The 288,358-nt window shown below is 41.6% G+C and overlaps 1 protein-coding gene, 1 long non-coding RNA gene and 2 other non-coding genes across 6 annotated transcripts; 2 read left to right on the top strand and 2 right to left on the bottom strand.

Moving 5' to 3' along the window:
• Positions 1-34,511: 34,511 nt before the first annotated feature.
• On the top strand, positions 34,512-34,586 carry Trnat-ugu (transfer RNA threonine (anticodon UGU)). The gene has a single exon. It is a non-coding gene; the product is annotated as a tRNA-Thr (tRNA).
• A 365-nt stretch (positions 34,587-34,951) lies between these two features.
• Positions 34,952-35,026, top strand: Trnat-ugu (transfer RNA threonine (anticodon UGU)). Its single transcript has one exon. It is a non-coding gene; the product is annotated as a tRNA-Thr (tRNA).
• A 65,366-nt stretch (positions 35,027-100,392) lies between these two features.
• Positions 100,393-259,487, bottom strand: LOC126108764 (THAP domain-containing protein 6-like). Of its 3 annotated transcripts, none has more exons than XM_049914116.1 (11): positions 258,979-259,487; positions 251,397-251,846; positions 171,243-171,326; positions 169,122-169,214; positions 150,719-150,790; positions 146,120-146,176; positions 135,607-135,648; positions 122,881-122,937; positions 119,823-119,863; positions 115,804-115,874; positions 100,393-102,130 (listed from the first exon to the last, which is right to left on the bottom strand). In XM_049914116.1, exons 1-10 carry the CDS (start codon positions 258,997-258,999, stop codon positions 115,871-115,873), a joined length of 921 nt encoding a protein of 306 aa, XP_049770073.1. In that variant the 5' UTR covers positions 259,000-259,487; the 3' UTR covers positions 100,393-102,130; positions 115,804-115,870. The 3 variants fall into 3 exon arrangements, with proteins under 3 accessions (XP_049770073.1, XP_049770074.1, XP_049770075.1); XM_049914117.1 differs by lacking the exons at positions 251,397-251,846; positions 258,979-259,487 and adding exons at positions 229,602-229,800; positions 229,903-230,009 and having other exon boundaries at positions 100,394-102,130; XM_049914118.1 differs by lacking the exon at positions 258,979-259,487 and adding an exon at positions 229,602-229,800 and having other exon boundaries at positions 100,395-102,130; positions 251,397-251,560.
• On the bottom strand, positions 184,186-186,057 carry LOC126108766 (uncharacterized). Its single transcript, XR_007523625.1, has 2 exons — positions 185,781-186,057; positions 184,186-184,747 (listed from the first exon to the last, which is right to left on the bottom strand). It is a non-coding gene; the product is annotated as an uncharacterized LOC126108766 (long non-coding RNA).
• Positions 259,488-288,358: the final 28,871 nt, after the last annotated feature.

Here is a 288,358-nt window from a genome sequence, read left to right as displayed (position 1 = left end):
TGCCAGCATCATATTTAAAGTACCAGGGAAGCAGGTTGCTAGCCTTACTTGCCCTGGGTCCCATTGAGTTTTACCCCGAACGGTTGAGGGACTAACCGGTGGATTTCGTAGTCTTTGTCTGAGCACAAAGGTCCAAAGTAACTGGTATCCCGACTGTCAGGACCACTTACTTGGCCACTCGTACGTTGCCCGTGGTTCATGAACTAGGACATGATGATGATGATGGTGATGACATAAACGTTAAAAAATATGCGGTCGGATTTACCCCACCATTTAGCGGTCGGATTTACCCCAGCATGCTATTTTTCATCTAACACACATAGAAACAATTTACACGACATTTCTAAAAAAAAAATCGATACTTACACTGAACAGGTCACTAAATGCACTACAAAACAACTTACCGTTTGTTTTGCGATCGTTTTATTTAACAAGGTAAATCTAGTGATGCAATTTGCACAAAAAATTAAATTGAAATAATCGAAAACACTTGTTGTCTTTTGAGTGTCCAAATGTCAAACGCGGCAAAGCTGTCAAGGTGACATTTTCTTTATTTCGAATGCTCTGTATGGTAACACTAATGAGAAATCGCTCTGGTTTGCCGTTTCTCACAAATAGAGGGCGGTCGAGTTTACCCACCCGGTCGGGTTTACCCCACCCTTAAGCCCGTCTCACACGGAGCAAGGTTCGGCGCAAGTTTGCGAGATGGAGTGCATGCCTGCCGGCTTGCAGGGAAAGGAGGCGGCTATCTTCCTTGCCGAAGCTCTCCCACGGTGCAAGATCGGCTGCATGTTGTATCGAACGAAGATAGCTGCTTCAGGTACAGATGTTCAGAGCAAACTGGCGTTATTAGCTGTTTTGGTGCTAAACAATGCAGAAATGCATGCTAATGAGAGAAGAAGAAAGAAAGAATAGACGAAAAACTGGATTAAGAGGAGAAACGCTGGAAAAGGTGTGCTCTCCATGCTTCATAAAGAGTTGAGGTTAATTCGCATAACACGTACTTTTGTTTGAAAAGTATCACCATTTCATTACTGTTTAATTTTATAAATATACCGATAATTACTGTTATATACGACTTTATTTTATAGGATAGAAGATCGTACATCCTTTGCAAATTTTATACGAATGGATGTATCGGTATTTGCAACTCTTTCGAGTGCCTCTGCACGCAAGTGTTTATTATAATAGTTTGCGCTTTTCACGACGTATAGACACTGTTGTTCCCTATAAGTACATATCAATGCTTCAATCGCTTGCTTGGACCACTGCGGTGCCATTATTTAATAATTATAAGAACTTCGTACCGCACCTCACAACAGCAGAAAAGCGACTATCAACATAGCCTTCCCGCCCAAGGTTTCCGCGTCTGACGTCACAAACGAAACGCCTCATGATTGGCCAACGCAGGTAGCACGCAGGGAACCTTACAAGAAAAATAGCACCGGACGTATCCTGGAAATCTTACAAGGTTCCCAGCAAGGTAGCCCGCTAACAGACGACGGAGCCCGCAAGGTAGCTGCCGCGCCAGCCAGCAAGGAGACTTGCAGCGAATCTTGCTCCGTGTGAGACGGGCTTTACCCTGTACAGCGTGTATCAAAAAGAATAATCCGATTTCAAAAAATCATAGCTATTAAGTTATTTGAGATATGTAAGTGAACAACGCACTTTTGGGGAGAGCGAACTCTCGAGTTTTACATGGTCCCCGCTAGGTAGCAGCAGTGTGCACCCACTTCAATTCTAGTAAAAATGGTGTCGGGACAACAAAGGTGTTTTGCGTTCTACGTTTTGCGCAGTGCGGTCAGTATTAATAGTGCAGCGTGACTTTCGTACTAGGTATGGTGTGGATCCTCCTACAGCACAGAGCATGAACAATTCCGAGGCCGGCCGGGGTGGCCGAGCGGTTCTAGGCGCTACAGTCTGGAACCGCGCGACCGCAACGGTCGCACGTTCGAATCGTGCCTCGGGCATGGATGTGTGTGATGTCCTTAGGTTGGTTAGGTTTAAGTAGTTCTACGTCCTAGGGGACTGATAACCTCAGATGTTAAGTTCAAAATGCTCAAGTGTGTGTGAAATCTTATGGGACTTAACTACTAAGGTCATCAGTCCCTAAGCTTACACACTACTTAACCTAAATTAACGTAAGGACAAACAGATACACCCATGCCTGAGGGAGGACTCGAACCTCCGCCGGGACCAGCCGTACAGAGATGTTAGACCCATAGTGCTCTGAACCATTTGAACAATTCCGGAAAACAGGTTGTTTGTGCAAAGGCAAATCGCCGGGCAGTCCCCTAGTGTCTGACACAGACGTCGAACGCATCCGCCACAGTTTCACAAGGAGTCCGCAGAAATCCGTTCGCCGTGCAGATCGACAGCTCAGCATGACCCCGATGTTCGTCTGGCGTGTGTTGCGTTGACGTTTACACATGAAACCGTACAAAATTCGGCTACTGCAAGCTCTCCGTGAAAGTGAAAAACAACAAAGTGTGGAATTCTGTAATTTCAATCTTGGCGCCGGCCTGAGTGGCCGAGCGGTTAAAGGCGCTACAGTCTGGAACCGCACGACCGCTACGGTCGCAGGTTCGAATCCTACCTCGGGCATGGATGTGTGTGATGTCCTTAGGTTAGTTAGATTCAAGTAGTTCTAAGTTCTAGGGGACTTATGACCACAGCAGTTGAGTCCCATAGTGCTCAGAGCAATTTGAACCATTTTTTTCATTCTTGGCAAGATGGAGAATGACAGTTTTCGTCCACGCTCAGTGTTCAGTGACGCGGCAAACATTCCATTTAGATGGGAAGGTGAACCGTCATAATGTGAGAATATGGGGTACGGAACAACCACGTGAAGTTCTATAACATGAAAGAGACTCTTCAAAATTTATTTACACATTTTATTGACACATAGTCAACACGGATTCAAAAAATATCGTTCTTGTGAAACACAACTAGCTCTTTATACTCAAGAAGTAATAAGTGCTATCGACAGGGGATGTCAAATTGATTCCATATTTTTTTGATTTCCAGAAGGCTTTCGACACCGTTCCTCACAAGCGCCTTCTAATCAAACTGCGTGCCTACGGAGTATCACCTCAGTTGTGCGACTCGTTTCGTGATTTCCTGTCAGAAAGGTCACGGTTCGTAGTAATAGATGGAAAGTAATCGAGTAAAACAGAAGTAATATCCGGGGTTCCTCAAGGAAGTGTTACAGGCCCACTATTGTTCCTTATCTATATTAACGACATAGGAGACAATCTGAGTAGCCGTCTTAGATTGTTTGCAGATGATGCTGTCATTTACCGTCTTGTAAAGTCATCATATGACCAAAACAACATGCAAAATGATATCTGTAAGGTGCGAAAAGTGGCAACTGATCCTGAATAAGGAAAAGTGTGATGTTATTCACATGAGTACTAAAAGAAATCAGCTAAATTCCGATTACGCAATAAGTCAGACAAATCTGAAGGCTGTAAATTCAAGTAAATACTTAGGGATTACAATTACAAATAACCTAAATTGGAACGATCACATAGAAAATATTGTGGGTAGAGCAAACCAAAGACTGCGATTCATCGGCAGAACACATAGAAGGTGCAACAGGTCTACCAAAGAGACTGCTTACACTACGCTTGTCCGCCCTATTCTGGAGTACTGCTGTGCGGTGTGGGATCCGCATCAGGTGGGACTGACGGATGACATCGAAAAAGTAGAAAGAAGGGCAGGTCGTACTGTATTATGGCGAAATAGGGGAGAAGGTGCCACAGACATGATACGTGAATTGGAGTGGCAATCATTAAAAAAGAGGCGTTTTTCGTTGCGACGGGATCTTCTCACGAAATTTCAATCATCAGTTTTCTCCTCCGATTGCGAAAACATTCTGTTGGCACCCACCTACATAGGGAGAAATGATCATCACGATAAAATACGAGAAATCAGGGCTCGGACGGAAAAATTTAAGTGCTCGTTTTTCCCGCGCGCCGTTCGAGCATAGAACGGTAGAGAGACAGCTTGAAGGTGGTTTATTGAACCCTCTGCCAGGCACTTTATTGTGAATAGGAGATTAATCACGTAGATGCAGATGCGTTTTGCGCAGTTCCATACTAAAAGGTGTATGGTCCATTTTTCTTTATCGAGAACACTGTTACAGGAAGCACGTATCTCAACATACTTCAGAATTTCTTTTGCCACAGTTAGAGACTGATTCGAACGATTTTTTTTACGAACATGATGGGGCACCGCTACCCTGGCATCTAGAAGTGCGGCAATTTTTAAATCAAGGGATTACTGAACGATAGATCGGTCGGATTGGATCAAATAATTCAGCCTTACATTACTGGCTTCCAATGTCACCGGTCTTGTAGTATGTGATTATTTCTTGCGGGCGTTTATAAAAGACTCGGTTTATGTGCCTCCGTTACCAACAACAATGAATGAATTGAGACAAAATATAACAGCAGCTGTGGAAGCTGTCATTCAAGTCACGCATGCTGCAGTGTGGGAACAATTCGAATATCGCATTGACATATGCCGTGCATTTTAGGGAGGCCATATTGAATTCCTATGAAAAGGTAAGAAAAAAAAACTTTTTGAGTTTTCCGTTCATCGAAAAACCAAATTCATTGCATATTTTCATTGGTTTAACAAATAAAGACATGCCAAATCGGATGATTCTTTTAGATCCAACTTGTATTTCTTGCATTCAAGGTTGCCCCAAGCACCAGCAAGGACAACGTACAGGTAACTGCCAGATGTGCATTATCGATTTTGGAATTATTCACCCATTGGTTTTTTTACAGCGTTTTCAAACGTTTCATTTCTACAACAATAATGCTACTCTAAAATAGATTTGCTTTTATTAATGAGCATAAGAGTTTTACAGAGCACTGAAAGACCTGAATCGAAACAAGGTCCCTGGAGTAGACAACATTCCATTAGAACTAATGACAACCTTTGGAGAGCCAATCCTGACAAAACTCAACCATCTGGTGAGCAAGATGTATGAGACAGGCGAAATATCCCCAGACTTCAAGAAGAATATAATAATTCCAGTCCCAAAGAAAGCAGGTGTTGACAGATGTGAAAATTACCGAAGTATCAGTTTAATAAATCACAGCTGCAAAATACTAACGCGAATTCTTTACAGACGAGTGGAGAAACTGGTAGAAACCGACCTCGGGGAAGATCAGTTTGGATTCCGTAGAAATGTTGGAACACGTGAGGCAATACTGACCTTATGACCTATCTTAGAAGAAAGATTAAGGAAAGGCAAACCTACGTTTCTAGCATTTGTAGACTTAGATAAATCTTTTGACACTGTTGACTGGAGTACTCTCTTTCAAATTCTGAAGGTGGCAGGGGTAAAATACAGGGAGTGAAAGGCTATTTCCAATTTGTACACAAACCAGATGGCAGTCAAGGGAGTCAAGGGACATGAAAGGGCAGCAGTGGTTGGAAAGGAAGTGAGACAGGGATGTAGCCTATCCCCGATGTTATTCAATCTGTATATTGAGCAACCAGTAAAGGAAACAAAGGAAAAATTCGGAGTAGGAATTAAAATCCGGAGGTTTGCCGATGACTTTGTAATTCTGTCACAAACAGCAAAGGACCTGGAAGAGCAGCTGAATGGAATGGACAGTGTCTTGAAAGGAGAATATAAGATGAACATCAACAAAAGCAAAACGAGGATAATGGAACGTAGTCGAATTAAGTCGGGTGATGCTGAGGGAATTAGATTAGGAAATGAGACACTTAAAGTAGTAAAGGAGTTTTGCTATTTGGGGAGCAAAATAACTGACGATGGTCGAAGTAAAGAGGATATAAAATGTAGACTGGCAATGGCAAGGAAAGCGTTTCTGAAGAAGAAAAATTTAAGTGTCAGGAAGTTGTTTCTCAAAGTATTTGTATGGAGTGTAGCACTGTATGGAAGTGAAAGATGGACGATAAATAGTTTGGACAAGAAGAGAATAGAAGCTTTCGAAATGTGGTGCTACGGAAGAATGCTGAAGATTAGATGGGTAGATCACATAACTAATGAGGAGGTATTGAATAGAATTGGGGAGAAGAGGAGTTTGTGGCACAGCTTGACAAGAAGAAGGGATCGGTTGGTAGGACATGTTCTGAGGCATCAAGGGATCACAAAGTTTGCATTGGAGGGCAGCGTGGAGGGTAAAAATCGTAGAGGGAAACCAAGAGATGAATACACTAAGCAGATTCAGAAGGATGTAGGCTGCAGTAGGTACTGGGAGATGAAGAAGCTTGCACAGATAGAGTAGCATGGAGAGCTGCATCAAACCAGTCTCAGGACTGAAGACCACAACAACAACAATGAGCATGTGACAGGTTATGTGAAAAGAGAAGAGAGTATTGTCTACTTTAAGACGCTGTATCTCCGAAGAACATTAAATTAGATGAGTGAACCAGCAGCAGTTCTTGCCCTAGACGTTACTGCTAAACAGGAAATAGATTAAAAACTGACATGCGACTGGTGAGGAGGGAAAACTATGCTTTGAAAAGAAGTAACAAGGTCCTGAAAGCTGAGTGTTGGACGTATGTTGTGGAGATAAATCGATGTGCTTCTTTTAGATCTACATGATCACTCAGCATTTCGCAGTTCATCGGAGCACCTTCAAGCTACGAGGGTAAGTCAATTATTATCCGCAAAGTAATTATAAAATTTTATTGTAATCACATAGTAAACTTAAAAGAACATCATTTTTCGACATAGTCTCCTTGCGTTTCAACGCACTTGGTCCATCGCTGTACAAGCTTCCTGATGCCCTCATAAAAGAAGGTTCTCGGTTGAGCTGCGAGCCAGGAATGCACATCTTCTTTCACTGCTTCGTCCGAGCCAAATCGACGGCCCCTTAATGCCTGTTTGAGTGGACCAAACAAGCGATAGTCAGAAGGGGGGAGATCGGGACTATATGGAGGATGATCCAGTATCTCAAATTTGAGTTTCTGGAGCGTTTCAGCAGTGCGGGCAGCAGTATGTGGACGGGCATCGTCGTGCAACGACACACCTTTTGACAGCAACTCTCGGCGTTTGCTTCGAATTGCTGGCTTGCAGTAAGCATCTCACTGTAACGTAACACCGTGTATTGTTGTGCCCCTTTCCCCATAATGTTCCAGTACTGGACCTTGCGCCTCCCAAAACCGTAAGCATCAGTTTTCCTAAGGACTGTTGGGGCTTGAACTTTTTATTGCACTGCGAATTTGGATGTTTCCATTCCGTACTCTACCGTTTACTCTCCGGCTCGTAATGACGGATCCATGTTTCGTCACCAGTAATGATCGTGTCTAAGAAGTTGTCCCCTTCGTTACAATGTCGATCCAAATTTTTTTGCAGATGTCCAAGCGCATTTCTTTATGCTACTGTGTGAGTTGTTTTGGGACCCATCTTGCACAAACTTTATGAAACCCAAGTCTGTTGTGGATGATTTCGTAGGCAGAACCGAGAGTAATTTACAGACGATGTGCCACTTCGTCAATAGTTAATCGTTTGTCTAAGATAACCATTTCCCGTGAACGCTCAATGGTTTCTTCATTTGTGGCGGTAAACGGTCGTCTGGCTCCTTCATCGTGCGTAACACTTGTGCGACCATTTCGGAATTTTTCAATCCATTCGTAGACACTCCGTTGCAGCAAAACACTGTTCCCGTACTGTACCGAAATTCTACGATGAATTTCGGCCCCTGATACACATTCCGACCACAAAAAACGGATGACTGAACGTTGCTCTTCTTTGGTGCAAATAGACAGCGCAGCAGCCATGATTAACAGCACGGCAGCAATAACGAAACTAACCTAGCAGCTTGAAAATTGCAAAGATATAAAAAGTAAGCAAAGCATTCGTCATCAACGTCAAACGACAGTATTACCAAAATAAACAAAAATATAACAAAATTGCGGATAAAGGGAAAAACGAACACTTAAATCTTTACGTGCGAGTTCTGATTTCTCTTATTTTAATACGATGATCATTCCTCGTTATGTAGGTAGGCGCCACGGAGGAAAAAGTTGGTCATAGAAATTTCATGACAAGATCCTGCCGGAAGGAAAAAGGCCTTTGTTTTAATGATTGCTACCCCAATTCACGTATCATATCCGTGGCACTCCCTCCCTATTGCGCGATAATACAAAACGAGTTGCCCTTCTTTGAATTTTTTCGATGTGCATCATTACTAACTTTTCTACAAGAGCGTGTATACAATGTAAGTGGCATATTACTATAAACATAGCTAGGTCTACTTTGGGTCTTCGGGTCGATACCACAATAAACTGGGAGGAAATGGAACTGCCCAGGCTGTTATATTGAATGGACCTATATTTTTCCGTGGCTGCAAATTTTACTCTGGACGTCGCTACTGGAAATTCTGGTAGTGGATGGTTTACCCTATCGATTGTTCGTTGTGAAAACGCCCCGCTTCCTGGACTCGAATCTTTTGCCGACCGAGATGTCATCGCCTACAAGACCTGGCATTGTGGTATCGACCCCGTACAAAAAAAAGACCCAAAGTAGACCTAGCTATGTTTATAGTAATAATTTACATTGTATACACGCTCTTGTAGAAAAGTTAGTAATGATGAAAAAATACATGTATGGATGAAAGGTCTTGGTGTACTTGCTGAAAATGTAACTGTAACTGGAGATATTACTTTGTACTACAATTATTAATAAAGTATGATTCTTGAAATGGTTCAAATGGCTCTGAGCACTATGGGACTTAACTTCTAAGGTCATCAGTTCCCTAGAACTTAGAACTACTTAAACCTAACTAACCTAAGGACATCACACACATCCATGCCCGAGGCAGGATTCGAACCTGCGACCGTAGCGGCCGCGCGGTTCCAGACTGTAGTGCCTTTAACCGCTTGGCCACCGCGGCCGGCTATGATTCTTGACTCCTGTAACCTGTAAGCGTACATCGCGAACCGGGGGCTCAAGGATGCAACAGTTTGAAAAAATCTGAAATCCACAGCGCGCAGCATTACTCCAGAAAAGGACGCACAAGCGTGGTATAGGCAGTCCCTTGGCGTAAACCTATTACATTTTCTAAGAGTTCTGTCAATAAGTCACAGTCTTTGTTCGCTTTCCCCACAAAATTATCTATGACATCGTTCCAGTTTAAGTTATTGATAATTGTAATCCCTAAGCATTTAGTTGAATTACCAGCCTTTAGAGTGGTGTGCTTTATCATGTAACAGAAATTTAAGGGATTACTTTCAGAACTCACGCGGATGACTTCACGCTTTTCATTATTTAGTGTAAGTTGCCAATTTTCTTCTGCAACGAAACAACAAATTAGAGATAATGTAAATAGCATTTTGTCTCGGTGTTTTACAGGCTACGAGGATAATACTAAAAGTAAGGTCTCCTATTTTTATATAAGTACATAGACCTGTTTATTTCTACAATGGTTTACATCAGTTTACAGCTTGAACATTTAGCTATTTTTCGACATAATCACCATTTTTGTCGATGCATTTTTTTAGACGCTGTGGCAGTTTTTGTATGCCCATGTCGTACCAGCTCGCCGCCATCCTGTTCAGAAATTTATGAACCTCTTCTTTCACCTCGTCGACAGAGCTGAATCGCTTTCCGCCCAAATGTTCTTTTAACCTAGGGAACAAATGATAATCAGGAATATATGATGGGTGGGTGATTATGTTCCATTGAAACTGTTGCAGGAGAGCAACGGTTTGCCGAGCGATGTGTGGGCGAGCGTTGTCATGGAGAATGTGTACGCCTTTGCTCATCATTCCTCTTCTCCGGTTCTGGATTGCCCGTTTGAGTTTTTTTCAGAGTCTCTCAGTACCTGTCAGCGTTAATTGTGGTTGGTTGGTTTGGGGAAGGAGACCAGACAGCGAGGTCATCGGTCTCATCGGATTAGGGAAGGACGGGGAAGGAAGTCGGCCGTGCCCTTTCAGAGGAACCATCCCGGCATTTGCCTGGAGTGATTTAGGGAAATCGCCTAAATCAGGATGGCCGGACGCGGGATTGAACCGTCGTCCTCCCGAATGCGAGTCCAGTGTCTAACCACTGCGCCACCCCGCTCGGTTGTTAATTGTGGTCTCAGTGGACATGAAGTCGACTAACAATACCCCTTTCCGATCCCAAAAAACGGCTGTCACGACTTTACCGGCAGACTGTGTTTGTTTGAATTTCCGCGGCTTTGGCGAAGAAGGATGCCGCCCCTGACGTGATTGTTGCTCGGTCTCACGTGTAAAGCGGTATGCCCAGGTTTCGTCACCCGTGACAATTGAGTCCAGAAAGCTGTCCTGTTCGGCTGCAAGGCGGTGAAGAAATGCGCGGGAAGCATCAACTCGCTGCCGCATATGGTCCTCAGTCAGCACGCGTGGCACCCATCTTGCGCACACCTTCCGGTAGTTCAATGTTTCCGTTGAAAATGGAAATGTCGTGTGGCTAGGGCCTCCCGTCGGGTAGACCGTTCGCCTGGTGCAGGTCTTTCGATTTGACGCCACTTCGGCGACCTGCGCGTCGATGGGGATGAAATGATGATGATTAGGACAACACAACACCCAGTCCCTGAGCGGAGAAAATTTCCGACCCAGCCGGGAATCGAACCCGCGCCCTTAGGATTGACAGTCTGTCACGCTGACCACTCAGCTACCGGGGCGGACATGTTTCCGTTAAAAATCTGTGAGCGGTGCTTCGGGAAACCTCAGGAACCGACGCGCAGAGATCATCCAGGGTGATCCGCCGATCTTCACGCATGCTGTGCTCAACCTTCAACACTGCCTCCTCGGAAATTGACTGTCTCCCGCTCCTCTGTTCGTCGTGAATTTCGGTCCGACCAGCTGCAAACCCTCTTCACTACTAACTAGACTTGGCCACTGTTTCTATGTTTCGATACAGTGTATCGATACGTGGAACTGTTTCAGTGTTTCGGAATGGTTGTGGTTCACTGTTTCGAAACACTGGTGTTTCATTCCGCCCCTGTCTCGGATAACCGGACCAGATTCGATCTCGAGCCAGACACAGAAACTGTATCGTTGTTTCAAAATAAGGCTGTTTCAGTCCACCTGGGCCTGGAACGGACTAATTGTATCGAAACAGTGATGTTTCATTCCGCTCTGTGTCGGACGAGATTCGGGCTCGGCACAGGTACTGAAACACATTTAACATACCACTTCATGAAACACTTTCAAGAGTGTCAAAATCTTTTTGACAAGCAATAGCATGAAGCTTAAGATATCCGAAAATAAAGCTTCGTTTCTAGCTGACTGTCATATTCCGAAATGGCGTAACATCTGCTTTATAAACACTAACCAAACAATAAAACAACGCATACTATTCACATTCAAAATAATAAATATGTGAAAATCATTCAGTTAAATTACACTTTTTTATAACATACGCTTCTCTGTTCATGTACAGTAATAATATTAAGGAACGTAAGTAAGCCTACAACATTTTGAATAAAAAAAGGCGTAGAGTGACAGTTATTAGACATATACATAAATTTGATGTAGGTATAATTGCAAGCAATCTGTTTGACATATCACTAATAGTGTAATGGTGAACGGGAAGGGCTGCGAAGCATGGTGAATTTATTAACTGTTCGAAACACCTTGACAGACAAAATTTTTTTCTGTTATATTTTGTTATTTATTCGAATTATTTGGCATTATTTGTGAGTCTATAGTCACTGTGTCTATTATCCACAATGATTCCCTTTGTGTGCATGGCAATTAGCAGGATGGGTATATTAGCCATACTAATGGAATGTGGGAATCCCAGTAGCATATCTGTTGTTTCTGCAGTTTGCTCTCACCCCCAGTTCCGTTCGTGGTGGTTCTTCTGTCTTCAGCTAAGGCTTTCCTCAGCCAATTGAAAAGTATGAAAGTCACACGACACAAAAGCAGCGCATTTGCTGCAGGAAATACGAAACTGCCAAGACGCCTAAGTGATAATTTCATACTTTCTGCGACATGATTAGCGCTCTCGCACCTCATTTGTGTTTATATGGACATACTTGTACAGTAGACATTCAAGATGATAAAATGTGTAGGTTTATTAGATTACATACAGAAACTGTTTCATTGTTTCGAAACAGCGTATCGAAACATTACATTGTACTGTTTCATTTGTTTCGAAACATTTACGTGTTTCAGTTTGTCCATCTCTACTACTAACTAACATTTTTGACATCCATGCACGACTCACCATAACACTTCCGTCAACTGGCGAAGGATTTCAATGGGCGCAGTGCCCTTTGCGTTCAAAAACCGAATAACTGCGCGCAATTCGCGCTTTGCGGTAACATCCAACAGAAGCTCCGTTCTCAACGGCTGCCAAGTAGCGATGCGCAAACTGAAACACGTAACTGTTTCGAAACAAATGAAACAGTACAATGTAATGTTTCGATACGCTATTTCGAAACAGTGAAATAGTTTGTGTTTTGTAATCTAATAAACCTACACATTTTATCATCTTCAATGTCTACTGCATAAGCATGTCCATACAAACACAAATGAGTTGCGAGAGCGCTTATCATGTCGCAGAAAGTATGAAATTATCACTTAGGCGTCTTGGCAGTTTCGTATTTCTGCAGAAAATGCGCTGCTTTCGTGTCGTGTGGCTTTCATACTTTTGAATTGGCTGAGGACAGCCATAGCTGAAGACAGAAGAACCACCACGAACGGAACTGGAGGTGGGAGCAAACTGCAGAAACAACGGATATGCCACTGGGATTCCCACATTCCGTTAGTATGGGTAATATACTCATCCTGCTAATTTCTATGCACACAAAGGAAATCATTGAGGATAATAGGCACAGTGACTATAGACTGACAAATAACGCCAAATAATTCGAATAAATAACAAAATATAACAGAAAAAAATTTTGTCTGTCAAGGTGTTTCGAACAGTTACTATAAATTCACCATGCTTCCCAGCCCTTCCCGTTCACCATTACACTATCAGTGATATGTCAAACAGATTGCTTGCAATTATACCTACATCAGATTTATGTATATGTCTAATAACTGTCACTCTACGCCTTTTTTTATTCAAAATGTTGTAGGCTTACTTACGTTCCTTAATATGATTACTGTACATGAACAGAGAAGCGTATGCTATAAAAAAAGTGTAATTTAACTGAATGATTTTCACATATTTATTATTTTGAATGTGAATAGTATGCGTTGTTTTATTGCTCGGTTAGTGTTTATAAAGCAGGTGTTACGCCATTTCGGAATAAAACAGTCAGCTAGAAACGAAGTTTTATTTTCGGATATCTTAAGCTTCATGCTATTGCTTGTCAAAAAGATTTCGACACTCTTGAAAGTGTTTCATGAAGTGGTATGTTAAATGTGTTTCAGTACCTGTGCCGAGCCCGAATCTCGTCCGACACAGAGCGGAATGAAACATCACTGTTTCGATACAATTAGTCCGCTCCAAGCACAGGTGGACTGAAACAGCCTTATTTTGAAACAACGATACAGTTTCTGTGTCTGGCTCGAGACCGAATCTGGTCCGAGACGGGCGGAATAAAACACCACTGTTTCGAAACAGTGAACCACAGCCGTTCCGAAACACTGAAACAGTTCCACGTAAACATACACTCCTGGAAATGGAAAAAAGAACACATTGACACCGGTGTGTCAGACCCACCATACTTGCTCCGGACACTGCGAGAGGGCTGTACAAGCAATGATCACACGCACGGCACAGCGGACACACCAGGAACCGCGGTGTTGGCCGTCGAATGGCGCTAGCTGCGCAGCATTTGTGCACCGCCGCCGTCAGTGTCAGCCAGTTTGCCGTGGCATACGGAGCTCCATCGCAGTCTTTAACACTGGTAGCATGCCGCGACAGCGTGGACGTGAACCGTATGTGCAGTTGACGGACTTTGAGCGAGGGCGTAAAGTGGGCATGCGGGAGGCCGGGTGGACGTACCGCCGAATTGCTCAACACGTGGGGCGTGAAGTCTCCACAGTACATCGATGTTGTCGCCAGTGGTCGGCGGAAGGTGCACGTGCCCGTCGACCTGGGACCGGACCGCAGCGACGCACGGATGCACGCCAAGACCGTAGGATCCTACGCAGTGCCTTAGGGGACCGCACCGCCACTTCCCAGCAAATTAGGGACACTGTTGCTCCTGGGGTATCGCCGAGGACCATTCGCAACCGTCTCCATGAAGCTGGGCTACGGTCCCGCACACCGTTAGGCCGTCTTCCGCTCACGCCCCAACATCGTGCAGCCCGCCTCCAGTGGTGTCGCGACAGGCGTGAATGGAGGGACGAATGGAGACGTGTCGTCTTCAGCGATGAGAGTCGCTTCTGCCTTGGTGCCAATGATGGTCGTATGCGTGTTTGGCGCCGTGCAGGTGAGCGCCACAATCAGGACTGCAATAGACCGAGGCACACAGGGCCAACACCCGGCATCATGGTGTGGGGAGCGATCTCCTACACTGACTGTACACCACTGGTGATCGTCGAGGGGACACTGAATAGTGCACGGTACATCCAAACCGTCATCGAACCCATCGTTCTACCATTCCTAGACCGGCAAGGGAACTTGCTGTTCCAACAGGACAATGCACGTCCGCATGTATCCCGTGCCACCCAACGTGCTCTAGAAGGTGTAAGTCAACTACCCTGGCCAGCAAGATCTCCGGATCTGTCCCTCATTGAGCATGTTTGGGACTGGTCCAACTGAGGCGCCAGGTGGAAATGGCATGGCAAGCCATTCCACAGGACTACATCCAGCATCTCTACGATCGTCTCCATGGGAGAATAGCAGCCTGCATTGCTGCGAAAGGTGGATATACACTGTACTAGTGCCGACATTGTGCATGCTCTGTTGCCTGTGTCTATGTGCCTGTGGTTCTGTCAGTGTGATCATGTGATGTATCTGACCCCAGGAATGTATCAATAAAGTTTCCCCTTCCTGGGACAATGAATTCACGGTGTTCTTATTTCAATTTCCAGGAGTGTAGAAACAGTGGCCAAGCCAAGACAGCGCCTCAGCGCGGCGTGCGCACGTTAACACACAGCGCGTGACTGACAGTTCCTCGGGTTCAGTTTCAGAGATACTTCTTCCGCATTCGGATTACACGACCGGTAATGACTCAATCTCTGTAAGCTCCAGAGCTGGACTCACTTCTTCAATCGACTGGTTCAACAAAATAAAGGGATATGGAGTGACATTTTGCCGTCTTCATGGGCGACATTTTGCTTAGTGTGACGAACTGATGTCAAAGAAAATTTCTACAATAACTTCAATATCTTCGAAACGCATCATAAAATAGTTTCTCTCATTGCAGGACAAGAACTTTCATTAGAATAAGGCATTTGAACAAGTAAGCTAAAACAGAAAAATAAAGATGCTGTAAAGAAAAATCTTCAATGGGAGGTGTCGTGATTTTCCGGAGCGCAGTAAGATGTTCTGGCTCTTGATATTAAGCCTTTCAAGGTGGCTTTTGTGGTGTCACCGCCAGACACCACACTTGCTAGCTTTTCAATCGGCCGCGGTCCGCTAGTATACGACGGACCCGCGTGTCGCTACTGTCAGTAATTGCAGACCGAGCGCCACCACACGGCAGGTCTAGAGAGACGTACTAGCACTCGCCCCAGTTGTACAGCCGACGTTCACAGAGAATTACGCTCTCATTTGCCGAGACGATAGTTAGCATAGCCTTCAGCTACATTTGCCACGACCTAGCAAGGTGCCGTATTCAATTTATATTGAGATTCTATTAATGTATCATCAAGAGCGATGTTCTACAAATGTGGATTAAAGTTAAGTATTCCAGAAGCTACGTACTTTCTTTATAGCATTCGTTACGTATCCTGTTTCAGACCACGCCAGCCTGCGTGAATTTAAGCGCGTGCCTTTCGGCTTCCTCTCATTGTGTCTAGGCTCTCTTGTCTAGACACAACAGCTTTTATTGTAGCAGGTAAGTGTTTATACAGGGTGGTCCACTGATCGTGACCGGGCCAAATATCTCACGAAATAAGCGTCAAACGAAAAAACTACAATGAAAGAAACTTGTCTAGCTTGAAGGAGGAAACCAGATGGCGCTATGGTTGACCCGCTAGATGCTGCTGCCATAGGTCAAACGGATATCAACTGGGTTTTTTTTTTTTAAATAAGAACCCCCATTTTTTATTACATGTTCGTGTAGTACGTAAAGAAATATGAATGTTTTCGTTGGACCACTTTTTTCGCTTTGTAATAGATGACGCTGTAATAGTCACAAACATATGGCTCACAATTTTAGACGAACAGTTGGTAACAGGTAGGTTTTTTAAATTCAAATACAGAATGTAGGTACGTTTGAACATTTTATTTCGGTTGTTCCAATGTGATACATGTACCTTTGTGAACTTATCATTTCTGAGAACACATGCTGTTACAACGTGATTACCTGTAAATACACATTAATGAAGTCCGTCAACCTCAATGCATTTACCAATACGTGTAACGACATTCCTCTCAACAGCGAGTAGTTCGCCTTCCGTTTATGTTCGCACACTCATTGACAAAGCGCTGACGCATGTTGTCAGGCGTTGTCGGTGGATCACGATAGCAAATATCCTTCAACTTTCCCCACAGAAAGAAATCCAGGGATGTCAGATTCGATGAACTTGCTTCGACGACCAATCCACCTGTCACGAAATATGCTATTCAATACCGTTTCAACCGCACACGAGCTATGTGCCGGACATCCATCATATTGGAAGTACATCGCCATTCTGTCATGCAGTGAAATATCTTGTAGTAACATCGGTAGAACATTACGTAGGAAACCAGCTTACATTGCACCATTTAGATTGCCATCGATAAAATGGGGGCCAATTATCCTTCCTCCCATTATGCCGCACCATACATTAACCCGCCAAGGTCGCTGATGATCCACTTGTCGCAGCCATCGCGGATTTTCCGTTGCCCAATAGTGGTTATTATGCCGGTTTACGTTACCGCTGTTAGTAAATGACGCTTCGTCGCTAAATAGAACACGTGTAAAAAATCTGTCTTCGTCCCGTAATTTCTCTTGTGCCCAGTGGCAGAACTGTACACGACGTTCAAAGTCGTCGCCATGCAATTCCTGGTGCACAGAAATATGGTACGGGTGCAGTCCATGTTGATGCATTCTCAACACCGACGTTTTTGAGATTCCCGGCTCTCGCGCTATTTGTCTGCTACTGATGTGCGGATTAGTCGTGACAGCAGCTAAAACACCTGCTTGGGCATCATCATTTGTTGCAGGTCGTGGTTGACGTTTCACATGTGGCTGAACACTTCCTGTTTCCTTAAATAACGTAACTATCCGGCAGACGGTCCAGACACTTGGATGATGTCGTTCAGGATACCGAGCAGCATACATAGCACACGCCCATTGGGCATTTTGATCACAATAGCCATACATCAACAAGATATCGACATTTTCCGCAGTTGGTAAACGGTCCATTTTAACACGGGTAATGTTACGTGATACCACGTACTTATACGTTGGTGACTATTACAGCGCCATCTATCACAAAGCGAAAAAAGTGGTCCAACTAAAACATTCATATTTGTTTACGTACTACACGAATATGTAATAAAAATGGGGGTTCCTATTAAAAAAAACGCAGTTGATATCCCTTTGATCTATGGCACCGCCTTCTAGCGGGCCAACCATAGCGCCATCTGGTTTCCCACCTCAAGCTAGAAGAGTTTCGTTCTTTGTAGTTTCTTCGTTTGACGCTTATTTCGTGAGATATTTGGCCAGGTCATTATCAATGGACCACCCTATATAACACTAGATTGAAGCGATACTTAATAATGGGAGTCAGCGCTTAAAAACATAAATTCATGAGGCCGGCGTTAAAACTCTCACAGACCGCTGTAGTACAGTACATGTTCTCTCGCCGACGTCATACGCGTTAACCAATAGCAACGTAACCTGCCGAGATACCAACATGACCTCGAAAATGAGATCGACAGGAAGTGCAAAATGGCGGAGCAGGAATGGCTAGAGGACAAATGTAAGGATGTAGAGGCTTGTCTCACTAGGGGTAAGATAGATACTGCCTACAGGAAAATTAAAGAGACCTTTGGAGAAAAGAGAACCGCTTGCATGACTATCAAGCGGTCAGATGGAAACCCAGTTCTAAGCAAAGAAGGGAAAGCAGAAAGGTGGAAGGAGTATATGGAGGGTCTATACAAGGGCGATGTACTTGAGGACAATATTATGGAAATGGAAGAGGATGTAGATGAAGATGAAATGGGAGATATGATACTGCGTGAAGAGTCTGACAGAGCACTGAAAGACCTGAGTCGAAACAAGACCCGGGAGTAGACAACATTCCATTAGAACTACTGGCAGCCTTGGGAGAGCCAGTCCTGATAAAACTCTACCATCTGGTGAGCAAGATGTATGAGACAGGCGAAATACCCTCAGACGTCAAGAATAATATAATAATTTCAATCCCAAAGAAAGCAAGTGTTGACACATGTGCAAATTACCGAACTATCAATTTAATAAGTCACAGCTGCAAAATACTAACGCGAATTCTTTACAGACGAATGGAAAAACTAGTAGAAACCGACCTCGGGGAAGATCAGTTTGGATTCCGTAGGAATATTGGAACACGTGAGGCAATACTGACCCTTCGACTTATCTTAGAAGCTAGATTAAGAAAAGACAAACCTACGTTTCTAGCATTTGTAGACTTAGAGAAAGCTTTTAACAATGTTGACTGGAATACTCTCTTTAAAATTCTAAAGGTGGCAGGGGTAAAAGACAGGGAGCGAAATGCTATTTACAATTTGTACAGAAACCAGATGGCAGTTATAAGAGTCGAGGGACATGAGAGGGAAGCAGTGGTTGGGAAGGGAGTGAGGCAGGGTTGTAGCCTATCCCAGATGTTATTCAATCTGTATATTCAGCAAGCAGTAAAGGAGACGAAAGAAAAATTCGGAGTAGGTATTAAAATCCATGGAGAAGAAATAAAAACTTTGAGGTTCGCCGATGACATTGTAATTCTGTCAGAGGCAGCAAAGGACTTGGAAGAGCAGTTGAACAGAATTGTCAGTGTCTTGAAAGGAGGATATAAGATGAACATCAAGAAAAGCAAAACAAGGATAATGGAATGTAGTCGAATTAAGTCGGGTGATGCTGAGGGAATGAGATTAGGAAATGAGACATTTAAAGTAGTAAAGGAGTTTTGCTATTTGGGGAGCAAAATAACTGATGATGGTCGAAGTACAGAAGATATAAAATGTAGACTGGCAATGGCAAGGAAAGCGTTTCTGAAGAAGAGAAATTTGATAACATCGAGTACTGATTTAAGTGTCAGGAAGTCGTTTCTGAAAGTATTTGTATGGAGCGTAGCCATGTATGGAAGTGAAACATGGACGATAAATAGTTTGGATGAGAAGAGAATAGAAGCTTTCGAAATGTGGTGCTACAGAAGAATGCTGAAGATTAGATGGGTAGATCACATAACTAATGAGGAGGTATTAAATAGGGTTGGTGAGAAGAGAAGTTTGTGGCACAACTTGACAAGAAGAAGGGACCAGTTAGTAGGACATGTTCTGAGGCATCAAGAGATCACCAATTAGTATTGGAGTGCAGTGTGGAGGGTAAAAATCGTAGAGGCAGACCAAGAGATGAATACACTAAGCAGATTCAAAAGAATGTAGGTTGTAGTAGGTACTGGGAGATGAAGATAGCTTGCACAGGATAGAGTAGCATGGAGAGCTGCATCAAACCAGTCTCAGGACTGAAAACCACAAGAACAACGATACTTCGTAGTTGCCTTACCTTCATTCCTCCAATCCAGTGTTGCTAACTCTCCCTTATTATACAGGAACTCCTGTATTCTTCTCAATTTTTAAGCCAACATCCATCTCAATTTTTAAGCCAACACCCGTCTCCCGTGTCTGAGAAAATGACACCGATTAACAGTTAAACCTGCCTCACATTTTTCAAATCCCGTTTCTTGATAATTGTTACGAATTCGTAATGGAAGCAATATCGATACCATGACTACATCGATATGTAATGAGCACAAAAGAATTTTTAACGCAACGTAGTGTCGCGACTCATGTTGCCATTGTTGTTTCTTGATACGATACGGTCGTATTAGTTTTCTTTCCGCTTAACCAGAGTAACGCGACATGGTGATGCAACAAACCTGTTTTAAGATTTAAAATAATTGCATAGGGCTATTTATTTTGTGCGGTCAAAGTCTTCCTTACTTTGTAAAAAGAAAAGCTGGCAAGCCCTACTCTAATCAGAGCGAGAACGCAGAGAAATACAGGGCTATTACAAATGATTGAAGCGATTTCATAAATTCACTGTAGCTCGATTCATTGACATATGGTCACGACACACTACAGATACGTAGAAGAACTTATATAGAGTTTTGTTCGGCTGAAACCGCACTTCCGGTTTCTGCCGCCAGAGCGCTCGAGAGCGCAGTGAGACAAAATGGCGACAGGAGCCGAGAAAGCGTATGTCGTGCTTTAAATGCACTCACATCAGTCATAACGGTGCAACGACACTTCAGGGCGAAGTTCAACAAAGATCCATCAACTGCTAACACCATTTGGCGATGGTATGCGCAGTTTAAAGCTTCTGGATGCCTCTGTAAGGGGAAATCAACGGGTCCGCCTGCAGTGAGCGAAGAAACGGTTGAACGTAGCCCGCGGAAGTCGACGAATAAAGCAAGCAGGGAGCTAAACGTACCACAGCCGACGGTTTGGAAAATCTTACGGAAAAGGCTAAAACAGAAGCCTTACCGTTTACAATTGCTACAAGCCCTGACACCCGATGACAATGTCAAACGCTTTGAATTTTCGGCGCGGTTGCAACAGCTCCTGGACGAGGATGCGTTCAGTGCGAAACTTGTTTTCAGTGATGAAGCAACATTTTTTCTTAATGGTGAAGTGAACAGACACAATGTGCGTATCTGTGCGGTAGAGAATCCTCACGCATTCGTGCAGCAAATTCGCAATTCACCGAAAGTTAACGTGTTTTGTGCAATCTCACTGTTTAAAGTTTACGGCCCCTTTTTCTTCTGCGAAAAAAACGTTACGGGACACGTGTATCTGGACATGCTGGAAAATTGGCTCATGCCACAACTGGAGACCGACAGCGCAGACTTCAACTTTCAACAGGATGGTGCTCCACCGCACTTCCATCATGATGTTCGACATTTCTTAAACAGGAGATTGGAAAACCGATGGATCGGTCGTGGTGGAGATCATGATCAGCAATTCGTGTCATGGCCTCCACGCTCTCCCGACTTAACCCCGTGCGATTTCTTTCTGTGGGGTTATGTGAAAGATTCAGTGTTTAAACCTCCTCTACCAAGAAACGTGCCATAAGTGCGAGCTCGCATCAACGATGCTTTCGAACTCATTGATGGGGACATGCTGCGCCGAGTGTGGGAGGAACTTGATTATCGGCTTGATGTCTGCCGAATCACTAAAGGGGCACATATCGAACATTTGTGAATGCCTAAAAAAACTTTTTGAGTCTTTGTATGTGTGTGCAAAGCATTGTGAAAATATCTCAAATAATAAAGTTATTGTAGAGCTGTGAAATCGCTTCAGTCATTTGTAATAACTCTGTACATTTTACGCTGTATTCTTTTTATAAATACATAACATAACAAAATAACGAGCGAAATTCTCAAATTTGTGTAAGGGACTGTTCATGTACGTAATTCTCACATTTGTGTATGGGATGTTCACGTTCGTATTTGCACACATAAAGGCGGAACCAACAGCAGGACAGTAATACCCACAGCAGCCGACAGAAGGGGGTAGGAGTATTATGATGTCGCTTATCACGATAGAGTTATCGCTCTTGCTATCCCAGCTCAATGAAATGAAAAGACATGAAAACAGTTCCTGCGCTTAAGGAGGTAAATTCAAGGAATATAATATATTTAATTCTTCAAGAACCTGCAGAAGTCGTCTTAATAAAAATAATGTGATGTTTATTATTTATTAGAAGTTTTGCTTTGTGGCAGTGTAAGGGCGAAGCGCAGGTGCCGGCTACAGAGCATTACTGTTCGTATACTGTATTTAATAATTCACAAATAATCGTGAAGAAACTAAACCGTTTTGTGTATTCAAAAGCACTCGGTCTTCAGTATAGTGTATAGGTGGGCCAGATTTTGTCGTTTTTTTCCGAGGGTGTGGTTAGCGAGGATCCTATGAGCATACCCTAAATTGCAGCAGCCGAATATTTCTGACAAGCACGATTACAAAGTTCACCGCTAGGAACTGAACATTTCGTGGGTTACCTGGCTGCAAGCAAATCGACTTTTCCAAAGAAAAGCCAGTTACGTGCGAAACTGCTCAAGAATTCACCTCATACTTATTTCAAGGATAGTTGTGCTTTTTGGCAACGTTTTCATAAAATTTGTAGTCTACGAAAGAACTAAAATAAACATGAAAAACTAACACTGAGGTCTGGCCTTTTTTAGCGTGAGTTACGCTACAAGATATATCTACGTCTACATCTACATGAATACAATGCAAATCACATTTAAGTGCCTGGCAGAGGGTTCATCGAACCACCTTCACAATTCTCTATTATTCCAATCTCGTATAGCGCGCAAAAAGAACGAACACCTGTATCTTTCCGTACGAGCTCTGATTACCCTTATTTTATCGTGGTAATCGTTTCTCCCTATGTAGGTCGGTTTAAAAAAAAAAAATATTTTCGCATTCGAAGGAGAAAGTTGGTGATTGGAATTTCGTGAGAAGATTCCGACGCAACGAAAAACGCCTTTCTTTTAACGATATCCACCCCAAATCCAGTATCATATCAGTGACACTCTCTCCCCTACTTCGCGATAATACAAAACGTGTTGCCCTTCTTTGAACTTCTCCGATGCACTCTGTCAGTCCTATCTGGTAAGGATCCCACAACGCACAGCAGTATTCTAAAAGAGGACGGACAAGTGTAGTTAGGCAGTCTCCTTACAAGGGAACCTCCCCATCGCACCCCCCTCTGATTTAGTTATAAGTTGGCACAGTGGATAGGCCTTGAAAAACTGAACACAGGTCTATCGAGAAAACAAGAAGTTCTGTGGAACTATGAAAAAATAAGCAAAATATACAAACTGAGTAGTCCATGCGCCAGATAGGCAAAAACAGGGAGAGTACCGTGGTCCCGTGGTTAGTGTGAGCAGCCGCGGGACGAAAGATCGATGGTTCAAGCCTTCCCTCGGGTGAAAAGTTTAACTTTTTATTTTCAGTTTATGTAACAAACGCTTATATTTTCATCAATTTTTTGGGAGTGATTATCACACCCACAAGAAAACCTAAATCGGGCAAGGTAGAAGAATCTTTTTACCCATTCGCCAAATGTACAAGTTAGGAGGGTAGACAACATATTCCTGTCATGTGACGCACATGCCGTCACCAGTGTCATATAGAATATATCAGACGTGTTTTCCTGTGGAGGAATCGGTTGACCTATGACCTTGCGATCAAATGTTTTCGGTTCCCATTGGAGAGGCATGTCCTTTCGTCTACTAATCGCACGGTTTTGCGGTGCGGTAGCAAAACACAGGCACTAAACTTATTACAGTGAACAGAGACGTCAATGAACGAATGGACAGATCATAACTTTGCGAAAATAAACTTTTCACCCGAGGGAAGACTTGAACCAAGGACCTCTCGTTCTGCAGCTGCTCACGCTAACCACGGGACCACGGCGCTCCTGAGCTCATGCTATCCTTTATGTTGCATATCTTGCACATGGACTACTCAGTTTGTATATTTTGCTTATTTTTTCATAGTTCCACACAACTTCTTCCTGTTTTCTCGATAGATCTGTGTTCAGTTTTTCAAGACCTATCCACTGTGCCAACTTATAACTAAACCTGAAGGGGGTGCGATGGGGAGGTTCCCTTGTTAGTAGGCCTGTTACATTTTCTAAGTGTCCTGCCAATAAAACGCAGCCTTTGGTCAGCCTTCCCCACAACATTTTCTGTGTGTTCCTCCCAATTTAAGTTGTGCGTAATTGTAATTCCTAGCTATTTAGTTGAATTTACGACCTTTAGATTTGACTGATTTATCGTGTAATCGAAGTTTAACAAATTCCTTTTAGCACTCATGTGGATGACATCACATTTTTCGTCATTTAGGGTCAACTGTCAATTTTCACACCTTTCAGATATCTTTTCTAAATCGTTTTGCAATTTGTTTTGATCTTGTGATGACTTTATTGGTTGATAAACGACAGCGTCATCTGCAAACAATCTACGACGGCTGCTCAGATTGTCTCCCAAATCGTTTATATAGATAAGGAACAGCAAAGGGCCTATAACACTACCTTGGGGAACGCCACAAATCACTTCTGTTTTACTCAATGACTGTCCGTCGAGTACTACGAACTGTGACCTCTCTGACAGGAAATCACAAATCCAGTCACATAACTGAGACGATATTCCACACACACGCAATTTCACTACGAGTCGCTTGTGTGGTACAGTGTCAAAAGCCTTCCGGAAATCCAGAAATACGGAACCGATCTGAAATCCCTTGTCAATAGCACTCAACACATCATGCGATTAAAGAGCCAGTTGTGTCTCACAAGACCGATGTTTTCTAAACCCATGTTGAATGCGTATCAAAAAAAATGGTTCAAGTGGCTCTGAGCACTGTGGGCTTAACATCTCTAGTCATCAGTCCCCTAGAACTTAGAACTACTTAAACCTAACTAACCTAAGGACATCACACACATCCATGCCCGAGGCAGGATTCGAACCTGCGACCGTACAGTCGCGCGGTTCCGGACTGAGCGCCTAGAACCGCTAGACCACCGCGGCCGGCTGAATGCGTGTCAATAGACCGTTTGCTTCGAGGTAATTCATAATTTTCGAACACAATATATGTTCCAAAATCCTGCTGCATATAGACATGAATGATATGGGCCTATAATTAAGTGGATTACTCCTACTACCTTTCTTGAATATTGGTGTAACCTGTGCAACTTTCCAGCCTTTGGGTACGGATCTTTCGTCGAGCGAACGGTTGTATACGATACGTAAAGTAAGGAGCTACTGCATCAGCATACTCTGAAAGGAACCTAATTGATATACAGTCTGGGCTAGAAGACTTGCTTTTATTAAATGATTTAAGTTGCTTCACAACTCCGAGAATATTTACTTCTACGTTACTCATGTTGGCAGCTGTTCTTGATTCGAATTCTGAAATATTTACTTCGTCTTCTTTTGTGAAGGCATTTTGGAAGGCTGTGTTTAGTAATTCTGCTTTGGCAGCACTGTCTTCGATAGTATCTCCATTGCTATCTAGCAGAGAATACATTGAGTGTTTGTTGCCGCTAACATACTTCACATACGACCAGAATCGCTTTGGATTTTCTGCCAGGTTTCGAGACAAAGTTTCGTTGTGGAAAATGTTATAAGCATATCACGCACAAATTCGCCAGCATAATTTTGAATAATAGCATAAATGGCTGCTCTTTTGGGATGGTATTTTTTCTAAGTGTTTGATTCTCGAAGTGTTTAAGTTTTAATGAGAGCCAAACGTTGGGCGATTTAATTCGTCGCACATTCTCACACGCAACATAATTCAACTTGCGCAAAAGGAAGTATTTTCATCTATTCTATTTGCCACTGATAAGCACAAGGGAAATAGTATACAGAAATAAGGCGCTCCACTGGTCAGTAACATAAAGTGTGGTATAAATTCTAGTGTCAGATTCCACTCGCCGGCTTTGAGCAATGACGTCATACCTAAGGCAAAGACGTTACGTATAGAAAATCTATGAAAGCAACGGATTATATTCGTAATCAAACGAATGTAGCATACGATAAGGTTACAATCACATTTACGAAGTTATTTACTAGGTAACGAATTATATCGCAACGAACTGAAGATAACGAAAATAATTAAGAACAAGAATTTAAAAAAGAGTTTCATGTATGGTAAGATGTATTCTCGTAATGTATTCGACTAGAAACGCACAGGGAAGCTTTAAACTGCATTATAGTGAAGCGCATGGTTTAGTCATAATACTATAAAATAGGGTTCATTTTATATTAATTATTAAATCTAAACGGAGAAGACATGAAAGTGGGAGTTTTGGGTGAGGGGAAACTAAAATGTATCAGAAAAACGGGAAAATTAAATGAATGACAACAAATACGAAACAGTAGCATAAATGTGGAGAAACCGACACACTAAATTCTAAAAGAATAGCCAGTACATGACAAACGAATACCTACAAAAAATAAAGAATACTGGAAACGATAACCAGAATTAACCTATGTAGGTAAATTCCAGTTACAGATTCCAACTGTTCCATTATACGCAAATTATTTTTGCAGTATGCACTGAAACGTAATATCATTCCTACATTTGTAACTGCTCTCTAAAACTACTGCAGTGTAAAACAAAACTTGGAATCGTTAACTAATACAGACCTCCTATATAGGTCAATTTTAGTTACCAATTCCAATATTATAACCTTTTTTGCAGTAGTTCAAATTACCGATTTCAAGTTTTCAATGGTTCATAATTTTGGACATTTTTGTAGTAAATTTGTGGGTTATGTTTCCGTAGGATTTCTAGATTTCTTATCGATCTCAGAACTACCTACGAAAAACTAATAACTACAGCTTCCAAATTTTTCTCTTTTTCATAATAATGAAGATAGTAATACCATATGTAGACTTCCTGTAACACTTTAGTGCATAAAATTGTTAAAACGATCTAAATAACGAACTGTGGAATGGATGGAATCGGTAACTAGAATTAACCTATATAGATCAGTTCCAATTACCGATTTCATTATTTGTTGGAACTGGCCCTAACTGTCAACAACATAAACGATGTCTAGGACATAGTAACTCCGCTCATTAACTTCAGTTTCTTGCTATTCAGAATCGCACACTAAAACAACATATTACGCACACTACAACATCAACATTAAAAAGATGATAAATGCAAATCGTTTCAAGTTACCCCGACATTTTGCGGTACTGTTTTTTTTTTTTTAAGTGGTATTCAAGGAAGAAAAAACTTATCATGCAATTTGATCCTGTTACATAATCTGAAATGAACTGTGAATGATCCGCACACTTACACACGTTGGCCATGTTTGTACACAGATGCAACTTTGACAGCAAATATGCAAAGTTGGCGTTTAATCTGGTAATAAATATGCAACCAGTCGCTTTTTTACGATTTATTCAACCATGAACATGTTTTCAAGCCACTGAGGCTGAGGCTCATCATCAGATACACGTGTTACAAGAACATTATGTTGTGGACCTAACGTAGCTAAATGCAGTGCTGATGCTGATGGCGGCAATTTAGTAATCGGTTACGGAACATTTACAAATTCGAAATTTTTTAAGTTTTAGGTACTTACAGCCCAGTGACTTGTGGTACCCATTTCAGATTGCTTCTTACAAAGTATGTTATTAAGTTATGCACACAAATAAACAGTATTTAGCTACACTTGGTTTTAAACTGATTCACAGAATGTAAACTTCTATGCTTTTACAAAGAAAACATGTTCATGGTTGAATAAAACGGAAAAAAGGCGACTAGTTGCATATTTATTGCCAGGTATTGCCAATTTAAATCACAGTCGCAGTTCGTAATCCATAATGGATACACTGAAAATATGCAAAACATCCCGCGATGCAGACATGCACTAGGTCATGTATACAATCGCAGAAGACATTTCGGAGTTGCCTCTGTTCTCGCATCGTTTCTGAAATACGTTAATTCATGACAACAGCCCGTATAATGATTTAACTACTCTGCCATTCTGGCTCTGATTCGAGATGTTGGAAACAGATCTCTAAATGCGTACCGTTGCAGTTTACAGGTTTTCTGTTAAAACTCACTACGAGAAACAATGCAAAACAACACTATAGGTTAAAATTCTTCTGGGTATTATGCTGCGTCATTGCTAAAACGTGCCCTGAGAAAGGCCGTTGCAATTCGGCCGAAACGTCGGTTTTAGTGTATTATTGTTGTTAGTTTTAGCAATGACGCGGCATAATAACGAGAAAAATTTTAATTATTATGACACCGGCCGCGGAAACCTACGTTCTTATAACACTACAGGTTTCTGAACTACTTTTTCTTTAATTCACCATATCATATACTGATAAATAGTCTATGCAATACGAAGACTTTTTTGGTTACATAAAACAATTTAGTTTTCGATTTAGCTTTTCCGTGATTTCTGAACTATCACATATAACCCACGAGCCTATATGATGGCACTATTATCATACGAGTGACACAGTATCCACTTCCTTTCTCCAAATATGATCTGTGTACTACGAATACCTAAGAAGGCATAAGCAAATCACTTTTAGGTGGTTGAAAGGCCGTTGTAGAATCACAGGAAAAGAAAAGGCAGACGAACTAGCAAAGGTAAGCTGCACGCAATGGAACTCCATTACACATAAAGCATCCTTACACGAAATATACAGACATCTAGAGATGGGCAAACTGAAACACGTAACTGTTTCGAAGCAAATGAAACAGTACAAAGTAATGTTTCGATACGCTGTTTCGAGACAGTGAAACAGTTTGTGTTTTGTAATTTAATAACCTTACACATTTTATCATCTTGAATGTCTACTGTATAAGTATATCCATATAAACACGAATGAGGTTCGAGAGCGCTAATAATATCGCAGAAAGTATGAAACTATCACTTAGGCGTCTTGGCAGTTTCGTATTTCATGCAGCAAATGCGCTGCTTTCGTGTCGTGTGACTTACATACTTTTCAGTTGGCTGAGGACATCCATAGCTGAAGACAGAAGAACCACGACGAACGGAACTGCAGGTGGGAGCAAACTGCGTAAACAAGGGATATGCCACTGGGATTCCCACATTCCGTTAGTATGGGTAATGTACCCATCCTGCTAATTTCCATGCACACAAAGGGAATCATTGTCGATAATAGACACAGTGACTATAGACTCACAAATAATGCCAAATAATTCGAATAAATAACAAAATATAACAGAAAAAATTTTGTCTTTCAAGGTGTTTCGAACAGTTACTATAAATTCACAATGCTTCGCAGCCCTTCCCGTTCACCATTACACTATCAGTGATATCTCAAACAGATTGCTTGCAATTATACCTACATCAAATTTGTATATATGTCTAATAAGTGTCACTCTACGCCTTTTTTTATTCACAATGTTGTAGGCTTACTTGCGTTTCTTAATATTATTACTGTACATGAACAGAGAAGCGTATGTTATAAAAAAGTGTAATTTAACTGAATGATTTTCACATATTTATTATTTTGAATGTGAATAGTATGCGTTGTTTTATTGTTTGGTTAGTGTTTATAAAGCAGATGTTACGCCATTTCGGGATAGGATAGTCAGCTAGAAACGAAGCTTTATTTTCGGATATCTTAAGCTTCATGCTATTGGTTGTCAAAAAGATTTTGACACTCTTGAAAGTGTTTCGCGAAGTGGTATGTTGTGTTTCAGTACCTGTGCCGAGCCCGAATCTCGTCCGACACAGAGGGGAATGAAACATCACTGTTTCGATACAATTAGTACGTTCCAAGCACAGGTGGACTGAAACAGCCTTATTTTGAAACAACGATACAGTTTTTGTGTCTGGCTCGAGATCGAATCTGGTCCGGTTATCCGAGACAGGGGCGGAATGAAACACCACTGTTTCGAAACAGTGAACCACAGCCGTTCCGAAACACTGAAACAGTTCCACGTATCGATACACTGTATCGAAACATAGAAACAGTGGCCAAGTCTACAGACATCACACGCCTGGCAAGATGAACGGACTCGGGGTAACAAAGGATGCGTACATGTACGAATACAACCGCAAATTGCCAAAAACCCACGTCTGAGAACTTTAATGGATCCCTTAAGCAGCATCATGGGCCATTCCTACAACACTTATTTCGATGGCATATAAAGAGCTGCCTGTGATTGTGATTTCAGTATCCGAAATAAGTGATGATCAGTTTTATATACACCTGTCATCAAGAATAAAGTACCACACTCAATGCAAGCGCATCTCTTGTTACATGCATTCGACATAAAAACCTACAACAGCACAATCAAATTTATACGAAATGTAAATATCAAGATACAGAAGTCGATACTCAACTACAACGGACATAGAAGGTTAATTTATATCAAGAGAAGTGCCTATCATGGATGCAATATATTTATTATCACACAGAGATGACGAAATGGCGTATAACCGAAGCCAAATAAACAAAAACTTCTATTTTCTCTCTGAAGTTGTCTGCCAATGATAACATTTATCTAATGACAACTAATTGAATTCTTTGACACATTAACAAATATATACATAATTTTTTGTGAGTTTACGAGACGACACCCGAAATATATACTCAACAAATATGGTATCTGAAAAGTTTCTACAATACATCACAAAATTCAGGAACTATTAACAGGAACAACTGTTTGCACATGTCATTGTTGCCGGTGCAGCTCGTGTGACACCAAATCGCCGAAACATTTGAAAGGCCGAATATAGTTTTCCTTGGGATTCGTATTCAATTTTCCTCATCGGGACATGTAAATCTGCTCATATTTGCAATTCAAAAACACTTTCTAGTTGAAATATCCGTCCCATGGACAAAACATTAATGCTACACATTAGCTTCTTTCTGCCGGAAGCGCAACGCTTACCTGAAAACAGCATGTGTGGCTTCCCTCCGAGTAGACTTCAGCTGCAAAACGTCCACAACTCAATAAAAAAATGTAAACACTAATAACATCACGCAGTCGCAATTAAATCGTAGCGCCGTTTCGAGTATCAGCAGAACGATCTAGGCACTTAGATGGAAGATGTTCCTGTTCTCGCCGTAAAATAAACTACGCCATCGCAGGACTCTGAATAGCAGTTGCAAATAACCTCATGCGTTTACAGTAGCTTACATATTAAAAGCCGGCTGAGAAGATGCGTTTACCCCGCGATAGTTAGATGTAGGGTAATCAGACGTACGATATTATAAGTTCAAAACAGAATTACTTAAGTTACATTTCCGTATCCTGCGATATTAATGCAAAGTATAGCAACGAAGTTTCCGAGGAATGTCAGTACGAAATGAAGATGTAATTTACTGTACTGGTAACAGCTGTATCCCCTATATCGTTCGAGCTATTGAAGTAACTACGTATTTTTAATGGAACGATATCTTTTTTTCTAACGACATTCGAAGACTGTCGGTGAAAGGAGTTCATTTGTACATCGTTTCTTATGGACTGCAATGAAATAGCTACATAATTTTTTGTATATATATATATATATATATATATATATATATATATATATATATATATCTTGTTAATAGACATGGTACACGCATCTCGCAAAGCGGATTTTTATGTAATTTTTGCAGTGCCTCTGAAGATTGTTGTTATTAACTGTTGTAACACCGCACATAACTTGTCATTTTTTGAATTTCACTTCTGTATCTATGGCACTAAGCTCAAAGAACAAAGCGGAGATTAGGCGGGAAATACCAATTACTGTGATTTTAGCGTGACGCGACACACGAAGTCAGTTCGAACTTTATAGCTGACAACTACAATGTATTATCATCGAACGAAATTGTACACAAACTAAACACAGGTGCAAAAGGAAGTTCTTTTATTATACGTACTTCGCAATTGGTAAATATGTACGGGAATTGCATATACATCCTAAATTTTTTGCTCCCCTCTCTCTGCCCATCACCTCATCCCCCCTCCCCCTCTGTCAGCACATCGCCCCTCCGCGCATCTCTCTGTGCATGAACTCATCCATCTTCTCCACGTACATTTCCGTCTGATTGTCCATTAGAGTACTGGGTAAAAAGTACATCGATCAAGGACTTTTCGAGATTTGTGGTTAACTACCCTTCCCCTTTATATAATATATGTATACAGGGTAACAATAATTGAACTATGTTAAAAAACGGAATGGAAAAAGAGTACTTACATCACTGACTTTTTTTTATTTTTCAATCTAGTCTCCTTGTGAAATGGTTCAAATGGCTCTGAGCACTATTGGACTTAACTGCTGAGGTCATCAGTGCCCGAGAACGTAAAACTACTTAAACCTAACTAACCTACGGACATCACACACATCCGTGCCCGAGGCAGGATTCGAAACTGTGACCGTAGCGGTCGCGCGGTTCCAGACTGTAGCGCCTAGAACCGCTCGGCCACAACGGCCGGCCTAGTCTCCTTGTAGATTAATACACTTGGTCCAACGGTGTTTCAGTGCCTTGATCCCATCTCCAGGCGTGCAAAATAGTTGTCAACTCTGGCTATCAATTCTTCGCTTGAAGTGAATCTTCGTCCACCAAGAAAAATTTTCAGTTTTGGCAAGAGATGGAAGTCTGACAGAGCACTATCAGGTGAAGAAGGCGGGTGTGGCAACAATTCATATCCCAATTCGTGTAATTTTTCCATGGCGACGACACATGTGCGCGGGAGCGCATTGTCTTTATGGAAGATGATTTTTCTTCCTTGCTAAACCTGGCCTTTTTTGCGTATCTTTTGTTGCAGTTTGTCCAGGAGGTTAGCATAGTATTCTCCAATAATTGTTAACCCAGTGGGGAGATAATCTACAAACAGAATCCTCTTCGCATCCCAGAACACTTTCCCGCCGAAGGAATTGTCTTTGCTTCCTTTGGTGGCGGAGAATCAGCCCGTTTCCACCGCTTTGACTGTTGTCTTCCCTCTGGGGCATAGTAGTGCACCCAAGTTTCATCTGTGGTCACAAACTGGCGCAAAAAATCTTGTTGTTACTCCTATAATGGGCCAAACATTGTTACCATGTGTCCATTCTCGTGCGTTTTTGATCCAGCGTCAAGAGTCGTAGGACCCATCTTGCAGATATTTTTTTTTTCATTTCTAATTCTTCAATTAAAAAGTGATATACCCTGTCAGATGACATCTGGCAAGCGTGAGCAATTTCACAAACTTTCAATTAGCGATTCTTCATGACCATTTTGTACACTTATTCAATGATTTCTGGAGTAGTGGCACATCCTGGCCTACCACTGCGCGGATCATCATCTAAGCGCTCCCGACCAACTTTAAATTCATTTGTCCACTTGGCAACAGTTGAATATGAAGGAGCAGTCTTTTAAGTTTCACGTTCCTTCATCAGGGAAAAAAGAGAGACTGGTTTGCGGAAGATTAGAAAGAGGGCTTTGCAACTTACCTAACATGATAATTCACGTCTGGTCGCCTTATTTCCTATAGTCTCGGATCATGGTCCTCCTATTAAATGGTTCAAATGACATTCATTAAAGAACTTACAGTACCCCACAACGTACAGTTTTTAATTGCTTCACATTTATTTATTTTTATAGCTAAGTGTGCATCACAACACCTCAGCATGATGCGGAGAATTGAAGTGCTTGCCACACGAAAATGTAAGTTAAAACGAATATAGGCGCGCAAACATCGCGACAAACTAAATTACATTGTAGAAAATAGGTTTGAGGGAGAAGTTTGGGTCGGTTACACCAAACAATATTCCCATTTTACAATACTTCATTTATTCACCTCTTTACACAAGCAAGGCTTACACAGAACTGACATAGCCATTTCGCCCAAAGGTAAACTTAGTTTAGTTCGAAGACGATACTCAGATCGATGCTGGTGTCGACCTCATCGGCGCCACATAGCCCCCCCCCCCCTGCAGTACGGAGTACTCTTGAGAGGCCAGGGGTGGGGAGGGGGGGTTGACTATAGCGTCAGCAGGGGTGGTTCGCGGGAGCCGGACCACGGTCAGCTCGACAGCGTCGTCGGGGAGCTGTGTCGGTAGATGTCGTGAACGAAGGTTCGCCCACCAAACCTGGAAGTCGTTGAGGCGCCCCGGGCCCGTACTGGACGTGCTGGTCGCGCAGCGACAGGGAGGCTCGTGGGTTGCGGGTGGAACGGAGCGACGGCGACGATGTCACCGGTGGGCGTGGCGAACACAGGAAGCATGTCAGGTCGACGTCGGGCGAGAGGGGAACACATTTCACCAAGTGGCAGGGAATGCCAGAGGTTGTGTCACGTGCACCGGATGAAGGGAAACACACAACGAAGAGTGTGTCATCGCGTAGTATTATAGAGATGAAATGATAATTAAATGGACATCCTAGCTACAAACAGGCGTTTATGTACTTCATTGGGGACATGTTGAAAATGTGTGCCCCGACCGGGACTCGAACCCGGGATCTGCTGCTTACATGGCAGACTCTCTATCCATCTGAGCCACCGCGGGCACAGAGGATAGTGCGTCTGCAGGGACTTATCCCTTGCACGCTCCCCGTGAGACCCACATTCCCAACATGTCCACACCACTACATTCGCAGTGCGCCTAATAGATGTTTGCCCATCATACTCATTTCTCATGGCAGCGTATTATGGGCAAACATCTATTAGGCGCACTACGAATGTAGTGGTGTGGACATGTTGGGAATGTGGATCTCACGGGGAGCGTGCAAGGGATAAGTCCCTGCAGATGCACTGTGCCCGCAGTGGCTCAGATGGATAGAGCATCTGCCATGTAAGCAGGAGATCCCGGGTTCGAGTCCTGGTTGGGGCACACATTTTCAACATGTCCCCAATGAAGTACATAAACGCCTGTTTGCAGCTAGGGTATCCATTTAATTATCTTTTCATTTCTATCAAAGCTGCATGGTCATCCACAGTAACTGTTCTTTCGGGAACAGATACTACCGTCATATATAGTTAAAATATGTCTTCCCGGCTACTGACCTTCTTGTGCAGATGCACACGCTATGTCCGAACTCGTACGGGATTTGGTAGATTAATCTGCCACGAGTAATGAGTATGTTGGGCAAGCAACTATTAGGCACACTACGAATGTAGTGGTGTGGACATGTTGGGAAAGTGGATCTCACGGGGAGCGTGCAAGAGATAAGTCCCTGCAGATGCACTATCCTCTGTGCCCGCGGTGGCTCAGATGGATAGAGCGTCTGCCATGTAAGCAGGAGATCCCGGGTTCGAGTCCCGGTTGGGGCACACATTTTCAACATGTCCCCAATGAAGTACATAAACGCCTGTTTGCAGCTAGGGTATCCATTTAATTATCATTTCATTTCTATCAAAGCTGCATGGTCATCCACGGTAACTGTTCTTTCGGGAACAGATACTACCGTCATATATAGTTAAAATATGGCTTCCCAGCCATTGACCTTCTTGTGCAAACGCACACGCTATGCCCGAACTCGTACGGGACTTGGTACATTAATCTGCCACGAGAAATGAGTATGATGGGCAAGCATCTATTAGGCACAATACGAATGTAGTGGTGTGGACATGTTGGGAATGTGGATCTCACGGGGAGCGTGCAAGGGATAAGTCCCTGCAGATGCAGTATCCTCTGTGCCCGCGGTGGCTCAGATGGATAGAGCGTCTGCCATGTAAGCAGGAGACCCCGAGTTCGTGTCCCGGTCAGGGCACACATTTTCAACATGTCCCCAATGAAGTACATAAACGTCTGTTTGCAGCTTGGGTGTCCATTTAATTATCATTTCATTTCTAGCAATGCTGCATGGTCATCCACGGTAATTGTTCTTTGGGGAACAGATACTACCGTCATATATATTATAGAGATGTCGTGGATTATGTCCGGGGGGACAGGCACAAACACCTCGAACGAAGGCACGTTCAAGATGTGGGGCAGGGGCGTGAGAAACCGCGACAGGGCGAGGCAGGCAACGGGGGAGAGGTCAAAGTGACCGGAGAAGGGCCCAGCGGCGAGGGCATGATCGTAGGTAAGCTCGACGTGGGGAGCATGTGGTCACTCGACAGAGTGCATGAGACTGGAGTAGAGGGTGAGGTCAGAGAAGAGCTCGACGATTGGAGCTGGAAGTCACTCGACCGAGTGAGTAAGTCCGGCGTGGAGGGAGTGGTCGCAGTGTCGTGAGCCACGACAGTGAGTAGCGTGGTCGTCGCCTGATAGAGGGTAGAAGCGGGCTCGACATGAGCAGGCTTAAGTCTGTTCAGAGAGACTGTAACAGCTGAATCTTTTATCTGGATGTCATAGGTGTTGGCTGAGCGCCGGAGAACTCGGTACAGGCCGGTATATGGAAGTTGGAGGGGAGCACGGACAGTGTCATCTCGGAGCATGATGTACTCGCAATTGTCCAGAGATTTCGGGACGTGAACCTTAGGGCGGGAATGGCTGTCGGGCGAGGGGATGTGGAGGTTGATGAAGTGGCATCTGACACAGTCCATGAAGGAAGGTAAGCCAGACTGAGGGAGAGAAGCGGAAGGGCTCACAAGTTCGCCAGGGAGAACAGTGTTCTGGCCGTATACGAACTCGGCTATTGTGCCTTTGAGGTCTTCCTTATAGATCGCACGAATGCCGAGTAGCACAGGGGGATGGGCCTCCGTTCATAGAGACTCGTCGCATTGAAGAGCCGCCTTGAAAGTGCGATTCATGGTGATCGTCACATCATTCAGAGAGAAACTGCAAAGACAATCGGCATTTCACAAGAACGTGTGGACACATTATTGCTTTGCTTGTCTATCGGAAACCACACACTTCACGTGCCAGCACAGCAGACTTTCAGAGACAATCTTACTACCATACGGCATCCTCTATCCAGTCCAAATTTAGGACCGTCTGACTTCCATGTGTTCCCGATAATGAAAGACGATCTGCGGGTACGTCATTGTGCTTCTGATGAAGATGCTGAGAAAACTGTGAGACTGTGGTTGAGGAAACAGAGTGTCGACTTCTTCCGTGACGGCTTCAGAAAACTTGTTCATCGTTGGGAGAAATGTATCCAACTGACTGGTGATTATGTGGAAAAGTGAATATTGTTAATTAAAGATCACATTCTAAAGATTATTTCTGCATTTTATTTATTAAAATATTCCCATCCAAACCCAATTAACGAAGGTCGAGGCATTACTTTTCATTCAAGCCTCGTACGTGTCCTCTTCGCATGAGGAAGCAACACTGCACTCGCCTCTGCAGTCAGTTACAAACTCCTTCAAATAGCCATGAATAATCTCCTAAAGCTTGACAAGACTATATAATTCAGACCTGCTCTTCTTCAACCAATTTGTCCTCACTGAAACTATCCTCCCATCGTGAAGCACACCAGACGTGGTGTCTGTCATGGTTGCTCGTACTCTGAAACGATCTACTACATCTCACAGAGCATGCTCCTCATCGCGATTTGCAACTTCAGCACTCTCCTGCAGCAGTTCCCAGCTACACTTGGCTCGTAAATCACAGTTTCTTAACGAAAATAGGCGTGGATAAAACGGCTGCACTAACTCAGTGTTGAAGAAGAGCAGAGAAAGTCCTGAAGAAGATTCTAGACTTGACGATGGCTCAAACACCGAACTGCCGGTAGACGAACACTACATAATGCTATACAACGATCTAAAATACAACTAGCAGTAATTGGTAATTAACTCGATTGAATCTCTTACCTGTTTACTTACCTACTTTAGCAGGCATTTCACTTATTAACAGTTGCCTGTTCCCAGATACTACGAACTCCTATTCTGCCAATCTTCTATCAATGGACCTCTCCTTTGCATTGCTTTGGCTACAGTTCCCCTCCACATCACCCTCAGCTTCCCTCGGTTCCTTCTCCCTGGCAGTGGCCACTTAAGTAAACACTGTTACCGTTGCCATTCTTCCATCCATTGGAGGTGTCTGTACCACCTCAGCGCTTGAGAATCCATCCTATCTGTGACTTGTTCCACTGCATCCATCTTCATTCTTACATATCCATTCCTCAGTCGATCCAAGTGGGTCGCTCTCACGCTCTGCCATGACCTGTCCATTTTGACAGCCTCAATTTTCCCCCTTTCTCCCCTGTTCAGCGTCCATCACGTTGAGCCATACATCAAAATGCTTTCGACCACAGTGCATAGCACTACTTCCTTTGTTCGTCTGGATATGCATCGACTCCAAAAGCTTACTATTTAATGACCTAAAGGCCACCCTCACTCGACTTATCCATTGGAATACGTCTACATCACACTGTTCTGTCTTATCGATTAGTCAACCCAGATACTTGAACACTTCCGCTTTTCTTATCTCTCCAAACTCTAAATCCAAATCCTCACTTTGCCCACTTCCAACAACAAGATATTGTTTTATTCATATTCACCATTAGTCCCCATTGTTTATAACTATCCATTAGTTTTCTCATTTGATATATGGCCTTGTCCTTATCCAGAGCCATAAGTACTCGATCATTGGCAAACAGTAACGAATGCAGACTCAGATGCTGTACTGTCACGCCCAAACTTCTGCACACTTCTTACCAGTAACCAAGAACAACTTCTAAATACACCTTAAATAAGGCTGATGACATACAACATGAATGTCTTAATCTTTTACTTGTTTTAAAACTTTCTTACCTTCTAAACATTCTTTTCACCAACTCTATTAATGCATATTAATGCAGTATCCACTCCAAGCTTTCCCAGTGCTGTGCACAGCAACCTCTTTGGCACAGAATCATAGGCCTTTTCTAAATCAACAAACACCAAATGAAGATGTTAAATTATTGCAATCATTTTTTTGACACATATGGAGCGCACAGGAGATGTTATCAACACAGCTTTTCCCAGCAGTAAAACCCAACTGTTCATGTGATAGCATAACCTGTACAATCTTTTCCATTATGTTCTTTACTATACTACTGAACAACCAACTAATCGAAGCCATCACACTTATTTTCCTGTAATTAGTCAGATCTCTCCTGCTTCTTTTCTTATACATGGTGGCAATGTACAATATTTCCATTTGCGGTGTATTTCATCTTCTTGAAACACTTTATTAACAATAGTTACTGGTGCTGCTACTACTTTATGTCCTCCATACATCAATAATCCCACTACTATGTCTCCAGGACCATTTTTTGATTGCTGATAGGGCTTGATAAACTTCATCATCTGCCACCTATTCAACATGATAAATCTGCACTTCCTTCAACTCTTCTCTAAACTCTTCCCTAGCCTCTGTAAAAAGATCTTTAAAATGTGCCTTCCACTCAGGAGTGGCACTCATTCTACCCCCTCTTCTAATTTTAGCAGGAACTCTCACCTGATGTATAAACAAACAAGATTCTGATGCCATGTTGTATCCAACTAAATTTTCTATGCAAGCAGTTTTCTTCTATCACAGCTCCTCTTTAGCTTGCATAGCCATCGTTTTTACTTCCCTCTTAACTGTGCTGTAGTGAGCTCTATCTTCCTGCCTTTTAGAGCTTAACCATTTCTTGTAAGCCATCTCCTTTTCTTGTAAGGCCTGAGCCATCCACTCAGGGCCCCTCCCTCTTCAAAGAGCTCCCTCTGCACCTTGCAATAAACTTGATTTTAAATCCTCATATAGTGATGTTTCGGTTCCGTCCTTATCCAAACTCTTCATCCTACTTTCGGTTTTAAACTGAATATAGTTAAAGTATAAAGCCCAAGGTGAGTTTCCACACGCATAATATCCATATTCCCGATGTTGCATTAACATCACTATGAAGCAATATACTTCATCTCACAGATTTCAAGATCGAGATTCGTTTCATACTTTGATTGACAATGGAAAGGTGATTTTTCCAAAGCTGTTCACCATAATTGAAAAATATGTTTTCCAGGAAGATACAAACATGAGCCTGTCTACCCAGAGACAAGTGTATATATTCAGAAGGAAGTTTCATAATAGCAAAAACTTGTACTGTGTAACTTGTGTTTACTTTTTAACATAGACTGGCAGTCACATTAATGTTTTTGACCACTGGCAAAGCAGCCGCCCGGGATTAGCGGAGCGGTCTAGGCGCTGCAGTCATGGACTGTGCGGCTGGTCCCGGCGGAGATTCGAGTCCTCCCTCAGGCATGGGTGTGTGTGTTTGTCCTTAGGATAATTTAGGTTAAGTAGTGTGTAAGCTTAGGGACTGATGATCTTAGCAGTTAAGTCCCATACGATTTCACACACACACCACTGGCGAAGCACTGAAGTCGTTGGTCTCTGCAACAAGACTTGCTCCATATACACTCCTGGAAATGGAAAAAAGAACACATTGACACCGGTGTGTCAGACCCACCATACTTGCTCCGGACACTGCGAGAGGGCTGTACAAGCAATGATCACACGCACGGCACAGCGGACACACCAGGAACCGCGGTGTTGGCCGTCGAATGGCGCTAGCTGCGCAGCATTTGTGCACCGCCGCCGTCAGTGTCAGCCAGTTTGCCGTGGCATACGGAGCTCCATCGCAGTCTTTAACACTGGTAGCATGCCGCGACAGCGTGGACGTGAACCGTATGTGCAGTTGACGGACTTTGAGCGAGGGCGTATAGTGGGCATGCGGGAGGCCGGGTGGACGTACCGCCGAATTGCTCAAAACACGTGGGGCGTGAGGTCTCCACAGTACATCGATGTTGTCGCCAGTGGTCGGCGGAAGGTGCACGTGCCCGTCGACCTGGGACCGGACCGCAGCGACGCACGGATGCACGCCAAGACCGTAGGATCCCACGCAGTGCCGTAGGGGACCGCACCGCCACTTCCCAGCAAATTAGGGACACTGTTGCTCCTGGGGTATCGGCGAGGACCATTCGCAACCGTCTCCATGAAGCTGGGCTACGGTCCCGCACACCGTTAGGCCGTCTTCCGCTCACGCCCCAATATCGTGCAGCCCGCCTCCAGTGGTGTCGCGACAGGCGTGAATGGAGGGACGAATGGAGACGTGTCGTCTTCAGCGATGAGAGTCGCTTCTGCCTTGGTGCCAATGATGGTCGTATGCGTGTTTGGCGCCGTGCAGGTGAGCGCCACAATCAGGACTGCATACGACCGAGGCACACAGGGCCAACACCCGGCATCACGGTGTGGGGAGCGATCTCCTACACTGGCCGTACACCACTGGTGATCGTCGAGGGGACACTGAATAGTGCACGGTACATCCAAACCGTCATCGAACCCATCGTTCTACCATTCCTAGACCGGCAAGGGAACGTGCTGTTCCAACAGGACAATGCACGTCCGCATGTATCCCGTGCCACCCAACGTGCTCTAGAAGGTGTAAGTCAACTACCCTGGCCAGCAAGATCTCCGGATCTGTCCCCCATTGAGCATGTTTGGGACTGGATGAAGCGTCGTCTCACGTGGTCTGCACGTCCAGCACGAACGCTGGTCCAACTGAGGCGCCAGGTGGAAATGGCATGGCAAGCCGTTCCACAGGACTACATCCAGCATCTCTACGATCGTCTCCATGGGAGAATAGCAGCCTGCATTGCTGCGAAAGGTGGATATACACTGTACTAGTGCCGACATTGTGCATGCTCTGTTGCCTGTGTCTATGTGCCTGTGGTTCTGTCAGTGTGATCATGTGATGTATCTGACCCCAGGAATGTGTCAATAAAGTTTCCCCTTCCTGGGACAATGAATTCACGGTGTTCTTATTTCAATTTCCAGGAGTGTATATTATATATAGTAATAGCATCGACTTTTGCGACAATACTTCTGTTAAATTAATAACAAGACCCAGAATCTTTTACTAAACAAAAGTGGAAGTGGACGCAAATCTGTTACCTTTGTCTTAACAACTCTGAAGCTCACAAAGCTGTCAACTACAGGAATGCTTAATGTCTGTTCTTTTGGACATGTCAGAAAGAACAGACATTACGCATTCATATCATTAATTCGCCTAGATGGGGAATGGATTCGCCTTCTCCACTCCGGATGGACAATTACATTCACATAATTCATTCGCCTGGACGGGGAATGGATTCGCCTTCTTCAGTGCAGATGCACAAGTACATCTGACCTCCTGCAGCAATCGCAGAATAGCGAGCATTGAGGAAATGGACAGGGAATGTGAATAGGTGGCGCTCGGTGGGAATGTGCTGAGATAGTCCACGCTGTTGTTATAAACACAGTGTCCCGGATGGCGCAGTGGTTAACACACCTACCAATGTAAGCTGGAGATCCCAGCTTCGAATCCCGCTCCTGTATGTTTTCACTCGTCGCCATTGATTCTGCTGAATGTCTCGATGCAGCTAACGTCAGTAATACATACCCTTTCCATTACTTCCTCCCCCCTCCATCTTCACTTTACATACGAGTATCAACTATACTACAGTGTCTTCATGGGAGTCAGTCATGCATACGGTATAAATTATCAAAGCACTGTATATACAAATGTCATTATTTTATATATAATATGTTAAATGTACCAAAAAACTCATTTTCATAGATCACTGTGCTGTAGCACTGAAACTGTATACAGAGGGGTCCAAAAAAATGTATCCACTGTTTAAAAGCCCATAACTGGCAAACTAATTGACGGAGTTGTCAAATCTTTGGTAGTGTAATAGTTTGTAGTTGCCGCAATCGCCACAAAAGCGTTGTATTGCGTTGCTTTACTTGTCAGATGACAGTCGCCAGATAGTGTTTTGTTCTTAGTTGCACCTAGTTACTCGAGTAAACATGGCTGGCGCGAGGCTTACATTCGATGAAAGGAAGTCAGTTTTGAAGTGGTATTTTACGTACGAAAACATTAATGAGGTTCAACGGCAGGGGCGAAATTAGTATCGAACAGAGCCACCGACACTTTTAACGATTCGTCGCACTCGAGACAAATTTGAAGCCGAAGGCTGTGTTAAAGATGTACACAAACAACGATCTGGACGACCTGTAACAGTAACAAGTCCATCTAAATCCCGTCGTGTGTAACAACAATTCACTCGCTCACCACAGAAGTCTGCGAGACAGTGTGCCTGTGAAACTGGAGTGAGTCGCTCAAGTGTTCGGCGAATTTTGAAGACAGCAAAGTGGAATTGCTACATCCCACGATTGGTACACGCAATGTACGAGGACGACCAAGATCGTAGAATGGAGTACTGCGAGTGGTTTACTAACATGGTGCGCAACGATGAAGAGTTTGCATAGATGATTGTGTGGACTGATGGGGCACAGTTCAAACTCAATGGTACAGTAAATCGCCACAATTGCATCTACTGCGCCGCCGAAAATCCGAACGTCCGTGTAGACAAAGCCGTGAATTTGCCAGGAGTAAATGTGTGGTGTGGGTTGTCTTACCGGGGCTCGATTGGGCCATTCTTCTTTGATGGCACAGTTACCGGTGAGGTGTACCTTCAGAAGCTTCAGACATCCATTTTACCTGCCATCCGAGACTTGTATGGAGACGGAAGAGTTTACTTTCAACAAGATGGTGCCCCAGCCCACTACCAAAATCGTGTTACGGCGTATCTCGACGAAAATCTACCAGGAAGATGGATAGGCCGTAGAGGTGCTGTGGAGTATCCACCACGTTCCCCAGACCTAACTCCTCTGGACTTTCACCTGCGGGGAACACTAAAGGACGTCGTTTATCGACAAAAGCCACGCACATTGGATGAACTTCGAGAATCCATCGTACATTCGTGTGCAAATATCCAACTGAACACGTTGCAGTCACTAGTTCGTGCTGCAGTTCGGCGGCATCGTTTGTGTGTGGATGTTAATGGTGACCATTTCGAACACCTACAGTGATGAAACTACCTACAGTGATATCTTTGAATTGACTTTAAGCTAAACTTTCACCAAAAATGTGACAACTCCGTCAATTAGTGTGCAAGTCATGGACTTTTAAACAGTGGATATATTTTCTTTGGACACCTCTGTATTTTGATAGCACAAAAGTAGTACAGGTGGAAGGTTCCTGCAGTTTGCTGTCGTTTTATTATAACACATCGTAGCTAACGACGCGTTTTAGAGAAATTCTCAATCTGCTGATGTTTTGAAACAGCTTACATACATACCACGTACTCTATGAGAAAGAAAACTCACCAAATACGATGTACGAGGGCAGTTCAATAAGTAATGCAACACATTTTTTTCTGAAACAGGGGTTGTTTTATTCAGCATTGAAATACACCAGGTTATTCCCCAATCTTTTAGCTACACAACACTATTTTTCAACGTAATCTCCATTCAATGCTACGGCCTTACGCCACCTTGAAATGAGGGCCTGTATGCCTGCACGGTACCATTCCACTGGTCGATGTCGGAGCCAACGTCGTACTGCATCAATAACTTCTTCATCATCCGCGTAGTGCCTCCCACGGATTGCGTCCTTCATTGGGCCAAACATATGGAAATCCGACGGTGCGAGATCGGGGCTGTAGGGTGCATGAGGAAGAACAGTCCACTGAAGTTTTGTGAGCTCCTCTCGGGTGCGAAGACTTGTGTGAGGTCTTGCGTTGTCATGAAGAAGGAGAAGTTCGTTCAGATTTTTGTGCCTACAAACACACTGAAGTCGTTTCTTCAATTTCTGAAGAGTAGCACAATACACTTCAGAGTTGATCGTTTGACCATGGGGAAGGACATCGAACAGAATAACCCCTTCAGCGTCCCAGAAGACTGTAACCGTGACTTTACCGGCTGAGGGTATGGCTTTAAACTTTTTCTTGGTAGGGGAGTGGGTGTGGCGCCACTCCATTGATTGCCGTTTTGTTTCAGGTTCGAAGTGATGAACCCATGTTTCATCGCCTGTAACAATCTTTGACAAGAAATTGTCACCCTCAGCCACATGACGAGCAAGCAATTCCGCACAGATGGTTCTCCTTTGCTCTTTATGGTGTTCGGTTAGACAACGAGGGACCCAGCGAGAACAAACCTTTGAATATCCCAACTGGTGAACAATTGTGACAGCACTACCAACAGAGATGTCAAGTTGAGCACTGAGTTGTTTGATGGTGATCCGCCATTGCAGGAGTCACAGCTGTGCACGGCCGGCCCGCACGCGGGAGATCAGACAGTCTTGCTTGACCTTGCGGCGATGATGACACACGCTTTGCCCAACGACTCACCGTGCTTTTGTCCACTGCCAGATCACCGTAGACATTCTGCAAGCGCCTATGAATATCTGAGATGCCCTGGCTTTCCGCCAAAAGAAACTCGATCACTGCCCGTTGTTTGCAACGCATATCCGTTACAGACGCCATTTTAACAGCTCCGTACAGCGCTGCCACCTGTCGGAAGCCAATGAAACTATACGAGACGAAGCGAGAATGTTTGAAAATATTCCACAAGAAATTTCCGGTTTTTTCAACCAAAATTGGCCGAGAAAAAAAATCTGTTGCATTACTTATTGAACTGCCCTCATATAACGCCACAGCAATGCCTCTGCGACGTGGTTACCGTCGTCGCTGGCGGCGCAGTGTACCTGTGTATCGCAGTTTGAAGGCGATTGATATTGACCTTCAAGGGCAGTTTTCGAAACAGCAGTTGATCGGAGGCCCGAATGTTTTTCGTGGTTTGCACCTGAACTTTACGTGTGATGTACAGGCTGTGTTTGGTGGTTCGACATGGCTGACCTTGGCTGTTCTTTGGGGCAATCACACTGATTATGGTGGCCTTGAAGCTCCTGAGTTCTGCTTGTGATGTCCCATCTCACTGGCCGTGTTCCTCTCCGGCGTTACAACCTGACTGCCAGATTCTCCATTTCACGCTCCGAAGCTCAGTGGAACGTGGAATTCCACGCTGTCACTTCCCCAGCTGCTGTCCCACATGCGTTTTCACATCCCTTGAGAGGACGGCAAGGCAGTCCTTCATACTGCAGGCAATGAAGCCTCGTAATCAGACATTCGGAATTATGTCGCAAATGGTTTGTTTTGGATCTATGTTTACTTTGCGATTCTTGCCTCTGTTATAGTATACTTTCATCTGCGTCAATTTTCAATATTTATTGTGATCCACTCTGCACACAGCGAGTCCCAGGAGGAATAGTCAATGTTCAGGGTCACGGTAGGAATGACCAGTTGAAGCAAGGAAGGTTTAGTAAACGCGGGCTCTAAAATGCAAATCTTACTAGCTATGAGCACCTTTTCAGTACAAGAGATATGTTTCACAACAACAAAGGTGAACAAGTGCTTGAGTCCCATAGTGCTCAGAGCCATTTGAACAAGTGCTCATAGCTAGAATCCGCCGACCCAATGACGCCACGCCATCATAGCACTGAACAGCGCAACCAAATTTAACATGCATACGGCTTCTGGCTCCCAAATTCCTTCACATTTTAACTAATTTTATTACTGCAAAACTCCTTGCTTTAACTAACTTAACCACCATCATCTTTCGACCCTCTACAGCTCTTCAAGAGTTGTTGGATAATTTCGGTGTCATTCTGTGCTTGTCTATTTCCGAGAACGTCTTTCACAATGTAACACAACCACACCTTCTTCTCAAGTTCTGGCACTTTTCTAATCAAACGTTCATCTTTAACAAATTTCCAAGTATGTGGACCATCAAACACAACAATCGTCAGTAGATGAAGCTTTAACAAACTGCTTTACAGGAGCCAGTTTGAAATGAAGAGGTGGAAATAAAGGTTCTTTCTGTGAACAGGTGGCTGACGTAGAATGTTCAGATTACCAGGTTTCTGGTCGGATCTTGGTGGCCAGTTAAACTGCTCTCAATGCTTCTCACAGGCTCTGCTCCTCCACGTACACAAATAACAGGGATATATGGTGCAACCTTGTAGATGGTCGAGAAGGAAGCAGGCCATTTTAAGGCCAACAAAGATGATCCACTAGTGCAGTAATACTGCAACAAATTAATGACTCTATTAATGTCTTCATATTCTTTATGCAAACAAATAGAATTTCAACTGTGGAGGACAAAACACTTCAAGTTCTGTTTTGAGCCATCGATAAACACTCACCATTTGGTTGTGTTACAGGCAGAAATTACCAGCTCTTCCAGAAATATACAAATCCAGCACCACATCAAAAGTATAGCAGAAACACACATCCTCTTCATCACAAGTAGGATACCTTACCTACTTTTTCAATCAAGTTTTGCACTGTCTTCGTGGTAACAGCTCTGAAGCTTTTTTTTTTTTTTGGATAGTCTTAAATCTTGTTTCAAATCATTCTAGTCATCAAATCCTTTACGAACAGTCATCTTCAGTAGCAAAATCTTTATAGTTGGGGTCAGTTCGATTTTCTGACCCCAGTAGCTGAGTGATCAGCACGACAGAATATCAATCCTAAGGGCCCGGGTTTGATTCTTGGCTGGGTTGGAGATTTTCTTTGCTCAGGGACTGGGTGTTGTGTTGTCCTAATCATCATATTTCATCCCCACTGACGCGCAAGATGCCGAAGTGGCGTCAAGTCGAAAGACTTGCACCCAGCAAACGGGCTACCCAACGGGTGGCCCTAGTCACACGACACTTACATTTTATCAAACTCATATCTTGTATTTCCAAAGATGGTAATTCTTTGAAAAAGAATGAGGCACTGACCATATAGCTGATGGTGAACTACGATACTTTATTTCAGATTTGTTTTTCTTGTATCCTGACATTTTCAGTGTAGAAAAGTGCTAATTATTTGAGTGATACCTCGGCTCTCACCAAATAATAGGAGAACTAAATGGAAATTTATCAAGTGTTCGCTTAATTCATATCTGCAGCCTCTCGACACACTTCTTGCACACAGTGAGAGGGGCCCATGATTTATCTTGGTCACTAATTTTTACTTTAAAATAAGCTTGCCTGAAAAATGAACAGGTGTTTGCCCTTTCATCAGAAATGGTAAAACTGTCACGTATATGTCAAAAGGAATCGGCGTTGTTTCAGCACTTATAATGCTAACTACCTGAAGGAAATGTAAGTAAAGGTTCCAGTTCTTATATGAATAAAAACTAAACACTGCTAACCTTGAATAAAACAAGAGCTCTCTGACTCCACACTGCAATGAGGTTCACTATATCTAAGCCTCTCACAATACCTCAAGTGTGACTGATAAGGCAAAGTCATTATGAACGTGTTGCTGGTCTCCTGTGGTGTCACTCACTTCTCACTTCACCAGCGAGGGGTGGTTTATGCCAGCAGATAAGAGAGGAATAGTACTCGCTGTTCTCCAAGCTCAATCCTGTGGAGAGTGGTCACATTAAAATAAGATGCAGAGAAAAAACTTTATGTGGTAGAATAAAATTAAATGAAGCTTCGAAATCAAAATTACTATTTCACTCTAAAAACTGCTGGGATATCGAAATCAGTAGATGGGTTGGGTCGTCTGGGGGTAGAGACCAAACAGCGAGGTCATCGGTCTCATCGGATTAGGGAAGGACAGGGAAGGAAGTCGGCCGTATCCTTTCAAAGGAACCATCCCAGCATTTGCCTGGAGCAATTTAGGGAAATCACGGAAAACCTAAATCATGATGGACGACGTGGGATTGAACCATTGTCCTCCCGAATGTGAGTCCAGTGGAAATCAATAGAAATTGTGTTATGTTCACCAGTCATCATCATCATCTTGGACAGTTTCCAGCCACTGGCTGGGTCTGTCGGGAACACAAGCCTCTCCATCGTGTTCTGTCTTTCCACCATTCCCCCTCTTCCACCTTCGTCCAGTTCTCTCCTCTTCTCGTCACACATTCCTTCACTCCCTTCACCCATCTATCTCTTGGTCTTCCTCTGGGCCTCTTCCCCTCCAGTTGCAGATCAAACATCCTCTTAGGAATTCTTCCCTCATCCATTCTCTTCATGTGTCCATACCACTGCAGTCTTGATTTTTCCATCCTGTCCTGTACTGGTTCCTCCTTTAGTCTTTCCCTCACATACTCATTTCGCAATCTGTCTCGTCTTGTTACACCCAACCTGCTCCTCTGGAACTTCATTTCGCTAGCCTGTATTCTACTTTTGTCGCTTTTGTGCATTACCCATGTCTCACTTCCGTATGCCAATATGGGGACAAAGTAGGTTCGGTTGTTATTAATTATACATTTTGTTTTCTCTGTACCTTGAATATCTGGATACTATTGTTTATCCATGATTAACATGAGTACCGTATTTACTCGAATCTAAGCCGCACTTTTTTTCCGGTTTTTGTAATCCAAAAAACCGCCTGCGGCTTAGAATCGAGTGCAAAGCAAGCGGAAGTTCTGAAAAATGTTGGTAGGTGCCGCCACTACTAACTTCTGCCGTCGAATATATGTAGCGCTACACGGGGATGCTTTGTAAGCACAAAGATAAATACTGGCGCCAAAACCTCTGCGTCAGTAAATGAATTAAAAAAAAAATATGTGGAAGATGAGATTTTTTCTCCGCCCCGAGTTTCGACCACGGCATTTTCATACATTACTCAACGAAGTAAATACAAATTCCGTATTGTTCATCTCCGAATGTGGCAGAATTTCAACGTAATACGAAAATCCGACTGGCAAGGCTGTTTGGAATGTTTGTCAATATGGCCATCTCTACGTTCTGAATTTTTTCCTACATGTGAGAAGAGATGGTTGCTAATAGAAACCTGATGAAATGTGAATCACATGCAGTATTCTCTTCACCATAAGAATAATACGAATATAAACATTTTGCCATGTATTCTTTCGTGTTTGCTGCTATCTCATTTAAATCCTGTCTGCCTAATAAACTACGAAATTAGAGTGAGACAACAGCAAACGCGGAAGAATATACGTATCGTTTCAAGTTTATATTCGTATTATTCTTATGCCTAATAGTGATACAGTCAGAAATGAAGCACGGCAACTGACTAGATTTTTAAATCTAAGATGACTCTAATTTCTGTGCAGAATTTGATGTACTAAAGAAGCGGCCGCAAAGATTTTCAAACGGAGAAAATTTTTCGACTAACTATCATTCAGAACAATGTTCTATCATACGCAGTCTATTATTTGGTTCTTGTTGATCATTATCAAAGAAAGCAGCAGTGTAAGTTAACAACAAATAGCAGTCTCTTGCCGTTGTTTCGGTTATGAGACAATTCCTATCTTTGTTTTAATTGTAAGCGGCAGTAGCGCGCACAAGAGCAAACCATGCCGCGAGCGGCGACAGGCCGTAAACACGCCCTATCAGAATGCGACAAACAAAGCATGACACAGTACAGTAATGCATTTTCAGCTTAGAGTGACGTAAACACCTATAACAAAGAAAACGGCACTTATCAGCTCAAAGCAAAATAAGCAATCGATTCAAACCAGAAGCACGTGAAAAAGGAAGGGTACCCGTATAAATACGGACGGAGCACCTGACGCATAGCAATGGCTACCTGGTAAAGCTTAACTGCTAAGCTTACGACTCGAACCAAACTACTGTAGCTGCATCGTCATTCATTCGACCTAAATTGTGTCTCATATTAGAATGTACCAACTTTGTTTCGATTTGGAGGTGCGGCCTAAAACTTTTTTCTCCCCTTAAATTTCGAGTCTCAGATTTCAGGTGCGGCTTAGATTCGGGAAAATTTTTTTCCTTTATTTCGAGTCTCATTTTTCAAGTGCGGCTTAGATTCGAGTGCGGCTTAGATTCGAGTAAATACGGTATTTTAAAAAATCGCTTTTCTGTATCTATTGCAAGCCAACGGCCTTGACACAATGGTAACACTGGTTCCCATCATATCACTGGAGTTAAGTGCTGTCAGGCTTGGTTAGCACTTAGATGGGTCACCGTCCGTATCTGCCAAGTGCTGATGGTAAGCAGAGTGCACTCAGCCCTTGTGAGGCCAATTGTGGAACTACTTGATTGAGAGGCAGTGGCACTGGTCACGAAAGATAACAATAGCCAGGAGAGCGGTGTGCTATCCACATGCTGCTTATTATCCACATCCAGTTATGCCAGTAGGTACCATTGGACCTTTAAGGCCTGATTGGACAGTATTTTTTGTATCGATGGCAATTTTTTAAGCTTTATGTTTATTCTGTATAAAAGTTGCTAAATGGTCTATCTAATGGCATTATAAAATATGATCTATGGACAAAAATAAACATTTCTTTGCCATGTGTAATCTATTTGAACACTGTTTTGTCATGTTTTATTAATTCTTTGTTTATAAATTTTGTAATCAGCATTCTATAAACTATGTACTGAGTCATTCCATGAACATGTAGTGTCTTTCATCGTCCTACAGAGCCTCATAAATATATACAATTTGTTATTGAGCTCTGGCAATCCAGGAACCGCTTCCATCACTTATGATAGGATGATTTCTGCCACACAAACATGATGAAATGTTGGAAGTCAGCTTCCCACACCAGCCTCTTCATGAAGATATGGACTAATTTTAAAAGCAGTTGTGCAACATGTTTGTTAGGAGAGGCAGATGTGAAGACAGAAAAATCATACAATTCTTTGAAACCAACATAGCATTGCTGCATTTATTTTCCAAAATTTTTATAAATCAATGACAAAAAGGAGATTACAAAAATATCAGAAGTGACATTTACAGTAACTGTTTAACACACTGTTGATGAATTTAATTTTATTTTGCAATGGATTGACAAAAAGGTTTTAAACAAAATTATTCATATACATACTTTGAAATCAGAATTACCAACAGACCTTGAAGTTTTTACATACATTTACCAGCCTTATAAAAGAGCTATAAGCCATCCATATTAGGCACTGGTCACACATTCCATGAAATACAAAACATAATCTTCAAACATTACACAATTTGAGCAAAGCTCATCAAACCAACTAATATGAAGAATTTAAATCTTTGAGGATGACATAAGATACGAAACAAGATACTGAATAAGAAAGTAGGAACTGAATTTGCTATATACACATTAGATAATAACATCAGAAACAGAGTGTTTATACATGTATGACATACGTGCCCCTGTCCCGCCAATCTAACAATTTTCAACCAGCTCCAATACAAACATATCTGTAAGAAAGATGTGTGCTGAAAGTTTTCTGTTGTTGTATGTGTGTTTAACATTCCAGAAGTGGATTTCATAATCTCACCACTCTTTAGTCAAAGCTTCTCATGTAACACTGAAGTCAACCAAATTACTGGATGATGCAAATTAACTCAACTATTTCGATCAAAAGCAAGAAAAATTTCTCACATAACTGACATCACAAGCAAACACATTTTGACTTCTTGGGGTATGTGACACACAGTGTAACATAGCAGACAGGCACATGAAAAATGTAATGACTGCCTAATACAATAGCTTGAATCGACTGCTTGAAACTTTTCATCCAGTTTTGAAGAATATATCAGACCATATATGTACAAAGGTCTCAGTAAATCTGCAATAAACTACCAATATTTATGACACAGAGCATACAATTTCACAATAATTCTATAATATTAAATATTGTTTTACAAAAAGGTCATGCAAGTAATCTATATGAAGAGTTAGAAAGTAATTGGCATGCCCCACAATATACAGATTACAATAATTTATTGCAGCACAAATTAAGTGCACCAGAACTCAAACACCATTTCATCAAATAGATTCCTTATTACAATAAATACGACAAAAAGCATCAGTAGAGTGTTTCCCTTCATAAAAATATAAATGCATAAGTGCATATAATCTGTATGTTTGCATATATACGCAATACTCTTTTGTCTTACAAAACACTGCCCACATTAATCAATACAACCTCTGGGCTTTTTTGTTTATGTGTATGCAGTAAGAAGTACCTATGTATGTGAAAATGACTTAACTATGCAGATTACTGGAACAACTTATGAGTACATTTGCCATTATTTATAATACAAGATTCAACATCATACTGTGAATAATAATTGACAACTATTTGATAGGAAAATAAAATGCAAAGCTGACAACACGATGGAGCAAGCAGAAAAATACAAGAAAACCAATGAATTCATCTGAGGCTGAAGCTGCAAATGTATTGTAGGTCTTAATAAGAAACATGTCTATCATAGACAACTGTTTGTTTGCACCTGAAAATGGGAGCATGCAGTCACAATGAGTGCCAGAAAACACTTTTTTAGCACAATGACAATGATACATTTGTAAATTCCTCTGTCTATTACTTGTATGAGACTTTGGTAAATCAAAACCATACTAGAAATTTTATTTGGCAAACAACAGATGGACAAGGCGGTTTGAAAGTTCCAGTGGGAAAAGGAGGGTTTCTTATAATATGTCACGTTCGTTCCGCTGCTACCGGGTTTGTGCCCGAAAGTAAACTTATTTTCAAATCAAAATCAAAATCCGCATCTGATTACCATACCGACATGAATGGAGAAACCTTTCGAGAATGGTTTCAGAATCAGCTGTTGCCTTATTTGCATTCAGACTCTATCATTGTTATGGACAATGAAAGCTACCGCTCTGTTCTCAACAGGCCTCCCACGACAAGCACAAGGAAAATTGATATTGTTTCTTGTATGCGAAATAATAATGTAACGCACAGTGAAACAGAAACAAGAGCAGAGCTTTTGGAACTGGTGAAGACGCCAAAGACCAGCGTTAAAAACTACGAAACTGACTCCATAGCTAAGCAACATGGACACACAGTGATACGAGTATCTCCTTATAATTGCCATTATAACCCCATTGAACTGGTGTGGGCACAGGTGAAGAAATACGTGGCAGACAAAAATACTACATTTAAAATAGCCGGCACTGAACGACTCACCCATGAAGCAATACAGAAAATCACCGTTGCTGATTGGGGAGCTTGCGTGCGTCGCCCTGACAAACTGCAAGAAGAAGATTACCAGACAGAAGTTGTCAGAGACGAAATAATGGATTCGTTAATCGTCAGTCTAACTCTCACATCTAGCGACTCCCGTTCCGAAGGCAGCGACAATGACAGCTCCGAGTAAAAAGGTGGTTGTTGTGGTCTTCAGTCCTGAGACTGGTTTGATTTAGCTCTCCATGCTACTCTATCCTGTGCAAGCTTCTTTATCTCCCAGTACTTATTGCAACATACGTCCTTCTGAATCTGCTTAGTGTATTTATCTCTTGGTCTCCCTCTATGATTTTTACCCTCGACACTGCCCTCCAAAAGGTACGTGCATGGAATGTAAACTTTACTCTGTAATTATCGTGAACATTTACTTTCTCCTCAAGCTGTTTGTGCCGTAGAAAGTAGTTCAGTGGAATCTGTAATGACAATTTTATTTTACTTCGTTTATTCTTTAAATTAAACGCCTTTTTATGCTGCAATCTGTTTTATTAATCCAGACGCGTTTAGAATTTTATTTTAAGGCATAATCGGTGGATATCATCTGTTGTGGTACACTGTAGCTATTATATGCCGTCAGGTAGATTTGAAAACAGTTTACGCCCTTATTTTTGCATAAATAAATTATTACTTGCGATTATATGCAAAAATAAGGGCATATAGCCACAGTGTCCTATTTCAGATGATATCCACCGATAATGCCTTAAAATAAAATGTGGAACGCGCCTGGATTAATAAAACAGATTGCAGCTAGAAAAGGCGTTTACTTCAAAAAACGATTATTTATATACTTGCTGCAGATAAAGGCCAAACAAAGAAATTTGTTTACTTTACTTATATAACGTAGATTAAAATGCTGTTCGCCCTGAGGGCTGGGGTGGGTATTGTAGATTTGGTTCTTTAGTCTTTTTATTTATAAAGCAAGAAGAACAGAAGGCGTAATCTTTCTGTAAGGTGCAATTTATTATAGAATCCATTCTGCAGTGAGACAATATGCATCACTATTTCGAAATGTGGTGTACAGGTGCTGACAGATTGAGTACGGCAGTCCTTTATTTTCAATAAAAGAAAAGGGATTTTTTTTTTAAATGCGTGAGCTATGGAAGGCAATGGATCTTCACAAAGCTGTGCACGGACCCTGGCTTGGCGACACATCAGATTTTTCCAGTACGTGCCGCTATCCCACAACTTGTCTTCACGTGCTCGACGAACAAACAACCTTTCTGCTGACGGGGTGACGCTTAGGCCGGTATTACACTATCAAATTTCTTTGTCACATATTTGATCAAAGATGTGATCAAATATTCCGTAAAATATATTTGACAAAGATCTTTGACGTAGCGCTAGAACCCCAGCTAGCACTCAAGCTTATTTCAAGGTGGATATTGAGTTTACGTTCAGTTGAAAATTCAAGATTGAAAAATCAACCTGTTACACAGCTTGTTTCAAGGTGGGTATTGAGTTTAGGTTCAGTTGAAAATTCAAGATTGAAAAATCAACCTGTTACACAGTTTACATCAAGCTGTAAAAATTTAGCTTGAATTAAAATAATTTTCCCAAGCTTGAAATAAACTGTAATTTCCCTGGAAGGCTGTACAGCAGATGCGCGCGCAGCATAGCTTCCATAGACGTCCACAGGAAGCGCCACAAGCGTTTATAAGCCGTGACGTAAGGGTGTTGTGTATGACGTCATGACGGCGCGGAGTTTGGTTTGAGTGTGGCTGTCTCCAGTTCTGTTTTATCTTATTTTATTTACTTTTCTGAGCCTTGCTATGTTTACGGCCATTTTACCTTTGTGACGCGCGTTAATGGTTGTGGTTTGTTGACAAGTTTGTTTTATACTAGAAAACAGTTCGGTACGTTAATGTTACAAATGTTAAATATTACGTAACGTAAAGTTACGTTTACGGCCATTTTACCTTTGTGACGCGCGTTAATAGTTGTGGTTCGTTGACAAGTTTGTTGTATACTAGAAAACAGTTCGGTGCGTTAATGTTACAAATGTTAAATATTACGTAACGTAATTAATTAGGTTCAATAAATTCAGATTAATATTTATATAGCTTAAAACAAGCTGTAAATACCAGGCTGTATTCTACGTGTGTAGATACAGCTGGAGCCAAGCTTGATAAGTCAAGCTTGAAATATAGCTTGAACTCTGCCAACTTTGATGTTTATTTCAAGCTAGAATCCAGCTAACAGGCTTGAATATTCCAGCTTTGATCAAGCTTATATACTTGAACTTTACAGCTGGAAACAAGTTTGAAACCGGCTTACTGTGCTATCTGGGACGGGTATTACACTGTCATAGTTTTCGTCAAAGTTCAAGATGGCTGACAACAACAACTTGTTATTAACTGCAGCAGTTGCATGTACCACAATTGCACTGTGTGCACATGCGGAAGAGAAGCGGGGGAAAAAAGGAAACATACCTGGGAGAAGCTGTGGGATTTTAAGACGACACGATAAAAGCATTCAACAAAACTTGTTACGTAAGCTTATAGTGGAGAACGTCAAGTCGTACATCAATTACTTAAGAATGGATGAGCATACATTTCTGTATGCGCTCAATGAAGTGTATCCTCATATCACAAAGCACAATATTCACTTAAAAACTGCTACATCTGCAGAAGACAGGCTCACTGCTAACACTGCGATTCCTTGCTACAGGAGAGGGTTAGGTTAGGTTACATCAGGTCTCCAATCTTCGTAATCTATTTTTGTATTCAGCGTGCCTCACGTTGTAAAGCGCCTCATCAGCTTCATACATCTCTATAATTTTGTAGTTGTCAGCACACACCAATTGTATTTACCGGCAGTGTTTATAAAAACACTACAAATGACAGAATGCAGCGATGCTAGCGCTCCATGTGGTAACATGTCACATTGCAGTGAACAGAAGACAAGCGACTTCTTTGATCAAATCTACAGCGAGGCCCTAGATTTGATCAAATATTCGACGACATATGACAAAGATCCCTACTACACTATCAAATATATTTGACAAAGAAATTTGATAGTGTAATACCGGCCTTACCCAGGCAGAGCTACAGCAGCCAATCAGAAAGGACTAGGAGATCACGTGTGAGCGCCCACCGCGCCGAGCTGCGCGGACGAGGCGTGTGGATCGCCCTCCCTTACTGACAGGCCCCCGACGTGATCAGACGCATTGGCCGGTTGCCTGTGCACTTTTCGAGCCCCGGCTCACTCTGTTTGCGCCTTAGGCCCGCTAAACTCACATAGTGTACCCCCGCTGGTCAATCCAGTAAATGTTTTCTCAATAAGCGGGAGGCAGTTTGCTGACCGGAGTTGAAAAATTAACACTTGTTCTTTTTTAGACCCCGCTTCCACCTCAGTCACATCTCGACATGCACAACTGGTGTCAGTGAAGTGGTATCTGACCCACCATACGGTCTAACAAGTATTGAAATTACGGCTAGATGCCGGGACATTTTCTTTGGCCTGGGGGCCAATCTGGAAGCACCGATATGATACTGCATTATTACATGCAGCTGTCCCTGTTGCCGTCGCGTCGGCCCGTCTTATTTCAGCAATAACGCACGCGACACAGCGACATCGCCGTGCGTTGACCATCACGCCGCCAGCCGAGCCGCAGTCAGCCGGGTGCCACGGGTAGCATTCATCTCACGCTAGGTGAGGAGAACCCTACGTCATAGTGACGTAACGCTACGTCATCGGACGTACATAACCTAAATCGACTACATGAGTGCGTACATCGATCTTTGCGGTTGTACCGATAACGTCAAAGCTAAATGTAAATACATGTGTACAAACGAAGTGACAGGAGTTATCTGTTAAGGCCCGTCCACACGCAACAATCTGTCTGCGTAAATGTCTGCGCACATCACATCTGCGCAGACAGATCGTTGCGTGTAGACAGAAGATTTGCACCAACCTGAGGTGTGTGCAAACCTGGAAGTTGGAGTTGGAGGTTTGAGCGAAACCTCTCAAATCTGTGAGTTCAAACCACATCTGCGCAGACAAGTTGGAGCGTGTGTACAGGAGATCGCCGCAAATCTGGCGCGAAACAGCTGTTTGCTCAGTCTAGTGTTTGTATTTGTGCGCACTGGGCATTAAAATGGCTGATACTCGTCAGTGTTCTCGCGAATTTATCAGTGAATTCATTGAATTATATAGGAACCACACATGTTTGTGGAAGATAAAAAGTAAAGAATATAGTGACAGAGACAAAAAGGCAGCAGCCTACAATTCTCTAATTGTAAAATTGCGGGCAGTTGACGCCTCGGCAAACCGAGAAACAGTAATAAAAAAAAAAAAAAAAATTCGTTGCGAACTGTTTACCGGAAAGAGTTGTCGAAGGTGCAGAAATCTAGAAGATCTGGTGTAGGAGTAGATCAGGTGTACCAGCCAACACTGTGGTATTTTGATCTGCTTGGCTTTCTTAGTGATCAAGAAACGCCAAGACCAAGCAGGAGTACAATTGAAGATGAAATTGGAGTGTTAATGAGCGAGGAAATGGAACACGAGGTAATGTAAAACAATATATTTCACATACATTTATCAAAAGTTTATTCAAAAGAATATATTTGTGTGCAAACATAATAGAAAATTAACTGCTGTTATAAAAAGAAACATGAATATACTTGACTACTTGTCCATGTTTTACAACACAAAGTTTATTACGATACAAATCCATCCTGTCATGGAACAGCTCCAGTAGTACTGAAATAATGTTTATATTTATTTCTAACAGTTTTTGCGCTTTCAAAACTTTGTCCACTTCTTCCACGTTGCAGGGCGTGCATAATTTCTTCGTCACATCTTTCGCAGAAGTTTTGAAAGCGCAATTCTTTTTTTCATTGCAGTTCCCAAAATGTGAAGAAGACTGGCTGAGAATTGCAAGTGATTTTGAAAGCAAATGGCAGTTCCCTCACTGTTTAGGAGCTATTGATGGGAAACACATCAGAATTGTATCTCCTAAAGAAAGTGCGAAAATATCAACGAATGTTCTCTTGAACTGGGCGAAAATATCAACGAATTTTTAAACTATTATTAACAAGAAGTTCGTAAAATTTAGTGTTCTGCAGAACCCCCCCATCGGATACTCTCCCACTTTCTTTAGGAGGTACAAAAATTATTCATAAGCTCTATTAAGATATAAGAAACAAAATCCAAAGCAAAAATCACTAACATACAGTCTTTCTTATTTTTTTCAGTGTGAAGGAGATAATAACATAGAAAATGTAGCCATTGAAGATACTGTCTCGAATCCAGTGACACCAGTAACTGGAGAGTCAACTCCAATGACACCAGTTACTCCGAGATCATCAAACTCTAATAACAGCTTGAGTAACGCTCCTCGTGGGAAGCGGAAACGTTCAATGGAGGATAAAACAGATGAAATATTGTCACTGGTGGGCAAAAAATTGAACACAATGCAGCCACCAGATCCATTCGACACATTCGGCCAGCATGTGGCGAACAAGCTACGTGCACTCACCCCTCAACAGAATATCATTGCACAAAAATTAGTCAATGATGTGCTATTTGAAGGTGACATGGAATCTTTAAACAGAAACTTTAAAGTTGTTGAGGTTGAGACACTTTCAAACATGGAAAGCCAAAACCTGACACAGTTTTTTAAAGGTTTTCAATAATGCAAAATGTTTCCATATGTTGTTTTTAATGTCACATTATAAGTGCAAATGATGCATACTGTGAACAGTTGATAGCCAATAAAGTTCTATTTCAAAACGTGTTTTGTTGCCTCAAATCTTTTGTGCCATGCCTGTTATTATTGTACCACATATTTTCTAGAATACACAATTATGGTAGTGTCTTGTGTAAATTGCGGTGTACAGCTGTTGCCTTATATATGAAGTACCTGGGGAGAGACTAATTTCATTTCTTTTATTGTATCATTGAAACCTGACTGTGTCCCTTATAGGGACATAAACTTTTATAGTTCTTCCTTAGAGTATTTGGGAAATTAATAGAAAGATATGCTATAATGAAGGTCATATAATAATTATTCAGGAAATGATCTGAAGAAATCCTCAGATCTTTCAAGTTCTGGCAACAAATAATTCAATCATCATAGGCAGTGCATTATCAATAATCAATGTGATGTCTTATTTGTACCACCACAGAAGTTCCAGGAGTGAATCCACTGAAGATGGATCATAAGAAACAGTTTAAGATTTCTAAAAATGGTTCAAATGGCTCTGAGCACTATGGGACTAAACATCTGTGGTCATCAGTCCCCTAGAACTTAGAACTACTTAAACCTAACTAACCTAAGGACATCACACACACCCATGCCCGAGGCAGGATTCGAACCTGCGACCGTAGCAGTCGCGCGGTTCCGGACTGAGCGCCTAGAACCGCTAGACCACCGCGGCCGGCTTTAAGATTTCTCTTGTAGATAACACTATTACTTGACTTTTGCTACTATTCTCTTCCCTACAAGATAGAAAACATACAAGTCTTAACTGGGTGAGTTTGCTGCAGATATTAATCCACAACTGGTACACCTACGTCCTATTGACCTGAGAGAAACTCCTTTATTAATCTTTATTTTTGTAATACCACAATCTCCCCCCCCCCCCCCCGGAACTTCCCCAGCAGTCAGTTGGCTACCACCTCAACCTTGTTGCAGGTGTGCCTTTGCTAGTCTGACTTTTGTTAAGTTGATAGGGTCCCAAGGAGCCAGGTATCCCTTAAGTGAAAGGTTTTTTTTCCCAGTATCATATTAAATATTTTGGATTAATGCTAACATACTCATGAAAAATGAATGAGGAAGATATTATGGGTACTCTAAACAACCCAATACTGTTATTAATGACATAAGCTTCTACGACAAAGTCAAAGAAGAGAAAGACAAGATGTTGAGCACTGTTGTGTTTGGAATGTTCCATTGTTTTGTGTCCTAAAAGTGTATGTAGCAAGTGTGAATTAAAAGTACTGGAATGAACTGAATGAGCAAAAAGTAAGATTTTACAGCAATTTATACTGCTGTGTACTGTTTTCATAAATGATGTAGTCATTCAGTTGAAAACATTGCAATAAAATCACCCCATAAGTTATCCCTTCAGAAATTTATACACTGAATTTGCACTCTTCTTTTGGTATTCTGCTTTGAAGATTATTCTATTTTGTGTTTAAATGCGTTCAGTTTAGCTTATTATTTGTAGCTGATGAGTTGGATTTTGGAAAAGTAGGCCATATTTCTCACATTATATATTTTATGTACTTCACTGCCTTTTTTTAAATAACATCTATAAGATATGACGAGAAATGATTAATGTAGTCTTAAAAGGATAGCAATAATCCTTATTAAATGTTTAAATTTCATTCAATTGTTTTCTTTTTTACCAAGGCATTCCCAAAACAAAGTAAGCGCTGAGGATACAGGTGTACCTTATGCATCAAAAATTTTAGGTGGGACCACAATTTGGGTAACTTAAACAAAATTGTAAGATTTCCTTGCTTTGCCCTTTGAAATCGTTTTCATTATGTTTACCTGCAACAGGTATTGTTAGCACACTTCCACTCAGTACTGTCCTATGCCGTAATCTTATGTGACATTGTAGCAATATGAAAAAGCATGCCCTATCTGTTCTGAAGAAAGTGCAGTCAGAAGATTGTGTTAAGCTAATATTGGAAGGTCTTGCAACTGTGTGTTCTGGACAGAAGGATTGTTACACTTGTTTTACTGCCTAACATGTGGTTCATAACAATAGTAACTTAGAGATTAACTATAGTATTCACCACCACAGTACTACAAATAAAACTTTTCAGGCAGATAACGAATCTCTGTCTAGAATTCAGAGTGGAGTTTTGTATCCTGGAACGAAAGTTTGTAACAGGTTACTTCTACACTGTAGCGAACTGAAAATGCCTACTCAGAAACAAAGTAAACTGCAGCTCATTGGCCATGTAGGTATATAATCTCTAATAATATAGGCCTACTGTGTTTCAAACACGTTTACAACTCGAAAAATATTATCTGTAACTTGACAGACTTGATTTACTTGACTTGCCTTCATGAACTCATCCTTCAGGACAGCGTAAATAGCTTCACATGTTTTGGGTATTATTTCACTCAACGCTTGTTTTGATATTGCAGTTGAAAATTCCAAATCCTTGTAGCTCTTTCCTGTTGCTAGGAATCTTAGTGTTACCGCCAGCCGTTCATGAGGAGAAATTGCCCATCTCTTACAAGTATTTTTTCTCATAATATGAGGGGTTACAAGCTTTAAGAGATGATTATATGTGTCGACATCCATCGGCAAATAATTTCGCCAGTCGTTAGGTTCGCCCTGCAACTCTCGCAGCAAATTTACATGAGAAAACTGCTTTCGCTTTAGCAGCCACTGTCTACACCATTTTGACCGCTTTCTCTGTTTCCTGCGGTTGGTCTGAATGTTTTTTGCAACACAAGTTGCGAACACAGACCACAACAGAACTTCTTCCATATCTATATTTCAAAATAACTGAATTAGTTTTTTGACGTTTACGGGGAGCGTAGTCGCTTGCCACTGATATTTCTTTTCTTCACCGACAGATGGCAGGCGAGTAGTAGATTGGGGTTTGTGTCGTGTGAACACACCACATTTGCAGCGATCTTTTGCATGTACAGACATCTGCGCGGATGTCTGCGCAGACAGATCGTTGCGTGTGGACCGGGCTTTACGCTCATCCCAGCTGAATTATTTAGCTGTAATCCCAACAATTTGGGATGGTATTATGTGTTTCAGGAGCATAATGAATGTCAGAACGAAGGAACCATAACGAAAGTAAAAGAAAGCTTTTAGTCAATTTTTTTAAAAAATCCGATGACCCGTGCATTAATCGTGTGGATAGAAACGTGAAATAACTAATTATTAAGCTGCAACCCAAAGAATGTGGGATGTTACTGTGTGTTTCATGAACATGACGAATATCTGAATGAAGGAATCATCACCATAACAAAAGTGCCTTGATATTTTTCTAGCCTGAAATGAATGCTACCCCATTAAAAAAAAAAAAATCCGATGAATCTTGTCTAAATCCTGTGGATAGAAACATGAAATAATTAATTATTAAGCTGCAATCCAAAGAATGTGGGACGTTATTGTGTGTTTCATGAACATAACGAATATCTGAATGAAGGAATCATAACCATAACGAAAGTGTCTAGCCATATTTTAGTCCGATTAATCGTGCATAAATCATGTGGATAAAAACGTGAAATGGGGAGAAATTAAAGTGTTTCGTATTTTTATAAAAGCCAATGAATTGTACATAATTCATATGGGCAGAAACGTTAAACTGAGAAACTGAAGTTGGAAGTAATTCCGAATGTTTCTGGAAATATTAAACCATCTAGTTCCTTTCAATTTTGTCTTCAACTAAGAACAATGAACAGTGCAGATCCAAGACGCACACAACAGTCGGTAGGACAACTCGTGAAACTCATGATGACGCGCGCCTACGTCACGTTGACGTAGGGCTCTCCTCACCTAGCGTGAAATGAATGCTACCCGGATGCCACAGTATCAGATGCTGCCGGGGCAGCACTTCTCACCGCCACTGTAGCGTCGCTGCGCAACCATGCAGTCAACGCCCGGCTGCCGCTTCGTCTGCCTTCGCCGCCGCCAACGCCAACGTCGCCGCCTCCAGCATAATGAAGTAGTGTTAAGTCGCGAGCAATTGCAGTAGCCTGGTCTCGCTATCTTTGTAGCAATTCCTCGAGTTGTTTGTGAACATGCCTGACACCCGTTCAAATAAGCAAGCAGGAGCTGCTGCCGAAATTCCTGGTGCAGACCCTGTCACTATGTTAGAAGAACAGATAAGACAGTTAACTGTGCAAAAGATGGAATTGCAAGAGCAGTGCAATGCGCTTGCGGCGGAAAGTAACAAAAAAGTTACAACTGAACAAGCAGCTGCAAGCGCTAGTCGCACCTCTGCAGTTAGCCCAGTTCCGCCCATGTCCACTCTTGTTGGCAGTTTCCGTGCCGTAAATTTCATCCCGACTTTCGCGGGTAAAACTAACGAAAATGTAAAGACATTTTTGCAGTCTGTCAAAGATGTAGGTAGGACTTGTGGCTGGCCTGATAGTTTCCTTTGAGTGTGCTGAAGCTGAAACTAGCAGGAGACGCTCGAACATATGTTGAGTCAGTCGACGCTCTGCGAGATGCAATCACTTTTGAAGCCTTGGCTAAAGGGTTAGCTGAGCGCTATTCCGATAAGAGAGGTGTCAGTTGTTATCGGAATTTGCTGTCTACCTTACGACAGAAAACACACAAATGTAGGCATTGTTTTGAAAAAATATCAACACGCTCATGCAAATAATAGGTTAAAATTACACTGTGGAAAGTACTGCAACCAGCCACAAGTTTTTTTAGAAGTGATTGTTATTGTAACATTGCTAGTTTCAGCCTGGAACCCATTGGCATGCAATACCACTAATTCCTTGCAGTTTTACATGTGTGTCCTAAAATATAACAAAATTTTGAAATTACATACTTCTTGAAAGGTATTAGATTGTATATAGACTATACACATTGCACTTACTTCATGAAATTCTCTCCTTTACATTTCCTCTCTTAGAACTTTGTTATATTTTGGGACACATACGTAAAATCAATGCTACCATCTGACAATGGGCTCAGACTCAAAACTAGTAATGGTACAATACAAATCACTACTAAAAGAACCTTCTGACTGGTTGCATTATTTACTACAGTGCAATTTACAAAAACAGTTGTGGTGTTCAATAACCACAATTGATAAAATAAAGTAGGAGAAAGCACCATAATTTAATATCAATGAGAAAGCAGTAACTTTTATTAAAGTGGAGACACTCTTGGAAACTTAACTATGTTAGATCTACCATACATGAGCACAAATAGTAGAAACAGTTATGATATTTTGTTCCTTCTATGAACAAATTTAGTTTGTAACTGCTAATTAGGTGTTGTTTTCTCATTCCTTATCAATGTAGAGTCTTCTGCATGATGTGATATACAGAACATGTTGAGTGAATGACAGTTTGTAGCCTAGCTCTTGCAGTTCTTTACTGAGAGTATCGTATTGCTTTCAGATGCTGCCACCACGTACCTCGGAGTTGTTAAAGCGTGTCAGCAGAGGTCAAACAAGAGAACAGTACCCAGCAGCTATTCGGACCTTTGCTTTAACTCTTAATTTCTACAGCAGAATGGCTTACAGTTATGTAAGGAGAAATTTCAATACATCTCTGCCACATCCACGGACACTGAGAAGGTGGTATAGTGCAACTGATGGAAATCCAAGTTTCAGCAAAGAAGCAGCAGTTGCTCTCAGAATAAAGAGTCAAGAGCTCATGAACAAGGGCAAGAAATTGCTGTGTGCTATGTCATTTAATGAAATTGCCATAAGGAAACACATTGAATTTCGCCAAAACAAATTTGTTGGATATGTAGATTATGGGGCAGAGCTTTATGATGATAACCTTCCAGTTGCAAATGAGGCACTAACATTTATGGTAACTGCTGTTAACAGTTCTTGGAAACTGCCAATTGGTTACTTTCTAGTCAATGGACTAACTGCACTAGAAAAATCTAACCTATTGAATGAGGCTCTAAAGTTTACTTTTGATGCTGGTGTTGAGGTGATATCAGTAACTTTTGATGGAACACATGTAAATACTGCAATGATAGAAAATCTAGGTGCTTCTTTTTCTTTATCTAACATAAAATCTTTCTTTAAGCACCCATGTCACATGCTAATGTTAGTGCATAATACCTTAGCTGGTAAGGGCACAATTTTTGATGGCAATAGAAATCCTATTAAATGGGATTATGTACTCAAGTTACACGATTTGCAATGTGTGGAGGCACTTACATCTTGCTACAAAAGTAAGAATGAAGCACGTTGAGCGGTATCGCCATAAAATGAATGTCAGAATTGTTGCACAGACATTGAGTAATAGTTTAGCTAATGCCCTTTAATTTCTTGACAAAGATTTGCAGATAGACGATTTTAAAGACTGTGAACCAACAGTTAGGTTCATAAGGATTATGAACAATGTTTTTGATTCCTTCAACAGTAGAAATCCGTTAGTGAAAGGTTATAAAGCACATCTGTCATTGCAGACTGCTAGCCACATTTTGTCTTTTCTGGATGAAGCTGAAGAATATATAAAGAATTTAAGACTGGATGCAAATGGCCCCTCTGTTTTGTTTACAAACAGAAAAACTGATTTCCTTGGTTTTATTGTGTCAATTCAAAGTCTCAAAAGGTTTTACAATTCTCTAATAAGCAGTCCTAATCCACAACTTAAATTCTTACTGACACACAAGTTGTTACAAGATCACATCAAGACATCAGGGGGTATGGTGGTGATAACAATAATCCTACGACGACTCAGTTCAAAGCTGCTTACAAAAGGTTACTTCTACATCAGCAAGTAAGGGGTTCAGAGTTTGGAACTTGTTTAGACAGTGAAGAGTGTTCTATTCCGAATGTATCTTCAGCACTGGGTAAAGTACAAACAAACCCATTTGTTTCGTGTATGAATTTCCGAGCTGAAATTCCAGATGTTGAAAAAGTGTCTCAGGATCACTGTTACAGTATCCCTTCCATTTGTTTTAAACAACTGTCAAAATATGTGACAAATGTTGTTGTGTACATTGCAGGATTTATAGTACGTAAGTTGAAGAAAACCATATATTGTACTGAATGTGCAAATTCTTTATATGGCTTATTCGAAAGCGAAAATGAACTCCTCATGAGAAAGAATATGGGAGGTTTAGTAACACCTTCCAGGGATGTTGTTCAAATCTGTAAAGTAGCAGAACAAGCCTATCGTTTGCAGCAGGCAAAGCGTATGCTGACAAAAAAAAGGTAATGCTTGTGCTCGTGTCATCTGCTATGGCAGAAATTGACAGCAATGCATTTACATCTATCAATGAGCATATAATGAGCATTGGCCCCACAGAAAACAATCGTACAACGCTTACAAAATCTATTTTATTTGAGTATTTCAAGATCAGAAATCACCATTTGGGGAAGACTGTAACAGAAACCTTTCAGAAAGGATGTGCAAAGGAGCTTGCTTACAAAAACAATATTATTTAAGGGACACTAAATGGTTCGTGCATAGTGTTGGTCTACTTAAAAAAAAAAAAAAAAAAAAAAAAAAAAAAAAAAAAAAAAAAAAAAAAATTGTTCAGTGCTGAGTTTGTTGTAAATACTGTATTGTGTGCCAGTTAAAAGTTAAGTAACAGATAGTTGGAATTTCATATTAGTGTCTTGAATTGTAAGGAGTTAGGGATATTCAGTGTACCACTATATATATAATGTGTGTGTGTGTGTGTGTGTGTGTGTGTGTGTGTGTGTGTGTGAGAGAGAGAGAGAGAGAGAGAGAGAGAGAGAGAGAGATTTATTACCAATAACCCTTCCCACTCCGAAAGCAATGGCAATGTGCATTGCTACTGTTGTAACCACAGGAACAAGCCAAGTCTAATTGCAGTACCTTGAGAATAGCATGTAGGAAGAAGTTAAAAGTTGTAGCGCTGGACGCCAGGCGTGGCCGAAGGGTCAGCCGAGGCGGCACTCAAACTGCTGGGCAGCTGGGTGCTGGATAAGAAAGTAAACAGCCAGCAGATACAAACGAAGGTCTGTGCAGTGCTCATGATAAGCAATCAAGTAAGGAGTATAAATAGATGCATTCCTGGCTAGAGAGAGAGGTCTGGGAGTGGAGAGAGAAAGAAAGAGGGCCCTTGGTGGGGACCGCGCTACATCACGAGGAGCCAATGAAGGGCTCAAGACGCAGTGCGTGACCATATAAGGAGAGGCGCCTCTATCCCCCCACTCAGCCTCTGAAGAACAATAGCAACAACAATGTTTTAACGAGACCAAATAAGGGCAAGTTGCCTTCGACGCTACGTCATGCCAAGCGCTGGCGGGGTCGAAGGGGAAACGCTAACAAAACCCGAGAGCACGCCGCTCTGAGGGTCTCGTCTGGAGAGGTCGAAGAGTTAGAGAGTGATAGCAGCAGCCGACTCGGGCTGGGGAACGGGCTGTAGGCAGGCAGCCGGAGATAGTCGCTGGAGTGCGTCAGGGCGTAGCCGCGGGACTCTAACGTAGGGTGTTAGGAAACGTTGCAGAACTTCTAGTAGGCAGTCGGAACGGTCGAGTCAGTCACCGTCTCTGTGTTAGACTTGGCCTTCCTGTGAATGCAATCACCGCGCAGTTAGGGTGAGCTGTATTCATTTAGAATAAACTGCAATTTGTTAAAGTTATCAAGACTTTAATTCTACCCGCTTCCTAGCCTTGTGTCTTCACACCAGGGATTTCTACATCTTAGCCAGATCAAAAAGTCTCCCTCTCACTAGGTCAACCAGCTAAAATCCCATCCACGAACCGTGTCGCTCAATCCCTCGCAATACCCACGCTTGGGACGCGACATAAATAAAATTTTTGGTGCCAGGTGTGGGGTTATCACAAAGGCGCATAGGCAAATAGGAGGTAGGAGTCATTAGATTTTGCTACAGCGACTGTGGCAATTGGCAGGAAGTTGTGGCGACTCGCAACTTTCAGCATTAGTAGCACCTGTACTTCGGAGTCCAGAAAGGTAGTCCTCACGGGTGCAGGGCAATGCAGGACAGCGGCAGTGCGACGCGGAGCGACGAGGCACAGAGGTGCCTAAGCAGCCAGCGTTCGAGTCCGGGGGTCCGGGCTGAGCAGCAGCAGAAGCGGCAGCAGCCGTAGCAGCGGCAACCGAGGAGAGCGATGGGGTCGGCACAGCCCAGCAGAGTGGTGGCTGGCGCATCGCAGCAGCGCGGGACAGTGCGGGCGCAGAGACAGCGCGGAGCAGCGCGGGCACAAAGAGAGCACGAAGCAGCGCAGGACGACACGAGTCAACAGAGCAGACGGCGCACCACAAGAGAAGCGGTACTTGTAAAACTGTCTTAAGAATATTGTATTTTGTTGTGTAAAGTATTAAGTTAGTTAAGATGCCCCTAACTAATGAAGTTGCGTCATCCTCCACTAGTGGTAAGATGTCAGTGAAGGAGGCCCTACGTATTGTATCAAAAGTGTTCGAAGGGAACAAGAAGGATTTAAGGGAATTTATCGAAAATGTAGATGCAGCTTTTGAATTAGTAAAGCCAGAGGAACACGAAATGTTATTGAAGTTCGTTAAAGCAAAGATAACCGGTGAGGCCAGGTCGAGATTACAGGTGCGTGAACGCACAGGTACGTGGCAAGAGGTGAAACGCGTTTTAGAAGAAAACTATGTTAGTAAGTGTACTATAGACTACTACGCATGTAAAATTTTCCAAGCCAGACAGGGACACGGGGAACCAATAGCAGTGTGGGGAAGCAGAATAGATGAAATGCAGAGAGATTTTCGAGAGGCAGTACACAGAGTTACGGCCAGAGAAAACTTGAAAGGTGCGATAGAACTAGTTGATTCCTTAGGAAGAGCGTGCTTTATACAGGGTTTAAGTAATGACAGAATACAAACAATAGTGAGAAGCAGAGGCGATGAAATTACGTTGGCAGCAGGAGTGGAGTTGGCACTGCAGGAGGAGAGTGCGATATTGTCCACGAGAGAGCAGGGACTAGCCCCGAGGGTAACGTACACTCGAAATAAAGAAGCTGTAAAAAACGCGAGAGAAAGTAAAGAGTTGAAATGTTTCAATTGTGGGCTGAGAGGTCACATAGCCATCAAGTGTAGGAAAAGCAGGCCAGAGCACAGAGTACGAGCCATGACGGGTAAAGAGTTTACAAAGTTTTGCTACGGGTGTGACAAGCCAGGACACACAGACATGGAATGCCGGGTGCGGTTTAGAAAAGTTCACCCGATAGACGTAAGGGAATTCAGAGGAAATCACAGAGAAACCGATGGAGGGTTGCGAGAGTGGAGATGTCCACAGTGTAATTTACCAGGGAACTGCGGAGTTCCGTGCACAAGAGTAAAAGGTGTTGCGTGTTTTAAGTGTAAGCGGCAGGGCCACTACGCGAAAGATTGCCACGAAGGGCCCTGGCACGCCTGGAGAAAAGGCAGGGTGCCAGTATCGAGTAAAACAGGAAAGGTGGTACAGGGAAACTAAGAGGCGGCAAGGCCGCGCAGTCGGGCCTTGTTACAATAGGTAAACCCACAGTGAGGGTAATCGATTGTGCAACAGAAAACGACGTGGTAATGTTTTACTGCGTAGCGTTGAAGAAGTATTTAAAGTTACTAATAGACACAGGAGCACAATTGTGCTTGCTAAAGAGGACGAGTATTCCGGTAAAGAGTATGCTTGGGATCAATGAAACAGAAAAGCTTCGGTTAAAGGGTGTAACGAGTGGAGCCGTTAGCACAATAGGCACGGTACAAATAAACTTAAGTATAGACGGATCTGAAAAGGTGAAAGAGAAATTTCACGTGTACGGTAGAGGTCTAGACATTCCGTACGACGGATTGATAGGAAGAAATTTCTTAACACAGCATAGAGTCAAGGTGGACTATGCAGGTAAAGTAATAAGACTAAAAGAGCGAGATATACCCTTAGTAGTAGAGGAAGAACCAAAGGGACAAGAGATAGAGGCAGATTCAGAAATAGACGGGGAGATAGGGCCCCGGGAAGAAAGAATAATGTTGTTGGAAGTGGACGGAAAGATACCACGGGGAATCGAAAGAGAAATGGTCATACCGAGGCAGGAGATTGCACGAGGGGTGCATGTACCTGAGTCCTTAGTAAAAGTGTGAAATGGGAAATGCATAGTAAGCGCATTGAACGTGTCAGAGGACAGAGTTCGACTAGGAAATGTCAGATTAATAACAGAAGAGTTAGAAAGAATAGCGAAAGTACGCGAAGTAAAATGTAGCACTGAGGCAGTAGGTAAGACGGAAAGTCGTGCTAGTGTGTTGCGAAGGCAACTCCGAATGGATCATTTGAACGTCGAAGAAAAGAGTGCTCTAGCAGAGGTCTGCACGGAGTATGGAGATGTATTTCATCTACCGGGGGACAAACTGTCCTATACTTCTGCAGTGAAACACAGAATACCGATTGCGCCGGAACACGCGGGGAAGGTAGTGAACGCTAGACCGTACAGGATCCCTGAAGCGCAAAAGGAAGTGCTAAAAGAGCAAATAGAACAGATGCTCAATGATGACACAATTGTCGAAAGCAAGATGGTAGGAGATGCATTTCCACTGCCGAATATCTCCGATATCCTGGATCGATTAGGGCAAGCCAAGTACTTCTCGACGCTTGACCTCACAAGCGGGTACCATCAAATATTGACGGATGAGAAGGACAGAGAGAAAACAGCATTCAGCTCAAACTATCAACATTACGAATACAAAAGAATGCCGATGGGACTGAAGGGAGCCCCAGGATGTTTCCAGAGACTGATGAACACAGTATTGGCAGGTTTACAAGGTGTTAAATGTTTTGTCTATTTGGACGACATAGTATGTTATGGGAAAAACCTGCAGGAGCATAAGGAAAAACTCCGGGAAATATTTGACAGGTTGCGAGAGCACAATTTGAAGTTGCAACCAGACAAGTGTGAATTTCTGAGAAAGGAGGTAATCTTCCTAGGTCATTGTATCACGGACAAGGGAATATCACCGGATATGGCAAAGGTGGAGAAGGTGAAGTTCTTCCCACAGCCGAGAACAACAAAAGAACTAAAAGGGTTTCTAGGATTGATAGGGTACTATCGACGTTTCATTGCAAATTTCAGCAAAATTGCGAAACCTCTCCATGAGCTCTTAAAGAAAGGAGTAGAGTACCAATGGGGAGAACGACAGAAGAATGCGATCGAGGAACTGAAAGAGAAATTAGTGAATCCGCCGTTACTTCAGTATCCTGACTTTACGAAACCGTTTATAATCACAACAGATGCGAGTAACGCAGCATTGGGCGCCGTGTTATCGCAAGGGAAAAAGATTGGCGAAGACTTGCCGATTGCATATGCATCCAGAGCACTGAACAAAGCAGAACTGAACTATAGTACAACAGAAAAAAGAGTTGTTGGCTATAGTGTACACGGTAAAGCAGTTTAGACCATACGTGTATGGCTGAAAATTCACAGTGGTGACAGACCATAAGCCACTAACGTGGATATTTAGTGTGAAGGATCCGAGTTCGAGGCTCCTAAAGTGGAGACTGAAGCTCAAAGAGTACGACTACGAGGTAGTATATAAGCCAGGAAGGCTAAACAGTAATGCGGACGTGTTAAGCCGGATAAGGCAGGAAGGAAAGGAAGAGATAAGTTCAAAGCGAAATGTGGAGGCAGAAAGAACCTCAGTAGCACAAGCAAAGGCGGAACAGAGTTCCGTAAACGTGCGGCAAGCGCAAGTGTCAGGTGAGATAAACCAGGAAACAAATAGTAATGAGGAAATTAGCCCCGAAGAAAAGGAAAGTATATTAAAGGAGATGCACGATAATCCTTTGGGAGGGCACCAGGGAATGCATAGGTCATTCGAGAGGATAAAAGCGTACAAGCAGTGGCGCGGAATGAAGCAGGACATTGAAAACTATATTAGGAAGTGTCCATGTCAAAAGAAAAAAAACACACAAATGAAAACAAGGATGCCCTTAGAAATTACAGACACAGCTGAAACAGTATTTGCAAAATGTGCAATGGATATAGTGGGTCCACTAGATGTATCTAGTACAGAGAAAAAGTACATGCTAACATTCCAAGACGATCTGAGTAAATTCACAGTAGCAGTCCCGATTGACAAGCAAGATGCTGAAACTGTAGCAGAAGCATTTGTAGAAAACATAGTACTAAGATATGGGATTCCATCAGTCTTGCTAACAGATCAAGGATCGAATTTTCTGAGTGACGTATTCAAAAGGGCATGTAAAGTGTTGAAGGTAAAACGTATAAACACCACAGCATACCACCCTGAGTCAAATGGTGCTCTAGAAAGGAGTCATAGAACAATTGTAGAATATCTCAGACACTTTGTAACAGGAGATCAAAGTTCATGGGACAAATGGGTGCCGTATGCAATTTTTGTGTTCAACACTACACCACACAGCAGCACAGGTTATACACCATTCGAGTTAATGTACGGAAGGAAGGTTAACATACCAGGAGTACTGCAGCAAGAAACACCGCAGGTAAGTTACGATTATGACTAGTATGTCAATAAGCTAAGAGCAAGAATGCAGGAGGCCCATAGAGTGGCTAGGGATTCTATTATAAGGAGTAAGGTAATCAGTAAAGGACAGTATGATCTGAAACAGAACCCAAAAGAATTTAATGTAGGGGACAAGGTGTTATTACACGACGAATCAGTGAGACGTGGTAGATCTCGGAAACTAGATTCGCAATGGAGAGGTCCATTTGAAGTGTTAAAAGTGGAAGGTCCTAACGTAGTTAAAAGAGTTAAGAGAAATAAGGAAACAAAAGTACATGCCAACAGGCTGAAACAGTTCTTTTAAATTTCAGGTATGGCACTCAAGTGGCAAGTTGTGCAACTCAGCATTGTGATAACAACATACAGCTTCGTTGCATCAGGATACGAAACGAACGATTTCAAAGTGACCTCAATACCAAGTTCATCAGGACTATATTACGATCACGTAGGACAAATAGAAATATACAGCACCAGATGGAGAATAGTCACATATGTTAACTTAGATGTAATAACAGGAAGATTTCAAAAAGCAGAGAGGTGCAGTAAGGCAGCGGTACAGAGGTGCCGTGACACACTGAAACAATTAAACGTAGGATTAATAGAATGTAGAGTACTAGATCAACAAGTTACACATCACGTGGAAAAGATTACAGGTCTGCAGCAACTCGTACAGCAACTCACAAAACACGAAACCAGAAGAAAGAGAGGAGTATTCAACTTCGTCGGACAGGTAAGTAAGATACTGTTCGGAACATTGGACGAAGCAGACGCAGCGTACTATAAGGAAAGAATAGATGCTATGGAAAGGAACTCTGAAGGGTTGCTGAGGTTAACGAAGGAACAGGTGGCAGTGGTAAGGGCCACATCAGCAGGAGTAAACAGAACAGTATATACACTAAAATCAAATGAACACATTCTAAGGACAGGCATGCAGAGACTAGAAAGGTTCATGAAGGAATATGTGAAGGAAAGAGATATGGGTTTCAAACGAGTAGCAACTTTTGCCACTGTAACAGAACAAGTATTACAATTAGCGGCAGTGTTTGGCCAAATCGAAGAAGAGTACGAGCAAATGATAAATGCCATTGTAAATGCTCAAAAGGGAATACTTCAGCCTCACATCATTAATCCAGTGCAAATTGTGAAGTACCTAAGTTTAATACGAGACGAATTAAAGGACGTGAAGTTTCCTGTTCCTCTCACGGAGTCGTCAGGCTACCTCTTGTTAAGAATAATCGATTTAGATGTTTTCATTTCCGGTAGCATACTAGGGTATGTAATTAATATTCCTTTAATAGATAATAATAATTTCAATTTGTACAGAGTTCTCCCATTACCGAAGGAGATTCCAAATATGAAAGGAAGGTACATATACATACAGCCAGAGAAAGAATTTCTACTGATAGATGAATCCGAAAGGCAGTACGCAAAACTTTCTGCGGATGATCTAAAATGTAAAGAACTGAGTAAGAACAGAAGACTGTGCAGACAGTCATTCGCATTGCTATCGACATTCGACCATGAGGAATGCGAAGCCAAATTATTACAACCGGTAAGAGAAATTCCGGAAGATTTTGTGCGAAAAATAGTCGCACTGAATCAGAGCCTTTGGACCCATCTAAACAGTAACGAATGGCTATATGTAGCTCCTAAGGAAGAAGGACTGACAGTATTATGTGGAAAGGAACCCCCGAAAGACTTATTAATGGAAGGGGTTGGAAAGATAAGTTTTTATAGAAAGGTAAAGGGTATGGAACGAGAGTGTTCATACAAACAGATAGAGTAATTCATAGTAACATAACAAAGAAAGATATAATACCTCAAATTAATTTAGAATTTGACTGTTGTGTTATAAACGAAGAAAAGAAAAATATCTCAATGCTAACGTTAGATTTATCACTGGAGCAGGTAGTAACACAATTAGACAACTTGAAAGTCGCTGGGAAAAGATTGGATGATGTCCAGCGAATGGCAGAAAGGCAGGAGGAAGAACTAAAATATTCCAGATATTTTACACATTACTCAATAACTACATACATAGCTATAGCAATAGTCGTTGTTATTGTAATAACATGTTGTTGTAAAAATTGTAAATGCTGTAAGGAATGCTTCAAAAGTTTATGGAAGTACTTTGACGATAATAACTGTTGTGGTAAAGTATGTATAAGAAACACTACAGTAAATCAATACCCAGAGACTAGCTTAAGCAGAAGACAAGCTAATAAAGAAACTGAAGATGTAGTAATATATGAAAGATGTGGGAAAAACCAAGAAGAGTCAGTTCTGTTCAGAAACAGGCGTTAAGTAAAATCAAAAGCTAAAATATATTAAAAGTGTCTTATAAAAAGGTGTAATCAATTTTAGTGTTTTGTCCATGTTTTATGAAACTGTACGCACTTGTAATTACCAATGTTGAATGAAAATAGTATTTTGTATCAATGCTTTTAAAAATGTACCTTGATTGTAATTGTATCAATGATTTGAAAAAAAAAAGTGTATCTTGATAAATGTATGTATAAAATGACTGTGTCTCACAAAGAACTTAATGGAATTAAGTGTATATGAAAGAAAAAGAAAACATATGAAGTGTTGATGTAACAAAAGAAAATGTAAACAAATAAAATGAGAGAATCACAATTGACGCTACTCTGAGGAGTAACGCCAATTTCCCTGGCGGGGGAGGTGTTGTAACCACAGGAACAAGCCAAGTCTAATTGCAGTACCTTGAGAATAGCATGTAGGAAGAAGTTAAAAGTTGTAGTGCTGGACGCCAGGCATGGCAGACGGGTCAGCCGAGGCGGCACTCAAACTGCTGGGCAGCTGGGTGCTGGATAAGAAAGTAAACAGCCAGCAGATACAAACGGTCTGTGCAGTGCTCATGATAAGCAATCAAGTAAGGAGTATAAATAGATGCATTCCTGGCTAGAGAGAGAGGTCTGGGAGTGGAGAGAGAAAGAAAGAGGGCCCTTGGTGGGGACCGCGCTACATCACGAGGAGCCAATGAAGGGCTCAAGACGCAGTGCGTGACCATATAAGGAGAGGCGCCTCTATCCCCCCACTCAGCCTCTGAAGAACAATAGCAACAACAATGTTTTAACGATACCAAATAAGGACAAGTTGCCTTCGACGCTACGTCATGCCAAGCGCTGGCGGGGTCGAAGGGGAAACGCTAACAAAACCCGAGAGCACGCCGCTCTGAGGGTCTCGTCTGGAGAGGTCGAAGAGTTAGAGAGTGATAGCAGCAGCCGACTCGGGCTGGGGAACGGGCTGTAGGCAGGCAGCCGGAGATAGTCGCTGGAGTGCGTCAGGGCGTAGCCGCGGGACTCTAACGTAGGGTGTTAGGAAACGTTGCAGAACTTCTAGTAGGCAGTCGGAACGGTGGAGTCAGTCACCGTCTCTGTGTTAGACTTGGCCTTCCTGTGAATGCAATCACCGCGCAGTTAGGGTGAGCTGTATTCATTTAGAATAAACTGCAATTTGTTAAAGTTATCAAGACTTTAATTCTACCCGCTTCCTAGCCTTGTGTCTTCACACCAGGGATTTCTACATCTTAACCAGATCAAAAAGTCTCCCTCTCACTAGGTCAACCGGCTAAAATCCCATCCACGAACCGTGTCGCTCAATCCCTAGCAATACCCATGCTTGGGACGCGACATTACTACACAAGAAGAAAGGATGATTTTTACTATCCTGGATTAAATCTGACTTTGGTACAAAAAAGGGGTGAATTATGCTGTCATTATTTTAAATAATAAAGAATAATTTGCAAAAACAAGTTAGGGGTTTCCTTTCTCCTCAGGATTTAGTTTTATTTTGTACTTCCTAGTTACAAAACATGTGAATATCAAAAACAAAAAACAGATTCTGAATACCATTAGCAAAAAGGTAATTGCATGGCCTATGTCAGTTTACAGACAATAAGCTGTAATGTATGGGATAAATAATATGCTGCTACAAAAATCTTTGGTCATTTACCAAAAAGCATTAAAAGCCTGACAGATAGCCAACCAGCATTTAAAATCAAAGTAAAAGAATCTACGAACGACAGCTCCTACTCAGTAGATGATTTTTTAGATATAAATAAGTGATTGAAAGAATTGTCATGTAATGATAAGTCTACCTTTCATTAAACTGAAACATCATTGCGAAGTATCGTATTCGTGATCTATGGAACAAGTATTCATGCAAATAGGTACTGATTTTGTAGATAGAATTTATATCTTATTTGACCCATCTACGAAACAAACTGTTTAAACCAAAAAAGAGCTTTCAAATGAAACTGCTTTACGTTTTGTGGGTGAATGACACAATTGAGTTCGTTACATTCGATGTGGCCACGAGTGTTTACGTTACATGTTTCGTTGTTTATGCCGATTTATGAAGTCTAACACTTTCTCCAACCAAGGCACTAAAACACACACACGCAATATTTACATTTTATGCAGTGCATAACGCGTATTGTGAGTACAGAATGCATCTCATAATTGATAACACTGCAATATTCACGGCAAAAGTGTTTCAGCAGTTCACAAAGTTCATTGTGAAGTAATGGCTGTAAAACTAAATTTGTACAGTGGTTACGCAATAATTTATCACTTCTAGCTGTGTTTACACAAGCTACATTTAATGTGGTGAAGTTAGCAGGAAATCCACTGAGAAATACTAGAAGTGAAATCAGGAATCAGAATGCTGCCTCGAACTCCCGCCGACGTTCTGCCAACAGTCACGTGATTCTATGTTGCAGTCACGCCAGATGTATAGCCGCTGCAATGCTTGCCCAGTCTAGTAGTATCTATGGTCGAAGGACTGGCCACTCTCTCCCTACATAGGCTCTCTAGCAAGGAGGTATATAAAAGTACCTCGTAAGGAGTACCACCCTTCGATTCGTGATTTCTGTCACTAATCGAACCGTTAGGTTTGCAGGTGCCAGCCAACCAGTAGCGGCGGTCCCGTCCGCGGCAGCAGCGTGGGACTTTGGCCCCAGTTGTCGTCCGTCCCCGGTTTTTTCCTCTCCTTTTCGTCCTGTACTGTTTTAGTTCATCCCTGTTGTCATGTCAGCCCCCACCACCACTGCCACTACTACCATCACTGCCATTGTGTACACTTCGCCCTCTGCCACCACCACCACCACCACCACCACCACCACCACCACCACTACATGGTGTGCCCAGTCGCCCCCCCCACCCCTCATTCCATCCCTCCTCTTCTCACTCTCCCTGCTCCCTCGCTCTTCGTCGCCCCCTCCCCAGCTTCTTCCTTCCGCACCTCCACCTCTGATCCTTTCCCCCCACTCCCCCAGCCTGTCACTGCAGCTCCCGCTAGGGTGGTGGCCCGACGGGCCACTGCCTGTGCCCAGCTCTCCCCCTCACCTTCGCCTCCACTGTCGTCGCCTTGACCGTCGTCATCTCCGGCGTCGGCTCCTGTGTCCACGCCAGGACCTGCCCCTTCCTGCCACCTCCCTGTAGCTCCCGTCCCTCATGTTACCACTCACCCTTCTGCCGCCGTTAAACGCCCTAGTGGCACCACCACCTCAGCTCCCAAAAAGGCCCCGCCTCATCCTCCTTCCCCCCCCCCCTCCCAAGGATGCCATGGATGTCTCCCCGCCTGGCCCTGCTCCCTCCACCCCCTCCTCCTCCTCCTCCCCCCCTCTTTATACAAATACCTCCTCTCCCGTCCTGATCCTTCCCTCCTCGAGGCCCGGAACCTCTCCCTCCTCCTCCGCCAACACTTCCCTGGAGCTCCCGTCTCCCTCCTCACTCCCCGAAGAGACTCAGTTCTCATCTCCTCCCCCAGCCCCACCCTTCATACTGACATCCTTTCCCGCATCCCCATCACCCGGTTTGGCCCCAACGCCTCCCTCAACCCTGCTCCTTCCCCATCTCCTACCCGCCAACCCCAACCGTGTCGCCCGCCGACCCTCACCGCCGTGATCACTCTGCTTAGTCCGTCAATCCCTGACGATCCCCTGTTCGATTACTCCCTCTTCCCAGATGTCCGCAATCGAACTGAAACCTCTGCCCTCCCCTCGCTCCTGGTTTCCAGTACTTGGACAACATTGCACACACAGAACTCAATGCCCCTATCACTACACAGAATCTCATCGCTACACTCCGCACGAAACGCAACACCGCTCCTGGTCACCATAGTATCACCTATCACCACCTTCGTGAAGCTCCTGCCTCTTTCCAAACCGCCATCGTCCTGGAATCCATCCTCACCCGACGCACCCACCAGCATCTCTGCCAGCACCGCCCCCTTCCCGTTACCCAGTGTGGCTATCGGCTGTCGTCCTCTTCCGATGACCTTCTCCTTCACCTCACTCGTCTCCTCTCCGAACAGCTTAATTCCCATCATTTCGCTATCTTCCTCTCCCTCGAACTTGAACGTGCTTATGACCGCGTGTGGCATTCCGGTCTCCTCTTCAAGCTCCAAAGCTTTGCCCTTCCTATTAACTTTGTCCGTCTGATCGGGTCCTTTCTTTCCCAACGTCCTTCCTACGTCACCATTCATTACATGGATTCCTACATCTTTTTCCCCTCCGCCGGTGTGCCCCAGAGTTCCGTCCTCTCCCCTCTTCTGTACCTCTTGTATACGGCGGACATGCCGCCGCCTTCACCCCCCCCCCCCCCCCCCCCCGTCTACCTTCTCCAGTACACTGATAACACCGCCTTCCTTGCCCTTGCCCCCACCCTGCAGTGCTCCCAACACCTTCTCCAATCCCATCTTGACCGGTTCACCGCATGGTGCAACCAGTGGTCGCTTGACGGTCAATCCTTCCAAAACCCAGGCAATCATTGTTGGCAAAACCACCCCTTCCTTCTGTCTCCTCGATTTCTACATCACCATCTATGGCCGTCCTATCGCCCTCACCCCCACCCTTAAGTACCTCGGTGTCACCCTCGACCGTCGCCTCTCCTGGACCCCCCACCTCTGGACGATCTGAGCCAAGGCACACTCCCAACTCTGTCTCCTCGAGCTCCTTTCCAGCCGTACTTGGGGTCTGGACATATAAATCCCTCATTCGCCCTATCCACTGCTACGCCCACCCTGCCTGGATCTCTGCTCCCCCTACCTTTTACAAATCCCTTCAGATCCTCGCCTATCGCATCCGTCTCCCCACCCCCACGTATATCCTGTTCGATCTTATTCCCTTCCCCCACCTCCTCCTTTTCCTCAAACGGATACGGATCCTCTACACCTACCGTAAACACGATCCTCATCACCCGCTGGTCTCTCCCATCCTGTCCCGCCCCCGTCCGCTGCCGCGCCTGTACTCCCACGTCCCACCTGCTCCCCATCTCTCCACACCCTCTCCCAAGGTGGCTTCCGCCAGCTCCCCCTCCCTGATGATGCCCTCCTCCCCTCCATCTACCCCTCCTACCAACTTTGATCCTCCCTCCCTCCCTCCCTCTTCCTGTGTTTGTTCCTATGGGCACCCTCTCTCCCCCTTCCCTTTTCTCCCCACTCCTGCCCCCTGGCTTCCCCTACCCCCATTCCTCCTACCATCTCCTCTGCCACTGGCATCTTTGCTCACCCCTCTCCCCCCCCCCCCTTTCCCCTCTTGGCAGGTCCCCAGACTCGCACACGCTACGTGGACATTCGCGCGCCAGAGATCATCGCCACCAGTTTCTCGTGTGTGTGCCATCGTGTTTGTGTTCAGTGTTCGCCGTCACGCTCCAACGTTCACATGTGCCGTCGAAATCGTCAGTGTTTGTGCGTCGTGTCGACAGTCTTTAGTGTGGTTTTTCGTTGAGTGTGAACGGCTTCGTGTTTTTTATGTTCTGTGTCTACTGTTTTTTACCCGCCAAATTGTTCAATCTCTTATGTGTTTTCTATATGTTTTTGTTTTCTCATTGTTAATTCTGAGGCTGAAGAGCAGCGTAAGATGCTGCTGCCAGCCTACCTGATGTACAGATGTTGAAATTAAAAAAAAAAGTAAATAAACTACACGAGTGGCTATCTGTGAGATAACTGCGCTCCCAGCAGCAGTAAAAAGCAACACTGGCCGCCATTTTTTGGAACGTCTACATGTCAGTATATTTACATTTGGTGTATAGTACTGATGTTAGAAAATCACTGTTTTCCGGTTGTAATTTGTTTTAAAAGGCTTATTGACCGATTGCGATTCATGTCCAGTGTATGTGCGGTGTACAATTGTGCTAATAGAAGTGATAAAACAACTGGAATATCATATTTCAGGTGAGTATCTAAATGCGTGTTGTACTTAGCGTCTTGTGCATCATTTTCATGTTTAAGCTGTATACAAAATGTAAATAAGCTACTGTACACACGTGTCTCTATTTTTAGATTTCCTCTGAAAAAGAAAGAGCTGTCAAGTCGGTGGGTAGCTAATATGAGGCGAGATAAGTGGCAACCAACTCAATATAGCTACATATACTCGTTTCACTTTGAAGATAGATACATGTATAGTACAGACGAGAAAAGGCGACTTCTGGCAAAGGCAGTACCGACAATATTTACGTTTCCTGACCATCTGCAGAAAACAACTATAGTAGAGAGAGAACGAAGGAAACGGCTTGCCAGTGAAGAATCAGCTTCCTTATCAAATGAACCAGGTAAAATAGTTTTCCTGTTATTTATCTGTTATATGGGTTATGTGTGAATTTTACTATTAATCAATGTACGTTTAAAGAAAAATAAAGCTTAATGATAATACTTCATTTTTTAGGTGAAAGAGTGAATCAGAATGATCACACAGATCATTCTTACCGTTTGCCTAGCCCCAAAAAATTGAAACAGAATTATGAGGCACTACAGAAAAGGACTGAGAAGCTGAGGAAGCACGCAAAACATGCAAAGTGTTTCAAGAAAGAAGAAACGAATTGTGACATATAAAACAGTGGTTGCGGGCCTAAATAAGAGACTTCAAGACTGTGCTTCTGAAGTGATACGATGTGACAAAAATAGTGTTATTCTGAAGCAATGTTTGAAAAAACAAATGTTCAATTCCTGAATATCCTAAAGAAATAAGACAGTTTGCCCTTACACTCAATTTTTACTCCTCCAAAGCTTATAATTATTTGAGTAAGTTCGTTAAATTACCCCATCCTCAAACACTCCGCAGGTGGGCAACTAAAGTAAATGGCAGTCCTGGATCCACAGAAGAAAGCTTTAAAAAATTAGCAGACGAGGTTCAAAGTAGTTCAGGACCTATTTTAGCTGCACTTATGTTCGATGAGGTGGCTATTAACCCTTTAGTGACTAGTGGGAACTATAGTTCCCACTTATTTGTTTTCGCTGTAAGTTCAGTGGTAACCCATGTTCCCACTTCTAACTTGTGCTACCATCTCTGTTAGTGTGTGCTAACTATGTGTAGATTGTCAACAGTTAGGCGAAAGCTGTTGTATTTCTACCTTGTGAGTCAATCAATGCAGAAGCGCAGTTCCCGCATGAAAACTAGCCACTGTTTCGACCGCTACACCGTTTTTTGGATAATGTGCTTTCCTTTTGCATTTGAAGTGACTTGTGTTGTATTTATCTACTTTTATATTTATAAGGGAGACAGTATTCGTGTATATTTGCTGGATTTTACTGAAAACTACATAAATATTACAAGGTAGGTTAGTGGAAGCAGAAGTGAAGTATTCTGCCCATTGGCTGTGGCAGAGTGTAATAAAATAATGGGAGGAGTGGATAGTTGTGATCAGCTGTGTGAACGGTATGCTGTAGGCCATTCATGGAAGTGGTGGCACAAACTGTTTTTCTTTCTTGTGGATTTGGCAGTTGTCAATTCCTACGTTATTTGGAAGCTACAGAAGCAGAACAGCAAACATTTTGATTGTTCTTGGCAAGGCAGCTTATCTCTGACTTCTCAAGTTGTAAGAGAAGAGGAAGGTCTGTTCATTTTCAAACACCAAAAAGAGTTGTGCCTCGAGTACCAGATGAAACTCTCACTTTCAAGATTTAAACTATGATTTTATGAACGGTTTCTTAGCCCAATAAAGTGTTCATAAAAAGTCTACGACTTCCGGAAATAATTTGGTCACTAAAGGGTTAAAAGAGACTTAACATGGGACGGTAATAAGGTCTGGGGTTATGTTGACTTAGGGCAAGGATGTGAGGAAAGTGACGATCGCCAAATAGCAAAAGAGGCACTAGTGTTTATGGTCACTGGGATTAATAGGAGTTGGAAAATTCCTGTTGGCTATTGTTTTCTTAATGGTTTAACAGAAAGTGTGAAACTTAATTTACAGCAGCAGTACCTCCATAAATTGGAGGAAACAGGAGTGCATATAGCTTGTGGTGCTTGTGATGGTGCTGCAGCTAACAGGTCTGTTATGGACAAATTAGGAATTAAGGTAGGTGTAATTGACTCTCAACGCTGGTTTCCTCATCCCTCAAATGATGATATTTTGTTTTCTTGATGCTGCTAACATGTTGAAATTAATGAGGAATACTTTATGTGAAAAAAAGAATTACTAGATGGGGATGGTCAAGTAATTAAGTGGGAATATTTTAATAGGCTACTTGAATTGCAAGAATGATTTTTTGCAGAGACTTACAGTTACTAGGGTTTGTCAATTGTGAGGGCACTGTTAAGTTCATAAAAATGGTGGATAACTTTTGATTTACTTAATTTGTGCAACCTTATGAACAAAGGCACCAAAACACCGTGTTTAAAGATAATAAAACAACAGTCTGTAAAATTATTGAAAAAACCATTCAGTATTTTATAAAATTGAAACTTTGTAATGGTGATCTACTATATTTATCAGGTAGAAAAATGGGTATTTCTGGTATGGTGTTAGATCTCTTAAGCTTAAAACAAGTGGCTGAAATGTATGTGTGAACTGAATTTCCAGTGCTTAAGTTTATTTTGACAAGGAGGATGAGCAAAGATCACTTAGAAAAATTCTTCTCTAGCATTCTCAGAAGTGGGGGCAACAGGAATAATCCCAATGCCTTGCAGTTTAGATCAGCATACAGAAAGTGTTTAATAACACAAATAGAGCCCTTAAAAATTCTAATAGCACTGAAGGAGATTTGGAAACACTTTTAGTACCAATATCAAATCCTGTAGAGAATTCACATGGTGTTGAGGAATTTGACCATGATTACTACATTCCAGAGTACAAAATGTTAACTCTATATTCGGAAAGGGTGGCAGAGTACATTTCTGGAAGTGTTGTCAGGCAAGTTTGTAAAAAGGTTAAATGTGTAGATTGCTTAAAAGTTCTCCTTTCTGCTCAAACCGAAGGAAAAACAGGTTTAATTGCAATAAAAGATATCAACAATAGTTTGTATACTGCTCCTAAGGATGTAATCAAATTGTTGACAGTGGCAGAAAAGGTCTTCAGGAACTGTCAAAACTTAATATGGAAGAACAACTTTCTTTGAAATTGTATGTGGAAGTGTTCAGAATGTTGGGTGACAGGTCAAATTTATTTACTGACTTTGACCATCTAATGGTGTCAACTGAATTTGGAGAAGAGTCACATTACTCTTTTCTAGTCAAGATGCTATTAAAACAGTATTTTACTTGTAGGTTACACCATTTGTGCAAAACCAAATCGGTGGAAGAAAGGGGGAAACACATCAGACAAATGTACACGAAACTGATATTGTTTAAGGGGGCAATTAAAGGTCTTGTGGTGTCAATTGCTCTTTTTTTGGAACTTATGAACTATTTACAACTGTTTTTGACAGAATGTATATGGCATTACACTTAAATTAAGTGTAACATTTTGTAATAAATTTTCAATTAATGTCACAAATGTGTTTCATTTCTGTTATCCTTCATTACCATTTATTTTACAGTAGAGACATCAGTGTGTTAGGCAAGTTTGTAAAATACTTAAATATGTAGATTGTTTAAAAGTTCTCCTTTCTGCTCAAACGCACAGAAAAAAGCATTTCATTGCAAAAAAAGAAACTGGCAAATCTTAATATGGAAGAACTATACCGTGCAATTTTATGTGGAAGTTTTCAGGAAGGTGGGTGACAGGCAGAATTTATTTACTGGTTTTGACTATATAATGGTGTTAATTTGCAGGTGAGTCTTGTTGCTCTTTTGTGACCAAGATGCTGTCAAAACAGTGTTTTAAATGTAGCTTGCACCATTTGTGCAAAACCAGGTGGAGTACATTTCTGGAAGTGTTGTCAGGCAAGATTGTAAAAAGTTAAATATGTAGTTTTTTAAAGTTCTTTCTGCTCAAACTGATGGAAAAACAGGTTTCATTGCAATAAGATACATCAAAAATAGTTTTTATACTGCTCCAAAGGGTGTATTGAAATTGTTAACAGTGGCAGAAAGGGTTTTCAGGGACCTGCCAAACCTTGATCTGGAAGAACAACTTCCTTCTGTAGTTGTGTGTGGAATTGTTCAGAATGTTGGGTGACAAGCCGAATTTATTTACTCGGTTTTGACCATCTAATGGTGCCAGCTGAATTTGGAGAAGAGTCACATTACTCTTTTCTAGTCAGCATTTTGTTAAAATAGTATTTAAATTGTAGGTTACACTATTTGTGCAAAAATCAGGCCAATGGAAGAAGAGGGAAACATATTCGACAAATATATATAAATTTATATTGTTTAAGGGACAATGAAAGGTCCTGCGCTGTCAATTGATCGTTTTTGGACCTACTGAACTATTTAAAATTGTTTTGACCTAATCTGTAAGGCACTGCAGCGAAATGAACTGCAACATTTCGTAATGAACTTTTCAATTAATCAATGTAAGAAATGTGTTTCATTTCTTTTAGCTTTCATCACCATATATTTTACAGTAGACAAATCAGAATGCCAGTGCAGTTTTCTTTTTTACGCCATGCGTAGTAAACAATAGCAACATTCAGTATTAGCAGACGACGAGTAGGCTGCACCTGGACATTACAAGACTTGGCGGCTCAGTTTTTAAAAGACTTGCGTCTCGCGACCCACTGGTCGTGATGCTGATTGGCTGAAAGCTAAATTCATGACGTCTTATACAGTAGCCAATCAGAAGCATAGGTGAGATCTGAGCGAATGCAACATCTTTGCTACACACATTCACGTATTCACATTTGATGTGAATGGCTGGTTGTGTTGCGTGTTATGTTTGTAATAGAGAATGTTCGGCAAAGAAGCATTTGAATGCTCATTTGAGAAATGTACATAAAATTCAGCCAGGTGAAGAAGGTACGATAAAGTGTTCAAAAAGTGGCTGCTGCTTTAAATGTAATTTTTTGGCTGAGTTGCAACTACATGTGGAGTAGGAGCACATGGTTGAGACGGTAAAAGAAATTAGTGAATTTCAAACGAAGGACAGTAAGTTAATAAATTAATATCGTCCACTGGTATTACATACTTGCCTGACCCGTGGCTATTAGCCCTTGTTTTTGTTGGTCAATAGAACATGTGCTTATTTGAAAGCCTGAAAAGACGCATTTTGCATAAACTGTAAACTTACTGTATGTTACATTAAGTACAGGTTAATTTGTTGCAAATTTAAATGATTAAAATCATACCATAACCGTTTGCTGTCAGTACCTCGTGAGGGTTTCTAACAGTGCAGTTTTTTTTTTTAATACTCCTGTTGTGTACTTTGCACTTGTTGAATCTGAATCTAATTGTCTTTCATTGATGCTTTTGTTTTAGACTTTATGAAGTGGAAGTCTGAGGAGGAGAGAAAAACAAAAAGTAGTTTTGTCTCTCGTTATGGCACTAAGCGTTTAAAGGATGGCACTGCAAAAACCACCTTTGTGTGCCACGGAAGTGGCACATTTTCTTCGAAGTCAGGTAGCAAAATCTTGTTTAAGTCCCAGGGCACTTGCAAGATGGGGAACCATTGCGTTGCTGCCATAGAGCTTCACGAAGAAGAAGGTGGAATTTGTAGTGTCACTTACTACATAACACATTTCGGCCACTTTTGCTTTTCTGTATCTCAGTAGTTCTGATAGAGACGCCATCGCTGGTGAGTATTACCTTAATTGTAGAATTTTGCTGGCCTTTCAGTGATCCCCAAGTAAATATGGTGTGAAAGTTTCAGAATCCATTGTCAGGCTTGCTTTTAGTTATAGGGTGCTCCAGCCAGTAGTTGGATCACCACCCAGTAGTTGGTCAGTTTCATTCTAATCTTTAAATTATAACAGTTGGCAAACCTGTTTCTTCTATTGTTACAACAATTGGAGGAAACTGATAGCTCTGAGAAAATCTTTCCTTTTGTGCTGTGCTGAGGAGTGGAGTGTCAGAGCATCTCGACTAATTGTAGGGTAGGTTACAGTGATACAGATATTTATTGACACAAGTACAGGGCTATTATAAAAGATTGAAGCGATTTCATAAATTCACTGTAGCTCCATTCATTGACATATGGTCACGACACACTAGAGATACGTAGAAAAACTCAAATTTTTGTTCGGCCGAAGCCGCACTCATTGATGGGGACATGCTGCGCCGAGTGTGGGAGGAACTTGATTATCGGCTTGGTGTCCGCCGAATCACTAAAGGGGCACATATCGAACATTTGTGAATGCCTAAAAAAACTTTTTGAGTTTTTGTAGGTGTGTGCAAAGCATTGTGAAAATATCTCAAATAATGAAGTTATTGTAGAGCTGTGAAATCACTTCAATCATTTGTAATAACCCTGTGCTAAATACTGAAATATGATGAACTGTATTAAAAGATAACTCATTATGAATGGTTGATTGTATCATTTATCATTTATCAGTCATTTATTAGGGTGGGGGGTGGGGGATATCAACTACTGGAGTGCATGAAAGCATGTTTTCCAGTAGTTGGTCATAATGATCAATTACTTGTACATTTTAGAATGTTCTCACAAGGAGTTGCTTTTAACCATGGACCAAGTAGGCATTCCTTTCTTCTGTCCCATACTGATGGATATGTGAAATTTATATGGCTTCCAGTAGTTGATCGGGGTGATCATCTACTGGTTTACGTATGATCAACCAACAAGTATTGAGGCATACAGATAAAATTTTTATTAGTCATCAATTTAATCCCTCTATTTACAGGAGTGAAATCTGCAGACTGAATTAATAAATGGCTCCAAAAGAAGATAAGTCGAAAAAAGAATTTTTTAAGTATTCTGAGGAAGACTTAAAATGGGCAGTAGAAGCAGTTCAAGCAGGCGGCAGTAGTACGAGGAAAGCTGCAAAACATTTTGGTATTCCATTTAGTATGCTAAATAATAAAATTAAAGGAAAAGTACCTATGCAGCGTAAGATGGGACCGAGTTCAGTTTTGACAGAGGCTGAAGAGAATTTATTGGTTTTCCAATAAGGCGAAGGACGCTGCATGAAACTGTGAGTGACATTGTTTTGGCAGATGGAAGACCTACACCATTCAAAGATGGAAGGCCTGGTGAAAAATGGTTTAAGTCATTCATGAAACGTCACCCTGATGTATCAGAACGGCATGCTGAGAGCATAAATACTGCCAGAGCAGCTGTTACTGAGGAAAATATCAGGCAGTGGTTCAATGAACTTCATCAGTATTTTCAACAGGGTAATAATTTGGACATTTTAGATGAACCAAAAAGAATTTATAATGCAGATGAAATAGGATTTGAACCATGTCCTGAAACTGTGAAAGTTCTAGGTCCAATTCCTTTTGACAATCTGTATGAAGTCAAAAGTGGCAATGAAAAGGAGGCCATTACTGTAATGGCAAATTTCAATGCTGCTGGAGACACTGTACCCCCAATGGTCGTATTTCCACTACAGAAAATTTCGAGGGACATATCTGAGAATTTGAACAGTGAATGGGGCAGTGGGCAGTCAAAAAAAGGCTGGATGACAGGGGCCCTCTACTTTGAATACATTGCCAACATTTTCCTTCCACGGTTGAAGAAACAGAGTGTCAAATTTCCTGTTATTTTATTGGTAGATAGTAACTTTAAATGATGTATGAGATTTGTGCCTAAGTTTTGTGCCGACAATGGGATAATACAATTTGCATAGTATCCAAATGCGACTCGTGTGCTTCAACCAGCTGATGTGGCAATATTTTGTCCCCTGAAATCTGGACAGAGAGATTTTGTATATAATTGGAAACACAAAACTGGTAACAAAGTTGTAACAAAAACTGTATTTGGCCCATTGCTTGAGACTGTTTTCAATGAAAAGGCTACTCCTGAAACAGAGAAAAATGGTTTCAGGAAGTGTAGTCTTTTCACTTATGATCCTGACGCAGTGGACTATGCTAGATGTATGTCCAGCAAATCTAGACATTGTGCACCTGTTATAACGCGTGGTAATGCAATAAAACCATCATCACTTGGTGTTTAACATCTTTTGCATTTTGAATCTTTAATGAAGAGAGGTAGAGCAGAAGAATTCCATGCAGCAGAGAAAAATGGATGGGAAGGTGATCCAGGAGCAGAAGAACTGTTTCAGGTTTGGTGTAAAATTCGTGCTACTTGTAAATCACCTTCAACAAATAAAACTACAGATGCCATCTCTGCATTTATGTAGCACAGAACAATCCATCCCCACATCAGAAAATCCAGGAGGAGATCCTCAAGTGTGTACTAACAGCGAAATATCTTGTGACTCAGAAGATGAATCATCCACATGTCATAATGAAAAGTCAGCAGATCAAGATTCAGTACAAGAAAATGACAGTTCAGATCCTCCTCAGCCCTCTTCACATCCAGTCAACCCTGAAGCAGACACTCCAAAACGCCATTCTGACCAACCATCTCGGAAAAACAGAATCAGTCCACATTTTGCTAATCATATTACTTGGCCTACTGAATCCCCTATAAAAGCTGGAAGGAAAAGAGAGTATATACCATATGCAACAACATCCAAACAGTGGTTAGATTTGAAGAACTAAAAGCCAACACAGAAGCTGCCAAACAAGCTAGAATAGAACAACGTAAAATGGCTAAAAAAAACCACCCACAAAAAAAAAAAAGAGTGACGTTAATAAAAACCTTGCTACCACTGAGAAGAGACATGACATTGGAAGGCCTGCATTCAAAGGAGGAGATTTTGCTTTTATCTTGTTTCCAGGCCAAAAGAATAATAAGTATAAATTTCTGTGCACTGTTCAAAGAGTTACCACAGAAAGGGACTTGAGGAAATAGGTTTGAAAAGCTGCGATGAAGGAAATACACTGTTTAAGACTGATGAAGATGATATAAGCAATGTTCACACTTCACAGATTTTAGCAATACTTCCAGAACCCTCTATTATCTCCTACAGAAGGCAGGCTGCGTTACAAGTTTCAACGTCCTGTTGATATTGGAAAACTGGGATGAAACTGAGCAGACTTGTTGGACTATGGGCGATCATTTTGTGGAACTGTATGATCAACTATTGGTAATTTCTGACCACTGTAACTGAAATTCAGAAAATGTAGGGAATAAGCATTTCAAGGTTAATTGTATGTATGTCATTCTTTACAGGAAATTTTTCTCTGTGATATGTGTTGTTATCAACTTACTCCTTCAAGCAGATGTTCTATAAATAATATAAACGTAAACTCAAATTGTTAATCAAATTATTGCAATTCTCAATGAACCGACGAACGGTTTAGATGTATAAATGACAGCGGGAGTGATTAGTTGTTGACGACGAAAGTGATTTTGACTGTTTGAGGAACAATAGATTCGTGTTCCGAGGTTGCCCTGAAGCAATTTAGCGGCCTGCGTGTAAGTAGGTTACCCGGTGTTTTAAAAGCTAGTCTAGGGCGACAGAGGTGGTAGAAGTAAGCAGTAGCGATAATATCTACTTTCCTCATTAAAGTAAAATAAAGTTTGGCAATGGACCCAGAGGTGATAGTGAGGATTGAGGAGGGTAAGACTGTCAATGACAGCTTCCCGACTCTCCCGTGCGTCCCGGTTGACCTTTCCCGGCTGCACTGAAAAGCGGCACAGGATGCGGTCCTGAAGACATCATCCACAACCCCGACTGTGACAGAAATGACCGAGGAGGAGGAGGAGACAGAAGTGGTATTGGCAGACAAAAAGCCAATGCCAAAAAAGATCGAGACAGCTGCCCAGATTAAGGAGTACCAGAAACGGGCTGCCCACAATGTCAAACCAGAGACATTCGAATCTCTGCCGAACCGTGCCCGTGCCAATAAATGGGCAAAGAAGGAGGTGTCGGCCAAATTAAAGACACAGTCAACTGGAAACACCTTGTCGGTCAAGGTACTTAAAAATGGTGACATTGGCGTCATCGGAAAGTTTCGGTGTCAGCCGTCAACGCCGAAAGGGACAAATGCAGGTTTCTACCGTGAGACTGTGCATTACTTCATCTATAGGACAGATGAAGAAATGAGATACACCAATAACAAGGCCTACTATTATCAGAAAGTACGGCCATTGCCGAAGACCGAGAAGAAGAACCTGAAGGTTCCAACAAAGAAAGTTGTCCAGCCAGTTAAGAAGAACAGGAAGCTGGCAACTACGGATGCTCTGATCAGTTTATATAATAAGGGCAAATGCGATCTGGACCTAGTATTGTCTTTGCTGCAGAAATTCACCGGTTATGTCCAGAAAGAGATTGTAGGAGATAAAATTTGCCTGCGCTTCAAAGGCTACTCGGATTGGGATGTAAAGATCCCAGTGAGAACAAGCAAATGTGTCTACGAACACGCTAGACACGAATTTGGCAGGTTCGAAGTGCTCTTCGGAGAGAGAGCTGTCTACATGACAGAGGAGGTCGATAAGCCAAAATACGGCAGGACACGGAGCGCTAAGAAACCGGCGCAGTACGTTGTCGACCGCGATGGTCTCGTAAGGGCAAAACTTAGCCCAAAGAACTACAGGAAGTATGTACCCTTCTCCACTTTTACTGACCCAGAATTGGTGGAGAAAGATGACGGTGAGATTAAGGCTCGGGATGCGTGCCCGAGAAGGAAGACGAAGAAGGTTAAGGTGGCAAAGCCTAAGAAAACCGAGCTCACATTTGAGCAAAAGATTAGCAAACATTTGACAGCTTTGATTGCAAAAGCTAAGTCTGCAAAACAGCATGGCTATGAAACCACGCTTAATAGACTTAAGGAGAAGATGGGCTTTATGATTAAGCTAGTAAAGACTGGCTTAGACATCAAATGTGATGTGCCGGATTTTAGGTCTTCTATCAAGACACCAAAGATCTCTGTTGCTTCTAAATATACGCCTAAGAAGGAACAAGAAGAACAAAGGACGACCGGTACGCATAGAGGCAGAAAACCAGCCGTAGAGACTAGTGAATTCAAGATCCTTACCGTGCCTAAGACTGTAAAGATTAAGGGTAGGGTCGACACAAATACGTGGGGCACTACAGAATTTCCACGATATTCGCTCGAGGAAAATTACACGGCAAGGGAAATTGAACCGTTAGTGTGTAATAAGATGGGCGTAGCTAAATTAAATGGTTCCAAATATGCTATCGAGTACGGTACACCCCCTTGCGGCGTTAAGTTCGGAGACCCACGCAAACTTAGACCGAAGAGGAATCGACATCGTCGCCTAATAAGCAAACGAACTGAAGACTGCGAAAAGTCTATGTGCTCGTGCACAAAGCCGTGGGAAGCTTACGGTAAGAAATGGAATGAACCTAGGGAGCCTGAAACATTCACCAGTACGTATTATCGAGTGAAGGAAAAACAGCAGATAAAGCGCAGTCATAGAGAGCGAGAATATCCGAAACTTAACTTAGCTCTTAGAGACAGTAACAGGTTCAAAAACCTGGATGTTGGTTTCATAAGGTTCTTAACACATTCCGGTCGTTGCCCGTAGAAACTACGAGCGCGCATTTATTGCCGTAACAGTCAGCGCTCTGAGATTCTCCGAGCGCCGCCTTCTCGATTATTATTTCAGGTTGCGGCGCATTATATCCGTGCAGTGACATCTGGAGTTGAGTGTTTCGGTCTTTTAGTACATCGGACGACCGCTAGATGGTGTTCCTGCATCCTCTAAGCGCTATGTCACTCAAAAAAGGCGCCAAAACAATTCCCGCGCATTCACTCTTGCAGTGTGCTTATGTAGTTGTCTTTATCGCAAACGTTTGTCGTAAAATGGGGGACAGTTTGACTGAAGAGGAAATTCTGAGGCTGCTGGAAGAATCTGGATCTGAAATTGACGATGATGGATTTCAAACTGAAAATAGTTCTTCTGAAATAGATGGTAATTATAATGGTCAGTCATTGTGTTTACGAATCACAATTATAATCTCGGCAGTTTCACTGACTTATGTCATTTATTTTGAAGGTAACAAAGAGTGGTCCGAAAATGAAAATGAGCCATCAGACGTATTTGAAGAGTGTGAAGCTCCCATTCAAAAAGGCAGAGGCAGAATACAACAACAGCAGTCCCAAAACAACGTTGTTGAATGGGTAAATGACGATGTCCTACAACAATTACCGCTCTTTGAAGGCGTAAGTAATGTCTTGGCACCTTTGAGCGCCGAAAGCACTGAATTTGAATGTTGGAGCGTCTTTATTGACGCAAATGTCATCAAAAATATAAAGACAGAAACAAACCGCTACGCTGCAGCAACAATTTCCAAATTGCGGATGCAAAATAAAGTAACTTCCAGGTCGCTTTGGGCCAATTGGTCTGCTGTGAAGCTACATGAGATGTATCAGTTTTTTGCTATAATTATTCACATGTGCCTTGTACACAAACCAAATATTACGGACTATTGGAGCAATGACCTACTGCTAGATTCCTCCTTACCTGCAAAAATCATGAAAAGAGACAGATTTAGGTCAATTTACTTTATGCTTCACGTAAATAACAACGACAATTATGTACGAAGGGGTCAACCAAACCATGATCCTATACACAAAATCCGACCTTTTTTTGATAACTTTGTACTGAAAAGCAAGGACAGTTTTTCTCCTGGCGAGAATCTCACAGTTGATGAAGGTTTATGTCCATTCAGAGGGAGAATTCAATTTCGAGTATATATCAAGAACAAACCGAGCAGGTATGGTATAAAATTTTTCATTCTAAGTGATTCAGCAACAGGATATGTTTTGAACTGTGAAGTGTACACCGGTGCAGGTGAAAAAGACAACAGTGCAGATTCAGTGGTGCTACGTTTGTGCAACAGTTATCTACGTAAGGGTCATACATTGTACATGGACCGCTTTTATACTTCTGTAAAATTATTTGAAAAGTTGTTTGATGAGGGCACATCTGCTGTTGGCACAGTAATGAGAAACAGAAGAGGCCTACCACAGGAATTCAAACAGAATAAACTAAGAAGAGGTGAAATCGTATTCAAGAGAAAAAATTCCGTGCTAGCACTTCACTGGAAAGATACTAGAGATGTGTTTGCCCTTTCTACCAAACATAGAATGACAAGTAGTGTTACTAAGACAAAATCCAAGGCTGGAATGGTAGAAAAACTGAAGCCTGATCTCATACTTGATTATAATAAAAATAAAACTGGTGTTGATCATGGAGATCAGCTGGTGACCTACTATTATTTTCAACGACGAACAATGAAATGGTGGAAAAAGGTATTTTTTCATGTATTTATGATGTGCGTGGTCAATTCTTACATTCTGTACAAGAAACTTCGGCCTGTCTCTCACAAACGAACCAGCTTGTTTACTTTTATGGTGAACCTGGGAAAACAAATACTGGAGAAATCCAGCGAAGTTTTCAACGAAAATGAAAAGCAGGGTTCAGCAGCAAACAGGCTAACAGCAAGGCATTTCCCCACTCACGTCCCATCGACAACAAGCAAGAAATATGCATCAAGATATTGCATTGTTTGCTCTGAGAAGGGCGCACGGAGTACTGGCAAACGAGTGAGAAGGGAGACGAGATGGTGGTGTGAAGAATGTAATGTAGGATTGTGTCTACCTGACTGTTTCAAGCAATATCACACAAAGACAAATTTTACTCAATGAAAAGAGTTGTAAAAATTCAATGAAATAATTTTGTACATTTATTTTATAATAAATTCTGATTTCTTGCAATTTCAAACTTTTTTCCTACCTCTGAATCATCTAATTTTCAAAATATAATAATTCTGTAAATATATGATATCTTACAAAAAACTTTAAACAAATGTTTAGATATAGGATGATAACACACACATCAGTTAAAAGGTTTTGCTTTCCTTCATTACCTTTTGGTCAGGAGCCATGTAAAAAAGGCGCAAAAGTCTACGACTTCTGAGGGATTGCAGTAGTATCTGTGGCCCGACTGCAATGTGTTAAAAAAAAAAAAAAAATGATTATATCATAGCGGAACAAACACTGGTAGCAGTTACTTCTGTAAAATATCTGGGAGTATGCGTGCGGAACGATTTGAAGTGGAAAGATCATATACCAGGTTGAGATTCAATGGGAGAGTCCTTAGAAAATGTAGTCCATCAACAAAGGAGGTGGCTTACAAAACACTCGTTCGACCTATACTTGAGTATTGCTCATCAGTGTGGGATCCGTACCAGGTCAAGTTGACAGAGGAGATAGAGAAGATCCAAAGAAGAGCAGCGCGTTTCGTCACAGGGTTATCTGGTAAGCGGGATAGCGTTACGGAGATGTTTAGCAAACTCGAGTGGCAGACTCTGCAAGAGAGGCGCTCTGCATCGCGGTGTAGCTTGCTCGCCAGGTTTCGAGAGGGTGCGTTTCTGGATGAGGTATCGAATATATTGCTTCCTCCTACTTATACCTCCCGAGGAGATCACGAATGTAAAATTAGAGAGATTCGAGCGCGCACGGAGGCTTTCAGACAGTCGTTCCTCCCGCGAACCATACACGACTGGAACAGGAAAGGGAGGTAATGACAGTGGCACGTTAAGTGCCCTCTGCCACACACCGTTGGGTGGCTTGCGGAGTATAAATGTAGATGTAGATGTAGATAGAAACACCCGAAAGAAGTGAAGAAGAAACGGCGGACAGTGACGATGACATCGAACAAGGTGCACCGGTGAAACACGCACACAATGAAGGAGACTGAAAATGGCAAGAAGATGACAGCTCATATGTCTCTTTGAAAACACCATTTGTTGGTAAATGTGGGCCTGTGATACAGGTAAATTCTGCAGCCGAAGCGTTCAAGCTTTATTTAGGTGAAACCATCGTAGAAACAATCGTGTGTGAAACTAACCGTTATGCTGCATATTGTACACAAAAACAGACTGTTGTACAACCTCGTTCTAGGCTACGTAACTGGGTAGATACGGACAAAGATGAGCTTCCTGTGTTTTTCGCACTGCGGATGTTGGTAGGAATTATTCAGAAGCCATCCATAAAGTCATATTTCAGCAAGCATCCGCTTTTGAACACGCCGATTTTTTACCAGAGTATGCAACAAGACAAGTTGGAGCTACTTTGCAGATTCCTTCATTTTCTAAACAATGAAGAACTGAATACATTTGAAGGCAATAAGAGATTGTTCAAGTGCACCTGAATGATATATTTAGAAATACATACAACATAGGAGAAAACATTTCTGTTGATGAATCTCTTACTTTATGGAAAGGAGGTCTGGCAATAAAAAACCCATCTAGCTCTAAAATCAGCAAAGTTTGGTATAAAGTCCAATGAGATCTGTGAATCCTCCACAGGTTATTTATAGCAATTTATTATTTATGCAGGAAGTTCCACAGAAATAGGAACGGAATTTCTTTCTGTAGATACCCTGAAAACCAGTCAGATTGTAGTGAAGCTTGTTGAGCCAAATTCATATTATTGAGGAAAAAAAACCTTGTTTCACAATGTGCCAAGCATCCTGCACACGTTGGTCTATCGATTACTCGTATGATTTTGAACGCATCCCTGTTGGTTTTTTGAACATTTTTGATCAAATTCTAAGTTGATTTCTGAATGAATGCATGCACAGTGCACGTGATGTCTCTGCCAGGGAAATCCCCCCTCTCATCTAGAAATAAACTTTCCTGCACACAAAAAGGGACAGGTCTATACGAGCTGAGCGAATAAAGCCGAAAGGGCGAATGACAATCGCTGTTTACGTGGTTGACTGGGTTCGCAAATGATCAGCATTGTTATTATTACTAGTGAATTGCATAGATTCAGACTACCAGAGTGGAAATAAATGACTAACAGGTAAAACAGGCAACAAAGATTACGTATTGTCTTCTCCGTGTATCCAAGAAAATGAAATTTTGACAGAAATAATTTGGCCAGACCGCTACACTACAATCCCCAGCTAGCAGCCGTTACAGTTCTATTCTGGGAGTAGCGTGGAAAACGCGCTGTACATACACGTAATAACGCCTAAGCGGGGAATAAATGCAGGATAACTAAACCGGCAATTGTGGCAGGGTTAGTGAAGTTAACCACAGAATAAATGTTGACACTGGCAGGAATAGTTACAGAATTTAGTGATGACAAGATTGTTTGTTAGAACGAGGAGAGAGAAGTAACAGGGACTCTCACAAATTACAGAAGAGTATGACGATTCCAAATTTATATAAAAATTTCATAGTACTACTTTTCGATCTCATTCAGAAGCTAGAGAGTATGAATGAAATGTCAAACTATTTCCTAACATAAAACTTTTTGCTTGTAGTAGGCATAATAGGCATTTGATATTGGTACTTCATGAATTATATTCTGTAATGTTATAAAAATGACCATTTATGCCAAAACAGTCATGTTTTATTTGGTGTGTGTAACAATCGCTGCAATATTGGGCAGGCCTATTTCGTTTTATCTAGCAGACAGTGACAAAATACACAATCAGATCGACAAACCACACCAGTCTTGGGTACTGTTTGCATTAACAGCTTTTCTAGTATTAGACAACGACATTCCGTTTTTTCATATAGCAAAATGTTGCCGAACTTCGATGAGGTAATAGATTTTTTCCCAGAAAGGAAAGTACGCCATATAAAGCTGTAGCAAGATTAGAGAAGGGAAAAAAGTTAGGACTTACGAACTGAAGAAATTTGTACTGTCTTGCTTGCCTCTTGTCTTTACTTGTTTTTTTATTTAATTTTATGCCACACAAAACAGCAAGGTCTTAGGGCTAATAGGCAGTAAAGACTGCAAATTTTCTGAAGAAAATTTATATCTGAATCTGGACATACGAATGTGCACTTTAAGCCGAATTATGCATTTTAGTATGGTTCACAAAATTCCCATGATCTTTGAGTATCCTCTAATGTCTTGTTTCTTTTATGACATAATGTAAGATCTTTTAATGTTTTACTCGTACGAACGTACGGGCTTCCTCTGTCATCATAGCTGCGCAAGCGTGGTGACGCCTGTCATCTGGTGCAACTGCTGAAACGAATCTATTTCTAACAGGTCGCGGGAAAACATTCTGAATGGTTGTTTGAAAAGCGTTATTTTCAAATAAAGTAAATTTTCTTCTATACAAGACGAACTCAGTGCGTGACTTCTTAAATCACAGAGCATTTGAGTCTCATTCAAAAATCAAATCTTGGAGGACAACCATTTAGAATATTTTCGAGCCCAGTAGATCAGACATTTATGTCCTCGTTAAATTTTACTGGCACATTTGTATGATGTATCTTAAAGTGTAACACGTGAAAAAAAAAGATCAACATTATGTATGAAAGCTTAGCTTCTCTTGCAGCTTATTAATCTTAGAGACCAATATTAAAGCTTTTCTTTTCTTGTAGCAACACTATTTATAGTAATTTAAACCATTAACTTTTCCTATTTGTGTGTTCACACTACTTACCAGTGATGTTGCTATTGGCTGACTAACATAACGTATCCTACACTCTGAATATCCGCTGTCATCGGTTGGCGAGATCTCTTGACATGAGCTACGACTGGCTTACAAAAGCGCATCGCAATCTCGATTTCAATCCTTCGGAAAGTAACTATTCTAATTTATACTTTCGTAATTCGAATTTATGCTTTCGTAATACGGAAATATGTGTTGTAGATGTTGCTCCACATCAGACATCTTCCCAAAATGTGTTTTTTCCGCTGAGTTTTGTTTTCTAAGGTGCCGGGAAATTCTATGCCGGTGCATAAAACCACAACCACTCAAAGGATTGATAAGTTTTACAGTTCCAAGGAAAAGTATACTGTTACTTTACACTGAAAAAGTGTATTTCCATCTGGGAGAAAGTGTATTTTTAACCAGGAAATCCGGATTTTTTTTCCTCGACCACGTATACACCCTGTCATAACACAATTACTGGAAATTCACGGGAAGAATGTAAGTTCACCTCAATGTGGGCAACCTTCAAAAACGCCTGTGCCCGAACGGCTCACAGCGAGGCATTTTATTGAGAAGATCCCACCCACAGAGAAGAAGAGTAAGCCTGCAAAGAGATGTGCAGTCTGCTGCAAGAAGACGGGGAAACACAAGGAAACATCGTTCTGGTGCAAAGACTGTGGTGTAGGACTTTGTTTCCAAGATTGTTTCAAAATATACCACACTCAAAATTCATTTTAAGTGACAATGTATGTTTTAATCGTAATGAATATGTATTGACACCAATTCCTGAAATTTTCATAACATTTGAACAAGTAATTCCCATCCTAGAACAATTTCACTGAAACGCTGCATTCTAGGGCCAGCCAGCCATATAAACTACTGCCAGTAGGCTAGGCACGTGCCCGGAAACTACTGGCTTGAAGGGTTAACACAGTACAATATTATCATTATGAAATAGATAGAGGATACATTGAGTTGCAGACAGGCACATTGAAAAGATTGTGATACGTCTTAGCTTCCACCCTAAAGGTTTTTATCTGAAGTAGAAAAAACACACACACACACACACACACACACACACGTGGCCACTGTCTCTGACTGCAGTGGCCGGAATGTATATGTATGAAGGCTCTTTCGATGAAAGCTAAGATGTATAGCAGTAAAATATTGTTTCTTTTTTCCATTCGGGACCTTCCATTGTTATAATATTACCATTCTTATAAGTATTGTTCTGTATACTATATATCCAGTAGAACGAATCTATACTGTTTACCACAGTTACTCAGTATACGTACAGGTTACTGTATTGCAAAGGGAATTTTTCTCAACACCTTGTCAGTCACATATACATTGACCAACATGTCAAATGCAACACCCAATAAATGACTGTAATCATTGTGTGATTACCTATTTCATCAAAGTGAAGCACTTCAGCTAATTTTTTGAGATGGGTTATGTAACTGGCATTGCTGTGTGAGCAAACATCGACGTGTCGATTGTTTATAGCACTACCCTCAATTGTCGTTTCCCGCGCAACCTGGGAAACACATCACTGAATGGGAGTGAATATTTTCCCCCCTCTTATAGCACTTATTGTTGTATCCTGAATTGTTCCCCTTTCAATCACACGTGTTTGTAGGATCTTACTGCGAGTGTCGTAATCAGATTTCTAGAGTCGACACGCCGTTAAGCCCCGAACGAGCTGCAAAAGCTGTTGTTTTGGTGGAAGATAGCCGCATTATGTTGCTGGAATGTTGAGGACTGCACCGTCCACAATTTCCAGAACAGTAAAAAGGTGGAGGAAAAATGGAGGCTTTGCAGGGAGGCCAGGAACAGGCCCAAGAAGAGCAACATCAGAGAGATGACCGCTTCTTACAATACTGAAAGCTGGCTTTCATTTGTGACGTTCATTTCGCAGATTATTCTGCACGTTTGAATTAAATAAACCCATATAATGGTTAATTAGTCTTATTAGGTGGATTAGAAAGAGAGATACGTGACGATTAAACACGTGTCTGATATAATACGGGCTTTGGTAATAATAATATTTAGTTGCACGCTATAGGTGTAAGCAAAGTAAATTTGCCAGTGGAGGTGAGGAGTGGACGGGCGCAGCTGGGGAGGCGAAGGCCGGCGAGTGCCAGAAGAGCACTGTGCAGGGGCCGGGGGTCCCGGGGGATGCGGCCACTGACCGGCGAGCATCAAAAGGAACGCTGCCGGGTGCCAGGTGAGAGAGAGAGAGGGGAAATGTCGAGCAGACAGAGAGCGTCCGACATACGCACTGGCGCCGCCCAGTCGCGCACTCTTTTAGCAGCAAATGGGCTGAGTTCCGATTGGGCAGTTCGTAGCAAAGTGTGGGAAACGCTGAGGGTCGACGCCCGCTGTTTGGACAGAGAAATTTTTGGATAGGTGGAGAAATTGTATCACTCTGCGAGGGAGATGTGGGAGGCCTTTGCAGCGTCAGGATTGGCCGATTAGAGTTTGACGGCAAGATTGTCGCAAGAGCACCGTGCAGAGAGCGAGACGAGGAGAGCGTCTCGTGCCGTGGAAGCGGACAGTTGCAAAGTTTGGTAGCTCTGAGACGGGGACTTAGATTCTGAATACTGTGCTGTGTATGATCTGCAGCACATCAGCATCCATTTAAAAAGTTGTATCTTTTTACTGTAACTCTTTGGATAATAATACAATAAACTATGTTCATAGCTCCGCTGACAGTGTATCATTTCTTATGGTGACCTACCGCAATAAATATTTCCGTCGCCTATTACTTCATAACTTACAGAGACAAACACATTTATTGAAACACCCTGTATATAATAAAGTTGTTGGTTTCAAAAATTCAAAGATGATGAGGATTACGTTTAAAAGCAAACACTCATCATTTTCATTTTAGCTCTAACCTTGGTAAAATTTTGTCTTTCAACAAGTTAAGTAAAGACATTGGCAAATACCTTCTATGGTACTAGAGGGAGCTACAAAGGTAAAAACTTTAGGGCGAACACAAAGACTGGATTGAGCCCAGCAAATTTGACCAAGCACACAATCTGCTCCATTTCCTTCCAAAACTAAATTCTGAATTGCCAAAAACTGCATTTGATTAGTAAAAAATAAATACTTAATAATATAACACATTTAAGAAACACAATAACAGAGCTAAAGTTAGTCCTTATAGTCTTCAGAAGCTTACACTCTTCTCATACAGCAATACAGTTACCATAAATATCCCGTCTCTTCACATAAGTAAAGTCATTCAACCAGGTGCAAGCAACAGTTTGGTAATATTTGCCACAGTTGCACAGAGCAACACCAAGTGGTCAGAGAACGGTATGCAATTCACAATGCCACTTGTGTAGTAGAATTTAATTCTTTGTACATTAGTGTCATTAACCTCAGCTTTTATTCTGTCACATTAAACTCAAAAAACGGAAGCTCCACAGCAGAAATTGGTCTCTAACAAATCTTACGACGCAAGTGGTACTGTGTATTACATACCACAACAAAAATCTTGTCACACACAGTGTGTGGATTCTTTTCTAGCACATACAAAAGAGCTCTCTGAATTTAGTACAGAGTGTCACACAATTAAAGACAATCCAAATGCCATCTCACACATCTCGCACGAGCAGGCGCTGTCCCACACTCTACGCCAACAACCCGACTCCGACACTGCAGCCTTCTGTAGCCAACTGCATATTGATTTCTCACAATACAAATGGCATTCTGCACGTAACCTCAGATGCATGTAACACTGTACGTGCCCCATTACGATCGAAGCAGTGTAGGATCCAGGACAACTGAAATTGTACTTCCTACATGTTACAAACATGCTTTCCATCTCCAGAGTGTAATGTCCGAGTTTCATATTTTTGTGACTCACGACATTCTGGTGCAGACACTCGGCAACAGTACGTGTCGTCGTCTGGACTGTCACTGCTACCTGTCTTCACGTCACGGTGAGCCGTCTTCTTCGTATAGCTGCAGAACCGTTTGTTGCCTGTGGGAATGAAGATAAACAAAGTGAAGTGAGAGGAGGAAAGTATTAAACAACGCAAAATTTCTACAAAAAAATTGGTAATTTCCCAAAACTGGAACAAAGATTTAATATTTCTGCTTCATGAGAAGTGGGACATACACTGTAAATCTTGCAGAAGCCTACTCGAGCATCTCAGAATTCTTACATTCCTGTAGTACATAATACCTGTATTACTTAATGGTTCTTGTTGCTGCTGATAAAAAAGTTTCAATTTGACTGTGAATTATGCAATGACAACACAAGACACAAAATAACTTTAAACAATAATGGGAAGTTCTGGATGGAGCAATACATAAAATAAGGGAAAAGCAACCACTCAACTATAGCAGACTGACGGCTGGAACACAGAATGTTTGCAGTTTTGCTAGAAAAAGAGCTAGTATTGTAGGGAAGCAGCCTACTCACGTCGTAATAAATTCGCATCAGTCTTTCCATTGTGTGCCAGCCTAGTCCGCTGTAACTAGCTCTGACGTCATAAATGTTGCGCAATACTTTAAAAATCAAGTAAATAAATTAAAATGTTTCTAGCATGTCAGGAGCAATACCAAGTTAATATGTGTTGAATATCAGTTCGATAACTTTAACCATTTTCGAAATTTGGACGTTTTTCTGTAAAAATCATTGGCACAACAGAAAAGAGCTAGAGACTTAAAAATTTATATTTAGATTCCTTTTTCATAATAATTTAATAGAAACAGTCTTCTACATCTCACGAATTAAGATTTTAGTTGAAATTCAATATTTTCTGGTTTTTGACTTAAAATTTAAGGAAGCAAGATAGATTAAGTAGGCTAATACATAAGGCTAGGATATTTATATTTAAGTAGAATGGAGATCCGCTATAACCATAAAGATGTGAGAAGTTTCATCTGAATAACTATAAAACTATAGTGATAGTGTATCTCTGAAGGGCAAGTTCAGAGCTCGTCTACTGCGTGTAGTGTAATTAAATTAATTCTCTTGCCCAAAATATTGTACTTAGCCACGTCAGACTTTTATTATAATTACTTACCTGTGTGCTGAATGCACATTTAAATTGAGAGCTTCATCGGTCATCAGCAAAGGAAGCGATGATTTATTCAATGACAAAGTGGTGCGTTACTAGCCCAGCGGCTAGTTGGGAGAGCTGATTTGATCAGGCGTTCCCTTAGCCATCCGCACCGCGGCTTTATATATAAGAACGCTGCACGAGGAAAAAAGGCCCCAGTTCTCTCCAGACGCTGAATAGCACACCATCTGTGTCGGGAGTCGCGTCGCGTCGGTATCATTGCTATAAACAACCTCGGATGCCGTAATAAGTTACTCGGGATACGCGTAACCATGAAATCGTTTTCGAGTGAAGTGTAAATTCTGGGATGACTTTAATGATATATCTTCAGTTTGCGTATGTCGTATTTTCACGTGCCGCCGCGGGACAGACATTCTACCATTATTTAGCGTGGCGTTTGATGAACATTATCATCAAATTATGGCGAGCATTCATTTAAACCTTTAATTTGGACAGTTATAGTTGCATCAGCGCATTAGACTCTGAACTGCTCTGTTAGTCAGATTGTGTGGATTCTTGTTTTTCATCTGTGACCTTCAGAATATAACGAAGTTTTTGTTCACGATCGTTTTTGATTATGAATCCCAGACAATCTCCTAATTCCTCAGAACTATAAGCTGTAGCTATAAGTGTATTTCTCAGATGAAGTGGGCACCAGGAGGCTTCACGTTTTGCTAATCACTTTCTGGTTGCCAATATTGTAGTTAGAGAGCCAGTGTTGAGAACGGCGAAAGACAGCATAAATAACATTCTAAATAATAGGAAATGTTTCTACATTCAAACATTTATACAACAGTAAAATTCACCACCAGCCGCCCCACATATGGTGCATCGGCCGGGAAATGCAACGTTTCTACATAACATTCTACGTTTAAACAACAGTTAATTCCCACCCGCCGCCCCACAGTATGAAAGCTGTTTTCTGTTATACGAGGGCAATCCCGAAAGAAAGGTCTTCTGTTTATTTCTACAATGGCTTACATCAGTTTACAGATTGAACATTCAGCTATTATTTGACATAATCACCATTTCTGTCGATGCATTTTTTAGACGCTGTGGCAGTTTTTGTATGCCCATGTCAACCAGCTCGTGGCCATGCTGTTCAGAAAGTTACGAACCTCTTCTTTCATCTCGTCATAGGAGCTGAATCATTTTCCGGTCAAATGTTCTTTTAACCTAAGGAACAGGTGATGGTCACTGCGCGCCAAGTCAGGCCTGTAGGGTGGGTGGGTGATTATGTTCCACTGAAACTGTTGCAGGAGAGCAACGGTTTGCCGAGCGATGTGTGGGCGAGCGTTGTTTTGCAGAATGTGTACACCCTTGCCCAACATTCCTCTTCTCCGGTTTTGAATTGCCCGTTTGAGGTTTTTCAGAGTCTCTCAGTGCCTCTCAGCATTAATTGTGGTCCCAGTGGGCATAAAGTCGACCAGCAATACCCCTCCTCAGAAACTGACGGTCTCCCGCTCCTTTGTTGGTCACGAATTGCGGTCCGACCAGCAGCAAAACACACTACACCACTTACGAACATTTTGGACATCTGTGCACGACTCACCACACACTTCCGTCAATTGCCGATGGATTTCAATCGGTGCAGTGCCCTTTGCATTCAAAACCCAATAACTGCACGCAATTCGCACTTGGCGGTAACATCCAACGAGAGCTCCATTCTCAACGGCTGCCAAGCCAAGACTGAGCGACTCAGCGCAGCGTGTGCACGTTTACACACAGCACGTGAGGCACTCTTCATAACAGTGTGACCAACTGCCACACAGAGTTCTGTACTTATAAAAAAGTAGGAGACCTTACTTTTGGGATTACCCTCATATGTTTCTGTGTTCCAGCCATTAGTCCTATATAGAAAACTACAAGATGGTTAGAATAAAGCTTTCACTGCTTGAGAGGACTCCCACTGAAAAACATGTGATTGTAGGACGATGAAACTATGTGGATACACTTGTAATGATATGTGGATGAAACAAAGATGATGTGACTTACCAAATGAAATTGCTGGCAGGTCGACAGACACACAAACGAACACAAACATACACACAAAATCCAAGCTTTCGCAACAAACTGTTGCCTCATCAGGAAAGAGGGAAGGAGAGGGAAAGACGAAAGGATGTGGGTTTTAAGGGAGAGGGTAAGGAGTCATTCCAGTCCCGGGAGCGGAAAGACTTACCTTAGGGGGAAAAAAGGACGGGTATACACTCGCACACACACACACACACACATATCCATCCACACATATACAGGCACAAGCAGACATATTTAAAGACAAAGAGTTTGGGCAGAGATCTCAGAGATATTACACACACACCCATGAGAGGGTAATATTTGTTAACTGCATTCCATGTATATGTTCCAAGTTACAAACGTTGCTCAATGTAATGATCATCAGCATCCACAGCAGCCTAGAACTGCACTACCGTATTTACTCGAATCTAAGCCGCACTTTTTTCCAGTTTTTGTAATCCAAAAAACCACCTGTGCAAAGTAAGCGGAAGTTCTGTAAAATGCTGGTAGGTGCCGCCACAACTAACTTCTGCCGTCAAATACACTCCTGGAAATTGAAATAAGAACACCGTGAATTCATTGTCCCAGGAAGGGGAAACTTTATTGACACATTCCTGGGGTCAGATACATCACATGATCACACTGACAGAACCACAGGCACATAGACAGAGGCAACAGAGCATGCACAATGTCGGCACTAGTACAGTGTATATCCACCTTTCGCAGCAATGCAGGCTGCTATTCTCCCATGGAGACGATCGTAGAGATGCTGGATGTAGTCCTGTGGAACGGCTTGCCATGCCATTTCCACCTGGCGCCTCAGTTGGACCAGCGTTCGTGCTGGACGTGCAGACCGCGTGAGACGACGCTTCATCCAGTCCCAAACATGCTCAATGGGGGACAGATCCGGAGCTCTTGCTGGCCAGGGTAGATGACTTACACCTTCTAGAGCACGTTGGGTGGCACAGGATACATGCGGACGTGCATTGTCCTGTTGGAACAGCAAGTTCCCTTGCCGGTCTAGGAATGGTAGAACGATGGGTTCGATGACGGTTTGGATGTACCGTGCACTATTCAGTGTCCCCTCCACGATCACCAGTGGTGTACGGCCAGTGTAGGAGATCGCTCCCCACACCATGATGCCGGGTATTGGCCCTGTGTGCCACGGTCGTATGCAGTCCTGATTGTGGCGCTCACCTGCACGGCGCCAAACACGCATACGACCATCATTGGCACCAAGGCAGAAGCGACTCTCATCGCTGAAGACGACACGTCTCCATTCGTCCCTCCATTCACGCCTGTCGCGACACCACTGGAGGCGGGCTGCACGATGTTGGGGCGTGAGCGGAAGACGGCCTAACGGTGTGCGGGACCGTAGCCCAGCTTCATGGAGACGGTTGCGAATGGTCCTCGCCGATACCCCAGGAGCAACAGTGTCCCTAATTTGCTGGGAAGTGGCGGTGCGGTCCCCTACGGCACTGCGTAGGATCCTACGGTCTGGGCGTGCATCCGTGCGTCGCTGCGGTCCGGTCCCAGGTCGACGGGCACGTGCACCTTCCGCCGACCACTGGCGACAACATCAATGTACTGTGGAGACCTCACGCCCCACGTGTTGAGCAATTCGGCGGTTCGTCCACCCGGCCTCCCGCGTGCCCACTATACGCCCTCGCTCAAAGTCCGTCAACTGCACATACGGTTCACGTCCACGCTGTCGCGGCATGCTACCAGTGTTAAAGACTGCGATGGAGCTCCGTATGCCACGGCAAACTGGCTGACACTGACGGCGGCGGTGCACAAATGCTGCGCAGCTAGCGCCATTCGACGGCCAACACCGCGATTCCTGGTGTGTCCGCTGTGCCGTGCGTGTGATCATTGCTTGTACAGCCCTCTCGCAGTGTCCGGAGCAAGTATGGTGGATCTGACACACCGGTGTCAATGTGTTCTTTTTTCCATTTCCAGGAGTGTATATGTAGCGCTACAGACGCATTCTTTACAGGCATAAAGATAAATACTGGTGCCAAAACCCCTGCGTCAGTAAATAAATTAAAAGGGGTAGAATACGAGCTTTTTTCTCCGCCACAAATTTCGACCACTGCCTTTTTGTACACTATCCAACGAAGTAAACAGAAATTCCATAGTATTCGTCTTTGAATGTAGCAGCCTTTCAAATATTCATAGCTACAAAAATAAATTTCTTTAGACAAAAATACCAACAATGCACAAGGCTTTATGATTGTTGCACAAGTTGATACGCTGGGGCTCATTAAGATTTCCCGTAGCGGCACCTATTATTTCGTGGAATTTTGTGAAGTGCTTGTTGGTGTTAGTGAACCGTAAGGAAGCACTTTCATTATAGTTCCAAATTCAAGTGGGGAGTTATCTCTTTTGCGGAACAAAGTTGTAATCGTGCTGCAGGTCTGCAATACTGGATTGACGAGAACAACATCAGGCGATGACGACTGCAGAGAGAAAAATTATTTGAATGTTCAAGTAGCTAGAAAGCATTTAGTGGGTCAAAGTGCGGCCCATACCATGCACTAGAAGTGATTTTGAATGAATTTGTTAAGGAACAGTGTCAGAAATTCCTGCCTGTGAACACCGAAATTTTAAAAATTAAATCACATGAAATTGCTCGAGAGCCAAAAACAGAAAATTTTAAGGCTAGTCGCAGCTGGAGGGATCTGTTTATGAAGCGCTGGGGTTTTTCACTTCGGAGGCGAACTTCAGTTGCACAGAAGCTGCCGAAAAATTATGAAGAAAACTTTTGGAATTTCACCACTTCTATTATTTGGTTCTAGTTGATCATTATCAAAGAAAGCAGCAGTGTAAGTTTACAACAAATAGCAGAAAAGCAATACCTTCTTGGTCAGACAGTAAATGCTGACCAAACTCCCGTATCTTTCGACATGCCGTCAAATTATACAGTTGACACCAATGGAAAGAAAGACATAAGTGTTCTTACATCAGGGGGTGAAAAAACAGCGGATGTCCTCAGGCCTGCTTGCACAGCAGATGGACCTATATTACCCCCATTCGCAGTTTTTAAGCGAAAGACTTTACTGAAATCAGAAGTGTTTCCAAAAAGTGTAATTGTACGAGCAAACAGAACTGGTTGGTTTTCGGAGGACATGGTGCTAGAATGGATTAGGCCTGTGTGGAATCGCTGTCCTGGCGCAATGCTTGGTTTACGCAGTCTGTTGGTTATTAGATGTGTACGCAGGTCATACAACAACTGCAGTAAAATAAAAATTAGAAGAAAGCAAAACGGACTTGGCAGTAATACCAGGCGGGATGATGTCAATTCTGCAACCACTCGACGTCTTCTTGAATGAACCACAAGCTTAAATGCATGTACACAGACTGGCTTTCGAAAAGCGACAGACAACTGACACCAACGGGACGTGTGAATGGCGCAAGATTGTCGCAAGTGTGCCAGTGGATTTATGATGCACGGAAGTGTGTTCCAAATCAGACTGTGCAACAAGCATATAAAAAAATGTTCGGTATCCAATGCACTAGATGGTACATAGAACTATGCTCTGTATGAAGAAATGAGCGACAAAGAATCGAGTGATAGTGATTTAGAATTGTGACTGATATTTTAAACATTTTGTATAAGATGTATTAAAAACCTAATACAATTTTATTTTAAATTTCAGCATTTAATTTCTAAGTTACTTTCATTCGTATTTTATAAGTGTGGCTACTCTTCATTGCACAGGATAGAAAAGTATGGAGAGCTGCATCAAACCAGTCTATGGACTGAAGGCAACACCAACACTGCATTTGAAGTCATCACTAAAAAAATCTACTACTAAAATCCGACTGGCAAGACTGTTGGGGACGTATGTCAATATGGCCAACTCTACATTCTGAATATTTTCCTACCTGTGACAAGAGATGGTTGCTAATAGGAACCTTTACAAATCGTGAATTACATGCAGTAGTCCACCATAAGAATAATATGAATCTAAACATTACGCCCTGTATTCTTTTGTGTTTGCTTCTATCTCATTTAAATCCTGTCTGGCTAATAAACTATGAAAATAGAGTGAGACAACAGCAAACACTGAAGAATATAGGTATTGTGTCATATTTATATTCATATTATTCTTATGCTGAATACTGATATAATCTGAAATGAAGCATGGCAACTGACTAGATTTTTAAATCTAAGATGAGTAATTTGTGTGCAGAATGTAATGCACTAAAGAGGTGCCTGCAAGATTTTTGGTAAACTCTCATTCAGAACGTCTTCTATCATACACAGTCTATTATTTGGTTCTTGTTGATCATTATCAAAGAAAGCAGCAGTGTAAGTAACAACAAATAGCAGTCTCTTGCCATTGTTTCGCTAATGAGACAATTCCTCTCTTTTTTATTGTAAGCAGTGGTAGTGCACAGAAAAGCAAGCCATGCCGCGAGCGGCGACAGGCCGTAAACACTCACTATCAGAATGTGACAAACAATGCATGACACAGTACAGTAATGCATTTTCAGCTTAGAGTGACATAAACACCTATAACAAAGAGAATGGCACTTATCAGATCAAAGCAAAATAAGCAATCAATTCAAACCAGACGAAGCACCTGAGAAAGGAAGGGTACCCGTATAAACACGGATGGAGTGCCTGACGCATAGCAATGGCTAACTGGTAAAGCTTAACTGCCAAGCTTACGACTCGAACCAAACTACTGTAGCTGTATCTTCATCTATTCGACCTAAATTGTGTCTCGCATTACAATGGATCAACTTTGTTTCAATTTGGAGGTGCGGTCTAAAACTTCTCTGTCCCCCTGAATTTCGAGTCTCAAATTCTTGGTGTGGCTTAGATTCTGGAATTTTTTTTTCCCCTTGATTTCGAGTCTCATTTTTCACGTGCAGCTTAGATTCAAGTAGATACAGTAGATGCACTATTTCACAACTGTTCGCAGCACTTTTCTAACTGTGGAACGTTCAGTAATTGTGACATAGCGAGAAGAGTGCACACTGCATCCAGTATTCTCAGCCGTGGCAACAGTAACATTGTGGTGCACTCAGCCATCGGCCTCTATAAGGAGCAATTTCCAAATATCCAGTTAATTCTAATTTCTGAATTGTGTTCAACCCTGGTGCGCAAAGAGGACCACTCTGTACTTCTTTAATACATCGATACTTACAAAAAGCAGCAGTACTACTGTCGTTGTTTTCACAAACAGCTTCATGAGCAAAGCCCTGCTCACCTTGTCCAGACCCAGGTTGATTGACTGCAACTGTAATGCACCCTGATGCTCACCATGCGTCGCTGTACCAGTACTAGTGTTTAACGACAAGTTGTGGCAAAACATAAAATTGGAAACAAGTTCAAAAGAAAATTTTGAAAAAATGTACACCGTCGGTCGGTCAGGTGATACGCGGGAAGCCAAACGGCGAGGTCATCAGTCCCGTCAGATTAGGAAGGCTGGGGAATGAAGTCGGCTGTGCTCTTTCAAAGGAACCATCCCGGCATTTGCCCAAAGTAATTTAGAGAAATCACAGAAAACCTAACTCGGGACAGTCGGATGCGAGTTTGAACAGCCGTCATCCTAAATGCGAATCCAGTGTGCTAATAATTGCACCGCCTCCTCAGTCGTATGTCATTAGCCACGCTTTCCACACAGTGCCTGAATATCGGGACACTCAGATTGAAAAGCTCTGTTAGCTACACAGCAAGTAGCAGTGTCCGTTACAAAGCTACACTCCAGTAAAGTACTGTGAATAGCATTCAGCATCAACTAGTGTAGAAAAATAGTTTTCTGGAAAAATAAGCTACTAGCAGCACAAATTTTAACTAATGGTAAAACCAAGGAGGCGCCAGATCTTTTGAAGTAGCAGCTGTCCTCTAAATTTTCTCATTACAATTAAACAGCATAAGCATGAACAGCACTCGGCAGTTATTGTTCACACAGTATACAAATTAATTCTTGTAGGGGTCTACAGATTGCGCGCAGCTGTACAGTAAGTAACACGCGCTTGCCAGCCAACCCGTCTGGAATGCTGACAATTTGCTTGTCAGTACATGTGAATCCAGCCGCAGTGCGAGGCAAAGTACGCAACTGGCCGCTGCCCGCAGCGCACAGTATTAACTAGCGCGGCCTCGGGTGTGAGTATGTCTCTTTTCTTAGCTCACCAGGGAGCCTTTCGATACGACCGTAATTAGCCGGTGTTAGGATGTCAGACACAGTGATGACGGGTACACGTAGCGCGCATGTTTTATAATCCGCCTTTGTTAATAAAACTGTTTAAACTCACTTCTCGGTGTTCGCGTATTGCCATACCTCGAGAACCTGCCGCTTACAAATCGTGACAAAATATTCGTGTAATCATCATCCAGGGCAACAACACAAGCACCTCCCTTACATTCTCTACAATTTCTGTGTCTCGTGTTAACGTAGACTTTTAATTGTTCTCCATCCCCGAAGGCTCTCCTCCTCAATGAGGTCTACGGAGAATGATAAACGAAAACATTAAGCTGCACACCTGTCACATTCCTTGACATAAAGTCACAATATTCACTAAAAGTTTTACCAGCCAAATGGAAAAACACAGATTTTTATATACTTTATTTCAAACTTTATTTCTTAAAACTGAAAAATGCTACTATATTCTCATCGAATGCTCTCAAGTACATATGGTAAGGACAATATTAGTGAAAGAACGTGCCTCGAGTTGTTTCAATGCTTCAAGAACGGTGATTTTAATGTCGTAGACCGGCATAGTGGTGGAGGAGAGAATGTTTTCGAAGATGCAGAATTGGAAACATTGCCGAGTGAAGACTCGCAGCAAACTCGAGGAGAACTGGCACGATTAGTGGGAGTGACACGGCAAGCCATTTTAAAACTTCTCAAGGCTATGGGCATGACTCAGAAAGAAGGAACTTGGGTCCCATGTGAGCTGAAACCGAGAGACATTGAACGGTGTGTGTGTGTGTGTGTGTGTGTGTGTGTGTGTGAACAGTTGCTTCAGAGGCAAAAACGGAAGAGATTTCTGCATCGTATCGTAACCAGGAATGAAAAATGGGTTCATTACGATAACCCTAAACGCAAAATATCACGGGGATATCCTGGTCACACTTCCACATCGACGGCCAAACCGAATATTCACGGCTCCAAGAGGTGTTAAAACCAAGTCAAACAATCACAGGTGCTTGTTTTTGAATGCAATTAATGCGTTCAACCAGAGAGTTAAAAGACAAATGGCCTAAGTGATTCTGCAGCACAACAACGCTCGACCCCACATTGCGAAAGAGGCCAAAACGTACTTGGAAACGTTAAAATGAGAAGTCCTACCCCACCCGCTGTATTCTCCAGACATTGCTCCCTCCGACTATCACCTAGTTAGATCAATGGCACATGGCCTGGCTAACCAACACTTCCGATCTTAAGACGAAGTCACAAATTAGATCGATTCGTTGATCGCTTCAAAAGATGAACAATTTTTTCGACGCGGGATTCGTACACTGCCCGGAAGATGGGAGAAAGTAGTGGCCAGCGATGGAAAAATACTTTGAATGATACATGTGTAACCAATTTGTTTCATCAAAGCCTCAAATGTGGGGAGAAACGGCGGAAGCAAAGTTGTACACCTTGTAATAATTTTGATCTTAAACCATCCACCATTTTGTCAACATTATTTTATTAACTGTTTGCAACATGCCCTCAAGCATTACATGTGAGACAGTGCCAGTAATTACGAAAAGGACAGACAGCTACTACAATAAAGATGACATGTAAAATTGCAGACGGGCACAACAAAGAGACTGTTGCACATCAAGCTTTTGGCCAAAGCTTTCATCAGAAGAAAAAAAACACACAAGCAAGCACATCTCACACACACAAGGGACTGCTATTTCTCGCTCATCAGGCCAGCCTGAAACAAATGCACCGAATGGGAGCAACAATCTGTACTAGAATGGGAAAGGAGGAAGAAGAAACATTGCTGCTCGGTGGAATGTGGACGGCCTACTAGGGGTGGCGGGCAAAGCTACCAGGGGTGGCGGGCAAAGCTACCAGGGGTGGCGGGCAAAGCTACCAGGGGTGGCGGGCAAAGCTACCAGGGGTGGCGGGCAAAGCTACCAGGGGTGGCGGGCAAAGCTACCAGGGGTGGCGGGCAAAGCTACCAGGGGTGGCGGGCAAAGCTACCAGGGGTGGCGGGCAAAGCTACCAGGGGTGGAGGGCAAAGCTACTCCTGTAGTGTTAGGAGGGGGGAGGAAACGGAGTGGAAAGGAGAGGAGCAAAGAATGGGATGATCCAGTGGGTGTACCAGTAGAGAGCAGGGCAGATTGAGGGTGAGGGGATGCGAGTTGAGAGGAGGTGATAACACCTATCTGCGTAGTCAACCCAAGTTGTAAAGCAGCAATTGAAATTTAGCAAGTTATATTCAGATGTACATTGTGCAACTGTATAGCCAATTGTGAGTAGCTACCTATCCTTTGCATAAGAGTTGAGGTTACAAGCTGGACTTCACATTATTTGATAAGAGACAGTGTATTTTACAATACACACTCCCACATACACTATGTGGTCAAAAGTATCCGGACACCTGGCTGAATATGACTTACAAGTTCGTGGCGCCCTCCATCAGTAATGCTGGAATTCAATACAGTGTTGGCCTACCCTTAGCCTTGATGACAGCTTCCACTATTACAGGCATACGTTCAATCAGGTGCTGGAAGGTTTCTTGGGGAATGGCAGCCCATTCTTCACGGAGGGCTACACTGAAGAGAGGCATTGATGTCGGTCGGTGAGGACAGGCGCGAAGTCGGTGTTCCGAAACATCCCAAAGGCGTTCTACAGGATTCCTGTCAGGACTCTGTGCAGGCCAGTCCATTACAGGGATGTTATTGTCATGTAACCACACTGCCCCTCCTAGTCACTAGGAGTCAAGATTTGGATGAATATGGAGGCCAATCCGTGCCTGCATCAATGAATTTGGGACAACCCATCACATTGACAGTATTCCCAAAATACTGGTCAGAAAAGTAACATGTGTTTCCTGTAATGTCATCAGGGCCCATTTTGCACAAACCACTCGGCGCCTGGTCGATCCTACATCACTTGCGGTGAGGTGACAAACTGTTTCAAAATTGTAGCATAACATTCACTTTACCTTAATTCTCGCACGAAAAAGGGGCTGATAATGTATCTGCTGCATACCACAGGCCAAACATTAAATGTAGAGGTTTTGTTTCACACAAATGGGGATTTTCGAAATGTCAAAATCGTCAGTTTTGCTTATTCACAAGTTCATTCAAATATGAGTGTACTTCGTCTGTGAACCAGATGCAGCTAACATCAAACCCTTCCTTATCAGTCATTATGAGACTCTGATTTGTCACACAGTGGGTGTGAGAAGACCTACTACTTTGGATTTCAAATATAAATGCGTAGAGTGTTTCCCTGAACTGTATGTACACTGGAATGTCTCAATCTGGTCTCTGCTGCAGTTCTTCGTATGAATTTCCCTTGATGTTGCCGAGGAAGTCCAGAAACTGAGGCAACATTTTCTGGAGTAGCTACAGCCGGCCCGGGGGCACGCTGCCTGGGTATTCGAATTTACCGAAGGCTCGCAAGTGGTTTTGATGTCTGATCCTTTTGTAGAATTAAACTGTTATCGAATACAGCACCTTGTCCCAATACTGTGTTCTAATGTGTGATTTTACAGCACCACGAACATACACCATTCCAGAGAACACACCATTCACCAAAAAAGCTCTGCGACTGGTTTTATTCCCAGTACATAAGCCTCAAACGTGTTTCGACACAGCTCTGTCACCTTTGCCGAAACAAATAGGACGGCCAGCTAGCAGCAGACCTGGAGGCGTGTGTCAAACCGACCTTAGTGCTGCTGCTCAGTGATAATCTAAGGTCTAAACACTTTTTGGATTTGCCTGCACTATTTTGTGCCAATATTTAATATTCCCTGTACAGTTTACTAGTCCAGATTTGCAGTGTAGTGACCCACGTTTGGTATGTGTGCCAATCAAAAATTTATATATATATGACATGATAAGAAAGGTCAGAAATTTTTCCTTTTACTATAAGAACAGGGAGAAAAAAATTTAAACAAAGGGAATATTACGGATGGGAAGTATCAGTTCAGAAAGAGGAACAACGAACTGGTCAGAGGGCCGTGCCAAACCAGTCTTCGACTGAAGATGATGACAACTGGTCACTCGTGTGGTTCTTCGACATCTCCCGGCATAATTATCGGGTGGACAATAGCGAGTACAATATTTCAGCTGGCGACCAGTTCGTCGACATGAGGCGTGCCGACAAACTGCCTGCCGAGGAGCCGGTGAGAGACTCGACGAGCTGCACCAGCAGAGGAGCCGTTCGCCTCGTGCCTTCGCCATTTCCTGGGTATTTAGTTCATCGGTGCATCTGATGGTGGAAATTTGGTCACCTCACTGAAATGCTGTGCCTGATCTATGGCCGAGCAGCAGTGAACTAGCTCGTCAACTGCTCACAGCTTTTGATATCGTGTAGTACTAGTTGGATGAAAATTTACTGGGCCGAGTTTGACCCATTAAAACACTAAACATTTATACACATACCTGCCTCTTCTAACTCGTTCAGTTCATCCGTCTTGTGGTAGACAGGCTATCAATCCCTACTGCCAGTTCACCTGCAAAAATAAACAAAAGGGATTATATGATGCTTATCCTTAGTTGAGGGGAAACATTTCACGTGGGAAAAATATATCTAAAAACAAAGATTCTGTAACTTACCAAACAAAAGCGTTGGTACGTTGATAGAGACAATAACAAACACAAACACAAACACAAACACAAACACAAACACACACTAATTTCAAGCTTTCGCAAACCACGGTTGCCTCATCAGGAAAGAGGGAAGGAGAGGGAAAGATGAAAGGATGTGGGTTTTAAGGGAGAGGGTAAGGAGTCATTCCAATCCCGGGAGTGGACAGACTTACCTTAGGGGGAAAAAGGGACAGGTATACACTCACGCGCACACACACTTATCCATCCGCACATACACAGACACAAGCAGACATTTTCAAGACACACACACACACACACATGCACACAGTTGATATATATATATCAACTGTGTGCATGTGTGTGTGTGTGTGTGTGTGTGTGTGTGTGTGTGTGTGTGTAAGAGAGAATGAAAGAAAGAAAAAGAGAGAGAGAGAGAGAGAGAGAGAGAGAGAGAGAGAGAGAGAGAGAGAGAACTGGACAGAGTAATCAAGCTTAACAGCTTATGACACAGTTTTATTTCTTGAACAATAATGCTCTTAGTTACAAGTGTTTTGTGTCTCGCATTTGTCACTGGCGACACAAAAACAATACGCAATGGAGTAAAAAAACTATGTTGGCCAGAAGCACTAAAGATATGCACTGAAGATGCTTAAACATTATAATGGGTGAGCCAGAACTCCGCCTACAAACTTTCAGAGGTCGTTCAGGGATATCTCCCGAGTATTTTGGTATAAGGGACAGAGGACTCCAATGGCCAATTACGGAGTAGTAATGTAACTGCGAGCTATTCGGATTGTACAGCAGACACCACCGTTCCTGTGAAAATACCTTTGCAGCAGTGAAGATGCCTGTAATATGGAATAATCAGAATGTACGGCACACGACGGAATGCTGCAACAGCCCTCAGACTAAACGCCGTACTGCAGCTCAGTGCGGCTGCCGTCGTCGAGGGAACAGCTCGACAAGGCGTCCTCGTGCTGTTCTTCCACCGCATTTAGTGAACCCGCTTAAGAGGCGCATGTGGGCCAACTCTTCACTAGTGAACCCACCCGTAGTATTGCCACGTAACACTGTTAATGCACAACTGGGACTGTCAGAAAACAAAACCTTCGACACAACCGAGCAAACAGGAGGGCGACGAGGTACGGAGGGCGTTACACGTGTCGACAGCAGGCACCGTGGGCAACCACGAATAATGTCGACATTTACACAGTTGTGTACTGTTTTCAGTGCAATACAGATGCAACACTAATTGGGACAAAAACCAGCAATGAGATGCCAGCAATCATGTGTCCCTTGCATCGGTACACTCATTCACGAGGCACCTGAACAACCTTACATTTACGAACACACAGACATTCAAATATAACCAGAACAATAAGCTACACCAAACAACAATTATGAGCAAAACCTCAATTTTAGTGTCTCATTCATTCTGAAATAATTCAAAAATAACTATTAAATTGACCTCTCAGCTCACTGCCTTCATAAGAGTCTCAATTTGACTGCCACTCAGGAGAATTTATCTGTCACTCATCACGTCTTTCCCCCTCGAGCAAGGATTTCAACACACTACTGCAGGTCTCTCAGTAAATGGCTGAAGGTGATAGAAAAGCATACTGGCAATAGAACCCAGATCATTCTACACCAAAGCTGACCATCATCACATTACTGGTGTCAATGAATGAAGACCTCGCATGTAAACAGTGGTAAGGGACAGTCAGTAAGAAATGTGGTAAGTGATGTGCTTCATTCTTACCAGTTAAAAATTTCACGATAAACCGAGCGAAGGAAACTTTTTATTTTCGCTAATGACAACTTTGTCAGTATGTGTGGAAATAAACAGTGTGAAGTGTCAAAAGCATTGCTGCGATCATTGGTAATGAGTAGTGTACATGCCAGAAAAATGCTTTTCTGAGGCGAATTGTACAAAACTGAGGATGCTGTGGGAGACTATATTCTCAAATGCAACCGCAAGTCAGGGTTATAACCAGATAAATTTGAATATCTGAGGATGCTATGACTATATTCTCAAATACAACCGCAATTCAGGGTTATAACCAGATAAATTTGAATATTTAATTAAGTGTGTAAACAATGTCAAATTGTTTCCTTTACCATAGTTAATGTGATTTTACGTGAGGGAGTGATAGCAGAAATGTTACGGGATACTCTTAGCATTGTTTACATGTTGCAGTAAGCTGCTTGCTAAAATTAATTTTGTAATGCGCTGGAACACAAATTAATTTTCAAGGTTGTTATACTTTATTACTAAGAAAATTGTTAATACAAATCTTAGTATCAATAATGAAGCAACTTTAACATTTTAATTTTTTTTGTTTCACAGTAATTTTTCATTAATTCATCACGCAAGAACAGTGGGAAGTCCATATTAACCCATTTTAAGTACACTAAGTTTGCAGGGAAACAATGTCAAGTGCACACTGGCAAATTTTTAAACATGCAATTTTTGTTTAGAGTTCAGCATTTTAAAAATATTTTATTACTGTAAACATATTTGATAACAATGACTTACTCGAATTTTTTATAAATCACACTGCACATAAGTGAAATATTTTATTTATGAAATTTTACTGAAACTTTACTCCGCAATTTCTCAAAACCACCAACTTGTCCTGTAGTGCCGTTTACTACAAGGGTCTTCAAATATGAGAATGTCTTGAGCTAACCACAGCAGTGTTGTGGTCATCATTTAAAAACTTGTCACTAAACCAAATAACTGCAGCACAATTTGCACCAAAGAGAAGCAGCAGTACTATAGAGGCAAAATTCCTGTCAGTCACATTATAATCATCTGCAGAAGGCCAATTACTCATAAAGCACTGCAGAGTTCATACCAATCTGGGTTCTCTTGCACATCCTGTGAGGTATGCAGGAGGATTTCTGTTAAGTTTCGAAGATAGGAGATGACGTAGAGGTGGAAGCAGAGCTCTGAGGGCAGACTGTGAGTCGTGCCTGGATAGTTCAGTCGGTAGAGCACTTTCTCACGAAAGTGAAAGGCAGGTTCGAGACCGGGTTTCGCACACTGTTCTTATTTTTTGTCGAAGTTCCAAATCGGCCACATTTCAGAGCAAATGAGAATTCATTCTTGAAGTAATAAACATGATTCTTATGAAACATTTAAACATTCACCAAATTCTGCAACGGTGAGTAATTTATTTACAACAGCGAACTAACTAACTATAATTGGAAGTAATGGACATATAGTGAAAGGCAGAGTTGGTACTTCTAAATTGAGTGCGTATGACTGCTGTATCAGAATAAACTCAAAGAACAGTGAAAATTACCTATGAAACTCTTCTTATTCCAAATCTCCTCCAAGGGGTATAGAATTTTGCCATGGAAATTTAACTGCTATCATATTTATTCATCCCACATGGTCACATAATGTGATCTACACAATAAGCTTTCCATTTACTCATTTACTTGTCAGAGACTTAAATTCAGATGAATTCCAACAGCAAGTATTGAACACGTAATACTACATCGCTTCCTAGTGCCTTACTCTGACAACTAATTTGAGATTGACAATTTACAGGGTATGAACAATTTCTAGAATTTCAGTATTACTCAGTGAAGTGTTCCACAATTGTAGATAATCAAGTTATAACTTTGGGCAGAGTTTGTGAGCTGACCAGATTAATAGTCTATCATGTAAAACAACAGCTGATCAGCTTAACACATTTTTGTTAGTTAGCTCTTAAGAAGGGCACAGCCCAGTACTTCGGAAAGTCTCACTTACGTTTTTATACACTGCTCAACACCTTGTCTGCACTATGACTGTACTCCTAAGTACCAACATAAAGCACATTCCCTATTATACACCTTACCTCTTTGAAATGCTGAACGGATCGATGTAATCGTCACAGTCCTGCAACAAACAAAACACATAAACTGGAACATACCTAAGAGACATATATAAAATATGTTGAAATAACAAAGGTATACGGCTGAAAGGAACACAAATTCAACCACAAACAAAAGACAATGTTATGAGGGTGGTTTGAAAAGTTCTCAGAACAGAATAGAAAAAAAAGCACTTACATCATTGAAACTTTTATAATTATTCAATGTACTCGCCTTTTAGATTAATGCACTCAGTCCAACGATGTTCGAGTGCCTGGATCCAATCTCAAAAATGAGTTTCCTCCAGGCTTGCAAAATAGTTGTCAACTCCAGCTATCAGTTCTTTGTTTGAAGCGAATCTTCATCCACCGAGAAAAATTTTCAGTTTTGGGAAGAGATGGAGGTCTAACGGAGCCGTATCAGGTGAAGAAGGCGGGTGTGGCAACAATTCATACCCCAGTTTGTGTAATTTTGCCACGGCGACAGCAAGAGTGCGGGTGCACATTGTCTTGTTGTGGCACCCATCTTGCAGATAACGTTTTCATTTCTACTTCTTCAGTTAAAATGTGATATACCCTTTCAGATGCCATCTGGCAAGTATGAGCAATTTCACGCACTTTCCATTGACGATCCTCTGTGACCACTTTGTGCACTTTTGCAATGATTTCTGGAGTAGTGACACATCTTGGGCAACCACTGCAAGGATCATTATCTAAGCTCTCCTGACCTAATTTGAATTCATTTGTCCACTTGGAAACAGTTGAATATGAAGGAGCAGAGTCCTATAGTGTATTCTGGAAATTAGCACGCATGTCCTTTGCTTTCACGCCTTTCTTTATAAAGTACTTAATCACTGCTCAGATCTCGACTTTTTTCCATCTTCGCAAATCGCTATGCGGGAACAACAACAGAGCCGCATCACAGCCACGGCTCTCTTCCAAGAGCACTGATGTGGCACGTGTTTACAGGCAACAGTTGAATGAATATCACGTGAACAACTCGTTACGCTAGTGGCGATTTGTCATGTTTATTCCGAGAACTTTCCAAACCACTTTCGCAGTAACGGCATTAACAACAATCCTCTGAAGTGGAAATAAGCACACATATACTCCATCTCATCAAGAGTATCTGGACACCTATTGGTGGACTTTTAATGTGTGTTGTGCCCAACCTTCACCTTTATGGCAGCTGGAACTCTGTGGGATACACTCTCAATGAGATGTCTGAATGTCTGTGAAGGAATGACAGCCCAGTATCCACAAGAGCTGATACATGATGACGTGTGATGTCTGACGCTGGGGTCTGAAGCAAAGTCAATGTTCTAACTCGTACCAAAGATGTTCCACTGGATTCTGGTCGGAACTCGGGACTGGTCGGCAGACCATTTCAGGAATGTTTTTTGCCAAAAAAAAACTACTGCCAGACAAATGCTGCTGTACGACAGGGGGCACTGTAGTACCGATAAATCAACAATCGTCTCTGAACTATTCTTCTAATGTAGGTAATGCACAATGTTGCGAAATTTGTCCATAACTTCAGGCATTTCGCATTTTTTTAAGCACAATAAGAGGAGCACACAGTACATGTGATAAACCACCCCATACCGTATCACAGGTAACATTCTCTAGACATTTGCCAAACCCAAACCCTTCCATCCTATTGCCACAGGGTATAGCACGATTCTTCGCTCCACACTGCTTGTTTCAGTGTCACTTCATTCACTGTTCAGTGGCGTTTTCTTTACCCCACCTGAAGTGCCACTTATCAGTAACTACAGAAACATATGGCTATCAGGAGATGCTCAACCACTGCTCCCCTTCTTTTCCACTCCTTATGCACAGTCACTGTGCTGGCTGGACTGCTAGGAGCACTTTGGAACTCACAAGTGACTCCTTCCGCTACGCTCGATAGTCCTCGTCCGTCAGTACACGAGATCTACGTGTCTCGACTGAGCTGCGGTCGTTCCTTCACGTTCTCACTTCACAGTCACATCACCGACCGTCGACTCTGGCAGCTCGAGAAGGGTCGAAATACCCCTGACGGATCTGTTACTCGGGTGACGTCTAACGACTGGTCCACATTCAGAGTCACCGAGCTGTCCTGACAGACCCGAATTCCTGTTACTGCTCCTCTGCTACTGCTCCTCTGCTAACAACACGTCACCCGCCGCCACCTTCTGGATCAAAAGGTGTACTGCATATAAAGAGGTGCACGTGGCAGCATGCAAGTCCTGTGCACAGAATGGAAATAACAGCTGTCCGATTTCTGTACAGTCGTGAACATCCTGAAAGTTCGAAAGACTGTGTCTGCAAAATCAAAGCTCAGTGAATCCAGTGAAAAAATGACACAGGAAATACAAGAGTGCAGTAGCTATGTTCAACAGGCGACATTTCGTGTACTGGTAATAGACACACAAATATACCAAAAAGAAAACTAGATCAACCCTCAGAACTGTCAGTGGAATCCTCAGTGACGATAGGAGGACAGTTGAGGATGACCCACCTATTGTAGTGATGAGGAACAAATATAAAAGGGAGGAAACACAGTACGTCAAACATAGGACATTGGTAAGCACTGAGATGAACTTCATTCCGGAGATGATAGTACTTTGTAAGGGTGGTTTGAGAGGAAGATTAAGCAGAAGCGGAACAATTATTGCAACTGAGAACTCTAAGGGAATGCAGAAGTTGGAGGGTGTGTGTGTGTGTGTGTGTGTGTGTGTGTGTGTGTGTGTGTGTGTGTGAGTGAGAGAGAGAGAGAGAGAGAGAGAGAGAGAGAGAGGGGGGAGAAGGAGGAGGAGGAGGAGGAGGAGGAGGAGGGGGGGGGAGGTAGAACGTGCCCCCCCCCCCCCACAAACACCCAAGCGCGCGCGCGCGCGCACACACACACACACACACACACACACACACACAGATGGTTCATCCTATGCTAGTCTCTTTGATAACTACTGTCCCCCACCTACACTTTACTGTGCCTAACGTATTCAACTTTGGTCTCCCTCTATAATTTAATAGCCAACAAATGTGGCCACCATGTACTTACAATTTCTTCTTTGATGATAACTGGCAGCTCCTGATCATGACCCACTTGTTCACATGACTGAAAACAAACACGAACACTTAAGTTTCCAATGACACACAACGCCAGTAATAGAGCTACTGCTGCTGCTACTACTACTACTACTACTACTACTACTATAACTACAACAGGTGCTGTCTGCAAGCCACCACATAACACGTGAAAGCGGGCAAAAAGTCAATGTGATCATTTTTTTCATCCATTTCTATTTCATTTGCAAAGTAGTGAAATGACAGTACATCTTCATATAAACTCCAACTTCTCTAACAAGCAGAAGTCCTCACATGAGGGATCAACTTTTTGAAACCACCTATACAGTAGCGTAGGTCAGGGTTGCAGGTATCACACCCTGCAGAACCTCACACCAGTAGGCCATCTTTTGCGAGTAATCGAAGAAAAACTCTTAGTGCCTTCAAAATAATTGTAATTTTGACTGGTGGTGTAGAGTAGTGGTTTAAGATAAATACCTGATGCACTGGAAGCTGTGTGTTGAATCTCATCACATGGTTTGAGGATTTTATTTTTAAATCCTTATTGAAATGACTGAAAAATTTTAGTCAGTTAATTAGTTCAATTGCACTGTTCTAATTTCTAATCCTTCCCCACATCATTTTAATCATTGCATAAACACTCCTATTTGCTCTCATTGTTCTTCCTGTTGTTGTTGTTGTTGTTGTTGTGGTCTTCAGTCCTGAGACTGGTTTGATGCAGCTCTCCATGCTACTCTATCCTGTGCAACCTGCTTCGTCTCCCAGTACGTACTGCAACCTACATCCTTCTGAATCTGCTTAGTGTATTCATCTCTTGGTCTCCCTCTACGATTTTTACCCTTCACGCTGCCATCCAATGCGAAATTTATGATCCCTTGATGGCTCAGAACGTGTCCTACCGAGCGATCCCCTCTTCCAGTCAAGTTGTGCCACAAACTTCTCTTCTCCCCTATTCTATTCAATATCTCCTCATTAGTTATGTGATCTACCCATCTAATCTTCAGTATTCTTCTGTAGCACCACATTTCGAAAGCGTCTATTCTCTTCTTGTCAAAATATTTAATGTCCACGTTTCACTTCCATACATGGCTACACCCCATACAAATACTTTCAGAAACTACTTCCTGGCACTTAAATCAATACTCGATGTTAACAAATTTCTCTTCTTCATAAATGCTTTCCTTGCCATTGCCAGTCTACATTTTATATCCTCTCTACTTCGACCATCATCAATTATTTTGCTCCCCAAATAGCAAAACTATTTTACTACTTTAAGTGTCTCATTTCCTAATCTAATTCCCTCAGCATCACCCGACTTAATTCGACTACATTCCATTATCCTCGTTTTGCTTTTGTTGATGTCCGTGTTACACCCTGCTTTCAAGACACTGTCAATTCCATTCAACTGCTCTTCCAAGTCCTTTGCTGTCTCTGACAGAATTACAATGTCATCGGTGAACCTCACAGTTTTTATTTGTTCTCCATGGATTTTAATAACTACTTCAAATTTTTCTCTTGTTTCCTTCACTGCTTGCTCAATATACAGATTGAATAACATCAGGGATAGGCTACAACCCTGTCTCACTCCCCAACCACTGCTTCTCTTTCATGTCCCTCGACTATTATAACTGCCATCTGGTTTCTGTATAAATTGTAAATAGCCTTTCGCTCCCTGTATTTTACCCCTGCCACCTTCAGAATTTTAAAGAGAGTATTCCAGTCAACATTGTCGAAAGCTTTCTCTAAGTCTACAAATGCTAGAAACGTAGGTTTGCCTTTCCTTAATCTTTCTTCTAAGATAAGTTGTAGGGTCAGTATTGCCTCACGTGTTCCAACATTTCTACTGAATCCAAACTGATCTTTCCTGAGGTCAGCTTCTACCAGTTTTTCCATTCGTCTGTAAAGAATTTGTGTTAACATTTTGCAGCCGTGGCTTACTAAACTTATAGTTCGGTAATTTTCACATCTGTCAACACCTGCTTCCTTTGGGATTGGAATTATTATATTCTTCTTGAAGTCTGAGGGAATTTCACCTGTCTCATACATCTTGCTCACCAGATGGTAGAGTTTTGTCAGGACTGGCTCTCCCAAGGCTGTCAATAGTTCTAATGGAATGTTGTCTACTCCCAGGGCTCTGTTTCGACTCAGGTCTTTCAGTACTCTGTCAAACTCTTCACGCAGTATCGTACCTCCCATTTCATCTTCATCTACATTCTCTTCCATTTCCATAATATTGTCCTCAAGTACATCGCCCTTGTATAGACCCTCTATATACTCCTTCCACCTTTCTGCTTTCCCTTCTTTTCTTAGAACTGGGTTTCCATCTGAGCTCTTGATATTCATGCAAGTGGTTCTCTTTTCTCCAAAGGTCTCTTTAATTTTCCTGTAGGCAGTATCTATCTTACCCCTAGTGAGATAAGCGTCTACATCCTTACATTTGTCCTCTAGCAATCCCTGCTTAGCCATTTTGCAATTCCTGTCGGTATCATTTTTGAGACGTTTGTATTCCTTTTTGCCTGCCTCATTTACTGCATTTTTATATTTTCTCCTTTCATCAATTAAATTCAATATCTCTTCTGTTACCCAAGGATTTTTTTGTCTTTTTGTCTTATTACCTACTTGATCCTCTGCTACCTTCACTATTTCATCTCTCAAAGCTACCCATTCTTCTTCTACTGTATTTCTTTCCCCCATTCTTGTCAATCATTCCCTAAAGCTCTCCCTGAAGCTCTCTACAACCTCTGGTTCTTTCAGTTTATCCAGGTCCCATCTCCTCAAATTACCACCTCTTCAGTTTTAATCTACAGTTCATAACCAATAGCTTGTGGTCAGAGTCCACATCTGCCCCTGGAAATTTCTTACAATTTAAAACCTGGTTCCTGAATCTCTGTCTTACCATTATATAATCTATCTGCGACCTTCCAGTATCTCCATGCTTCTTCCATGTATACAACCTTCTTTTATGATTCTTGAACCAAGTGTTAGCTACGATTAAGTTATGCTCTGTGCAAAATTCTACCAGGCGGCTTCTTCTTTCATTCCTTACTTCCATTCCATATTCACCTACTACGTTTCCTTCTCTTTCTTTTCCTACTATCGAGTTCCAGTCAACCATGACTATGAAATTTTTGTCTCCCTTCACTATCTGAATAATTTCTTTTATCTCATCATACATTCCATCAGTTTCTTCGTCATCTGCAGAGCTAGTTGACGTATAAACTTGTACTACTGTGGTAGGCGTGGGCTTCATATCTATCTTGGTCACAATAATGTGTTCACTATGTTGTTTGCAGTAGCTTACCCACATTCCTATTTTCCTATTCGTTATTAAACCTACTCCTGAATTACCCCTGTTTGATTTTGTATTTATAACTCTATATTCACCTGAGCAGAAGTCTTGTTCCTCCTGCCACCAAAGGGCTACATCTGACTTTCACCTATCCATCTCCCTTTTTAAATTTTCTAACCTACCTGCCCGATTAAGGGATCTGACATTCCACGCTCCAATACATAGAATACCAGTTTTCTTTCTCCTGATAACGACGTCCTCTTGAGTAGTCCCCGCCCGGAGATCCGAATGGGGGACTATTTTACCTCCGGAATATTTTACCCAAGAGGACACCATCATCATTTAACCATACAGTAAAGCTGCATGCCCTCGGGAAAAATTACGGCTGTAGTTTCCCCTTGCTTTTGGCCATTTGCAGTACCAGCACAGCAAGGCCGTTTTGGTTAGTGTTACAAGGCCAGATCAATCAATCATACTGACTGTTGCCCCTGCAACTACTGAAAAGGCTGCTGCCCCTCTTCAGGAACCACACGTTTGTCTGGCCTCTCAACAGATACCCCTCTCCGTTGTGGTTGCACCTACGGTACAGCTATCTATATCGCTGAGGCATGCAAGCCTCCCCACCAACGGTGAGGTCCGTGGTTCCTATCATTCCCTTTTCAGTGTAGATCTTTGTACATGTGATCGTAATTGTTTTTGTATATTAATTTCAATTTAATTTCTTCTACTTCATTATTTTACATTTTCATCCATGGTCCTTATTTTTAATCCTCAATGGCCTTGCATTTCAATTTATCTACAAGGCTTTCTTTCATTCAAATCCTTATCTGCAGGAAATTGTGTGTTGAAAGTTTGTATGAAGATTCTCATAATAAAGTTACATATTTTAACTTACACATTTTTGACATCACTGTTCAGCAAATATAAACAGATTATTTTTTCCTTTTGTTTTATAATGACAGAGCAGCATTTTCAAACATTTATATATTATGATAGATAAATCCCACTCCTGGCGATCTCCCTTATGAATGTATCAATCCAGGGGCATTCACAAGGAAGCAATATGTTCATTGAATTGATCTAGGGATTGCACTATTTGAAGATAACGCCACTACAATGCACGGCATCTTTTGTAAGAACTCTTGCTGTTGAAGTTGTTATCGTAGAAACCCACCTACACATCTACCCCCCCCCCCCCCCCCAAATACTCAGTAGCAAACCCCATGACAATTCTTTCATTGAATATCTAGGTGGATTTCCGTTATGATTGCTGCGATTGAGTAGAGAGCGCCTGTGTTTTATATAACAATACAAACAAAAATGACAATCAATATATAAAGAAAGATGCACTGTTGCCAGTGACAATGTAATTTGACATTAGGACTATCGAGAGTCCGAAACACTGTGCAAAGACGAGTTGGAGCATCTTCAAAACAATAAAATAAAAACATAGAAAAAAATACCTCTTTGAAACATTAAACAAATTTTGTGCTAAAAGTCATTGAATTAAAAGTATCCATTTACTTGGACGCAAAAAAAAAAAAAAAAAAAAAAAAAAAAAAATTAAAAAATGGAGGAATTCCAATATTTCCAGGACAAAAAGAAAGAAATAAGCAGATCAATGAAATTCTAAACGACCTAGAAGAGATGAATGGCTTCAGTATGACAACGCCTTTTACGACACTATCCAGTCCATTCAGCTGCTCTTTCTAGTTCTTCACCATCTCTGACAAAAACGCAATGTTGTCGGCAAACTTCAAAGTTTTGTATTTCTCTTCCCTTAAGTTTAATTCCCTTTGAAACACACTTGGTGCACACACTCAATAACATGGAGGATAGGCTAGAACCTGCTTCACTCCCTTCTCAACCACTGCCTACCTTTCACATCCCTTGACTCATATAACCGCAGTCCCATTTCTGTACAATTCTAAGATAACATTCCAATCCCTGTATCCTATCCTTGATATGGTCAGAATTTAAAAGAGTGTATTCCACTTTACTAAGTAACATGAACACAGCAATACACTACCTCAGTGCTACTCGGTTTTGCTACCTTACAACTGCCATACCAACTGATCCGGTTATCAGCTTCCTTTCCTAATTGTGGGTGTAATTAATCTCAGGCCCCTGGCTTAATCATTACTATGGTAAGCTACCAATTACCAAAGTTACCAAAAGGCTTTTCAAAGAATTCCTTACAAGTGGCTTCCAACTAAATCGCATGTCTACAGATATCTTTTCAATTCTGTAATCAGATTTGTGATTTCCCATCAGAAAGGTCATAGTTCATAGTAACTGATGAAAAGCCATCAGGTAGAACAGAACTGATGTCTGGCATTCCCAGAGGAAGTGTTCTATGGCCCTTTACTCTTCCTGATCTGCATAAACGATTTAGGAGCCAATCCGACCAGCCCTCTTACATTGTTTGGAGATTATGCTGTCATTTATTGTCTCGTAAGGTTACCAGGAGATCAAAACCAATTGCAAAATGATTTAGACAAGGTATCTCCATTATGCAAAAAGTGGCAACTGACCCTAAATAATGGAAAGTGTGATGTCATCCACATGGGTAATAAAGAAGATTTCACTAAATTTCAGTTACACAATAAATCACAAATCTAAAAGCTTCAATCTAACTAACTAAATACCAGGGATTACAGTTACAAACAAATTCGTTCAATCACACAGATAATCTTCTGGGGAAAGCGAACCAAAGACTGCATTTTATTTGGCAGAACACTTAGAAGATTCGACAAATCCACTAGAGAGGCTGCCTACACTATATTTGTCCATCCTGTGCAACCGTATTGGTGTGCAGTATAGGGTCCTTACCAGGTATGACTGACAAAGGACAAGTTCAAACAAGAGCAGCTGATTCTGTGTTATCACAAAATAAGGAAGACTTTGTCGTGAACATGATACATGAAATGGGGTGGCAATCATTAGAACAAAAGTGTTTTTGCTGTGGTGGCAATCATTAAAACAAAGGCGTTTTTGCTGTGGAGAGATCTTTTCATGAACTTTCAATCTCCAACTTTGAACCCTGAATGCGAAAATATTTTACTGATAACCACATACACATCATTGTAATAAAATGGTTCAAATGGCTCTAAGCACTAAGGGACTTCCATGCCCGATGCAGGATTCGACCGTAGCAGCAGCGCGGTTCCAGACTGAAGTGCCTAGGATCACTCGGCCACAGGGGTCGGTGATCATTGTAATAAAATAAGAGAAATCACAGCTCGCATGGAAAGATTTCAGTGTTCATTCTACCTTTGCACCGCTTGAGAGTGGAAAGGCAACGAAAGAGAGTGAAAGTTGTTTGATGAGTCCTCTGCCAGGCCCTATAGTGTGAATTGCAGAGCAGTCATGTACATGTAGACATAGATAGAAATGAAGAACAGTATAAGGTGGTCAGCATTTTAAAATTGTGTTACTGTAAACATAAGGGTGAACCCATATGAAGTGGTCCAGTGATGGTTACTTGACCATTTTTAAATATTTTAATTTTTTATGTGTGATTGCACTATATTTGAGAAGTTCAAAAGAGTTATTTAAAATAACTTATCTTGCACCTTTACTGGATGGCGCGCGACGATTTTTCAGTCTGTAGACATTAGCAAAAATTTGAATATCTCTGTATTGGGTTACGTTATTACATTGCAATTGACACAATTTTTTTTCTTTTTTTAGGATAAGTGTCCTCTACAACATAATCTATTACACAAAATACCCTAAATTCAAAAATAACCAGTCAAAATGACCTGCACAGTTTGGTATCCAAATTTTCAAAAATCTACTTTTTGGGCCCAAAAATAACAAACAAGGAGCCATTTATAAGAGTCTATTTTTCCTATAGTTAGATATCACACACTACTAGCCTCATATAGAGCAAGAACACTTACAAATGTTTCCTTAATTTTTTATGAATTTTTGAAATCTGAAAATTTTCATTTTTAGTAAAGTTTGGGGTTAGTTATCTCAAGTGGGACTGAGTATAAAAATATGATTTTTGCACAGTTTGTACACCTATATGGTAGCAACGTACTGTAAAACTTTAAACATCGCTATCTCACAGTAAACAAAGATACAAATTTTTGATAATGAGGGAATAATTCACATTACTCTACAACTGATCTCATGCTGTTGCCTAAATGAATGGTTTATTATTTCATTGTGATAAAATTTAGTTGTGACATCTATTTAATTAACACTATAACCCAACATTCATTTAGTTTATTTATTTTTAATAATGAAATATTGAACAATAGGAGCTTTCGCTTTTGTTCTATGGTAATAAAAATGCCCATTTACGTTTAGGTTTATTCTCAATAAAGAAGTACATTATCGCTGGGTGTGGCATTGTTGTAGCCAGTCTGTTCTGAAACCTCTGTTGGATTGGATGTACATACTTCAATTTGTAATTAATTTTGAGAGATTAACTGGAGTTCAATAACATGGATGAACAGTGCTCTGTTGGACAGATAGCAAGTGAAGTGTATCACAAAACAGTTTATGGCTCAGTTTCAAAAAACTTGAAAGACGTCAATGACTGTGATGAAGTTAGACAAACTTTGTTTAAATTTCGAGTAAGTTCTTCTGTAACATCAATGTGTGATTATCATGAGAAGAAATATATTCTGAAGTACAACCACATTTTTGTAAGAAAGTTCTGTGGTCCACTTAAAGTTCATAAAAAGCCTATTACTAAAGGTTTGAGGGAAATAAAACTTGAACATTTGTCCTTGTTATGTGAGAGTGAAACAGTGTCCCAAATGAAATGTAATGAGATTCCTGGAAATTCCTTGTGCCCAAACTGTTACTCAAAAATATTTGTTGTGAATCCAGAACCAGAATCATGTAACCTAGTTAATGACATTTATATTCCTAATGAGGAAGCTGTTAGAATATTAGATTTTGCTTGTCCCAAGTTAGATGTATCTCGTGCTTCGAAAATAATTGAATTAAGTAGCAGAAAAAGAAAAGCAGCTATTGAAAATAAGGTACAACAAACTTCGGACAAAATTAGAAAAGACTTCGAATCATGCTTTAATAATTCAGATACCATCATTATTTCTAAAGAAGAAGAAAACCTACCACCAGCATCATCTGACACTGAATATTTGAGAAATTAAAAATTAAATCTTCAGGGACATCTAAAGAGGAAAAAGTTAAAATTTTAAGTTTGCTCCCTGACTCATGGTCAAGAGAAAAAAATAGTTCATGAATTCAACGTTTCTCATCATTTGGTTACACTAACTCGAAAATTAGTGAAAGAGCAAGGGATTCTTCCAGTTTTAGGAAAGAAGAAAGGAGTAGGTATAAGTGAAGAAACTATTAAAAAGATCCAGCAGTTTTTTTGAAGATGATGAAAACAGTAGAATGTGCCCAGGTTGCAAAGTCAGCAAAATAGTTGTTATAAATGGAGTTAAAGTAACAAAGCAGAAACGACTAGTGCTGTCAAATTTAAATGAACTTTATGTACCTTTCAAAAATTCTCATCCTAAACGCAAAATTGGAAGGTCAAAATTTTGTGACCTCCACTGTGGTTTGCAATTTTGTCAAATAAAGACATGGTTAAAGACAGTGGCTCTTATACAAAACAAACTCTTATTGTATGTACCTAGAATAGTATTACTTATGGAACTAAATCCTAATAAATTATAATATATTATCATTGATGTTCAAATAGCACATAAGGATTTCACACAGTTCTTGCCCACATTTGTGTGTCGTTATGTAAAATAAGTTTGTAGTGGTATAATTCACAATATTTTGGCTGGATCCTCAGGGACACACTCCGTATGTGTTTGTTTATATCATCAAATCGACAAACTGATGATTGCACGTGCAAAACTCAAGTGATCTTAAGCACAAAGAATTACTTGATTTAATTGTCTGTAACACTTAACAGTTATGACTACATGATGGGTTTGTGTAATAAATGCCCTGGTAAGGAAATAGTTATTGAATTGTTTCACAAATATGATGAGGAAATGCCAAACAGTATTAACTTCCAACAGTGGATCACAACTGACAGGGCAGAAATGATAACAATGGTTAAATCCCAGGAAGAGTACTTGGAATCTCTAATTGATAATTTACAAAAACTCAGAAGTCACCAATATGTTTCTAAAATCCAAAGTAAGTTTTTGAAGGACAAAAAAGCACAATTTCATGAAACTGAATGCATAGTGCTAGCTGATTTTGCAAAAAAATTTACATTGGTGATCCAAGATGCAATACTAGGGTACCACTGGGTCAATGACCAGGCAACAGTGCATCCATTTATTCCCTACTTTAAAAATGAGAAAGATGAAGTTTGCAATTCTTCAATTTGTATTCTAAGTGACTACTTGGAGCACAACACTTAGGCTGTAGATGTGTTTCAAAAGTATGTAATAAATTACATAAAGGAACATTTTCCCAAGGTTGAGAAGCTGATACACTTTTCAGATGGAAGTGGTAGTCAGTATAAGAACAAAAAGAATTTTTCAAATAAGTGCAACCACAAAATAGACTTTGGGTTGGAGGCTGAATGACACTTTTTTGCATCTTGCCATGGTAAAAATGCATGTGATGGAGTAGGAGGTATAACAAAACGTGAAATAAGTAAAGCCGGCCTACAAAGACCAATCACAGACCAAATTCTCACAGTACAGGACACATATGTCTTTTGTAAGGATAATATTATAGGCATTACCTATTTTCTGATCAAGAAAGAAGAAATGGTTCTGCATATGAAAACAACACTTCAAACCAGATTTCAAAATTGTATAGCAATAAATGGAACAGAGCATTTCCACAAATTCCTTGGCATTGCAGAAAACTTAGTTCGATGCTATGTAACATCAGAAACCAAAATTAATGAGGATCATTGTGTCAGTAAAATTACATCTCTTCTGGCTTTAACGTTGAATGACATAGTGGCATGTGTGTATGATGGACAGTGGTAGCTTGCAGTGGTTGAAAGAATAAGTTTGGAAAACAATGATGTTTTTGTGCATTTTTACCACCCTGCTGGCCCAAGAACATCATTCAAGAAATCTACTAGTGACAAAGTCCGGATACCAATGACAAATGTTTTCCGTGCTTGAACTTACCACAGCAACTGGGTCTTATTCTACATCACAGAAGCTGTCTGAAGAAATAAGTGTTCTTAACAATCCCCACCAGGTTCAGGAACAGTCATATCTCTGAGGATGTTAACTGAAAATATTTATTTTAAGTACGTCAAAATAATATAAATTAATTTCAGTGAAGTTTCCACTTTTTGTATATAATTCAGTACCTTACTTCAACAATAATTGATTATATCTCACCAATATCACACATGAATAGGCAACAGCCATAAGATCAGCTGTAGAGTAACGTGAATTATCTCCTCATTTTCAAAAATTCATATCTTTGTTCACAGTCGGATATCAATGTTGAATTTTTTACAGTACGTTTCTATCATATAGGTGCACAAACTTTGCAAAAATCATTTTTGTGTTCAGTCCCACCTGAGATAACTAACCCCAAACTTTACAAAAAATAAAAATTTTCAAATTTCAAAAATTCATAAAAATTAAGGAAAGACTTGTAAGTGTTCTTGCTCTATATGAGGCTAGTAGTGTATGATATCTAACTATATGGGAAGGGGGGGAACAAACTCTCATACATCACAACTTGTTTTCTATTTTTGGGTCTAAAAATCGGATTTTTGAAAATTTGGGTAACCAAATTTTGAAGGTCATTTTGATTGGTTATTTTTGAATTTAGGATATTTTGTGTAATAGACAATGTTGTGGAGGACAAGTTTCTAAAAACAATCATGTCAACTGCAATGTTGTAATTTAACCCAGTGCAGAGATATTCATATTTTTGCTAACGTCTCTAAACTGAAACATCTATGTGCGCTTACAAACTAAAATGGCTGTCATTCTGTAAAGGTGAAAGGTAAAATTTTCTTTAAAACTTTTCTGAACTTCTCAATTACAGGATAATCACAAATAAAAAAATTAAAATATTTAAAAATGGTCAAACTACCAACTTAATTTTTATAGGACCACTTCATTTGGATTGACCCATAATTCAAAACAATGACTTACACAAACTTTTTAGAAAATCACATTGCGCATGACTGAAAGATTTTCTTTATGAAATTTTGCTCAAACTTTACTCCACAATTTCTCAAAACAAGCTACTTGTCCCTTACTGAATTTTACTGCAGAGGTCTTCAAATATGAAAAGGTCTTGAGCTTACCAACGCTCAATATGTTCATCACTTAAGAACTTGTCAATAAACTACATAACTGCAGCAAGATCTGCACCAAAGAGAAGCAGCACTACGATGGAGGTAAAATTCAGGTCATTCACATTATAATCACTTCCACAAGATCCATTGCTAGTAAAACACTGCAGTTTTCAGTTTTCATACCAATCTTTAGGTTCTCTTGCACATCCTGTGAGGTATGCAGGAGAATTTCTGTTAAGTTTCGAAGATAGGAGATGACGTAGAGGTGGAAGTGGAGCTGTGAGGGCAGACTGTGAGTTGTGCCTGGATAGTTCAGTCGGTAGAGAACTTTCTCACCAAAGACAAAGGCAGGTTCGAGATCGGGTTTAGCACACTGTTCTTATTCTTTCTTAAACATTCACCAAATTCTGCAACTGTGGGCAATTTATTAACAACAGCGAACTAACTAACTTTAACTGGAAGGACTTCCAATACCACATCACTTGAAATGGACTTAATAGTGAAAGACAGAGTTGTTACTTCTAAATTGAGTGTGTATGACTGCTGCTTTAGAATGAACTCAAAGAATAGTGAAAATTACCTATGAAACTCTTCTTATGCCAAATCTCCTCCTCCAAAGGGTATAGAATTTTGCCATGGAAATTTGACAGCTACCGTATTTATTCATGCCACACGGTCATATAGTGTGATCTACAGATTAAGCCCCCCATATACTAATGAACTTGTCAGATACTTAAATTCTGATAGCAAGTATTAAACACGTGATACCAAGTCGCTTCCTAGTGTCTTATTCTGACAACTAATTTGAAATCGACAATTTACAGGGTATGAACAACTTCTAGAATTTCAGTATTTCTCAGTGAATTGTTCCACGTACAGCCTCACTTCTACACCCCATAATGAGTATTTCACCAATTCCAGTTCCATTTGTAGGCCTTCCTGGGAACCAAGTTACAACTTTGAGGGGAGTTTGTGAGCTGACCAGATTAATAATCTCTATGATGTAATGTGACAGCTAATTGGTTTAACACTTTTACTACTCTTAGGAAGGGCACAGCCCGGTACTTCAAAATGCCTCGCTTATGTTATTGTACACTACTCAACACGTTGTCTGCACTCCTATCATTATCGTAAGTATCAACATAAAGCACATTAGCTATTATACACCTTACCTCTCCTGAAATGCCGAACGGATCGATGTAATCGTCACAGTCCTGCAACAAACAACACACACATATTGGAAAACATGTAACACACATTAATTGCAAAACACCTAAGAGTCATATATAAAAAATGTTGCAATCACAAAGGCACCTGGCTGAAAGGAACAGATATTCAACCACAATCCAAACACAATATTAATCAAGGCATTAATAACAGTCCTCTGAAGTGGAAATAAATCACACATACACTATATCATCAAGAGTGCCTGGTCACCTATTGGTGGACTTCAATATGTGTCGTGCACAACCTTCAGCTTTACGGCGGCTGGAACTCAGTGGGATACACTCTCAGTGAGATGTCTGAATGTCAGTGAAGGCACGACAGCCCACTATCCCCCAAGAGCCAAAACAGGGGTCCAAAGCAAAGTCGACATTCTAACTTGTCCCGAGGATGTCTCATTGGGTTCTGGTTGGAACTCAGGACTGGTCAGACCATTTCAGGAATGTTATCTGTCAAAAAACTACTGCCACAAAGATGATGCTGTACGACAGGGTGCACTGTCATTCTGATAAATCAACAATTGTCTCTGAACTGCTGCTCTAATGTAATCAATACACAATGCTGCAAAATCTGGTGGGTGGTGGGTTTTGGGGAAGGAGACCAGACAGCGAGGTCATCAGACTCATTGGATTAGGGAAGGACGGGGAAGGAAGTCGGCCGTGCCCTTTGAAAGGAACCATCCCGGCATTTGCCTGGAGCGATTTAGGGAAATCACGGAAAACCTAAATCAGGATGGTCAGACGCGGGGTTGAACCGTCGTCCTCCCGAATGCAAGTCCAGTGTCTAACCACTGCGCCACCTTGCTCGGTTGCTGCGAAATCTGTTCATACCCTTTGGCATTTAGTATTTTCTTAAGCACAGTAAGTGGAGCACACTGGAACCATGATAAACAACTCCATACCCTATTACAGGTAACACTCTCTCTACTTTGCCAAACCCAAACTCTGATATTGGGGCATTTAAACCATTAGACAAACTTCTCCTTATTCATAATTTTAAACAAAGATTGTATACACCTTAGTGTGCTCTTCTTCACTGCCGTCAGTTTTAAGAGGAAAGAGAAATGTTGTATTTACAGTTTATCGACTTTGATTAGAATACTACTATACAGTAGTAGATATGAATCATCCAAAACTTTGCAACTCTACCCATTCAAAGCTTAAAACTGTGAGCCACACTGTCATTGAAGCTACAAGCCTTGCAGGTCCACCAGCTGGAGATGTCTCTCCTGTCCCATTACATTAATGATCCAACCAATTTAGCCATGAAAATAATCAATTTTTGGCAATATAATGTAGTTGTATAGATAAAAAAAGCTACTCAACAAGCAGCAGCAGGAAAACACACAAGTGACACACACATACCAGCACCTCCAAAAATTGCATACATAGTACTTTTTTTTTTAATATAGGTGAGTTCTCTTGGCACTACCACTTGGTGAATACAGACACTCTATCTATCCATTTACAGTAAACCAATTTATTGATTTATTTAAAGTGACTTCATTTCCCTATCAAGATTTCATTTACAGTAATGATAAACAAGGCCCACACACACACACACACACACACACACACACACACACACACACACACACACAGAGAGAGAGAGAGAGAGAGAGAGAGAGAGAGAGAGAGAGAGAGAGAGAGAGACCGGGGGTGGGGTGGATTGGGGGGGGGATCAGAATGAGTACACAATTCGCATACCTGTTTAGTAATAGCAAAGTATTGCTGGGTTTGCTAGTTATTACCATATTCCACAACACCATCCACAAAAACAAAACACAACCGGCCCCTTGCTTTGGTTAGATTTTCCCACATACATCCATTTCTCCAAATTTGATGCAGTACCTCATCAGTTATTTGATCGGATCTTTAAATCTCTGTCATAACACATTTCAAAATTACTTGAACAATGATATTTTCAACCAAAAACTGTACTGTAGCCTAACACTGTTTATTAAATTATTGGCTAACAGTACAACTGCTGGTTTAGTTAACATTATTCAAATATTTTGTGTACAGTTGCCGTCCCACTGTCACGATGGATTACCAGAGAGATTTCAAAAGTTTCTCGTCTTTTCATACCTTAATTGCTTACTGCACACATTTCATTTTCATTAAACACTACACTCTGAACAACACTTTCTGAAAGGCTTCATAATGCTTAAATTTTTATTAAATTTTCACTAATTCCTAATTTTCCAAAGTACTTTTCTTCCTACTGCCAGCCTGCATTTTTATCTCCCCTACTTCAGACATGGCCAGTGATCTTGCTGCCCAAGTAACAGAACTCATTTACTGCATTTAGTCAGATTTCTTATTCTAATACCTATCAGTACCACCTGTTTTGTGTACAGATAGTCAAGTGGTCGGGACTTGGGTGCCCAGGAAATCTGGTCAAATAAAGAAAATGTATTTCAATATACAGGATACATGGGACACACACAGGCCAGTCTAAGACATCGAAGAAACTAAAGGAAGTCAGTGACACGAGAGATGGCAGATCGTGTTAAGTTAAGTTCTGTTGTTGGCTGGTCATCTACATCTACATCTACATCTACATCTACATCTACATCTACATCCATACTCCGCAAGCCACCTGACGGTGTGTGGCGGAGGGTACCTTGAGTACCTCTATCGGTTCTCCCTTCTATTCCAGTCTCGTATTGTTCGTGGAAAGAAGGATTGTAGGTATGCCTCTGTGTGGGCTCTAATCTCTCTGATTTTATCCTCACGGTCTCTTCGCGAGATATGAGTAGGAGGGAGCAATATACTGCTTGACTCTTCGGTGAAGGTATGTTCTCGAAACTTTGACAAAAGCCCGTACCGAGCGTCTCTCCTGCAGAGTCTTCCACTGGAGTTTATCTATCATCTCCGTAACGCTTTCGCGATTACTGAATGATCCTGTAACGAAGCGCGATGCTCTCCGTTGGATCTTCTCTATATCTTCTATCAACCCTATCTGGTACGGATCCCACACTGCTGAGCAGTATTCAAGCAGTGGGCGAACAAGCGTACTGTAACCTACTTCCTTTGTTTTCGGATTGCATTTCCTTAGGATTCTTCCAATGAATCTCAGTCTGGCATCTGCTTTAGCAACGATCAACATTATATGATCATCCCATTTTAAATCACTCCTAATGCGTACTCCCAGATAATTTATGGTATTAACTGCTTCCAGTTGCTGACCTGCTATTTGGTAGCTAAATGATAAAGGATCTATCTTTCTGTGTATTCGCAGCACATTACACTTGTCTACATTGAGATTCAATTGCCATTCCGTGCACCATGCGTCAATTCTCTGCAGATCATCCTGCATTTCAGTACAATTTTCCATTGTTACAACCTCTCGATACACCACAGCATCATCTGCAAAAAGCCTCAGTGAACTTCCGATGTCATCCACCAGGTCATTTATGTATATTGTGAATAGCAACGGTCCTATGACACTCCCCTGCGGCACACCTGAAATCACTCTTACTTCGGAGGACTTCTCTCCATTGAGAATGACATGCTGCGTCCTGTTATCTAGGAACTCCTCAATCCAATCACACAATTGGTCTGATAGTCCATATGCTCTTACTTTGTTCATTAAACGACTGGGGAGCTGTATCGAACGCCTTGCGGAAGTCAAGAAACACGGCACCTACTTGGGAAACCGTGTCTATGGCCCTCTGAGTCTCGTGGACGAATAGCGCGAGCTGGGTTTCACATGACCGTCTTTTTCGAAACCCATGCTGATTCCTACAGAGTAGATTTCTAGTCTCCAGAAAAGTCATTATACTTGAACACAATACGTGTTCCAAAATTCTACAACTGATCGACGTTAGAGATATAGGTCTATAGTTCTGCACATCTGTTTGACGTCCCTTCTTGAAAACGGGGATGACCTGTGCCCTTTTCCAATCCTTTGGAACGCTACGCTCTTCTAGAGACCTACGGTACACCGCTGCAAGAAGGGGGGCAAGTTTCTTCGCGTACTCTGTGTAAAACTGAACTGGTATCCCATCAGGTCCAGAGGCCTTTCCTCTTTTGAGCGATTTTAATTGTTTCTCTATCCCTCTGTCGTCTATTTCGATATCTACCATTTTGTCATCTGTGCGACAATCTAGAGAAGGAACTACAGTGCAATCTTCCTCTGTGAAACAGCTTTGGAAAAAGACATTTAGTATTTCGGCCTTTAGTCTGTCATCCTCTGTTTCAGTACCATTTTGGTCACAGAGTGTCTGGACATTTTGTTTTGATCCACCTACCGCTTTGACATAAGACCAAAATTTCTTAGGATTTTCTGCCAAGTCAGTACATAGAACTTTACTTTCGAATTCATTGAACGCCTCTCGCATAGCCCTCCTCACGCTACATTTCGCTTCACGTAATTTTTGTTTGTCTGCAAGGCTTTGGCTATGTTTATGTTTGCTGTGAAGTTCCCTTTGCTTCCGCAGCAGTTTTCTAACTCTGTTGTTGTACCACGGTGGCTCTTTTCCATCTCTTACGATCTTGCTTGGCACATACTCATCTAACGCATTATGTACGACGGTTTTGAACTCTGTCCACTGATCCTCAACACTATCTGTACTCGAGACAAAACTTTTGTGTTGAGCCAACAGGTACTCTGAAATCTGCTTTTTGTCACTTTTTCTAAACAGAAAAATCTTCCTACCCTTTTTAATATTCCTATTTACGGCTGAAATCATCGATGCCGTAACTGCTTTATGATCGCTGATTCTCTGTTCTGCGTTAACTTTTTCAAATAGTTCAGGTCTGTTTGTCACCAGAAGCTCTAATATGTTATCGCCACAGGTCGGTTCTCTGTTTAACTGCTCAAGGTAGTTTTCAGATAAAGCACTTAAAAAAATTTCACTGGATTCTTTGTCCCTGCCACCCGTTATGAACGTCTGAGTCTCCCAGTCTATACCCGGCAAATTAAAATCTCCACCCAGAACTATAACATGGTGGGGAAATCTACTCGAAATATTTTCCAAATTATCCTTCAGGTGCTCAGCCACAACAGCTGCTGAGCCAGGGGGCCTATAGAGACATCCAATTACCATGTCTGAGCCTGCTTTAACCGTGACCTTCACCCAAATCATTTCACATTTCGGATCTCCGTCAATTTCCTTCGATACTATCGCACTTCTTATCGCTATAAACACGCCTCCCCCTTCACTGTCCAGCCTGTCTCTGCGGTATACATCCCAATCTGAGTTTAGGATTTCATTACTGTTAACGTCTGGTTTCAGCCAACTTTCTGTCCCTAGTACTATATGGGCGTTGTGACCGTTTATTAATGACAGCAGTTCTGGGACCTTTCTGTAGACGCTCCTGCAGTTTACTATTAGCACATTAATATTGTTATTCCCTGTTGCATTTTGCCTACTCCTACCTTGCCGCATCTCAGGAGGCGTCTTGTCGGGCCTAGGGAGGGGATTCTCTAACCTAAAAAACCCCCATGTGCACTCCACACGTACTCCGCTACCCTTGTAGCCGCTTCCGGCGTGTAGTGCACGCCTGACCTATTCAGAGGGACCCTACATTTCTCCACCCGATAGCGGAGGTCGAGAAATTTGCACCCCAGATCTCCGCAGAATCGTCTGAGCCTCTGGTTTAAGCCTTCCACTCGGCTCCAAACCAGAGGACCGCAATCGGTTCTGGGAACGATACTACAAATAGTTAGCTCTGATTTCACCCCGTGAGCGAGGTTTTCCGCCTTCACCAATTCCGCCAACCGCCTGTACGAACTGAGAATGACCTCTGAACCCAGACGGCAGGAGTCATTGGTGCCGACATGAGCAACAATTTGCAGTCGGGTGCACCCAGTGCTCTCTATCGCCGCCGGTAAGGCCTCCTCCACATCTCGGATGAGACCCCCCGGCAAGCAGACAGAGTGAACATCGGCCTTCTTCCCCGACCTTCCCGCTATTTCCCTAAGGGGCTCCATCACCCGCCTAACGTTGGAGCTCCCAATAACTAATAAACCCCTTCCCCCGTGCGCCTGCTCGGACCTTGCTGAAGGAGCAGCCACATGTCCACTCACAGGCAGAACGGGCGATGCCACACGGCCAGCCTCCACATTGACCCTCCGCCTCGTGCGCCGCGAACGCCGCTGAACCCGCCACTCCCCTTGGGGAGAGGGTGGCCCAACCGCGCCCGGTAGCCGCGAAGATGTCTCGACAGCAGGGACAGTGGGTGAAGCATGTAACACCTGGGGTGTACCTTGCGACGCACCAGACTCCCCACTGCCGCTACACTCCGAGGCAGCAGCCTGAAGACGGCTGACCGCGGCCATCAACACGCTCAGCTGTTCGCGAACAGTGGCCAGCTCCTCCTGCGTCCGTACACAGCAGTCACACATCCTATCCATCCTAAGGAATCAATTTACTGAAGAGAGTTAATCAACCTTTAACTAGACTGCTAATTCACTAAAGGCGGCTGTTTATTCACTAAACTGTGGTTGTTAGCCACTTCTTGTAGAAAACAATGAAAATAGCACTACCTGTCTTTGGACTGTATTGAAAACAAACACTAGCACTACTGGCACTATGGTTGACTAAAGGGACTCTCTCTGACCGTATTCAAAACAAACACAAAATCTATGGAACTATTAATAGCTCTCGACAATTAAAGCTTCCTAAAAGCAAAAACACACGGAAGAAGAAGTGACAAGTAAGAAAAATACAGTTAATACTTAAATTATGGTAGCTCGCTGCACAGCAGACGTGAAGCAGACGGCAATTACGACGACACTGACGGGCAGAGTGCCAGAGGCTCTGCTTCCCAAGAAAGATGCCTGTTCTATTCTACGTCTGAATCACTAGAAAGACAAGCGACAGAATTATGTTCTCCAGAACCTTCCAGAATCCACACTCGCTGCCGGCTAAACCGATTGCGTGAATTTGAGAGCGAGTTCAGCATAAGACTGAAGGTGTCCTGCCAGGAGCTTTTACTAGACAGAACTGCCTCGGTTCTGAAAGCCAGGCAGCTTTAGTAATGTAGGCACAGCTGAAGTGACTCTGGGAGAAAATCTGCAAACACTTGACCAAGGCCTCTGAATTTTTAAGCCCATTCCTTAAAATTTCCTTGACTAGCTGCCACCCTGTACATTTCTTCACATCTGCTACACTACTGCAAAGATTATCAGCCAAGTTTGTTATGTCAGTGACCACGATTGTTTAATGGCTATACAGTTTCCAACTGACTATTCACTATCAACAGCCCATAATCACTTCTCTGCCCAGAGGTGTGTGCGATAATTCATTCGTCATAAGAATAAACCTGCTGTACACATTGCACTATGTATTATTCTGCATTTGCTGGAACCTCATTGGATTTCTGTTTCAAGTGGGACTGCAGCCAAACTGTCCCAAGAACTGTCAAATGTGGTGATAAGGGTACATTTTGTGCTGTGTGTTAAGCGCACATCAACTTAGCAACGATACGGGACAAGAACTTTACCGGCGCATTTAACTTGGACAGCACTGGCCAGTCAGCTGGTACAGCTAGCCTGTTGTGGCGTCGCCAGCTGCAGTTCACACGTAAAAACAGAGGAGCAATACAGCTTCGAATGTCATTTAATTTTTAAGCAGAATGAAATAATATACTGCAAATCTCCACAAAACGCTCCTTAGACGACTAGATGAAAATACAACACGTAATCGTTTTTAGCTAATGTACTACTGTAATTCAAAATAACAATGATGAAAATTCTTGACTTAACCACAGGGTAATTTTTCTGCATAAGCTGTGTGCAATGTATGCGAGTACTTAAGTTTTTCACCATATAGTTAAATATTGAAGCCACCGAAGCTATTACTTACAGTCAGTCATCTGGTAATCTCTTAGCTTCTTCGTTATCCGAATCCGAGGAATACACTTCAGTTCTGGAAGCGTCGTTTATAACAAGCCTATCGAAAACAGAATCCACAAAGACAACCAGGCCTTCACTTCTTTTATGATGAGCCATTCTATATCGTTCAAGTGGTCTGCAGTGACGTGTGAAAAAGCTACATGCATTAGTTCCAGTACGTTTGGCAGCTTAACAGTCTTGTTGCTTCTCGGGCCAAATCCCACAGCTTGGCTCCAGATCAGTTCTCTTGGGTTCATATGGTAATGGTACAGTAGCAAAAAACATTTGTACGGTGTGCTCGATGCTGTGAAAATGATTGTTTTTCATGTTTCTACGATACTTATCTACCTCTGTGGTATAAAACAACGGACGCAGTCCAAATAACGAGGATTTGGTTTTCAGTTTTGCCTTAAAAATAAATTGTGATGTTTTATTAATTTAAACAACTTACGAACAGTCTATCATATAACATCGATAATTATGAATTTGTATTTGAAATTGAAACAGGAATAGTTAAAAACAAGAAGATGCATTATTCATAAAAAACAACGAGTTTTATAACTACGGGATGCAGGTATTTCAAATTGAAGGAGACGGTGGGGGGGGGGGGGGGGGGGGGTGTTTACACTGGGGAGATTTAAATCAAAGGACGTATAACCACATTTGGTTCACATTCCATTACGCTACTGACTGTGCTACAGGTTCAACGTACGTTCGTGTATAGACTGCGTTGTTTACAACGCTGGGAAAACTTTAAAGCTAAATATCTCCATAAATTTATGGAGAACATTAAGAACAGCCTGTTTCTTGGCACTTTTTTTACCATGTTCCGCACGTGTGTGTCACTAATGAACAGAAAGCAGCCTCAGCCATTTTCATACTGCACATTAACAGCGCCACAATCAGAGCAAAACGATGTACCTAAAGCAGGTTTAAAAAAAACGTTGATGGCTGTTAACACATTTGAATATCTTAGAAGTTTCATTTAACATAACTTAGTAATAAGATATCTCATACATAAGTAGGACCTACTTCCAAGAGCGTAACAACACCAGTGCACGTGTGGTACCGCTTCTGACCAATCATTGCGTTTGTGTTTGTTTACATCAGGTTTATTCTTACAATGAACGGATTATAGGATCAATGTTTCTGCAAGTCTCCTATTGGAAGACCTTTCTGTCCTTTATCGACCACCACAGGAACACACACACCCAGCGACTGGCATCGAGCGACAGAGCTGTGGACACAAGACACCACGAGGTAGACGTAGTCCAGCGAGTAAACGGACTGCTGCACAGACCTTTAAGATAGCTCAACACCAAAAATGCAGGAACGGAGTCCACTGAACTGAGATAGATTTCTGTACATGTTGTCTGCAACATACTGACTCTTAGACACATAGTGTAAAGCATTTGTTGGCTTCATACATGTGTGAGACAGCCACGCACCTGCTGCATTACTCTGTTACAGTTCTGTTGCCTTCCTGTAGCTTGAATAAACTGCAGGCAGGATTACAGTTGGCAAAACGAGTACACGTCCTTAACACAAGCCTCGCACAAATCTCACAGTAACTCTTCAGACTACCTGTCGTCTATCTGAAAGTTCGCTAACTTCACAGGATGTCTATTTTCTGACCGGTACAAGCTCAGTTTGTGTCTGCCGATCAATCTGAAAACTCCACTCCCAAACTCCTTCTGGGATACACTCGGCCGCGTCGAGAGATTTTCGACCGTACTGAAGCAACTGCCAAACGATTGCACTTCTACCTATACCTGGGTCAAACCTCTTGCCTCTGGGATAACCATACCGGGCCATTTTACGGGAACTGTAATGGCACACGGTCGATACTTCCACATACAGACAGCAAGCTGCAGAGGACTTCAAAGCCTCTCTCCCGAGGCCAGACGGAGCTGACAGCCTCCTGCCCACCTGACAGAGGCCAGACGTGCCTCACGCCTGCTCGCCATAGGGTACACACAGCTTACGTACTGCCTACATTGCAATCGGACAGAATCTCGAGACCCGGATGCTACTGACGTCTCTGCCTTTGAAGCCTGACAAGTGGCCTATGATCCTGCCCCTTCCTAAACCGAGTGTTTCTCACCCAGTCCTTTCCTCACCAACTCTGCAGAGAACTATTTGACGTCTTCTCTTTTCAGTCCACTTAATTTTTCAGCAGCCTTCTATAAATCTTATCTCAAATGCCTCAATTCTCTTCTTTTCCGGTTTTCCCACAGCCTAGAATTAACTTCTGTACAATGCTGTGCTCCAAATGTACATTTTGAGAGACGTCATCCTCAAACTGAGGCCTTTCTTCGATACCAATAAACTTCTGTAGGCTTCTTATGAACATATCAAGAGAAAGAAACAAAAATGGGCTTGTACATAACATATCAACTTACAAGAGAAACAGAAAGGCATCAAACCACAAAGTTGCATTCCCGTAAGTTACTTTAGCATTGTATTCAGACAGAAAAATTCCGGTATACACAGCACACTGTACACCTCCTATGTATCAATAAATTGCTCATATACTCTATACTGGTGCTACAATGTAGAAACTAATAGTTTTCTATTGCAGAAGATACCCAACAAATGTGGCCACCATGTACTTACAATTTCTTCTTTGATGATAACTGGCAGTTCCTGATCATGACCCATTTGTTCACATGACTGAAAACATAAAAACAAACACAAACAGTCAAGTTTCCAATGCTACACAATGCCAGTAATAGTGCTAGTGCTACTACTACTACTACTACAGATGCTGTCTGCAAGCCACCACACATGTGAGAGTGGTCAAAAAGTCCATGGAATCATTTTTTCATCCATTGCTATTTCATTTGCAAATTAGTGAAATTACAGTACATCATATAAGCTCCAATTTCTCTGACAAGCAGAAGTCCTCACATGAGGGATCGACTTTTTGAAACCACCTATACAGTAGTGTAGGTCAGGGTTGCAGGTATCACACCCTGCAGCCATTCACGTTAGCAGGCTGTCTTTTGCGAGTAATCGATGAAACACTCTTGGCGCCTTCAAAATAATTGTAATTTTGAGAGTGGTGTTGTAGGGTAGTGGTTGAGATACGTACCTGATGCACTGGAAGCTGTGTGTTTAATCTCATCACACGGTTTGAGGATTTTATTTTTAAATCCTTATCGAAATGACTGACAAATTTTAGTCAGTTAATTGGTTTAAATGCATTGTTTTAATTTCTAATCCTTCCCCACATCATTGTAATCATTGCATAAACACTCTTATTTGCTCTCATTTTTCTTCCTAACTTTTTTCATTGTGGATCTTTGTACGTGCGATTATAATTATTTTTGTATATTAATTTCAATTTAATTTCTTCCACTTTATTATTTTACATTTTCATCCATGTTCCTGATTTTTATTCCTCAATTTCCATAAATTTCAATTTATCCACAAGCCTTTCTTTCGTTCAAATCCTTATCTGCACTATTTTATTCACAGTGCAACAGGAAATTGTGTGTTTGTACAAAGAGTGCCATAAGGAATGAACATATTTTAACATATACATTTTTGACACCACTGCTCAGCCAATAGAAATAGATTGTTTTGTCTTTTGTTTTTTATGACAGAGCAGCATTTTCAAACATTTAAGTATTATGATAGATAAATAAAGATAATTGAAATCACATGCATAAAGATGCCAAATGACAAAAAAATTATATGAAGAAAAAAAATTAGATCAAGTAAAGTTCAAATGATGATTAAAGTTCAAATGATGATTAAAGTTCAAATGATGATTAAAGTTCAAATGATGATTAAAGTTCAAATGATGATTAAAGTTCAAATGATGATTAAAGTTCAAATGATGATTAAAGTTCAAATGATGATTAAAGTTCAAATGATGATTAAAGTTCAAATGATGATTAAAGTTCAAATGATGATTAAAGTTCAAATGATGATTAAAGTTCAAATGATGATTAAAGTTCAAATGATGATTAAAGTTCAAATGATGATTAAAGTTCAAATGATGATTAAAGTTCAAATGATGATTAAAGTTCAAATGATGATTAAAGTTCAAATGATGATTAAAGTTCAAATGATGATTAAAGTTCAAATGATGATTAAAGTTCAAATGATGATTAAAGTTCAAATGATGATTAAAGTTCAAATGATGATTAAAGTTCAAATGATGATTAAAGTTCAAATGATGATTAAAGTTCAAATGATGATTAAAGTTCAAATGATGATTAAAGTTCAAATGATGATTAAAGTTCAAATGATGATTAAAGTTCAAATGATGATTAAAGTTCAAATGATGATTAAAGTTCAAATGATGATTAAAGTTCAAATGATGATTAAAGTTCAAATGATGATTAAAGTTCAAATGATGATTAAAGTTCAAATGATGATTAAAGTTCAAATGATGATTAAAGTTCAAATGATGATTAAAGTTCAAATGATGATTAAAGTTCAAATGATGATTACAGTTAGGTGCAAATGGTTAGAAATTACATTTTAACCAATTAATTTAAGAAAAATTAAGACCAACGTCATTTTCATAAGATTTCGAAATTAACAATTTTAAATCACTGAACGAGATTCGAACCCACAACTTCTACGTATCACGAAAGTATTTTAACCACTATGCTATGCTGTGGCTCTGAGTATCACACTATTCTGAAGTATGTACACCATCACACAAAATCCTTTATTGTCAATTATTCGCAGACGAGGGACCACTCGGGTGAATGGCCGCAGGTGTAACAGCTGGGACCCTACCCTACACCACGATCAAAAAGTCAGTCCCACTCCTGGACACCTCACCTAATGAATGTATCAATCCAGGCACATTCATAAGGGAGCAATATGTTCACTGAATTTGTTTACGGATTGCACTATTTGAAGAGTATGCCCCTATAATGCCCGGTATCTTTTGTAAGAACTCTTGCTGTTACAAGCTGTTATAGCGCGCGCGCATGCGCGCGCGCGCGCACACACACACACACACACACACACACACACACACAATGTGTGTGTTTTCTATAATGTATTTCACACAGTACACTGTTATGCAATGAAACCCAGCAAGTGCCTCATAAAGTGATGAACAATACTCAGTAGCAAGCCTCATGTCAATTCTTTCATTGAATATCTATGTGTGATTTCTGTTATGATTGCCATGATTGAGTAGAGAGAGTCTGACAATAAATACATAAAGAAAGATGCACTGTTGGTAGTAACAATGCAACTGGACCTTAGGACTATCGACAGCCTGAACTACCATGCAAAGACAAGTTTCTGGTAGAATGTTGTCCTTTGCCCACGAAGAAAAGGAAAAAAACTAAGTTCTCCGCAGTGGCAGTGTTCTATACATGTTTCTTGGTGTTCAGACTCTCTCTTGACAGAGTCATCTCTTTATGAAGATGACTATTTTGAGGCTATAAAATAACCAGGTTAGGGATATAACATTTTTTAGTTTTACTTCTTTACAACTTCGAAATATATCCCTCTGTGATCCATACATCACTTTATGTACACTTTCCACTTCTCAAAGCAGTGTTTGAAGTTATCTTCTGAAAGCACGTTAATAGCCTCCATCACTTTTTCTTTCACAGCTTCCTCTGTCTCAAATCTCACCCTTTTTAGTGCAGATTTCATTTCTGGGGACAGAAGAAAGTCACTCTGAGCAAGATCTGGCAAGCAGAGTTAATGTTGCAGAACAGGGATCCCACACTTAATGCAAAAACGATTTGACAACTCAAGCAGTATGGCAGAATCCACAACTTGTTTTTCCAAACTCAGGTTGTTTCCTTCTTACTCATTCACAGGGTATAGATCTTTACGATAATACTCATCGTTTTCAGTTCAAGCTTCAGACACTCACTCAACGTACACAATCCCACGAATGTCGAAAAACAAAACCGTCATTTCTTTGAGTTACGATTTTCACATTCAAGCCTTCTTCAGGTTTAGTGAACAGGGCATTGTCTAGTGCATTGATTGGCACTGTAGTAACTGTAAGTTAAAAATCACAATTCATGACATTATTGCTTTTTCAAGAAATTTAGGATACTGTTTGATGGGTTTCACAGTGTCATTCAAAAGCCTTCTTGTTCAGGCATTAGCTTCTTTGACACATTTTATAAAGAAACTTTCATCAGGTGAAAATGTTCAGATAAAATCTATCAAACCATTTCTCTGTCAATCCTTACAATATCAATAACCACACTCATCCTGAACTGACATTTATTTTTTTATTACATCTCCACTTCTTTTCAATGCTTCAGTCTGTTGTTGACATCGAGAGTCACCCTGGACGTGACTCATATTTAATCTCCTCTCCTCCCTCTCTTGACTTGGTTAAACCACTTTAAACCTGTGTGTGTGAAAGACATTCATCATAGTACAGCTGTTTCAAGAATAAGTGGGCCTCTGTGGTGGACTTCCCAAATTTTACTACAAAATGTCATGTTACATCTGTTATTGTTTCAAAACACTAAACATTATTTTTCTGTGGATACAGAGGCTGAGACAGACAAAGTTGAGAGGCTGGCTGAGAGAGCAGGAGGTGAATGTGTGGTAGGAATGGAGAGGGGAGACGTCACATGTCTCAGCAGTGTAGTGTTTGGCATCAAGAACTGAGCTGTTGGTCTGTTAAAAACGGTCTGGTTACTTTTAGCCAGAGCTTCTAAAGCTAGAGTTAAAACACAGATCTGATTTGTCTGAACACCAAGAAAATGTTATATAACTTATACTACTTTTTATGTGCCTTTAGCAGCAACTGTGGAATAATATTTCTGAAACTTGAAGTTGCCAGGCACTTGCTTTTAAAAGGCAACTTTCCCTTGAAGGTGTATCTCTATGCACTAAAGTGTTTAACTTTCTACATTGACTGAAATTTTATCACAAGCTGACATCTTGGTAACAAGTAGCAGCCAATTAGAAACTTTTTAACACAACTAGATATCGACCTATCCAAACATGACAAAACTACCTCTTTACCTATGTATCATTATTATCTATTAACTATCAACATAGACATTTTGCATCAAACATAAATTGGCGTGCAACTCCTTCCAGAAATTAATTATTGACATTTCTGAATTAATGTTTAGGCCTGAATGCTTTATTTCCTTAGACTAAGTGATTCTACATTCTTATTGCCATCCTCAGGGGTATGGCGTTGCTAATAGACTCGGAACAACTACAACAGTATTAAAAATGTGTAGCTCTCACCTCTTCAGTTGCTGAACGCGTGGGTTCGTCAGGGTCTTCTAATTGTTCCTCGACTGTCACATACTCAAATTCCTGAAACACAGAACTTTGATATACTAAGTCTGCACCAGAGGCAGTTAGAGTAGTGACAAATCTCTAGCAATTCTGAGAAATGTAGTTCCAAATGAAAGTCAATAATAAAAATTGTGCTTGTTTACAGACGAGATAGTCAACGCATTCACACAATGCTATTCTACAACACAATATTCTGTGGACAATGCAGCTTAAGCCCAAAAAAAAATTCAACAGAAGTGTACAGTAAAGATATTGCATATATCCACCAGACAAAGCTATTGCAGAACACTCTTCGGGGACCAAGGAATTCTCACATTCATGTGCTGAAGTACTTTTACATCCTCATAGTGTTCATTGTTAATGACAAGAGAAAATTTAAGATGCACTGTGAAATTCACAGCCACAAGACAAAAGTAAAAAGGAAGATTAGGGTTTTGCAATTCCATCAATGCCATAATACACATAGCAAGTGTTCCATCCCAGAATTTGCCTTATGCAATTCTGGGTGACCAGATGAGGAAAATATTAAGTCTAGCGTCTTCTCACTGCACCCCACCATTCAGTCACAACACTGCACGTAAAAATAATTTCAGTTCAGACTGCAAGTCCCTCTCTGCAGTTCAGAATGGAGTTTTATATTGTGGAGCACAAGTAGACCTCAGACAGGGGAGTAGAAACCACCTGAATTTCAAAACACAAGTAAGAGATTACTCAGTTACCCACTTCTTGTCATCTAAGCTGCAGCTGCTGCTGCTACTACTACAAGTCTTTGTTTAATGCTATTACCAAAAATCTTGAAAATTCTTGAGTGATTTACTTCAGATACTACCAGATACCCTGATATAACAATATTATGGAAAGGGAAGTTGCTACTCACCACATAGTGGAGATGCTGAGTTGCAGATAGGCACAAGAAAAAGACTGTCGGAAATGAAGCTTTGGGCCAGTCCACGCACACAAATGCAACTTACACACATGGCTGCAGTCTCAGGCAACTGAAACCAACTGCGAGCAGCAGCACCAGTGCATGATGGGAGTGGTGACTGGGTGGGGGTAAGGAGGAGGCTGGCGTGGGGATAGTATTGTGGGGGTGGCGGACAGTGAAGTGCTGCAGGTTAGACGGAGGAGGGGTAGCAAAAAAGGTGAGAAGTAAAAAGAATGGGTGTGATGGTGGAATGACGGCTGTGTAGTGCTCGAATGGAAACAGGGAAGGGGCTGGATGGGTGAGGACAGTGATTAACAAATGTCGAGGCCAGGAGGGTTATGGGAACGTAGGATGTATTGCAGGGAAAGTTCCCACCTGCACAATTCAGAAAAGCTGGTGTCGGTGGGAGGGATCCATATGGCACAGGCTGTGAAGAAGTCATTGAAATGAAGGATATAACATTTGGCAGCGTGCTCAGCAACAGGGTGGTCCACTTATTTCCTGGCCACAGTTTGTCAGTGGCCATTTGTGTGGACAGACGGCTTATTGGTTGTCATCTCCAAATAGAATGCAGCACAGTGTGGTTCGTGGTTTCAGTTGCCTGAGACTGCGGTCGTGCAGGTGAGTTGCATGTACGTGTGTGTGTGTGTGTGTGTGTGTGTGTGTGTCGTATATTATTGACGAAGTCCTTACTGGCCGAAAACTTTATTTGTGAGAGTCTTTTTGTTGTGCCTATCCGTGACTCAGCATCTCCACTACATAGTGAGTAATAACTTTTCTTTTCACAATATTGTTACATTCCAGCATGGATATCCCATTGTTTGATAGATAACCTAATATACATTTTCATCAACATTGATTGCATATTTTTTGACGTATATGGTATATATATTGTTGAAATCGGGATTAGGTGCCCACAATGAAAATGCTAAGTTCCCCTTCCCACTTTATCATCGCCTGTTCTTTGCCGTTTTTTTTACACGTGTCCAGTTTAGTCGAGTTTGCGTAACGAACTTATTTAAGCCATGTGGGGCAGTTCAGTTTGTTGTTCTACGAAGTGTTTCTTCTTACTCTCTTTCCTATTTTGTGGACTGGGAGAAGAATAATGCTGGATTATACCAACAGTTTTATTTGTGTTTAATCAGTTCTGGAAGGAGAGACGTCAAAAGAGACTAAGGGATTAGGAACTTCCTTACAGGTCAGCAAGGAATGCAAGGATGAGGCTCATACTCTTAAACACATGATGTGAAACAACTGAAGTGCAGAAGGTATGCCAGTGTGAATATATTAAACAATGTAATGTAAAGAAACTATATAACCAGACACCTGCACAAGTTGATGATACAACTTTTAAGATGATCATTATTTCATCCATTCAATTTCAAAAGAGACAGTTTCATTTGCGCTGAAAAATGTGACAGAATCTGAAAGAAGAAAATCGCTGCAAAAATGTCATAGAACATCAAGTTCATTCTATAACTCCAAAACAAACACTGCTCCAGAAAGCAGGGACACTTGATTTCGATAGGGCGGTTGCCGAACATTTTGCAGTGTTTCGGAACCCCATTATCGTCAGGACTGCTACACTAATTAGTGTCAAAGCTATCCCTCCTCCCCCCCCCCCCCAATTCAAAAAAATAGGTTTCCCTTATGATACCAACTTTGATGCTGCTTCTAAGACGTATGCACTTTTGCAGATCTTCAGAGGAATGTCAATTTTTACCGTACAAATTACTGCAAAATGTCAATGTATTTCTTCCAGAAAGTGATATGACTAAAAAAAAAACTGACTAAACAGCACGGTGATGGAGTGCCATTTTATTTGTTAAACGGTTATTGTGATTTTTTAGTTGAGTAGGTCTTGTACAGGCCAAGACTGTAAATGCATAAAAAAGTTACTGTTGATTAATTCTGCAGAAATTCTTAATTTTCATAACATATTTTTTTGATTTCAATATAAATATTAAGGCACATAATATTAAACAAAACAACTGTATAGCAGGACTGTTCTGAATAAATAAATGTCAGTTTTAAAAGAAACTTTTTTCCCCATCAGATTTTAGTACCAGCATTTATGTTCCACATATGTGGTTCTATATGTATAACAAGCCATTAATTAAGGAGTAAGAGAAGAAAGATTTTAATGAACTCATTTTGAAGTTGAAAATTATGCCTCAAGGGCTAATGGGTTTTTAATCTTCCGGATATAACATCTCTCTTGCTTAGACATGCATATGACCACGTTTGAGCAGAATTTCACTAGAAATATTTTTCATCGGGATATACGTCTTCGAAAAATAAACAGTTCTTCGTAAAAACTGACTGAAGATAAAATAATTGACTTAAAAGGCAGGGGAGAGGGATGGTCACGTGCTAGGGGAACGAACTTTACTGTTTCTTACTACTACATCCCTTATGAGCGTTTTCCCAAAAATTCAGAATTTCATAAATTATTTTCCCCATTTTCCTAATTTGCCTATGGTAAACCTACAATCCTGAAGTCTCTGTAAACACAATGAATTATTGTAAAATGTATTTAATTGTGACAATGAACAAAGCCATTCAGGCCACATACAGCTCACCCAAACGAGTGTGCAACCCAGTCTGCGACAGTCAATTCTGGGAGTTAGTCACAGATTCAGTGTGTCTACCACCACACGTCTCCTTTCCTTTCAACACATGCAGGTACACCCCATTATACACAGATTTGTTACTCACTATTCCACAAACATGCAATACATTACTTTATTTATAAAGTCCAGTACTGCCGTCTATTAACAGTATGTGGGAGCAGTAATGCATTACCACATCTCAGTGCACATCACCTCGTGTCGCGTCTTTTGAGACGTGAGTCATCACTTCGCGTCAGTAGAGCTCTGAAGCTGCACTTGGTGAGGGAGGGAGGGAGGGAGGGAGAAGAAGAAGAAGAAGAAGACAGTGCATGATCTGGCTGGGGGAGAACTGATGTAGACAGAAGGGAGAAAGGAAAAGTTTAGGAGAGGCAGGTTACCGGAGGTTTAGGTCAGGGGGATAGTTATTATTATTATCATATGCATCAGTTACCATAAAACACATTTAGCAAAACAAAGAAATATATATAAAAATAAAGATGTGAAATTATATATAGTACACAAGTTTCAAAACAGCTCAGACTACACTCGGATGTTGATGGACTCGATCCAGCAGAGTGCCTCGTGGGATGCTTGATGGAGCTTCTCAATGCCACCAGGGAAGCGTCTGATTCACAATGTGGCTCATTGTTTGGGTGTCACCACAGTCACACACACCGTCACTTCAAAAACCCCACTTGTGCATGTTGTATTTGCACCTACCCTCTTCAGTCCGATATCTGTTTAACTGCACCCACACCTCCCTCGGTTGGTGGAAGCCTGGAACTGCAACTGTCGGATTGTCTACGAGTTCGTGGTTTCGGGTCCTTGTAGCTTGCCACTCACGTTTCCACTCTGCCTCCCGGTCAAATCCTGTGGATAGCATTTGGACTGGTATTCTAGATTTGAGGCGTTTCCTGGGCAGTGATAGCAAATCGTCACGAAGAGGGATCGAGTTGTTTTCAGAAACTTACTGACAGAGGTTGTAAAGAGCAGCCTATCGACGGAGGTCTGGTGGACAGATGTTTGAAAGCACTGGTAGCCAGCTAGTAGGAGTAGACCGGACTGTACCACTAATTACTCTCATAACTGAGTTCAGTTGGACGTCTACTTTCACCACTTGGGCGCTTCGGAGCCAAACTGGTGCACAGTATTCTGCTGCAGAGTATACCAGTGCAAGGGATGCTCCTTGGAGGACTGATGTGGTTGCTCCCCATGTACTGCCTGCCAGCCTTCTCACAAGGGGGATAGTGAGGACAGAAGATAGGCTACAGGCAATTCCCATCAGTGTAGTTCAGAGAAAGTCAGCAAGGATACCTCTGCACTTTCTCCATAACCTCCCAGAACTCCCCAAATCCACTTCACCCCGCCCTCCTCAACTCAATGAGCCACCTTCCTAGACATCAATATCAACCTCTCTGACTGCTTTATAAATATGTGTGCCTGTGTAACACGCACCCACCACTCTGCTTCTGCAGCTGTCTACGGCTACCTTACTGTCATTCGTTCCACTACACAATGTCTCTTTCTTACAGCCTCATCATCTGTGGATGGAGCATCTGCAGTGAAAAGCAGGAGTTCTCAAAATATATGGATAACCTCACTTAAGCCTCTGTTCACAGATCTGGCTCTTTCCTGCTACCCTCTCCCCACTTCGATCACGTGGGCAACTGGTTTCAATAATCGAGTATCAATACTCTGTCTCATCGTGTTCACAGTAATGTGCATTTGGATACGAATGTCTGGACTTTTGCTAGAAAAAGAGCGACAGTTCACAAGCTGGTGTGAAAACCATTTCCGTTACAGGCATCGGTTCGCTACAGATGAATACGCAATTTGAATAACGAATTTATCGTCAAGATTTTTTGACATCGGTTTAATATTAAGTTGGCAATCCAAGTTACTAGAGATGCGTGAACTGACATCGTTCCAAAATGTATGAATTGTGTGAAGAGGAAACTGTGGCCCAATACTGTGTTAGTGCTACAAGGTGAAGTGACATCAAAGTCACAATTACAAAAATTGTGGACACAGCAAAGCAGATTGGATTCACTGATGTCCACGAAGAGAATGTGTGTGACTTCCTAGATTCTCACTTTGACAATCTGAGAGATGTAGATTTGATAGTTTTAAGTGAAAACAGTGATACAGAAGAAAAACAAGTTCGAAAAATTCAGCCTGTTGGAAAGTTGACAAAGAAAATTGCTGAAGTTTCATGTACTACTGTGTGTTTAAGTGTTAAATCTTGAAGTATATAAATTCTGCATTAAAATGTGTTTCAAAATGGTTATTTCTGCAAAACTACTAAGAAACTCAAGTATTTTAAACTTAGCATATGTGTAAATGAGGACCTAACCCCCATGTTACATATAAAGTGACTCATGGATTCTGTATGTATGCCGATTTTAATTCTGTCTTCGCAGTCTCTAGAAGAGCATTACATAGGTGGTGCAGTGAACACTATCTGATCAAAAGCATCGACACTCCTTCACAATGAGGAATCGAACACTAGATGTATTAACAGGTGGACCTGCCAGTATAAAAGAAGGTGGGGAGTTCAGTGACTTCAAACATGGACTATACTCCACTCATCACAAGAATAAACCTCATGTAAACATTACACTATGTATGCTTCCGAGTTTGCTGGAACTTCATCGGATTTCATTTCACGTTAAGCAGAAGCCAAGCTGGGTCAAGTACAGCCAAGTACAATAATGAGGATACGTTTTATGCTGCGCGTTACATGTACTTCGATTTGGGGAAACATCTTTACCAGCACATTAAGGGGGGTAGGATGTCAAACAGGCTGACTTGGAGCAGGAGAGGCACCACAGGACATTTTAATTTCCACTGTCTATACTTTTACAAGTAAATTCATAAAACTTTGTCAGCATGACCAGAAAGGATTCAGGATTCACACTCGTAGCAGCGGAAGTTCAAAAACATAACAAAATAATTTTTTTATATATGAAATTGCATCATTTTTTCACTTACTATTGGCTGCATTTGTTGCTATAGTACACTTTTCTTCATAAATAAGAGAGGCTGTTCGATGAATTTTGCACAGCATACAAACCATACATACAGGTGTCTGAAACTCTAGAATCTATTTAATTTATGAAAAAATGAATGAGCTATTACGTTTTAAACTTTATGTTTAGAAAAAAATCAAATTTTCTAGTTATTTATCTCAACTTCCACTGCTATGAGTGTCAATCCTGAATTCTTCCTGGTCATGTTGACAAAGTTTTATGAATTTATTTGTAAAAGTATAGACAGTAGAAATTAAAATGTCCTGTGGTGCCTCTCCTGCTGCAAGTCGGTCCGTTTGACGTCCTACACCCCTTAAACTTTTGACAGCACTGGCCAGGCAAGTGATTCAAACTAACCTGCAATGATGTGAGCAGCTGCAGTAAAGAAGTAAAAAGAGGCAAGCAGAGAAACAATATAGCTTTGAGTGTCAATTTATGGTGAAACTCGTACAATATACTTCTGAAGTGACCGGACAGAAAACATAACATGCTCTCAATCTTAGCTAACATAGTATTGTAGATCAAAATAAGAGTAATTAAAATTTCTGCCTTTAATAAGGGTAATTATTCTGCATGAACTGTGTGGCATAAAAGCACAATGCCAATTTCCCATATATTTAACTACTGGAGCAATTGACGGTACTACATTCAGGTGTCTGATGATCCCTATAGTCCCTCAATATCGGACTCCAACGAACACCGTACATTTCAATAATGCTATGTCAATAACGAGCCGATCAGCAACACAATCCAAAGCCATCAAAAAGTCCACATTTCCTCCTCCTCCTGTTTTATGATGTGCAGTTTTGCATTTTGCCGTCATTTGGCAGTGACATCTTACAAAGTTTAGTGCATTAGTTCCAGTACATTTGGCAGCTTAAATGTCTTGTTTCTTGCAACAAATCCCTTAACTTGGCTCCAGATCAATTCTACTGGGTTCAGATTGCAGTGTTACGATGACTAGTATAAAAATGCATCATTTGTACAGTGTGCTCGACACCGTGAAAATTATTGTTTTCCGTGTTTCTACAACGCTTATCACTCTGGTTCGTGTTCTACAAAACAATGGACATATTTAAATAAAAAGTATTTGATTTTTCATTTTTTCTCCAAAAAAATGTGTAATGTTTTCTTAACAAATAAAAAATATTTGATTTTTTATTTTTTCTCAAAAAAAAAGTGTAATGTTTTCTTAACTTCTACAATCTTTAACAATCGTTTACAAAATAAAGACAATGTGTATCTGCGATGAAAACCGTAACTTTGCGTGCAATATTTAACTAGAACTAGCGCATTTTTCCTTGAAAAATGATGGTGAAGTATGTGTTAATTCAAATATATTTGATGAATTTCATATTTAAATGATTTAGGTTCCAAATTGTGGACCTCAACTAGTTTCGAACTGCCGCCCACCTGCATACACGATCATCATTCTACAATGCTACCATTTATGCCGCGCACATAATTAAAATACCCTCCCTTATATTTATTGCATAGTGTTTCTCGAGAAAGTCGCAGCTGATTTTTCTCTGTAATCTTGTGAAAAAATTAATAAAAACTTGTTTCTTGCCATTAACAGTGTTCTGTGCGTGTTTCACTATGAAGCAGGAAGCAGTGTCATCAGGTACATATTAACAGTGAGACAACCTGAGAACAAGAAGAATTTATGGACACTGTACACAATTTTTGAAATAAAAATTATGTAGCCAAAGTATGATTAAGAAAAATATTGAATGCTGTTAATATATCGATACATCTTACAGGTTCTTTCACAGTGACATAGTAATAACACACACAATGTGATCAAAAGTATCCGGACACCCCCAAAAACATGTGTTTTTCATATTAGGTGCATTGTGCTGCCACCTACTGCCAGGTAATTCATATCAACAACCTCAGTAGTCATTACACATCGTGGGAGAGCACAATGGGGTGCCCCGAGGAACTCACTGACTTCAAACGTGGTCACGTGAATGGGTGTCAGTTTTGTCAAATGTTTGTACACGAGATTTCACACTTGCGAACATCCCTAGGTCCACTGTTTCCGATGTGATAGTGATGTGGAAACATGAAGGGACACGTATAGCACAAAAGCCTACAGGCCGACCTCGTCTCTTGAATGACAGAGACGGCCGACAGTTGAAGAGGGTCATTATGTGTAATATGCAGACACCTGTCCAGACCATCACACAGGAATTCCAAACTGCATCAGTACTACGACAGTTAGGCGGGAGGGAGAAAACTTGGATTTCACGGTCGAGCAGCTGTTCATAAGCCACACATTGCAGCGGTAAATGCCAAATGACGTCTCGCTTGGTTAAGGAGCGTAAACATTGGACAACTGAACAGTGGAAAAACACTGTGTGGAGGGACGAATCATGGTACACTATGTGGCGATCCGATGGCAGGGTGTGGGTATGGCGATGCCCGGTGAAGGTCATCCACCAGCGTGTGTAGTGCCAACAGTAAAATTCAGAGGCGGTGGTGTTATGGTGTGGTCATGTTTTTCATGGAGGGGCTGGCACCCCTTGTTGTTTCGCGTGGCACTATCACAGCACAGGCCTACACTGATGTTCTAAGCACCTTCTTGCTTCCCACTGTTGAAGAGCAATTCGGGGATGGCGATCGCATCTTTCAACACGATCGAGCACCTGTTCATAATGCACGGCCTGTGGCAGTGTGGTTACTGGCAATAACATCCCTGTGATGGACTGGCCTGCACAGAGTCCTGACATGAATCTTATAGAATGCCTTTGGGATGTTTTGGAAGGCCGACTTCGTGCCAGGCCTCACCAACTGACTTCACTACATCTCTTCAGTGCAACACTCTGTGAAGAATGGGCTGCCATTCCCCAGGAAACCTTCCAGCACATGACTGAACATATGACTGCAGGAGTGGAAGCTGTCATCAAGGCTAAGGGTAGGCCAACACCATATTGAATTCCAACGTTACCGGTGGAAGGTGTCACCAACCTGTAAGTCATTTTCAGCCAGGTGTCCAGATACTTTTGATCACACAGTGTATTTAATACCCAAGTTGAACCTACTTTCAAGAGCACAGCACCACCAAAGTATGAGAGCTACAGCTGCTGACCAATCATCGTGTTTGTTATATCAGGTTTCTTCTTATGATGAACGAAGTATAGTCACTTAATATCACCAAAGTAACAAATCTGACAGGGATATTTTTATCCCTCTGACAATGCACAAGGCGAGTGTCGCCAATGCAATTTTGAGATGGATATGCAAAGAAATAATCACTACTAGCCAGAGACCAGCCAGACCTCATACACTGGCAGACAGCAGCTGCAGATCATTGTGGAAGAGGATTGTAAAAAAACACTGCACGAAATCAGTTGAATGAAACACTTCGGAGGTCCAAAGTGCTTCTAGCAGTCCAACCCACCTAGCAAAATAACTGTGCATAGGAAATTTTAAAAAACAGGGTCCCAAGATCTAGCAGCTCCTCATAAGCTACACATTTCTGCAGTCAATGCTTAGCTACACTTCAGGCGGTGTGAACAGCAACACCACTGGACAGTGAATGAATCAACAGTCAACAAGCAACAAGCAATGTGGAGTGACAAATCACACTACGCTCTATGGCAGTTCGATGGAAAGGTTTGGGTTTGACAAATGCCTGGATAATGTTATCTGTCAACATGTTTAGTGCCAACAGATGGTGGTGGTACGGATGGGGTTGTTTATCGTTGTTATGACGGGGTCCTCTTAAACTGAGGTGAGTAAAGTCACGGGATAATTCCTAATATCGCACTGGACCTCCTTTTGCCCGGTGTAGTGCAACAACTCCATGTGGCACGGTCTCAAGTCTTTGGAAGTCCTCAGCAGAAATACTGAACGATGATGTCCCTATAGCTGTCCATAACTGTGAAAGTGTTGGCAGAGCAGGATGTTGTGGACGAACTGACTCCTCGATTAAGTCTCGTAAACATTTGATGGGATTCACGTCGGGCGACCTGGTTGGCCAGATCGTTCATTCAAACTGTCCAGCATGTTCTTCAAACCAATTGTGGCCCAGTGATATGGCGCATTGCCATCCGTAAAAATTCCACTGTCATTAGGGAACAAGAAGTCCACAAACGATCTCCAAGTAGCTGAACATAATCATTTCCAATGAATGATCGGTTCAGTTGGACCAGAGGACCCAGTCCTCGACACATAAACACAGCCCACACCATTAGGGAGCCACTGCCAGCTTGCACCTGCCCTCTGTCTAACCTCCCGACTGCACACAGCTGCCCTACCCTGTCTCCACTTCGTCCCTGCGCACTCCCCAGCAGCACTTCACTGTCCGCCACCCCTACCCTATTATCCCTAACCCTCCACGGCCCAACCCCCTCCTTACTGGCACCAAGTTGCCAGTTGCCACTCCCATCATGCACTGGTGATGCTGCTCGCAGTGTGGCTTCAGTTGCCCAAGACTGCAGTCACATGTGCGTGAGTTCTGTTTGTTTGTTTGTTTGTTTGTGTGTGTGTGTGTGTGTGTGTGTGTGTGTGTGTGTGTGTGTGTGTGTGTGTGTGTGTGTATTTTTGACAAAGGCCTTACTGGCCGAAAGCTTTATTTTTGACAGTCTTTTTGTTGCGCCTATCTGCTACTCAGCCTCTCCGCTATATAGTGAGTGGCAACTTTCCTTTTCATAATACTGTTAAATTCCATCCTGGATTTTCCATTGTTTGATTAATGTTCCTGCATTTTTTGAAAAGCACAATTTTACATTTTCACACACTTAAACCAATTCCCAATCGTTGCACCATTTTGAAATCTCATCGAGATCTGACTGGACATTTGTACGGTTTTTTTTTCTGACTGTACTTCACTATAAATGACTGCATAAAGAGAGAAAAGTGTATGATTACTATTAATGTTGTCTGTGAGGTCATTAACATACAACATGGACAGGATGTATATGCGGACAAGTAGGAAAAAAAAGTCTCAGATTTTTCCCACATTTCCCAGTTAAAACTGCACTTTCTCCATGAAGAGTGACAATATTGTTTCCCTTAGAGCAGAAAAAATGGGACTTCCTTGAACAAAATGTATATATTAGAATATGCTGCATATTTTTGTATTTGTATTACGGAAGTACAAATTCGAAACAGCACATTAGTTTCTGAAGTACTGAAATGAAGACTGAAATGCACTTTTGTAAACCAGTCATGGCTCATTTCACGTGATGTCGCCGGCCCATGTCAGTAGATATTCAAAGCATTGGGCACGTGACATAGCCAGGCAATAGCAATATAATATTAAGTAGTGTGAACACACAAATAGAAAAAGTTAATGATTTAAATTAATGTACATAGTGTTGCTACAAAAAATGTTAAGCTTTCGCGTATAGTACTGGTCTTGAAGATTAATAAGCTACAAGAAAGGCTAAGCTTTCACATATAATATTAGTCTTTTTTGCGTGTGTTACAGTTAAGATACATCTCTCAAAATGTGCAAGAAAAATTTTAAATGCTGACATTAATGTCTGGTCTTCTGAGCTCAAAATTCTTCTAAGTGGCTAGTCTTCAATGTGTTAAGTTTTAAATGAGAGTCAAATACTCTCTATTTAAGAAATTCATTGTACTTTCACACACATAATCTAATCCATGTTGCATACGAGGAAATTTACTTTGAAACTAATGCTTTTCAAAGCACCATTCACAATATTTTCCCGTGACTTGTCAGAAATAGTTTCGTTTCAGCAGTTACCACAGGGCGCCAGAAAACAGAAGTTATTGCGTGTTGACAGCTACGGTGACATAGAAAGCCCATACATTCATACATGTATAGTATTAAGGGGTCTTACATGACGTCATACAAGAAATACGATACTCCAAGAGCATCGGAACTTTGTACACCGTACTAAATTGCACAATTCGGCTTAAAAGTGCACATTCATACATCCAGATTCACAATGAAGTAGGCCCCAACCCAATATTAAGATTTCAGTGTAGTTCTTGAGATGCAAATTTTCTGGGAGTACCTGTACTGGATTGTCTCATAATGCATAATGCCATACATACCAGAAAATGAAAATTCAGGGAGCGGTTGAAAATAGCCAATAGTGCGAAATGCACCACTTCGATTCTAATAAATTGACCGCCTCTGGAGAAATGATTAATAAAAGCCACACTTATTCAGCAAATTGACAAAAATAACTTCATTGTTCTGCAAGGCAACTGACTGCCAAAAAAGTGGAAATAAAATAAAATCAGAAAACAAACTAATAACATACGTTATCCTTCCATAATTATGTGAATGTATTTTAATTTACTTGATAGCTCCCAACCACAGAAATCCGTTTTGTTTTCATTTGGTGTGAAAGTGTGAACGAAGAGGAAACGGCAGCTTAGGCACACCAGAAACGTTTTTCTGGATAGCATCTGGCTGCTTGTTGCTACTGCTGATACAGCTAACTGTCACACCTCAAGTAGCGGAAGTGAGGGAAGGTACGGCCCATACGCAACTCGACTGCGCATGCACGTGAGAATGCGGGCAGCTGCTCAAACGAACTTAATGTAAACAGTTGTGACATCACACTAGTCAGCAGCAGTTTATTGTTATGAAGTACTCCATAGTATTCACCCTAAAGCCTTTGACACATTTTGCTGTTTATCACTTCCTACCACTCAAAACTACAAAAATTTAACTGAACTCTGAAACAATGAAAAATTGCCAGAATTCAAGAAAATCCCCCGGTTTTCTCCCATATGAAAATTCACGGATTTCCCAGAATGTATACACCCTGATGAACAGCAAGGGCCACAACACGTTTTCCCAGTGTGTGACAACTGCTGATAAGAAATGCTAGATGTCACATTAGGGAGCAGTGTGCAGGCAACACGTGTAGGTAGCAAGAGGACGTACCACATGTCGGGCTAGGGTACCTGTCCTAGCAGCTCTGTGTGGACCAGTAGGTGGTTCTAAACCAGTCACATTATACAGTACAAAACTCTGGCACAATAAACAGTTCACTGCCATTTGTTCATTTTGTACTCACAGTCACAACTAGCCACTGTCCAGGTACAAAACATTTACACGACCTTATTCAGAGATTTCTGGCATTGCCCTGACGTGATTGGCGACATGTTGAATGCGATCCATTAATTCCTTTCTCTTTCTTGGTGGTTGGGGGGTCTGGGTGGGTGGACTAGAACTTAGAAGAATTCCCACAGGAAAAAGTCAGTGCTGTGAGGTTTGGTGATCACGGTGGCCATGTACTATGAGAACCTCTGCCAATTACCTGGTTGTCGAAGAGTTCATTTAAACACTCACGCACAGCACGACTGTGAAGTGTGGGCACCCCATTGTGCTGCAACCACATGCGTAGCAGTATGTCAAGGGGAACATCTTCCAGCAGGGCAGGTAGAGTTTCTTACAAAAAGTGAAGGTAATATGCTCCAGTAAGTCGAGTACGTAGACAGACTGCCCCAGTCAGGTGGTCACCCACAATGCCTGCCCAAATGTTGAGCGAAAATCGTTCCTGGTGTCCGTGGATGTACGTGACGTGAGGATTTCCTCTTGCTCACCTAATGAACATTTCGAGTGTTGTAAAGGCTATCCCGATGGAAGGTGCACTTGTCCGTAAACAACACATTGGCAGGGAAGCGGGATCTCGTGCAGGACGTAGTAGAAACCACCACCAAAACCCCAGCCCGTGTTCATAGCCCGCCACAGGATTTAGGTCTTGGAGAGGGTGGAAACTAAATGGATGCTGACCGTCATCCCTCAAAACCTCCCACAGTATCCAATGAGTGACCCCCATGTCGTGTTCAACTGCTCGAGCAATTGTCGTAGTTGCTTCCTCGAAGCACTCGAGAACGGTCTCTTCAAATGCAGCAGCCGTCATGTTCGAGGTCTTCCAGCGTCATCACCACGATATCCCGCTGACGAGCCTGTTTTGCCAAGCCGCCGATGAATTGCTGTAAACGTTTGCGGGTGTGGGTGGTGTCTTGCTGGGTACTGTCAAACTTCATTACCATCAGCTAGTCAATAAACAAAAACTGTGCTGCCATGCTTACTGTATGACTAAATCGCAGTGACACTTGTGTGCTCCGAAGTGAAGCTTACGTGTGAATGCCTCCGATGTGAGGTTGAGACAAACAGCAAGACCCATTCGACACATATGGGTATCACACTGGGGCAGTGACGGGGCAAGGGACATTTGTATGTGTGAGCCGACAACCATAGTGCTGCCCGTCAACAGACAAACGGCAACAGGACAATCCCACGGCCAATAGGAGTGTGTGGCAGAAAGTTTCTGTAGTTTAAAAATGGTGCGTTTTCAACCTACTCGTCATTAGTAATTTTGGTTCCTACTGGCATCAGCTATCGAGGGTTAAAATTTCATGACAATTTCTCTCCACCCTGTATACACAGAAATCTCTCTCTTTTCCCAATGATCCCTATGCAAGATGTATATTGGTGGTAGCATAATGCTTGTTCGGTTGTCTTTAATACAGGTTAGGGAAGTGACACTGTTGTCAACCAGAAGGTCAGGTTGATATGCGTATTCAGCTACAGTTTTAACCGTCTTGTATGTATAGGTTGATGTGACATGATCCATGGCCTTTGTGTTACTACTAAATGTATCTTTTATGTACTGCAAACGCAAATTCAAGTATTACATATTTGCATGCAGGAGAAAGCATCATATACTGTGTTTTTGATGGTGGTGGTGGTTAGTGTTTAACGTCCCGTCGACAACGAGGTCATTAGAGACGGAGCGCAAGCTCGGGTTAGGGAAGGATTGGGAAGGAAATCGGCCGTGCCCTTTCAAAGGAACCATCCCGGCATTTGCCTGAAACGATTTAGGAAAATCACGGAAAACCTAAATCAGGATGGCCGGAGACGGGATTGAACCGTCGTCCTCCCGAATGCGAGTCCAGTGTGCTAACCACTGCGCCACCTCGCTCGGTACTGTGTTTTTGAGTAGATGCTGTTGGAGTTTTATTATTGTAATGACTTTTATTATTTTGTGTAGCACAACAGAATGGCGCAGATCTTTCAGTTCGATGCCACTTTAGTCACACACATGTCCTTAGCCCTTTCATTCTCGCATTATGAATTAAGCTGTGGAGGTATTAAAATTCATTACTAGTTTCTAAACACAAAATGTTTTTTAATAATTTTGATCAAATAATTTATTTTTATGTCACGTTCAGGAACAACACAAAGATTTGATAATCAAATGAAATTGGAAACATAGCACTAACACTACAGGTGGAAAATATAAATCTGAAATAATTTAACGTATTATTTGGTAAAATGTTTATCTGTTAGCATTACCAGCTACCAACATGAAATAAAAGTTATTGCAAAGCAAAAATTACATAAAATGTGAAAAACTGACAACAGAAATAGACACCAACAGTTCCTCCAAATATATATTACTTCGTATCATAGTCACTGAAGTAATTCTTTTCTGCCAACAAAAACAAATGTACACCATGTTTCCCGCACTTTGTCTTTCAGGCAGAGTTTGATGGGGGAAAACCAATGGGTACTCACCGATGCAATTTGAGCACTCTTGAAGTTGCTGACTGTTTACGACTGGTCAGTTTCGACCTGCATACAGTTGAGTACCTCTCCATCTCTTTGATGAGCATACAATTTGTTCTGAATACAATTGTCTTTTATAACAGCATGTGTAATAAATGTTTCGCAATATGTGAGAGGAGTTCCCAAATTTGTTGGAGGGGCGGGAGGTGATTACACTGTGTAATATTCGGCAGCTGAAAACTGTTTTCTTGAATGTTCAGTCATTCCCACCATTTTTTTAGACTAATTTTTTGTGAATGTATTGTGTGAGAAGAAGGCAAATTACTTGATGAACTTAAGGTTGTGGTAGGCCTTCATACAGGTGAATTTTACATTAGATACACTGTCAGTTGGTACTTTAAAGATGGATGGGAGGGATTGTCAGAAGCACACATTATCACATAAACAGAACGGTTCATTGTTATCAATATGGTCAGAGAAATTACTAATTTCTGACACATTGCCATACTTTTACACATGCAACAAGTTCATGAATTTCTTCAATGGTTATTTGTTTCTAAATCTAAAAGTTCCATTGTCACTGTCTAGTTTAAGTCTACCAAAAATATGTCATACATTATATACAAGTTTTCGAAGTCTTAGCCTCTAATCCGAGCACAGCTTGCAGACTAGTCACAGTACAATGTGATGCAAAGAAAATGAAATACATATAATAATTAGATCTCAATTCATCACTTATTTTATGAGCATAAACAGCAAAATATAGGCTACTATTTTTTCTTGACAATTCGTAACTTACTCCCAGTGTTGATCATGGACACAACACATTCGTATCAAGGTATATTATTACTTCAGACATTATTTTGTTGATAGTGACCACTGTCAGAGCAGTAATGCAAGCATAATCTTCACCACAGTACCGAAGAAATAACTACTCACTGGTAAAATAAAAATAAAATGAACATAAACCCATCACACCAGCAACCACCTATAGACAGCAACATAATATGACCTCCAGGTGAGAGAGATTCCTGGATCTGAAGTGGGTACATATACCACCAAGTGCCAAAAGGCATGTTGTCCCTCAGCGACATGGTGATTTCAAGGATCAATAGCTTTTAATATGGTGTTGTCTGAGAACAGCAATCTGAATGAAAGAGTTAACCCAACTCAGTACTGCCGCCACGGAAATGAGACCTACAGTTAGATGTGGAATCCAAACATTTTTATGTTCCAGGTGAATCTTCACAATGTAGAGATGAAGGCCACATTAAACACAGATGAAGAAATTGGTGGTCCGACGAGTATTCGTTTCGACAACCTTCCGGTTTATAGGTGTGCGTTTCATTGCTATGTCATCACGCCTGCAGTGCAGAATTAACTTGCTGTTAGTGGCCCAGAGAGAAATGTGGCCATTTACTAGCCGTGTAGGGGCTCGGAAGGTGTTTTAGAATATTTGGGAGTATTTTTAAAATTTCCTGGCAATTTTTCTCCATCCTGTACCGAGGCATTTGGGCAGTCAGTTTCTCTGATTCAAAAACCAAATACTACAAGAAACAAACCTGGGACTACTGGTATGATGAATCCTCTGCCACCCACTTTACAGTGGCTTGAAGAGTATTTATGTAGATAAGATTTAAGATTCAGCTGGTTGACTGTTTTGACACAGACTTTGATCAGGGTGGATGTAAATATCTGATGAGGAGATGTAAGCATTTGGCATGAGACTCAGCTTTTTAACGGTTTTTGTTGTATTCTAACAGAATGGCTGAGTGCAAGCACAGAGACTGTTACTGTGTACCACCACTCAGCCTTCAGATAGTGATACATGCCAATTCCAAATCCTATGAGCCGAGTTCTTTAACATCCCATTCAATGACTGTCCGCTACGGTCGCTAACATAGGAGGGACTTCTCTCCCTAGCTCTCCTGCTGCCTCTCTCTATTCTGTACTTCTAGTCTCACAGTAGTCTCTGTCTTACCCTCTCAACCCCGGTGAAATTTGGCTGAAGGCTTCAAGCGTCTCTATCAGTTCCCGACCTGTTCCATTCTCAGCAATGTCCAGAGGTTGTCTGGAGGAGTAGAGGTTTTCTTTTTTATTTTAGGCAACTGATAAGGTAAGGCTAACTGGTGGATTTTCCATCAGCCGTCAGTGATGCCACGGAATACCCACTGTCAGCACACTTAATGTTAACACAGACATTCACATTCAGCAGTAATACAACAACAAGTGCAATTGTTCTTTACAGACCTCAATCTTCATTTTACCCTACCTGTTTTCTGTCTGCGTCCAACACATCGTCAGGATCAGACTCAACTTCTTGCTTCACAACAACTTCGTTTTTTATGACCACATCCTGATGGTTCTGCAACCAAAAATACCACCAACTTTGTAAATAGTGAGACAAATAACGTAAACTGAATGTTTAATATTTATAAATATGTGAACTGTACAATCACACACCAATACAAAATGGCAAAACAGTACTAGGTTTACAATCTTCTCACGGCAGACACAAGAGGAATCGAGTTCCTTATTCCCAATAAAATGCTAATTAGATAATAGTTTTTTCAAACCACACCGCAAAAGACTCACATATTGTGTGTTACAACTCAAATCGTACTCATAATAAGAAGGTTAAAAATAGATAGAATTAAACTTAAAGCGAACAGAAAATTGCAAAAACTAAGAAGTGCATGCAGAAGATTAATGGGAAAGACGACGGAACAGCAGCAGAGGAAATTGTCAAACTGAAGTGGACGACAAGCCTTTAGACAGGCGAACTGAAGACAGGATACGGAAATTTTTCTCTGGATTCAATATTCTCAAGACCCAACAAAAAAGAGGAATATACCAATTCAGGAAACAAAGTGGACGGGAATACACAGATGCAAAAGCTGAAGTTTGCAATACACTCTAAGACAGTAAAAAATTGACAATGAACCACCAAGGAGCTACGAAAATTGGTCACAAAATGATATTCGTACAGGTATCAATGGAACATGAAAATTAACAACTTTGGTAGCCGATGGACGAACATTTGAGACTGCGGCACAATTTCACCTCCCAGTTGGCTAGAAGACTAAACAGGGGACACGGTGATACCAGGGCTTAAAAGTTTTTGCGAATTTCATTCCGTGTAGTCAATTGGACAAAACTGTGCCTCACAAACACACACGTGAACAATATTCGCAGATATCAGCATTTGGGAGAGAGCACGTTGTTAGGCTCAAAGAAGCTGGTCGGAGTAACCAGGAAATCGTTTGACATCTGAATAAGAGCAATGACATTATTTAACACTACTGGCAGGAATGAGCGAACCGTGATAAAAACACAGTGCCCAGGAGGAGGCAGTCAGTCTCTACAGTGAGGACAGAATGTGAGGACAGAGCAACTGTCAGACAGGCACTCGGAGGCCCAGATTCATCATTATCATCGATTTAACAAACAATACAAGGCTCACAGAAAGGGGGGTGACCTCAAGGCACCCCTTGTGCCAAATACCATTGACCTCTGTACTCCAACGAGCCCACTTGCAGTGGTGTCGTGCAAATTCAGCCTCAAATCTTATTTACTGGAGCAGAACTGTCTTCAGTGACGAGCCCCACTTCGAACTGATCCCCGATGACCGGTGAAGATGTATTTGGAGACGATCGGGATAGCGATGGTCTACCAGCCTGACTCATTTCCTTTCACAGCAGGAACCATTCTGTAGGCATCTGTGGCAACTTTCAGTACAGTGGTACGTCAATCACATTCTATATCCCATTCTGTTGCCCTTCGTGGCAATCCATCCCAGGCTTACATTTCACCAAGACAGTGCCTGCCCACCCAAGGCGAGGACTTCTACTGCTCGTCTTCGTACTTGCCAAATCTTACCTTGGCCAGCAAGGCCACCAGATCTCTCCCAAACTGAGAACATCTGGTGCATTATGGGCAGGGCCCTCCGACATCTCAGGATTTGATGATCTAACGTACTGACTGGACAGAACTTCGCGCGATGTTTCTAAGCAGGACATTCGACAATTCTCAACCGATACTGAGCCAAGTAACTGCTTACATAAGGAACATAGCTGAACCGACACATTACTGACTTGCTCAATTTGTGACACTCTTTCACTTGAATAAATCATCCATCTACCGATTTCCATCCCATTTGGCTAATTGTTCCATGGTGCATCGTCTTTTTTTTTTTGTTTAGAATGTTATTTGGAGAACATTTTTAAGAGGTCCGAATAGAAAAAATTTTCTGAAGATGTAATACGCACATGAGTCTGACACACAAATTTCAAGTCAATGTATTACAAAATAGTGTTCCCACCATAAGCCGTAATCGTTACAGTGCCCTATCATGTTGCTCCTGTACGGAAGGAGCACAAATGATATAACTCACCACTGGTATTTGGTGTGCAGCAGTGTCCACGTTGCTGTCATCGTCATCACGCTGACGTAGCTTCTTTCTGATCCGTCCTCCTTTCTGAAATTTTAAATTTGTTTCTGTTAGCTCAATCTCTGGATTTTTGCAATGTCTTTACAGTCGTCAATTCAACAAAGAAGTCTTACACCCACAATTAATTTATTCACATGCATGCCACATGTTTCATCAAAATCCAAACATACATAACCACCGAAATACAGATGCAATAAATTGTTTCTGTAGATACACTTAAGACCATAATTAAATGTGGCTCTGCATTATTTAGCACATTCTACATTTAAAATCATAAAAAATTATTAGACTTACAAGTCTAAATATTTTAAAAGTCAAGGAAACTGCATGGATGTATGTTTATAAACAAAACATACAGTATATGTTTACGATTTACTACAGCAAAAAGGACCATGAACTTTATCCCAGGTTAAATCTTTCCCTCTCGACGTTACAGTAACAATGAATAGTTTGCTTGAAAGATAGGATTCTGCTCTAAAAAATTAATTGAAATAACCCACACTGAAATAAATATCAACATCAACAAGCAAATTTATTGACCTTCATCCTCATCTACAAAATTGCCAACTTCATCTAATTTATAACTTCAATAATTATTTCAGGACAACAAAATTTAACTTCTGTAGATTCAGAAAACTATTATATAATTCAAATTAAAAATAATATAAGGCTCAGTTTCATATGGATTCACTCAATTTGTATAGATTTGTTGCATCAGACAAAAACCTACAAATGGCTGACAGTGATGTCTGCTAGGTTCACTAAGTATGTTTCCTTCTAAATTTTTAGATTTCCACACATGTGAACATATGAACAGCTTGGGGAAGCACCTTCTGACACAAAAATCACTGGAAGAAATCAAGAGGCACCATCATATACATGTGCACCACCACCACCACCACCACCACCACCACCACCACCCCAAAACAACAACAACAACAACAACAACAACAACAACAACAAGAGTAGCAGCAGCACAGTGCTGTTGGAAGAGGTGCCACAGGCCACGTACAATGGGTTTTCAATAAGTATTGAACAGCCTCCTTTCCAGCATAAAAACTTTTAAGTGCGGGAGATTTTCGTCACTGGAAATGTTTTGGGGGACATTTGTGCACGGCCGTGAATATTTTTCCTACCAGCAGAAGGTATCAGCCAGTCTATAAAGAAGTATGTGTAAAGAGTGCTCATTGGATTCAATTTAAGTTGAAAAATGACGGCACAAACTTGCTAAAACCTCGATGACACATCTACCCTCTGCAAATCAATGTGAAGTGAATGGCAGAGGGTAAGCCCCATTGTACCATTTATTAGGGCTTCTTCCTGTTCCAGCCACATACGTAGCACAAGAGGAACAATTGTTTAAATGCTCCTGTGTGTGCTGTATTATTGTAAACTTATTGTCACGATTCTTATGTGAGTGATATATACGGGGTTAAACATGTGTGTCAGCTCACTTTCTTCACTCTCCCACACGTCCAACAAACCTGTGACCACCCCTGCCACCCTTCTCTGTGTATATTCAATATCTCCTGTTGATCCTATTGCGAACAGGTACCACACACCTAAGCAATATTCTAAAATAGGTTGCAAGAGTTTTGTCTCCTTTGTGGACCGATTGCATTTCCCTACCAGTCCACCTTTTTTTCTCTTTTCTTTCCATTTGAACCACCATCTGCGCCTTCTACATCTCAAACATATCTTAAGTGAGCATTCCATTTCATATGCCTACAAAGTGTAATGTCAATGTTTTGCAGGGTTTAGCAATTTCAACTGTGGCTCATCGATACGGTAGTCATAGAATGGTCCCCCCCCCCCCCCCCCTTTTTGTGAAGTGTGCAATGATACATCTTTCAAAATTTAAAGAAAACTGCCAATCTTTGCATAACTTTGAAATCTTGTCAAGACCTGATTAAATATTTGTGCAGCTTTTTATAGACAATACATAACTGAAGAGAACTGCATCATCTGCAAAAAGTTTGAGGTTACTATTAATATTGTTTGTACGGCCAGGAATAGTTCCATCACAGTTCCTTGGGACACACCTCAGTTACATCTGCTGATATCCCTCCATCCAAGATAACAAGCTGTGCACACCATGCCAAAAAATCCTCAGTCTAGTCACATGATACTTTGTATGATCATACTTTTGGTAGTAACACTTCGCAGAAGATGATCGAGTGGAAACCGTTCACAAGATCTGAGAGCTTTCGTGTGTGTGTGTGTGTGTGTGTGTGTGTGTGTGTGTGTGTGTGTGTGTGTGTGTGTGTGTGTGTGTGTGTGTGTGTGTGTGTGGGGGGGGGGGGGGGGGGGGGGGGGGGAGCAATGCTGTGAGCAACTCACAGGTACATCTACGCCTACATTTATACTCTGCAAGCCACCCAATGGTGTGTGGTGCAGGGCATTTTTCGTGCCACTGTCATTACCTCCCTTTCCTGTTCCAGTCACGTATGGTTCGTGGCAAGAACGACTGCCGGAAAGCCTCTGTGCGCACTCGAATCGCTCTAATTTTACATTCGTGATCTCCTCGGGAGGTATAAGTAGGGGGAAACAATATATTCAATACCTCATCCAGAAACGCACCCTCTCAAAACCTGGACAACAAGCTACACCGCGATGCAGAGCACCTCTCTTGCAGAGTCTGCCACTCAAGTTTGCTAAACATCTCCGTAACGCTATCACGCTTACCAAATAAGCCTGTGACGAAATGCGCCGCTCTTCTTTGGATCTTCTCTATCTCCTCTGTCAACTCGACCTGGTACGGATCTCACACTGATGAGCAGTACTCAAGTTATGTCGAACGAGTGTTTTGTAAGCCACCTCCTTTGTTGATGGACTACATTTTCTAAGGACTCTCCCAATGAATCTCAACCTGGCACCCACCTTACCAACAATTAATTTTATACGATCATTCCACTTCAAATCGTTCCATATGCATACTGCCAGATATTTTACAGAAGTAACTGCTACCAGTGTTTGTTCCGCTATCATATAATTGTACAATAACGAATCCTTCGTTCGACGTATTCGCAATAAATTACATTTGTCTATGTTAAGGGTCAGTTGCCACTCCCTGCACCAAGTGCGTATCCGCTGCAGATCTTCCTGCAATTTTCTAATGCTGCAACTTCTCTGTATACTACAGCATCATCCGCGAAAAGCTGCACGGAACTTCTGACACTATCTACTTGGTCATTTATATATATTGTGAAAAGCAATGGTCCCATAACACTCCCCTGTGGCACACCAGAGGTTACTTTAATGTCTGTAGACGTCTCTCCATTGAGAACAACATGCTGTGTTCTGTGTGCTAAAAACTCTTCAATCCAGCCACACAGCTGGTCTGATATTCCGTAGGCTCTTACTTTGTTTATCAGGCGACAGTGCGGAACTGTATCGAACGCCTTCCGGAAGTCAAGGAAAATGGCATCTACCTGGGAGCCTGTATCTAATATTTTCTAGGTCTCATGAACAAATAAAGCGAGTTAGGTCTCACATGATCGCTGTTTCTGGAATCCGTGTCGATTCCTACAGAGTAGATTCTGGGTTTCCAGAAATAACATGATACGCGAGCAAAAAACATGTTCTAAAATTCTACAACAGATCGACGTCAGGGATATAGGTCTATAGTTTTGTGCATCTGCTCGACGACCCTTCTTGAAGACTGGCACTACCTGTGCTCTTTTCCAATCATTTGGAACCTTCCGTTCCTCTAGAGACTTGCGGTACATGGCTGTTAGAAGGGGGCAAGTTCTTTCGCGTACTCTGTGTAGAATCGAATTGGTATCCCGTCAGGTCCAGTGGTAAAGGACTAGTAGAACATCTTCAAAGATGGTAACGCAACCAATGGACAGTGAACCGCGTCCGGGTAGCCCTCGACAAGCCGAAATGACAATGTCACAGAGAAAGTGCCACCTTATGTCACAGTATAAGAACTTGCGAATGAGATAGCGGTGAGCATTAGATTGGTACACTCAATTTACACCAACAGTTGGTGCATGAGGAAAGTGTCCACAAAATTCTTACTGCAAATCGCACAGGACATAATGCAAAACACAACGAGAAACACCAACTTTCCAAATACTGTGGTCACAGGCAATACACGAGTTTATGGGTACGGCCCAAAAATCAAGATGTAGCCATCATAGCAGAGACATCTGACATCCTTCAGGTGCGTGTAAAAAAATAGCAGTCCTTAGCAATGTCCAGGTCATACTGACCATTCTTTTCGACTCTTGTGGTGAGAACAATATATAAGAAACTTAAATGGAAATTTGCATTAACAACAACAAATAATTTGCATTAATAATAATAATAATAATAATAATAATGAGGCGAAGATCCTAGCCCTATATATTTTTAAAATATACCTCTGACCACGAAAATTACGACACCAAAAAGGATAGTAACTAAGGAAGTTTTACTTACTAGCAATCTGCTCCAGGTCCACACGGGTAGCACTGAACATCTATGGCTGGACGAGTTATTCATTATATGTAGCCATGAGTGATTTAATGCATGACGCTCTCTATCACAATTATGTCACGCCTCACTTACTCTAACTGAAGCAAGTCTCGGCTAATGATCTTCACCGGATTTCTGAGACCGCATAACCCTAATCAGTCTTTCAGCCATCCTAGTATACTGAGAAAGACTACCATTTTGTAGGTCTTCTGATTCATGAACGAGAAAAATGTAATAAGTAGGTACCCACATCAAACCAACTAAATAATTCATCTAAAAACAAAGATGAGATGACTTACCAAACGAAAGTGCTGGCAGGTTGATACACACACAAACAAACAAACAAACAAACACAAACACACACACACACACACACACACACACACACACACACACACACACACACACACACACACACAAAATTCAAGCTTTCGCAACAAACGGTTGCTTCATCAGGAAAGAGGGAAGGAGAGGGAAAGACGAAAGGATGTGGGTTTTAAGGGAGAGGGTAAGGAGTCATTCCAATCCCGGGAGCAGACATCTGCTTGTGTCTGTGTATGTGCGGATGGATATGTGTGTGTGGGCGCGCGCGCGAGTGTATACCTGTCCTTTTTTCCGCCCTAAGGTAAGTCTTTCCGCTCCTGGGATTGGAATGACTCCTTACCCTCTCCCTTAAAACCCACATCCTTTCGTCTTTCCCTCTTTCCTGATGAAGCGACCGTTTGTTGCGAAAGCTTGAATTTTGTGTGCGTTTGTGTGTCTATCTACCTGCCAGCACTTTCGTTGGTAAGTCACATCATCTTTGTTTTTAGATATATTTTTCCCACGTGGAATGTTTCCCTCTATTATATTCATACAATCATCATGAATGGACACAGGCAAACAGTGTTTGTTGGTAATGAGGATCACCCTGTGGCTAAACATGCCTTGGTGCACGGCCAGCACATCTTGGCACAGTGTTACACCGTCCGGGTTATCTGGATACTTCCCACTAACACCAACCTGTCAGAACTCCGGAGATGGGAACTTGCCCTTCAGCATATCCTCTCTTCTCGCTATCCGCCAGGCCTCAATCTCCGCTAATTCCTAATTTCAATCTGCCGCCGCTCATACCTCACCTGTCTTTCAACATCATCTTTGCCTCTATACTTCCGTCCCGACTGACATCTCTGCTCAAACTCTTTGCCTTTACAAATGTCTGCTTGTGTCTTGTATGTATGGATGGATATGTGTGTGTGTGCGAGTGTATACCTGTCCTTTTTTCCCCCTAAGGTAAGTCTTTCCGCTCCCGGGATTGGAATGACTCCTTACCCTCTCCCTTAAAACCCATATCCTTTTGTCTTTCCTTCTCCTTCCCTCTTTCCTGACGAGGCAACCTTTGGTTGCGAAAGCTAGAGTTTTGTGTGTATGTTTGTGTTTATTTGTGTGTCTATCGACCTGCCAGCGCTTTTGTTGGGTAAGTCTCATCATCTTTCTTTTTAAATATATTTTTCCCACGTGGAATGTTTCCCTCTATTATATTCATACAACTAAATAATTCGTTTTTCCTAGCCAAGACGCAAAATATAAATAAAACCTAATGAAAGTGGCAATGTAATTTCGTTAAGTTTATAGCATACAGAGTAAAATTAGTAAACCTGTAATCAATATTAGTTTGTATTTGTGAAGATTACAGCACTTAATTCTGTCACTGACGCAGACTTCCAAAAATACGTTTGTCACTGTGGTACAAAAAAACTGTGTCATACTCGCTATTTGATGTATTACACCATGTTCAGATACGTTGGTTTAACTCTGATTACTTTTTTTCTGCAACGGTCGACTTACTTGTGAAATCGTATGCTGCTTTGAAATCAAAGAATGTAACAACTATGTTAAGGTTCTGCACTGTTCAGATCCTGTGGATAGTTTTCAAATTAAAAATTTGCTCTGGGCATGATCTCTCTTCTCTGAACCCGGTTTGGTATTCACCAATTGTGTATTCTGCTTGATCTTCTATCACATTCAGTACAGCTATAGACAAAATTTTGTAGGAGACTGGAAGCAAAGATATGGCACGGTAATTGTTGGTATCTGTCCTGTCAAATGGTTCAAATGGCTCTGAGCACTATGGGACTTCACATCTGATGTCATCAGGCCCCTAGAACTTACAACTACTTAAACCTAACTAACCTAAGGACATCACACACATCCATGCCCGAGGCAGGATTCGAACCTGCGACCGTAGCGGTCGCACAGTTCCAGAGTGTAGCGACTAGAACCGCTCGGCCACCACGCTTGGCATCTGTCCTGTCACCCTTGTTTTGTAGTGGATTGATCATGGCTTGTTTCCAGACGTCCAGTATTCTTTCCTTCTCCCAGCAATCTTGAATAACCTCATAAATGGTTTCAGCTGCCTGCTTTCCTCCATTTCCACATCTCAGCTAATATGCCATCTTCATGGGGCGCTCTGTTTTTCAGATGGCCAATGTATTGTTCAATTTGATGCAGTGGTGGTGGTTCTGAAGGTGGATTTTGCTTTTGAGGCTGTCTGAAAATTAAATGTGTTTGTTCCTCGCAGTTTAGAAGATTTTTAAAGTATTTTGTTAGTAGCTCACATGTGTCCTCGTTGTTGATTATCAGTTTGCCTGTTGAATCTTTGAAGTGTTGGCTCGTCGGCTTGTAACCTCTTATCTCTGCTTTGAAAACTTTGTAGGTCCTACTTATGAATAAGGTATCTTATTACTAAATTACGTTAAATGAAACTCTGTGATATTTTATCATATTAACAATTGTCAACATTTTCTTAATTACGCTTTAGCTATGAGGAGGGGTCAAAAAGTTTCTAGCCTAACAAATCAAGAACGACAGAAATTTCATAAGACCAATTTATTTTTCAATATAATATCCGTGTACACTAATACACTTGTGGGCTTGCTCAGTTAACTTCTGCAAACCTCACAAATAAAAGTTCTTCGATTTCGAGTCCGACCAAGCTTTCATAGCATCGATCACTGCATCATCACTATCAAATCGCCATCCTTTGAGGACTTTTTTAGGTTTGGCAAAAGAGTAAAGTCTGATGGAGCCAAATCTGGAGACTATGGTGGACGACGTAACAACTGGAACCTGCAGTCAGGCAGTTTTTCCAATGTTGCGAGGGCTTTGTGCACTGGTGTGTTATTCTGATCTATGTGCCAATTTCTTTCTGTCTTCTCTCCAATAGTGCAGGAGGGTGCAATAGTATAATGCATTGACAGTCATGCCCTTTTGCAAGTAATCCACCATAATTACACCTTCTGCATCCTAGACGACTGATTTTTGCACTCTGAAGTTTTTTAGGGTACGGGATGAAGGATGTTTCCATTGTTGTGACCTGTTTTGTCTCAGGCTCAAAATGGTAAACCCACATTTCGTCCACTGTCACATACCTTGCAAGAAAGCAGTCTTCATCCATTTCAAATTGGCGGACGATTTCTTCACAACACTGCACACGGTCTCGTCTCTGATCTGCATTCGAGTCTTTCGAGATCAACCGAGATGAAACTTTCCGCATTCCGAAATGTCCACAGCAATGTCACGAGCACACCCATGGAAGATTCAAAATGTGGTTTCAACGTGGTGCAACATTGTTCAATGATCCTGCAAAATCATATCACGAATTGCAGTCCCTGTTTCATCAGTGGCAACGGGTGCGACAGGCCTTCCTCTCCTTCGTGCATCTTCCACACTTGTTCTTCCATGTTTGAAGTCTAACACCAAGTTTTTTCAATGTTTCATAAGATGGAGCACTATCCTTAAGTGTATTCTGCACGTCCTCTGCAATTTCCTTGAGCACCATTCCCTTCGAATGAAGATATTCAATCACAGCACAGTTCTTGACACTCTCAATATTCACCATTCTGCTGACACTATAAAGCTCTGTATAGGGCAAGTACGGCCAACTTGCCAGTGGCCGCCATTTTGGGCCCATTGTGCCGCTGGTGATACATTGACTGCTGCAGCATATTTAGCTGTGTATATTAAAGAACTGCACTTAACCGTCTACTGCACTGCTAAAACTGATCAGTAGCTTCAAACAGAATATGTTGAATATTTAGCAACAAAAAAATCTCAACAAATTCAAGACAAATGAGTCGAAAAACATTAGCTGCGACGAGCACGAAACAAATTTTTTCCCTTCTATCCTTTGTTAATAGCGAAAGCAGATTTCACAGATCTTGTTGCGGTATCGGGTTTGAACACCTCTTTTCATAGTCAGTGTTAAATTGGTCCTATCCAAAAGTCAGCAGGACAAATGGGAACCAATATTAGTTCGCAGGTGAAAGTAAAAATCCATCACTCATTTAAAGCTCTATATCAACTTATTTGTTGTTCCTGCTACTCAGTAGTACAAAAATTCACCCAATGTCTCTTTTGTTACATGAAATAAAGCATTGGATTCAAATATATGTGTGTGGCACCTTAGTAAATACAACTGATAAACGTGACTATGATGACAGATGCTTTATATATTTGTCAGATCTATCCCATAAAATTTTGTCCGCAAACTGTTCTATGACATCAGGAAAATGATTACAAAAGTACAAGAGAATACAACATTTCTACAAAACTGTAGTCATATTAATACAATGTATATTAGCGGCCAGGCTGCAACAGTAATAATAGTCTCCAGTTAACATTAATGGTTACTGAATGATAGGTCATAGGTTCGGTAGTTTGGATTCCGTAGAAATACTGGAACACGTGAGGCAGTACTGACCTTACGACTTATCTTAGAAGAAAGATTAAGGAAAGGCAAACCTACGTTTCTAGCATTTGTAGACTTAGAGAAAGCTTTTGACAATGTTGACTGGAATACTCTCTTTCAAATTCTAAAGGTGGCAGGGGTAAAATAGAGGGAGCGAAAGGCTATTTACAATTTGTACAGAAACCAGATGGCAGTTATAAGAGTCGAGGGGCACGAGAGGGAAGCAGCGGTTGGGAAGGGAGTGAGACAGGGTTGCAACCTCTCCCCAATGTTATTCAATCTGTATATTGAGCAAGCAGTAAAGGAAACAAAAGAAAAATTTGGAGTAGGTATTAAAATCCATGGAGAAGAAATAAAAACTTTGAGGTTCGCCGATGACATTGTAATTCTGTCAGAGACAGCAAAGGACTTGGAAGAGCAGTTGAACGGAATGGATGGTGTCTTGAAGGGAGGATATAAGATGAACATCAACAAAAGCAAAACGAGGATAATGGAATGTAGTCGAATTAAGTCGGGTGATGCTGAGCGTATTAGAATAGGAAATGAGACACTTAAAGTAGTAAAGGAGTTTTGCTATTTAGGGAGCAAAATAACTGATGATGGTCGAAGTGGAGAGGACATAAAATGTAGACTGGCAATGGCAAGGAAAGCGTTTCTGAAGAAGAGAAATTTGTTAACATCGAGTATAGATTTAAGTGTCTGGAAGTCATTTCTGAAAGTATTTGTATGGAGTGTAGCCATTTATGGAAGTGAAACATGGACGGTAAATAGTTTGGACAAGAAGAGAATAGAAGCTTTTGAAATGTGGTGCTACAGAAGAATGCTGAAGATTAGATGGGTAGATCACGTAACTAATGAGGAAGTATTGAATAGGATTGGGGAGAAGAGAAGTTTGTGGCACAACTTGACCAGAAGAAGGGATCGGTTGGTAGGACATGTTCTGAGGCATCAAGAGATCACCAATTTAGTATTGGAAGGCAGTGTGGAGGGTAAAAATTGTAGGGGGAGACCAAGAGATGAATACACTAAGCAGATTCAGAAGGATGTAGGTTGCAGTAGGTACTGGGAGATGATGAAGCTTGCACAGGATAGAGTAGCATGGAGAGCTGCATCAAACCAGTCTCAGGACTGAAGACAACAACAACAACAACAACAACAACAACAACAACAACAGGTTCGGTACTTGCATACTGCAAAAATTGTTTTCTTTTTTGTACATTATATTGTGTGAAACAAAGTTCAATTTATTATTGTGAGCACCATAAACATAAGTTTAAAACATACTGTACAGTCAATCAGGTCCAATTTTTCACCAGTCATGGTAACTTTGTACAGTACCACCCATTATTTTTCATTTTATGTGCTGACAGTGGTAGTTTTATCTCCAAGATTTCTATTTTATAATTAAATTACCATCTATCCTATCAGCTCTTCTGACTTTTTTTTTTTTTTTTTTGGTGTTCGAATTTATTGGAAAGTAACAGAAATTTAAAGGAGACAACAGCAAAAGGCCAGAAATGAGTAAAATTAACTGAATGGTGAAGTCGAGTTCCTGCAACCCTTCCCATTGCAACCGAGATCAACCCAAAGACAAGAAAATTTACAAGGACTTATGCTGCAGTGATCAGACATTGAAATTAAAATAATGGGCCTGGAGTTGCTCCTGACAGTAACATGAAATTAGGTATAAACAGCAGTATTGTGCTCACGACCACAGGGAACTTGTAAACATCAACTCTGTCACCACCAATAAGGGAAGATGATTCTAGGTTTGATGATTACATTAAATTTACATTAATTTTTGAATACAGCTTTCAAATAAATATGTCATTACAGTGTATGAAGGTAAATCACATGCCGGAAAAGTCACTGCAGCGGAGATGTAAGGCAAGTGTATCTCATTTAAAATAATTTGCAATCGCAGGACCAAGAAAGGAAAAAAGAAATAGGTTTTGGCTTGAAAGCTAAGACTGAGTTTTGAACTGTAAAGACAAAGTATTAATAGAAAAGATGAATCTTGCCCAATACCTGTTAACAGAAAGAGGCAAAGTCCATAATAGCAATGAACATCTGCACACAATACCTGAGAATGTTTGAGGGAATGTATTTACTATATAGCATTACTGGAAGTGTTGTTCTATTTTGAAGACAATGTGTGCACTATTATTTGTAATGTGTGTTATTAAAAGCATCCTGAAGATGTGTTATTTTTACATTTATATACCCTCAACTTAAAAACCATTAATAACAGGTAGATATAAATATCTTTAAATTTCAAAGTAAATGTGCATTACTGAACAGAACAATTTGTTTAGGCTTCTTATCAACCAGTGATTTACTTTTGGAATGGTTTGAAGTTACTCAGGACATTCTATATGGGTAAAATAATGTGTTGTCTAAGACTAACCTAAACTTAGCAGGAATGGCAGTGTAACTTTATCAGTATAAATATTAAAGGATTACAGCAATTGGTCACTGTCTATATTTTTTATTATAAAAGCACTCAGTAACTTTAACTACAACATGTGTTCCAACATTTAATGTATGTTGTGGGCAGTATTTTCAAAAAATAGTCTAAAGTGAAGCAAAGTTACCCCAGTTGCCTGCATTTCCATGACATATTCACGATTTTCAACATGAATTGTTAGATTATGAAGAGAAATAAAAATAGCACTATAGGTTGACTCTCACACAGAAGATTACAGCAACCAGCCATTTTTACAATGTTATTTATTTATTTATTTATTTATTAAAAGAGCGCCCTTACCTGTTCATCTTCAGACGCCTAGTTCGCGTTTTACATTACATTTCGTGGTTTGTTTCCCCAACTGATGTAACTTCCTTGGGGTGGTGGTGCCAATGAAGAATCCGCGCCATTACATTCCAGTGCAGCTCGCTTATCATCTTGGAACATCAAAAACTGAATAAAGCACTTTTTTGTGTATACCTCCATGTAATGAAACTTCTAAGTGTGTGAGTGGTGCATTAGAGTATTGCGCGCGCGCGCGCAGCGCGCGCACACACACACACAACACACACACAGAGTGCATTTTACAGTTTTGCAAGATAAGTGACCTGCACTGGAACGTAATGGCACGGACTCTTCATTGGCATCAGCACCCCCAAGAAAGTTTCGTCAGGTGGGGAAACAAACAACGAAATATAATGTAAAATGTGGACCAGCCACCAGAAGATGAACCTATCGGTTCGAACCCGGCGATGGTGCTGTTTTAATAAATGAATAGCATTGTAAAAAGTGGTTGGTTGCTTTAATCCTCTGTGTAAGAGTCAACCTACATTTTGTATGCAGCCACAGGCTCAATATGTCAGTTTTTGACAAAACAGCATTAAAAGTAGCAATTACAGAACAAAATGTGCACGACATTTACGAGAAATGACCTTCACATTTCACCATGCTTGGAAACAAGTATTCTTCAAGAAGTGTTGGCCAACCTATCAACCATCAGCATATCTTGCACATGTGCTATTTCATTCTGAGCTACGAAAGAGTATAAAGTACAAGCCAATGTTCTTCCTGGAAGAATGTATACTTTTTCCCTATCTACAATATTACATAAAACGTAGATACATCGTATGTATAAAAGGCTGTTGAAATACAGAGGAAAAAAATTAAAGCAAATGAAGCACAAGGAAGAAACAAAGGTGGTGGCAATGCACAAAAGTCAAATATGTACATAGGTTGAGGGATGTTTTATATATACATGCACCATTCTGAGCCCTTGACAGGGACATAGTCTACTTGTAAAATGTAACAAATATTACATGAGATAATGAAAACACTCCACACTTGGAAAAAGAAACATAGAACATAAATATTATAAAAATCACTATCAGTAAAACAAAAATGAGACCATTTGAAAAGAAAATATTAACACACATTTTGTGTCTTGCACAACCAAAATAAATTTGAATGTCAAATTTACAAATCATTTTCTAAAAAGTGATTTTGGAAGTCACAGTTTCTGCACTAATTTTCTCATGGCCATGCTTCTACTGCCTTGTGTCACTACACCCTGATATCTTTTATTTTCCTCCCTGAGAGGCAGATGGACTCTCACTGCCAAAAACCTGTATCCTCCGTATGTTTCTCTAGTAGGCCAACAGGTTTCCTCTAAGCAGCAGCATTACATACCACTGGGTGGTTATGATGACAAAAAATACTTGGCACTGCATTTGGTTTAAGCTTTACCAGTCCATCAGCTCTGTTGGCTTCAAACTGGTCTCGAGTGAAGTGATTCTGGTAAACAGAAACAATACTATTAGCCAATTTAACTGCAAACTCGTTTATTTAAGTGATATAAAAATTGTAAGACTATGCATTATAACTATATTTTAAAATATGAAATGTATATGAATCTGCAATATCAACAGAACTGAGCACACATTACTCTTAACTACATACAGTGCAAGAAGCTCAGAGGTCTATGAATTAGGTACAGTATTAACTATGCACAAACACTGTTAACACTTATCAATCTCTCAGATTCTACCAGCAAACTAATTGTAAAAATTTCATTATATATGAGAAAGCTAACATCTTTTAGGTAATGTATATTCACTTAAGCTTAAATTTCAATTGGTTTACGTTTTCTGTGTAACAACAAATACTGTATGATATACATCTTCTAGGCCTACCTAGTATTTGCATCTGAGACTGCTGAGTGTACAGGAAGCTGTATTAAAAGCAGTAATTAAAAATATACTGTACTGTTAAGATTGAAGATCCAATTCAACTATGCTTTTTTTTTATTTCAATGTTTGTCGAAACGGTAGGCCTACACTATTAAATGCAAGTAACAGGTACTTTTCAGGAGGCTCGTCATTATCACGCCATTTATTTTCACGAAACTTACTGAAAACGACACGTTGTTAATTGACCTTTCAAGTACAGCGAGCCATAATGGCGTATTTTTTCGGAGGACGCAACAGTATACATACACTAAAACATCCAAATACTTCACATTCCGTCTCTTCACATTCAGTCTTCAACAGTTAGGCCTACATTGTGTAGCTACGGAACGAAAAACGTTTACCCACTTCACCTTTCGCGCTGTAAAAAATACGCCTTTATACCAGTCGGTTCATTACAGATTTACTAGAAACGCGTCGTTTTTTACTAGGATTTGTCCAAACAAACTTGACCGGTTTTAGGCTAATCACGTATAATGTTGCACCAAATCTGATCACGAAGTGAGTCAAAATATAGCAAGTTTGTTACAAAGAGTATCTTAAACCTTAAGATGATTTGCATTAATAAAAACTGTACTTACCGCACACAAGCGAGAGTGTCTTGTGGGCTGCCAGTTGGCTCTGTTGATTTTCATCAGCCATATTCTCCTTCTTGTTGCATCTCTCCCTTCGGAAGGAATAATGTACAGTTTTCCTCCCTTTTCGCCTCGAAACGAACAGCCAACAGCACAGCACTGAGGCATTACTCTACGTAAAACTTCGAAAATACATAGCACTTCCTAAGCATTACACGTAACGCTTGGGCCCACAATGGCTGCTAATGTCACGTGACGCAGTTTCAGCCAACCCTGAACTGCGGACGGCGGCAGACGCAGGGGAATAGAATGGCCATATTCTCCTATATACAGAACAATCTAACATATGTTAGACTGTGATACAGAACTTTAATGCACTACGGTATACAACCAACGCCACCTAGGTGGCATTGATACAACGCCATCCTAGCGGCAAAACTAACGACTCTGGAGTCGCGGAATTTGACCTGCATACCCACAAAGGGTCACTATAAAAGTAGGTGGTGGTGGTTGTGAGAGACATTACGGTAACTATCTCGGGCTAGAAACTTTTCGACCGCCCATCGTATGTAGCCTTTATCTCAAAAATAGTGTACAGTCGCAGTCCCTCTACTCTTGTGCTCTGATGTGTTTCTGTTAATACGCAGTATGGAACTGGCACAGGCTGCTTCCTGCTCCGTTGTGAAACACGCGTGTGGAACTAAAAAACGCCAAGAAATGGGTTGTTCTTAATGTTTTTCATGAAATTTAAAAAATCAGCTTTGAAGTTTTCTAAGGAGCTATATTATATTGATCGTCTGGTGCAGTTCACCGATCGCTTGTTCGAATCTCACCTTGGTCACCTTTTTTTTTCTTTTGTTCAATTTAAAAGTAATTAAAAACAAACTGGAAAAAAATTTTAGAACCCAAGAAGAACAATGTGGATTCACGGCTGGGAGATCATGTGTGGACCATATTTTCACATTACGACAGATTTTGGAGAAACATAGGGAAAAATCAAAAAGTATAGGATTAATTTTCATAGATCTAGAAAAAGCGTATGATACTGTTCCAAGAAAATTACTTTGGAGAGCACTACATATGGCAAACATAAACCCTTCCTTGATTAAAATAATACAACAAATGTATAAAGATAACATTTGCCAAGTGAAAGTTGGTAATAAACTTTCACAGAAATTTAGAACAAGCAAAGACCTTTTACAGGGCTGTCCCATGTCACCATCATTATTTAAAATCTATATGGTCTATGGTCCCGTAAATGTAATAGTATGGGATTAGAAATAAGAAATGGAGTTAACCTACATCACTTATTATTTGCTGATGATCAAGTAGTAATAGCACAAGATGGGGAGGATGCTAACTATATGTGCAATCAACTAGCAGTAGCATACAAAACTTGGGGTTTGAAGATTAATTACCAAAAAACAGAATACTTGACTAATGATTCAGATGAGCTATACATTGAAGGAAAGAAAATCAAAAAGGTAAACACTTTCTGTTATTTGGGATCCATTTTAGAAATCGAGGGAAAATCAGAGTCAGAAATCAATAAAAGAATTAGTAGCGGACGGAGGGTCATTGGGATGCTTAACTCAGTCTTATGGAGCAGGAATGTAATGAGCAGAGCTAAAAAATTAATATACAAATCCATATTAGAGAGTGTAGTTCTGTATGGAACGGAGACCTGGACAATTAACATGAAGCACATTAAAAAATTACAAGCTCTAGAGTTGGACTTTTGGAGAAGATCGGCAAGAATCTCCAGGAAAGAAAAGATAAGGAACATCGAAGTAATAAGGAGAATGGAAATAAAAGAAAGAATATATGACGTAATGGACAGGAATAAATTACAGTGGTACGGGCATGTACGACGAATGGAGGAAGCCAGAATACCAAAACTGATACTGGAGTGGGAACCGGAGGGGAGAAGAAGAAGAAGAGGACGACCTGTGACCACCTGGCTCCAAAATGTACAGCACACAATGAGGAGAATGGGCGCAGAGGAAGAGGACACGCAAGATCGAAACACCTGGAGAAATATTTTGAGAGTATAGTTTAAGAACGTTTATTGTTTGTATTGTATTTTCCAAGTAAATTATTATGTTGGAGATAAGCCTCTGTAATGAGGAAAAGCTCAAAAAAATAAAAAAAAATTTAAAACACCTCCATCTCGTACGAGTACAATTCATTTTTTATGAATAATGTACATATTCCAGTTTCTAATTAGTAATTACTTACTGCACGTAAAATTCCTGTTTTCACTTCAAACATAAATTCATTATCGATGTTTTATGAAAGATTGTTCGTGAAAGTTGCTTAAATTAAGACAATTCAACTTCATTGGACATAAATGAAAAACCAAATCTTTATTTGTTCTCATATGAACCTGAGCGATAAGTGTTGTAGAAATATGACAATCATTTTCACAGCATCTAGCACATCATCATACAAATGCTGCATTTTTTACATTTGCTACCGTACCATTACAATATAAACCCAGCAAAACTAATCTGGAGTCAGTCAGTGCTGTCCAAGGTAATCCACCGATAAAGCTGTTGTCCTGCATTACCGGTTACTCTATGTACTTGTGTCACAGCATAAAACATATCCTTATGATCGTTGGGTTGGGTTGTTTGGCGGAGGAGACCAACCAAACAGCAAGGTCATCGGTCTCATGGGATCAGGGAAGGATGGGGAAGGAAGTCGGCCGTGCCCTATCAAAGGAACCATCCCAGCATTTGCCTGGAGCGGTTTAGAGAGAAAACACGGACAACCTAAATCAGCATGGGCGGACGCTGGATTGAACCGTCGTCTTCCCGAATGCGAGTCCAGTGTACTAACCACTACGCCACCTCGCCCGGTCTTATGATCGTACTTTACTGTACTGGCACAGCATGGCTTCCGCTTCAAGTGAAACGAGATTCAAGCAAACGCGGAAGAATACATGGTATAATGCTTACATCAAGTTTATTGTTTTGATGAACAGTTTTAATAGTTCTGGAGATATGCGTGTTCAGACACAACACTTTTATTGTCAGGATTGATGACTATTTTGAACAAGCATGTCAGAAATCCGATATTTGAATGTAAAAGTGAGATACCTTTCTAAAAGTCATCAGATTTGTATTTATCCAATTTGAGGTAAAAGTTATGTAGTGCCGCCCCCCCCCCCCCCTCCTATATTTCAGGGTGCTGCGGATGTAAACATTGACCACTAGTGAAGCTTAAGGGCGGCAACGCACTAGGCCAACTGACAGTCGTGATCGATCACCCGAAGAATGCATACCTTTTGACTCGAAGAAACGCAAAGCCAAAAAAAGATACTGGATTCATCCTCTACTTGTGGAGCGGCACACAAAGGGCTTATTTAAAAATTACTTCGAGGATCTTCGAAAGTACCCAGATCGCTTCTTTAATTATACAAGAATGTCAATGCAATCATTTGACAACCTTATGGAAAATATATGAAATTCTATCATAGGTACTGATACTCGTATGCGAGCTCGTATAACTCCGGAAGAAAAATTGTTGGTGACTGAGGTGAGTACAAAAAACAAATATATTTCATTTTTGAAGCGTCAAGCGCTAATATGATAAGTCACAATCTCCGTAGGACTATTTCTTTTTTAAAACTAAAAGTATTTGTTCTTGCAAAATTCCGTGGCAACTAACAACACCTAAGATTAATTGTACTGGTGAGAAAATGTATCATTAAAAATACCTTCACGGTAGTAATAGACTGAAATCGTGTAAAATATTACTGACCTATCGTCGTTTTGTACCTTGGCCCTGAAATTTAAATGTTACAAATTTGAAGAAACGGTAAGGAAAAAAAATTCACAAAACAAAAATGCTAGTTTGAATATAATGAAACATATTTTACGATTTGATATTATTTGTAGGGCTACTAAATTTTTGTTACATTTCAAAAGAAAAGAATTTTAAAATCAATGTTCTTCACGTACAGACTCCTGAAACAGATCAAGTAGTTCAGTATTCTGGCTCGATACAGTTGACACCGATGAGGCAGTGGGTGATACTGATTGTAATCCGTGGCAGTGGTCTGCCCGTCTGCAACAGGCGTACAATATCCACAGTGATTCTGCCCTCTGCTCAAGTCTCCCGGACCGTAATTCGGTTGCACTGGGTATCCATTGGCCACGGTTATACGCTCCAGCAAATGACGTTATTGGCACATACTCTCCATAGCCTTGATGATGAGTTTGCAGTGGAGGCATTTATTGAGTCTATAATTTCCATTTTTGTAGTGAGCTTTCTGTGTTCTGGAATTTTTTTCATGTCTTGTAACAATGAAAGCAGAAAGAGACGATCTGGATCGGATTCTAGTTTTCTTTCGTATTGCCATTTCTCGCTCCTCCCTCATTGCGATACTCTGCCGGAGTACTGCAATCAATCTATCGTCGTTAGTTTTCTGCTTTTTCTTTTCTGGCGTACTATTCCTTATTTACTCTCTGATGGTTATTTTCAGAAACTTCCGTTTCCAGGCCAGCTTCAGTTGTGTTGTTCAATACAGTGTCCTTCGGGAACTGTAATTGCCCAAAATACACGTAAGAGCTTTTACGCAAAGCTGCAGTCCACTTTTCGCACCTGCTCTGCGTCTTAATTCCCTGCTAAAACTCGTTCTAATGTTCTTCCACTTCAGCTGTAAAGATTTTCCTGCAAAAGACGTCTCAATTAACGCTGCTGGGGTGAATTTAGGGATGCTAATTTGAAAAATAATTTAAAATAATGTACTAAAATTTCTGTCACAGGTGCACGGTTTTCAATTTTTTCATATCAACGTGTTTTTCGTTTCAGATATCTGGCTTCAGAATGTACTATGGCAGCACTGACTCACATTTTTCGGATAGGATACACCACTGTCCGAGAAGTCATATATGAAACTTGCTTGGCGATTGGGAGAACACGAGAGAGAGCATTACAAGAATTAAATGAGGAAAGGTGGATTGAGATAGCAGATGGTTTTAATAAAAATTCAGACTTTCCCAGTTGTATTGGTGCCATCAACGGGAAACATATCAGAGTAATAAAACCACGTCATTCTGGCTCACTTTACTATAACTATAAAAATTATTTTTCCATCGTTTTACTTGCTTCATGCGATGCTGATTATATATATATTTTTGGAGCGTATGGAAAATGTAGTGACTCATCTACATTTAAGCAATCACTTTTGTATGAAAAACTCACGAATCACAATTTACGAATGCCCGAGAAAAGCCAGATATCTAAGAATGGAGTATCGGTGCCATATATCACTGCCGGAGACGAGGCATTTCGTTTATCTGAAAATGTAATGTTTACTTACGGAGGAAGGAGCTTAACAAACGAGAAAAGAATCTAACTACCGAGTTTCTAGGGCTAGGCGTTTTGTAGAATGCACGTTTGACATTCTGGCAAACAAATGGAGAATTTTTCATCGCCCAATGGACTTTCGAGAAGACTTCGCAATTGCCGTAATAAAAGCGTGCTGTGTTTTACACAATTATGTGCGCGAAAGAGATGGTTATAAATTTGAAGACATTATATGTGTCTCCAGAACTGGATATTCCCCCAGGTCATACAGGCAGAGGGTGCCACTCATCATCAGCTTATAGGGATTTATTTGCGGATTATTTTACAAATGAAAATCCGCTGGAGTTGCAAAACAGAATTGCACTGGGGTAGTAATTATCTATGTCATTTAGATTGTGGTGTCACCGCCAGACACCACACTTGCTAGGTGGTAGCCTTTAAATCGGCCGCGGTCCGCTAGTATACGTCGGACCCGCGTGTTGCCACTGTCAGTGATTGCAGACCGAGCGCCGCCACACGGCAGGTCTAGAGACACTTCCTAGCACTCGGCCCAGTTGTACAGCCGACTTTGCTAGCGATGATTCACTGGAAAATTGCGCTCTCATTTGCCGAGACGATAGTTAGCATAGCCTTCAGCTACGTCACTTGCTACGACCTAGCAAGGCGCCTTTATCGTTTGCTATTTATCTTGTGAGGCATGTACTGTCAGACCGATGTTCACCAATTATGAATTAAAGTTAAGTATTCCTGTAGTTACTTACGTTCTTTGCTACTATAAATTCCCTTAACTGTTCCAGATCTCACGCCAGCCTGCGTGAGCTTAAACGCGTGCCTTTCGGCTTCCTCCTCCCAGTGGCTTGGCTGTCTTGCCAAGTCACAACATAGATAATGTCTGTAACTATTACTGCTTCCACGTGATTTAGTATCAATTATTGTTAAGTATAAATTGATACCCTCTTTTCCATTATTGTACGTATAACAAATGTTATTTACGTAGTAAATTAAAAAAAAACACTTACGGAATTCATTCTTGTCATTTTCACTCACGTTCTGCTCACACATTATATTTGTTATTCCTCCCAACTCCTCCTCTTCAAATGACGATCACCGTATTCTTCTGATGAAATATCCCAGATAGCTCTTCGGCTTTCAACCTCACGAATAAATTCGTCCGTATCAAAAGTCACGGTGTATTTCGTTTCTCGATCACACGAACACACGGTCTGGCTTGGTCGGAGACTGCAGGCACTCACTGCGAGACACGCTGGCTGCCCAGTGCGCGGCCTACCATACGCCCTCATTGTTTTACGAGTACTAGCCAGGCTGCCTAGTGCGTTGCCGACCCTACATGAAGCAAATCCGTGACTTGTGACGTCACACTCGCCATGTTCGAGGCCTACGAGAAAGACAGGTCGCGGCGCGTACGTCACGAATGCAGTCCTGCGCTCGCTCGCTCAAATCAGCGGACAAGCTAGTTTCTGCACCTGTTATTTCCTAACTAAACGTGTCCGTACAAACAGGGTGACCAGGCGTCCGGATTAATCCGGACACGTCCTCCTTTCTAGCTCTTTCTCCGGGCGGATTTTTGCAGTGTCCGGCTTTTTCGCAATACAGTTAAATTTACAATTCGTCCCGTTCTATTGCTCTTTTCTTACATACTTTAACTATTGGCACAGCCTTCGTGATAAACACGCACGAAGGCTGTGTTAGTAGGTGGCACCAGGATCGTCGATGTTATCGTTGATCTACCTACAAGCGAATGCAAATATCGATTATTTAAAATTTTAGTTTCGTATCTTCGATTTGTATCGACTTGGCTTGCTGTAGTGCACGTGTGATTTCTAAGTGTAATTTTTAACCGAGCGAGTTACGTAAAACATTTGGCTATGCCTAAACGAAAGTGTATATTTTCTGATGTCCTTTCCTGCAAATATCCGGCTTTAAGAAAGGGAGAAATGCATTTGAAGCGGAATGTATGATGTGTGGAGCTGGAACGTACGTCTCAGTGGCCAATGAAGGTAAGAAATAACTCGACAGATTAACTGTCATGGTTTTATTTCATTGTTTCATAGTCATTCAATTTATTTGTATTCGGAAGGTTAAAGTGCAGTTTACATGTCGTCAGCTGCTGCTTGAATTGTACATGTTGGTAGCGGTGCGTCGAATGAAGGAAGGTGCATGGTCTTACGTTTTTCGCTTTGTTGCTCAGTTAAGCACCACCTGACCATCATCAGTAACAATTAACTACTAGTTTTACCGGTAATTCCCGGTAGTCACGTGACTTGTCCAAAGCTGACGGGTGGTATCCTCATCTGCAGTTGACACGTTTGATGTGTCCTCTTTTTTTCTTCCTTTGTCCTTTTTGAAGCTGTTTGTCCTCCTTTTTAAACAATTGCATCTGGTCACCCTACGTACAAACGAAAACTGAATCTTCCACTGGAATCCGCTATTATGGAATCCTATAATGATGGGAAGTCCATGGGCCTACTTATAATCTGTTACGGCTGTACTAGCGTACAATAAAATAGAATCATGCTAAAATGATTATCAGTTGTATAAGGCACCACTTCCAGCATGTAATGAGCACTGTTAAACAGAAGAGACTAAATGGTATAAACACGCCGTAATACCATTTATATAGAGTACTGATCTTAAATTAAATTTTGCCGTAGTACTGTTAATCAGTAAGACTTCATAATAGCAGATTCCAGTGGAAGACGCAATTCTCGTTAGTACTTACACGCCCAGATACGAGTCAACAGGTTTAGAAACGCATTTTGTCTGCTGTGCTGAGCGAGCGAGTTCAGAACTACCTTCGTGACGTACGCGCTGCAGCCTGTCTTCTCGTGAGCCTCGCGCCATGTTAAACCGGGCAAGTTGTCAAACAAAAAAATGCAATTACCATTCATGTACACTATATGATGTGTGTGTGTGTCTATAGTTCACTGTCAGCTATTCCCTTATACCTTCTAACCCTTCCCTGCAAGATCAGTTTCGCAATAACTCTGCTTATTTACAAACGCAATTTGCGTAATGCCGCTAAAGCTGCTGACATTATACTTTTCAAAAATCCTCTGTGCAAAATATTTCTTTTCCTTTCACGTTTCGCAGTTTATTTCCTGAACGATGAAACTTTATAGCGATACAAAGTGACAAAAACATTTACATGAAAAATTTCTTATTATAGTTACTTCATCAGATATGTGGCGAACTTTCACATAATAGGTTAGGTTAAGCTGTGATGCCAAGTGCATTTCTCTATACAGACAAGTTCTGTACACATCATTAGGCAACAAAACTGATAAACCATCCATTTGTTGCTAATTTCAGTTGCTAACGTGGGAAAAATCTTTTAATGTTAACACGAATCACTTTGTAGGTTATGTTGACAACTGAGATACATTAGCAGCAAGGTTTATTCTGTTAAATAAATAGTTTTACCTCAGAAACTGATGGTTTATTCCGAATAAGTTGCCTTCTCCTACTGATTTTCACTTGCAAACAGCCTGGAAAGCTGAATAAACGTGGTACGGCGTCATCCTTCAGCGGCTGTCTATCAGCTCCTGGTCGAAACACGTAGCTGTCTTTTGTAAAATGAGAGCTACAAATGACGCTACGTGTCGATGGAGATCAGTATTCCCTTCGTACTGCATACACCCATTTCTTTAAAAGTTATGGACGCGAGGACTTAAGCAAGTAAGTATTCTATCTCCTGCACTTTTTAATGTTGTGATGGAGGGAGTGGGTAGAGCAGTTAAAGATATAGTAAAAGAAAAAGACAAAAATACGATTTTTGCAGATATGGTAATATGTGGTGATAAAGAGATAGATGTACAGTGGAAGGTAATAATGAAAAGGTATGGATTAAAAATTAATAAAGATAAGAGTGAAGTAATGGTATCTGGAAGAGAGAAAGGGATCAACGGAAATATTACCTTCAATGGAGAACCCCTCACAGTGGTAGAAAGTTTCACTTATCTAGGGAGTGAAATATCCAGGGATGGAAAAATAACTAACGAAATTAATAGGAGGTTACAGAAGGGAGGTAATTTCTATCAAACAATAAAACACATGATTTGGAATAAGGAAGTTTCACAAAAAGCAAAACTCCTTATGTATAAGAATTATTACTTTCCTATTGTCACCTATGGTGGAGAACCGTGGACAATGACAGAAAGGGACTGGAGCAGACTGCAAGCAGGGGAAATGAAATTCCTCAGAGCAGTTAAGGGAAAAACAAGAATGGACATAGTAAGGAATGTAGAGATTAGAAAGGACGTTAAACAAGAAAGTATGAGAGAAGAAATTGAAGGGAAAAAAAAGAGATTAAGATGGTATGGGCATGTTAAGAGGATGCATGGGCAGAGACTCCCCAAAATTATGCAAATCTTAAAGATGGATGGAAGAACACCTAGAGGGCGCCCAAGAACACGGTGGAAAATGGGAGTGAGAATACCTGTAGAAAGAAGAGGTGTGACCTGGCAGCAAGTGGAGGAAGAAAAATGGTGGGAGGACCGAGCCAGATAGAGAGGACTCGTCAGCACCCAGACCCGGCAGTAGCTGGAGCGGGATCTGGATATAGATAGATATTAAAGTACGTGTAACTTACAGGTGGAATTGAATACCACTTCCTGTTGTCCACCTATTACTGTATCCGTATGCAACATAACTCTTGACCATTTTTGTTTTTAAAAAATCAAAAGTCACAAGCAAAAACAACTGATAGTACTATTGCCCCGCTGCAATATGGCGATTCTACCAAGGCTTGTTTGAGCAGTTGCCAGCGAGCTCGTGCGCACGGGCAGAGCTGAATTCGCGTATGAGCAGTGTCTTCTCCCGCTTCCGGCTACTTGTTTGGCTGTTTGCAATATGAGCAGTACGTAGCAACTACTAGCCAGCTGCTACCCGGAGAAGTTTTTCTGGCGCGCCCAAGCTACCAGAATCGCGCATGTAATTTACAGGGGGTGGGGGTATTCTCCGCGTCACCCTTACATATGCTTCTTGATATTGCTGTTCTCTCTTCGTTTACAGCTCCCACATCAAATGAAAACAAGTGATTTCTGTGGCCTGGAGCCATCAAGTCTCAATTTTCTGATGCTATATTATTTCCACGTTATTAGCAATCATAGTCTTAATCCCCCCCCATGAACCATGGACCTTGCCGTTGGTGGGGAGGCTTGTGTGCCTCAGCGATACAGATAGCCGTACCGTAGGTACAACCACAACGGAGGGGTATCTGTTGAGAGGCCAGACAAACGTGTGGTTCCTGAAAAGGGGCAGCAGCCTTTTCAGTAGTTGCAGGGGCAACAGTCTTGGTGATTGACTGATCTGGCCTTGTAACACTAACCAAAACGGCCTTGCTGTGCTGGTACTGCGAACGGCTGAAAGCAAGGGGAAACTACGGCCGTAATTTTTCCCGAGGGCATGCAGCTTTACTGTATGATTAAATGATGATGGCATCTTCTTGGGTAAAATATTCCGGAGGTAAAATAGTCCCCCATTCGGATCTCCGGGCGGGGACTACTCAAGAGGATGTCGTTATCAGGAGAAAGAAAACTGGCGTTCTACGGATCGGAGCGTGGAATGTCAGATCCCTTAATCGGGCAGGTAGGTTAGAAAATTTAAAAAGGGAAATGGATAGGTTAAAGTTAGATATAGTGGGAATTAGTGAAGTTCGGTGGCAGGAGGAACAAGACTTCTGATCAGGTGACTACAGGGGTTATAAACACAAAGTCAAATAGAGGTAATGCAGGAGTAGGTTTAATAATGAATAGGAAAATAGGAATGCGGGTAAGCTACTACAAACAGCATAGTGAACGCATTACTGTGGCCAAGATAGATACGAAGCCCACACCTACTACAGTAGTACAAGTTTATATGCCAACTAGCTCTGCAGATGACGAAGAAATTGAAGAAATGTATGATGAAATAAAAGAAATTATTCAGATAGTGAAGGGAGACGAAAATTTAATAGTTATGGGTGACTGGAATTCGAGTGTAGGAAAAGGGAGAGAAGGAAACGTAGTAGGTGAATATGGATTGGGGCTAAGAAATGAGAGAGGAAGCCGCCTGGTAGAATTTTGCACAGAGCACAACTTAATCATAGCTAACACTTGGTGTAAGAATCATGATAGAAGGTTGTATACATGGAAGAACCCTGGAGATACTAAAAGGTATCACATAGAATATATAATGGTAAGACAGAGATTTAGGAACCAGGTTTTAAATTGTAAGACATTTCCAGGGGCAGATGTGGACTCTGACCACAATCTATTGGTTATGACCTGTAGATTAAAACTGAAGAAACTGCAAAAAGGTGGGAATTTAAGGAGATGGGACCTGGATAAACTGAAAGAACCAGAGGTTGTACAGAGTTTCAGGGAGAGCATAAGGGAACAATTGACAGGAATGGGGGAAAGAAATACAGTAGAAGAAGAATGGGTAGCTTTGAGGGATGAAGTAGTGAAGGCAGCAGAGGATCAAGTAGGTAAAAAGACGAGGCCTAGTAGAAATCCTTGGGCAACAGAAGAAATATTGAATTTAATTGATGAAAGGAGAAAATATAAAAATGCAGTAAATGAAGCAGGCAAAAAGGAATACAAGCGTCTCAAAAATGAGATCGACAGGAAGTGCAGAATGGCTAAGCAGGGATGGCTAGAGGACAAATGTAAGGATGTAGAGGCTTATCTCACTAGGGGTAAGATAGATACTGCCTACAGGAAAATTAAAGAGACCTTTGGAGAAAAGAGAACCACTTGTATCAATACCAAGAGCTCAGATGGAAACCCAGTTCCAAGCAAAGAAGAGAAAGCAGAAAGGTGGAAGGAGTATATAGAGGGTCTACACAAGGGCGATGAACTTGAGGACAATATTATGGAAATGGAAGAGGATGTAGATGAAGATGAAATGGGAGATACGGTACTGCGTGAAGAGTTTGACAGAGCACTGAAAGACCTGAGTCGAAACAAGGCCCCCGGAGTAGACAACATTCCAGTAGAACTACTGACGGCCTTGGGAGAGCCAGTCCTGACAAAACACTACCAGCTGGTGAGCAAGATGTATGAAACAGGCGAAATACCCTCAGACTTCAAGAAGAATGTAATAATTCCAATCCCAAAGAAAGCAGGTGTTGACAGATGTAAAAATTACCGAACAATCAGTTTAATAAGCCACAGCTGCAAAATACTAACACGAATTCTTTACAGACGAATGGAAAAACTAGTAGAAGCCGACCTCGGGGAAGATCAGTTTGGATTCCGTGGAAATACTGGAACACGTGAGGCAATACTGACCTTACGACTTATCTTAGAAGAAAGATTAAGGAAAGGCAAACCTACGTTTCTAGCATTTGTAGACTTAGAGAAAGCTTTTGACAATGTTGACTGGAATACTCTCTTTCAAATTCTAAAGGTGGCAGGGGTAAAATACAGGGAGCGAAAGGCTATTTACAATTTGTACAGAAACCAGATGGCAGTTATAAGAGTCGAGGGGCATGAGAGGGAAGCAGCGGTTGGGAAGGGACTGAGACAGGGTTGTAGCCTCTCCCCAATGTTATTCAATCTGTATATTAAGCAAGCAGTAAAGGAAACAAAAGAAAAATTTGGAGTAGGTATTAAAATCCATGGAGAAGAAATAAAAACTTTGAGGTTCGCCGATGACATTGTAATTCTGTCAGAGACAGCAAAGGACTTGGAAGAGCAGTTGAACGGAATGGATGGTGTCTTGAAGGGAGGATATAAGATGAACATCAACAAAAGCAAAACGAGGATAATGGAATGTAGTCGAATTAAGTCGGGTGATGCTGAGGGAATTAGATTAGGAAATGAGACACTTAAAGTAGTAAAGGAGTTTTGCTATTTGGGGAGCAAAATACCTGATGATGGTCGAAGTAGAGAGGATATAAAATGTAGACTGGCAATGGCAAGGAAAGCGTTTCTGAAGAAGAGAAATTTGTTAACATCGAGTATAGATTTAAGTGTCAGGAAGTCATTTCTGAAAGTATTTGTATGGAGTGTAGCCATGTATGGAAGTGAAACATGGACGGTAAATAGTTTGGACAAGAAGAGAATAGAAGCTTTCGAAATGTGGTGCTACAGAACAATGCTGAAGATTAGATGGGTAGATCACATAACTAATGAGGAAGTATTGAATAGGATTGGGGAGAAGAGAAGTTTGTGGCACAACTTGACCAGAAGAAGGGATCGGTTGGTAGGACATGTTCTGAGGCATCAAGGGATCACCAATTTAGTATTGGAAGGCAGCGTGGATGGTAAAAATCGCAGGGGGAGACCAAGAGATGTATACACTAAGCAGATTGAGAAGGATGTAGGTTGCAGTAGGTACTGGGAGATGATGAAGCTTGCACAGGATAGAGTAGCGTGGAGAGCTGCATCAAATCAGTCTCAGGACTGAAGACAACAACAACAACAGTCTTAATCCACTTATTTTTGTCGGTTTGCTAGAGAAATTTGCTTCTATTAATCTTTTCTGCCGAGGCATTCAATTTATTTGAAATTGTTTCATTCCACACTATTGGCTTGTTTCAACTTCGTTCAATTTCAAGCAAACATTGTTATATTCTGGCACGACTGGCATAAAACCACAATAGAGAACCAAACATGAAATACGTAATACAATACTGGTACTCCAAGCGAACTGGTATCCCGAAAACCACATAGAAAAGTTGAATATAAGGTACTTCAGTGTGAATATGGATATACAAATGTGCATCTTATGCCGAATTAAGCATTTTAGTATGGTTTACGAAATTCCGATGCTCTCCGATGTCCTGTTTCTTTGATGACACTGTAAGATCTCTTAATGTTATATACGTACGAATATATGTAAATATTCACGTGAAGCTGACTAAGCAGGCAAATTTGGTCATCAGTTTTGAATTACAAATTATGTTTCAATTATATAGACAGATTTGGCAGAATTTTACTAATCTGCCTTCTGTGAAACAATGTTTTTCGATCACAAGATACTGATTGGAAACAGTACATAACAACGTTGCACAGCACGAAGAAATATATACATATATCACCGCATAGCAAAATGTTGTTGGGGTTCTTCCAGCTGTAGAGTCTAGTTTTGAAATGAATATTACGCCGAGAACTTTTTCCGTATTTGCATTCTTTATCTGGGTAGGATATGATACAACAATTCTGCACATGGCCACGTAATGCACCACCACGCATGAAATTCCAAACAGAAATGCGACGAAAAGCGAATGAGCAAACACTAAGCACGTGGTGGCTTTAAAAGTTCAATCTCGACCCTCAGTTCCTCAATTTCCTAAACCTTATTCACTACTTCAGTGAGTTCATGTAAGCAAGCAACTGTACATGTGGTTCGGTCGACTTTCTGCTTTTCGGTGACACAGTTTCTAAAGTCGTCAAAGCTCGCTTTTGCAAACTTGTTGCTCCACAGCGTTATGCACGACTTTCGGATCCCTAAGGAATGAATTTAATTTTAATTTTATTATTCCTAAAATTATTTACCGAGTAGGCCTACTATTCCTAAATGTTTTTACTGAGTACTATGCAATTGCATTAATTCCTCACTAAAAAATCAGATAAATTGACAAAAGCGATTAAATATCAGTGGCTACAATAGCTTAATTTGATAAAACGTAAAAATAAAAATTTACGAGTAACTGCAGGTATACGAACGCATAACCTCTAACATAGGATTCAAAAACCATACCACTATGCTACGAAGTCAACTGGTCAATATCAGCTAATCTTACAAAAGTAAATGTAAACAAATTACGTGAAATATTCTGGTTTTTGCCATTTGAACTATATACTAGCTTTAAAATAGTTAGATATCGAGAATAAGTAAAAATAACGACTATTTCTACGACAAATGAAGCTATTATATTCGGGAGGAAAAGCAAATACACCTGAGCAACATTATTTATTGCCTTTACAATATAGCGAGTCATTCACTCCCGTAAAGTAATATAGTAATGCGTCAAAAAGCGTTGCATTTATGTGAATTCGTTTGTATTACGGTAATTTTTCAGTTTCAATTATTTAAAGTGTTATGTATGCGCAGACGTCTTACCCTTTCGTTTGCATCACCGCTTTCCGCAATTTCTTCTCCATGCCAGTTCGGAATGTTTATGCAGGGGATTGCTGTTGGTAATAACTTCTTTCTTGAAGGTAATCCTAGAAGTTCATTTCTCAGATCCCTTTCATAATCTTCGGGCCCAAAATGAGCTGAACACACACGTGCAGTTTTCACATTCACTTTGTCCTCGCGTTTGCATCGAACTATCCATTCACGTTGCAAGTGCTCATCCTTGGGAAAAACGTGATAAATAACGTCCGTCGTCGTTCGAGCAGTATTAATGCAATGTGCCACGGCACAGTTACAGTGACCCTTGCTCATGACTGTCTCAAAACAAACAGCACTGCAGCGTCCTCTCCGTGACGTCAACGCGCGCAAGGGCGTCGGAGTTTTTTACTCGCTTGGGGCCGGAATGGCCTACCTGCTTTTTCTATATACCTTGGTGGCTACGTTATCTTAGCTACGCAAGCGCAGTACGGCCTGTTTTCAGGCGCACTCTGGCAACTGCCCCAACGAACCTCCTGCGTGCCAACTGCCCAACAGTACCGGCCGGCCTGTGTTGTTCTCTGGCCACGTAAACAGCCCGTGTATCGGTATGTTTTACCACCCATGGATTGCTTCGTCTGTCGGGACTTATCTGGCGCGGAATTGTCGCTGAACCGTCACAACTGACTCACTTTCATCGCATCTGAGGACGCATAACGAACGCCTCACTCCATTACACGCCATGTTTGGCAAGTCTGCTCCGCAGGGCCGAGAGAGAGAGAGAGAGAGAGAGAGAGAGAGAGAGAGAGAGAGAGGGGGGGGGGGCTGTCTCAAAACTTATATCTGATTTTTCAGTCGTGCGCAGTCGTTTTCGAAACGAAGTTAATTTTGAATGACCTGCATGTATTCTAGATTATTCGACAGCCTTGATAATATTCTGAAACGAGCTACCAGTCAGAACTGTATCCAAATCGTTACACACTGGCTGCTTCCACAGCCAAACATGGCAACCTGAAAACTGGGATGTGAACCGACTACTAAGTCCTCCAAAGAATCTTCAAAAACACGCCACCTACTAACGTCAAATGTCGAAACTGTTCGCCTCTCTAGAGCAAACACGTGTTCGACTCAGCCTTCAAAATCCGGTCATCACTTTTTTTTTTTGCTCCAGTTCACGACAAAGCGACACTTCCCTTTTGTACATGAGCTTACGATTTTGGGGATGCAACGGCATGTCGTGTGAACTCCATTTTAGCCCACGTTCCTATTCCGACAGACGTATTTATCACGGCATAAAACGTTTTTACTAAACACTTATGTGTGATGTGACTGTCTTTTGAATTAATGACTTTTTTGTCCGCTTTGGAGGAAGGACATGGCGGAGCGCATTTGTTTTGCTTCTAAAGGCTACATCACTTCATTTCTAAGGCCCCGGTCCCATCGATGGCTGAATCGTTTGTAATCGGGCGGTAGACCCAACAATGCAGACGAGCAACTTTCAGACATTCCTGTCGCTAACTGTACGTACGTTACAGAAAATGCTACATTTTCGAATGACGAAAATTGAGTTGTTTATATTTTTCGTGTTTGCTAATACTATTAGTTTTTCATTTATTAGTCTCGTAATTTAACTGAATTGTTTTGAAAATCTCGAAGCATCTACAGGAAAGGTCAATAGCAGCGCTCCTGACTTAATACCGGTAAAATGAATGAGGGTGAATTGGGCTATATGAAACAAGCATAAAACAGACATGCCCTAAACATTTAAATTATAGTGCCCACTTTATACTAAGTCATACTGATTACAACCCATATGAAGTACAGTTGTTTCATAAAGAACTCAAAATCATCAGATGGAAACCAGTATATCGTCACTATTACCGCGAAATATATAAGTGCAAGTATATACGAATTACGTTATTTGGATCAATTCTAGTGTTCGATTCCACTCGCCGGCTTTGAGAAATGACGTCCTACCCAAAGCAAAGACGCTACGTATATGCAATCTATGAAAGCGGTCATACTCGTAAACATACGTATATAGCACGCAATAAAATTACAATAACATTTCTCGCAGTTATTTACTTAGTCATGAACTACACCGAAACGCAACGAAGATAACGAAAATAATTAAGAACAAGAATTTTTTTTGAAATTTCACGTCTCAGAAGAATTAGTCTCGTAATTTATGAGAGTAGAAAAGTACAGAGAACCTTTAAAGTGCATTACAGTAATGAAGTCATACTATTGTAAAGTTGGGTTAAATTTACTATTAATTATTGAATCTAACCGGAGAAGAGTAGGAACCCTGGGGTTTTGGGCGGGGAGAAACTAAAAAGTAGCAGAAAACCGGGAAAATGAATTGAATGACAATAAATACGAAACAGTAGCATGAAATGTGGAGAAACCGATACACTAAATTCTAAAAGAATAGCCAGAACACAACTAAAGAAAATACACAAAAATACAACTAATATTGGAATACATAACAATTAACCTATACATTGTGGTCCATTGATAGTGACCGGGCCAAATATCTCACGAAATAAACATCAATCGAAAAAACTACAAAAAACGAAACGCGTCCAGCTTGAAGAGGGAAACCAGATGGCGCTATGGTTGGCCCGCTAGACGGTGCTGCCATAGGTCAAACGGATATCAACTGCGTTTTTAAAAAATAGAAACCCTCATTTTTTTATTACGTATTTGTGTAGTACGTAAAGAAATATGAATGTTTTAGTTGGACCACTTTTTTCACTTTGTGACAGATGACGCTGTAATACTCGCAAATGTACGTGGTATCACGTAACATTCCGCCAGTGCGGACGGTATTTGCTTCGTCATACATTACCCGTGTTAAATTGGACCGTTTACCAATTGAGGAAAATGTCGATATAGTGTTGATGTATGGCTATTGTGATCAAAATGCCCAATGGGCGTGTGCTATGTATGCTGCTCGGTATCCTGGAAGACATCATCCAAGTATGCGGACCGTTTGCCGGATAGTTACGTTATTTAAGGAAACAGGAAGCGTTCAGCCACGTGTGAAACGTCAACCACGACCTGCAGCAAATGATGATGCCCAAGTAGGTGTTTTACCTGCTGTCGCGGCTAATCCGCACATCAGTAGCAGACAAATTGCGCGAGAGTCGGGAATCTCAGAAACGTCGGTGTTGAGAATGCTACATCAACATGGACTGCACCCGTACCATATTTCTTTGCACCAGGAATTGCATGGCGACGACTTTGAACGTCGTGTACAGTTCTGCCACTGGGCACAAGAGAAATTACGGGACGAAGACAGATTTTTTACACGTGTTCTATTTAGCGACGAAGCGTCATTTACTAACAGCGGTAACGTAAACCGGCATAATATCCACTATTGGGCAACGGAAAATCCGCGATGGCTGCGACAAGTGGAACATCAGCGACCTTGGCGGGTTAATGTATTGCGGCATTATGGGAGGAAGGATAATTGGCCCCCATTTTATCGATGGCAATCTAAACAGTGCAATGTATGCTGGTTTCCTACGTAATGTTCTATCGATTTTACTACAAGCTGTTTCACTGCATGACAGAATGGCGATGCACTTCCAACATGATAGATGTCCGGCACATAGCTCGCGTGCGGTTCAAGAGGTATTGAATAGCATATTTCATGACAGGTAGATTGGTCGTCGAAGCACCATACCGTGGCCCGCAAGTTCACCGGATCTGACGTCCTCGGATTTCTTTCTGTGTGGAAAGTTGAAGGATATTTGCTATCGTGATCCACCGACAACGCCTGACAACATGTGTCAGCGCATTGTCAATGCAAGTGCGAACATTACGGAATGTGAACTACTCGCTGTTGAGAGGAATGTCGTTACACGTATTGCCAAATGAATTGCGGTTAACGGACATAATTTTGAGCATTTATTGCATTAATGTGTATTTACAGGTAATCACGCTGTAACAGCACGCGTACTCAGAAATTGTAAGTTCACAAAGGTGCATGTATCACATTGGAACAACCGAAATAAAATGTTCAAACGTACCTACGTACTGTATTTTAGTTCGAAAAAACCTATCTGTTACCAACTGTTCGTCTAAAATTGAGAGCCACATGTTTGTGACTATTACAGCGCCATCTATCACAAAGTGAAAAAAGTGGTCCAACTAAAACATTCATATTTCTTTACGTACTACACGAATATGTAATAAAAATGGGGGTTCCTATTTTTTAAAAAAAATGCAGTTGATATCCGTTTGACCTATGGCAGCGCCATCTCGCGGGCCAACCATAGCGCCATCTGGTTTCCCCCTTCAAGCTAGACGAGTTTCGTTCTTTGTAGTTTTTTCGTACGATATTTGGCCCGGTCACGATCAATGGACCACCCTGTATGGGTAAATTTCAGTCACCGGTTCCAACCTATCCATGATTCATATGTAAACTATTTTTGCAAGAGTTGTTTGCACTGAAACGTAATAGCATTTCTACGTTCGTAAATGCTCTCTAAAACTATTGCAGTGAAATCACAATTGTAACCGATAGTTTAGAGAGCACTTACAACAACGCGCAGCCATTATAGTCCGCGTGACGTCATCGAGCGCAAGGGAATCTGGGAATTTTTTGCTCGCTAGGCGCCTGAACAACCTACATCTCTTTTCTTGTGGCTTCGAATGGCCTACCCTTCTGTATATATATATATATATATATATATATATATATATATATATACTGTTTAGTCGCTCTGATCGTTACCTCTCTCTCTCTCTCTCTCTCTCTCTCTCTCTCTCTCTCAGCCCCCCCCCCCCCCCACGCCCCACTCGCCCCGTCATAGCACATAGCTGGCAAATCTTAAATATAAAGGCGCGTTCCCCCTAGCGTGGGAACTTTTCTTGCATCTTGCTGTAAGTATTTGCCGAACTTGCCTGCAGCTGTAAGTTCTCAATCTTACGTAAGTTTCGTGTGTTCAGTGCCGGCACGAAAAACGTCAGTGTCGAAATGGAGAATCGCGCGGAGACAAGTGTACCCCTGGAACCGCTAAGTAGACATTACTGGTCACTGTCGGCCAACGATGTGCGAAATGAACTTACCGACTACTTTGTTTCATCAGAAGGGGCAGTAAAATGGCAATACGATTCAGCTGCTTTTTTATTGTTAGATTAAACACAAATCCAGTATGTTTGTAATAAAACACAAATGCATTAAATTCGTAATAAATACTGTCTGTCAAACTCTAAGATTCTGTTTTTGAATATTGGTTGTACGAGGGTCACTCCAAAACAAACGCACACTATTTTTTTAAAATCCGTCTTTTATTCTACATGTTTGAAAGTTTTACAGTGTGTAGATACATCCTTTAGGAACAATATTTTCATTTCCCCACATAATTTCCATCCCTCTCAACTGCCTTACGCCATCTTGGAACCAGCGCCAGTATACCCGCACGGTAAAATTCTGGACCAACCTGTTGGAGCCACTGTTTTGCAGCGTGCACAAGGGAGTTATCTTCCTTCCCCTATCCCAACGTAGCGTGACAATTCGTTCACTGTGATGCGTCTGTCAGCAGTCACCAATTCGTTACTTCTCTGCACACTGTCTGGAGAGTGTGCAGTACGAGGCCTGCCGCTGCGAGGACAATCCTCAACATTGCCGCGCCTGCTTTCATCACGTAACCTGCTTGCCCACCGACTAACTGTACTGCGATCGCCAGCAGTATCTGGTTCAAATGGCTCTGAGCACTATGCGACTTAACTTCTGAGGTCATCAGTCGCCTAGAACTTAGAACTAATTAAACCTAACGAACCTAAGGACATCACACACATCCATGCCAGAGGCAGGATTCGAACCTGCGACCGTAGCGGTCGCTCGGCTCGAGACTGTAGCGCCTAGAACCGCACGGCCACTTCGGCCGGCACAGCAGTATCTCCGTACACCTTTTTCAACCTCTTGTGGATGTTTCCCACTGTCTCGTTTTCACAGCACAGGAATTCTATGACAGCATGTTGCTTCTGACGAACGTCAAGTGTAGCAGCCATCTTGAAGATATGCTGTGACGGCGCCATTCACGGGAACAGGTTGAGCTAAGTTTGAAAACAAGCGGGAAGGATGTATCTACACACTGTAAAACTTTCATACATGCAGAATGAAAACTTTATTTTTACAAAAATAGTGTGCATTTCTTTTGGAGTGACCCTCGTACAATACACTAGAGACGCTGGAAGCTTGCATGCGACATTCTCAAAAGGTTTTAAATGCGAGTGGAGTCGTATCTTTTAGTTCGCTTAGCAGTATTTATCGATAAATATGTAAGCCTCTGTATCCAGTTCTTCGCCTAATCGATAAATATGTAAGCCTCTGTGTCCAGTTCTTCGCCTAAACAATCTTTCTTGCCTTTGCTTTTAGTCTTTTTTTTTTCAATAAATGCAATAATGGTAGCAACCGCTCTCCTTTTTAAGCACGACTCTGTCAACTTCCGCTTGACTATCCCTCGAAACGACTCTACTGGCAATTGCCAGCGATTAACTTGCAGAAGCAAAACTGGGCAAGTTTTTATTCTGATATAAACACCTAACCAAGCACTTTCTAAAGTTACTTGGTAGCAGGCACACGCTTTAAGATGAATCTTATTAAAGATCTAAAAAATATTTCTTTGAAACTAATTACAAGCGCGTGTTTATATCACCATACACGTTTCGTCGATGTTTTCGGCTTCATTTCATGTTGGTTTGCAGCAGGCGACGTATCTTAGTGTGCGATACAACGTACTGCGAATCAACGTGAAATTAAGCCAAAAATATCATACCCTACACAGGAATAACTACATATTTGCCAGCATATGATACTTCCAGATGCAAGTGAAAATCGGGAAAAATGCCTTAAAAACCACTCTTCAATACTTCCACAGCAAACTGTTGTAAATCTATAAAGGAGAGCAAAATTGTAAATATTTTTCATTCCAGACCACTGACGGTGTTTTTCATCAATAAAATGAAACGCGAATAGGGATATAAACGATTTTTTTTATAGTGGTAGCAAAGAGAGCTTTTATGTAACTGTAATAACTGTTAAGCAACTAAGGACACTATGCTCTCCCAACCGAAGAAAAATTAATATTATTCACTATGTAAGAGCCGCAATACCCTCGGATGTGAGGAAGGGTGTAATGTTAACAATTCCTAAGAAGAAACATGAAGACACGAGTGGGGGTTACCGTATAATTAGTTTAACAAGTCATGGTTGTTAAGTATTGACATGAATTGCAGAAGAAAAACTCGTATAAATCAAGCTCAGGATAGATGAGTTTGGGTTCCTGAGAAATGTACTAACACGTGAGGTAATACTGACCCTACCATTTATATCATAAGATGGGTTAGAGAAAGCTTTTATGAAGAAGAGAAATTTATTAGCATCGACTATAAATTTTAAGCGTTCACAATTCTTTTCTGAAGGTCTCTGTCCGCAGTGTAGCCTTAGAGCGAATCTAAATTTAGACGATAAATAGTTTGTAGCATTCGTAAATTTACAGATAGTTTTCTGGAAAGAAATTTTCGCCACTATACAATTAACTGTTCATTTATTTCACACAACCATGGTTTCGGCTTTGTAGGAATTTTCATGTAGTGGTTGTTACTGAGAAAAAGTTTCGTAAACATTTGAAATTGTGCGTAAAGATTGTTGCAAGTCACTAAATGCTCCCATTCTCAAATACTACATTAATAAAAACTGAGTATTCGCACATCGTATGGTGCACTTCTTTTTTACCCCAGCCCATTGATAGGAAGGTGCTTCTTACCTCCACAGCGATTCTGATAATAAATCTTGTATTAAGTTTGGTTGATAAGAGCCCAGTGTTCTAGGAAACGTGGAACATAACAGAGATGCAAAAAGAGGAGGAGAAAATGCAGTGTTCTTGGATGGCTTCGTGGATTTTGTTGTTCATCGACTCCTTATCAACGCAGCAGAGGACAGTGCCAATACTGCAATGTATTCCTCGGATTCGGATACGCTTCGGAGTTCAAAGATTACCAGATGACTGTCACTAGGTCTAATACCTTTAGTGATGAAACCCCTGTAATACAGTTTTACGTCACCCGTAGTAGCTCACGCAGAAAAATTTCCCTTTGTTTAAGTTAGGAATTTTCGTCACTCTTGTTTTTAGTACACTAATATGTCAGCTAAGAGCGAAAGCACGTTATATTTTCGTCTGGTCACTACCGGAGTTTTTACATACAGGGTGTCCATAAAGTCTCTTTACAACTTCAAAATTTTATTACAACGGCAGTTGTTGAAATATTTTAACAAAACACCTTTTACTGTAATCACTGCTTACTAATTTTTTTATATATACTAAAATTGTGTGTTTCAGATATTCTGTTGATGGAAAGAACTGAACCTCTATAAAATGGCAACTCCTCAAGAGAAGGCACAATGTGTGTCCTGGTTTATCAAATGGTTCAAATGGCTCTGAGCACTATGGGACTTAACATCTGAAGGTCATCAGTCCCCTAGAACTTAGAACTACTTAAACCTAACTAACCTAAGGACAGCACACAACACCCAGCCATCACGAGGCAGAGAAAATTCCTGACCCCGCCGGGAATCGAACCCGGGAACCCGGGCGTGGGAAGCGAGAACGCTACCGCACGACCACGAGATGCGGGCCCTGGTTTATCGAGACAAAATCGGATGTTCAGAGTCAACGAAACTTCAGAACGAAGTATGGAAGAGATCCACCATCGCGCCCCTCAACTCGTGCACGGTACAAAAATTTTATGGAGAAAGGGACAGTGTTGGTTAAAGGGAGGAGCGGGCGACAATGAACATCCGAGGAAAACATCGATCCCGTTTTAAAAGTCTTCACTCGATCACCTACGAAGTTCATCCGTACTGCTGTCAGACATTTGCAATTACCACGTTCAACTGTGCATGAGGTCCTCGATAAGAACTTACAGTTGTACGCTTACAGACACTTGAGCCAAATGACAAGCCAAAACGGACAGAGTTTGCACCCAACATTCTGGAACGCCTTTCGAAGGAAGAAGCATTCCTCAAACGAGTTTGTTTCAGTGAGAAGGCAACTTTTCATATTTCTAGGACATTAAACAGACACAATGTGAGAATCTGGGGATCTGAACACACCCATGTAACTGGGGAGCTTCACCGGGAGTCCAAAATTGAATGTGTGGTGTGGAATCATGTGCAACCGAATAATTGGATCCATTTTTTTCAACGTGTCAACAACTACTGCAGACGTTTACCTCGACCTTCTGGTCGAATATGTAGCACCACAACTGACTGACTTACAACCATTATTTCCCAGCAAGATGGTGCACCACCACATTGGGGACTGCACGTCGGTTCCTCCATGAAACATTTCCAGGCAGATGGATTGGGAGGGATGGGTCAATTCCTTGGCCACCGCGTTCGCCAGATATCACGCCCTTGGACTTTTTTTTATGAGGGTATGTAAAAGATATCGTGTATCAAACACAGTTACGGACATTGCTGACTTGAAGCAAAGAATTCGTAATGCCATTGCCACCACTGATGATGCTATGCTACAGCGAATATGGCAAGAAATCGAGTACCGTCTTTGTGTGCTTCCTGCAGTTAAAGGCGCCGGTATGGAGGTCTATTAAACACTAAAAAAAAAGCTTTTATAAACACTGATTACAATAAAAGAAATGTTGTTAAAATATTTCAAAAACTGCTGTTGTAATAAAATTTTGAAGTTGTAAAGGGACTTTATGGACACCCTGTATATTATTTAGTTCCTTTTCAAAATTAAATGACATTCGAAGCTATACTGTTTCTCTGTTCGTCCCTTTTTTACATCGTATCTGCAACTGCTTGCAAGTTAGTTGAACCAGCTGGTTGACCAGTGCTGTCAGAGTTAAATGCGCCGGTAAAGCTGTTGCCTCGTATTATCGCCGAGTCTAAGAGCGCGTAACGCACACCATACAACGTATCCGTATTATCGTACATGGCTATTCGAGACAGTTCGGCTTCCGCTCCACGTGAAAAGAAATAAAATGAGATCATACAGTGTACGCTTTCAAGGCTGGTACTGACATCACTTACAGCTTCCGGGTTATTAGGCCGCGTTCAATGTATATTACACAGAAGCGCCAAAGTGGCATGTGTAGTGAAATACAGGTATGTAAACAGGCAGGATACGGCGCTGCGGTATACAGGGTGTCCGAAAAGTCTCTCCCTGATTACATAAATTGATAACTCAGGCTAGAAGTAAGATACAAATATGAAACTGTTTAATTGTTTACAAACTAGCAAAGTTTTTTCACACATCAGTAAACTTCCACTTCCATTGTTGCCCAATGACAGTACACGTCGATATGACTTTTCGGTCGAAATGCTATCACGTATTGAGGATGAGGATGGTTATCTCAGACGAATTCCCTTTTCCGACGAAGCGACCTTTTTTGTCAGTGGAGTAGCGAATCGCCATAATGTGCGCATTTGGGGTTCACAGCCCCCTGGCGAGGTCACGGAGTGCACCAGAGGCAGTCCAGAGGTGAATGTTTGGTGCGCGCTATTGCACAATCGAATTATCGGGCCATTCTTCTTCGCTGAGGCTACCATCACTTTTTTTTTTGTGGTTTTAGGGCGCACAACTTCAATGGTCATTAGCGCCCTGACTACTCTAAGAATGCACCGCGAGGCACAAGTTGACAACAACAACTAAAAGGGAAAACACGATAAAAGACAGACTGACAGGCATAGGATTAAAAAACAACATCATCAAATGTCCTTAGCGAGGTTTGTCAAATTGATAAAACAAAGAACACGAGCAGCTGCTCGTGGGTCATCCGCTAAAATGGCATCGAAAGTATTAGGCAGGTTAAGATCGAGGCGCAGTGTGTTAAGATCTGGACAGGACATTAAAATGTGTCTAACCGTCAGCAAGTGCCCACATGGGCAGAACGGCGCCGGCGCAGCCGTCAGCAGATGGCGATGGCTGAACCGGCAGTGTCCAATTCTTAACCGGGCTAAAACGACCTCCTCCCGCCGAGAAGGGCGTGAGGAGGACGTCCAAGCCACGGGAAGAGGTTTTAAGGCCCGAAGCTTGTTGTCGGTAAGTGCAGCCCAATCGGCATGCCACAGCGATAAGATGCGCCGACAAATGACCCTACTAAAATCGGACGAAGGGACACAACAAGAAGCTGTCCGAGGCTGGAGGACCGCAGCCTTGGCCGCGGCATCTGCAGCTTCGTTCCCAGGGATACCGACATGGCCAGGAACCCACATAAAGCTAACCGGAGAACCGACGTCCACCAGCTGCTGAAGAGAGCGTTGGATCCGGTGTACGAAAGGGTGAACCGGGTACGGATCACTGAGGCTCTGGATGGCGCTCAGGGAGTCGGAGCAGATGACATAAGCAGAATGTCGGTGGCGGCAGATGTAAAGAACAGCCTGGTAGAGGGCAAAGAGCTCAGCTGTGAAGACCGAACAATGGCCATGGAGCCGGTATTTGAAACTTTGTGCCCCGACAATAAAGGAACACCCGATCCCGTCATTGGTCTTAGAGCCATCTGTATAAATGAAAGTCATGTTGATGAACTTCGAACAAAGTTCCAAAAAAACGGGAGTGGTAGACCGAACCGGGGGTGACCGCTTTTGGGAGCGAGCTGAGGTCAAGGTGAACGCGGACCTGAGCCTGGAGCCAAGGTGGCGTGCTGCTCTCGCCCACTCGAAAGGTTGCAGGGAGTGAAAAATTAAGGTGTTGAAGGAGGCGACGAAAGCGAACGCCAGGGGGTAGCAGGGCAGAGACATACAACCCGTATTGACGGTCAAGAGAGTCGTCAAAAAAGGAACGATAAGACGGATGGTCGGGCATTGACAGTAGCCGACAGGCATACCGACAAAGCAGTATATCGCGCCGGTAGGTGAGTGGCAATTCGCCAGCGTCAGCATGAAGACTCTCTACGGGACTGGTATAAAATGCTCCGATCGCAAGTCGTAAACCCCGATGTTGTATGGAGTTGAGGCGGCGTAAGATGGAGTTGAGGCGGCGTAAGATGGATGGCCGTGCAGAGGAGTATACGAAGCTCCCATAATCCAGCTTGGAGCGGACGATCGACCGATATAGACGAAGTAGGACGGTTCGATCCGCACCCCACGACATACCACTGAGAACACGGAGGACATTTAAAGAACGGGTACAACGGGTGGCCAAATATGACACATGTGGAGACCAGCTAAGTTTCCTGTCAAAGGTAAGGCCTAAAAATTTGGTTGTCTCCACGATTGGGAGAGCAACGGGACCGAGTCGTAAGGACGGTGGGAGAAACTCTTTGTAGCGCCAGAAGTTAATACAGACCGTCTTCTCGGCAGAAAAACGGAAGCCATTGGCGACACTCCAGGAGTAAAGACGGTCAAGAGAACGCTGAAGACAGCGCTCCAGGACACGTGTACACTGCGCGCTGCAATAGATGGTAAAATCGTCCACAAAAAGGGAGCCTGATACATCAGCTGGGAGGCAATCCATTATTGGATTGATCGTGATGGCGAAGAGAGCGACGCTCAAAACTGAGCCCTGTGGCACCCCATTCTCCTGGCGAAAGGTGTCTGACAGGACAGAACCCACACGTACCCTGAACTGTCGATCCATTAAAAAGGAACGAATAAAAAGAGGGAGGCGACCGCGAAGGCCCCATGTATGCATGGTGCGGAGAATGCCCGCCCTCCAACAGGTGTCGTAAGCCTTCTCCAAATCAAAGAACACAGCCGCGGTCGGGCGCTTCCGCAAGAAGTTATTCATAATGAAGGTCGACAAGGTAACCAGATGGTCAACAGCAGAGCGGCGCCTGCGAAATCCACATTGTACATTGGTAAGTAGGCGTCGAGACTCGAGCAGCCAAACCAATCGAGAGTTAACCATTCGCTCCATCACTTTACAGACACAGCTGGTAAGCGAGATAGGTCGATAACTGGAAGGCAAGTGCTTGTCCTTCCCCGGCTTAGGAATCGGGACAACAATAGACTCGCGCCAGCATGCGGGAACATGTCCCTCAATCCAGATGCGATTGTATGTATGAAGAAGAAAACCTTTACCCGCAGGAGAAAGGTTCTTCAGCATCTGAATATGAATAGAATCAGGCCCTGTGGCGGAGGACCGTGATCGGCCAAGTGCGGTTTCGAGTTCCCGCATGGTGAATGGGCATTATAACTTTCACAATTCGAGGAGCGGAAGTCAGGTGGCCTAGCCTCCTCTGCCTGTTTGCGGGGGAGGAAGGCAGGGTGGTAATGAGCGGAGCTCGAAACCTCTGCGAAAAAGCGGCCGAAGGCATTGGAGACAGCCTCAGGGGCCACAAGGACTTCATTCGCGACCTTCAAGCCAGAAACTGGGGAGTGGACCTTAGTGCCAGATAGCCCGCGCAGGCTACCCCAGACAACAGAAGAAGGAGTAAAACTGTTGAAGGTGCTTGTGAAAGCAGCCCAGCTGGCTTTCTTGCTTTCTTTAATAATACGACGACACTGAGCACGTAATCGTTTATAATTAATACAATTCGCCACTGTAGGGTGGCGTTTAAAGGTGCGTAAAGCACGTCGACAAGCACGTAAAGCGTCTCTACATGCTGCGGTCCACCAGGGGACCGGTACGCGACGTGGAGAAGAAGTAGGGTGAGGGATGGAATATTCAGCAGCAGCGAGAATGACTTCCGTGAGGTGTGCGACCTGACGATCGCAGCTTGTGAAGGTTTGATCCTGAAAGGTCGCCCTGGAAGAGAAGAGCCCCCAGTCTGCCTTGGAGATGGTCCAACTAGAGGAGCCCGGAGAGGGAGTATGCTGCAGGAGATGGATAACACACGGGAAGTGGTCGCTCGAATATGTATCAGCAAGTGCATACCACTCAAACCGGCGTGCAAGTTGGGGAGTACATATAGAGAGGTCTAAATGGGAATAGGTGTGAGATGTGTCCGAAAGAAAAGTAGGGGCGCCAGTATTGAGGCAGACAAGATTGAGCTGGTTGAAAAGGTCTGCTAACAAGGAGCCCCTCGGGCAGGATGCTGGAGAGCCCCAAAGGGGATGGTGGGCATTGAAGTCTCCAGTTAACAAAAATGGTGCAGGTAGCTGAGCAATAAGTTGCATCATGTCTGCCCTGGTAACGGCAGATGACGATGGAGTGTAAACGGTACAAAATGAAAACGTAAAAGTGGGGAGAGTAATGCGGATGGCAACTGCCTGCAGGCCGGTGTGCAACGTGATGGGATCGTAGTAAATATCATCCCGGACCAGCAACATAACCCCTCCATGAGCTGGGATACCTACCACAGGGGGTAGGTCAAAACGCTCAGAGGTGTAGTGTGCCAAGGCAATTTGATCGTATGGGCGTAGCTTCGTTTCCTGGAGGGCTACGACGAGCGGACGATGCAAGCGGAGCAGCAACTTCAAGTCCTCTCAGTTGGAGCGAATGCTGCGAATATTCCAGTGAATAAGTGCCATCGTAAGAAAAGGAAGATGAAAGAAGGGGTCACCTCGAAGGCCGCTTAGGGCCTGGCTTCGAGCGAGCACTGCCGCCGCTATCAGTAGGCGGACAGTCATCGTCCATGGGGTCTATAGGGTCATCGGCCATCTCGGGAGGATGGCTGGGAGGGGGAGCTTCCTCCGCCGGTGAACGGCCAGATGTACGGCTACCAGCGGTGCGGTCAGGCGAAACGGAGGACGGCCTGGGGCGGCAACCGCTGGGTGGCGCAGGAGAAGAAATGCGCCGTGGCGGAGAAGGAGAACTGTGCTTCCTATGAGCCTCCTTGGAAGGACGTTTGGTGGAAGTACCGGTCGAAGGCTGGGAGGTCGAGGTACGTAGGAAGTCTGCACGGGATGGTTCCTTCTTGAAGGCCCGTGCATCTGACTTCGGGGTCTTCGTCTTAGCAGAAGCTGATGAAGGGGCTGGTGTCTGTGGGGTGATGGGAGGAAGAGGAGACGTCGACCGCGCGATCTTAGCACTGGCCGAACGGACGACCGTGGTGCTGAAGGTCAGATCGCATGTCTGGGTTGCTACCTCCCTGGTAGTCCAAGGAGAGGCGAGGACAGTACTGTATTTCCCCGCTGGGAGCAGCGTGGGCTTCCTACTAGCCAATAGCTTGCGAGCAGCCGAGGTGGACACTTTCTCTTTGACCCGAATTTCTTGGATACAGCGTTCTTCCTTATAGACAGGACAGTCGCGGGAGGATGCGGCATGGTCACCCTGACAGTTCACACAACGAGGAGACGGAGGTGGACAGTCACCCTCATGGGCATCCCTGCCACAAGTGACACATTTAGCCGCATTGGAACAAGACTGTCGAGTGTGATTGAAACGCTGACACTGGTAGCAGCGCGTAGGTGTCGGAACATAGGGGCGAACAGAAATAACCTCGTAGCCCGCCTTGATGCGCGATGGCAGCTTAACACTATCGAAGGTCAAGAAAAGTGTCCGGGTCGGTACAAGGTCATTGTTGACCTTTTTCATGACCCGATGGACAGCCGTCACGCCCTGCTCAGCGAGGAAAGATTGAAGCTCCTCGTCAGTCAATCCGTCGAGGGAGCTAGTATAGACTACACCACGAGACGAATTCAAAGTTCGGTGGGCCTCCACCCGGACAGGGAACGTGTACAGGAGTGTGGCCCGAAGCAGTTTTTGTGCCTGAAAGGCACTCTCAGTTTCTAGTAATAAGGTGCCGTTACGCAACCTGGTACAAGATTTGACAGATCCGGCTATGGCATCTACGCCCTTCTGAATAACGAAAGGGTTGACAGAGGAAAAATCCTTTCCGTCCTCAGATCGAGAAACTACGAGGAACTGTGGGGCAGGCGGTAGTACTTTTGTCACTGTTGGCTGGTCACGTTTCCGTTTTTGGGTCGAAGTCGAGAGAGATGGAGTAGAATCCATTGCGGAGGAATCCCCCATGATTGCCAGCGTCTCCGATGGCGCGCTCCTTCCTTGTGGGGACCCTCTCAGAGGGCACTCCCGCCTTAGGTGAATGTTTACACCTCAGGTCACACCTCCCGAGAAACAGACGGAGGGACCAATCGGCATGGTCAGAAGGTATCAGCTCAGGCAATCACCCCTCCCCGGGCCTGGCCTTTACCAGGGGGTACGCGCGTGCCTTACATGTCTACCCAGGGCGGGGACTTACGCGTTACCCCGTCACCGGCTACGCGTGCGAACGCGTGGGTCGGCCTTCAGGCACGTACAGGGAGGAAGGAAGAAGAGGAAAAAGAAGAGAGAGGGAGAAAGAGGACAGACTGTCTCAAACGCCAAGGCGGAGACCAGAGAAGGCAAGGAGAAGAAGGCAATGAGAAGGCAAGGAGAAGAAGGCAATGAGAAGGCATGGAGAAGAAGGCAATGAGAAGGCAAGGAGAAGTCAAGGGAAAGAGTAAGGAAGACAGTGAGGTGGAGAAGAGCAAAGAAAGGAACCAACAAAAGGAAGGAAGAAACGAGAAGTGAAAAACCAAAAAGACCACGATTATAGGTCGTGGAACCGTCCGTCTCCGGACGCAGGCGCTAACTACCCCCGTGAGGGGGATGGACTCCTTTTAGTCGCCTCTTACGACAGGCAGGAATACCTCGGGCCTATTCTAATCCCCGGACCCGCAGGGGGGGCTACCATCACATCTGCAGTGTATCTGGACATGTTGCGACTGTATGCTGTTCCTCAGCTGCTTCAGTATCACCCCGATGTCTTGTTTCAGCAAGACGGTGCACCGCCTCACTGGGATTTGGACGTCCGTGCCTATCTCGACATGACCTTTCCTGGACGATGGATTGGTCGTGATGGGCCAACGGTTTGGCCTCCACGCTCTCCTGACATAACCCCATTAGATTTCTTTTTATGGGGTTATGTCAAGGACGAGGTCTACCGAACACGTGTACCAGATCTTGAAACCCTGCGGCAACGGATAACCACAGCCGTTGAATAGATCCCTCCAGTGATGTTGGCAAATGTGTGGACGGAAACTGAATATCGCCTAGATGTGCTACGTGCTACCAAGGGTGCTCTTGTGGAAGTTTACTGATGCGTGAAAAAAACTTTGGTACTTTATAAACAATTAGACACCAGTTTCGTATTTGTATCTTACTTCTAGCCTGAGTTATCAATTTATGTAATCAAGGAAAGACTTTTCGGACACCCTGTATAAGACGACAAGTGTGTGACGCAAGTTGTTAGATCGGTTACTGCTGCTACAATGGCACGATATCAAGATCTAACAAGGGGACCCCCCATGCCGTAAATCACGGATTTTGATGCGCTTAAGATTTGTTGTAGAGGCACTTACCATGAGAATCTGGCTATCCGGTGTTTTAGCGACGGCCCTTGGTTTTTGAGAAAATCGATTTTGGAGTTCATTGCGCGCTTTGTATATCTGTAACATTGCATATATTCCGAGCAAGACAGCGTAGCGCAGCGGTAAAGGTTCACGTCTACCGTGCTGGAGGTAGCCTGTTCGAATCCTGCCCCCATATGTTTTTATTTTTTAATGTATGCAAGAACTATCCGGAAAATTTGGCCCTAACGTTCAAAAACGAGTAGACGAATTAACTGGGAAATATAGAAATGTAGCCATGTCCTGCACGAAATCCGGGAAATTAACAAAACTTGTGTACGAAGATATTTTTTTTTTTTTTTTTTTTACTTTATCGACTCAGGAGAGGGCAAACCGATTCTACTTTATACGATTATCTATTCACTGATTAAAGGAAAGCTAGCACCTACAACCTAAAAAAAAGTGGCCCCACCAAAGTGCACTCCTTATTGCCAGCTCTGCGATGCTGATTTTTACCGACAGGTGAAAATCTTCACGTAAATTATTCAGAATGCTCCCGACTTGATGAAAGACAATAGAGAGGTCGCTTCTAGAGAAGATGCAATAAAATTACATTCGCTGCACTTACATCAATTTAGCGCACCTAATGTTGAAAGGATGATTAAATATGCATGGTTCGCATCGAAATTAGCGGCTGAAAGAGAAATCTTTTTGAATGCAAATGAATTGCGTTTCCCGGTATCGCTCATGAAGAAACCTTGCGCCTGCAAGACGGGTTGCTTTCATAAAATGTGCGTGGTGCTGCGAAAATTTGTGCTTCTGTTGTTTCTATGATAAATATCACCCACAATATTGTTCTGGCACATCAAGCAATGTGGACGATAAAAAATAAGATTTTGTAATATTGTATGACAGAAAAAAATTAAAAATTGTATATATCTTTACAATTTCGCACATCTTGCACTGTTTGTTGATATTCTTTGAAATAAAATTGAAAAATTCGGTCGATTTTGAAAAAAAAGTAAAAGAGCAGGATTCGAACACAGTACCTCCTGCGCGGTAGCCGTGAATCTTTACCGCTGCGCTACGCTGATTTTCACGGAATACATGCAATATTACGGGTATACAAAGCGCGCAATGAACTTCAAAATCGATTTTCTCAAAAACCAAGGCCCGGCGCTAAAAAAAAACGGGATAGCCACGTACTCAGGGTAAGTGCGCCTACAACATATTTGAAGCGCATCAAAATCCGTGATTTACAGTATGGAGGGTCCCCTTGTGAGTGAGTTTGACCGTGGTGTTACAGGCGGCGCACGAGTGATGCTTCGACGTATAGCTCAAGTGGGGATTCCTCGGACGACCATTTCACGACTGTACCCTGAATACAAAATTGTTGAGGCTTTCGTGGCCACTTGTTGACAAACTGCCTATTGGCTTCTGTCTCGGGTTCTTCGGCCGACGTTCATCTAATGATTTTTCCGACGTTTCGCCAGCACGAGTGGCTGGCATTGTCAAAGCTTCACCCTCCATTGCCGGTGGTGAACTGGCAATGGAGGGTGAAGCTTTGACAATGCCAGCCACTCGTGCTGGCGAAACGTCGGAAAAATCATTAGATGAACGTCGGCCGAAGAACCCGAGACAGAAGCCAATAGGCAGTTTGTACCCTGAATATCAGAGAACCGGTAAAACGTCAAATCTCCGACTTGGTAGCGGTAGGGGAAAAAAAAAATCCTGCAATAACAGGACCAACAACAACTGAAGACTATCGTTCAAGGAGACAGCAGTGCAACCCTTACGCAAATCGCTGCTGATTTCAATGGTGGGCCGTCAACAAATGTCAACACGCAAACCATTCAACGAAACATCGATATGGGCTTTCGGAGCCGAAAGCCCACTCGTGTATCCTTGATGACTGCACGACACAAAGCTTTACGCCTCGCCTGGGCCCGTCAACACCGACTATGGACTGTTGATGACTAGAAACATGTTGCCTGGTCGGACGAGTCTCGTTTCAAACTGTACCGAGCGGATGGACGTGTACAGGTATGGAGACAACATCATGAATCCGTGGACCCTGTATGTCAAAAATGGTTCAAATGGCTCTGAGCACTATGAGGCTCAACATCGGAGGTCATCAGTCCCCTAGAACTTAGAACTACTTAAACCTAACTAACCTAAGGACATCACACACATCCATGCCCGAGGCAGGATTCGAACCTACGACCGTAGCGGTCGCGCGGTTCCAGACTGAAGCGCCTAGAACCGCTCTGCCACAATGGCCGGCCCCTGTATGTCATCAGGAGACTGTTCCAGCTGGTTCACGCTCTGTAATAGCGTGGGGCGTGTGCAGTTGGACTGATATGGGACCCCTGAAACTTCTAGATACTACTCTGAAAGGTGACACGCACGTAAGCATCCTGTCTGATCACTTGCATGCATTCATGTCCATTGTGCATTCCGACAGACTTGGGCAATTCCAATAGAACAATGCGACACCCCACACGTCCAGTATTGCTACAGAGTGGGCGCAGGTACACACTCTGAGTTTAAACACTTCCGCTGGCCACCAAAGTCCCCAGACATGAAGGTTACTGAACATATCTGGGACACATTGCAACGTGCTGTTCAGAAGAGATCTCCACCCCGTCGTACTCTTACGAATTTATGGACAGCCCTCCAGGATTCATGGTTTCAATTCCCCTCAGCACTACTTCAGATCTTAGGAGGCCCTACGCGATGGAAGGCAGGTGTCCCAGTTTCTTTGCCTCTTCAGTGTATATTCGGTGCTCCCTCGAGTTCTGGGCGCAGTTCGCCATTTTACCTCTGAAGATGTCTCCCGTAGTCGGTGAGGAAACGCCAGGAGACAGCTTTATACGTCGACCACGGCCTAATAGCCAGGAAGATTTAGGTGACGTGAAACCAAAAAAAGGTTCCAGCAAACGCGGAAGAATGCGTAGTGTTATGTTTACATCAGGTTTATTCTTACGATGAACGTAGAACAGCAGTGACGGAGGTGAAGCGCCAGCTGTGCGTAATGTTCAGAGTTCCTGTGCGATACCACATGGTTTTACCAAAGGAACTTCCTGCAGAGTTATGCGCAGACTCTGAGAAAAGGCGAGCACTACACATTCTAAAAAAGTAAACTTGTTCCATCGAAAGTACATAAGTATTTTTTTTTTTTTGATCTGTTGAACGGAGAAGCCAAGAATAACAGGAATTTTGCGTAAAATTCATAAACTGACAGTAAAAGCTTGCGGTACTTCGGAATCGACATTACACCGTATTATGCTGCGGTCACTGTGGCTCCGGTATCGGTGGATTCCGCCGACGACCTGCAATAGGCCGGGGACGGCCAATCTTTCCAAATCAGTTCGCCCGCTACACGCGGCGTCACACTATTGCCGACCCTATCGCCAGAATGTACAGACTTCGGACGACACTACGTGAAATTCAAATCAGTTTGTTTTCTTCGGTCAAATCGATCGATGTTCTCGCGCACGAAATATGGAGCGTGAGAAATTGGTCAGTTTAGTCTGAGAAAGAGTGGCTTGTGGCATCCGGAGGAAGAAAAAAAATCATAATCAGATATAGCTCGGAATCTATGGACTGAAATCGCAGGTTTATTCGAAACTTCAAATAGGCAAAATCTTTATTGGAAATTTTACGCATGGATTATGTTGCTATTGTGGTCTTCAGTCTAGACTCTAGAGACTGGTTTGATGCGACACCGTTCCTCACACGCGTCTTCTAACCAAACTGCGTGCCTACGGAGTATCGCCTCAGTTGTCCGACTGGATTCGTGACTTCCTGTCAGAAAGGTCACAGTTCGTAGCAATAGACGGAAAGTCATCGAGCAAAACAGAAATAATATCCGACGTTCCCCAAGGAAATGTTATAGGCCCTCTATTGTTCCTGATCTATATGAACGACATGGATACAATCTGAGTAGCTGTCTTAGATTGTTTGCAGACGATGCTGTCACTTACGGTCTTGTAAAGTCATAAGATCATCAAAACGACTTGCAAAATGATTTAGATAACATATCTGTATGGTGCGAAAAGTGGCAATTGCCCCTGAATAAGGAAAAGTGAGAAGTTATTCTTGTGAGTACTAAAATAAATCAGACAAATTTCGATTACGCGATAAGTCACACAAATCTTAAGGCTGTAAATTCAACTAAATACTTAGGGATTACAATTACAAATAACCTAAACTGGAACGATCACACAGATAATATTGTGGGTAGAGCAAACCAAAGACTGCGATTCATAGGCAGAACACTTAGAAGGTGCAACAGGTCTACTAAAGAGACTGCTTACACCACGCTTGTCCGCCCTATTCTGGAGTATTGCTATGCGGTGTGGGATCCGCTTCAGGTGGAATTGATGGATGACACCGAAAAAGTACAAAGAAGGGCAGTTCGTTTTGTATTATCGCGAAATATGGGAGATAGTGTCACAGACATGATCCGTGAATTGGAGTGGCAATCATTAAAACAAAGGCGTTTTTCGTTGCGACGGGATCTTCTCACGAAATTTCAATCACCAGTTTTCTCCTCCGATTGCGAAAACATTCTGCTGGCACCCACCTACATAGGGAGAAATGATCATCACCATAAAATAAGAGAAATCAGGGCTCGCACAGAAAAATTTAAGTGCTCGTTTTTCCCGCGTGCCGTTCGAGAGTGGAACGTTAGAGAGACAGCTTGAAGGTGGTTCATTGGAACCCTCTGCCAGGCACTTTACTGTGAATAGAGTAATCACGTAGATGTAGATGCAAATACTTGCGCGCTGTCGCCCATAGTTTTCGTAAATAAATTGCTTTCATAGGTGACAAGATATAGCGAACATGCCTTAGAAGTTGCCAAAATTAATTTTATATTTTCCCTAACAATTTTTCCGCTGAGGTTTCTACGAGGGTAACAGAACGCAAATTCATTAGCGACGATAATTTTTGTTACACGGGCGAAACAGTTTCAAACTTATTTTATTCTTTATTTCAGAGTTTTTTTTTGTTTTCACGATACAATATGTATGACGCATCTATAAACTTTGAGAAACTTGGAATTTTTTAATTCCAAATAGGTTAGGCTTCTCTTTTTTCCATACGGTGAAGTAATTTTTTTTTAATTTTTACAACGTGTTTTTTTTGCGGTTCGACAGGCAAAACTTTTCTTTAGGAAAGTAGTCCATCACATTCGAGACTAAAAACAGGTAGGTCTAATACTTTTTCCGGAGATTTTACTACCATCTGCAGTTATTAACAGGTAATGCTGCAAGAACGGGAGATACCCTTGACCCATCTAATATCTGAAGGCCACTACAAAAAGCTGCTAATCTGGTTCGTGGTTCACAGTCCCAATGCCTAATGGCTTCCAGAGGCAACAAAAAATTATATACATCTACTGAAGAGGTATAAGCTTGTGTTTAAGGTTTAACACAAGTCAGTTATTATGTAAAACCACTGGCGCCCAAATACCCAAACTTTACTCATACAGCATATAATGACAGAAATTAGCTACTTCCGAGAGACTTTACACACAATTTCGAGCTTTTACGAGGTTTTTTTTCTTTTTTTTCCCCTCGTCGACACCTCTCTCTACACAATGAAAGAAAAATAACTTCTCGCTTACTTCATTTTCGGTAATCAGGCCGTGAATTCCCAGCCTCAGGCAACACGTTTTAATTTATTACTTCTTTAGTACTAACTCATATTCACAGCACATTCTGTAGCCACTATCCACATATTCACCACTGAATGTACACGCCAAATTATATCTGACATTACAAACGCTGAGAAGTGTGAAAAATTTGGGTTTGCTTAAAATGGAGCGCAAATCAGACTATACACATCCTCTGTTTCTGTTTTGAGACCACTTAGCGATATCCACTAACCTTAAAAATTATTTCATCCGTTGTTCATAATCGATGTTTATATTCTGCGTTTAATGCCTTAGACTTACAAATGAAACACCTTGCCAATCTAACATAAAAGTAGTTTACACTTCCTCTCCCAAAAAATACAAAGATATGGCATCACTGCATTGCAAAATTTTTTACCCTCATGTACCTTGTAAAGTGTGTATTTGTTTTCGTATGTTGTAAATCAAAACATGTGGTGCACACTGAAACTTCGTTTTGTGACGGAACGGAAGTGGTTTACACTGCAGTGCAACGTTTGTGACTCCGAAAATACAAACATCTTTGAGAATGTATTCACAGCAAGAAAAAATGGTTCAAATGGCTCTGAGCACTAAGGGACCTAGCTTCCGAGGTCATCAGTCCCCTAGAGCTGCTTAAACCTAACTAACCTAAGGACATCACACACATCCATGCCCGAGGCAGGATTCGAACCTGCAACCGTAGCGGTTCCAGACTGTAGCGCCTAGAACCGCTCGGCCACTTCGGCTGGCATGCAAGAAAACTGCGAAAACAAATGCCCCAGATGAACATTTCATAAGCCGCATTCCAACACCGACATGTAGCGTAACCATTTGGTTACACATTGATCATTGTGAATTGTTTATCCTAGAGCAACTCACAGGAAAATGTGTAATTTGTTTTGATGAAAGTATGAAAAAAACGTCTGATGATGAATGGCAAAAAATTCGAAACTGGTAACCGTACTTTATTAAAAAATAACGTGAAACCAATTTGCGGTTGGTTGCTGTACACCATCAAAAATTTATTTTATTTCAAGCGTTTTCTCGTACTTCCATGCTTAACATGAAATATTAAACCCATTTGTAAAGTAATCAGGAGTTACAAACATTTTATCCACAGAAGTACGATTTTTCTTTTTTTAAAGAATTGCGCGCTTAGCGTTCTAGTCTATATTGTTTCGAATCGTTTTTGCCAAAATGTCCTCTAGACACTTACCTTATAAGTAGATGATATACTCGGGAATATAGTTGGCACTGCGTTTTCAGTCAGTTTCGGCCTTATTCTGGGATATTCCTTCAATTGTCCCCTATCCATAACTCGGTCTATTCTAACGATGTACGACTCATCGAAATGTTTTATGCACACGCCAGGTGTTTTTATCCTGGAGAAGTCCGTCGGGATGTGGTCCAGCCACACCTTTCGCCTTGTGACGTCAGTTGGCAATGAAAATACCGTCACTCTTTTAGTTTCTTTGTCGTAATTAGATCGGCATCCAAACACACTACACCTGTGCGGCATTTTGAGGTGCCTCCAAAGCTAACAAACAGAATATTGCAGTATCCATCACAACGGACTAGCAAAGCTCCATATTCTATCGCAGAACGTGTGACGTAGGTGGAAAACCTTTGCAAAAAGATTTCAAAATACACACACGCCGCTCACAAAAGAATATGCTATTTCGCAGTTCAGAGTCAATAACGACATATACACACGAGTAAATACTACGAAATCAACTCCCAACAGGGGCATTAAGTTGTTTAAGAAACAGCAGGCAATCCACGCACACGCGTGGTTTATACGCGGCAACTCGCAGCACTGACGATCGGAGATGCGGTCACGAATACACGGCGCCCCGCGGGAAATTACGGGCCCGCAACGATCTTGTGACGTCACGCTAGTCGCCTTGTCCGCCATACTTCGCGAACGCTCGGCTCGTGCAGGGCCCGCGGGAAATCAATATGTCAATGAAAAAGTTCCCCCTACAGGTCTTAACTTAGTCGTGTGCTGCGAGAGTTCGCATGCATTTAAACGCGGAGTTACGAATTATTAAGCTGCTCTGGAACAGTTACTCGCTCTCCTTCGGAGACGCTACTGCGTCACGTGCTGTGACGTACGCCCGGTGACGTGCCCTTCACGTGGGCCTCGCGGTGCGTTGCACAATGTATCCCTGCGTTCCGTACAGGGTCCAGGGAAATCAGTATGTCAAACTGTACATACCAAAAGTCGTAACGTGTGTTACTGAGAGCTTGAGTGTATTTAAACACGGAGATAGGAATTACTAAACCGTTTGAAACAGTTACTCGCTCCCCGCAGACGGCAGCTGGAACTCTTAAGACCTGCAGTGTCACGTGCAAGGCAGCACGCCTCAGGACCCGCCCAACTCGCTGCGTGACGTCACATCTACGTCCCCCCCCCCCTTCCGCCGACACCAATGAGCTTCAGCTTCTGCCGCTAGGTGGATCTGCCCCCCTCCTGCCCACGCAGCGAGGTAAGACAGGCGTCTAAAGCTAGGGAAATGAGGGATGCTCAACTACCTCACCTACCGATAGATGGCTCTAGCGTCAAGCTACCGCTAGCTGTAGACGCCTGTGCCTGTATGCGCCACATAAATAGGTGCCCATTTAAGACAACAGAAACAGCACATATCAGTATACCTTAATTTAGCTGCTAACGACTCTTCACTGGCAGTATCCGTCAAAACCACAGTTAACTTATCTTCTCTGGTGATGTAGTTATTTTTCATAGCTGTGAATGTTGATTCGTCGCGAATGATAATGCCGATCCTTTGCTTGAATCTATTCCGAATGATTTTGTTATATTTTTAGTTCCCTTGCCCGTCAAAGTATTTCTTCTCCAATAGTTATCACACACCATTTTTGTGTATATGACAGTCTTGATCCATACTGTAATAGTTTACTCACAATTACAATGCCCAAATATCGCTGATGACGTCGTAGCGTAACGGCTACCGTTTTTGGCTATTAATGTCAAGGTCCTGGGTTCAATACCTACTCACTGAAGTTTTTTATCTGGTGGAAAGATTTGGAAGGAGGTTCCTTCTGTCTTGGGAAACCAACAGGAAAGCTACTTCAATATAAAAGGAGCAAAACATGCGCAAATCGCTAACGTAACGGTTTACGTCGAAAGGTTTGCTTCAGGATGGGTGACATTTGTCAACAGCAGAAGCATCAGCCTGTATTTTTTCGGGTTAGTGAGCGAGATGCTCTATGCATTACAACTACAGATCTTATTCTTTCCAAGATTCCAGACCAGTTCTACAGAATTTAGGTCGAAACTGTGTGGCGGAAGTAGGAAGGGAACCTTTCCTTGCAGGATTTTTTCACTATAGTTGGGTCAAACCTGTTCTGCGCATCTACGTCACGCATTCTCCGACAACCAATACGCATTCAGTACTGTTCTCAGATCTCTGCTGTGAAAGTGGTTGCCATCGTGAGCATTAAACGCGACCGTAGCGAGTTATTCAGTAAAATTTTATTTCATTTCTTGCGAGCTGTCACGGTCGATGGTAGAGATAAGCAACAAATCCCGCGCAGGCAAGTGAGAATCATAATTTGCAGCAACCACGCTATTTTCTAGCCCAGAGCACGTCTATGCGCTTACGGCAATCGTCGCTTGAAACCGGCAAACAGTGCAATCCCCATCCATATCTCGATCTGCGCGAACAGCTATCATTCATAGATCAGACTATAGAATAAGCAGGAGTGAAAATTCTTTGTCGCTCCGTATTACAGGCGTCGCAAAGGATCATGGTAACGTGACCGTAGAGTCATCTCTCGGTCGATCCTGTAGTTGAGCGTGACCCGAGACACCTGGACTCGCAAAGGATCATGGTAGCTTGACGCTAGAGCCATCTATCGGTAGGTCAGATAGTTGAGCGTCCCTCATTTCGCTAGCTTGAGATGCAAGGGGAGATGCCGCTACGTATCCCAGCCGTACTACGTTTTGAAGCCATGGGGGCGTGGCTCGCTGCCATGACACACTGACCAAAACATTGCCAGTGTGCTATAGCGCTGTGTGTATTAAAGTCGCTAATTGCACCATATACGCATGTAACATCATCAAATTGGTTGTTTAAAATAAAATCTCGTAAAGGCGAAATTCCGCGTTTCTTCTGATTAAAAATAGTTTTTAATGTAATATTACGAATAGCTAGTAGTATATGCCGGTCTTCAATGTAAACGATACAATTTTGTTAATTCAGTAATAAACGTGTATCACAAACTCGGGTTCTTTCTTCACTTGTTCTTACGATCATCTGATACAACCATCTGACTGGACGAAGCAATGCCAGATTTACGAAAAGTGACTACGTCTTTTCCGATTTTCGTGACATACAAACCAAAACTTTTCAGTTGTTTGAGTTCAGAATGATTGTATTGTTGCAGCTATTTACTAATGTGTAACAGACTGATTGCGGTTCTGACCACCACACATATCTGAAGAGGTAACCAAATGATGTCTTTGTTGTTAATTATTTAAACAACGAAGCAACAGATAAATAAGTCTGATAAAATAACTCAATGTGCGTTAATGTTTAGCCAACAACCTGTCACATTGTGCACAACTTAATTCTGTTGTCAAGTGGAATAGAACTGCGGAGAATCCCAAGAAATATAAATCAGGTGTTTGTTATACACAAAAAAGGGTACTTTCAGTTTGGATAACATTGACAAAACTCTTTGCCATTCAGTTCATACACACTTCAACACACCCACATTTCTTCTCTTAAGTGGTACGCAGCAGCTCTAGTATGAGACTAGGGCACTTTTCTATAGTAAATAACAAATCAACTGCGGCGGCAGCAGCACTTACGTGACATGTCTGTTAGCCAAGGCAGTATAATAGTGTTCCAATTTTCATCTGTTATAGGAGTCATTTTAATATTAGTACGGAGTTCTACTTATTGCTTACTTACCTTAGGTTCCAATTTCTTATTTTGGTATGAAAGAGATTTCTTAACAGGGTAACAATATCCCAATGTTTTTAGGAAGCTTAGGCATAAACCATTTTACATTGTGCTTTGTTTATGTCATACCCTATTTTATAATTTTCATTCTTTTAAGTGCAAGCCTTTCTTGTCAAGCTGACAGGTATTTACAGTGGTAAATTCACATAAATGATAACATTTACTTCACATGTGTATTCAATTACTTTCGGAATTAGAGCTAAATAATAGAAACTGAAAACTAAGTTAGCTATACCCTCCCTCCAAAGCCCCATAAATACATCTTGTTTGTAATACGTACTGGGGCATTTCAGTTACGTTACACTACCGGGAAACACTGTTCATTACCACCAATATTTACTGAAATACGGTACATAGAATGGAAAATCTACACAGTGTCCTGTTTATGCCTATACTTTACGCCAGTTAATGTAGTGTTAGCTTTTAATTTGGTACATGATGAAGACAAAGTGAGTTACTCAACGCTTCGATTATCGACGATACGTACGTATTATACTGAAACGTGAACTTGAAAACTAAGAATTTAATTCTTTGAATTAACATACCTTTTGCAAATGTTTTGGGTGTGTAGGGAAAACTGATGGTACAGCATTTTCTCGGAGCCTTACTGTTGAAAGGGAAGTTCGGTCTATGTCCTCTTCTCGGAAATGCTGAGAACATATAGTGCTCCATTTAGACGCACGCCAGTTCTTCCTCCTCACGGCATTCTCCCACAGAGCTTTCCGACTTTCATTTTTAGGGAATCTAAAATCGTACAGGAGAAAAACACGCTATAGTACAAGTACCGATGTAGCACACGTTCATTCACAATGAAGTTGTAAAATCACACTTAACGAGACAACTTACACATGAAATGTTATTCCCTTCGATTTCGCATCACAATCAGAACGATTCGTACATCCGAGCACCACACAAGTCACCATAATAGCGCAAAATCCTTCCAAAAGCGAGCGACAAGCCTATACACAGAAGCTAACAGCAGCAATGTTTTGGTCGGATTGAGATGGCTACCCTCGGCTTCACATAGCTTCACAGCTGTGACGTCACGGCGTCTCCCTCTATTCTTACCTCCATGGTGACGTCACGGCGTCCTCCTCTACTACGGATCTTACGAGTTCCAGCGACTGCTTCTGACGGAAACGAGTTATGCTGTTATTTGAGACCAGTTAACTGCAGATTTAAAAAGATTCAAGTTATCGGTAACACAAACCAATGTTAAGGCCTTTACTAGGCCCCTTCATTTTCACTGACATATTGATTACTGCAGGTGCTAACCCTTCTAATGAAGCTAACTGTATTGCAGTACCTCTTCTGGCACATTTACTGCAAGCAGTAAAAACGAGCAAAAAGCATAAACTTATCTTTCAAACTGCTTCCAAGTAGAATACGCTCCAACTGCCAGGTAGTCATTCATTGCTAACAATATGACGTTAATTGTGTATAATTTTTTTCGTTCTGAAACTAAAGTTGTTCACAACAGATATGAAATTAAATAAAAGTATTAGTCAATGCCATCGTAAATGCCTCCTCTTTCGCTGTTTAACAAAGCATGAGAACAGTGAAAAATTGCATGAGGAGGACACGGAAGAACAAAACTGCAATCCTCAAAAAACAAAACTTCCATGCTCCAACAGTAACGTACTACTACGCATTCACTAATTATGGAAACAGTAAAGATGTAAATGAGGTTGAGCACAGATATTGTATCCTACACCAATCCAAAAGTGTACACCAAGGTTAGTTTACCTCTGTTGTGGTCCTTTATAAGTCATATGAAGAGTCTACTTCCATTTCCTCATTTAGTTGTAATACAGACAAGTATTACATTTTGATTTTGGGAAAACTTTTCTCAGTGTGTAGCCAGCTACATACATTAGTATGGGTAAAATATCAGCAGGAACATAATCTGACTTAAAATTTAAATCCAGTACTTCTGAACCACAGCTGCAAATCAGTATTATGATCTTTAATTTGCTGGATGGGAATCAGAATTTTGAAGTGTATATTACTATTTTCAGCAGCAAATAGCACATCATTTTTAAATCTTAATTTTCTTTCATTTTCCAAGACCTGCACACATAGCTTACGTAACAGTTAGCCGCACTTAGTTGCAGATAGGATCCAAATCAGCTCTGAAGATTATCATATCAAACTTGCTGAGCAAAATTTAGTCCAGTCTATATTTTTGGAACAAATATGTGATTTCTGTAAGTTCTGTAAGATTCTGTAGTTAAGATTAGACACTAAAATGTCTGTGCGGACAAACCAACATTTGGTTGTACTGAGTGTCTCCAAATTTTCAGTCCGTGACAAATATTACATAAAAGCTGCATATGACTACTGGATATTCCTCTGATGTCTTCTCTGCTATGACCACTAAATCTCTGGTCTTCAGACACAGATCAAATAATCTTCCGCCATTTCACAATAATTTGGTGGAAACCAACCATCTGGTTTATTTGTGCAGAAACATCAGCATATCTTATGTGCCATGTTTCAGTGGTACAACATTATTTTCATGAGAATTCTTAATGCCAGTTTCACATTCTGCTTTTGAATTGGTGAATGGTACAAAACCTTTGATGAAAGGGTGTGGCCATACTTGACCAAAAAGTTTTTTTCCTTCTCTAACCAAGTTCCAAATGTCTTTATCGTGCTGACAGCATTACTGAATGGTCTTCCATGTTAAGAAAATGCAAAGTTTTGTTTACATTTCATTTTGTTTCCCAGTTGTTTCCGATATATTTCAACAGGTATCGGAAGGGGAGGTTGGCAAAGCTTATAGGTGACAGTATAGGTGGGGTTGGTGGGATCACTCGTGGGAAAATTCCTGCAGTAGTGGGTGTTAGAGCTGCACCTTTTTTAGATTGAAGTCAGCTGATAGGTATTCCTGCTTAAGGGAAGTCTCTCTAACAAAGGAACCACTTTTGACAAAGCTTAGGTATCCGAGTAATGAGGGAATTAGTATATTTCATCAAAATATACAAGGTATTAGAAATAAAGTTAGTGAACTGCTTATAGATGTTGACTCTGAAATTATTGGTATATCTGAACACTTCTTAAATAAGGAAATAATTCAGAGGCTTCCTTTACCAGGATACAGGTTGGCTGGCAGCTTTTCTAGGAGCTCTTTGCGGTGTGGAGGAGTAGCCATGTATGTGAAAAACGGCATCCCATTTGAGTCAATTGATGTTTCAAAGTACTGCACTGAAAAGGTGTTTGAATGTTGTGCAGGTGTGGTTAAATTTAACGGAGCTAAACTTCTAACTGTTGTTATTTATAGATCCCCAGACTCCGATTTCACAACATTTTTGCTAAAGCTAGAGGAGGTTCTTGGTTCACTTTATAGGAAATACAAAAAGTTAGTTGTATGTGGTGACTTCAATATTAATTGTATAAGTGATTGTGCAAGGAAGAGGATGCTGGTAGACCACCTTAATTCATATGCAAACCGTATTCCTTCCAACAAGAGTGCAAGGGAACAGTAGAACAACCATAGACAACATTTTTGTTCATTCCTCATTACTAGAAGGGCATTCTGTTAGCAAAAAGGTGAATGGCCTTTCAGATCATGATGCACAAATTTTAACTCTAAAAGATTTTTGTGCGGCAACATGTGTTAAATATAGTCATCAGCTGATTAGGAAAGCTGATCCAGTTCCTGTAGAGACCTTTGTAAACCTTATCAAGGAACAAGAGTGGCAAGATGTTTATAGCGCTGATACAGTAGACGATAAATATAATGCTTTTCTCAAGACTTTTCTCGTGCTCTTTGAAAGTTGCTTTCCGTTAGAATGTTCAAAACAGGGTACTAGCACAAATAGGCAGCCTGGGTGGCTGACTAGAGGGATAAGAATATCTTGTAGAACAAAGTGGCAATTATATCAAAATGTTAGAAACAGTCAAAAGCTAAATGCAGCAGCCCATTACAAACAGTATTGTAAGGCGCTTAAAAATGTTATTAGGAAGGCAAAAAGTATATGGTATGCAGATAGAATAGCTAAGTCTTGGGATAAAATTAAAACCATATGGTCAGTCGTAAAGTAAGTGGCTGGTCTGCAGAGAGAGGTCGAGGATATAGAATTAGTGCGTAGTGGGAATGTCCGTGTTACTGATAAGTCGCACATATGTACAGCATTTAATAATCACTTTCTGAATATAGCAGGTGAACTAAATAGAAACCTAGTCCCAACAGGGAATCATATAGCGCTCTTAGAAAAATGTGTTCCTAGACTTTTACCTGAAATGCTCCTCCATGATACTGACAAAAGGGAGATTGAGTTAATAATTAAATCACTAAAGACCAAGAACTCTCATGGATATGACGGGGCATCTAGCAGAATACTGAAGTACTGTTCTATGTATGTTAGCCCAGTACTTAGCCATATCTGCAACTTTTCCTTTAGGAGTGGTCGGTTTCCTGACCGATTAAAATACTCGGTAGTGAAGCCACTTTATAAAAAGGGAGACATTGATAATGTTGACAATTTTAGACCTATTTCTATGCCATCGGTGTTTGCTAAAGTTATCGAGAAGGTTGTATATACAAGGTTACTGGAGCATTTAAATTCACATAATTTGATGCCAAATGTTCAGTTTGGTTTTAGAAATGGTTTAACAACTGAAAATGCTATATTCTCTTTTCTCTGTGAGCTTTTGGACAGATTAAATAAAAGGTTGAGAACGGTAGGTGCTTTCTTTGATTTAACGAAGGCTTTTGACTGTGTTGACCACAAAATATTACTGCAGAAGTTGGACCATTATGGGCGCCTCTTACTTCAAGAACAGAAAGCAGAAGCTAATTCTCCGCAATATTGAGAGAGGTAGTGATGTTCAGTCCCAATGGGGCACTGTTAAGTGGGGCGTTCCCCAAGGGCCACTGCTGTTTCTTATTTATATAAATGATATGCCTTCTAGTATTACAGGTGATTCAAAAATATTTCTGTTTGCTGATGACACGAGCTTGGTAGTGAAGGATCTTGTGTGTAATATTGAAACAGTATCAAATAATGTAGTTCATGAAATAAGTTCGTGGCTTGTGGAAAATAATTTGATGCTAAATCACAGTACGACTCAGTTTTTACAGTTTCTAGCTCACAATTCAACAAGAACCGATATTTTTATCGGAATGGGCATATTATAAGCGAGACGGAACAGTTCAAGTTCCTAGGCGTTCGGATAGATAGTAAGCTGTTGTGGAAAGCCCATGTCCAGGATCTTGTTCAGAAACTAAATACTGCTTTATTTACCATTAGAACAGTATCCGAAATAAGTGACACTTCAACACGAAAAGTAGTCAACTTCGCATATTTTCATACGCTTATGTCGTATGGTATTATTTTTTGGGGAAATTCTTCTGATTCAAAAAGGGCATTTTTGGCTCAAAAACGGGCTGTTCGAGCTATATGTGGTGTAAGTTCGAGAACCTCTTGTCGACCCCTATTCGATAGTCTGGGAATTCTGACATTGCCCTCACAGTATATATTTTCTTTAATGTCATTTGTTGTTAGCAATATTAGCCTATTCCCAAGAGTTAGCAGCTTTCACTCAGTTAATAATAGGCAGAAATCAAATCTGCATGTGGAATGCGCTTCCTTGACTCTTGTGCAGAAAGGAGTACAGTATTCTGCTGCATCCATTTTCAATAAGCTACCACAAGAACTCAAAAATCTTAGCAGTAGCCCAAATTCTTTTAAGTCTAAACTGAAGAGTTTCCTAATGGCTCATTCCTTCTATTCTGTCGAGGTGGTCCTGGAAGAGTTAAAAAATTAAGCAAATTCCAGTGTTACATTGTTGATTTTCTTTATTTAAACTTACGACTTGTCACCTGATATGTTTTTTTATATTTCATTTTATCTGTTTCTAATATAGTGTTATAATTTCATGTATTGACTCGTTCCATGACCATGGAGACTTCTCCTTAATTTGGTCCCACGGAACAATAAATAAATATTGACAGTGTCAAACATAAAACACAATTTTCTAGTTGAATCAAGTGGATGGTCAACAGAAGGTTGCAGGATTTTTTTGACACTGAAAATTCATAGGCTTTCCTGTTGACACTATTAATATCTGAGGATAACTACTTTGAAACCTACTCTTTCCAATATAGACAAAACATTTCTGGTTAAGGATTTCAATTGCTCACCTAGTATATTAGCAACGGGAATGATAGCCACTATATCAACATATTTTGACAAAACTGAAGAGACCATAAATACCTCAGCTGTTTTGGCACACGTTTCGGCATCAAATATGTAATTGCCCTACATTTCACCACACACAAATGAAGGTTTGGCTGTGTATAATCATTGGTCAAAAGAGACACTATGGGTTCCCATGGTTACAGATATTCAACTCTGTTTTACTACTATCTAATGACGGCTTCACCAAGTTATGATTACAAATCAGGTTCAGTAAAGTACGTGGGTGCGGTAAAAACATCAGACAGCATTTTCTTAGAGTGGCAGAATGGACATACAAACAGCTAGCTACTATCATAGTTTTGCTGCCATATTGCCTATTGTTTTTTGTGAGCTGCAACACTTTCAATTGTTCCACAAGTTTTAATCGTTCATTTTCATCAAACCTGGGTACCGTATCCAGGCATTCGATTGCAGAGTTAACAGTTTTTCTCCAGTTTTCCTTTTTCAGGGGTGCCACAAGTTCCCCAACTAAACTCCTGATTTCCAGAAAAGTTTTAGCATTTTTCCCTGACAAATTTTGAGACATCAAGGGAAAGTAAAGACTTAAGTTGACAAAAAATTTAAGGACTTCTGTATTTCTAAACACGTGACCAAAAATCTTAAGTAGTAACATCACCATTGTTTGTAAAGAACTGTTTTCAGATGGATAAAGCACGCCAAATGGTATATATGTTTCATTAAGACCACTGATATTCTATTTCACTGAAGCGAAACATATTTGGTGACAAAAATACCCATTTTGTTGAAGTTGCAAGACAGATTTAAAATAGCTTCACTGCTTTCAGATAGAACCTCAGAAAAAAAGTAGGCTTCTTCAAAGATATGTATAAGGTGGCAGGGGTAAAATACAGAGAGCAAAAGGCTATTTACAATTTGTGCAGAAACCAGATGGCAGTTACAAGAGTCGAGGGACATGAAAGGGAAGCAGTGGTTGGGAAGCGAGTGAGACAGGGTTGTAGCCTATCCCCGATGCTATTCAATCTGTATACTGAGCAAGCAACAAAGGAAACGAAACAAAAGTTTGGAGTAGGTATTAAAATCCACGGAGAAGAAATAAAAACTTTGAGGTTCGCCGATGACATTGTAATTCTGTCAGAGACAGCAAAGGACTTGCAAGAGCAGTTGAAAGGAATGGACAGTGTCTTGAAAGGAGGGTATAAGATGAACATCAACAAAAGCAAAACAAGGATAATGGAATGTAGTCGAATTACGTCGTGTGATGCTGAGGGAATTAGATTAGGAAATGAGACACTTAAAGAAGTAAAGGAGTTTTGCCATTTGGGGAGCAAAATAACTGATGATGGTCGAAGTAGAGAGGATATAAAATGTAGACTGGCAATGACAAGGAAAGCATTTCTGAAGAAGAGAAATTTGTTAACATCGAATAGAGATTTAAGTGTCAGGAAGTCGTTTCTGAAAGTATTTGTATGGAGTGTAGCCATGTATGGAAGTGAAACATGAACGATAAATAGTTTGGACAGGAAGAGAATAGAAGCTTTCGAAATGTGGTGCTACAGAAGAATGCTGAAGATTAGATGGGTAGATCACATAACTAATGAGAAGGTATTGAATAGAATTGGGGAGAAGAAGAGTTTGTGGCACAACTTGACTAGAAGAAGGGACCGGTTGGTAGGACATGTTCTGAGGCATCAAGGGATCACAAATTTAGCATTGGAGGGCAGCGTGGAGGGTAAAAATCGTAGAGGGAGACCAAGAGATGAATAGACTAAGCAGATTCAGAAGGATGTAGGGTGCAGTAGGTACTGGGAAATGAAGAAGCTTGCACAGGATAGGGTAGCATGGAGAGCTGCATCAAACCAGTCTCGGGGCTGAAGACCACAACAACAACAACAACAACGACAACGACAATAACAACAACAACCTACAAGTCCCAAAGTTGGTAAAAAACACAACATTATTGTTAATTGCCAAAAAATAGTATGCATTGTAAGTTAAGTCTGTAAATAATACTGTAGTATAATAGCAGAAGGTTAAAGTAGTTCATTGTATAAAACTCACTTAAAAATCACTGACTGATAAATAGGAAAAAAGTACGAAATTTCGCAATGCAATAAACACTTTCATCAAAAAGTTTAAAATTCAGACTGGCCAGCATTACGTTCAGTAACCGATTAAAAATGCCCCAACAATTTCAGGTGTCCTCTTACCATTTTATAAAGAAATCTGAAATTGGTCCAACTCATTTTACATTAAAAAATTACGAACGTAATGTTGCATTAGAGCAGCTTTGAGCGTTAATGGGTTAAGGGCTGTAGTGTTAAGTGAGAGAGAAAAGATGAGATGCTCTACTTCTACAATGTAACAGAGCACAGTACATTATCCCAGGAGGCGAGTGTTCAGAGACAGCCGTACCATCAGTGTGACCTCTTGTTCCCTACATACATAAATGACTTGACGAGTAGGGTGACCTGCAGACTGCAACCGTAGCAAGATGCTGTAGTGAACAGCAAAGTGTTGTCATCGTGTGACCAGAGGGGAGTACAGAATGACAGAATACCTATTGGGCATGATGAATGGTAGCTTCCTCTAAAGTACAAAAATGTAACTTAATGCAGATGAGTAGGGAATCACTCAACAAAGGAAAGTTGCTCGCATATCATGTCATTTCTGGAAACCCAGAATCTACTCTGTAGGAATCAACACGGATTTCGGAAACAGCGATCGTGAGAGACCCAACTCGCTTTATTTGTTCACGAGACCGAGAAAATATTAGATACAGGCTCTCAGGTAGATCCCATTTTCCTCGACTTCCAGAAGACATTCGACACAGTTCCGCACTGTCGCCTGATAAAGTAAGAGCCTACGGAATATCAGACCAGCTGTGTGGCTGGATTGAAGAGTTTTTAGCAAACAGAACACAGCATGTTGTTCTCAATGGAGAGACGTCTACAGACGTTAAAGTAACGTCTGGCATGCCACAGGGGAGTGTTATGGGACCATTGCTTTTCACAATATATATTAATGACCTAGTAGATAGTGTCGGAAGTTCCGTGCGGCTTTTTGTGGATGATGCTGTAGTATACAGAGAAGTTGTGGCATTAGAAAATTGCACCGAAATGCAGGAAGATCTGCAGCGGATAGGCACTTGGTGCAGGGAGTGGCAACTGACCCTTAACATAGACAAATGTAATGTATTGCGAATACATAGAAAGAAGAATCCTTTATTGTATGATTATATATAGCAGCACAAACACTGCTAGCAGTTACTTCTGTAAAATATCTGGGAGTGTGCGTACGGAACAATTTGAAGTGGAATGATCATATAAAATTAATTGTTGGTAAGGCGGATGCCAGGTTGAAAGTCATTGGGAGAATCCTTAGAAAATGTAGTCCATCAACAAAGGAGGTGGCTTACAAAACACTCATTCGACCTATACTCTAGTATTGCTCGTCAGAGTGTGATCCGTACCAGGTCGGGTTGACAGAGGAGATAGAGAAGATCCAAAGAAGAGTGGCGCATTTCGTCACAGGCTTATTTGGTAAGCGTGATAGCGTTACGGAGATCTTTAGCAAACTCGAGTGGCAGACTCTGCAAGAGAGGCGCTCTGCATCGCGGTGTAGCTTGCTCGCCAGGTTTCGAGAGGGTGCGTTTCTGGATGAGGTATCGAATGTATTGCTTCCCCCTACTTATACCTCCCGAGCAGATCACAAATGTAAAATTAGAGAGATTCGAGTGTGCACGGAGGCTTTTAGACAGTCGTTCTTCCCGCGAACCGTATGCGACTGGAACAGGAAAGGGAGGTAATGACAGTGGCACGTAAAGTGCCCTCCGCCACACACCGTTGGATGGCTTGCGGAGTATAAATGTAGATGTAGATGTAGAAAACATTCCTGTCATGCCCTAATACATTATCAGCAATGTGCTGCTTGATACAGCCACTTCAATCAAATATCTAGGTGTAATGTTGCAAAGCTATATGAAATATAAGGACAGAATAGGGACAGTGAATGCTCGACTTTGATTTATTGGGAGAATTCTAGGAAAGTGTAGCTTACCACCACTGGGGGGGGGGGGGGGGGGGGGGCGGGGGGTGGGGGGGGGGGGGGGTGCGTATACAACACTTGGGGGACCCATTCTTGTGTACTGTGTGGGTATTTAGGATCCCCACGATATCAGACTAAAATAAGACATTGAAGTGCTTTTACAATTGCCACTTTTAGAATTGCCACTGATAGGTGAATTGACACCCAAGAATTAGGGAAATGCTCTGTGAACTCAAATGGGAATCCTAGGAGGGAAGACTATATTCTTTTCTCGAAACACTATTGATAAAGTTTAGAGAACTAGCATTTGTGGCTGACAACAGAACAATTTGATCGCTGCCAACATACATCTCGAGTAAGGACTGCAAAGCCGAGATAAGTGATATCGAGGTTCGTATGAATGCAACATACAGACAGTCAGTTTTCTCTGACTCTGAGTGGAAAAGGAAACGGGAATGACCAGCAGTACCAGAAGGAACCCTTCACCCTTATGGTGGCTAGCTGCTTACAGCGGGTAGACTGAAGTACAGAGACACCACATTATTACACGTAATACAGCCTAGGAAAACTGGTGCCATTTGAAACAGTTTCCAGTCATCCTGGAATGGATAAATACAGGCCCTGTATGTTTTTCAAGGGAATGTTACACCATTCTTCCTGCAAAATAGTGGGAAGGTCAGGTGACAATGGCAGAGCTGAATATTGATCGTGAAAATTACCGAACTATCAGTTTAATAAGTCACAGCTGCAAAATACTAACGCGAATTCTTTACAGACGAATGGAAAAACTGGTAGAAGCCGACCTCGGGTAAGATCAGTTTGGATTCCGTAGAAATGTTGGAACACGTGAGGCAATACTGACCTTACGGCTTATCTTAGAAGAAAGATTAAGAAAAGGCAAACCTACGTTTCTAGCATTTGTAGACTTAGAGAAAGCTTTTGACAATGTTAACTGGAATACTCTCTTTCAAATTCTGAAGGTGGCAGGGGTAAAATACAGGGAGCGAAAGGCTATTTACAGTTTGTACAGAAACCAGATGGCAGTTATAAGAGTCGAGGGGCATGAAAGGGAAGCAGTGGTTGGGAAAGGAGTAAGACAGGGTTGTAGCCTCTCCCCGATGTTATTCAATCTGTATATTGAGCAAGCAGTAAAGGAAACAAAAGAAAAATTCGGAGTAGGTATTAAAATTCATGGAGAAGAAGTAAAAACTTTGAGGTTCGCCGATGACATTGTAATTCTGTCAGACACAGCAGAGGACTTGGAAGAGCAGTTGAACGGAATGGACAGTGTCTTGAAAGGAGGATATAAGATGAACATCAACAAAAGCAAAACGAGGATAATGGAATGTAGTCAAATTAAGTTGGGTGATGCTGAGGGAATTAGATTAGGAAATGAGACACTTAAAGTAGTAAAGGAGTTTTGCTATTTAGGGAGTAAAATAACCGATGATGGTCGAAGTAGAGAGGATATAAAATGTAGACTGGCAATGGCAAGGAAAGCGTTTCTCAAGAAGAGGAATTTGTTAACATCGAGTATAGATTTAAGTGTCAGGAAGTCGTTTCTGAAAGTATTTGTATGGAGTGTAGCCATGTATGGAAGTGAAACATGGACGATAACTAGTTTGGACAAGAAGAGAATAGAAGCTTTCGAAATGTGGTGCTACAGAAGAATGCTGAAGATAAGGTGGGTAGATCACGTAACTAATGAGGAGGTATTGAATAGGATTGGGGAGAAGAGAAGTTTGTGGCACAACTTGACTAGAAGAAGGGATCGGTTGGTAGGACATGTTTTGAGGCATCAAGGGATCACAAATTTAGCATTGGAGGGCAGTGTGGAGGGTAAAAATCGTAGAGGGAGACCAAGAGATGAATACACTAAGCAGATTCAGAAGGATGTAGGTTGCAGTTGATACTGGGAGATGAAGAAGCTTGCACAGGATAGAGTAGCATGGAGAGCTGCATCAAACCAGTCTCAGGACTGAAGACCACAACAACAACAACCTTTCTTTCCAAAGTAGACCACAAGCGCTCAACAATATTCCTATCTGCTGACTGTGGTGGCCACGAAAGATGCGACAATTCGTTCTCGTAATCACAAAACCGGCTGTGGACGATGCAACTGTGTGAACGTGTACCATGTTTTCAGAACACAGCATCACCACTGAGGAACAAACACCGTACCACGGGACAGACCTGATCAGCCAAAATCGTCACACAATCGATGGCAGTGTAATCTTGTGGGACCCGGCATACCACAATGCAGCTAACCATACTGTCACTGAATCCGTCGCTGTGTTTCTCTTGTCAGCCGGCAGTCTGCACCGTATGCAGCATATGCCAGATTTATAGTCTGCCACTAATTGGAAACAGTGTAAAACAAAAGTGCTCCCACCGAATGACTTAATTCCGTTGCTCAATAGTTCAGGTTTTATGGCTTTGGTACAACTTTTCCTGACAGGCACATTTGCAACACAGACAGTTGGGTTTGTAATTCTACCTCGCCCAGCAATTCCCAATTTATGGAGCTCCTTTCACGTTGTTTTGCTGCTGACAGGGCTCGCAAGTACGACGTTCAGTTCTGCAGTGACCTTTGTCGCTGTCATTGGATTAGATCGATTTGGGGGAAGAGACCAAACACTGAGGTCATCGGTCTCGTCGCATTAGGGAAGGACAGGGAATGAAGTCGGCCGTGCACTGTCAAGGGAACCATCGCAGCATTTGCCTGAAGCAATTTAGGGAAATCACGGAAAACCTTAATCGGGATGGTCGGATATGGGATTGATCCATTGTCCTCCTGAATGCAGTGATTGTCATCTTATTTTTCATCACATTCCTCTTCAGTAACTGCCTTGTCACAATTATGCAACACACACTTTTGACCGCATTCTGACATGGCAGATGATGTTTCTGGTTTCCCTGTATGCGGTATAAATCTTACAGTACGGTGCCTCTTAGAACATAGAACACTTCAGCTACCTCGGTCACAGGCACACCGACCAAATGAACACCAACAATTCGCCCACATTCAAATTCACTTAGCTCTGATATAACAAACCCAAAACTACACGAAACACTGTTCTGATCCCAACTGATACATACAACATATTGAGGAGATTTCGCAGGTGCTGTTCGCCATCAAATACAACAGTGCAATCTGGAAATTTGGTTAGCATCTGCATATGTAATATATTACTTGTTTGATACTGTCAGTTTTTACATGTGTTAGCTATATTCTATTTGTCCCTGGATATGGTGAAATGACTTTACATTAGTGTGATGCAATCTTAATTCTAATTCAGTTATGCTCAAGCACAAATTTCTCGCAGTGTTTCTATATTTTTTGTCCAAACCCTATTCATCTTATTTCCACAATTTATACAGTACAAAACATTGACTTTTACGTTTACACTAATGAGAAATAGTATTTACTAGCAAACTTGGCAATGCTTCAGAACTGCTACATACAAGATATTCAAAAAGAGGGAACAGATTTCAAACATTTATTGCTTCCAAACTACAAATGATAGAAACACAACTCTAGTGTTCCCGGAAAGAGAAAGGTACAAATTTTTATGCATTCGATGTAAGCACCATCTGTTAAATGACAAATAACAAAACGGCCCATTTCCTGATACACAAAAAAGCAGCCGATCTCTCATCATTGAATTCCCAGTGTCTCTAAGGCATTCAGCCTGACAGGTTGCCTCCAAACACATCTCCGACGATTGACTGGTCGAAGGCATATGCGACACTCATTGGTGAAGAGAATGTCTTGCCAATCCCGAGTGGTCCATTTGGCATGTTGTCGAGCCCGTTGCACAGTGTTGTGGTTGCAAAGATGGACCTCGACACAGACGTCGGGCGTGAAATTTCGCACCATGAAGCCTACTGTCCACAGTTTGGCCAACTAGGCACGGATGAACTACAAACAGGAGCCGTGTACCTCCTTCCAGGTGGAATGACTGGAACTGATCGGCTGTCGGACCCGCTCCGTCTAACAGGTGTTGCTCATACATGGTTGTTTACGTCTTCGGGCGGGTTTAGTGACATTTCTCAACAGTCAAAGGGATGTGTCTGTGATACAGTATCCACAGTCAGCATCCATCTTTAGGAGTTCTGGGAACCGCGGTGATGCAAAACTTTTTTTGATGTGTTTATTAATTTGCCAACAGGTACGAATACAATGTTTTTGGATGATTCACATTCCATTGTAGTAGTATTCTAATTATACAACAATAAGCCATCAACATTACTTCCATATTTTCTGTTGAAACCAACTGCGAGGAAGAAAACAAAACAGCTCATTCTTGAGGACACTATTTTCATTTAAAATTATATACAGGGCTATTACAAATGATTGAAGCGATTTCATAAATTCACTGTAGCTCCATTCATTGGCATATGGTCACGACACACTACAGATACGTAGAAAAACTCAAAGTTTTGTTCGGCTGAAGCCACACTTCAGGTATCTGCCACCAGAGCGCTCGAGAGCGCAGTGAGACAAAATGGTGACAGGAGCCGAGAAAGCATATGTCGTGCTTGAAATGCACTCAGATCAGTCAGTCATAACAGTGCAACGACACTTCAGGACGAAGTTCAACAAAGATCCACCAACTGCTAACTCCATTCGGTGATGGTATGCACAGTTTAAAGCTTCTGGTACCTCTGTAAGGGGAAATCAACGGGTCGGTCTGCAGTGAGCGAAGAAACGGTTGAACGCGTGCGGGCAAGTTTCACACGTAGCCCGCGGAAGTCGACGAATAAAGCAAGCAGCGAGCTGAATGTACCAAAGCCGACAGTTTGGAAAATCTTACGGAAAAGGCTAAAGCAGAAGCCATACCGTTTACAATTGCTACAAGCCCTGACACGAGATGACAAAGTCAAACGCTTTGAATTTTCGGCGGGGTTGCAACAGCTCGTGGAAGAGGATGCGTTCAGTGTGAAACTTGTTTTCAGTGATGAAGCAACATTTTTTCTTAATGGTGAAGTGAACAGACACAATGTGCGAATCTGGGCAGTAGAGAATCCTCACGCATTCGTGCAGCAAATTCGCAATTCACCAAAAGTTAACACGTTTTGTGCAATCTCACGGTTTAAAGTTTACGGCCCCTTTTTCTTCTGCAAAAAAAAAACGTTGCAGGACACGTGTATCTGGACATGCTGGAAAATTGGCTCGTGCCACAACTGGAGACCGACAGCGCCGACTTCATCTTTCAACAGGATGGTGCTCCACCGCACTTCCATCACGATGTTCGGCATTTCTTAAACAGGAGATTGGAAAACCGACGGATCAGTCGTGGTGGAGATCACGATCAGAAATTCATGTCACGGCCTCCACGCTCTCCCGACTTAACCCCATGCGATTTCTTTCTGTGGGGTTATGTGAAAGATTCAGTGTTTAAACCTCCTCTACCGAGAAACGTGCCAGAACTGCGAGCTCGCATCAACGATGCTTTCAAACTCATTGATGGGGACATGCTGCGCCGAGTGTGGGAGGAACTTGATTATCGGCTTGATGTCTGCCGAATCACTAAAGGGGCACATATCGAACATTTGTGAATGCCTACAAAAACTTTTTGAGTTTTTGTATGTGTGTGCAAAGCATTGTGAAAATATCTCAAATAATAAAGCTGTGAAATCGCTTCAATCATTTGTAATAACCCTGTGTAAAGAGGAAGATTATTGCTGTATCCTGATACTGGTGCAGGTGAGTGTGGGTGCGCCGAGTGTAATGTCAGCGCGAGTGAGCCCTCGAATTAACCGGCAGCCGTGTCAGCGCAGGCTGGTCACTAGAAGACACCTTGACGAAGCGTGCACACGGCACGTTCTCCACCTCACCGTCTAACATCGACTCGCGCCTGTACACGAGTGGAGCGGGGTTGACTCACTCTCACTGTGTTCTTTTAGTTCGCACTGCTAAAATAAGTTGTGCACCACTTACGTTGCACCTTCACTAGGATTCACTTGTCTCATTTCATGTGGAGTCACGAGAGGCTTATTTCTGTTATTGTTCAGAGGTTTATGAATAAAGTGATATTTGCGTTACTTGGCTCTGTTTCATATATTACTTAGTTACTACAAATATATTTGAGATATTCCATTGGTGTAACAGTTCAAATTCCCTGCTATTGTAGTTGAAACTGACTGCAGGTTAAGTTCACAGAACTGCACATTTTCACAGCACAGCGCAATACGGCACTGCACTTCTTCAAACTTTGTTTTAACACAAAACTTGTAAACTGTCATTTAAAAAAATACGAGGTCTGTTCGATAAATTCCGGAACATTCGTAATTACCCACGAATGGCATCTCGAGTGAAATACGGTTGGCATCCCTGCACACGCCTGTGTTTAATGTTTAACTGCTGGAAGTTTCACTGTCGTATGTCTGTCAGTGTGGTGTCAGTGTCGAGCAGAAAGTTGTGTCACACAGTTTGCGAATTTCGAGATGCCTCGGCTAGAGGAGCGATGCGTCTGCATTACACTTTGCTTGAAATTCAAAGAAACCTTTACAGAGACACACCAAATCGTGCAGGAAGGTTACAGTGACGAGTGCTTGAGCCATACCCCGTGTTACGAATTGTTCACACAGTTTAGAAATGGTCTGATGACCTCATTCCAGGCATCTTTCGACATCTAGTGACTACGATCGTGTCAGCACTGTCATCGTGAATTTGTGTCACAGGGACAAACTGTCAATCGACAGAGCTATTGAGAAGTGTTGCGATGCCCGAGATAAATTGTGAGAAGAAAACGGCCTGAAATATGGTGAGACAATCACAGGCTCTTGCATCACGATTATGCACTCGCTCATCCATCCCTGTCAGTGTGTGACTATTGCACAAAATATGAAATCACTACGCTGTCTCACTGTCCGTACTGTCGAGACCTGGAACCGGCAGACATCCAGCAGGAGGCGTAGCAAGACTGCAAGAGGAAATGCCAGTGGTGTATCAATTGCGGAGGAGAGTATTTCGAAGGAGACCATGCACAACAAGTGAAATGCAAGTGCAGAAAAATTCTGTGCACAAAGTTCCTGAACTTTTTGAGCAGGCCTTGTACATAGCCTATGTCAGTGGTTTAAAACTATGAAGTAAACTGGTCAAGCATCTCGAATTTTTTGGCAGTAATATTAAACAATGAATTCTTTACATGGTTGTATAGATATATCTTGAACACTTAAGTAAAATCATATGATACATATACAGTAAATTAGTATTCCTTCATCTGCATAAAATACCACATGTTATAAATAACATAAGATTTTGTATCCTCATTGCTGTTTTGTATTTGATCTTCTCTCTTTATCCCAGTCATAACTTTATTCTTTTAAAATTTGCCAATTTCTGTAGAGCAACTGACTCCAAAGCTGCAGATGACTGCCTTTCTATAGGGCCTGCTGCAATACGAAGTATTGAGATTGTCCATACAAATGTTGCACAACTTTGTTAGTAGATGTAGATGCTACTTATTTTAGAGGCATATGAACCTATCACACATGATGGGGGATTTCCCAGAAAATTTCAAAATTCACAAAACCGAGGAGTGTTTCAAAAATTTCTTTTATTTCCTCTCCGACTGTCCTAGGTTTAGCTCTTGTTGCTGTCAAAATGAAGCTATCTCAGGAAAGTGCGTTTGTTAATTATCTAGCAATTCTTGATAGAAAGAATATGAATGGCATTTTGTGAGAAAAAAGGTTTTCTCACAGATAAAGTTTGATGAACTTGAAGAAAAACATTCAAAGGTCACAAGTTTCAGAGAACTTTGCGACAAACTGGACCTCAATGTCCACGGATACCATTGCGCCAGAGCTATGTTTGTTACAATAACTAGCTGTGCACTCTTTTAAAACAGTAGAAGTAATTCTCAAAAATGTTGTATTGGCAGTATGATGTTTTAAGAGGTTAATATGCACTTGCAGCAAAATAATTTTAAAGTTTTGCATTGGGTGCTGGGGTCATCAACGAAGTAGCCGATTTGGGGAATTGGGCCTAGAATTGTACTTATACGAGGGTTGGAACTTAAATAGTGGCAACTATTTATTCACTACTGATACAAAAGAGTTACATGTTTGCACCTGTTACTGTCCTTCAAAGTAGTTACCAGTGTTGTATAGAACCCATTGCCACTGATGTGGAAGGCATAGTATACCATTAGCAGAGCCTGTTCTGTTGATAGTTTGAATGGAGCTGTCTAAAGTTATGGCGATTCTCTTATACGACTGTGATAGTGTTATCCTAACGCACTACGTTTTTCCACAGCAGACTGTCAAGACACAGTATTACTGTTCGTTTTTGGAGTATTACCTGCAACCAGCTTTGCGAAAGAAGCGGCGACTCTTTCTGTGCAAACCACCCATCATTTTGCACAACAATGCGCGGGCACATACAGTGCAAGCTGCAGCTGCTCTCTTCGGCCGATGGCACTGGGAACTACTGTACTAGCTACCATACTTCCCAGACTTAAGTCCTTCTGACTTTGATTCGATTCCAAAGATGAAGGAACCACTTAGTGGCATTTGCTTCAGAACTGTTCCAGAGATTCGACAGGCAGTAGACAACTCCATTCGCACCATAAACAAAGCAGGCTCTGCTAACGGTATACTACGCCTTCCACATCGCTGGCAACGGGTTCTACACAACGCTGGTGACTACTTTGAAGGACAGTAACAGGTGCAAACACGTAACTCTTTTGTATCGGTTGTGAATACATAATTGCCACTCTTTAAGTTCCAACCCTCATATTTTTACCTATCACAACTGCATTCTGCAGTTCAACACTAACCTTCATGCTAAACTCGACAAGAGATTCCAGACACCCACGACACACAAGTTTTGAATGTCGCTGCGCTGTTGTCAGTATCACAGTGCAGAGAATAAGATGCCAACCTGAATGCTCAATGGCAGCAGATATCAATGAAGTTACCACTCACATCACACGACCAACTTGCGCAAACTATAGTTCCGTCATTCGGCTTGGCAGCTGAGCATTTGCAGTTAGACTACTTGTACCACATTACTTCTATCAATTGTAAAGATCTCAGCTTTTTCACTTATGTGTATAGAAACTGAGTAATAATATCTGCATCAGTAAACAGCTAAGGCAATGCAGAATCCGAGTTGCAGGATGCTCGTCAACCAAGTTTCAAGGCAACAAAAATTTGAATTTTTCAATATGTCATACAATTATTGAATTAATTTAAAAATTTAAAATGCTGTCAGAATCTGTTCTGTTGTACCTCCAATCCAATTCTAAGTGACTTTCTGTGACTTGCAAAATAATTCCATTCTGCCATCACCAGACAATTTCTCTGATGCACAAATCGAGAAAAAATTTGAAAGTTTTCATTGGATACTGGAGTCATCAATGAAATAGCAGATGTCGGAAATCTAAGCACACAGTGTTTTTACATATTTGATCAGCTCATTGATAGAAAGATCAACAGCAACTGCATCATGTCACAAGTCATTGACAATGTAAAAACCCATGATTCTTACTTTTTGAGATCTTTGATTTTGAGGAAAATAGACAACAAATGGATGAAACTTCCTGGCAAATTAAAACTGTGTGTCGGAGTGAGACTCGAACTCAGGACCATTGCCTTCCACAGGCATGTGCTCTACCGACTGAACTACCCAAGCATGACTCACGCCCCATCCTTACAGCTTCCGCCAGTACATCATCTCCTACCTTCCGAACTTTCCAGTCCCGAGTCAAGTCTCGGTCCGACACACAGTTTTAATCTGCCAGGAAGTTTCACACATCAGTGCACACACTGCTGCAGGGTGAAAATCTCATTCTGGAACAAATGGCTGGATTGGCACTTGCCTATTTTTCCCCATGGAAACCTTGCACTGCATTGTGAATAATAAACGAATAATTTTTAGCAAAATCCATCTCATTTTCCTTCAGATCAAATTCAATTGCTTTACGATGCACACTTTTATTTTATCCATGCCATTTGCTTCGTGTCCAGGAGGAGGAGGAGGAGATTGGTGTTTAACGTCCCGTCGACAACGAGGTCATTAGAGACGGAGCGCAAGCTCGGGTGAGGGAAGGATGGGGAAGGAAATCGGCCGTGCCCTTTCAAAGGAACCATCCCGGCATTTGCCTGAAGCGATTTAGGGAAATCACGGAAAGCCTAAATCAGGATGGCCGGAGACGGGATTGAACCGTCGTCCTCCCGAATGCTTCGTGTCCAGATGGCCCCAGTTGCTATGGATTCACTACTTATATACCATGTGTCATTCTATATGCAACAGCTAGTAACTGCAGAGGCTGTACCTCCTGGCCCAGACACTTTCCACGACAATGTAGCATGCATTCTTTAAACTTCATACTGTGAACTGCCATGTTGAGGAAGCTCAAGCAATTACCACAAATTGTCACAGATACGAAAGAAGAGAACACAATCCTTTCTACTGTGTGAATGCAATTCAGTGAAATGTTTGATGTGGGACATGTTGCCCCATCTCATTGGAAGAAGCTCTTTTCTTTTTCATTGTCAGTTAACTGTGCTCATAATTATTACAAAATTATGGTGTATGAACTTGGGTATTGGCAGTCCACTCAAAAAAATGTCTCGCACTATACAATTACCAGAACTTCGTCAAGTGGGCGTTGGTATGTCTCGTGAGGATTCATCACCATCCAGCACCTGGTATCCTGCCAAATAACGTAATTAGATAAACGGAACCATCCTTTGTCTGACATGAAATATGCCATCGGGTCTAGCTGTCCACCCACAATGTTTCAAGAAATTAGTTGCAATAATCAATTTGCCTTTATCCATCTATCTCCTCAAGTTATTGTACAGTCTTAGGGATGGTATGGTTTCAGTTTTAATCCTGAAGAATTTTATGTCAAGTGGTGCACTCAACACCAGAGTGATGGGATAAACTAAGAACTGATTTTTTTGAGGTGGCAGAAACTGTCTTTCGAACATTAGTAATGGCCAGTGGAGTCATAAAGGAAGGTTGCCTATTTTGTTTTGCCTTTGAAACTGATCCGATTTTTAACTAAATCACATATGCTATTCTTTGTTGAGATACCAGCATTCAGAATTTTTCTACGAATACATTGTGCGTTTCTTCAAACAACTGAGAACAAATGTAGAGCTCAACTACAGCTATTCTTACCTGAAATGAATAAAGCTTTTAACATATTTACAGCTGCACTCACAATATTGCACTGACACACAACCATCTGACGAATGGCAGAAGTCAGTAATAACACACTGTCTACATCACCTGTATAGTCGCACCAGTTGTATGAGTGTCTTTCATAAACATTGTTGGGTTTTGCTGTGAGTTACATTTAATGTTGCTCTCTCCAAGCACACATGTGCATGTGTGTGTGTGTGTTCCACATCTCCTCTTAAACCACCGGACAAATTTCAAGGAAATCCTAAACTGTCAGACAACAATCGCTGTGGACATAAGAACCACCTAACATAGTCAGGGATAAACAATGTCAAACACAGCAATGCTTAAAAACTGCCACGTCCTGCATGATGTTTTAATTTGTTACTTCTCTACCACTAAATTTATTCGCAATAAATTTTGCTGACAGTATCGATATATGCCACTGAATGTACCTACAGAAACACATCTTTGTACGACACACAGTTCAAGAGAGATGATGTTATAAATACTGATATCTGTTAAAAAACGTCGCATCATGCACAAAGTTTTAATATCTTTATTATTTACTACTAAGAAACTCCTACAGTTGAGTCAACTTCAGGAAATACCTGACATCTGGCATTTTTTTTTTTATAGCTTTTCACTGCGTAGCTATGAAGAGCCAACAACAAAATTGCATTCTACATTACGCATATTTATCTGTACGACTGTCATAATTTCAATGGCACTTTCACAAACACACGAAAATGAAATTTTTTCGATATTACCTTACAGTCCCAGTTGGTTACTTTTTGTTTTCGCGCCTAACAGAAAATTAGTGGGTAATGTTGGGTTTGTCATCCAGCGCAGTAAAAAATCTAAATATACCGCAACACAAAAACTAGTGTTCACAATAAGCACACACATAGTAAGGTAATCTGATAATCTTAACTAATTTATGTGAAATATTTTAGCATTAATAATTTTGCATACTGACTTCTTACCTTTCTCTGATTCTTGCACTTCTTAATTTCACCTCCATTCCAACTCGGAATGTTCAGGCTGGGAATTGCAGTCGGTACTAATTTCTTTCTCGAGGGTAATCTGGGAAGTTCGTTTCTCAAATCTCGTACGTAGTCCTCCAGCCGAAAATGAAGCGAGCAGACTCGCCCACCTTTCACGTTCACTCTGCATGCACGTTTGCACCTGGCAATCCACTCACACCTCAAATACTCGTCTTTGGGAAAAGAATGCCACACGACACCCGGCATCTTTCGGGCATTAGTATCACACTGGAACACTGCACATTTATACTGGCGGGAGGCCGGACTCTGGGACAGTCGAGGGCCGAGAGGTCGGCCAGGCTGAGGCGAGGTGCCGATGCCGTTGCAGAAGCCACTGACCCTTCTCGGGACTCCGGACTCACTGGCGGAGGCAGTATTATTGTTCTTCTGCTGCAATAAACAACAGAGTGTCACCATTAACAAACTCTTGTGCTAAATTTAACATTCACATCTTAACACTGGCAATAACATAAGGGGAGGGAGTACTTATGCCCATCTTTTGTAAATGTTACAAGCTAGTCATAAACCCCATATTTTAAAATGTTGATTGAAATATTTATTGTTTTTAATGAGAACTTCTACCACATTTTTTAATTGCTTTAATTTTTTCAGTCAAACTTAATCTAAAAATTCAAATCTAACTTATGTGTTGCAGATGTGTCTTTTCACAAAAAAAATATTTTCAGTATTTTCATGTGTTCTTTAAACAGCATGTTATTAATAAAAGTAAAAATCAACTAACGAAAATGGTTTAATTTTATTGTCATGGCTGTAAAGTAATCCCCCCCTCCCTTCCCCATTGGCATTGCTAACACAGTGCTAAAAGCTGTTTTGAGACACTCTGCCCTATTTACACACCAGTAAATCTATAAAGTATTGCTACTCATAAAAGTGAAAAACAACTAACGAAATTTATTTTTATTTTTTGCTTGGGCACAAAGTACACTACTGTTGATAGTGTGTGTTACGTAAAACACATTGGTATAGCTACAGTCAAACACAAAGAGCAGTTGTAACCAAAAGGGGAAAGAGACCAAGTACAGAGCGATTCAGAGAATGAGAAAGTTTGAAATTTGTGTTGACCGGGCAATTGCAAACACTGAGTAACAAATAAAAATCAGCTCACACCAACTTGTCATTTACTTAACACCAATAACCCTTGCCCTTACCACCACATCCACAACCACCACCAGTGATTATTTAATGAAAGAAACTCCAGTGTATAAAACAAAATCAGACGTCTGAGTACTTTACAAATGAGTAAATATGTTATATGGTTATAATAGAAGGAAACATTCCACAAAGGAAAAATATACTTAAAAACAAAGATGATGTGACTTACCAAATGAAAGTGCTGGCAGGTCGACCGACACACAAACGAACACAAACATACACACAAAATTCAAGCTTTCGCAACAAACTGTTGCCTCATCAGGAAAGAGGGAAGGAGAGGGAAAGACGAAAGGATGTGGGTTTTAAGGGAGAGGGTAAGGAGTCATTCCAGTCCCGGAAGCGGAAAGACTTACCTTAGGGGGAAAAAAGGACGGGTATACACTCGCGCGCACACACACACACACACACACACACACACACACACACACACACACATATATCCATCCACACATATACAGACACATATACAGACACAAGCCTGTCTGTATATGTGTGGATGGATATGTGTGTGTGTGTGTGTGTGTGTGTGTGTGTGTGTGTGCGCGCGCGCGCGAGTGTATACCCGTCCTTTTTTCCCCCTAAGGTAAGTCTTTCCGCTCCCGGGACTGGAATGACTCCTTACCCTCTCCCTTAAAACCCACATCCTTTCGTCTTTCCCTCTCCTTCCCTCTTTCCTGATGAGGCAACAGTTTGTTGCGAAAGCTTGAATTTTGTGTGTATGTTTGTGTTCGTTTGTGTGTCTGTCGACCTGCCAGCACTTTCATTTGGTAAGTCACATCATCTTTGTTTTTAAATATGTTATATATTTGATGTTAAGCAGGAAAGCGAGGAAAAGTTTAGAAAATATTTGAAATGACATTTAAATTTGTTGGAAGTCATTCGAGTGCTCTAATGAATGGATTATAGCCAGGGTAATTTGCACCCCATTTTAGGTAAAAGCTAGTTTTTTCATGGTTCTCGGTGTTTATGATGTCATATTTGCTTAACTGAACATCATACAAAGCCATAATTTAGGAGGTACTTTCAGTGTATTGTTGATGATGTATGAAAAACATTTTGCAAACTGAATTAGTGGTAAAAAATAAATAATAAAATGTCATGCACGATGTGACAGTTTAATACGAGGACAGTGAAAATGTACTAAGTGATATACTTTTTTAATCATTTTGCAGTGGGCGTCAGCAAGAAAAAGTTTCATAGAATTTGAAATCGTGTGTAAAGTTTGTTGGTAGTAGCTAAATGCTCTCATTCTTGAACAATGGATGAATGAAGTCCACGTATTTCCACAACACAGTTGTGCTGCCTCAACATATACAGAAGTTTCTAACAGTAATATTTGTTTTACTGTGTTAAACTTCTTAACGAAAGATCGAATCTGAAGACAAACTTTTGTAGCCCCCCTGAATGCTGTTAGATAGGAACCTTGTAGCTGGAATTGAGCTCTGGATTAGGTGTTATTAATGTGGATGGATATCTGGAATTGTGTGCAGTGGGCTTTTGTCCTGAAAGAGAGAGTAACAGTGTGGAGGCTGCGCATTTTAATTTAAGATGCCCCAATCACTTCAATCTGTCGCCTTTAAATTTACACAGGTCAAGTGTTAGGAAAATAGTGGTACAGGACTTACATTATGTTACATGGCAGTTTATCCCCAAACTGCCCCAAAACCTATTTTGCCAGCTAATATGCACGTCCCAATAGTCAGTACAGTCAACTCTTTAATTCTGCATCATAACTACAGACAGTAAGCACTAACGCCAATGACAGTACAGCTAATTACTTCTTCTCGTACTTTCTACATCTACATCTACATTTATACTCCGCAAGCCACCCAACGGTGTGTGGCAGAGGGCACTTTACGTGTCACTGTCATTACCTCCCTTTTCTGTTCCAGTCGCGTACGGTTCGTGGGAAGAACGACTGTCTGAAAGCCTCCGTGCACGCTCGAATCTCTCTAATTTTACATTCGTGATCTCCTCGGGAGGTATAAGTAGGGGGAAGCAATATATTCGATACCTCATCCAGAAACGCACCCTCTCGAAACCTGGCGAGCAAGCTACACCCCGATGCAGAGCGCTTCTCTTGCAGAGTCTGCCACTCGAGTTTGCTAAACATCTCTGTAACGCTATCAAGGTTATCAAATAACCCTGTGACGAAACGTGCCGCTCTTCTTTGGATCTTCTCTATCTCCTCCGTCAACCCGATCTGGTACGGATCCCACACTGATGAGCAATACTCGAGTATAGGTCGAACGAGTGTTTTGTAAGCCACCTCCTTTGTTGATGGACTACATTTTCTAAGGACTCTCCCAATCAATTTCAACCTGGCACCCGCCTTACCAACAATTAATTGTATATGATCATTCCACTTCAAATCGTTCCACACACATACTCCCAGATATTTTACAGAAGTAACTGCTACTAGTGTTTCTTCCACTACCAGATAATGCAATACAGGATCCTTCTTTCTATGTATTCGTGATACATTACATTTGTCTATGTTAAGGGTCAGCTGCCACTCCCTGCACCAAGTGCCTATCCGCTGCAGATCTTCCTGCATTTCACTACAATTTTCTAACGCTGCAACTTCTCTTATACTACAGCATCATCTGCAGAAAGCCACATGGAGCTTCAGACACTATCTAATAGGTCATTTATATATATTGTGAAAAGTAATGGTCCCATAACACTCCCCTGTGGCACGCCAGATCCACATATACACCCTGTTCTCTTGAGTGCCGTTAGGTGGGCACCCTGCAATTGAAAACAGGTTGCTGTGGCCTGGCTTAGTCGCAATGCAAAACACAAGCATTACAAAATTTTTGTCACAGGAAATATTAACCTGGTAATAACAGTGAAGAGAAAAAAGTGTGTTTTGTTTCATAACTGTGTTAATATCAATGAATTTCTGGTGCTTAAATGAAACACCAACCAGGATGGAAGCATGCCTTGACAAATAAGCAGTGTGTGTATAAATTAAGTAGAATGTGACACCATCAAACTACGAATATCTGACCCTGACAGCATATGGCTCAAAGTTGGAAAACCTGCCTACTGATAATTCCAAGATGTTGACTACATACATAATTGTCAATGAAGAGAATGCTGAAAGAATGAAAAATGATGTTAAACTGAGGTGTCCAATATACTAACCACTGAGAAAGATAGTAATGAATCCTCCTCCACTTTCCTTTCCATCATGAAACATACACTAGCCAATAACTGCCCTCTTGTTTCTAAAAGATGCAACATTGGTAATAGTCACAAACTACAACATACAAAAAATAGTATGCACTGCAACACAGTGAAGTCATGATCTTGTATTCATGCTGAAGGAAATAACTGCTAACAGTTGTGAGAACAAGAACAATATAATCTTAAGAAAAACCTATATATCCAAAACTAAAGCAGCACAATTAAACCTAATGAGGAGTACCTACATTTTAAATTCTAAAAATAAATGTAACACAGACTGGAATGTGGTAAAAATTGAAATAAACATGGGAAAGGAGGAAATCAGTATCTCAATTAACTATAAGACCCTCAACGAATATTTCATAAATTCTGATAGTTCCCTTGTATCACAAAATGTTGATTCATCTGATGTGGGGGCATTCCTTTCAAAATCACAGTAAAACACAAGATTACTTGGAGAAGAATTACTGCTACAGCCTTTATTTACTCAGTAAACGCACTGAACAGCTCCATAACAGAGGACTGACATGGGCTCAACAACTATGTTCTAAAATGTATAATCATGGAAATTAGAATGTCAATGCACTATCTTGTAAATAAAATTATCTATGGTAGTACTTTCCCCAAATGCCTTAAAATTACAGTTACCCTTCCAAAATACGGAAATACGGAAGCGTCCGATCCCGCCCGTCTGCTTTGACCTATGACGTCACAAACATGGCGGAAACAAAAACACACACACACACACACACACACACACACACACACACACACACACACACACACTTTCCACAAGAAGCCTAATGACACTAACGGGACAAGCGCGGGAAATGGGGTGTTTTGGGTAGGGGGCAAACTAAATATAAACAAATTTAGACCCCTTGCGTAGCTACAACGTGTAAGTGAAGACAGCCATGCATGAATACCCACCCACCTCCCCAGGCGTCGTAACCCCTGCAACCCATAGAAGATAAAGATGCTTCAGTAGCTGATTAGTGTGTTTTGTCTTTAAAAAAAAAAAAAAAAATCTCACGGGATAGAACGAACAGATCAGAAAGATAAATATAATAAACTAAAACAGAAATTGGAGGAAACAGATAATTAAAATAAGTAATAAGTGTTTTTAAATTTAAAAAAAATCTCACGAGATAGAACGAACAGATCAGAAAAGTAAATAAAATAAGATAAAACAGAACTGGAGACAGCCACACTCAAACCAAACTCCGCGCCGTCATGACGTCACACACGACAACACCCTTACGTCACGGGTCAAAGCCGACGCGTGGGATCGGACGCTTCTGTCGACCCCAAAAATACAATACGGTGACAGTGACGTACCAGATAACTATAGATCAATATCAATTGTCCCTATAATATCTAAAATCACAGACAGCTGCACATATGCATAACTTTAACCCATTGGCTTGCCGACTCACAACCGGCCACGTTTCAAGTTCACTATCACAATGCTGTGGTTCCTTCTCTGTTAATAGACGACATGACTTGTTATATACCATTTGAACGATGAGAACTCCAGCTACTTAGTAACACACTCGATGTCTCTTGGTATTGTAAAAAAAAAAAAAAAAATCTCACGGGATAGAACGAACAGATCAGAAAGATAAATATAATAAACTAAAACAGAAATTGGAGGAAACAGATAATTAAAATAAGTAATAAGTGTTTTTAAATTTAAAAAAAATCTCACGAGATAGAACGAACAGATCAGAAAAGTAAATAAAATAAGATAAAACAGAACTGGAGACAGCCACACTCAAACCAAACTCCGCGCCGTCATGACGTCACACACGACAACACCCTTACGTCACGGGTCAAAGCCGACGTGTGGGATCGGACGCTTCTGTCGACCCCAAAAATACAATACGGTGACAGTGACGTACCAGATAACTATAGATCAATATCAATTCTCCCTATAATATCTAAAATCACAGACAGCTGCACATATGCATAACTTTAACCCATTGGCTTGCCGCCTCACAACCGGCCACGTTTCAAGTTCACTATCACAATGCTGTGGTTCCTTCTCTGTTAATAGACGACATGACTTGTTATATACCATTTGAACGATGAGAACTCCAGCTACTTAGTAACACACTCGATGTCTCTTGGTATTGTAAAAAAAAAAAAAAATCTCACGGGATAGAACGAACAGATCAGAAAGATAAATGTAATAAACTAAAACAGAAATTGGAGGAAACAGATAATTAAAATAAGTAATAAGTGTTTTTAAATTTAAAAAAAATCTCACGAGATAGAACGAACAGATCAGAAAAGTAAATAAAATAAGATAAAACAGAACTGGAGACAGCCACACTCAAACCAAACTCCGCGCCGTCATGACGTCACACACGACAACACCCTTACGTCACGGGTCAAAGCCGACGTGTGGGATCGGACGCTTCTGTCGACCCCAAAAATACAATACGGTGACAGTGACGTACCAGATAACTATAGATCAATATCAATTGTCCCTATAATATCTAAAATCACAGACAGCTGTACATATGCATAACTTTAACCCATTGGCTTGCCGCCTCACAACCGGCCACGTTTCAAGTTCACTATCACAATGCTGTGGTTCCTTCTCTGTTAATAGACGACATGACTTGTTATATACCATTTGAACGATGAGAACTCCAGCTACTTAGTAACACACTCGATGTCTCTTGGTATTTTGCTAGTTACAAGCTTGCCTATATTTTTTCGGGTATCCCACACCAACAGAAACTTCTAAAACTCTATTATCTTCACTCCTCATCACTTCAACAAGAATTCCTATCAAAAAAATTATGGAAGTTTCATATAAGTGTGAGACAAAATATGCTAATTTTCTAAATTTTAATAGCAAATATAGGGTCGACTATGGATAAAAATATTAGTGTAATTGACTACGCCAATTGAATAGTAAACATGCTGCAAAGTTAACACGTCTTAATACCTAAACCTGCCAAACACAACGCCTTGTTGGATTTCTTCTTCTAACAGCTCAGTTTATATAGAAATAACATCCAGATAAGCAGTAACATACTGCCAAACAATTACACAGTAAGTAGTATGGGATGCTTAAATTTAAGGTTATGCTTTACGTTATTCACTTCATACTACAATATAATTGTAGAGGAACATTAATGAGTACCTTTGTTGTTTTTCTGACCATTAAATTTTCCCGGGGGATAGCCCGTTTCCATTTTTTCTAATAATCTTCCTTCCGTTGGAAACGAACGAACTTGCACTTTGGTGCCCATAGGGCAATTGCCTTTACACCCGCTTACACAATGTCTGTACGCAATTTTATATCTCAGAAACACAAATAAGTATTATGCGGACACTATATTGTGGCAGTTTTCGGTGTGAAGTATTTTGAAATTTTGTTTCATAAGATACTGGTAAATGTCGTGCCCGAACTACCACTGCCAACCGCTGACCGCAGCACACAACTGCGCTATAGCCCCTACCAAAGGCTTTGTGTACTCCAACTTTCTTTTAATACTAGTGCATATAGGGATTCTAATGCGACTCACATCACAATAAAAGCAATCAGGCCGGTAGTACACTATCACATTTCTTTGTCAAAGTTGATATGCCGGAGGAATTTGATGGTGTATTGCGGAACTTGTCAAATGTCGCATGTCGTCAAAAACAATGATCAAATCTAGAGCCTCGCCGTAGATTTAACCATTAAAGTCGTTCTTCTTCTGTTCACTGCACTGTGGATTGTGGAATGTAACCGGTTGGAGCGCTAGCGTCGCTATAGCTATTTGACGTCTCTGTAGTGTGTCTGTCATATAGGCCCGTCAACACGCAACGACATGTCTGCGCAAATCACTTCTGCGCAGAGAGATCGTTGCGTGTGGACAGGAGATTGCCGCAAATCTGGCGCGGAACAGCTATTTGCTCAGTCTAGTGTTTGTATTTGTCCGCACCGGACATTAAAATAGCTCATACTCGTCAGTTTTCTCGGAAGTTTGTTAGTGAATTCACTGAAATATATAGAAAACACCCATGTTTGTGGAAGATTAAAAGTAAAGAATATAGTGACCGAAACAAAAAGACAGCACTATACAATGCTCTAATTGAAAAATTGCAGGCAGTTGACGCCTCGGCAAATAGAGAAACAGTAAGCAAAAAATAAATTCGTTGCGAACTGTTTACCGAAAAGAGTTATCCAAAGTTCAGAAATCTAGAAGATCTGGTGTAGGAGTAGATAAAGTATACCAGCCAACGTTATGGTATTTTGATCTGCTTGGATTTCTTAAGGTTCGCCCTGCAAATCTCGCAGAAAATTTAAGTGAGAAAACTGCTTTCGCTTTAGCAGCCACTGTCTACACCATTTTGACCGCTTTCTCTGTTTCCTGCGTTGGTCTGAATGCTTTTTGCAACACAAGTTACGAACACAGACCACAATAGAACTTCCTCCATTTCTATATTTCAAAATAACTGAATTAAATATTTCACGTTAACAGGGAGTGTAGTCGCTTGCCACTGATATTTCTTTTCTACATTGACAGATGGCGGGCGAGTAGTAGATTGGGGTTTGTGTCGTGTGAACACACCACATTTGCAGCTATCTTTTGCATGTACAGACATCTGTACCGATGTCTGCGCAGACAGATCGTTGCGTGTGCACAGGGCTTATGGCTTCGAAGTTGGTGCTCCTTCGAGTCTTATTTTTTTTTTTTTTGTAATAAATTAGCCTCGACAAGGATGAGGATAAGCAAGAGGGCTATTAATGCTATTAATTGTCTGTTGATGGGCTAGTGGAATATGCTGCAGACGACTTCATGTCGACAATCACAGCTACAGCCATACACCTCTACATCTGGAAACATCCAGGCAGCTTTTCAGCAAACCGGAATAAAGAATAGTAAATAAAAAATTCTTCTGTAGCTCTCCATTCTACTTTGTTTATTCCTTAACTCTAGATGCCAAAGTTAAAAAGCGGTTCATCTATTTCGTACGTTTTATTAATTTTGTAGTTGTTGGAACACTAATTCCATTAATTAAATTATTCAAAAATAAAAATAGTTCTTATTGCCCACACATTTTAATAATCATTTATTTAAATTCAAATATATCCCCTTCAGTGCTTTATAGGGCATGGAGCAAGGTGGCGTCAGTTGCGGAAGTTCTGAATATAGAAGGTCGCAAAATAATGTTATACAGTGTCAATCTTGCAAAAAGTGCACGACACCTGTTAAAAGTGGCTTCGACTGTGTCCAGTGTAACCATAAATTTCATTTTCGTTGCGGAAAGATTGATCCTTCCCTGAGAAGCGACGATAACTTTGCGACTATGTGGAACTGTGTGGACTGTAAACAAAAGGCTGCATCCCTTAATGATCAAGAAACGTGTACTTGTGATGCAACAAGGAAGACCGACAGTATCGAAAACGAAAACCTATCATATATTAAAATTATAGGAGTCTTGCAGGACGAATTAAAAAAAGAAAAACTGTAGTAGAAATATAAATTAAATCCACACAAGTCGGAGCAATGGCGTGGTAAAACAACGACCAAAGATGTGAAAATCGGTGCTTCATCCTCCGAAAATGATCTGTTGTTAATTATTGCTGAGCTACGAGAGGACACAAAAATTCTGAGTGATGAAAACAGAAGACTCAAGCCTAAATTGCAAGAGATTGATCATGAGGTATGTCTTAATATTTCCAAAACCGTGGAAGGATTGCCAGAAAGTGAAGCTACCACTAAAGCGGCTCACAACAGGCCTACCAGTAGATGGGTAACTGTAAAATAGAAGGGGAGCTCTTACAAACATATTAACAATAAACATAGGCAGGACTTTGTGTTACCATTAAATAACAAATATAATCCACTTCAAAACACCCCTTTCCTTTCCTTGGCGCTGGGAGGGCGGGAACGGGACGTCGAGGCCAGGCCTCGGAAGACGAACCCTGCCCTCTTTGCCCCCGACCCTTCTCTCAGGCACGTAAAAAAAAACACAGATGCGATAGAAACTGTATCAGCATACTCATCTGTTAAGGTGATGCAGGACACTCAAAACTTAGCGAACAGCCAAGTAAGGCATAAGAAAAACGTAAAATAAAGATTTATTCAGACAGCTACGCCAGAGAATTAGCAGCTACACTCAGTCGCAAAAGTATTCGGACAGCACGTAACGGCGCATAATTTTGCAGTTTGCCGCATGAACAAATACAGAAATTTCACTTTGTAGTGTATTTGGGACTCTGGGTACGATGTCGCAACGTGAAACGCGTCAATTACGAAGAATTGTTGCTGGACATGTGTCTGTTACGTAATATTTCCTGAAAACGGCATGGGAAGGTGCGACAAAAGTATTCGGACAAAGACGGACAACGTGAGAGAATAGTTCATTCCGAGACGCACAGAGGGTGAAGCGACTGCAGTGTGTCCGACATTTCCGCGAGACGATAGCGGTGATTAGCAAACACGCATCGCGAGCCTGTGCAGGTCGACGATGGGATGCAGAGTAAAGGCAACTTGTCGTTTATCATCACGCGAAGGGGAAAACCTGTAGGGAAAATGCCGCAATAGTGAACATGAAGAAAAGTGCAGTTCACGACATTATTACGAGAAAGAAGACCGATTGCAATTCCGTTGCAATACAGGACAGCCACAGAAATTTTCACAGAGAGATGAACGTGTGATTGTGCGAAAGGTTCAACAAAATCCGAAAATTTCTCCCACACGAATTGCAAGTGAGGTGGAGGGAGACCTTAGTATAAGAGTTCATCCCGAAACCATGCGGAGAGTACGAGGTTCATTCAAGTTCTAAGGCCTCCAATTTTTTCTCTAATTAACTACTCACCCGAAATCGATGAAACTGGCGTTACTTCTCGACGTAATTGCCCTGCAGACGTACACATTTTTCACAACGCTGACGCCATGATTCCATGGCAGCGGCGAAGGCTTCTTTAGGAGTCTGTTTTGACCACCGGAAAATCGCTGAGGCAATAGCAGCACGGCTGGTGAATGTGCAGCCATGGAGAGTGTCTTTCATTGTTGGAAAAAGCCAAAAGTCACTAGGAGCCAGGTCAGGTGAGTAGGGAGCATGAGGAATCACTTCAAAGTTGTTATCACGAAGAAACTATTGCGTAACGTTAGCTCGATGTGCTTGTGCTTTGTCTTGGTGAAACAGCACACGCGCAGCCCTTCCCGGACGTTTTTGTTGCAGTGTAGGAAGGAATTTGTTCTTCAAAACATTTTCGTAGGATGCACCTGTTACCGTAGTGCCCTTTGGAACGCAATGGGTAAGGATTACGCCCTCGCTGTCCCAGAACATGGACACCATCATTTTTTCAGCACTGGTGGTTACCCGAAATTTTTTTGGTGGCGGTGAATCTGTGTGCTTCCATTGAGCTGTCTGGCGCTTAGTTCTGGACTGAAAAATGGCATCCACGTCTCATCCACTGTCACAACCGCGAAAAGAAAGTCCCATTCGTGCTGTCGTTGCACGTCAACATTGCTCAGCAACATGCCACACGGGCAGCTGTGTGGTCGTCCGTCAGCATTCGTGGCACCCACCTGGATGACACTTTTCGCATTTTCAGGTCTTCATGCAGGATTGTGTGCACAGAACCCACAGAAATGCCAACTCTGGAGGCGATCTGTTCAACAGTCATTCGGCAATCCCCCAAAACAATTCTCTCCACTTTCTCGATCGTGTCGTCAGACCGGCTTGTGCGAGCCCGAGGTTCTGCCTTCATTAAACTGTCGCACCCAAGAACGCACTTTCGACACATCCGTAACTCCTTCACCACATGTCTCTTTCAACTGTCGATGAATTTCAATTGGTTTCACACCACGCAAATTCAGAAAACGAATGATTGCACGCTGTTCAAGTAAGGAAAACACCGCCATTTTAAGTATTTAAAACAGTTCTCATTCTCGCCGCTGGCGGTAAAATTCCATCTTCCGTACGGTGCTGCCATCTCTGGGATGTATTGACAATGAACGCAGCCTCATTTTAAGACAATGCGCGTGTTTCTATCTCTTTCCAGTCCGGAGAAAAAAAATCGCAGGCCTTAGAACTTGAATGCGCCTCGTACTACGACGATCGCAGTACCATGGTCGAGTGGCACGGCGAAAGCCATTCATAAATGCAGTGAACCAGAAGAAACGTATGCAGTTTGCGAGGGAATATGCCGAATACGATCAAGATTGGTGGAATCGGGTGGTATTTTGCGACGAATGTAAATTTACATTATGGCAAAGTGATGGAAAGGCAAACGTGTGACGAAAGTCCAATAAAGAGCTGAATCCCAGGAACCTCAAACCAACAGTAATGTTTGGAGGTGGGAGCATCATAGTGTGGGGACGCATGTCTGGCAATGGTGTGGGTGATTTAGTGTTCATTGATGATACGATGAACAAGGAAGCGTATTTGAATATACTGCGAGGCCATTTGAAGCAGAGTGCACGACATCTAGGTATTGCGAACAACTTTCATTTTTATCAGGACAATGATCCCAAGCGTACCGTGTATATTGTACAAATGTGGTTGCTCTTCAATTGCCCAAAAGTATTGCACCCCCCTCTCCTATTACCAGATCTTAACCCAATCGAACATTTGCGGGATAAATTAAAATGGACCCTCCGCGCGGACAACATCTATACGAAGGAGACCTTGAAAGTGAAATTGCGCCAAGAATGGGCAATATAGCCCCAGATTTCACGAAAAAACTCGTGGAAAGTATGCCTAGTAGACTGGAGAAGGTATTGAAAATGAAAGGTGGATCCACAAGGTACTGACATTTTCGTCATACAACTTATGAACATTTATTTGACAGTGTCCGAATACTTTTGTAGCAGCAGGGTGTGCAGGATGTTTCATTTTTGTTGTTAATGTTTCTGTTATTTATGTTTTGGAAACGAAATAATATAATAATTCTTTTGTAATTAATGTTGTTACGCATATACATTGCTAATAAATATGTTTCGGTTTCATAGTTAGTGTTTTGCGAGTACTCATTGTGAAAGTTCCCACTGTCCAAATACTTTTGCGACTGAGTGTATGTTAATGGAAAGCGGACCTCGTTTGATTGACGAGTTTGAAATAGAAAGTACCGTTAAATCAGGAGCTGGTTTACGAGATGTTTCAACATCAATCAAAAAAGAAAGCACAGCCCTTGTGGACAGACACTTTTTAGTGATAATGGCCGGAGCAAACGACGTCTGCAGAAACGAAAGGAAGATTGCTGCTTCAGTACTGAAGAAGACTATCGAATTGTTAACCCACACCAGCGTGATTGTCATAAATGTTCCTCATCGACATGATTTGCCCCAGTGGTCATGTGTGAATAAGGAAGTGGAGCAGACCAACAAGGAGTACAAAGCTGTCTGTAAGCACTTTAATAATGTTTCCTGAATTATATATATATATATATATATATATATATATACACTCCTGGAAATGGAAAAAAGAACACATTGACACCGGTGTGTCAGACCCACCATACTTGCTCCGGACACTGCGAGAGGGCTGTACAAGCAATGATCACAAGCACGGCACAGCGGACACACCAGGAACCGCGGTGTTGGCCGTCGAATGGCGCTAGCTGCGCAGCATTTGTGCACTGCCGCTGTCAGTGTCAGCCAGTTTGCCGTGGCATACGGAGCTCCATCGCAGTCATTAACACTGGTAGCATGCCGCGACAGCGTGGACGTGAACCGTATGTGCAGTTGACGGACTTTGAGCGAGGGCGTATAGTGGGCATGCGGCAGGCCGGGTGGACGTACCGCCAAATTGCTCAACACGTGGGGCGTGAGGTCTCCACAGTACATCGATGTTGTCGCCAGTGGTCGGCGGAAGGTGCACGTGCCCGTCAACCTGGGACCGGACCGCAGCGACGCACGGATGCACGCCAAGACCGTAGGATCCTACACAGTGCCGTAGGGGACCGCACCGCCACTTCCCAGCAAATTAGGGACACTGTTGCTCCTGGGGTATCGGCGAGGACCATTCACAACCGTCTCCATGAAGTTGGGCTACGGTCCCGCACACCGTTAGGCCGTCTTCCGCTCACGCCCCAACATCGTGCAGCCTGCCTCCAGTGGTGTCGCGACAGGCGTGAATGGAGGGACGAATGGAGACGTGTTGTCTTCAGCGATGAGAGTCGCTTCTGCCTTGGTGCCAATGATGGTCGTATGCGTGTTTGGCGCCGTGCAGGTGAGCGCCACAATCAGGACTGCATACGACCGAGGCACACAGTGCCAACACCCGGCATCATGGTGTGGGGAGCGATCTCCTACACTGGCCGTACACAACTGGTGATCGTCGAGGGGACACTGAATAGTGCACGGTACATCCAAACCGTCATCGAACCCATCGTTCTACCATTCCTAGACCGGCAAGGGAACTTGCTGTTCCAACAGGACAATGCACGTCCGCATGTATCCCGTGCCACCCAACGTGCTCTAGAAGGTGTAAGTCAACTACCCTGGCCAGCAAGATCTCCGGATCTGTCCCCCATTGAGCATGTTTGGGACTGGATGAAGCGTCTTCTCACGCGGTCTGCACGTCCAGCACGAACGCTGGTCCAACTGAGGCGCCAGGTGGAAATGGCATGGCAAGCCGTTCCACAGGACTACATCCAGCATCTCTACGATCGTCTCCATGGGAGAATAGCAGCCTGCACTGCTGCGAAAGGTGGATATACACTGTACTAGTGCCGACATTTTGCATGCTCTGTTGCCTGTGTCTATGTGCCTGTGGTTCTGTCAGTGTGATCATGTGATGTATCTGACCCCAGGAATGTGTCAATAAAGTTTCCCCTTCCTGGGACAATGAATTCACGGTGTTCTTATTTCAATTTCCAAGAGTGTATATATATATATATATATATATATATATATATATATATATATATATATATATATATATGCTACCTCAATATTCGGGTTATGGCAGATAAAATCTTAATAGTCAACCAATTTTCAAACGAAAACATGGTAGATATTCTATGTTTAAGTGATTTGGCGTAAAGAAGATGAGCTTCGGTACAAAGTATTGCATGATTACACACTACGTGTCTGCTATTGGGATGATTACACACTACTTAGCTTCTATTGCAGAAAACAGCACTTACGTGGTGGGGTAGCAACATATGGAAAAACACCTTTTGCATAAAACTGTGGCAGGATAGCTCTCAATACCCTTTGTGATGAATTGCACTTTGAAATATCAGGTCTAATATTTGAGAGCCTTAAGCTAATGGTAGTAGTAATGTACAGACCACCTAGTGGTGACCCCCATATCTTACTTGAGGAAGTGTTAATGTACGTATGTATACCGAAATGGAAAAAATACAATATTGTCATTGGAGGGGATATAAAATTTTGATGTATTGCAGGACAGAAAAACTGTGACAGAGCTCAAAAATGTGCTTCGACAATTTAACCTGTACTATGTTAACTGCAAACCTACCACAGGCTCATCCTGTGTAGACAATATATTAAGAGAACTTGTATGTCCACAGATGTAATTAGTTTCCCTTTCTCAGACCAGTATATCTTAGTCTTAATAATGTAACCTCAGACTGCACCAAACTAGAATCTAAAATTGTGATTACTAGATCAGTGAGCAGAGAGAGAGGATGGATAGGTTTAGACATGCCCTCACTTATTTCTGATGGGACACACATGTTATTAGGCTTCAACAGTATTCAGCTGATATTGTTTTCACCAAGTTTTTCTCCATATTTTTAAATATATTTGAAAATAACATCCCTCTGAAAAATGTACTGTGAATATTAGTAGTAATTACAAGAAAAGGAAAACAAAGGAATGGTAAGTCTGTACAAAATCAGTAAATCAGAACTGTATAAAGAACTGTATGCTAAAGCCAAATACAAGTATAGGAAGGCAATAAATGAAGCAAAGAAACTGCATAACATAGTAAACATTGAAAAATCTAACAATAAATGCAAAAAGCCCCGGAGTGCAATAAACTCCATTGCACACATTAAACACAAAGAGGAAATCACCATTACCCTAGAAGAATTTAATAAATAATGCATTCAGTCTACTGAAGAAATCAGTAGTTCAATAAACAAACCCCCCTGAAAATGCACCTAGTATTAGGGACAGCTACTTTGAAAAGCTTTCCCCAAGCACCTTCACTTTCACAGAAGTAAACCCAAATAATAAAAAATTTCAAACCTTCAGTTAGTGTTGATTACTATGATACGTCATGTAATTTGTTGAAAGATGTTATTGACTGTGTGATTCATCCTTTAACTTTTTGTGTAAACAAATGCCTAGTTGAAAGTAAGTTCCCCAACATACTAAAAAGTTCTAGAGTTGTGCCCATATGTAATAAAGGGGAAAAGAATTGTCCTGCTACTTGTAGCCTATATCCATAACACCCATTTATTCAAAAATTTTAGAAACAATTATGAGAAAGTTAGTGTCTACTTGGGTAAACTAAATATAATTAGTGATAAACAGTTTGGATTTATGAAAGGTAAATCCACAATGGATGCAATGGACTCCCTTGTAAAATTAGTCCTAGATGTGTTCGAGGCTAGGGACTACGCCCAGGCTACATTTTGTGATCTGAGCAGAGCCTTTGACTGTGTAGAGCATGACACTGTGCTGAATAAGCTAGTTTACTGTGGTTTTTATGACAATAGTATAAATGTGTTCAGGTCTTTTCTAGAGAACTGTCAACAAGTTGTGTGCATTGGTAGGGAGAAATTAAATTTGGTTAATGTTAGGTACGGAGTGCCTCAAGGGTCGGTGCTTGGACCTTTACTGTTTATACTAATGATTAATGACCTGCCCTTATAAATTCTCACACAATATTGTATGCTGATGACACAACTTTTCTACATAAAAGCTCTGATCTAGGTACACTGAAAACACTGACCGAAAATACCCTCGCTCAGTCCTCATTATGGTTCAAAGCTAATGGCTTCTTACTAAATAAAAACAAAACCTAGACACTTTACTTTAGCCTTAAAGCGATTCCTAACTACCAAGAATTAATTAGAAACTGTTAAATTCGTAGGTGTTACTGTTGACAATAAATTGAGATGGGAGCCACACATTAAAAATACAGTGGCTATGCCTTCAAGAGTTATTTATCTAATCAGAAATTTAAAGACATGCTCCCAATGACTATGTGACATCAGCATATTTTGCCTTCTTCCAAAGCACCATTTCTTATGGAATCTTACTGTAAATGACATTTTACTTTTACAGAAGAAAGTAATAAGAATAATTACGGATTCTGATAAAACAGAACATTGTAAACCTCTGTTTATTAAATTGCAGTGTCTTATAGTAGTAACCTTATTCATCTACAATGTTTTATTGTACATGTCTCTAATTGTGTGTTGAGAAGTGATACTCATAGCCATTATAGTAGAAACAGAACATATGTAGACGTGCCATATCATAGACTGTCAAAATCGCAGAACTCCTACCTAGTTCTTGGACTAAGGATGTTTAATGGACTAAGTGCTGACTTTAAAGAACTGCCTCTAAATATTTTCAATGCTAAATTATACAAGCTACTAGTGAACAATACGTTTTACACCACTGATGAATTTTTTGAAGATGAAAATACTGTATTCTAACAGCTACCTACTTTATGTAAACCAATTTACATCGATATAGTATTTCATGTAGCAGTCTGTCTTCAGACCACGGGTGGCCTACCGGGACCGTCCGACCGCCATGTCATCCAGTTTGTGTAGAAATAGGCCTATATGCTCTTGAATGTCTATTGCTGTAATCAGCCGAATGACAATAAAATTATTATTATTATTTCTCTTTCCTGTCTCAGACGTTATGTCTGGTTAAAAATGGAAGGTGATGCGGACCTCGATCAAGTGTGACTTCCTTTTAACTGTACAGTATATGTTATATTGCATTTAAGAACTTTTGGGTAATTGAACAAGTATCAATAGTTACAGATTTCTGTAGTGGTATATGTAAGTTTGAATGTAGCTGTATTGCGTTGATGTACTGGTGGATATTGTGTGGTATGACTCCTGTAGTTGATAGTATAATTGGTATAATGTCAACTTTATCCTGATGCTACATGTCCTTGACTTCCTCAACCAGTTGGATGTATTTTTCAATTTTTTCTCCTGTTTTCTTCTGTATATTTGTTGTATTGGGTATGGATATTTCAATTAGTTGTGTTAATTTCTTCTTTTTATTGGTGAGTATGATGTCAGGTTTGTTATGTGGTGTTGTTTTATCTGTTATAATGGTTCTGTTCCAGTATAATTTTTATTCATCATTCTCCAGTACATTTTGTGGTGCATACTTGTATGTGGGAACGTGTTGTTTTATTAGTTTATGTTGTATGGCAAGCTGTTGATGTATTATTTTTGCTACATTGTCATGTCTTCTGGGGTATTCTGTACTTGCTAGTATTGTACATCCGCTTGTGATGTGGTCTACTGTTTCTATTTGTTGTTTGCAAAGTCTGCATTTATCTGTTGTGGTATTGGGATCTTTAATAATATTATTTTTACAATGTGAGTACATTTTTCCAGCACCTATTCTAGATTACAGTAAGTCACTAATTATTGTTCTCCACTCTTCTCTATTTGTCCATAAATCTTCAGGAATGTTGTTCTTCCTCATTGCTGACTGAACTCTGAACTCCCTGTTTCCATGTATCAGGTGGTCGTCCCCTTTTTCTTCTTCCAATTGGTACCCAGTCGATTATGCATTTTGGTAGCCTTTCCTGTTCCATTCGTCTGATGTGTCCATACCATTTAAGTTGTTTGTGCTCGATGAAATCAATAATTGAATTTTTACATTTCATCTTGTCTCTGATTACTTCATTTCTTATTCTTTCTTTTCTTGATATTCTTGCTGAACGTCTCCAGAAATCCATTTCTGTGGCTAATAATTTTGATTTCAGTTGCCATTTTGTTGTCCACAATCATGAATCCTTCCGTCTCACTGTATATATTCCGTTTTCTTAGCCATGTGTGGCTGTGTTAGATGATACGGGTGCTTGCCATGTAGTGTTTTCTTTCTCCAATGTACTTTCTTTGTATCTGTTGACGTTATGTGATCTAAAGGGTTGTAGAGGTGGTTATGAAATTGTAGTGGTGTAGCTGATGTATTTATATGAGTGATTGCTTTGTGTATTTTGCTAGTTTCTTCTCGTTCTATAAAGAATTTTCTTAAATTGTCTACCTGTCCATAATGTAGGTTTTTTATGTCGATAAATCCCCTTCCTCCTTCCTTTCGGCTTAATGTGAATCTTTCTGTTGCTGAATGTATGTGATGTATTCTATATTTGTTGCATTGTGATCGTGTAAGTGTATTGAGTGCTTCTAGGTCTGTGTTACTCCATTTCACTACTCCAAATGAGTTGGTCAATATTGGTATAGCATAAGTATTTATAGCTTTTGTCTTGTTTCTTGCTGTCAATTCTGTTTTCAGTATTTTTGTTAGTCTTTGCTATATTTTTCTTTTAGTTCTTCTTTAATACACTCCTGGAAATTGAAATAAGAACACCGTGAATTCATTGTCCCAGGAAGGGGAAACTTTATTGACACATTCCTGGGGTCAGATACATCACATGATCACACTGACAGAACCACAGGCACATAGACACAGGCAACAGAGCATGCATAATGTCGGCACTAGTACAGTGTATATCCACATTTCGCAGCAATGCAGGCTGCTATTCTCCCATGGAGATGATCGTAGAGATGCTGGATGTAGTCCTGTGGAACGGCTTGCCATGCCATTTCCACCTGGCGCCTCAGTTGGACCTGCGTTCGTGCTGGACGTGCAGACCGCGTGAGACGACGCTTCATCCAGTCCCAAACATGCTCAATGGGGGACAGATCCGGAGATCTTGCTGGCCAGGGTAGTTGACTTACACCTTCTAGAGCACGTTGGGTGGCACGGGATACATGCGGACATGCATTGTCCTGTTGGAACAGCAAGTCCCCTTGCCGGTCTAGGAATGGTAGAACGATGGGTTCGATGACGGTTTGGATGTACCGTGCACTATTCAGTGTCCCCTCGACGATCACCAGTGGTGTACGGCCAGTGTAGGAGATCGCTCCCCACACCATGATGCCGGGTGTTGGCGCTGTGTGCCTCGGTCGTATGCAGTCCTGATTGTGGCGCTCACCTGCACGGCGCCAAACACGCATACGACCATCATTGGCACCAAGGCAGAAGCGACTCTCATCGCTGAAGACAACACGTCTCCATTCGTCCCTCCATTCACGCCTGTCGCGACACCACTGGAGGCGGGCTGCACGATGTTGGGGCGTGTGCGGAAGATGGCCTAACGGTGTGCAGGACCGTAGCCCAGCTTCATGGAGACGATTACGAATGGTCCTCGCCGATACCCCAGGAGCAACAGTGTCCCTAATTTGCTGGGAAGTGGCGGTGCGGTCCCCTACGGCACTGCGTAGGATCCTACGGTCTTGGCGTGCATCCGTGCGTCGCTGCGGTCCGGTCCCAGGTCGACGGGCACGTGCACCTTCCGCCGACCACTGGCGACAACATCGATGTACTGTGGAGACCTCACGCCCCACGTGTTGAGCAATTCGGCGGTACGTCCACCCGGCCTCCCGCATGCCCACTATACGCCCTAGCTCAAAGTCCGTCAACTGCACATACGGTTCACGTCCACGCTGTCGCGGCATGCTACCAGTGTTAAAGACTGCGATGGGGCTCCGTATGCCACGGCAAACTGGCTGACACTGACGGCGGCGGTGCACAAATGCTGCGCAGCTAGCGCCATTCGACGGCCAACACCGCGGTTCCTGGTGTGTCCGCTGTGCCGTGCGTGTGATCATTGCTTGTACAGCCCTCTCGCAGTGTCCGGAGCAAGTATGGTGGGTCTGACACACCGGTGTCAATGTGTTCTTTTTTCCATTTCCAGGAGTGTATTTGTATTATCTATTCCTATTTTTTGTCTGTATCCTAGATATTTATAGGCATCTGTTTTTTCCATTGCTTCTATGCGGTTGCTGTGGTTATCCAATATGTAATCTTCTTGTTTAGTGTGTTTTCCCTTGACTATGCTATTTTTCTTACATTTGTCTGTTCCGAAAGCCATATTTATATCATTGCTGAATACTTCTGTTACCTTTAGTAATTGGTTGAGTTGTTGATTTGTTGCTGCCAGTAGTTTTAGATCATCCATGTATAGCGAATGTGTGATTTTGTGTTGGTATGTTCCAGTAATATTGTATCCATAATTTGTATTATTTAGCATGTTGGATAGCGGGTTCAGAGAAAGGCAGAACCAGAAAGGACTTAATGAGTCTCCTTGGTATATTCCACGCTTAATCTGTATTGGCTGTGATGTTTGGATATTACGTGTGGTTTTCCAATTTTTCATTACTATTTTTAGGAACTCTATTAATTTAGGATCTACTTTGTATATTTCCAATATTTGTAGTAACCATGAGTGGGGTACACTATCAAAAGCTTTTTGGTAATCAATGTATACGTAGTATAGTGACCTTTGTTTAGTTTTAGCTTGATATGTCACCTCTGCATCTATTATCAGTTGCTCTTTACATCCTCGTGCTCCTTTGCAACAGCCTTTTTGTTCTTCATTTATAATTTTGTTCTGTGTTGTATGTGTCATTAATTTCTGTGTAATGACTGAAGTTAATATTTTGTAGATTGTTGGTAGGCATGTTATGGGGCAATATTTTGCTGGGTTTGCTGTGTCTGCTTGATCTTTAGGTTTCAGATAAGTTATTCCATTAATAAGTGTACCAGGGAATGTGTATGGGTCTGCAATGTAACTGTTAAAGAATTTAGTTAGATGTGAATGTGTTGAGGTGAACTTCTTTAGCCAGAAATTTGCTATTTTATCTTTTCCAGGGGCTTTCCAATTGTGAGTAGAATTAATTGCTTGGGTGACTTCATGTTGCAAAATTATCACTTCAGGCATTTGTGGTATCATCTTGTATGTGTCTGTTTCTGCTTGTATCCACCGTGCATGCCTGTTACGCTGTACCGGGTTTTTATTATTATTATTATTATTATTATTATTATTGATATAAATCGATTCACACCTTTCTAGAATTATTTTTGTTAATGTGCAATATGATATTCGACTCCCCTGTTGTAAACTAGAGTAGCTCTGTCCTGTCAAGAAATCCGTGTCACAGTTTGCTGTACATAAAAAAGCGTTTCTCAAACAAGTATTCTTTTTTGTAATATGATAAGCCACTTTATGAGCAAATACTGAAATACACTCATCCATTCGTAAGTAATTTATGTCCTCCACAGGAAGCTTTCATAACATATTTTGCTGAATGCTTTTACTATCTCAAGGCTTCATCCAAGTATGTTTATTTTTTTCCGACACATTTCTTCCAAATACACAACAAGTGCAATTGTGATACTAGCAACTGCAGTGCATAATAAGAGGTTGTTGTCCGCCAACTTGAAATTTTATGAAAAATATGACGACAGTGTAATACCCCTTTTTTCGCGCCACAGCAAATATCTTTGTAAAATCTGACTAATATTTGATCATATTTTTGATCAAATCTTTGTCAAAGAAATATGATAGTGTAATACTGGTCTCAGCGATTCCTATGACCAATGTCAGTTCTGCCTTCATGGAAGCACAAAACCCAGACCTAGGCTGACAGCCCTACGATAGTAAGGGGGAGGCGGGGTTTATTGCCCTGCACTGCCCCTCTCCCCTTGGACAATCTACGTTCTCGTTTGTTTACTATACAGGGTATACAGGGTGAGTCGCGTAAGACTTAACACCCCCTTTATTCTGGGGCCGATTGCACATATCGGCATGCGGTTTTCGGCGAATCATAGGGGACTATGGGGCACATACATTGGTACATGCACAATTATCACAACGTTTATATTGACCGAGATAATGAAGCAAGTACATGTTTTTTAAATGGGATGTTATACTTATTTTACCACCATCTGATCTCTTTGGAAAGATGCGTATAGTGATGTAACGCATGTTGCGATTGTGATTCAAACTCTGCTTAAAAGAGGACGGATGAGGATTTACCTATGTAGCGTAGGCTGTGCATGTTGCATACAGCACGGCAACTCGGCCTGCTGGTCGCGCGACACATGTTTACCGTATGCAGCCACTTCCGACCGCCTTGACCTTCAATCATACAATATTTTCCAGCGTCTTTTAACCGGTGTTTGAATCACAAACGTTACATCACTATACGCGTCTTTTCCAGAGCATTCGAATGAAGCAATAGCGTCCTATTTAAAAACCATGTACTTTCCTCATTACCTCGGTCAATATAAACGTTGCGATTATTGAGCATGTACCAACGTACGTGCCCCATAGTCGGCTATGATTCGCCTAAAACCGCAATCGCCCCTGGAATAATGGGGGTGTTACGTGTTACGTGACTCACCCTGTATACTGTCCGCATAGTACTATGTATCACATAAATAAAATTAAAAATATTACAAAACAATTACATTGTACAGCACAACACGAGGCGCTTTCTTTTGTTACAACTACTCCTGGTATAGCTGTCATGCTGTTCGCAGACAGCGCACACCCCTTCTCAATCTGGATTGCGTTGGTTAAAATCTACCTTTGGCAAAATAATTTCTTTTTTCTACTTACCCAAACATGTTTCGACGCCTCTTTGTGGCTCTCGGTTTATTTCTGTAAAAATATTACACGTTCATGGATATTTTCGTATGACAGACCTGTGAACTATAACATGTGCATTTTTCTGCTCGTCTGAAACTGGATTAATTGTAAAAGAAGATTTGTATACAAAGACTTGTTTTCACAGCCTTGCACCATTTGGCAGCATGCCATCTGAAAAGTAGCCTGAAGAGTTTGCTTAAAAAATTAAGTCTGAAATACTTTTTACGGGGTACTAGTTGAGTATGTCCTCAATATCGCTTACATTTTTCACTATGTTTTGCATATTCCGTGCTTTCTCTTTTTCTTTTCGATTCACATACACTGTCTGTCTCACCTTTTTATACTTTACTCTCACCTCTTTTCATGCGATTTTTACATGAAAACTACACTTGAAAAAACAAATGATACTGTACCAATCGTGAGACACAGTGTTTGTCGTTGCCAACTTGTTCTTCGTTTTGTTTCCTTCCAGCGTGGTGTTAATGTTAAATGTTTGTGTGTGAGTGAGCAATCAAAACAAATTAACAAATGCACGTCACTGTTTTTAAGCCTAAAACCATAAACCAATTGTCAACTTTAAAAAATATTTTTACAGAAATAAATTGAAACTGACAAAAGTTGACACAAAGGGTGCCGAAGCAAATGTGGGCAAGTTGGAAAAAAAATACATTCAATTATGCAGAGGACAGAATTCAAAAACCCAAATTTATTGAAATACTAGTATCGAGCTTTCGAAAGATGTCAGTCTCTTTCATGATCTTGGACGGAATCTCTCAATTTAACGTTTCCAATCATTTGAATCACTCCAGTCAAGAAGCCCATAGAAACAATTTTACTAAATAGTTTGTGTCCATTTTCCTACGAAATTTATAATGTATGTAACTTCTTGGGCAGTCGTCTCACTATTTGTTCCGGCACGTCAAAACTTTCATTTCATCAAAGCTAAGGCTGCATTCACAGTGGCACCGACAACTTGATCTCCGTCAGTTTTAGGTGAAGTCAGGATGGTTATGTTACGTTAGGTTACAACCTATTCCACATACGAAGTAAGTTTGGATTTAGCTCCCAGGTATGGGGTGGATATCACACTGCCTCTGTGCTTCAAGACGAGTGCTACAATGCGGCTTTTGCTGTGAAAACGATACCGAATGCATGTGAATCAGCAATATCTGTCTGTTTTGCTGATTCTGTTTGAAGTTGTGCAGACGCACCTTCAATGACAAGTCTTTCAGCATGGAAGGTGCTTGAAAGGCAAGCAAAGTTTAGAATATGATACTCTGAACACCTTTCGCACTGAAAAGTGGACACACATATAACACCGCATTTGGCAACCACTTCATGGTACAGAATAACCAGCCTGCTGGCATAAAACACCACTAAGTTGTAATAATAATTTGTAGACAGTTAATGTCCACGTACTACAATCCGAGAAAGATACACTACAGTAACTATAAACATGAGATACACTATGCATCCCATTTGAACAAAATATTTTTCACTGTTATAATCTATAAATAAAATTTCGGAGAGAGACTTTGTATACTTGTGTTTTTCAATAAAAATGCGATTTCAGTTCATACATTCCAAACTATATTCCCCTTATGTTTTTCATGCTCAGAATACTACTATCTCCTTCTCTGATTACATTTAGATCTCTCACAGCCCATTTCATATGCTGAGTTGGCCAGTAGTCCAAAAAATAAATAAATCTGATTTGAATATCACCGATTGTCATCCGGAGTCTATACGTTAGGGCGATGAAATCTGCTACATTGTGACCGCGCACGTGTTGGCGAACTGATTTGAGAAGATCGTCCGTCTCTGGCCGATGTCAGTCGTCGGCAGAATCCACCGATATCAACGCCACTCCGAACTGCAGCCTCACGATTATGGCTTTTTTTCCAAATTTAGTTAGTGGGTTTGACTGGGTTTTCATGATATTGAAGATAGTACCCAACACTGCTTTCAATATGGATGTGTGTGGCCTGCTGGCGCAATTGTAGTGTGCATGCTACGCACCAGTAGTGGGACAAGGGGGGTGCTGCCCCACATTCTGTTGTTGCCAAATTTATTCAAGATGGTGGTGATGACGTCATCCTAGATGGTGGCCTGTAGACTTGGCAAAAGCACATGATGTCATCCAAGATGGCGGATTTTGGCGGGAAGATAGGTCAATTGGGCTACCTTTACTAACCTAACCCCCAACCCCCTAGAAAATGACGGGAAGTTCAAATTCCAACAGCATAATGCACCACACCGCTCTTATCTCTATTAAGCAAAGAAAATGGCAGGAAAATAGCTCACTTTTCCTACCTCCGCTAACCTAAGTCACCCGACCGGCACCTCTTCCTAAGACCTGGAACCAACTTTCAATTTTTGCTGCAAACCAAACTCAGTTCCCATATCTCTATTAAGCTAACAAAATGGCGCCAAAGAAAGGACACTTTACTAACCGTCAGTCGCCTGACTGCCACCACCTCCTAAGGATTCATGGGAAAACGACGTGGACATAAGACTATAGTTAAGGAATTCCATGCAGGTGTGTTCACCACAAGGTCAGGACTGCAACTGACTTAGTACACATCACCACAACCAGAGGACGCCACCGTGACGTCATCCAAGATAGCGACTATGACGTCAAACAAGATGGCTGCACCAAGTGTATTCAACACGTGGTGTAAGACTGTACACTTGGCCTATCTCTACTATCCTAACCCCCCCCCCCCTTCCCAAGAAAAATGGAAGGGAAAATCAAATTCAAGCACAACAATGGCGTGAAAACCGGACTTGTCTTTATTTCTATTTAAACAATATCATGCAGGTTTGTTCGCCACAAGGTCCAAAGTCCAACTGGCTTAGTACACATAGCCATCAACAGAGGACATCACTCAGGATGTCGGATTTTGGCGCGAAGTTTGAATTTTGGAGGTAAGATAGGCCAATTGGGCTACGTCCACTAACCTAACACTCCATAGAAAAAGTTGGTCAAAAGTTCGAATTCCAACACGATAATCGGTCACACCTACGACAAAACGGTCTGAAATAGGCCAGTTGGGTCACATTCACTAACCAAAGTCCACCTCATGCTACGAATTCTCGCCAAGTTTTAATTTTGGTGGTCAGTTATGTTTTCGCTGCTAAGCTATGAAAATCGCGTCAAATAAAGTCACCTTGTACTAACCTAAGTCACCACCTGTCGATTGGCGGGAAAAGGACTGATGTCTTTATTTAAGCAGTACGGTCATCACTTATGCTCCAACAGACTTCGAGATGGCAACACCCAGTGTGCTTGCTACCAGGTCCAGACTCCAACTGACTTTGTTCGAACCGTCGCCAGGAGAGGAGGCTACCCCTGACGCCACAGGTCAGCGGTACCCCGCGCACGCGCCACTGGTCCAGCGACCACTAACGTCACAGCCCTTGGTCAGACAGCCCCAAAGTTGTTTTGCTGTACAGTGGAATCTGCCCTGACGTCACACAACCGCCAGTTCACCACGTGGCTTGCTCAACAAAGAATGTTCTCGCAAGTCTCATTATTCAACCCACATGGCCCGATTACCTAATCCAAGATCGCTGCGAAAACACACGCACGTATGCATAAGCCATCGCTCGCGCCAAGCTACCTACCTCAACAAGTCAATCTAACACAAAGTTCCCAGCTCAAATTCTTATCTAGATACAAAAAAATAACTCATATAGGTAAGAAAACGTGTTCACTATACTTTCAACTATCTATTTTCAACTACTTTTCAATGTCCAGACCACCATCTCTTCCCACAATAATCCATGTAAAAGACTGCTTGCTAATCGTCAACTGTCGAAATCATACACCACCTTTTATTTACACAATTAGAGGCAGCACCACCACCAAGTGTATTCACCACTGAGTCCATACCCCAACTGACTTAGTTCATATTGATGCCACTAGAGGACGCTGTAGTACCAAGTACCGTAATCTAAGATCACGGCACCTAGTGTGTTCACCACGAGGTCTAGTACCCAGTACCAACAGCCGAGAATGATATCGTCCTTTTCGTGACGTAATCAAAGATGGTGAAGGAAAACGACTCACTCTGCTCTGCCCTGCACAGGAGAGTAATCAGTGACAGCAATCTATTTATTTTTGAAACAACAAACTTAACCATACAGTATATCTATCACAAAACACCCACCCAGATGTGCCCCGGTGTAATGTCCCAACAGAAAATACCCTCTACCACGCACCAATTAATCATTGTCAGTCAAACCATCCACATTCATTCACTTTGGAAAAGTATCTGATCTTATTTTCTCGTAACATATGCGGCGACAGCTCGACGATGCCAAAGTATTTTCTAGTGCGTTTATTCTTTGAAATAACAGAGATGTATATATGCATTCTCCATGGTTGTTAGAGTGGTAACTAGGACAGCTTCTGTAGTATCTGTTGAGGGATTGACGTGTTTCTGGGAGATACATATTTTGCTTTTCTTCTCGCTAAAGCGACCGAGCGGGGTGGCGCAGTGGTTAGCATACTGGACTCGCATTCGGGAGGACGACGGTTCAATCCCGTCTCCGGCCATCCTGATTTAGGTTTTCCGTGATTTCCCTAAATCCTTTCAGGCAAATGCCGGGATGGTTCCTTTGAAAGGGCACGGCCGATTTCCTTCCCCGTCCTTCCCTAACCCGAGCTTGCGCTCCGTCTCTAATGACCTCGTTGTCGACGGGACGTTAAACACTAATCTCCTCCTCCTCCTCCTCGCTAAAGCGAGCCGATTAACATTTGTGCCGCTAGCGGTTTGTTTGAAGGGAAAGAGACTGTAAACGGAAAATAAGTAAGACGTGGAATCACCGGAGATCTGGATATGTAATGGAGATGGTTTTAATACACAATTTCCTTCATAAATAAGGTTTGTGACTTTTTTGTTCTGGAGTGAATGAACGAATGAGTTTTTTTCTGAATCATTTGATGATCACGTTGACCCTGTAATTAGTGGGGAAGTTTCAGCTGTGTCGAAGAGAGCCTGCAATCACTGAGTCTGTGTTAAATCGTCCAAAAAGGCTTCGTACACATCTGGAATTCGCAATTTTTCGTAAAAGGAACAACTTGTCCACACGATTGATTCTCCCGATTGAATGCAGTGTTTAACAGTAATAATAAATGTAAAGATCTCTTACAGCAAGCCAGCCGCTGATTACCAAGACGAAGGACTCCACCAAAGATTCTATTTGGCTGATTTCACGTAATGAAATATCATATTAAAAACTGTACATAGATAAAGGAGAGAAAGAGAGAGAGCGAATGAAAATAGAGAAAATACTAATAATCCTCCATTAGTCTAACTTTTCGCCTGTCTGATCACGGAGCAGCCGACAAATGGTAGGCCCTTACTTTACTGTATAGATTTATGTGTGAAGGTGAAGGGATCTTAAAGGCAACAGATACACGTCTATACAGACAAGACATTACACAAAGTTAGCGGCTAGCTGCATTCATCATCTATTCTTACATGAAGAGACGGCAACTTATTATCCTTAACATTTAAAAAATGTTAAACCGGGCCATGTTGCACAGCCCACAGACATGCACCCAACTCATAATTTCAGTACACAGTAGCAAACTGCTCCTAAATAATTCTTCACACTGATGTGTAGATACGCTCAATACTCGTAAACTATCCAAATAACCCATAGCAGAGCCTACAGATCCGCTCGCAAAATAAAGCAGCAGACGCGTGCAAGCACCCTCCACCGCACCCTGTCCATAGGATCGCAAAGTCACGCATCCGTCAGATGTCAAACCGTGCACAGCTCCTGCTCGGCTTCCGCAAGCATCATTTGGTGGCACCCCTCCTTCACACGTAACAGAAGAGAAATCCCTATCCTCCTAGATACCAATGATCACGCGATCGCACGCACAGCCCACGGAACCGTCAACTGTCAAACCACGCACAGTCCCCCCCGCCCGCGTCCCACAAGCGGAGCCATCTCATTCATTCTTCATTTCTCGGAAATTCCTATCCAAATACTTCTTCACCTAGATTCCTATCTGAAAGGAGTGACGACGTATTTACAGAGTGCAAACGCTACAATCTCATTTGCGCCCATTTGCGGTCGACGCGACGTCAACTGTCAAAGCACGGACGTCCGTCCAGGACCGCGATCAGCCACAACCCAAAGCCGCGGCCATCAAACGCAGGTGAACGTCTCCCTCTATGCAGTCAGCGTTATATCAACGTTGCATAATTCCAAAGCGCAGCCTCCATACGCTAGACACATCCTAGCAGCACATGTCTTTACGGCCTATGACACAATAGAACACTGCGCATTGCTCCTGCCGCGACATTACACAGCCCTTTAACTACACATAACTACACAGCTGTGTGGCTGGATTGAAGAGTTTTTAGCAAACAGAGCACAGCATGTTGTTATCAATGGAGAGACGTCTACAGACGTTAAAGTAACCTCTGGCGTGCCACAGGGGAGTGTTATGGGACCATTGCTTTTCACAATATATATAAATGACCTAGTAAATAGTGTCGGAAGTCCCGTGCGGCTTTTCGCGGATGATGCTGTAATATACAGAGAAGTTACAGCATTAGAAAATTGTAGCGAAATGCAGGAAGATCTGCAGCGGATAGGCACTTGGTGCAGGCAGTGGCAACTGACCCTTAACATAGACAAATGTAATGTATTGCGAATACACAGAAAGAAGGATCCTTTATTGTATGATTATATGATAGCAGAACAAACACTGGTAGCAGTTACTTCACTAAAATATCTGGGAGTATGTGTGTGGAACGATTTGAAGTGGAATGATCATATAAAATTAATTGTTGGTAAGGCGGGTACCAGGTTGAGATTCATTGGGAGAGTCCTTAGAAAATGTAGTCCATCAACAAAGGAGGTGGCTTACAAAACACTCGTTCGACCTATACTCGAGTACTGCGCATCAGTGTGGGATCCGTACTAGATCGGGTTAACGGAGGAGATAGAGAAGATCCAAAGAAGAGTGGCGCGTTTTGTCACAGGGTTATTTGGTAACCGTGATAGTGTTACGGAGATGTTTAACAAACTCAAGTGGCAGACTCTGCAAGAGAGGCGCTCTGCATCGCGGTGTAGCTTGCTCGCCAGGTTTCGAGAGGGTGCGTTTCTGGATGAGGTATCGAATATATTGATTCCCCATACTTATACCTCCCGAGGAGATCACGAATGTAAAATTAGAGAGATTAGAGCGCGCACGGAGGCTTTCAGACAGTCGTTCTACCCGCGAACCATACGCGACTGGAACAGGAAAGAGAGGTAATGACAGTAGCACGTAAAGTGCCCTCCGCCACACACCGTTGGGTGGCTTGCGGAGTATAAATGTAGATGTAGATGTAGATCCCTGCTCTCACCTCGTTGTTTGACTAGCCATCTAAAACCTTCTCAATATTATTCTTAGCTTACAACGTTTTTTTAAAAAAAGTAAGATCTAATTTACTCGTCCCATCGCACCTAACCTCATACCCTTCCCACCCTCAACATTTGCAAACATCCTCAAGCCTATCTTGAAGCTCACGTGTCACCCCACAAAGAATGTCGATCAATCAATCTACTGTTCTCATTCTCTCTTTTCGAATTACAAACGTCACCTCTATCTAAACACCAATCAATTCATCTTTCTCGCACTTTCAGCCATAAAATTAATTTTACACACATTCCTAAATACCATAGGCAATTAAAGCCCCAGACTTTTATACAGACCACCAAATACATACCACATTCGCAGCAATATTCAAAGCCTGGACCATATTTACCACCTGCAACTACAACTAAATATTATTACCATTGCGGCAACATTCTCCCAGCGCTCGATTTAGACATAAGTTTCGCTCTTAACTGTTGTCACTAGTGGTCGAATATCACTATCTATAGATTGCATAAATTTTCACATAAAAAAATCTCACGTAATCATCTATGCCCTCAAGCTACACCTCCCTCATGATAGCATACGAACTCATTTTCTCTAGTCATTACACAACATAAGCAAAACAACTTTTATCAGCCACATGCATCAATTGCTATCCCCGATAATGAATACCTGACCAGCATGCCTAATGCCTGTGAAGACACCACTGACGTGCGCTTGTGTACTGTAATCATCATCACAATTGATTGAACAACAAGGAAAAAGCAAATTCGATATTCTAATGCCTCACTCCTTTCTTCATGCATTACACTTCATCCATTCAACATGCACATTCATTCGCGCCACCATTTAGAGACTCCTATGTCTGAACACAGAGCAACAATCAAGATCTATCACTTGCTCTTATCTTATAACTCACCCATCAGGTGTGGGAGCAAGGTCACCCTTTTCTTTCTTCCTTTCTTTCTTTCAAGAGCAAACAGCTATTTTTACATTGATCGCTAATTTGTGCCATCAACTTAACATCACCAATTGCCATATATATCTTCAAATACTTGAACACTCTTACTCAATTACACAGCGTACCCGATGAGGACATGAGCTTCAATATTACAGTTCTTAATCCAACAACCGCCAAAACAACTACTAAATCCTCAAACTATATTTCATGTCTAACGCTCACAGCTCGTCGAGAAGAAAAAACAAATCAATAAAGACTCTTTTCATATTGAAAACGCTTACGAACTACCATCAAATCCAACTATCGCATACCCCATCGCACAATACAAAGCGATCGACAGAGTGCCGCCGGAGGCATGTCAAAGCCACATATCTGTCCATCTAAATAGCCGTCCACTCATACCCAGGACCATCATGCTAAAGTGGACTCATTCTATATCTGCTCTCCAGCAATTGTCTAATGACATACAGTGTGTAAATGGATTCCTGAATAGCCCAGATCTCTTTGTTCCCCTGCATCTCCAACGGGAAATGTGAACTGTGTCTTCTCCAGCCAGGGAACCCCGCGTCATTCACGCTTCACTAACAATTTCCATTAACAAATCTTCAACACTCACATAGATAAAAGCCTATCCACTCCTGCTAAAACTCACTTAATAATAAAAAAGCATTCTCCCAGTCTAAGCATAGATGTGCATGCATGTAGAACAAACAGACAAACATAATTCCAATCACAGTCATACAGAAGATAAAAACGCCCTCAATTTCGGTTCTCCTACATTGTTGTAGATGTCCTAATGATACAGTCGTAGATGTGTCGCGTCATCCACTCGCCCATTCCTTCAACACACGCTTTCACTGAACTTGTTCTACTTATAGCCCATCCACCGTGTTATAATAGTTTTGTACAAGCATTTACGTCCCCACACACAACCCATCTCGTCTAGCTCAATAGAACATAATAATTCTATTTTCCACAGATCGTCATACTCAATGAACAATTAAACCTACTAAATTATGCACACACATAGCCAAATATGCATAGACTTTTACCCACCTACACAACCCTCTCGCTGAGGCTAGGACATTTAATATTATATACTTAAACACAGATCCATCATAACAATATTCCAACACACACCTTGTCCCTCTAGTAAATATAGAATTCCTTTTCCTATGCCGTGCAAAATGACCATTTTTCATCAGAGCACCCTCAGTCGACCCAAGTCGCTTTCAGAACAGTTCAGGTAATTCGAAAACCATTCCCATTGACACAAATGCCTTAGTCTTTCTGATCAGAGCCTGCTCCCGTTTCTACAGACATCTCCAGACTCGTGTATACAAGAACACAAATATTTTTACTATAATATTATGAAATTTTCCTCGTACTCGTCGGTACTAAGCACATACCAATATAGTCCAAATTATTTATCCACAGTCCTCGTACTTTAGCGTACTGTAGACCTCTGACTAACGAGATCTAAATGTAACAAATTTATATATTCACTCCGCAATAACGATCTCTTCTATGCAAGATATTCTAAATTAATTTATAATTTTTTACTGGAAGAACTAATTCCCTTCTCATGTATAGAGAACGTACAAAGACAGAGAACAACCATTTTTCTCTTTCAATTAAATAAAAATATTGTCTTTCAAAGAAGGATCCAATGAGACCTAATAACGACCCACCTCAAACACATCCCCCTATTCAATCTTCTCAAACATCAACCCGATCACCAAAGCTATCCATCACATACTAAATATTACTCGCCTGTGCAAGCATTTAAATCATGTCACACTTAAGTCATCTACACTCACATCGAATCTTTAATTAAATCGAAACTTTAATCACTCTCGCACCGGTCACCTGCACAGCGGCCAAACATACATAGAGACAATCATTGTACCACATCAACTTCATATAACACCACCCCTACAAGTAAATTTTACAATTAACTAATTAACACTCATTCAAAATGATCACAAACTTACCTAAATATTATTCTTAGTGAAGTCGTATAAACTGTACACAAGCTGTTTACACCGCATCTCTTACATTATCTTCTACTACTGATATATTTCATTTCTAATAAAGGCATCAAATTCAATCGCATACAAGCGCAAGATCACAGTGTTAAGTTAATCATATTTCTTATACACACATATCCCCAAACTACTCCCATTATATTAACATTCAAACATCATTCTACACACATACGCCATATAGGTAATATATATTTTATCATTTATAAAAATTTAACTTATTAAATACATCCATTTTAAGTCAAAAGTATAAACCCCCATTCTAACCTCGCTTATGATTGAAGCTCTAGCCTTTGTGCCAAACGATACAGACTCATCTTCGAGCTACCCCCATGCATCCCAAATAAACAGAAACAAATATAAACTTATTAATCAATTTATATTAGTTCATAAAGAAATTGTACATCAGAATGATGATCATCATTTTGCTCGTGTACTTGTTCTTCTTCTTGTGCTTGTTCTTCCTCCTCCTCTGAGTACTCTCCCAGAAGGAGGTGCCACCGGGGACGATGGTTGAGTGCATCTATCCCAATAAACATATATAAATTAATAATATATAAAATACAATGAACTGACTCCATTCCATCACACACACACACACACACACACACACACACACATACACACACACACACACACAGCACGATTTATAATAGCATTTTTTTCTATTTATTAGCTGACCCTGTCTTGGATCAGCGATACAGATAGCCGTACCATAGGTGCAACCACAGCGGAGGGGTATCTGTTGAGAGGCCAGACAAACGTGTGGTTCCTGAAGAGGGGCATCAATCTTTTCAGTAGTTCCAGGGGCGACAGTCTGGATGATTAACTAATCTGGCCTTGTAACACTAACCAAAACGGCCTTGCTGTGCTGGTACTGCAAATGGCTGAAAGCAAGGGGAAACTACGGCTGTAATTTTTCCCCGAGGGCATGCAGCTTTGCTGTATGGTTAAATGATGATGGCGTCCTCTTTGGTAAAATACTTTGGAGGTAAAATAGTCCCCCATTTTCCGGGCGGGGACTACTCGAGAGGATGTCGTTATCGGGAGAAAGAAAACTGGCATTCTATGGATCGGAGTGTGGAATGTCAGATCCCTTAATCAGGCAGGTGGATTAGAAACGTTAAAAAGGGAAATGGATAGGTTAAAGTTAAATATAGAGGGAATTAGTGAAGTTCGGTGGAAGGAGGAACAAGACTTTTGGTCAGGTGAATACAGGGTTATAAATACAAAATCAAATAGGGGTAATGCAGGAGTATGTTTAATAATGAATAAAAAAAAAGGATTTCGGGTAAGCTATTACAAACAGCATAGTGAGCGCATTATTGTGGCCAAGACATACATGAAGCCCCCGCCTACTACAGTAGTACAAGTTTATATGCCAACTAGCTCTGCAGATGACGAAGAAATTGAAGAAATGTATGATGAGATAAAAGAAATATTCAGATAGTGAAGGGAGACGAAAATTTAATATTCATGGGTGACTGGAATTCGAGAGTAGGAAAAGGAAGAGAAGGAAAAGGAAGAGAAGGAAACGTAGTAGGTGAATATGGATTGGGGGTAAGAAATGAAAGAGGAAGCCTCCTGGTAGAATTTTGCACAGAGCATAACTTAATCATAGCTGACACTTGGTCCAAGAATCATAAAAGAAGGTTGTATACATGGAAGAAGACTGGAGATACTGACAGGTTTCAGACAGATTATATAATGGTAAGACAGAGATTTAGGAACCAGGTTTTAAACTGTAAGACATTTCCACAATCTATTGGTTATGAAATGTACCTGCCAGTAAGTGGCAGCACAATGCTCCTAATATGAAAACCGTATGTTTTGGGGGTGTCCGGATACTTTTGATCACACAGTGTAATTTTGGGCCGGCCAGTGTGGCCACGCGGTTAAAGGCGCTACAGTCTGGAACAGCGTGACCGCTACAGTCGCAGGTTCGAATCCTGCCTCGGGCATGGATGTGTGTGATGTCCTTAGGTTAGTTAGGTTTAAGTAGTTCTAAGTTCTAGTGGACTGATGACCTTAGAAGTTAAGTCCCATAGTGCTCAGAGCCATTTGTAATTTTGGTTACAGTGTCTGAGACCCGTATATTATTTGTATAAATAAGAAACAGAAGGGGGCTTTACGCACATATTTCGACTTCCATGGCATTAGATACTAATCTGATTTTATGATTAGCATGACCTGATGTGAGCTCCATAACTGTAATCTACACTCCTGGAAATGGAAAAAAGAACACATTGACACCAGTGTGTCAGACCCACCATACTTGCTCCGGACACTGCGAGAGGGCTGTACAAGCAATGATCACACGGACGGCACAGCGGACACACCAGGAACCGCGGTGTTGGCCGTCGAATGGCGCTAGCTGCGCAGCATTTGTGCACCACCGCCGTCAGTGTCAGCCAGTTTGCCGTGGCATACGGAGCTCCATCGCAGTCTTTAACACTGGTATCATGCCGCGACAGCGTGGACGTGAATCGTATGTGCAGTTGAC

The sequence above is a fragment of the Schistocerca cancellata genome, chromosome 11 (genome assembly GCF_023864275.1).
Source record: "Schistocerca cancellata isolate TAMUIC-IGC-003103 chromosome 11, iqSchCanc2.1, whole genome shotgun sequence".
In the NCBI taxonomy this organism is placed as follows: Eukaryota; Metazoa; Arthropoda; class Insecta; order Orthoptera; family Acrididae; genus Schistocerca; species Schistocerca cancellata.
This window is presented reverse-complemented; position numbering and strand designations above follow the sequence as displayed.

Bases quoted from the DNA above. Each gene is read 5' to 3' on its own strand.
- LOC126108764 (XM_049914116.1), bottom strand. From the start codon at position 258,999: ATGGTCAGAAAAACAACAAAG. The intron at 150,791-169,121 runs GTAGGGTAAAAT...TCTGTGTTTCAG, and splicing joins TGGACGCAGACAGAAAACAG to GAATTTGAGTATGTGACAGT. The intron at 122,938-135,606 runs GTAAGGTGTATA...GTTTGTTTTCAG, and splicing joins CGTTCGGCATTTCAGGAGAG to TCATGTGAACAAGTGGGTCA.